At 44.7% G+C, this 272,500-nt stretch overlaps 2 protein-coding genes across 16 annotated transcripts in view; both read right to left on the bottom strand.

The window, feature by feature from the left end:
• Window positions 1-64,475: 64,475 nt before the first annotated feature.
• Window positions 64,476-225,563, bottom strand: CCDC71 (coiled-coil domain containing 71). 14 transcript variants are annotated; one of them, XM_068252624.1, is made up of 5 exons: window positions 172,483-172,553; window positions 166,444-166,517; window positions 140,892-140,966; window positions 94,445-94,550; window positions 75,276-76,560 (listed from the first exon to the last, which is right to left on the bottom strand). In XM_068252624.1, exon 5 carries the CDS (start codon window positions 76,521-76,523, stop codon window positions 75,417-75,419), a length of 1,107 nt encoding a protein of 368 aa, XP_068108725.1. In that variant the 5' UTR covers window positions 76,524-76,560; window positions 94,445-94,550; window positions 140,892-140,966; window positions 166,444-166,517; window positions 172,483-172,553; the 3' UTR covers window positions 75,276-75,416. The 14 variants fall into 14 exon arrangements, with proteins under 14 accessions (XP_068108734.1, XP_068108725.1, XP_068108728.1 ...); XM_068252633.1 differs by lacking the exons at window positions 140,892-140,966; window positions 166,444-166,517; window positions 172,483-172,553 and adding exons at window positions 64,476-64,588; window positions 138,265-138,284 and having other exon boundaries at window positions 75,617-76,560; XM_068252627.1 differs by lacking the exons at window positions 94,445-94,550; window positions 172,483-172,553 and adding an exon at window positions 225,548-225,563.
• A 37,354-nt stretch (window positions 225,564-262,917) lies between these two features.
• LOC137531578 (uncharacterized) overlaps window positions 262,918-272,500 on the bottom strand; it is a 54,554-nt gene continuing 44,971 nt past the window's right edge. For both annotated transcript variants that reach the window (XM_068251518.1, XM_068251519.1), the window contains exon 4: window positions 262,918-264,346. In XM_068251518.1, the coding sequence (XP_068107619.1) occupies window positions 263,766-264,346 (581 nt within the window). In that variant the 3' untranslated portion in view covers window positions 262,918-263,765. The remainder of the gene's footprint in view (window positions 264,347-272,500) is intronic.

Below are 272,500 nucleotides of genomic sequence, written 5' to 3'. Positions count from 1 at the left end.
TCATTTATAAATCAGTCAGTGTTTGCCCATTGTAAAATCTTTCCTTGCCCCAAGTTTTAGGATGCAAAAACACATCCAATTTTGATTGGCCAATCACTGACCAATTTTACCACTGCTATGTAGTAAGAGGGCCAACAAATTTCAAATACTATGAACAGATTGCGTAGGTAAGCTCTCATACTACAAGGAAGTGATAACATTGGCCAATCAAAATTGGATGTGTGTACGCACCGTTAAAGGATACCCGAAGTGACATGTGACATGGTGAGATAGACATGGGTATGTACAGTGCCTAGCACACAAATAACTATGCTGTGTTCCTTTTTTTCTTTCTCTGTCTGAAAGAGTTAAATATCAGGTATGTAAGTGACTGACTCAGTCCTGACTCAGACAGGAAGTGACTACAGTGTGACCCTCAGTGATAAGAAATTCCCCTTTTTACATCTTTCTTGCTCCCAGAAGCCATTTTCTGCTAGGAAAGTGTTTTATAGTTGGAATTTCTTATCAGTGAGGGTCACACTGTAGTCAGGACTGAGTCAGCCACTTACATACCTGATATTTAACTCTTTCAGGCAGAGAAAGAAAAAAAGGAACACAGCATAGTTATTTGTGTGCTAAGCATTGTACATACACATGTCTATCTCATCATGTCACATGTCATTTCGGGTATCCTTTAAAGGAGCACTATACCAAAATTCAGGCTACTAGGATAACCCTAGTAGAATGTTGCAAATTACAAGAGTAAAGCCTGGTACACACAATTATGATTGGCCAATTACTGACCAGTTTTACCAACACAATCTGCTCATAGTATTCAATATCTGTTAGCTCTCATACTACATGGAGGTGCTAACATGGGCATTGATTGGCCTGTCATAATTGGAAGTGTTTACAAGGCTTTACGCCTATTAAAGTCGGTTACACACTTTCAATTATGATTGTCCAATCACTGACCAATGTTAGCACCTCCATGCAGCATGAGACAGAGACATGAGACACCCAAGGCTGACACACCAAAGTGCGCCCCTCCATCCCTCCCACCCCAGCCGTCACACACTGATTGCTATTAGACTAAGAGGCGCCCCTGGGCCCCCAACACATTCATCTCTAGTTATCTGGCTTGCAGTCACTGTCATGTATCCCCTTTTCTTATTTCTCTCTGCTTCAAACACAATAGGGGAATGACAGCTGAGTGAGTTGTGCGCCCCCTCCTACACTGCGCCCTGAGGCTGGAGCCTCTCTAGCCTCTGCCTCGGCCCGGCCCTGGCATGAGAGCTTAGCTACACATCTGCTCAGAGTATTCAATATCTGTCGACCCTTACGCTACATGGAGATGGTAAAATTGGTCAGTGATTAGCCAATCACTTTGGTGTCTCAGCCTTGGGTGCGGGAAGACCTTGTCCCGGCTCTGGGCCTAAATGCTCTTAAACCCCCACAGACACATACCCACTGTGGCAGGATCTGCTCAGCCAAGCCATCTAAAACAATAGAAAGGATCCGCAGGCTGCAATGACGTAGAAAAAGCCGGTATTGTTCATTCAAAAATTCCACAGAAAAAATGACAAATACATCCGAAGGATCAACTGACTCGTATTGGGCTCAGAATCCACTCTTAGTCATAGTTACACTATAACTGAGTAACTATGACTAAAGGGCGGATTCTGAGCCTGATATGCATCAGTTGTTCCTGTGGCTGTATTTGTCATTTTTCTTTGAATAAACAATACCGGCTTTTTCTACCTCACTGCAGCCTGCGGATCCTTTCTGTTGTTGATCATGCCTAGTGCAGCTGTTGTCCACTCTCCACTTCTCAGGCCCGGATTTACCATAAGTCACTGTAGGCACATGCCTACAGGCGCCTCATGATAGAAAGGTGGCTCACTCTCCCCCCCCCCCCCCCCCGAGCTCCTCCCTACCTCCTTTCCTATGCAGAGTCCTGAGGAGAGCGTAAATAAGAAACCACCTGCTTCGTGTCCAAGGTGTCCTTCCCCTCAACTTACCTGTGTTCCCCGGGACCCTGAAATGGAGCAATGAAGGAATGACAGAGGAGCATGCCTGCCGGGAAAGGCGATACTCTGCCGAAGACGTTGCAGGGGCCCCGAGGGCACAGTTATGTTGGATGTGATCTTGGGGGTAGCAAGCTCAGGGCACCTGGGGTGAAATTTGACTGCAACAAAGGGTCCCCTTAGCCGCTTTTTGATTGGGGGGGGGGGGCCTCCAGGTTAATCTTGCCCCGGGCCCAATTGTTACTGTAACCGGCCCTGCTCTTACCCTGTTCTGTTTCAAACCCTCCATTGGGAGTAACCTGGTCCCTATCCGGCCTTCATGTACCTTGTCCCAGAAGGTATTTTTTCAGAGAGTGACCACATCCAATCATTTGGGAAAATACCCGAGCGGAGACACGTTGATATTCTCCACCTGCACATTTGGTTGGTTGCCTTATTGCAACCCTTGTTTGTGAGAACCATGTCTTATATAACCTTTTCCCCTTCTTGTTACGTGCTACATGATTTTGGGCTCCTGTTGTCTCTGTGTTTTTTTTTCAAAGGTGCTCTGTTATCTCATCCTACCCCGCATTAGTTCAAATGTTAACCTGCTTCTGACCGCCTCTTGCCAATCGATGGTGGGAGAGTGGCGCCCCTAGATCCACTTAACGCCGATTGGCGTCATCTCGCTCCTCGCAAGATTAGCTGGGAATGAGCGCTCGTTCAGAGTTGGGCCACGACAATCAGTCTGCCAGCCGTGATCGGAGCTGGCAGGCTGAAATGAACAATAAAAATGCAAATAAACATGTGTACAGCACTGTGATCTAGCGCAGCGCTGTACAGGGGAAAGTCTTGTCACTAAACTGTCCTTCCCAAGGGCTCACAATGTAATCCCATACAGTGGCCTCAATTCACGGAGCATTATCAAACGTTTATCAAACACTTTATCAAACGTTTGATAATTTACCTCATGGGTAAAATCTCATTTTAAATTCACTCTAGTGTTATATATTTATCGAATGTTTTACCGATAAAACGTTCAACAAATATATAACACCTTAGTGAGATTTTACCCATGAGGTAAATTATCAAACGTTTGATAAAATGTTTGATAAACGTTTGATAATGCTCCGTGAATTGAGGCCATAGGCTGATGCCTATGTATGGGTAGTGTAGTGTATGTACATAGTCTAGGGCTAATTTGTGTGTTTATGTGTGTGTGTGTGTGGGGGGGGGGGGGGAGTTTACCGTAATTAAAAGAAATTGGGTTTTTTATTAAAAAAAATAATCAATTTTAATTAATATAAAAAAAATTGCAGCAGCAATCAGAGACCACCAAAAGAATGTTCTATTAGTGAGAAGAAAAGGAGGTAACATTTGGGTGCTAAGTTGTATGACTGAGCAATAAACCGCAATAAAAGTTGTGAAGTGCTGAATTGTAAAAAATCGCCTGGTCACTAGGGGTGGTTAAGCCTCTGGGGCTCCAGAGGTTAAAAATGAGTATAGCTAGCTAAATACTCACCTGAAGATGATCGGGGAACCTCACAGCGACGCAAACCGAATAAGAGGTTAAACGATCGCGGTACTTTGCACGGGAGTCATTGGGGATCTTAAAGATCTGTCCTAAAACATCGTTTAAAGATCCACATGTCGTAAACATAGTTTGTTTAATCACACGCGCATACCCACATCGCAAAACTGCTGGAAAAGATTTGCTCAAAAAATTGACCGGTCATCGAAAAAATTGTGCAAAAAAATGTGCCAGGGGTGTGAGCCTTAATGAGTATGGGTATGAGCTCTTGCTCTGTGGAACTAATTACTGATGCATGGAGACATACCTCCCAACGTTTTGAGATAAGAAAGAGGGTCATTTAAGCCACACCCCTGCCACACCTCTAACCACGCCCACGCCACTCTCCTAGTCATTGCCCGATCATACCACTAGCCATGAATACCATAAAGATTTCATAAGAAAAATATATAGTTTTATCATTCAAACCACGCCGCTGGTCTTTTCTATCCTAGTTCATTCTCCTTCATATTAACATTTGAACATTCAAAATATATATTTTAAAGGAGGGGAATAAAGTTTAGAGTGAATTAAACACAATCGGCATGATTCACAACACTTTTTCACCTGTTTTCCTCTGTTTGCATCTTATCTATGTTACATTCTTAAGCTCCCAAAAAGCAAAAATATCATATAATTAAAGGGGAACTGAAGAGAGAGGTATATGGAGGCTGTCCTGTTTATTTCCTTTTAGACAATACCAGTTGCCTGGCAGCCCTGCTGATCCTCTGCCTCTAATACTATTAGCCATAGCCCCTGAACAAGCATTCAGCAGATCAGGTGTTTCAGTGGTTCAGACTTATAAGTCAGATCTGACAAGACTAGCTGCATGCTTGTTTCTGGTTTTAATCAGATACTACTGCAGAGAAATAGACCAGCAGGGCTGCCAGGCAACTGGTATTGATTAAAAGGAAATAAACATGACAGCCTCCATATACCTCTCTCTTCAGTTCCCCTTTAAGGCAAGAAAGGTAATATTGAAATGAAGATAATCAGGAACAACAGACTTAGAGTGATTATTTTGCTTGTAAAGGTTATTTTTATGAATTAGGTGATAAGTCGTGCACAGTATGAGAAGTTTTGTGCATGGAGCCCACATATATTTATATAGATCTGTACATCAGTCCTGAAAGAGGGACACATGAGGGAGAAAGAGGGACAGGGCTCCCAAAGAGGGACTGTCCTTAGGAAAAAGGGACAGTTGGGAGCTATGATGGAGATGGGAATGTTTAGGCAGTCTGTGGAGAGACCACAGATTCTGAAGGCAACAACTGAACTTGCAGTCGATTTTAGAAATGAATATCTGGCTGCAAACTGAAACGATAATGACAATTAGGCCCAGTGGCATAGCTAGGGAGCTGTGGGCCCCGATGCAAGTTTTACATTGGGGCCCCCCAAGCACTCTATACATAACAATTGATACAGTTTACCAAAACCTGCCAATGGCATCTACAGAGTCAGAGGTGCAAGAAGGGGATTGGGAACAGTTTGTTAATGATTACCACTATTCAAAGTATCTATAAAAGTGATTATTATGAGCACAGGAACAATAGAGAGCTCATACCGTATTTGAGGGAGGACCCTTTGGGGCCCCTCTGGCCCAAGGGCCCCGATGCGGTCGCAACCTCTGCAACCCCTATTGCTACGCCCCTGATTAGGCCCCTTGTACACTGGAATTGTGGACCTGGATTGCGTTACCCTTTCTTATCGCAAGGTGCCGCGGGTGCAATGTAAGTCAAAGAAGCCTAGCAGAGTGAAAGTGGTGCGATGTAATGCGCCGGAAGCATCTGATCTGCAGCACGTTGCCTCATGAACTGCGCTTACCGCACGGATCATGCAGTAATGCAAGTCAATGGGCGACGCAGACAGTGTGCACAACGGGAGCGTGGACCGACGAAAATTGCGTGACATTTATATTTCCTGCCCAGCAGGGAGTATGTCACTATCCAGGGGGCGGGACTAAGCAAATGACTGTGCCGCAGGGTCCTATGAAGCCTTAAACAAGTGTACAACCGGCCTCAAAGCAAACAAACAAAGAACATTTATATCACGCTTTTCTCCTGGCGGACTCTGCAGCCACTAGGACGCGCTCTATAGGCAGTAGCAGTGATAGGGAGACTTGCCTCAGGTCTCCTACTGAATAGGTGCCGGCTTACTGAAAAGGCAGAGCCGAGATTCGAACCCTGGTCTCCTGTGTCGGAGGCAGAGCCCTTAACCATTACACTATCCAGCATTTGTGAAAATTGCCATTTCACTTTAAGCCAGACGTCTGTGGGCCTGAAGGGGTTAACAGGATGTGGGCCTATGGATGGTTCCCAGGGCAACCCTTTGGTACATTAGTAGGAGTTGAGTTTTTCCTTTGTACTCTGTGAAAGGTTTAGCGAGGGAGCCTGAGCTTGTGTCTATGGTGGAATGCAAAGAGTACATAGAGCAAAATAAACACATTCACACAGACTTGTAGCAACATCTGCCTGGGGGAGCGGGCTGCGCCCACACGCTACACATCTCTGCATCCTGCATGTCTCTGGGCTTATAGGGGGTCTCTATATACTTTGTGGCAGAGACTGTTCTTCCTATGTAAAGTTGCCCACATACCTAGTGATTTGGCGGGCCAATTCGATTATTTTATTGAACCAAATGAAAACTGGTGCTGCAACAAGCATGCCCGATCGATGAATCACACAATTTATGTATCGATCGAGCAAGCTGGAAAATCTTGTTCCAATGTGGTCAATCAGGTGGTTGGCGCTAGCAGCGTGCGAGATTGCAACAAGTGACGAACGCAACAAACCGATCTCCCCCCAAATGTAAATGTGCCCATGTATTGTAATCTCACCTGCTCCAGCTGCAAGCTCGTCCGCTGTCTCCCCCGAGCACCGCCTGTGTGACCTCACACATGCGCTACTTGCTATACGTGGCACCACGTGGTGGTGGCGCTAGGTGTGACGGCAGCGCTCTGTGGAGGCAGTGGAGAAGATTGTGAGTTGGCGCAGCTGGAGCAATTGAGATTGCAATGCACGAGCAGCAGAGGGGGGGGGGGGGCACATTAACATTTGGGAGGACAGAGGCGTAGGCGGTGGAGGTTGCATCGTGAGGCTGATTGCCAAGAGATTTCATGCTCAAATCAATCAGGAATTGGCCTTGGGTTTATGGCAGTGATGCTCGGATAGTACTTTTTAAAATCCGAATTGACCCCAATCCGGATACCTAGATATCCGGATCCGGCTCGAATATCCGAATCCGGCCTTTTAGATATCCGCGTGAACGTGGACATCCGGTCGCATTATCCGCGGATATCTGGCCTATTCGGATATCTGGATAGAAAAAACGGAAGTGCCCTTTAAATAGCTTTAAAAGGGGTTTTGAGGGTAAATGAGGCATGTATCATCATTATTTTGCAAAGGGAAACACTAATTGATGATGTGGGGACTTCGATTCCCCCCCCCCCCCCCCCCAAAAAAAAAATGACTGTCAATTAACATTAGGCCTAGATTCCAGACAGCGGTCGTGCAGCCCACATTGTGTCCAAAGTCCAACCGCACAACTGGGACATGACAGTTTTCAGTCAAGACACCTCCAAAAATTGATGCTGCAATTTTGTTTTGGGTTGGGTTAAATATAGGTGGTATCAGTGGCCTGTGGCACCCTGTCCTGGCGGTGGGAGCTGCACAGGCAGCAGGAGCAGGGCAATGCAGCAGCAGGTGTAACGTGTGCCAGCCAGGAGCATGACGGACGTGGTACGTGGCACTTGCCAAGTGTCACATGACAAGTGCAGAGTGACAGACAGCAGAGGAGAAGACACTAACTGGTGCACACTAACACATTAATGAATTAACAATAGTGGAGTGATAGTGAAGGGGTTAATCACTGAGCTTATCACTGTGTACAGACCTTGGCCAGCACACACTCTAAGGCTCAACACACACCATACAATCTTGGTTGTTCAATCTTACCACTTTCATGTAGTATAAGAGCTTATCCAATCAATCATCCAAGGTATTTTCAATCTGTCGTCCCTTATACTACATAGATTTGGTAAATCTGTACAACCAAGATTGTATGGTGTGTGTGTTGAGCTTAACTGTCACACTATGAGACATCAGTCAAGCTAATCAACGATTACTATAGAGTAGTGAAGGGGTTAATCAATGAACAGCTTTAGGTTTATAACTGTGTACAGGCAGCCCTTTGTAGGGCACCAGCACTGGAGCATGTCTCTCAGGAAGCATTCAGCAAGCCAGGACGATCTGTCTAATCATGGCAGCCCTCCTTTTTATACAAGGGGGGCTGGCCAGTGTTCCTTTCTGTGATTGGGTGCCAGGGCTTAGGCTAGGAGGCCTCTGATTGGCTCAATGAGGTCAGGTAGGGCTGGCCAGGGTTTCCCTCTGGGATTGGTTACTAGGGCGTCTGCTGGGAGCCCTCTGATTGGCTCCAGGACGTCATCACCTTAGTTACAGTATTTCGGATCCGGATATCCGTGGATATCCGCAGATATCCGGGTCATGCATCAAACTATCCGCAGATAGCTATCCGGATATCTATAGCTATCCGGGATCTGGAGTCTGACCCGGATAGCGTAAAAAATGCTCGGATATCCGGGTTACTCGAATATCCGGGATCTAGATGAGCATCACTGGTTTATGGTGGCCAACAGATCTCTTTCCAATCAGATTCTATCAGAGAGGGATCTGTCTCTGTTACAGGCAGTCTATTGGGCCAATCAAAGTGCGGGGATAATGTCCTTTAAAGTGATTGGACCCGCAGGGGCTCAGGGCAGGACGAGTGGAGTTCACGTCATTGCCAATTAGCCGGCATAAGTTTGTAGCGCTCGCTATGCTACTCTGATAAGGCATGCTAACTCTGATAAGGCACCTTAACTCTGATAAGACATGTTAACTCTGATAAGGCACGCTATTTGTTATAGTGAATCAACCCCAAGATGTGTAAAAGTGCAGAGAGATAAAGGGAGCCCAAATGGTGTTGTATTGCTATTGAACTGGTACGTATGTAGATGTGAAAGGATACTCACAAAATGAGGTTGCTTTATGGGTGACCAGCCGTATTGGCAAGTGAATAAAAATCTGTCTCCACATAGATGCACCTGGTTCTCTCTGGATCTTGGTCACACTCTCGTAAAAAAATAGGTGTAGTAGTAGTTAGCTTGGTGGAACCAGCTCGAGCCCTAACCCTCCTAGCAGGGAGGTATACGATGCAAAGGGGGGAAAAGTCTCCCAAGAGTAGATAAAGGAACAAATCTAATTCACTTTTTCTCCCAAGTTTTCTCCTAGGAGATAATTTTACGTTTTCTATTTAACCTCCTTGGCGGTAATCCCGAGCTGAGCTCGGGGTATGCCGCCGGAGGTCGCCGCTCAGGCCCTGCTGGGCCGATTTGCATTCTGAAAAAAGCAGCACACGCAGCCGGCACTTTGCCAGCCGCGTGTGCTGCCCGATCGCCGCCGCTCCGCGGCGATCCGCCGCGTGCAGCGGCGAAAGAGGGTCCCCCCAGCCGCCCGAGCCCAGCGCAGCCGGAACAAACAGTTCCGGCCGGCGCTAGGGGCTGGATCGGGCGGCTCTGACGTCAGGACGTCGACTGACGTCCATGACGTCACTCCGCTCGTCGCCATGGCGACGAGGAAAGCGAAACAAGATAGGCCGCTCATTGCGGCCTATCTTGTTACTTCCGATTGCCGGAGGCGATCGAAAGTACGCTTCCGGAGCGCCCTCTAGTGGGCTTTCATGCAGCCAACTTTCAGTTGGCTGCATGAAATATTTTTTTTTTAATTTAAAAAAAAACCCATTTCAGCCTCCCTGGCAAAATAAATAAACCGCCAGGGAGGTTAAAGAGAACCTGTAAGACAAAAAAAATAGAGGCCTGGGGGCCGGAGCTGATGAATAGAGGCCTGGGGCCCAGAGCTGATGAATAGAGGCCTGGAGCTGGAGCTGATAGGCCGGACAGGTGAACGGTATTTCCAGGAGGCGGGGGTAGGGCAGACAGGTAGACTTAAAACAGGGGCAGCAGGGGAAAAACTTCCTCTTTGAATTTGAACTCCAGAGCTAATAACCGTCCACCCGCCCAGGAACGGATCTAGACCAAGTTGCGCCTGGGGCAAGGTCAGGTTTTGGCGCCTAAACTGCCATTCCCCATCCAAATTTTGCCGCCTTTTTAAGAATTCAACAAATTGTGCCTGGGGCATGATACCCGCTTGCCCCCCCTAGATCCATCCCTGCACCCGCCCCTGGGTCCGTCAGTTTTAATCTGCTGAGGCTAACAATTGTCACAGCAAGGATGGTGGGTCCTTGACAATGCCAGCTGGACTAATTATGGCTGTGGCGGGACTAGCGTCCTGGCTTAGGAGAGGTTGGTGTACCCACCAAGCTGGAAAAACTGAAGCTGGTGGGCTGGTACAGTGGTTTTATCGTGATCTCTAAATAAGGGGGAGCATTGTCATGGACTCTTATATAATTTTACATGGAAGGTATTATGTAAAATGTTTTGTTATGAATTATAGATGTACTAATAAAGCTGTGGCCTTTTAATTCCAATGGTTGTCACGGACAGTCTTTTTGTTAGTACTGGAGGCCACAAACGGGGCCTGCCTAGGTCATGAGTCTGAATCTTCCTAGCACCATGGATTTCAACATGCCATGTCTGTCTAATCAGAGATCAGATCTTTGAGGTCCTGCACTGACATATTTATAGCTTCACAAATGTTGTCTACCCATCATAACCTCTGAGACCTCCTTCACCTCTTCCTTTCAATGTTTTCAGCAACAGGCTTTTCTACACTAACCTCTGCACAAACTTTGTCTGGGCTTTCTTTGGCCAAAGCATCAGAGTTTACATTTCAATACAAGTCCTTCTTCTGAGTAATTTGGTTGTATTGCTTTGAGTACCGACTGATTAGATATTACAGTTCTGTGAAATTCTTAATATTTTTTTAGTTTACATAATTAAAAATTATCCCCTTTTTTAATTATATAGCCGTATTTGTAGATCTGTTCTCACAGCTCTGAGTTACTACTAGAAAGATCATAGTGTTAACGGTCTTTGTTGGTAAAATGATATTTATACTCTTTAGCATCTTGTTAACATATGCCATAGCTTTCATCCCCAAGCATCAAACGTCTCTTAATTTCATGGTGAGAGTCGCCATCTGTCAAGATCTTTGAGCCCAGGAAAATAACATGTGTTGCTGCCTCCATTTTTTGTGCTTTCTGATGCCTCTAACCCTGCAAAAATCACTTTGTACATGTGGTAGATCTTGGTTCATGTATCTCTAGAACAGGGCTGACAAACTCAAATACAAAGTGGGCTGAAATTGAACACTGGGACCAAGTCATGGGCCAATCTCAATGTCTAATTGCCCCCTTCCTCCCTTATAATGTCCCACGGCATCTAATGGCTCCCTCCCTATCCCTATACAGTTCTGTGTTTCTCCCACCCTATACAGTTCTGTGATATTCAGTGGTCCTCCCTCCCCTATACAGTTCCCTGGTGTCTAGCGGACCCCTTCCTCCACTATACAGTTCTGTGGTTCTCCCACCCTATACAGTTCCGTGATATTTAGTGGTCCTCCCTCCCCTATACAGTTCCCTGGTGTCTAGCGGACCCCTTTCTCCACTATACAGTTCTTTGGTGTCTAGTGAACACCCGCCCTGCTTCCTTTACAGTTCATTGGTGTCTAGTGGTTCCCCATCCACCCTTTAAACGTTCCCTGGTGTCTAGTGACCCCCCTCCTCTATACAGTTCCCTGGTGTCTAATGCGTTTACCATCCTGTCCCCATATGGCTTCCCTGGTGATCTAGGGCTACTCCCGTAATATAACTTCCTTGGTGGTCTAAAGTGGGCCAAACATAATGCAAAGACGGGAAAACCACTTGCAGGCCAAATTTGATGGCTCTGAGGGCCAGATTTGGCGGGCCAGAGTTTGACATGTATGCTCTAAACCCTAGTTAGTAGAATGTGAGCTTTATGTAGCTGGTGTGTTAAATAACTTGAGATAATTATATAATTCTCTTTAAAAAAATAAAATCTAAATCTACAATTGACCTTTTGCAATCTAATGGACACACTTGAGATTTCTGTATTTGCTTGTGAATTGCTCAAAGATGATTCAGCAGAATCATCATGTAGGAATTTACACAGTCTGGCTGGGATGACATCACTTCCTGCCGACACCCTTTTTGCAAGACTTTCCAAGGCTCATTTAGCTTTCCTCCTTGAGATGACTGGTTTTAGTCTCATATCATAAGTATCAGTCATGTCTGCATGTCTATTTAATTGTTCTGTATATTCCTGACGCATTTTCTTGATATCCCCTGAAGCGAGAATTGCGAAATACTTTTACTTTATCTTTGTAGAGTTCCAGATTTTCCCACTTTCTGCCTGTAAACAGTCAATGATGGCAATACCATTATTGTTGACATCAAAGGAGTTGGGATTAGGGGCATTCTGAACATCAAGCAAAGGGCCCTGATTGGCTAGTAGTCGGCCCCTGGACCAAACAGAAGGCAATTCAAGCAACAGTATCTTTGCCATGAGAAGCTAATGATCTGAGCAGGGACTGATTTGTACTTTTTACTGCCCAAGGCCCACTACCACCAGCTGCCCCCAGACTTGCAGCATACTAAGCAGCCTCCCCAACAGGGCAGGGATTGTAGTGTCCTCTGAGGACAGTTAGTGAAGTGATGGCAGGGACTACATTATAAACTCCTCTGAGGACAGTTAGTGACATGATGGCAGGGATTACATTATAAACTCCTCTGAGGACAGTTAGTGACATGATGGCAGGGATTACATTATAAACTCCTCTGAGGACAGTTAGTGACATGATGGCAGGGATTACATTATAAACTCCTCTGAGGACAGTTAGTGACATGATGGCAGGGATTAGATTATAAATTCCTTGGCGAGCGACACATTGGATGAGTGACAGGCAGCTCAGCGATCACTGTAAGTGTCTATTCGCTGCCCCTTCATTTCCCGAGTACCAGATCCGGCTGTTGGAAGCCGCCAACCGCTATGTGCAAACTCTGTGTAGCAGGACGAATGATCAGCAGGCTAACTCCTACTGCTACCCACAGCCCGCCCCTTGCTTTCCTGGTGCCCTAGGCCATGGTCTTTGTTGCCTTGCCATGGATCTGAGCCACGGTCCACTCCAGGTGTTGTTTTTGAATTTTGTGAAGAGCTTTTCCATAGTTACCTGCAAGTCAGTAGGCTTGGTACTGACCTTCAAGCAAGGTCTATATACAGGGGAATTTCTGGGCAATATAGAGCTTATGTGAGACACTGTAATTGCGCCCTCCTCACCCCCGCCGGTCAGAGCCCACAACCCCTCTAAAAACAACATCCTTTCTCACGTTCATGTGCTATGGTTGCCTGTGGTTTATGGCTCAGGATATTGCTGAAGTTATTTTTTTGGAAATATCTCTTCTTGGGCAGCACGGTGGCGTAGTGGTTAGCCCTCTCACCTTGCAGTGCTGGGTTCCCGGTTCGAATTCCAGCCAGGTCAACATCTGCAATGAGTTTGTATGTTCTCCCCGTGTCTGCGTGGGTTTCCTCCGGGCACTCCGGTTTCCTCTCACATTCCAAACACATACAGTTAAGTTAATTGGCTTCCCCCTAAATTGGCCCTAGACTATGATACATACACTACACAATATATACATAGACATAAGACTATGGTAGGGACTAGATTGTGAGCCCCTCTGAGGGACAGTTAGTGACAAGACTATATATACTCTGTACAGCACTACGTAATATGTCGGCGCTATATACCGTATTTTACGGACTATAACACGCTCCTATCCATAAGACGCACCTAGGTTTAGAGGACACAAACCAGGGGAAAACATATACTAAACCTGGTGCATCCATGGTGAAGGGGCATCTTGTGGAGTATACCCCCTTTGTACCTCATATCCCCTTGTACCTCTTGTGTATTCCTGTGTCCTCCTCCGTCCCCCATGTGTCCTTCTTGTGTCCTCCTCTATGCCTCTTTGTGTCTCCCTTGTGTCCTCCTCTATGCCCATTTGTGTCCTCCGTTTGTCCCCCTGTGTCCTCCTCTATGCCCATTTGTGTCCTCCGTTTGTCCCTCTGTGTCCTCCTCTGCATGGGCACAGTATAGGGAGTCCCCGACACTGCGGTGGGTTGGAGGCTTGTATTGGCAGCGTTCACAAGCCTGGAACGTCCTGCATTTGGACTATAAGACGCAGTGACTTTTTTTCTCCAATTTTGGGGGAGAAAAAGGGAGTCTTATAGTCCAAAAAAGTAAATAATTAAAATAAAATAAATAATTCTTATTCCCTCTCTGTCCTCTTTTATAACACTAAGCCAAGTGCGCCCTACAAACATAAGTTATGTAGCCATGTTCCCCGGATAACAGAATTAATGTGATTTGAGGTCTAAGTGATGGAAAGGCACGGGAGCCGGCATAGCGACCATGGCATGATCCATGCCTGCACCCCTCTAGATACGCCTCTGTATATAAAGTCTTCAGCCTTTCAAATAAGGATGTTTGCTTTGACCAGTAAATTATCTTAGCAGAATTTTGCTGGTCTCTGACCTGCTTTATTTGTTTCTTGGTGGTCAGGCTCCCTTGTTTTTCCACTTATTTTCTGGATGCCAACTTTACCTTTCCAATCACTTATACTGTAATATAAAAAATAGTTTTCTTTGGTGTTGTATTCAGAAGATCTCATCTTATTTATCTCCAGTCTCAGTTGTTAGAGCATAAATCCTGGATCGCTGCCATGTTGACATGCTATAGCACCTTGAGCTCTAAGTTATGTGTGCCCCCGACAAAGCCCCTATTTTTATGGGGTGAAACATGTTGGGTTGTTTGGTGGGGTGATGTGTATCTAGATATAGGAACATTATTTAATCTGGGCTAGAGGGGATACCTAATGTGTGAGGGCAAGCCAAGCCTTATACATAGAGACCTCTGATTTTACTCTGCCACAGAGAAAGCTATGGAAACATATGGTCTAAATGCAGGTTTAATGTTTTAATAGAATAATAAAAGTTACGTTTTAGGAACTCTTTTGTAAAGCTATAATATTTCTTGGGTTGCTACCAAGCACTGAACTTGATACTCTTTCATTCATAATGATGATAGTGACTTCGTTTCTTCTACAATTTTTGACTCACTACGGTACTTTGATGAAGGTGTTTTCATATTTCAAAGCTATGAGCTATCATGCTGAGCCTTCCATGGTAGAGAGATAAACACCAAAGAAGAACCAAGAAGCCCTCTCTACTATGCCTAGAAAAACCTATGGGCAGAAGCAGTCTCAAATATAGGACAATAAAACTGGAAGATGAGCCCCCCAGGCAAGCAAGTATTTTGGGCTTGAGGGCATCAGGCAAGCTTCGACAGTACCCTAGGCTGCATTTATTATTATTTAGTATTTATATAGCGCCAACATATTACGCAGTGCTGTACAGTGTATATATATATCTTGTCACTAACTGTCCCTCAAAGGAGCTCACAATCTAATCCCTACCATTGCCATATGTCTATATTATGTAGTGTAAGTACTGTAGTCTAGGGTCAATTTTAGGGGGAGCCAATTAACTTATCTGTATGGTTTTGGGATGTGGGAGGAAACCGGAGTGCCCGGTGGAAACCCACACAGACACGGAAAGAACATACAAACTCTTTGCAGATAGTGCCCTGGCTGGGATTCGAACCAGGGACCCAGTGCTGCAAGGCGAGAGAGCTAACCACTACGCCACCGTGCTGCATTATTAAATTGTGGTTATGGTACGCTGGGGTGCTTGATGCAGGGCAGTTTCTAGGCTAAATTTCACCCAGTTCGAGAGTCAAAAAATTGCCCCCCCCCTCCCCCCCCCCAATCAAAGCTGCTAAGTGAAATCATGTCAAAAGGCTTCTTGAAACCAACTCACCATTTTTATTTTATTTTTAATTTTTTTACTCTGCGTCTGACCACCTGCCCAGGGAAAAAAAGAGTGACCCCCTCCGCCCCCTAGCCAGGGAGTCACAGTATGGTGGTCTGACCACCTGTCCAGGGAAAAAAAGTGTGACCCTCTCCCCCCCTAGCCAGGGAGTCACAGTCAGACCATGGTGGTTTGACCGTCAGACCACCATGGTCTGACTTTGACTCCCTGGCTGTGGGTGGTAGGGGGGGTGCTCTTTTTGCCCTGGGCTGGTGGTCAGAGCCCACCATGGTCTGACTGTGACTCCCTGGCTGGGGAAGGGGGGTACTCTTTTTGCCCTGGGCTGGTTGGTGGTCAGACTCTGACCACCAGCCCAGAGCAAAAAGAGTGCCCCCCTACCCCCAGCCAGGGAGTCACACTGTTAGACCATCACCATGGTGGGTTCTGACCACCAGCCCAGGGCAAAAAGAGCGCCCCCCTCCCCCAGCAGCCACATCAGAAAGAGAGAGGCAGTGCTGTACATAGACTGCCTGCCTTACTGCCTACTTACCATGAGGTCCATCTCATGGCAGGTGGAACTGGAAGAAGGCGCCGGGCCAGGAACGGTGGGGGTCCGGGCAGGGGACCATGGAGGTGCTAGCGGGCAGCGGCAGCAAGGGCCAAGGCACCCACTAGCAGCAGTGGCAGCGAGGAGCCCGAGTCCAACTGGCCAAAAAGACTCCACCTTCTGGGGCTGGGCTCCGCCGCACACTGCTGCTGCACACAGGGGTGAGCCTGGGGTGCCTGGCACCTGGCAGCAAGATTTTCTCTGGCGCCTATGGGAGTGGTTAAATTAACCGCGCCCAACCACATAACCACACCCATGTCCTGCCTAATCACACCCACACCTTCCACCTCTTTACGCATGCATGTGGTACCCCATTCCTACCCCTCTTCCATGGGCTTGCTCCTGGCTGGCTTTGACTGCCTGGCAGTCTGCTAGTCTCTGGACTGACTCAGGTTGAGAGGCTCTGCGAGTGCGACGCAGTCACACACTGCGTATTTATGGCTGCCTGCGGCCACCGTACTCTCGCTCGCTGTCGTCGGCTCCTCCCCCCGCCAAGCCCAAGCGTGAGGTGGGCTGCCTGTATCTTTCCCGTTGCGCCGCGCAGCCTGCCAGTGTTGCCAACCTTTCACGTTATTTTTTACTGACAAATACCTAAAAATTTACTGACAAAAGATTATTTTTACTGACAAAATTTCCCCACTAAATGCACATAAGAGACAGCGTTTCACCAGTAAATGCACATAATAAGAGACCGCTTTTCACCAGTAAATGCACATAAGAGACCGCTTTTCACCAGTAAATGCACATAAGAGACCGCTTTTCACCAGTAAATGCACATAAGAGACAGCTTTTCACCAGTAAATGCACATAATAAGAGACTGCTTTTTACCAGTAAATGCACATAATAAGAGACTGCTTTTCACCAGTAAATGCACATAATAAGAGACAGCTTTTCACCAGTAAATGCACATAATGACAAACAGCCAGTTTCCCCAGTACATGTAGCCAGCCTGGACCCCCATTAGGCAGTGAGTGACAGGGAGCCCCTTTAGGCAGTGAGTGACAGGGAGCCCCTTTAGGCAGTGAGTGACAGGGAGCCCCTTTAGGCAGTGAGTGACAGGGAGCCCCTTTAGGCAGTGAGTGACAGGGAGCCCCTTTAGGCAGTGAGTGACAGGGAGCCCCTTTAGGAAGTGAGTGAGTGACAGGGAGCCCCTTTAGGAAGTGAGTGAGTGACAGGGAGCCCCTTTAGGAAGTGAGTGAGTGACAGGGAGCCCCTTTAGGAAGTGAGTGAGTGACAGGGAGCCCCTTTAGGAAGTGAGTGACAGGGAGCCCCTTTAGGAAGTGAGTGACAGGGAGCACCTTTAGGAAGTGAGTGACAGGGAGCCCCTTTAGGAAGTGAGTGACAGGGAGCCCCTTTAGGAAGTGAGTGACAGGGAGTACCTTTAGGAAGTGAGTGACAGGGAGTACCTTTAGGAAGTGAGTGACAGGGAGCCCCTTTAGGAAGTGAGTGACAGGGAGCCCCTTTAGGAAGTGAGTGACAGGGAGCCCCTTTAGGAAGTGAGTGACAGGGAGTACCTTTAGGAAGTGAGTGACAGGGAGCCCCTTTAGGAAGTGAGTGACAGGGAGCCCCTTTAGGAAGTGAGTGACAGGGAGCCCCTTTAGGAAGTGAGTGACAGGGAGTACCTTTAGGAAGTGAGTGACAGGGAGCCCCTTTAGGAAGTGAGTGACAGGGAGCCCGTTTGAGCAGTAAGTGACAGGGAGCCCCCAGCCGCCGCTCCCGCTCCCCCCTTACCTTGCAGACCTCAGGATCAGCGGCGACCCGACCAGTACCGGCGGGCGCCGGACGCAACCGCTCTATATGTACCTTTAGGAAGTGAGTGAGTGACAGGGAGCCCCTTTAGGAAGTGAGTGAGTGACAGGGAGCCCCTTTAGGAAGTGAGTGAGTGACAGGGAGCCCCTTTAGGAAGTGAGTGAGTGACAGGGAGCCCCTTTAGGAAGTGAGTGACAGGGAGCCCCTTTAGGAAGTGAGTGACAGGGAGCACCTTTAGGAAGTGAGTGACAGGGAGCCCCTTTAGGAAGTGAGTGACAGGGAGCCCCTTTAGGAAGTGAGTGACAGGGAGTACCTTTAGGAAGTGAGTGACAGGGAGCCCCTTTAGGAAGTGAGTGACAGGGAGTACCTTTAGGAAGTGAGTGACAGGGAGCCCCTTTAGGAAGTGAGTGACAGGGAGCCCCTTTAGGAAGTGAGTGACAGGGAGCCCCTTTAGGAAGTGAGTGACAGGGAGTACCTTTAGGAAGTGAGTGACAGGGAGTACCTTTAGGAAGTGAGTGACAGGGAGCCCCTTTAGGAAGTGAGTGACAGGGAGCCCCTTTAGGAAGTGAGTGACAGGGAGTACCTTTAGGAAGTGAGTGACAGGGAGCCCGTTTGAGCAGTAAGTGACAGGGAGCCCCCAGCCGCCGCTCCCGCTCCCCCCTTACCTTGCAGACCTCAGGATCAGCGGCGACCCGACCAGTACCGGCGGGCGCCGGACGCAACCGCTCTATATGCGGAAGTGATGTCACTTCCGCATAGTGCGGGCGCTGGGTCCTAGCGCCCGCACGATTGGTCGCCGCCTGATCGAGGTCTGAGTGAGGCGCCAGGAGGGAGGGAGGGGGAGCAGTGGCGGCGGCCACAGGGACGGCCTGGCGCCCCCCAATCTGTCACTCATCGGCGCCCCGTTCAGCAGAACCGGCTGAACGGGGCAAGAAACGGCCCTGGCTTGATGCTGGCACGAGCATTGGCTTTGGGAAAGTTTTGGCAATCGGCCCATGCACAGTAGCATATAGACGCTCGTGCACAGAGGAAAAAGCTGTGCATGAGCGGTTTCATGCTACTGAGTCAGCATGGACTGTGCTCCCACATAGGGCTTGATTCACAAAGCCATGCAAACTGTTTAGCACGGGCGTGCTAAACAGTTAGCACGTGAAGTGGCGTTCACAGACTTTTGCACGCGCAAAGTGCCGCGATCGCACGAATCGCGGCACTTTGCACGCGCAAAAGTCAGCGAACGGCACTTCACGTGCTAACTGTTTAGCACACCCGTGCTAAACAGTTTGCACGGCTTTGTGAATCAAGCCCCAAGGCCGCACTCAAATACAGACAGGAGTGGGGCTGCAAAAACATAGTCGACAAGCTCTTATTGAATATGTTTTAGAGGGTCCCAGCGCTAGATCGGTGGGGTCAAGGACTATAAGGGAAGCCACTGAACTATCCAGAGGCTCTCCTCTACTGAGTAGAGCCGGATCATCCACAAGGCAATTCTAAGGAGCTGCCTAGGGCCAGGAGAGAGTCTAGGGGCCCGGTGGATGCTAGCCCCCACCAAATCTAACTAACAAAGCCAGGTGATCATCAGCACTGGGCAAAAAGTGCTATCTGGCCTAGGCCCCCATTTTATCTGAAAGTGGACCCAAATTAAAAATACAAGATTTCAGAAATAAAATCTACAGTACTTTCTAACTTATAATAATAAATAGCAGCCTTTTTTCAGCTGCATGATGACAAATATAAAATATTTTACATTTATTGGAGGAACCCCTCCCTTCCTTTCATATTGCCGGGACAGAATCCAGCAGACTGGTGAAGGAGATAAAAAAACAAAAACAAAACACAGGCTGCTACTGATGATGTCACAGGGGAGGTGATCTCAGCTTGTGTGAGATTTCACATAGATGATGCCACTGTGAGGGAGGGTAGCTGATGACAAACACACCCATCATCTAAAACCTCCTACTAAGCTCAGAACTTGAAGAACAGAAGTAATGGCTGCCACCTGTATAACCCTAGTTATGAAAAGAAAAGGGTGAAACGCATGCACTGAAATGCTCATAGGCTTGAAGGGGTGTTTATTTATCTTTGTATGTGTCAGAGTGGTGCAACTCAATATTTTGAATAAAAAAAAAATGTTTGGTTTGGGTCCGCTTTAATCCTTTTCTGCTACTGATGTAAGTCTATAACTTTATTTTTTCCTTTTGCTTGCAGGTACTCAGTAGCCTGTAGGGATAGGGTCACCATTTCCGGCAAACAGAGCTATGTAAAGAATTTTTCAATCTGAAATGTTCAGTTTCAGCTAATTGACACCAATCAACATCATTGCTTTCATAATTTGCCTTGTTCAGTTTTGGGATTAGAAGGGTTTAAGCTATGCTTTAAAGTTTCACCTACTGACTGTATTACTGAAAGCAGGAGTGTCAGTGGATATCAGGGTTTGCTGTTACAGTAAGGATTCAGGTGTTGCACTGCTTGGTTAGCTCTGTCGGGGCACGTTGTAAACTGTACTTACATCACTCTCAGCCAGTACGGAAGGCAATACAGGGGCATGGGAAATGAATGCACTGGTTTTACATAAACTCACAGCAAAGACCATGCAGCAACATAAAGATTTCATTTACCAATGACTAGACAAGTCTGCCACCTGCAGAGCATTTGTTGGCATTACACCTTCTCATACATTTACTATTGGCCTGTTATTGTTTTTATGTATTTATTTAATTTTGTTTTATTTTATTACAAGTTAACTGAACAGGTCTTTGGTTAAAGAGGGAAAAAAATGCAGTTCAATAAATCAATTATGTACAAATGGTTACACAGTTAAAGTTAACATGAGATGACCTAAAAGAAAAAATTCATATATACCTGGGGCTTCCTCCAGCCCCCTTTGGCCTGATCATCCCTCGCCGCCGTCCTCCGCTTTCTGGATCCTCCATAATCCTCCGGTAAGTTCGGCCAGTCGTGGCCAGTCGGCGCATTTGCAGTGCGGGAGCGTGACGGTGGCGCACACCCAGCCCTGCCGCACATGCACAGTAAGCCCCGACTCTCAAAGTTACCGGGAGCCATAGCAGATGATCCCCAAGGCGGAGGACAGTGGCGAGAGAGCGATTAGGCCGAATGGGGCTGGAGGAAGCCCTAGGTATGTATGAATGCTTGTTTTTAAATAATCTCAGGTTCACTTTAACCTCCTTGCGACCGCCTAATGCCAGTTGGCGGTCGCAAGGAGGCAGCCCCAAGACCGCTCAACGCCAATTAGCGTGAACTGCTGGGGGAGTGTTTTACTGGGGCGCGCGCATTCCCACTTGAGTGAAGGAGCTCCGCTCCATCATCAGTCTACCAGCCGCTAGGAGACAGTTAGACGCCGTCTATTTACATTGTACAGCGCTGCGATCTACGGCAGCGCTGTACTGGGGTCAGCCGTGTCACTCAGCTGTCCCCCGGAGAGGTCCAGAGAGTGATCGGCTCTCATAGGCTGCTAATGTGACTGGATAGTGTACTGGTAAGGCTGTTGCCTTTGATGTGGGATTTGAGGCCTTGACCATGGTTTGAATCCCAGCTCGAGCCAGTTAGTAAAACAGTGAGGAGTCTTAAGGATAAGGCTTCCTGATAATCTTGAAGGCACCCCTCCCCCCCCCCCCCCCCCCCCAAGTGGCTGCTGCCCTCTACATTTCCGCTAGCCGATCACTCCCCCGATGAAATTCGCCTGACCGCACCCCACATCACCCAGTCCCATGCACTCCTCCAGGACTTCTCAAGAGCTGCTCCAACACTATGGAACTTTCTAACTCCCACCAATAGGGTTTCCTCCTCCTTCAACATCTTCAAGAAGGCCTCCAGAATGCACCTTTTCACTCTGGCCTACTACCCCTCACTGGTGCTCTAAACCCGCAGCTGAACTCTGGTCCCCTACCTTTCATGTCCCTACCTCTCCCTCTAGATTGTAAGCCTTTGGGCAAGATCCTCCTCCTTATATCTCCTACCTAATCATGCACCTCCATTACCGTACACCCATCCTATGGATCTGAGTGAACTGGACTGGCCTAATCTCCATGCTCCCATCCAGTGACTGACTAAGCATTACCTTGTACTCATACTGTGCTGTGTGATCTGGTTTTTATGTATTCCTGTATTGTCTTATTGCTGTTTGTCACCCCTAAATATTGTCTGTAACCTTAAAGAGAACCTGAACTGAAAATAAAAAGTTAAAATAACCACACACAGGTCATAATTACCGTATTTTTCGGACTATAAGACGCTCCTGACCATAAGACGCACCTAGGGTTAGAGGACAAAACCAGGGGGAAAAAATATATACTAAACCTGGTGCATCCATGGTGAAGGGGCATCTTGTGGATTATGTCCCCTTGTATCTCTTGTGTCTCCCTGTATCCTCCTGTGTCCCTCATGTGTCCTCTATGCCCCCTTGTGTCGTCCTCTATGCTCCTTTGTGTGTCCCCCGTGTCCTCCTCTGCATGGGCACAGTACAGGGAGTCCCCGACATTGCAGGGTGTTGGAGGTTTGTATTGGCAGGCTTTCACAAGTCAGGAACTCCCTGCATTTGGACTATAAGACGCAGTGACTTTTTCCCCCTCTTTTGGGAGAGAAAAAAAGTCTTATAGTCCAAAAAATACAGTACATCCCGTGTAGTCTACTCCTCAATCTCTTTCTCCTCTCCTGTGTCCCATTTGTCCTCTGTTATCAATGGAATTCGCTTCCTCCATTTTAAAAATTGCCATTACCCCATAACAGCTTCCTGGTCAGCACACTGTTAAACTGTAATATCACCCACTTGAGCCATAGGGAAACAAGGACATTACCTTGCACATTCAGTTGTAACTGACAGCAACTGGTATATTTCAGTTCTGACAAAATATTGTCAGAACTGGAAGGGATCACTGTAAGAAGAAAATGGTGAGCTTCTGAGGGGAACTGACAGTGAGGTAAGTATGTAATATTCATTTGCAGCTACGTCATGTGTTTATTTTAAATAATTTTACTCGCTTCAGGTTCCCTTTAACTAATGTCCAGCACTGCGTAAAATGTTGGCGCTTTATAAATACGATAAATAAATAACATAAGTCCTGCTTTGAGTCCACCGGGAGAAAAGCCCGCTATAAATGTTCTGTGTTTTAACTTGTGTGTGTCAAAAACAACTACCTTCCTTCTTATTTTGGGACAAAGGCTGACAGGATATCTGCATAGGCTGTAAGGAGTTGGTAAACCAGTCGGAAATTCTAACATAATTAAAAAAAAAATCAATAAGAAAATAAAAAATGAAACATTACTCTATACTGACTGACATTTACAGTATATGTCCCAGGTTCAGAAATTGTGTTGCTTCTTCTCACATGTAAGCAGTGGCGTAGAAATAAGGGATGCAGAGGTTGCAACCGCATCAGGGCCCCTGAGCCTGAGGGGCCCAAATGAAGCCCTCCTCCAGTCACTGCATTAGCTTATGATCAGTGCTGAAGTTGTATCAATCACCTTACATGCAGACATGGATTACGCCACTGCATGTGAGGACACTGGACTAGAGCAGGGCTGGTTCTGTTTCCCAGAAGCGAGGTGTCTCGAAGGGTCTTCGTCCGACTCCAGGAAGGAATGTTCAGACAGAAGGAGGTTAGTGAGGTCTTGGTGGTGCTCCAGTGTCTGCCTGACATAGATGAGACGCCGACGCTTCTCAGCTACTTTCTGCATCACCGGTCGTTGAGCGAAGTTCCTGAGAACGTTTACCTGTATGTGAGTAGCAAGAGACAGCATTACAGGGGCGGGGCATATTACCACACACAACTAAACACACACACTTCTGTACACACACACACGCACATATACATGCAGTCACACACACATTTACAAGGCACACCCATACACTCCTACATAATGCACACACATACACACACTTATAAAAACACACCCAGTTAGGCCTTGTTTACATTATGATCTTGAAAGCACTTTTCTAAGCGTTTTCAGAGCCATTTGTGTTTAGAAAAGTGCTTTTCTAAGCGCTTTTGTGTAGCAATGTTTTTTTCGTAGTCAGGAAGTGAACTCTTTGCCCCGGAAATGAATAAATACAATGTATTTATTCATTAAAAGCGATCGGGAAATAGTTTTTCAAATCGCTTTTTCAAGCGCTTACTGACTTTCCTATCCTTTCTATTGAATCGCAAATGCTCTGGAAATGGTGCAGGAGCCGCGTTTGCGATTGGAAAGAAAGCTCATCGCTCATGTGTGAATGCTTTTAAGGCGATTTTTTAAATCGCCAGCGCTTTAAAGAAAAATGAAAACGCTCTTAGTGTGAACAAGCCCTAACTGCTAGTAAAGGTGAATAGAGGACTATGCCGTTACTCGCACAATGTTAACATTTGATGCATCCGTTCCAGAGAAATACCCTTTGGAAAAAAAAGTCAGTCATGTGACCCAGAGATCCAATCACAAAAGCAGAGGGATGTGGGGTTCCCCAGCTAGGGAGAAGCTGTGAGGCCCCATTCCCACTGGGAATTGCAAAACAACAGAAAACTATCACTAGCATTTTGCAAAGCGGTTGTCCTGTGATTTTTCAGCGTACAGGAAAGTGATTTTAGGGCCCATTCACACTGGGGTAATTCACGCTAATTGCCGAAGCGCTAGTGCTTTTTAAAGCACTAACACAATACTAACTAATGCCAGTGATCTCACTGCCGCAATTGCCGTTGATCCCGGGTGATTCGCGATTAGTAGCAATCGTAAAACGCGGTGCAAGCAGCATTTTACCGCGATTCTAGAGTGATCGCGATACAGTGCTTAAAAAGCACTAATCGCGGTAAAATCACCCACGCAAAATGCTAGAGCTTGCGATTGCCAGTGTGAATAAGCAAATGCAATCGCTCCAAAATTGCTGCAAGTTATAGATTTCAGCAAATCACTAATCACTGGTGATCGCTATAGTGTGAATTCTACCATTGATTTGAATTGTCATAGAGCTTTTTTAAGCGCAAATGATTTGCAAACAAGCTGAAATCACTGGTAAAACGCTCCAGTGTGAATGAGGCCTCACTGTTCACTACAGACCCTCCCCACCACCTCCTCCTTGTGCTGCTTACAGATGATTGGCACTGCAGCTACAGCAGATTCTTCAGATGCTGACACTCTACTGTGGTTGCAGTGCTGGCCACAAATAGGTAAAAAGACACTGTAATGTAAAAAAGAAAAAGAGATGACCCTGCGCTGCCTTGATGTTAAGGATAGTAGTGTGGTGGGTTAATGCCCTGGGTGCAGCTCTTGGTGCTGGCTGGGTGCAGAAAGAAAAAACAGAGCACTCCTCCTTGTGCATTAACTTCTTTTAATTTCAGCAATAGCGCTTTAAAATACACTTACAGTGTTCGAATGGTGTTAAGGGCGCATCAAAGGCCTGCCAGCAAGTCCTCCTTCCTCTCCTGCGCTTGGCCAGAGCTGCAGGGGCGATGTTCGGCGTACAGCGAGTTGCAGTGGGCGGAGCCTGGTCGCGCTGGAGCCATCTGACGTCACGACGCATTAGACCACGCCTTCGTCAGGACGTCCAATTCGGTGCACTCCCCCCTTCCCCTGTATGTTTGTCACCATGCAGACAGCTTATGCTGGTGTATGCGCATGGTGCACATGGGACACATAACATTAGCTCCCTTGTGCGATTGGTAAGATGCACTGTCTTTCCCAGGAGAGGAAGTTAGGATGTGTGCTCCTAATCCATTGATAGGTTTGATGCAATGAATGTGTTTGCATGTCTGCACTATGCATGTTACAGGGCCAGAGTTAGGACACCTATGTTTACCTGGGTACTTCTACGCAGTATAGGTGACTAAGCATAAGAATGCATTCTTCTGTGAACTAAAACCCTGGCTTTTAATTTAGCTGTAGGGATAACAGTTGTGCCTAGATGAGTAAATCTGTGAATGCATTTGTTTGAACATTTGCATGTGAGTGTGCGAAGGGTTAATTGATTTTCGTCAGGACGTCAGACGGCTCCAGCGCGACCAGGCCCCGCCCACCGCACCTCAAAGAAGTTAATGCACAAGGAGGAGCGCTCTGTTTTTTCTTTCTGTAATGTAAAAAAGTGCCCCTTGGGGGGTACTTACCTCAGGAGGGGGAAGCTTCTAGGTCCCATCGAGGCTTCCCCCCATCCCCCGTCCCATGGTGGCCTCGCTGGGTCCCTCCGAAACTATAGCAAACAATTTGTTGTGCTGTAGCGCATGCACAGTAGCGCCTGCAATATTTACCTTTCCCGCCTCCAGCACAGGTGCAGTAGTGGCTTACCGATGGGCTAAGGTGGAAATATTCAATCCCAATCGGGTCCGCTCTACTGTACAGGTGACTAGCGCCTGCGCAGTAGAGCAGACCCGACTGGGATCGGCTATTTCCACCAGATCCCGAGTCGAGAGCCGCTACTGCACCTGCGCTAGGGGCGGAAAGGTAAATATTTACATGCACGCTGTTTGGAGGGGCCCACCGAGACCGCCGTGGGACGGAGAAGGATGGGGGAAGCCTCGATAGGATCCAGAGGCTTCCCCTCCCGAGGTGAGTACCCCCCGGGGCACTTTTTTACGTTACAGGTTTTTTCTTTAATCTCTGACCAGCAGAGGGAAGAGATAGGCGGGGTCAGGTGATCTGTACTGATGGAGAATGACTGACTTATGTCCCTTCCTGGCTACCTTATGTGTGTGGGTAATGATGAAATATGAAGGAGGAGCCTGGACAGCTTTCTCTCCAGTAAAATTGCACAGGCATCTCAGCAGGAAATGGAACGACAGGTACCAGTCAGCTAGGAATTTTTAATATAGTTACAGCAAAAGGTACAGCTGTGTGATGCCCAGATCAATTTGTATCGCTAATCAGAGCTGGACCCACCATAAACCCACTTGAATCAGGAGGCAAAATATAGTAATGTATAGAACATGGTGTCGGCCATTTTGCTATGCATGTGAACAGGTCCCACAATCTGCAGTAGGACTAATATTCAGCAGATTTAGCAGCTAACACCACAAATTGGTAACTGCACTCTATGGATTCCAGGTCTATATTCACCGTTTCTGGTCTTATTGGTTCCCCGTATTCTTCCTTAAGCCTCTGCTGGGACTTTTCTTGCAGAATTCTCCAGAGTTCTTTAGCTCCCAGGGGGTCTGTAACAATTCAGTAGACGACAGGAAGTCACATTGTGGTGTCAGCACCAGGTTGAAATAGCTAGGACCTCTATCAAGCATTGATATGGCTGTCCTTCATTTCCTCTTCTCAGGATCTCCATGGATGGTATGGAGCCATCAGGGGCTTAACTAGAGGTCAACGGGCCCCCCTGCAAGAATTTGAGCACCCCCCCTGCTCAGGGCCGTTTCGGGGGTCGCAGCATGAGGGTATAGCTTTGCACATCGGCGGGGAGGGGGGACAGCCCCCCCCCCTCACCTGGGCTCTCTCCTCTGTGCTTCTGTGCTCCCCTCCTGCATCTATCACTGGCAGCATTGGTGGCAGGCACATACCTCCATTCACTGCCGGAGGTTCCGATCTGTAAGGGCTTCACAAAACTTCCTGTTTTAACAGGAAGTAGTGTGAAGCCCTTACAGATCGGAACCTCTGGCAGTGAATGGAGGTATTTACAGCTGCCGCTGCTGCTGCCACTAATAGATGCAGGAGGGGAGAGCTCGAGGTGAGGGGGGTGCAATAAATATGGTAAAGTAATGGTATTAAAAGGGCAGGGGTGAAGTTGAAATCAGTGTAAACAATAAACAGCATTGTATATTGCCAAATTAACACGGAAAAATATTTACAGTGGTAATGACAATAGTAAAACACTAGTATATATTACCGATATTTTAGTACAACTAAATCTAGCCCGACTCTCACACAGAACCCTCCCCTTTCCGATGCCTAACCCTAACCACCCCCTTCCTGACATCTAACCCTAATACCCCCCTTCCTGACGCCGAACCCTAAAACCGCCCTTCGTGACTCCTAATCCTAAAACCTCCTTTCTGTCACCTAACCCTAAAACCCCCTTCCTGATGCCTAACCCTAAAACCTCCCTTTATGACACCTAACCCTAACCCTAAGACCTCTATTCTGTCGCCTAACCCTAAAACCCATCTTCCTGATGCCTAACCCTCAGATCCCCCCTTGCTGATTCCTAACCCTTAGACCCCCCCCCCTTCCTGATTCCTAACCCTACGACCCCCCCTTCCTGACACCTAACCCCCGAAACCACCCTTCCTGACACCAAACCCTAAGACCTCCTTTCTGTCGCCTAACCCTAAAACCCCGCTTTCTGATGCCTAACCCTAAGACCTCTCCTTGCTGATGCCTAACCCTAAGACCCCCCCCCCCCTTCCTGATGCCTATCCCTAAGACCCCTCCTTCCTGACACCTAACCCCCGAAACCCCCCTTTCTGACACCTAACCCTAAGACCTTCTTTCTGTCGCCTAACCCTAAAACCCCGCATCCTGATGCCTAACCCTAAGACCCCCCTTCTTGACACCTAACCCCAAACCCCTCCTTACTGACGCCTAACCCTTAGACTCCCTTCCTGACACCTAACCCTAAGACCCCCCTTACTGATGCCTAACCCCAAACCCCTCTTCCTAACGCCTAACTCTAAAACTCCCCTAACGGTAATTCAAAAAACAATTTCTAAAACAATATATTTCATGATAATTTACAAAATGATAATTCTCAAAATAAATTGCAAAACGATAATCTACAAACAAATAGTTCTTAAAACAAAAAAAATTCAGATGGATGGGACCGTATATATTTATTGGGCGCCCAAATCTCTGCTTTTGGCTCCCAATAGCCAATATTTAGCATTAGCGCCTATGGGACGCCCAAATAGCCCACTTACCGCAGGCACTCAAATCTCCTGCTTCCCTGTTGGACATTGTAGTAGTAATGATGAGTATGTGTGCTACAGACAAGGGCACCTGTCTTGCTAAGCCAGGCCTAAGGAGCATACGGAGACCTGAACAGGAAGTCATACAGCTGCACACGTCCCCATGGACATGCTCTGACACAAAGCTGGGCACTCATTAGCTGACACAAACAGTCATTCTGCATCAAACATTACGCCTCATAATTGTGTGTGTACCAAAATGGCAATTTACTATTCCAACACATAAACCAAAATCTTAACGTATAAGAACAGCTCTTATCTAAGGAGAGAGAACAGCTCACCTTCCATTTCCTCCAAGAGTTTCTGTAGGGCAGGACTAACATCAAAATCCATCGCAGGGGGGTTTATAAAATACTCAGCCGTTTCATGGCCTAAAACACTTTAAAAAGTATACTGTTATCATCATTATAAAGTTTAAAGAGGAACTTTAACCAGTGCCTGAACTTCATCCCAATCAGTAGCTGATACCTCATTTCCCACAAGAAATCTACCTTTTCCTGAAAAGATCATCAGGGGGGTCTGTATGGCTGATATTGTGGTGAAACCCCTCCCACAGTGTGATGTCATGACCAAGGTCCTGACAGTTTACTGTCTGTAAACATTGTTGCATTGTGGAAAATAACAGCTTTTTCCAACTGCCAAGCAAGCAGCATCTCCCTCAGTGCATAGAACTCTCAGTAACGTACATTCCGTACAGATTACATGACAGATGTCGCCACCTTTGATACATTCAGAATGTAAATGGGGGAGAGGAAAGATTTTACTATAGGCAAACACTGACTACATAATCTATAAATAAATATTGTAAATAAATAAGCAATTTTGTTCATTTTATTATTTTCACTACAGTTACTCTTTAAAGTCAAATTCCACTTTAATGTAAAAAAAAAAGCTATAAACATATAGAGCTTCAAAGGGATATGCAACAGGCACACTTACCCATGTGAATTCTGCATGCGATTCACTGCGATTTTCTGCATACACAAATGGGATTTTTGGCAGGGAGCACATCTATTAGAATTGTGTGCATTAAGCCGCATAATAGCAAATGTAAATTTGCCTATAATGTTAGTCTATGGGCCACACAAAAATGTTATTTGCATTTTAAAATTGTACAGCAAGTGTTTTTTCGGCATGCGGCATACAAATCGCATGCAACTCACACTCAATGGTTTTCTATGGAGATCAAAAAAATGCACGTGCTCCACACTCAATGGTTTAAAGAGGAACTCCAGTGAACATTTTTACTGTTGGCAGGTGATGTAGCTGTTGCATGGTTTTTGGCAGTTGGAAACAGCTGTAAGGGCTCGTTTCCACTATAGCGAATCGCACAGCCAATACAAGTGGATGGGCCTGTTTCCACTTGTGCATTGTGCGGAGCGTTTTTGTGTGCAAGGAAAACCTGCACGGCAGAGCCGTCAGAATTTGCTCCCCGCACACCGCTATGCGAATCGCATACAATGTATTTAATAGGGAAATTGCATGTGGTTTTGGCATGCGTTTTTTCCCGCGATTTTGCATGCGATTTCGCATAGGAAGTAATGTTAATTTACACAGGCAGTGACATGGTTAAAATCGCATACCTACTACCCTATGCGAAATCGCGGGAAAAGACGCATGCAAAATCGCACCCGCATGCGATTTCGTCCGCGGTGATTTCCCGGCGATTCCGCAACGCTATAGTGGAAACGGGCCCTAACAGCTATTTTCCACAATGCAACAAGGTTCACAGACAGGAAACTGCCAAAAAAAGTACGTACTTTTCTTGTGGGAGGGGTTTCTTGTGAGATGGGTTTCACCACAATATCAGTCATACAGCGCCCCCTGATGGTCTGTTTGTGAAAAGCAATATATTTCTCATGTAAAAGGGGGTATCAGCTACTGATTGGGTTAAAGTTAAATTTTTGGCCGGAGTTTCTCTTTAAACGCATTTGTGTACGATTTTGTAGAAAAAAAGAAGGGAAAAAAATGATTTGAGAATATATTTTTTCACAAAATAAATATGAATATTTTTTAAACACTTAAAACAAAAATTCACATAAAACACACATGAAAAACGCAAATTCAGAGAAAAAGATGCAGAAACACATATGGCAGAAAACGTAGGTGTACCTGAGTATAAAGGATAAGCTGTATTTATATTTATCTGGGGCCTCCTCCAGCCCCACGAGGTCACTGGGCTCCCTCGCTGTTCTTTCTGGCCGCTCCATTCTTTCACTATCTGGCCCGGTGATCCGGCCAATCATGGCCTCCAGCGCATGTGCGGCTCGGCGTAGGCGTGGCTGAGCTGCGCATGCGCTGAAGAACGTTTGCCGGCCCGATTACCGAGCTAGATAACAGCAGAATGGAGTGACCGGAGAGGACGGCGAGAAAGCCCAAGGATTTCATGGGGCTGGAGGAAGCCCCAGGTAAGTATAAATACAGCCTATTCTTTATCCTCAGGTTTCCAATAACCCCCTAAACTACCCCAGTGACACCATAGGTAGCAATAGTAAAAGCCGCCATTAGTGACACTGAACAGTAATTATGACGCCTGGTAAATAGTAGGGAGACCACTGTTTATCGGACACCATCATTACTGTTCATTGTTGCTCACGGCTTGCAATTTTTAGCAGCGTTCATACTGTGCCATTTTTACCGGATTCGGCCCTACAGAGGACTGAGGACACTCCCAGACTAAAGCTTTGCTGAGCTGCACTGAGATCATGTAATGGCGATTTATGGCCATTTTGTATTTAGGCTAACTGCTCACCAGTGCCGGGATAAGGTCCTCTAGCACCAAGGCTGAGACAGTGCGCCCCTCCATCCTTCCCACCCCAGCCATCACACACTGATTGCTATTAGACTAAGGCCCCGTTCACACTTGCGGTTCGAGTCCGCAAGGGTCCGGGTCCGGGGGCCGCAAAGAGACCGTACAGGTCTCTGCAGTGGCCACAAGTTGCGGATCCGGAATTTATCAGTTCCGGCTACAATAAAGTAGCCGGAACTAGATACATTGCAGTGCCAGAAAGGCACCGCAAGCATGGGGGATACCGGCGTGTAGTCCGGGCCCCCCAAGTGGCATAGGACCGGTGCTGGAAGCATCCGGTCCTATTGCCAGTGTGATGAGAAACATCCGTTTCTCATTGCACAGCATGGCCGCATGTTCGGGTCAGGATCCAACCCGGGTCAGCAGCCGCACGGGGACGTACGGCAAAAATGGAGCATGTTGAAAAAAAGCCGGATCGTCCCGGAGCTGCATTCCCGGATCGGATCCGGACGGTCGCACGAGTGTGAATGGTTGCATTGATTAACAATGTCTCCATTCACCATTCGTTGTGTACGGAGCGTTCTGGGTCCGGGGAACCGGGCCTAAGAGGCACCCCAGGGCCTCCAACACCTTAAAGTGAACCTCCGGACTAAAAATCGACTCTGCAGCACTGAAAAGGCTTGGTGTTTCTTTAAGAGTTTCACAGCATCAGAACTTTGTTTCTCTTATCCAAGCCTCATTTTTAGCTGCACAGAAGAAAACTGCTGATGCTGTGCAAAGCATGATGGGATTTCTGATGTTGTTGCTCTCGTTCTGCTGTTTTGGTGCACATTTTTTTTTTTTACATTTTGAATTTGACATTTGAAGCCTAGCGTGTGCAGCTGGGAGGGGTTATCAGGACACAGGACAGTTGGAACTGTGTCTCCTGCTCCTTGTCACTTCCTTTCAACCAAAAAGATGGCTGCCCCCATGACAAAGATGGCAGCCCCCATGAATCACAAACATTTGCCTGTTCTTTTAAAACAGGGTGGGTAAAAAATTATATTACCTATCTATTCTAATTAACATAACTAATGTAACTTAATGACAGTATGTTTGTTTAGGCTGAAGTTCCCCTTTAATTTCTAGTTATCTGGCTTGCAGTCACTGCCATGTATCCCCTTTTCTCATTTCTCTCTGCTTCAAGCACAATAGGGGAATGATAGCTGAGTGAGTTGTGCGCCCTCCTACACTTCGCCCTGAGGCTGAAGCCTCTCTCGCCTCTGCCTGGCCCTGTGCCCCCTCGTACACTGCGCCCTGAGGCTGGAGCCTCTCTCGCCTCTGCCTCTGCCTGGCCCTGCGAACCCTCCTACACTGCGCCCTGAGGCTGGAGCCTCTCCAGCCTATGCCTCAGCCCGGCCCTGCACCCCCTCCTACACTGCGCCCAGAGGCTGGAGCCTCTCTCGCCTCTGCCTCGGCCCGGCCCTGCTGCTCACCTGTGTAAGTGCTGGATGTAGTCTGGAGTTGTCCCAGATTGTGCCTCTTCCTCTGGAGACTCCTGCAGGGTCTCAAACATGCTGGAGGCGGATTGCCCTCTCTGAAAGGTCCTTCTGCGGCCCAGCACACTGCCTGTGCTCTGAGGATTGGCCATAGTATTCTCCGGGAAGGAAATCAATACGCTGCCATTTTAGGACGCCATTTTTTTTTTCTCTGTATGGCTGTTTTCCTAAGTGAGTTCCGTTTTCTGAAAACAAAACCTGAGATTACAGCAGCTGCATCTGATTGGTTGACTTCTAAGCGGCCTACATTTGCATAAAATTAGCATAAATTCTAGGTTGCTATCACTTACAGTAAGTGTTATAATTTGATGCTTCTAAACCTCTCGCCAGCATGTTTGGACTAGCCCATCTTCTCATGGGGGATTCTCAGGGCAGGGCCGGATTTACCATAAGGCATTGTAGGCACGAGCCTACAGGCGCCTTGTGATGGCAGGGCGGCTCACTTCCCTCTCTGACTGCATCCCTCCTTCCCTATGCAGCGTCCTGATGAGAAATAAAATGAGGAGTTACTCACCCTGTTCTCGGCATTCTACTGACCAGATCTCCCTTCAGTCAGGGGGACCTCTAGCTACTTAATACTGAGGTTCCTCTAGCTACCTAATACTTGGGGGCACCTCTAGCTACTTATTGCTGATGGCTACCTAATGCTAAGGGGCACTTGTAATTACCTATGATGTAGAAGGGAAGTAAGGGAGAAGTGACAGCTGGGCCAGCCAGCACACTTACAATGTGCTTAACCACTTTATCCACCACTACAGTATATCTACATCCTCTATGACTTCATCTAAGCCCAGAGTCAGTAGATATACGTCTGATAGATGAAGCAGTGCTGTGCAGGATTGGGTTGCTCCTGTGCACATTTCTGGCACTATCTGATGCAGCCCTAATTGGTGAAGGGGAATATATGTTTCCTGAGCTAATGAGATTGATTTTTACCATTAAAAATACTTTTATTTTCTCAGTTCATAGTGAAAAATACACTCTGTAGCATTATTTCAGAATCAAATATCTTCACCATAAATTGTGACTGTAACATAATCTAAGTTTTGTGATAAGCGATAGGAATAGCCAAACAAAAGTTGATTTTTTTTTTTATCTACAGTAGCACTTTTTATTTTTAAACTGGAATTGGTAAAACTGAGAAATAATGTGTTTTTTCTATTTTTTACCTTGTTTTCCCTTTAACTATTTGACATTCCTGGACGTAAAACTCACGTCCAGGAAGCCATGTGCGCTTCTGCGCGCTCCCGCGGCCGATCGCGCGCGTGCACGCGTTCTCCCAGCCCGCGGTTTGTTAGCTAGCAAATCAGTGAATTGGGCAACGGTGCCCGATCACTGATTCCTCTCCCCCGCAGAAAAAGCGACAGCTTCTCTTGGAAGCTATGCTTTTTCTGCTTCCTTGGTTCCACTACGTCGATCTAAGCGTACGTGTTACGCTTAGAGTGACGTCACTGTAAACAAACTCATGGCTGCCATCTTGTGGCCAAAAAGTAAACTACAGCTAAATGTTAAATAAAAATAAAAATACACATATTTACAAAAAAAAAAATACAATTTAAATCCCAGCCTCCCAAAAATACTCACATAAAATGTTTAATTAAAAAAAAAAAAAAACACCATTACAATAAAAAAAAAAACCACAAATATTTACCTAAGGGTCTAAACTTTTTAAATATCTATGTAAAGATGAAATATTTCAAAAAAAAATTTATTATAAGCTTGTAAATAGTGGTGAATGCAAAACGGAAAAAATGCACTTTTATTTCCAAATAAAATGTTGTCGCCATACATTATGATAGGGACATAATTTAAACTATGTAATAACCGGGACAAATTGGCATATACAATATGTGAGTTTTAATTATGGAGGCATGTATTATTTTAAAACTATAATTGCCGAAAAGTGAGAAATAATGATTTTTTTCCGTTTTTTTCTTATTCTTCCTTTTAAAATGCATTTACAGTAAAGTGGCTCTTAGTAAAATGTACCCCCCAAAGAAAGCCTAATTGGTGGCGGAAAAAACAAGATATAGATCAGTTCATTGTGATAAGTAGTAATAAAGTTATAGGCTAATGAATGGGAGGTGAACATAGCTCGGATGCATAAAGTGAAAAACGACTGAATGCGAACTGGTTAAAATTCTTTGAAAACAAAATTGTTCGAGGGAAAAGATGGCATACAATGAAAGCCTAGTTTGTCTTGAAAAAAAACAACATATATTTCATTTCTGTGTCATAGGTAGGGATAAAGTTATTTGTGATTAAATAAGGACATAGCTAAACTGTCAAAACTGCTCTGGTCCATAAGTGGGAAACAAGGTCTGGATGCGAAGTGGTTAAGTTGGGGGTTGTAGGTTCATGTACAGTGAAGTCTAAGGTGCCAGGTCATCTGTGCCTATCGGCTCCTGTGAGGTAAATCCGGGCCTGTCTCAGAGTTTTCTATATTTTCGAAAGCACTTAGTAAATGGCCATTACTCAGTCCAACTGCCAGAATGGTGTGTGAGCGAGTAGGGAGGCTGGTTGATATATTTGTAGAGAGTGCACTATTCTCCTGAAGAGACCTGGCAAATTTGGTGAAGATTGCATGTATGGGGACTTTTCAATGAACCACGGGAGTCAGCGGTATTGACTCTGCTGTAAATGGCGGAATTTTGTCGTAATTCCACAGAATACCACTCACAAGTTGGAATTTCCAGGCGGAATTCAGAATTAGGCAATTTTGACAATGCCTAGTAGAGAATAGAGCCTTTCCAGGGAAAGCATATTAAAGACAATTTGTATTAAAAAAAAAGTCCCCTGAGAGATACTTACCTCGGGAGGGGGAATCCTCAGGGTCCCAATGAGGCTTCCCCCTCCCCTGTAGCTGCAGGCAATCCAGCGCTACCTCCCCCGAATCCTCCCGCAATCCTCCCCTGACAAGGCTTGATTTATTTTCCTCTCCGCGATCCTGGGCAGACGCAGTAGCGGTTCTTTCTTCTGGCTAGGCGGAAATAGCCGCCTCCGATTGTATCCACTCTACTGTGCAGACGCAAAAGTATTGGCGTCTATGCAGTAGAGCGAATCGGGTTCGGGCTATTTCTGCATTGACCCAAAGGAATTGCGGCTACTGCGCCTGCGCAGGATCGCGGAAGGTAAATTTTTATGGGGGGCTGCTGTGCTGGATTGCTGGGACGGAGGAGGACAGGGGAAGCCTTGTTAGGATCCAGAGGCTTCCCCCTTCCAAGGTAAGTACACCCCAGGGGTTATTTTTCTTAATACAGAGTCTCTTTAAACAATAAGGCTGGTTTCACAGAGGGACGTTACAGGCGCACGTTAGAGCAGCCTGTAACGCACCCCACCGCACAGCAATGAAAAATCAATGGGCTGTTCACAGTGCCCACGTTGCGTTACATTGTAACGCTGCGCCATAACAACGTACTGCGTGCAGTACTTTACACGCGACAGAGCCGCGTTAGACTGCTTGCACATGCTCAGTAAAGTTGGGGGAGAGCGGAGAGCGGCCGGGCACATGGCTAATTAATATTCACTGCACTCAGTGACGTGCAGTGTTTACTTCCTTGAGCGGCCGCTCTGTGCGGCGATTGGCCGGGCGGGACCACGTGATGCCGCATGCGTCCAAGAGTGCGCATCACGGCATCATGGACGCCAGAGTGAGCTGCACAACACGGCTCACACTGACGTCCACATCAGAGAGCACCAGGCGTTGCATGAGGGGCACGTTATGCGACCTTAACGTCCCCTAAAACGCAACGTCCTGGTGTGAAACCAGCCTTAAGGTAACTTTTAGGTTCCCCATGAGGTTCAGATTAAAAACTCTAGTGACAGCTATATGGAAATAAATTAATTTACAGTGGATATTACTCTGGAACAAGTGTACATCTCAATTTTTTTTTCTTTCTCTAAAATATTAAACAGAGCAAAAGATGAAAAGAAAACATAAAAAGACTGTATTTTAGTGCCCTTCCAATGCATATTTACACTCACTGAAGCTCATTAATAAGATTGCCAATTGCAGGACAAATTATCAGATTGTCTTGTAAGTGACTAATTACTGTACCCCCCTGTGACGAACAGCCCCGCGATCTCGTCTAACTTACTCCAGTACCATCAGGGATTAATCTCCTCCAATGGCCTGTAAGACTGTGAGCAAGTTGACGTTAAAATAGCGGTTGCTGGTTGTGTTTTTGTTTGTGTTTGTTAAGCAACTGCCAAGACAAATTCCTTGTAGGTGCAAACTTACTTGGCGAAAATAAATTGATTCTGATTCTGATTGATTCTGATTCTGATAAAGCCCATACTGCCAGTGGAACCCAGGATCTAGCTGCAGGACACAGCGTTGCCCCAAAACACCACACAACCCAAGTATCCTGATAGGCTGCTGTGTCTTCTCTCCCAGTCCTCAACCTTCCGAACCTGAGCTTGATTTTTGAGCCTATTGCTCGGCCTCGGAGTCTCCTCTTACCTGGCTCTGCGGTTGCTTCGTGCGCCGGTTGGATATCAGTGCTTTCCACTGCAGAGATCCTTCTTTATAGTGTCAGGGGAAGGGTTGTTATAGAGATGAGTGCCAAGAGATGACTTGTCCTCCTGGTAATTATTAATAAGGCAGGAGTGTGAAGCAGAACGGTGCCTCTGCTGCCCGCTGACACAGGGCCGGGGTCACCCAGGCAAGGAAGGTCTCACAGAAAGGTGGACATCAGAGTCAGCTCTGCAGGATTCTCATTCACCACCTGCATAAATCACAGCAGCACACTAGGCCCTCTATGTGGGAAGCCTTTGAACTGCTCCATCTTTATTTATATTGACGTTTTTAAAGGGGTGTCCTTAGCTTGTATACAGGCAGGGTAATATCGCCTGACATACATCATTCAGAAGCACCCTGGGGGTTTACGCAGACATATATGGTGGTGGGATTCATTATTAAAGCTCCTTTAAAAACTTTTGGTTGTTTTTGAAGACCGTAGCCTCCCATCTACTGCTTGTATAAGGCATGAATAAAATTTTAAATTGAACCTGAAGCAATATTTACATGGAGGCTGCCATATTTATTTCCTTTTAAATGATACTGGTTGCCTGGCTGTCCTGCTGACTATTCTGGCATCAGTTAAGCCTGAATCACAAATCTGAAACAAGCATGTGTGGCTGATCATGGCAGAAACATGTAATCTGTATGCTTGTTTAGGGTAGGCTGACCAGGCGTCCTCTTTTGCCCGGACAGGTCCACTTTTTACGACTTGTCCGGGCCGTCCTCCCGGGATTTTGAAATGGCCGGGGGGTGGGGGTGGGGGGGGAATTGGGGGGGGGTGGCTTAAGGGTGAAGAGAGCTGAACACAGAGCAGAGGGAGCCCCCCAGGCAGCCTTTCATTCAGTGATTTAGGGCAGGTCTGGTGTATTCAGGTTTGTTGTTGTAAGGTAATGTGAAACACTTGGCTAGCTGATAAAAGTGCAATTAGAGGGCAGGCAAGCTTGTAAATATACACAGCATGATGCAGAGCTTGCCTGGAGGGTCCATGGGCAACTATCTGTCTGGTCTCTCCCCATTGTTCTAATGACTGCATGTGTGGATGAGGTGTTAAAAAAGTTGAAAAGTTTGTGACAGTCCCTAGACTCCAGGAGGGCTGCTTTCTGACTTGTGTGAGAGACTGGCAGAGCCTCCTGTATTCCTGCACTTCATCACAAACACCTTTGTTAGCTTAAATTAACCCCAAAGTGTTCAGTTAAATCACTAAGAGATCCAGCTTTCAGTATGGGCAAATGAATGGCAAAACGTTCAGTACAGCATGTATAACTTGTCTTTTCTCAGCAGTTACAGTTTTAGGTTGAACAGAAGACATACAGCCATCCAGTTCAGCCAGAATACTAAATCATTGTGCTTAACTAGCATGGTTTTTATAGTCTTCTCTGGAGTTCTCACCATGATTGTCATTTGTCACCTGCCTGTGTGATTTTATTGCATTTTGTGGGGAAATCTTCTGCGAATTTGATTGCATTTTGTGGTCAGCCGGCCGGCCCTCCACCACCATGTGGTCTGGGAAAAAAAACAGCCCTCCATGCCCGCGAAGTTGGAAAGCACACTGCTAAGGTCTTGTATATTTGGCCCCACCCATGACCACGCCCACATGCTGTTGTGATCGTCCTCTTTTTTGGAAATCAAAATATGGTCAAAATATGGTCACCCTAGTTTAGGGTCTATGGCAGCACGGTGTAAAGGGACCCAGTGCTGAAACGGTGTGCTGTAGGCAGAGGCGTATCTTGGTAATATGGCACCTATGGCAAACACTGAAATTGAGCAGCCATGTGCCTTAAAATTAAAGAAATACATAGTCACATGACTTGGAAGTCACGTGCTTCCAGATGAAATAATCAAATAGTTCCATGCCTCCAAATAAAAGAATGAAGTAGTCACATGACTCCAGATAATGCAACAAGTAGTCACACCCCGCCCCACAAAAATATTAAGTAGTAACAAGCATCCAGACCAGATAAAATAGAGTAATCACGCAACTCCAGATAAATATTTAAAGGAAAGGTCCAAGGTAATTAAAAAACAGAAATCTACTTACCTGGGGCTTCCTCCGCCGCAGCTCTGGTGGCCCAGGGTCCCCACCTTGCCAGGTCGGCATCTACTGCGTCTGAGCGAGCAGCTCACAGAGTCGCACTGACGTCATTTGGAATGGACTGCGCAGGAGCAGAATTACTGCGCCTTGCGCAGTACAGTCTAGATGACATCAGTGCGACTCCGAGAGCCGTCCGTGCGAGCGCAGTAGGCATCTTGCACCAGAGGGTGCGGTGAGGGCACAGGATGGCTGCAAGGGGCTGGAGGAAGCCCCAGGAAAGTAGATTTTTTTTTTAATACAGCTTGGATGTGTCCTTTTAAAGGAGAACTGTAGTGAGAGTTATATGGAAGCTGCCATATTTATTTCCCTTTAAGCAATACCAGTTGCCTGGCTGCCCTGCTGATCCTCTGCTTCTAATACTTTTAGCCCTAGACCCTGAACCAGCATGCAGCAGATCAGGGGTTTCTGACAGTGTCAGCTCTGACAAGATTATCTGCATGCTTGTTTCTGGTGTTGGGCCTGTACACACTGCTGCGCTTGCGTTGCGTTTTTAAAAACGCAAGGTCTTTTGAAAAAGAATGAAAATCGTGATGACTTGTACACACTGGTGCGATGCGTTTTTAAAAAAACGCAAACGCAGTGCCTGCTGCGCTTGCGTTTTTGCCTGCGTTTTTCAGAAGTCAGTATCCCAGAAGACTCTGCAATCTCCTGATTCCTGTTGAAATGTAAACTAGAAAAAAAACAAAGGATTCTTTAGCCATTCAGCAATTACAAGAAAAACGCAAACGCACAAAAAACGCAGGCAAAAGCGCATGCGTTTTTAAAACTACAGGCACTTTAAAAACGCATGCGCTTGCGTTTTTGCCTGCGTTTTTCAGTGTGTACAGGCCCTTACTCTGCAGACAGATAGCTCAGCAGGGCTGCCAGGCAACTGGTATTGCTTAAAAGGAAATCAATATGGCAGCCCCCATATACCTCTCACTACAGTTCTCCTTTAAAGAGACTCCGTAACAAAAATTGCATCCTGTTTTTTATCATCCTACAAGTTCCAAAAGCTATTCTAATGTGTTCTGGCTAACTGCAGCACTTTATACTATCACTGTCTCTGTAATAAATCAATGTATCTCTCTCTTGTCAGACTTGTCAGGCCTGTGTCTGGAAGGCTGCCAAGTTCTTCAGTGTTGTGGTTCTGCTATGAACTCCCCCTTCCAGGCCCCTCTATGCATACTGCCTGTGTATTATTTAGATTAGAGCAGCTTCTCTCTTCTCTCTTATCTTTTACAAGCTGGATAAATCGTCCTCTGAGCTGGCTGGGCTTTCACATACTGAGGAATTACATAAAAGGGCAAAGCTGTTTGCAGGAAGAAAAGAGCAGCCTGAAACTTCAGTGCATGAGAACAGGGGGAAAGAAACACACAAATGATCTCTTGAGATTCAAAAGGAAGGGTGTATACAGCCTGCTTGTGTATGGATGTATTTTCTATGTGTGGACATACTGTACATCAACCTACTTCCTGTTTTGGTGGCCATTTTGTTTGTTTACAAACAAACTTTTTAAAACTGTTTTTAACCACTTTTAATGCGACGAGGAGCGGCGAAATTGTGACAGAGGGTAATAGGAGATGTCCCCTAACGCACTGGTATGTTTACTTTTGTGCGATTTTAACAATACAGATTCTCTTTAAGCAGCCAGGTGCCTCAAGATAAGCAAATTGAAAAGCAATTGCTTGTTCGTGGGCTATGGCTAAATGTATTAGAGGAAGAGGATCAGGAAATAAATATGGCAGCCCTCATAGCCCCCTCGCTTCAGTTGTCCTTTAAGTGTCTAACTTTCTTTCTTGAGAAGCAGGGGCGTCTCATTTAGACACTGTTAAATTCCTCCCTGGCTAACAAGCAGAAAAGCATTTGACAACCTACAGCGGCGCTTCCCAAAATTCGATCGTTGGGTTTTGACCCTCACATGTAGCGTCCAGGATGAAATGAGATGATGGGATTGAATGCGGCATTTGCAGGAATGATGCGAACCTGCGGTACCGACGTGTGAAAAGCGCTGTCTATTCATTGGAATGGACAGCAATCAAGCTACAAATGCTGCGTCCAAATGAATGGTGAATGCTGAGGACAAAAAATTTAAAATAAGCTATAAATGACTTTTCTCTTATGTTGCTGTCACTTAAAAAAGTAGTTTTGGGCTAGTCCATCTCTTTGTGGGGAATTCTCAACCTGACTTTTATACTTTATAAAGACACTCCTTGAAAAATATTTATAAAAAGATGCTGGCCAGCCTCCCTGCTCACTGCACACTTTTTGGGCGGTTGTACGGAGCAACTGCCATTCACTATGTACCTTTGAAAATAAAGAAAACCCTGAGAACCCCCCTATGAGGAGATGGGCTAGCCCAAAACCTGTCGGTAATGTCAGATTTCTACTACTTACAGTAAGTGACAGCAACATGGGAGACAAATAATTTATGTCTCGTTTTACTCTGGAAGAAACGTACTTCTTATTTGTATGTGTTTACGTGTATTTTAAATGTTATGATTTTCACAATAGCAGTACTTTAAAGAGACTCTGTAACAAAATTTTCATCCTTATTTCTTCTATCCTATAAGTTCCTATACCTGTTCCGTTCTGGTCTGTCTAACTGCAGCCTTTTCTACTTGCACAGTGGCTGTATTATCTCTGTTATATAATCTAATCTTCTCTCCTCTGTCGGGTCTGTCGGGCTGAGGCCGTCAGGCTGGAATGTGCTGTGCTGCTTGTGATTGGATAGAAGCTATACACACCCTCTCCAGGCCCCCTGCAGCTCTGTATGACTCACACACTAAGATACTCTCAGCGTATCACTTGCTATGTCTTTTGTTTGTAAACACTGCATAAAAATGGCAATTACAAGCCAGGATTGCAGCAGGGAGTGGCAGAAACAGCACAGAGGGGCCCAGGAGAACATAATTAATAGAATGGTATGCTTTTTATTGTAAGAATTTTAGAGTACAGATGCTCTTTAACACCCAGGTGACCCAACCCTTAAGGTAGCCATACACTGGTCGATTTGCCATTAGATCGACCAGCTGACAGATCCCTATCTGATCGAATCCGATCAGAGAGGGATCGTATGGCTGCTTTTACTGCAAACAGATTGTGAATCAATTTCAGCCTGAAACCGATCACAATCTGTTGAGCTGCTCCTGCCGCCTGTGCCCCCCCCTCCCGTATACATTACCTGAAGCTGGCTCCCGGGCGTCTTCTCCACGCTGCACCGCACCGCTCTGTTCTTGCTCCATCCCGGCGCTTCCTGTGTCACTCCGTGACCAGGAAGTTCAAATAGAGCGCTATCTATTTGAACTTCCTGGTCACTGCAGTGACACAGGAAGCGCCGGGATGGAGCCGGAACAGAGCGGTGCAGCGCGGAGAAGACGCCCAGGAGCCAGCGTCAGGTAATGTATACATGATCGGATCGGCCGCCGCTAGCGACGCGCACCCTACCCGCGGGCGATCGAGGGTAATTTCCCGCACGGCGCGATCGACGGACCGATCCGATTTCGGGAGGAAATCGGATCGGCGGGTGCGTTTAGCGCGAACGATTGGCAGCAGATTCGATCCCAGGATCGAATCTGCTGTCGAAACGGCCGCGAATCGGGCCAGTGTATGGCCACCTTTAGGCAATGTCCAGCTTAAAAAAAAAACAACGATTTTGCAAGAAAAAGGCCCCAGGGACTGAGAAACATAGAAAAGCATAAGGTCTCTTACCGAGTTATAGTCCCCAGTGTCTCCGGCCTCTAACGCTTGTAGGTGTATTTGATGGCTATTTATACAGACGCACCTGTCCATCACCTTCAACGTCTCAATGTGGAATTCAGGCGCCGCGATCTTTGCTTCGTATTATCAGTTAATTACACCGCCAGAACCAATGCACAGACCAGCCAGTTGGTCTCGTACACAATACAGCTCTCTGACTATTAATAGAGTTACGCAATCTATGGTAAGTATGGCAGTTAAGAACTAATGACTGTTATTAGCGTTTTACCTTGCGATCTAATTAAGTGTCACACAATAAAGTACGGCAATTAGGGGGTTTGTGAGAACATAAACTCATTGTGACCTAGGAAGTAAAAATGATATATAGAGAGGGGAGAAATTGAATCGCCTGTAATCTTTTAATCACATATAGTGGATGAATGAAAAGTTACGGCGTCTCCCGGCAGGGACAGTCTTACGCATGAAAAATAGCTGTCAACTATTCACAGCGAGCACTGTGCTGATCTGACGGCAATTACCGGCAATGGGCAGGACCAAAGTCACACACTGTCTACTCTAGTGGTGACCACTACAGGTTGTGTTCCCCTTATGGACCAGAACAATTTTCACCTTTCAGCGTTCCTCCCATTCATTCGCCAAAAACGTTATCACTACTTATCACACCAAAATGATCTATATGTTGTTTTTTTTTGCCACCAATTGTGGTACTTTTTTGCTAAGAATTATTTTATTCCAAACGGGCGTAACTAAGAGCCCCCGGACCCCGCTGCAGAAATTGTGAGCGGGCCCTCCTCCCCTCTGGGGCCCCTCTCCCCCCTGGGGCCCGCTCGTGGCTGTTTTGGGGGGCTGGAGGGGTCGCACCATGAGGGGAAAGCTATGGCCACACTCGGCGGGGAGGGGGGAAGGTCCCCTCCCTCCCTCACCTTGGGCTTTCCCCTCTGTGCTCCCCTCCAGCTTCTAGCTATACAAGTGCAGCGAGCGGAGCGGCGGGCAGCGGCAGGCAAACATACCTTCCGTGCGTCCAGACGCTTCTCGCTCTAATGACTGACACGACTTCCTGTTTTATACAGGAAGTCGCGTCAGTCACTAGAGCGAGAAGTGTCCGCGCTGGAACGCACGGAAGGTATGTTTGCCTGCCGCTGCCCGCCGCTCCACTCGCTGCACTTGTATAGCTAGAAGCTGGAGGGGAGCACAGAGGGGAAAGCCCAAGGTGAGGGAGGGAGGGGACCTTCCCCCCTCCCCGCCGAGTGTGGCCATAGCTTTCCCCTCATGGTGCGACCCCTCCAGCCCCCCAAAACAGCCACGAGCGGGCCCTAGGGGGGGGGGGGGGGCCGCGGGCGCATGGGCTGCATCCCCTATTGTTACGCGCCTGATTCCAAATGTATTTTAATGGGCATAATAAGAAAAAACTGTGGATAAAACCCACAAATGCTTTTTGTCTGTTTGTCCCGGCTATTACAATATTTACATTATACAGTGGTTTGCAAAAGTATTCGGCCCCCTTGAAGTTTTCCACATTTTGTCACATTACTGCCACAAACATGAATCAATTTTATTGGAATTCCACGTGAAAGACCAATACAAAGTGCTGTACACGTGAGAAGTGGAAGGAAAATCATACATGATTCCAAACATTTTTTTTACAAATCAATAACTGCAAAGTGGGGTGTGCAGCCCCCTTTGGTCTGAGTGCAGTCAGTTGCCCACAGACATTTCCTGATGAGTGCTAATGACTAAATAGAGTGCACCTGTGTGTAATCTAATGTCAGTACAAATACTGCTGCTCTGTGACGGCCTCAGAGGTTGTCTAAGGCCTGGTGCACACCAAAAACCAAAAAACGCTAGCAGATCCGCAAAATGCTAGCAGATTTTGAAAACGCCTTTTCTTCTTTTTCTGTAGCGTTTCAGCTAGCATTTTGCGGTTTTGTGAAGCGTTTTTGGTGTAGTAGATTTCATGTATTGTTACAGTAAAGCTGTTACTGAACAGCTACTGTAACAAAAAACGCCTGGCAAACCGCTCTGAAGTGCCGTTTTTCAGAGCGGTTTGCGCTTTTCCTATACTTAACATTGAGGCAGAAACGCATTCGCAATCCAAAATCTGCAGCAGCCCTGGAGTATGCGTTTCTGCAAAACGCCTCCCGCTCTGGTGTGCACCAGCCCATTGAAATACATTACCCAAGCGGATCCACACCCGCAAGCGGATCGCAAACCGCAGCAGAACCGCTCTGGTGTGCACTAGGCCTAAGAGAATATTGGGAGCAACAACACCGTGAAGTCCAAAGAACACACCAGACAGGTCAGGGATAAAGTTATTGAGAAATTTAAAGCTTGCTTAGGCTACAAAAAGATTTCCAAAGCCTTGAACATCCCACGGAGCACTGTTCAAGCGATCATTCAGAAATGGAAGGAGTATGGCACAACTGTAAACCTACCAAGACAAGGCCGTCCACCTAAACTCACAGGCCGAACAAGGAGAGCGCTGATCAGAAACGCAGTCAAGAGGACCATGGTGACTCTGGATGAGCTGCAGAGATCTACAGCTTAGGTGGAAGAATCTGTCCATAGGACAACTATTAGTCTTGCACTGCACAAAGTTGGCCTTTATGGAAGAGTAGCAAGAAGAAAGCCATTGTTAACAGAAAGCATAAGAAGTCCCGTTTGCAGTTTGCCACAAGCCATGTGGGGGACACAGCAAACATGTGGAAGAAGGTGCTCTGGTCAGATGAGACCAAAATGCAAAATGTTACGAGTGGCGGAAAACTAACACTGCACATAACTCTGAACACACCACCCCCACTGTCAAATATGGTGGTGGCAGCATCATGCTCCGGGGGTGCTTCTCTTCAGCAGGGAAGCTGATCAGAGTTAATGGGAAGATGGATGGAGCCAAATACAGGGCAATCTTGGAAGAAAACCTCTTAGAGTCTGCAAAAGACTTGAGACTGGGGCGGAGGTTCACCTTCCAGCAGGACAACTACCCTAAACATAAAGCCAGGGCAAACAATGGAATGGTTTAAAACAAAACATATCCATTTGTTAGAATGGCCCAAAGTCCAGATCTAAATCCAATCGAGAATCTGTGGCAATATCTGAAAACTGCTGTTCACGAATGCTGTCCATCTAATCTGACTGAGCTGGAGCTGTTTTGCAAAGAAGAATGGGCAAGGATTTCAGTCTCTAGATGTGCAAAGCTGGTAGAGACATACCCTAAAAGACTGGCAGCTGTAATTGCAGCAGTTAATTTTTTTTTTGTAATGTTTGGAATCATGTATGATTTTCATTCCACTTCTCACGTGTACACCACTTTGTATTGGTCTTTCACATGGAATTCCAATAAAATTGATTCATGTTTGTTGCAGTAATATGACAAAATGTGGAAAACTTCAAGGGGGCCGAATACTTTTGCAAACCACTGTATCCATAGTACAATGAATGGTGACAATATTATATTTGGATATAAAGGTGTACCTTTTCAGTTTTCTACTATATCTCTAATTACAAGCCTCGCCCTTTCCTTTGTGGACAGGTACACGGTAAGGATGCCGTTTGCCACCGCTGCTCTAGAACCTTTAGCTACTATGTTAGGCTCCCAGTTACCTGGCATAAAAATTGGTAATCAAAGAGTGACCTTGCCAATTTTTACTGATGATATACTTCTTTTCTTACAGGACCCTCAAGTAGAAGCGCCCATAGTGTTAGAATTGATGGACAAGGTTGGAGGGGAATCCGGGTTCAGGATCAACACTCAAAAAGTAAACTGTTATTCTTATCAAACAAGGTGGATATCAAGAATGCCCATGCTCTGGGAGTCAAAATAGCACCTAATTCGGTAACATATTTGGGTCTTAATATTCATAGAGACCCTCGTCAACTCTATCCTGCTAATATTTCCTGCTAATAAGTAATTACACAACTGGAAGGATGGATGTCCATACCCCTTAGTCTAGCTGGTAGAGCAGCTCTTATTAAGATGATCAGCTTCAGTAAGTTCCTTTATCCTATGCAAGTCCTATCTATTTTATTTAAACACGCAGATGTCCACAGGCTCAATAAGGCCTTTTCCAATTTCATCTGGGTAGGAAGAAAAGTTAGAATCAAACTCAAATGATTACAATTACCTAAGGTTTATGGTGGTTTAGGGGTTCCAGATGTACATAGATACAACTTAGCATTCATAGTGAGACATGGGTCTCCGAGACCAGCTTTTTTTCTAATTACGCACTGGAGAGTGCCATAGCAGAACCTTGGAATCTCCGGGGACCTCTTCACTCACAGTGGTCATCTCTTACTCCTAGGAACAAGCAAAGCCAATCATTGCGAATTTGCGGGATACATTTGTGACATGGAGAGAAATAAGGAAATTGTTCAATTTATCTTGGCTAGTAGTATCCAAGTATATGTCACTGTGGGGTCACCAGGAGTTTCAGCCAGGGATGATGCATGGAGTATTTGCGAAATGGGAAGACTGGGTATAACTAAACATTATTACATATAGAAGAAAACAGATGGTATACTTTTGGAGAGTTGTAGGCTTTGTTTCCGATCCATTCTAGTAATTATCTTATGTATGCCTAGCTTAGGTCCTACACTAAGTCGCTCTTGTCTAACATAACACCTATAGCTGACTTGGCTCCCTTTGACTGCTTTCTGAAACCAGGCCAAGGTAAATTATCATTATCGGATCTCCAAGGTGCCCTGGCACAGTTAATTTTCACTCACAAAAATTCTTAAAATTTTAAGGGTTGGGAGAAGCATCTTGATGCGGAATCTCTTGGGGCTAAAATAGTAGAGAGAAACAATATTATACGTAAACTCATGGTGAGTGAAAATTTAAGGGAATCGCATTTGCTTTTGAGGTTTGGCTCGAAATATGCATTTAATATTAAAGGGAATCTGAAGTGAAAATAAACGTATGATATAATGATTTGTATGTGTAGTGCATCTAAGAAATAAAACATTAGCAGCAGAGAAATTAGTCTAATATTGTTTTCAGCAGGATAAAAGTCGATAAAACCTTTAAAATTTGCTTGGAGGAAGTGGTGGATTTACCTCCATAAAGCAGACACGAAAGACTGATGTCCTTGGGGTACTTTACAATAAATGTATGTATTTATCTTCAGACAGTCTTTCGTGTCTGCTTTATGGAGGTAAGTCCACCACTTCCTCCAATTAAATTTAAAGATGCTATCGACTTTTATCCTGCTTGCGCCTCTGTTCTCCTATTGCTAAACTGAGTCCACCCCTAGGTGGAGGGGGGATCTACCCCTTTCTTTCTGATCTACAGAGAGCGACTTCTTAATCCTGAGTGAGGACAGGTTTATTCTCCTCACCTGCCTACACAGTGGTTGCCTATGTGGTAACCCATGTTTGTGAGTATATTTGTCTCACTAATCATTATCTCCATTTGTTTCTGACATACTACACCATATTGGGCTCTCGGTTTCTTCCTTTTTGATTGTTTCCAGTACACAAAGAGTTAAGAAACTCTCGTTGTTATCTATGCAAACAAGCTTATCCGAGCTCCACGACTTTCAAAGTCGCAGAGAGCTCTGTCTTCTGAAGCTTATTATCTCAAGTGTCTGTCACTGTGTTTTGTTTTTTTCTGTAAAGTTTAAAAGTTCACTAGCCTGCTCTGTGAAATCATTTAGAATGCCGAGTAGTGTGTGAGCTGCAAGTATTAGAGAATGATGCAATATTATAAAAAAAAATTATATAACTGAAAATAAAAATATGACACTATTTTCTTTGCTACTAATGTTCTGTTAATTATCCGTACTACACAACCAATTCATTATATCGTAATTTTTTTTCCTTCAATATCACTCAGGATGCTGATCTCTTCCGCTGTAAATGGGACTGTCCATTTGTACAAGTGTTTTTGGGTGGGGTTTCCGATTTTCTGAACAGACTGTGCAAGAAGACAATACCAAAATATCTGCTGTTATATCTCTTTAATTACAAAAATGTTACACAAAAAGTGGCCTTGCGTGTCACAGGCCCGGATATTCCTCACATTACTCTTCTGCCTGCAAGGAAGTCGATTTTTAAAGCAGTAGGATTAGCCATACTATACCAGGGGAAAAAAAACACATATATAAGTAGATAAATACTTGATCTACTTACATAACACATGTATTCTACTGTCCACATTTTGATTGCAGTGAATGTTATATAGTAAATGAAGAGAATTCTGTTCCTGGTGGGAACCATGTCTTTTGCTCACAGTCAGGGCCGGGCCGAGGCATAGGCTGGAGAGGCTCCAGCCTCAGGGCGCAGTGTAGGAGGGGGCACACAATTCATTCAGCTGTCATTCCTAATTGTGTTTGAAGCAGAAAGAAATAAGAAAAGGGGATACATGGCAGTGACTGCAAGCCAGATAACTACATATTAAGGTGTTGGGGAGGTTGTGGGCCCTGTGGCCCTCTTAGTCTTATAGCAATCAGTGTGTGACGGCTGGGGTGGGAAGGATGGAGGGGCGCACTTTGGTGTCTCAGCCTTGGGTGCTGGAGGACCTTGTCCCAGCTCTGCTCACAGTTTAGGCTAAATCCTGATGTCATTTCTGCCCTTTACTTTATTTTATTTTCTCCTCCTCAGCCTTGATTGTAAACACAAGTGAGCAGGGGATCATGTTTCAGCTAGGCAGGGACATCATTGGAAGAGGAGGAAAGAACCCCCATCATGCAACTGACTACTAAAGGGCCAGTGCACGTGCAAGTACGTGATAACTCCAGTCTCCAAATCATAACAGCAGAAAAAGTTTTGAAAGTTTTGAATGCAGGATTAGCATCTTTATCTTTTGATAATCTAATCTTTTGATTTTTATGGTGGCGATCCCGCTTTAACAGATGGATTTACCCCACTCCCTCCTCCATGTCAGACTTGAACGATGAACTATCTTACTTGATGAGGCTAGATAGACTTGATGCTACTTTAAATGTCGATAAAGGTACCAAACGCTTCTTGGAAGCCTTAAATCATCCAAAGGATTCCACCTGAAGAAATTATGGTTTCATGGAACCTTTCAAATATTCTGATTGGTATGCTTATCACCAGCTTGCCGGCACTCTAGGAACTCTGGAAATCAGAGGAGAGATCAAGGCATGGGATTTGGCACTGACACGCCTAAGGAAACTTGTAGGGGGTCTTTTTACACTCCTCTTGTGCAGATAATTTTGGAAGAGAGCAATGGATCCCTATCCAGAGGGTGGTGGGAACATTGTGAGCAGGGGAGGACTGGCCAGGTGGGAAGGGGGAGATTTCCCCCCAGGCTGCCTCTCATTCAATGATTTAGGGCTGGCACTGTGCCTGGTGAATTCAGGTTTTTGTATAAGTCAATGTGAAACACTAGGCTGAATGAGGGAAATAAACGCCCAATTACAGAGCAATTGCAGGGCGGGCAAGCTACTAAATATACACAGCATGATACAGAGCAGAGGCTTGCCTGCAGGGTCCGTGGGAAAAAATATGTCTGGTCTCTCACCATTGTTAACTGCATGTGCACAGCTACATAAGATATTGTCTAGGTTGAAAAGTTTTTGACAGTCCCTAGACTCCAGAAGGGCTGCTTGCAGACAGTCCCTAGACTCCAGAAGGGCTGCTTGCAGACAGTCCCTAGACTCCAGAAGGGCTGCTTGCAGACAGTCCCTAGACTCCAGAAGGGCTGCTTGCAGACAGTCCCTAGACTCCAGAAGGGCTGCTTGCAGACAGTCCCTAGACTCCAGAAGGGCTGCTTGCAGGACTTGTGTAAGAGATAGAAACCTCGACTATTGTAACTCAAAATGTATTATGTGCCGCCCGGTGCCAGTGCATTTATACTTTACCTGTCACCCTGTCTCTAAGTGTTCTTGCTGTATTTCCCACATGACTACTGGCATATAGCATGTGCGACACGTGTGTGATGTCTGGGCTGCCGTGGGCCTCTACTTTGTGTTTTCCCCCCAGGCCAAAAGGTCCCAGTCCTCCCCTGATTGTGAGGGGAATGGGGGGGGGGGGGGGGGGGAGTGGTAGTACTCTAAAAAAAGAGGGGGAGAGGGAAATAGGGGATGAAGGGAAGGGGGGAGGAACTTAAGGCAATCTCTTTGCCCCCATTCAGCGATCAGAGAATAAGTCCATCGTTAGTCTCTGTTTCTTTGTAAGCAGTTTATTGCCTATTTTTGCACTTTTTTGGTATTGTATTTTGAGAATGCCTTCTTGTTTTTATACGAAAACTTCTAAATAAAACTTTTTGAAAAAAAAAAAAGGTAAACTTCTCTTTTGCATAGCATTTTAGTAAGAGGCTTTTTGATCTCTTTCAGCCCCTTATGCTGGAAATACATGATGAGTTTTGTCGGAAAGTTGACTGGCCGATTAATTTTCCGATCGTTTGTCCAATCAATTTCCATTCACTTCTATGAGAAAATCAATCAGAAAAACGGTTGAAATCAGATCAGACCTGACGGAAATTATCTATCGCGCCATCTATCTGTAAAAAAAAAACAACAACTTATCGTGTATCCTAGGAGTTCTGGTTCAACATGATCTTGCTGGCCAATCCATTACTCTTGCTTTCAGAAGAAAATCTTGATTTGTGAGGCTACATTGCCATCTTGTGGTCATTTATTGTAACTGTGTGTCAGGTGTTTCCTGCTGAGAAAGGGAAGCATCAGAGAGATTAGCAGTTGATCATGGGGACAACAAGAAAACCACCTGAGTTCTAATTAACACAAGCTGTTTGGAGATTGCATGTGATTGATAACAGCATATAATTAGGAGTGTATTATAGTCACTCATATGCAAGTTTTCTTTTAAAGGACAACTGAAGTGAGAAATATATGGAGGCTGCCATTTTTATTTCCTTTTATACAATACCAGTTGCCTGGCAGTCCTGCTGGTCTATTAGGATGCATTAGTGTTTGAATAATGCCAGAAACAAGCATGAAGCTAATCTTTCAGATCTGACAATAATGTCAGAAACAGTGATCTGCTGCATGCTTGTTCAGGGTAAATGGCTAAAAGTATTAGAAGTAGAGGATTAGCAGGATAGCCAGGCAACTGGTATTACTTAAAAGGAAATAAATATGGCAGCCTCCATATCTCTCTTGCTTCAGTTGCCCTTTAATTGCCAGAAGCTTCCGGAATCTGTTGTGTCCACACCATACATGTCTTTGCTAGAATAGTAGTTTCAGTTATCCGTCAATGACGGCAATCAGTTGATGTTGTATAAGTGTGCTTTCTGGTTGCTTTAGACTCATTGTGACTCAATGCGAGACTCAAAAACAGGCATTGCTAATACAGTACAGTACTATACTATACTATACCCCATTCTATATACATGGGCAGCACGGTGGCGTAGTGGTTGGCTCCCTCATCTCTGTAGTGGCGCATTGCTGCAGAGATCTAAAGACCGAAAGAGTTGAACAGAGACAATAAACAGAACAAAGACAGACAATAAATCTTTATCTGCCTCTTATGTGGGAGATAAAAATAAGGCTAAGTAAGTTCAGCAAAGACCAGAACTAAATGTAAACATTACGAACATAAGTCATGGGCTTTTGAGCAAATTATGATGCTACTATGAAAAAATGTTTAACTACAGATGTTTTTGCCACATCAAGTTTCTCTAGCTAAGCTAGCAAGCGGCTCCTGTATGAAGAGATCACATTCCAGCACCCAGTCTGTGTCTGACAGCTCTGAGCTTAAGCGAGTGGGGTAACTCTGTGTGTGCCTGCTTCTTATCTTTGTAGTAGAGAATTGCTGCAGAGATCTTGTTTTTAAAGACTGAAAGAGTTACTAAAGGACTACATAAACAGAGGCAAGACATCTTTATGGGGCCCTTTTGACCTCCTGGGGCCCATAAGCAGTTGATTAGTTTGCCTGGTTGAAGATCCGGCTCTGCTCACCTTGAAGTGCTGGGTCCCTAATTCGAATCCCAGCCAGTGCACTATCTGCACGGAGTTTGTATGTTCTCCATGTGGGTTTCCTCCGGGCACTCCGGTCTCCTTCCACATCACCAAAAACATACAGATAAGTTAATTGGCTTCCCCTTACATTGGCCCTAGATTCATACACTACACAAAATGGACATATGACTATGGTAAGGATTAGATAGTGAGCCCCTCTGAGGGACAGTTAGTGACAAGACAATATACTCCGTACAGCGCTAATAAAAATGCAACAAACTTTGTGTTAAAGGACAACTGCAATGAGAAGAATATGGATGCTGCCATGTTTAAACAATGCCAGTTGCCTGGCAGCCCTTCTGATCTATTTGGCTGCAGTAGTGTTTGAATAACCTCAGAAACAAGCATACAGCTAATCCTGTCAGATCTGACAATAATGTCAGAAACATCTGATCTGCTGCATGCTTGTTCAGGGGCTATGGCTAAAAGTATTAGAGGCAGAGCATCAGCAGGACTGCCAGGCAACTGGTATTGCTTAAAATGAAATAAATATGGCAACCTCTACATCCCTCTTGTTACAGTTGTCCTTTACATGTTAAGATAGTTACAGGTTGCCCAGCGATCTCATGGTGAACCAGAACTCAGAGGACTGTGTAAGAGGCTGAAAGAGACCAAAACACATCCTTAATAAAATTATATGAAAAACAGATATGTGCCTTCTTAAAATAGAAGATATTTGCAATTATTCAGGTTGGGGTGAGCTCTGAGGTGTCCCACAGTAAATGAAAGTATATTAACCTTGGGGGAGCAGTGGTGGAACCCAGCCTTTAAAGTGTACCTGAGATGTAAAGAAATAAAAGTTTTATACATACCTGGGGTTTCCTCCAGCCCGCTCCGCACCAATCGCTCCCATGCCATCTTCCACAGCCTCCTTGTTCGCCCGGTAGAAGCCCCATTAGCTTGACCAGTCGGGGGCCAGTTGGGGCAGGTGCAGTTCCCCTGCACACACATCCCTGTCTTGCGCCCGCGGCATGGAGCGTCCTGGTTTGCAACTGCCTAGGTTTGCCTTGTGGATGATCCGGCTCTGGTAATGACGTCACTAGAGTTGAGCCGAAATTTTCGTAATTTCGCATTACTATAATTACGCATGCAAAATTTGCGATTACGATGCGAAATTACGGTAGCGTAATTGCCATTAAAATCGTAATTGAAAATACCGTAAGCGTAATTTTCAAGGCGTAATTTCGCGTTTCGTTCATGCCGTAATTTCGCATTAAACGCTACTGTAATTTCGCGTTAAACCGTAACGCTCCGTATAATATAAAAAACCCGCTGACTTTAAGGGTTAATAGCAAAGCCCCCTTAAATGCTAAGAGCCTCAAATTTGGAGAATATATTAAGGAGATCAGGAGGAATAAGAGGAAAAAAATTTTTTGCAAAAAGACCTTATAGTTTTTGAGAAAATCGATGTTAAAGTTTCAAAGTAAAAATGTATACATTTAAAAACCCGCCGACTTTAACGGTTAATAGCAAAGCCTGCTTAAAGTTTAGGAACACCAAATTCCTAGGGTATATTAAGGGGATCAGTGGGAATAAGAGGAAAATTTTTTTTTTCAAAAAGACCTTATAGTTTTTGAGAAAATCGATTTTTAAGTTTCAAGGGCAAAAATGTCTTTTAAATGCGGAAAATGTCAGGTTTTTTTGCACAGGTAACAATAGTGTATTATTTTCATAGATTCCCCCAAGTGGGAAGAGTTTTACTTACTTCGTTCTGAGTGTGGGAAATATAAAAAAAAAACGACGTGGGGTCCCCCCTCCCAGACCTCTTTAACCCCTTGTCCCCCATGCAGGCTGGGATAGCCAGAATGCGGAGCACCGGCCGCGTGGGGCTCCGCACCCTGACTATACCAGCCCGCATGGTCCATGGATTGGGGGGTCTCGGAAGGGGAGGGGCAGCCAAGCTTTCCCCTCCCCCTCCGAGCCCTTGTCCAATCCAAGGACAAGGGGCTCTTCTCCACCTCCGATGGGCGGTGGAGGTGGAGGCCACGATTTCCTGGGGGGGGGGGGGGGGGTTCATGGTGGAATCTGGGAGTCCCCTTTAAAAAGGGGTCCCCCAGATGCCCACCCCCCCTCCCAGGAGAAATGAGTATAGAGGTACTTGTACCCCTTACCCATTTCCTTTAAGAGTTAAAAGTAAATAAACACACAAACACTTAGATAAAGTATTTTAATTGAACAAATAACATAACCACGAAAAAAGTCCTTTAATATTCTTAATTAACCATTAATACTTACCTGTCCCTTTAAATAAATGATCCCTCGAAATATCCTCGGAAATGTTCTATCAGTTTCAATGTAACAAAGTTATTACAATGTAACAACTTTGTTACATTGTAACTACGCCGCACCCGACGCCACTCGCCGCTCAGCCGCCGCATACGCGTCTGCGCTGCACGGACCCGACAGAGCTCTGAGCTATATAGCTCAGAGCTCTCTAAGCATCTTTGTATTTGGGCTCCAAGGAGCCCCATTGGTCCTTAGCAGACCAATGGGGTTCCTTCAAATCAGAAGGAACCCCATTGGTCTGCTAAGGACCAATGGGGCTCCTTGGAGCCCAAATACAAAGATGCTTAGAGAGCTCTGAGCTATATAGCTCAGAGCTCTGTCGGGTCCGTGCAGGACGCTAAGTCCCCGCAGCTCCCGCTGCCCTCCCCGCCTCTCCCACATGTCACCCACATGTCACCCACATGTGGGTGACATGTGGGTGACAGATGTGGGCGGGGTGGACAGCGGGGGCCAGCGGGGACTTAGCGTCCTGCACGGACGCGTATGTGGCAGCTGAGCGGCGAGTGACGTCGGGTGCGGCGTAGTTACAATGTAACAAAGTTGTTACATTGTAATAACTTTGTTACATTGAAACTGATAGAACATTTCCGAGGATATTTCGAGGGATCATTTATTTAAAGGGACAGGTAAGTATTAATGGTTAATTAAGAATATTAAAGGACTTTTTTCGTGGTTATGTTATTTGTTCAATTAAAATACTTTATATAAGTGTTTGTGTGTTTATTTACTTTTAACTCTTAAAGGAAATGGGTAAGGGGTACAAGTACCTCTATACTCATTTCTCCTGGGAGGGGGGGTGGGCATCTGGGGGACCCCTTTTTAAAGGGGACCCCCAGATTCCACCATGAACCCCCCCCCCCAGGAAATTGCGGCCTCCACCTCCACCGCCCATCGGAGGTGGAGAAGAGCCCCTTGTCCTTGGATTGGACAAGGCCTCGGAGGGGGAGGGGAAAGCTTGGCTGCCCCTCCCCTTCCGAGACCCCCCAATCCATGGACCATGCGGGCTGGTATAGTCAGGGTGCGGAGCCCCACGCGGCCGGTGCTCCGCATTCTGGCTATCCCAGCCTGCATGGGGGACAAGGGGTTAAAGAGGTCTGGGAGGGGGGACCCCACGTCGTTTTTTTTTTTATATTCCCCACACTCAGAACGAAGTAAGTAAAACTCTTCCCACTTGGGGGAATCTATGAAAATAATACACTATTGTTACCTGTGCAAAAAAAACTGACATTTTCCGCATTTTTGCCCTTGAAACTTAAAAATCGATTTTCTCAAAAACTATAAGGTCTTTTTGAAAAAAAAAATTTTCCTCTTATTCCCACTGATCCCCTTAATATACCCTGTGAATTTGGTGTTCCTAAACTTTAAGCAGGCTTTGCTATTAACCGTTAAAGTCGGCGGGTTTTTAAATGTATACATTTTTACTTTGAAACTTTAACATCGATTTTCTCAAAAACTATAAGGTCTTTTTGCAAATTTTTTTTCCTCTTATTCCTCCTGATCTCCTTAATATATTCTCCAAATTTGAGGCTCTTAGCATTTAAGGGGACTTTGCTATTAACCCTTAAAGTCGGCGGCTACCTAACATTGATACATGCGTCAACTTTTCCGCTTGGGAACATGGCCATACGCATTAATTTCGTAATACCCGCTGTAATGCGAAAATTACGCGAAAATTACGCTTACGCGAAATTTCGCGAAATCCTTCTTCATTACGATTATGTACTTACGGCCATAATCGTAATTACACTAATTACGCGAAATCGTAATTACGTCATTACGCTCATCTCTAGACGTCACATCCAAAGACTCTGTCTGGGCAAAAACACACATGGGGCCATGTGCAATTCATTTTTACTCCTAAGGTTTCTCCTAGCAGATCCTTATTCATCTTCAGTTTAAAATAACCTTTTAGCACTCTGCAAGTATTTTCTTGCTTCTTGGTGGCTTAAAAGGATTTTTTTTGATAAGGTGATAAAATATCACCTAGGAGAAAACTGAGGAGTAAAAGTGAATTGGAATTAACTTTTCTCCTGTTTTCACCTAGGTGATATTTTTACAGCTTTTCATACAATGGCCGAGATGCAATTCACTTTTTCTCCTCAGTTTTCTCCTAGGAGATCATTTTACATCTTCAGTTTAAAGCAACTTTTTAGCATTCTGCAATTGAAAAGGTACCAAAAAGTAAGTGAAAAAGTATCATCAAAATTATTTGGAGAATGTTCTTGTTTGCTGGTGGTTTAAAATGCATTTTATTAACATGTTTAAAAATATCTCCTAGGTGAAAACTCAGGAGAAAATTTGAATTGCATATGGCCCAATGCCTCTTAAGCAACCAGCAAGCAAGGAAATACTCAAATTAAATTTGATAGTACTTTTTCACCAACTTTTGGGTACTTTTTCTAATGTACAATGCTAAAAATGTAGTTTAGAGAGAAGATGTAAATCATATCCTAGGAGATAACAGGAGACAAGTCAATTGCATATGGGGCCTTATTCAATTCACTTTTTCTCCTGTGATTTCTCCTAAAAGATACTTTTTCAAGTTCAATTTAAATTAACTTTTTAGCACTTTGTAATGGAAAAAGTAATAAAAAGTAGGTGAAATAGTACTGTTAAAATCAGGGCCCGTCTTAGGTTTCACAGCGCCCTGAGCGAAATCTGATTTTTGTGCCCCCCCTTATCCTCTTTGCGCACGCGTGCACGCACGCGCACGCACACACACTTCCTTTTTTGACGTTGTTACACATCACGCCAAATGCTCAGATCTCTGTGACACGTCACATATGTATAACAGAAAAAATACTATTAATAACCACAAATGGATGGAAAGAGTGCATTATCTTAAATATATACTTAAAAATGAAGGCTAGAACCTTTTGGGAATATTAATAAAAACAATCAGTGGGACAGTTAGCCGCCCCCTCCCCCCCCCCCCCACCCACCATTTAGAATGACAAAAAAAGACAATTTGCACCACACATTATAGCCGCAGTGTCCCCCCCCCCCCCCCCCCAAATAAAAATGCCCTCAGACTCAGTATAGATAGGTAGCCAGGTATAGGTGCCATAGTATAGGATCTCATGTGTAGGTGCCCTCAATATAGGTTGCCAAACATAGGTGCCCCCAGTACAGGAAGTCAGTTGAAGGTCTCCATCCCCCCCCCCCCCCCCCATAGGTAGCCAGGAGTAGGTGCTTCCAGTATAGGTAGCCAGGTGTTGGTGCTTTCAGTAAAGGTAGCCAGCTATAGGTGCCCCCAGTATAAGAAATCAGGTGTAGGTGCCCTCAGTATAGGTAACCAGCTATAGGCACCCCCTTAGAAGCCGGCGCCCTGAGCGACCGCTCCGGTCGCTCATATCAAAGGCCGGCTATGGTCAAAATTATTCTGAGTATTTTCTTGCTTGCTGGTGGCTTAAAAGGCATTTTATTGGTAAGGTGTAAAAATATCACCTAGGATAAAACTGAAATGAAAAGGATGATTTTGACAGTCCTTTTTCACCCTTTTTTGATACTTTTTCAATTGCAATTGCTGAAAAGTTTTGTTTTTTTTAAGATGAAAAATTATCTCTTAGGAGAAAAGAAAATTGCATATAGCCCATGGTGTCTCATTCCACTCCACACCTAAATAACTAAAAACACTTGCAAAGGCCTTCAAATGGTATCTCAGTCGGTACTCCACACAACCACAGGGAAGTCTGCTGACTTGACAGTTGCCCAGAAGACAGTCATTGACATCCTTCACAAGGAGGCACAAAAGGTCAATGCTTAAGAAGTTGGCTGTTCAAACAGTGCTCTATCCAAGCATATTAATGGAAAGTTGATTGTAAGGAAAACAAATTGGCAGAAAAAGGAGCAGACATAACCACAGCCTTGAGAGGATTGAGAAGCACAGCCCAAGAATTTGTGCAAGGAGTGGACTGTGGATGGAGTCAGTGCTTCAAGAGCCAACCCACACGGACAGATCCAGGACATAGTCTTCAATTGTTGTATTGCTTGTGTCAAGCCACTGAACCAAAGATGAACCAAAGATGACATCAAATTATCTTACCTGAGCTAAGGAGAAAATGGACTGGGCAGTTGCTCAACAGTCCAAAGTCATCGTCAGATGAAAATAAATGTTGCATTTAATTTGGAAATCAAGGTACCACAGACTGAAGAGACAAAGAATCCAAGTTGCTTTAAGTCCAATGAGAGGTTTCCACAGTCAGTGATGATTTGGGGAGCCATGTCATCTGCTGGTGTTAGTAGCAAAGAAAAAAGTCTCTTGTTGTTTTCCAGTACAGGAAGAGTTAAAACACTCGAGTTTAAATCTGTACAAAAGAGCTTCTCTGAGCTACCGTATTAGACCAACTTGGTGGTGCTCAGTCCTGTTTTCTAAATGGCTTAAACAGCTAAGAAACAGTGAGAGGCAGCTTGAGATAAGGTTTTACTGCAGGAAAGTTCAAATGGTCATTGTTTCTGCTGTTTTACAGCTTAAAATACTGAGGCCCATATGCAATTCACATTTTCTCCTGAGTTTTCTCCTAGTTGATATCTTTACATCTTGTCACAAAATGCCTTTTAAGCCACCAGCAAGCAAAATAATACTCAAAATAAATTTGATAGTATTTTTTCACAAACTTTTAGGTACTTTTTCAATTGTAAAACGCTCAAAATTTAGTTTACAGAGAAGATGAAAATGATCTCCTGGGAGATAACACAAGTGAAAAAATGAATTGCATACGAGCCCGAGTGTGGTTTCTAAACTGGAAATATTACAGAATGATGCAAGATTATAAAAATGCTATATAACAGAAAATAAAAATATGAGATTCTTTTCTTTGCTATTAATGTTTTATTACTGTATTTTTTAAACTATAAGACTCACTTTTTCTCCCTCAAAAGTGGGGAAAAAAGTCGCAGCGTCTTATAGTCCAAATGCAGGGAGTCACTGACTTGTGAACACCTGCCAATACGAACCTCCAACACGCTGCAATGTCGGGGACTCCCTGTACTGTGCCCATGCAGAGGAGGACACGGGGGACACAGGAGGACACAACGGGGAATAGAGGACACAGGGGGACACAAAGGGGCATAGAGGAGACGAGACAGAGGACACATGAGGTACAAGCGGGCATAATCCACAAGATGCCCAGATCACCATGGATGCACCAGGTTTAGTATATTTTTTCCCCCTGGTTTTGTCCTCTAAACCTAGGTGCATCTTATGGTCAGGAGTGTCCTATAGTCAGAAAAATATGATAATTATCCATATTACACATACAATTCATTATATCCTACGTTTATTTTCCCTCCAGTACCACTTTAAAGGAAACATCAGAGGAAAATAAATAAGATCTACTTACCTGGGGCTTCCTCCAGCCCCTGGCAGCCGATATGTCCCCCACTGCAGCTCCGGGGTCCACTCCATTGCAGATGCCGACCTCTCCAGGTCAGGAACTTCTGCACCTCCTTTCAACGAAGGGGACTCCGGAGCTGCGGCGAGGGACATATCAGTTTCCAGGGGCTGGAGGAAGCCCCAGGTAAGTAAATCTTGGAGGTTTTTTTGTTTATTCTCCTCGGGCCTTTCCTTTACCTAATAAGGATGTTTAGCCACCAAATTGCCCACCTTTAGTTTATGCGAGTGCAACCAATCTTTATTCTAATCTTTGATGAAAGCAGTTTTTTTAGATAGATCAAATCAAGTTCCAAATCACAGTGACAGCTGGGACATGTTGTGAGGTAAATTTTGTACAATCATTCATGTCAACCCATTTATATATCGTATGTAGTTTTTTTTTATTAGATACATCTATCCCTGGTTAAAACTTGTGATGTGTATAAAGCCTGTATGGTGACTCCCAGTCTTTCTTTGCAACTTTCACCTAATCCCATTCTCCATTTAGCTAAGCTACTGTCAGACCAGCCTCACCGGATTGTAGGCAATTATGTACCACACTGACTGGAATCTCTCCAACATGTAAACGTGGGTACACACATCAGATAAAAGTCTTTGGAAAATGAAAGATCACAGACCAATTTTACCCCCTTTCATGTAGTACGAGAGCCATACTCTACACAGTCTATTCTATTGAGCTGAACGCCCCATCAGATGAAAATTGTTGCAAGATGCTGCACACACAGATGCTGTACACATGCAACAGATCAGTATCTCCAAAAGATCAGTTCCTGCAAAATGCATTCACAGTCTATATCTGCAGATCTCATACACACCTTGTTTAACGGACCTTCATCTGGAGTTCAGCTCAATAGAATAGACTGTGTAGAGTATGGCTCTCATACTACATGGAAGGGGGTAAAATTGGTCTGTGATCTTTCATTTTCCAGACATTTATCTGATGTGTGTACCCACCCATCAGCAAGCTTTCTAGACTTTTTGTGGTGTTGCAAAAAACGGCTATTAAAGTGAACCGAGCATCATTTTTAACACCCAGGGCAGCTCTATAGCAAATTAAAAATGCATTCTAAAAATGTGGCTTATTATTAAAAAAAAAAACTTTCATTTTACCTCATTTTTTTACATCTAAGGGTTAAAATAGCCACTGTGTCCCTGTGGTTTCTGAGCAGGAGATGGTGGAACACAGATAAGAAATTACCTCATTAGACTTAATTGACCACAAACAAACCCCCATTGTACTTCAAACAGAAAACATCAGTAATGGCCCATACTCACGGGCTACAATTGTCGCCGCAACACGCGGCACGCATGTGTTGCGGCAACAGGTCGCCCGTGAGTATGAGGCGTTGCACGGGCGCGCACCCCGAACCGCCGCTGCTGTCGCCAGGCAATTGGCGCGGTCAATCGCCCGGCGACAGTTGCCGCCGCAACTGTCGCTAGTCCGCGTGAGTATACGGACTAGCGACAGCAACCAGCAGGGAATACCCTGAGCTTTTGGCGGGGGGGGGGGGGGGGGGAGGAACTTCAGCGACAGCTCTTCGCGTCAGTTGCCAGGTCCCTCCGCCGTGTGTACGCGGAGGGACCTGGCGACGCTCCCGTGTGCTAGCGACAGGCCAGAAATGTTGCCCGTGAGTATGGGCCATTACAGTTGAAGAATTTCACACCTAGCCTGGACAATGGTAGTTGTAAAATAGCAGGGGTTGAGCTTCTGAACAGTGGCAGCCCTTGCAGCTATTTGAAGCCAGGAGCTGTTTGGATCCCTTTAATAGCCTGCATTTCAAGTCGGATTAATTAGCATTTCATTGAACATACATGGATAAAGGGTGTGTGGTAATTTAGGCGCCAGAGATGGCCATAAGTAGAATTATTGGTAAAAATGACCAATATTCTACTACTGTGATCTATGTAATAATTGTAAAATATTGATTTTTCCAAATATATTATTGCCTAACCTGACTCTATTCTCACTTGAATCCCCCCTTTCCATACCTAATCCTAATGCACACCCTGCGCCCCAATCTCTCTCAATAAGCCTCACCTTTGCCGGCTAAATTCATCCACTGCCAATATCTGCATCGTCTAATTATGGTAATTATTGCACCTCAAATTACCACAGGGCACTGGCACAACCACAATTACCACTGTGGTCTATGGGGCGCCCATTTTACCTATGTTCATTGACCATCTCTAGAGAGATTCCTCAGGGCACACATGGCTATCTACACTGAGGTAGGGGCTGCTAATACAGACGGCACATCTTGCTACCAATACTGAGGAGGGGGGCTGCAAATACTGGGAGCACACCTGGCTATTCTGCGGGAGGGAGCTATGTAGTATTGGGGGCACACCTGGCTACCCACACTCAGGGGAAAGCTCATCGGCTACCTGGCCTTGGAACAAAATTAAGACTAGGGGACACATTTGGCTTCCAGTACAGGGAAAGGGGTGGGAGGAGTTTAAACTACCTACACTTGTCTGGCCCCTCTGTCAAATTTAAGATCCATTTGTGGCCCACGAGTCAAAACATTTTCTAACCCTTGGACTAACAAAAAAAACAATTGTAGTGCAGACCTACTTTAAAGGCCCCCCGGGAATGATGTTCAATCATGTTGGTAATGGAACATTGGCTGGTAAGTGCTGAGTGTTGACCAATCAGCATTTCTCATTGCTGCACCAAATGGTAAGTAATTGAAGGCAGCAGGGGTTGTTAATCAACTTGACTGCATGAGACTATGCCTTGTTTAGGTTTGGGTTTAGTTGGGCTCCAACTTATACAACCTAAAATATAATTACACAAATTTAGGTCCTTTTCAAGACAGCGGAAAGTGCTTGCAAAAACCTACAGGAACACCACTCTTAACTTTTTAGTTTAGGTTTTATTTAAGATAACCTTGAAGAAAAATAAGAAGGATGATAAAGCGGTGTGCATGATTTCAGTTGTTTAGTTAGAACTTCCAATGTTTTTTTGCTGGTTTTATACCTGGCCAGAGTACTGCAGTGCTCCGGCCATTTGCACCCCAGTGCCAAAAAATCAATTCATATGATCCCTTGGCAAAGTGCGCCGACAGGGTGATATGTATAGTGCTGCACGCCCTTCGCCACCCCTGGCCCAGTGACGTACTCCCTGCTGGACAGGAAGTCACAGGGATTCCCAGCTTCCCAGTCGTATTTGCATTGTTCCACGCATGCGCGCTACCAACAAATTGAAAATGTCTGCATTGCACATTGACTTCAATGTATTCCGTCGCCAGAGATGTTGCGAGGTAACAACTATTCAACTTTGCGGTTGGCAGGGTATCGAGTACTTGTGGTGCAACGGAACGTAGTAGTGTACTGGGCCCCATACACTTTCTTTGCTTTTGTGCTACCATGCGTGCAGAAAGGGTAACAATGCAAAGAAAGTCCCCAAGTGTAAAAGGGGCCTAAAAGTAGCCCACTTCTGCAATACATTTTCATCACATCATATGGCCGGCTTGAGCTGTCCACCTTTGTTACAGGTTTTCTGCAAAATTTAGCAAAAGGAGAAAATAAACAAGATACAGGCGAGAAGTGAACAACAAAGAGATTCAAGACCAAAGATCTTTATTAAAACAGACATGGCAGCTTTTAAAGATGTTTGATAGAAAAGATAAACTCATCTTGTCAACTGAATGTTCTTTTAACGTCGGCAATACAAAACTACAACAAATAAAGAGAGAGAAAAAAAAAGTAAAGAAATTTGCCTTCATGAATGGTCATCACGAGATTGAACCTGTGCCTGGAAAGCAAGGAGGGAGCCATTTTACCGCTTGAAACACCAACAGAACATGGTTGATCCTAGTAGGCCTCGCTAGGATACTGTCTCGTGCTGAAAAATGGCTGACTCTACTTGACGATGAGGACAGGTACCCTTAACAACACACGTAAGAAAACCATAGAAAAATATATAGATATATATTTTTTTGCAGAACGGAAGGTACACTTTTTTTTTTTTAACGTTTAAGAAAAAAAAAACGTATGGCGCCTGGGGTAACGACCCTAGAAGAGGTAGCCTCCTTTTGCTGAACGGCCATTTTTTTCCAACAAATTTCACCTGGATACCTCATCAACTGTTTATTTCATAACCATTACAGATTAGGTCACTGGGAGTTTCAGATGCACTTTCGTAGAGGAGCTTGAGGTTTGCATCACACTAACTGCTGCCTACAACAAACTCAACAGTGGGCTCTGCAGTGAGGGAAACTTGCTGACTACTGGGGAACTGACAATTCTTCCACGATCAACTTAGCAGCCAATGGAAATATGGGGGGGGGGGGGGGGGTGTGGGTAAGGCCCTTTGCCAAAGAAAGTAGAAGGTGATTTTATAGTCATTTTCTGAATGACGCAATGGAAAGATTACTCATCTAGGCCAGGGCTGTCCAACTACAGTTCTTGAGGGACATATCCATGCTAGGGTTTAGGATGTACTAAGGAATGGAGAAAAGTGTTCAACTTTATGAACCAAACCCTTCATGAGTCAGTCTTAGAGAGGACCTCAGCCCTTGAGGACTGGAGTTGGTCAGCACTGATCTAAACAATTATAGGCACTCGCTGCGGATAATAAAATAGAAAGCACATTTATAGAAGGTAGACCTTTATTTTTTGGTGGAGGATGCGGAGGGTTTCAATTTAAGTCAGTGTTTCTCAAACCTGTCCTTGTGACTCTCCGGTTTATGTTTTGTAGGCAACCTCATCAATGCACAGGTGGGATAATTAGTGTCTCAGTTACATGGAATCCACCCAGCTGACACACTAATTACCCAACTTGTGCGTAGGTGAGGTTGCCTGCAAAACATGTACCGTTTGGACGTCACGGGGACAGGTTTGAGAAACACTGCTTTAATAGCAAGCAGCTTTGGATAAGGATGATACCATTAATTGGCTAACTTAATAGTAATGGAAGTTTGAGTAGCGGAAGCCAGTTCCAGACTTCAAAGAAGAATGGTAAACAGCTTAAAACCTGGAAATTAAGGCAAAAATTACTTTTGGGTAAATGTAACAAGAAAATGATAAAAGAGAACCTTTAGGCCTGTCAACATCATCATATTTTGAGCAGAAAGAGACAACATCTTTTCCAACCACGGTTACTCTAATGGGAAGCAGAAGGAAGTACAAAGTTGTGCTCCCAACTGTTTCCGTTCAGTACAATTAATAATGATGAAAACAAGATCACCAGATAGAAGGTGAAGCTACGTACATGCTTTAGATTTCTAATCCCTGAAATAAATTGTCCTGGATAGTATACTAGTTAAAGAGGCACTTAAGTCACACAAAAAAATGGGTTTTACTCACCTGGGGCTTCCCTCAGCCCCCTGCAGCTGATCGGTGCCCTCGCCGTGTCTCTCTGATCGCTGTCAGGACCCGACAGGCATGGGCCGCAATAGCAGCATAGGGGGTGATATTTTGGTTGGGAACGCGAAGAATCACTCGCGTTCCCATGCCTGTCGGGGCCTGACAGCGAAACCGGAAGTGGTCGACGGTGGGGACAGGAGGATCAGAGAGACACGGCGAGGGCACCGATCAGCTGCAGGGGGCTGAGGGAAGCCCCAGGTGAGTAAAACTCTTTTTTTTTAGTGACTTAAGGTTCACTTTAAGCGCACTAGGGATGAGTTAGAACATTCTTGTGAAAAGCATGCAGGAGATAAGAGCGTGGTAAGCTCACCTAGTCACCTGCATTCTGATGCGTTCCATCCTGCATTCCAACTTTTTACAATTTCGCCTTCTAAATCGGAACTTCCGCTCTAAAGCAGAAGTATAAGAAGATGGAATGCAACACAGAACGCAACAGAATGCAGGTGGGGCTAGGCGAGTTAACCCGCGCCTATCTTGCTCTCACTTCCCGCACACTGCAGGACATTCTTGCTTTTTACGAGAACATTCTCGCTCATCCTAAAGGGCACACATTTTCCCATAGGAGAATTCCTGGCTGGAACCAGTAAAGAGTCCTTAAAGCAAGACCCCCTAGGGCACAAAATACCTGCCAGGGTGGCTAACTCTGTGTTACCTTACTGGCAGTAGTTCTCCTCAACAACACAAAAGCTTCGAGTCAGATGAGAGAAAAGCACTATGCAGACATTCACATTATCGTTTGACAGTTCTGGAATAATCGCGGTACAGACACACTGCACAGTTCTCAGCCTTTTCTGTTCCATGAGGAGGTCAAGAAGAGTGGAGGCCCCCCACAGCAGGACCTTCAATAGAAGCTCTTGCAAGAATATTATAAGTCGGTTGTTAGCACAGTTGGTCAACTATGAATTAGAATCGTCCACAGCTTGGAATCAATCCAATCTAACTCACTTCATGTTGATTTAACAATTCCTGTTAGAGTACAATTTTCATGCATGCTAGAATTATTAGCCTCTCATTGACCAGCTCTGCTGATGAACACGTCAACCTGCATGTATTTAAAGGGAACCTAAACTGAGAAGGATATGGATTTTTCCTTTTAAAATAATACCAGTTGCCCGGCTCTCCTGCTGATCCTGTGTCTCTAATACTTTTAGCCAGAGCCCCTGAACAAGCATGCAGATTAGGTGCTCTGACTGAAGTCAGACTGGATTAGCTGCATGCTTGTTTCAGGTGTGTGATTCAGTCACTACTGCAGCAAATAGATCAGCAGGACTGTCAGGCAACTGGTATTGTTTAAAAGGAAACATCCATATCCTTCTCAGTTTAGGTTCCCTTTAAGGGTACTTTATCCATTTCCCCAAGACACATAGAAATGATTGTCTCAAGAAAGGAAAATCGAATACATGGATGTAGTTGAAGATGTAGGAGAGCAGGACTGTGTTCAGAAAACATCTAATTATGCACGTGCTTTTTGAATAAGGCCATGCCAGTGCTTCTCTATGCTATCTTTAGGAACCGCACAAGGAGACCACTTACATGGTTCAGATCAATAGCACAGGTCAGATGACCTTATCCAATCGCTATACTCAACTAGAAATACAGCTGGGGATTTTTCCCTACTCTAGTCAACTAAACCTGTACATTTAGCCCTATCAAGCCAATAGAAGACCCATGATCAGTTGCATCATGCCTAAGCAACAATCATCCTTGGGTGTCAACAGTCTGATCCCTGCTCATACACCTGAGCAACCGAACTATACTGTCCTCTAGGACTCCCAATCCTGATTCCATATAGGATAGAGGAGAACAATGGATGTGAACACAGCCTTCAAGCACAAACGACTCCAGCTCAACCAGAAGGAAATCTTTGTTTATTAGCTTGTAGCAACATAATTACAAGGATAAGCAGAACTGAAGTGCAAAACTGTCCTGGAGTGTATGGGGCAGTGACAGAAAGGGTTAGCATACTTATATTGCCACCCCATCGCTGCTCTCCATCTTCCTGACACTTCCACAGTCATAGCTGAACCTTAGGTTGCGCAGGGAGAAGTGTTAGGAAGATGGAGTGCATCAAGCAGTGCGTGGCTAGAGAGGGCAATAGAGGCAAGTTAACCCCTTGTACCATGGTCCATGCCCCTGTAAACGCCAGGACACTTTCACATTTTGCAAAATTGCTCCCGCTCAGCCCTGCTCACAAAAACTTTGAATATTGTGTCAACCATTCTATTGTACTCTGCTGCAATGAGCAAATAGAGGAAGGTCTCTGTGGAGTTGAGTAGGCGTCGTTTGTGCTTAAAGATACAATATTGAAAGGGTGGTGATGCCTTTGGTCAACTTGGCTACCTCGAAGCTTTTTGATTTGGTGACCTGTTGTGACTTGGATTTGGTATGCAGCCTCCAATGTGAAGAATTTGAGGTGTAACCCGTTTGTAAATCAGATTCGTTTGTTGAGGCTACATTAACTCAGAGAATGTTTAGATCATATTCAGTACTTATAGGAAAACCAAATTAGTTTTATTTTTTCTTCTTCAAGTATATACATACACCCCAGTAGCCAGATAGTACACTAGATATGTCAACAGCTACGTGAGATAAGATCAACTAACCCTAAAGGTCTAGGAGTCAAACATGAATGGCTCTCCACTTCCTTCTCATTCCAGCTAGGTTGGTTTACGTTGGCTGGACAGGATACCACAAAGCAAAAGTAGTGGTTGCTGCTCTGAAGTCATAAAGAATGACTGCTGATGAGTATTTTAAGATATGCAATATTTTACACTTACCCGTGTATGGTTTTAAAGGAAAATTATGGGATGTGTTAAATTAAGATATCTACCTAATTTATTGCTTACTGCAATACATTTTTGTTTATCCGCTTTGGCCTCGATTATAATCTGGTTTTAAAAGATTGATAACATCATTTTCTGCTCCTGAATCATCAAAAAAATTGGAAGAGGTTCAATTTTAGCACCTCTTGTTATGTTAACGATAAGTGATTTCTCCAAGACAATGCACAACTATTTTACTGCTCAAAGGATAATGTTGTCTAATGCTAGGTACACACCATACAATTTTGTGTTAGATAAATGGTTCAATAGATAATTTCCGTCATGTCCGATATTTTCGATCGTTTTTCTGGTCGATTTCTCATAGAAGTGCATGGAAATTAATAAGAAAACAGAATTGATTGGGAAAGCGACAAAATGCAGCAGGGACTCTGAAGATGGTGGACAGCCCATAAACAAGGGGCTAGGGAACAGCCCCCGGAAGATAAAAGTCTACCAACCCCCTCTTCCCCAATGTCCACACGATTTATCTACCTCCCTTAGGGGGGAAATCGTTCTGTATACTTTAGCCCTTATCAATCAAATTTATGGGCCTGGGCGATCCCGGGAGAGCTTTACAGCGGGGATCCAGTAGGGTCTCGTACTAGAGTGAGGAAGTGACCCAACATCAGCTGGATGGGAGCAGGATAGGATCTGGAAACATCGCCCCTAGTGGCAGCCAAGTTTTCATGCGTTGGACATACTATGCCACTGAACTGGCAAGTGCCGACACAGGATTGGAAAGGGTGAATATTTATGTGTTTGGATCCCTGTAAGTTTTTTAAACAATTTCTAATTCAACCAAACCAAAAGTCATTATACATTCTATTTAAAGCGGATCCGAGATGAAAAACTAACTATAACAAGTAACGTGTCTATATATCTTATCTAAAGTTTAGATAGATTACACAGCAAATCTAGCTGCAAACATCTTCAATTGAATATGATTATTTCTTACTGTGATACAATGACAGCAGCCATGTTGTTTGTAAACATTACACAGAGGCAAGCTTATCTGCATCTTCTGTGAAAAAAACCTAATCCCCCCTCCTCCTTCCCTCTGCCTCTGAAATCTCTGGCTAGCAATACCTCCCCCTCTTCCTGCTCAGACTGAGCTCCCATGAGCCCTTGCTACTGCCAAGGTTCTCTGAAAAACTGTGGGCAAGGCATGTTTAGTTTATAGAGAATTTGAGTATTAAAACAAAAACAAAAAAGTATTTTGCTTGAGGAATACCCTATAAACAATAGGAAAGGAACACAATTATGCAATGAGTAAAAGTTCATCTTGGATCCACTTTAAGAAAGAATTATTCATGGCCCTCTGTGGGTTATTAGGCTTTGGACATCCTCACTGCTGATTGCTACATGGATAAGGCCCTAAATGAATCCACAAACATCTCAGAGAATCCTGCTATGCTCTGTGGTCCCCAGAAAGACAACACACTTTATGCAAGACACTGAGTGGCCAGAGGACACTTCAGAGGGGACTAACCCCCCCCCCCCCCCCCCCCATACACACACACATTTCTTATTTATAAGGCCTAGATTACTTTTGATTACACTTTTCTGTAGAAACAAAGCTGTGTTCATTGGGTTACAAGGTCAGATTCGCATTAAAAGGATCGGTTCACAAAGCAAATAAGCACCAACCTCCGTCAGAAAGCTGCTCTCCCTTTTCAGTGTCTTCAGTCTCAGTGTCTAGATGCGAGCTTCAGGTAGCCAGCAGCTTTCTTGTGTTTCAAAGCATTGAAGCTGAACCCCCTAAGCCTCACTGCCAAGTACAGTCATTTGCCTTGGAGGTATTATGTACTCTGGGCACAGAAAGCACACCTGTACTCTGCCCAATCCTGTGGATTTTAATTTACCTGGGGCTCCATTTAGCCATGCCCCCCCCCCCCCCCCCCCAGTAGTCATCTCTGTAATCCTTGTGGTTTGCGCACACTCCACAATCGCGCTCCTGATTCCCAAAGCGTTCTGAATGTGCAAGGTTAATTTTGAGAAATGTGCATGCACAGATGCTCCTGACGAGAGCGTGATTGCGGAGGGTAGCGGACAGGACAGCGCATGTGTAGCTCAGTTCAAAGGAATTTCAGAGCTGACAGCAGGAGAACAGAGGTGACCCAGAAGACGCTGAGGGACCTGCTGATCTACAGGGGGCTAGGTAAGTTAAAATACAATACTTCCAGTTCAGGTGTGTTTGAAGAATGGCAATTTCTATCGGAGGCTTTTGAAGCAGGTGTTTGGCATCATGATGCACTCCCTTTAAATTTGCATTTTTAAAGGATACCCAAAGTGACATGTGACATGATGAGATAGACATGGGTATGTACAGTGCCTACCACACAAATAATATGCGGTGTTCCTTTTTTTTCTTTCTCTGTCTGAAAGAGTTAAATATCAGGTATGCAAGTGGCTGACTCATCCTGATTCAGACAGGTAGTGACTATAGTATGACCCTCACTGATAAGAAACTCCCCTTTGTATCTCTTTCTTGCTCTCAGAAGCCATTTTCTGCTAGGTAAGTGTTTTATAGTTGCAATTTATTATCAGTGAGGGTCACACTGTAGTCAGGACTGAGTCAGCCACTTACATACCGGATATTTAACTCTTTCAGGCAGAAAAAAAAAAAAGGAACACAGCATAGTTATTTGTGTGCTAGGCACTGTACAGACACGTCTATCATGTTGCATGTCACTTCGGGTATCCTTTAAAGGGCTCTATGTGACAAAGTAGACCTGTGTTGTAGGGCCAAAAATACATGTCACAAAATAGGACTCCATCTCTAGGAGAACGCTCCATAGAGGTATAGAAGCTGGCATCTGCTAAATGTGTATTAAAAGACAAAACGTTTCAAGGACTGGCATCTGTATTTTGTCCTTTTTGAGTCACAAGCCCGGAACAAACATTTAGAGTGGAGGGTTTGTTTTCCTAACTATTCTTGCAGCATGCTGGACGCAGGAGGCCACAGACCACCTAGGTATTGAAACTGAAATCAGGAAGACAGAGTACTTGAGGTTGTGACAAAGTATAATCCATCAACGGCAACATTGTGAACTTTAAAAGTTCAGAGAGTTGTCACGGTGGACTACTGGTGTCCATTTATGATTGACAGCTGTCAGCTGAAAAGGAAGCTACAAGTAAAAAAAACTGTTGATCACAGCTTCTTCGGGGTCCAGAACTGCATCATGTAATGGTTTCCAACAAAATATGACCTAATTTAAAAAGATTCCCTAGGAAAAAAAACAAAATGTTTTGTACCTCAACACACAGCAATCCCACAAAAAAGGACTTGTTACATCAGGTTTTAGGGGTTGTTTGACTGGTCACATTGATAATGTGGTCCTCAAGCTCTTTGCTGCCTGGAGTTAGTTAGCCTAGCTGATGTCACAGCTCGCAGGCCAATCAAATTACACGTGCATCACCATGGTGTACCCCAATAGGGTACCAACTGGAAGACACAAGACAAAAGCAGAACTTGACTGTTACACATGCAGTGACCTCATACAGGGGCGGACCTTTCCACACTTAAAGTCCTGAACTGAGAGGGATATTGAGGCTACCATATTTATTTCCTTTTAAAGGGAATCTGAAGTGAAAATAAACTTGTGAGATAATGAATTGTATGTGTAGTACATATAAGAAATAGAGCATTAGTAGCAAAGAACAGAGTCTCGTATTGTTTCCAGTACAGGAAGAGTCTTGTTATCTACGCAAAAGAGCTTCTCTGAGCTCTCCGACTCAACTTGGGTCTAAGACAGCACTGTTTTCTGAAGCACTTATACATCAAAGAAACAGTGAAAGACAATTTCAGATAAAGTTTTACTGCCGGGTAGTTCAAAGGGTCATTAGCTCTGCTCCGATTCATAGTTTAAAATACAGTGTGTAGTTTGTAATTGCAAATATGACAGAATGCTGAAATGTTATTAAAAAAAAGCTATATAACTGAAAATAACAATATCAGACTCTTTGCTACAAATGTTCTACTAATTATCTATCCTACACATACAATTCATATCTCATAAGTTGTTGTTTTTCACTTCAGTTTCACTTTAAATACCAGCTGCTGGGCACTCATGCTGATCTTTTTGGCTGCTGTAGTGTTTGAATCACACACCTAAAGCAAGCATGTAGCTAATTCAGTCAGAGTTCAGTTCAACACCTGATCTACATGCTTGTTCAGGGTCTGAGGTTTAAAGTATTGTAGGCAGAGGATCAGCAGGACAGCCAGGCACTGTGCATTGTTTAAAGGGATACTGTAGGGGGGGGGTCAGGGGAAAATGAGCTGAACTTACCCGGGGCTTTTAATGGTCCCCCACAGACATCCTGTGCCCGCGCAGCCACTCACCGATGCTCTGGCTCGGTCTCCGGTTCACCTCTCGAATTTCAGACTTTAAAGTCTGAAAACCACTGCGCCTGCATTGCCATGTCCTCGCTTCCTGATGTCATCAGGAGCGCACGGTGCAGGCACAGACCATACTGGGCCTGTGCAGTACGCTCCTGGTGCCATCAGCGGGAGTGAGGATACGGCAAAGCAAACGCAGTGGTTTCCAGACTTTAAAGGGGTTCTGTGGGGGTTTCTGAGGAGAAAAACTGCCACTTACCTGGGGCTTCTATCAGCCCCCTTCAGCGGTAATGTCCCACGCCGTCCTGCTCCCATCCGCCGTTCCCCGCAGCCGGCACCGGGCTATTATTCGTCTGTCACACAGACGACTAATGCGTGCCGCCGCTCCTCCGCTCGCGTCATCTGAGGCTTACTGCGCAGGCGCAGTACAACGGTTTCTTGTACTGCGCTTGCGCAGCAAGCTTCCAATGACGCAGGCGGAAGCGAGCGGGTGCGCGGCCACTGTAGCGCAGCCGCAGTTGGATCCCATGCCGCGCTAGACCGAGGGCGGCGGCAGAGAACGGCAGATGGGAGGAGGACGGCGTGGGACATTACCGCTGCAGAAGGCTGATAGAAGCCCAAGGTAAGTGTCTGTTTTTCTCCTAAGAATCCCCCCACAGAACTCCTTTAAAGTCTGAAATTCTAGAAGTGAACCAGAGGCGGGGCCAGAGCATTGGGGAGTGGCTGCATGGGCACAGGATGTCTGTGGGGGACCATTAGAAGCCCCAGGTAACTTCAACTCATTTTCCCCTGACCCCCCCATACAGTGCCCCTTTAAAGAGAATCTGTACTCTAAAATTCTTACAATAAAAAGCATACCGTTCTATTCATTATGTTCTCCTGGGCCCCTCTGTGCTGTTTCTGCCACTCCCTGTTGTGATCCTGGCTTGTAATTGCCAGTTTTACGTGTTTACAAACAAAAGACATGGCTGCTAACCAGAGTGTGATCGGCTGAGAGGAGAGCGAGCTTGGAGAGGGTGTGTAAAGCTTCTGCCTATCACAAGCAGTGCTCCACATTCCACACATTCCAGCCTGAGCCCGACAGAGGAAAGATGATAAGATTTATTACAGAGACAGTGCAACTAGAAAAGGCTGCAATATGCCAGAGCACATTAGAACAGGTATAGGAACTTATAGGATAGAAGAAATAAGGCTCAAAATTTTGTTAGAGTCTCTTTAAAAGGCAATATGTCAGCCTCCATAACCCACTCAGTTCAGGTAAGCTTTAATAATAAGGGCAAGCTTTTTGAAACCCAACCCAGCTTTGTAGTATTCCATGCTTACTAAATTTTTCAAGCAGGAAAACTCCTTAAAATGGAGAATCCCATTAATCTGTTGAACAAGCCCCTTCAACTAAATCATCATCTTCAACGCATCCCTATTTCCCAACAAAACAATTCCAATTTAGCTCATTGCATCCGATCGTCAACCAATTCGTTATTAGGCTTGCACCGGTACGTCATAGAACAAAGTACATACAACAGTCCCTAGTCAATTAAATTAACCAGCAAAACTTTATACAGAGACGCAAAAAAAAAAAAAAAAAAAAAAAATCACAGTGCATATAGGAAAACGTCCTTAACTATTGCACAACATGTACAGACGTGTATCAAAACTTGCTAGGATCCAAAATAACAGGCTTTCGTGGCTCATGGTGCCATCTTTCTTTGCCCCCTCCCCCCGAATCACTTCAAATAAGACATGGCTGTGTGTTCATCAATATTGCGCACAAGCATACCGTAAAAATAAAGTGACAAAATAGCCACGGAAAAAAAAGGAAGTGGATTCGTAAAAATCGGGCGGCCAGCAGCTTTATTGGAAATGAGAAAAAAAAAAATAGTTTTGCAAAGCTCCAACGGTTGGAAGTGTGGCAAGGGAAGTAACCAGTAGTCTGTTTAAAAAGAAAAAAAAAATATCAAGAAAAAGAACACACAACTTATTGAACATTGAGTAAGAGGGGCTGGATTTCGAGTACAGGAGACAAGTTGACTTGCAGTATCTGCTGTGCTTTCCTTCGTACCTCGTCGTCAGAGGACGATTTGTCCACTTTGATAACTTTCGACTTGAGAAAATTATATTTGTCTTTATCAAGTGTGGGTTTTTTTGCCAACGGAATGAAAATTTTAATTCTCTTACTGGGCAAAACTTCCTGGAAACCGTCCGTCTGTTTCCGTTTCTTGTCCTTGCAGCCCTGTTGTGGTTTCCCATCTTTGACAATGACATCTACCTGTAGCTTAGCATTCTGTTTGGTCTGGGTCATACCATTGCAACGCGAGGGTGAGCTGACAAGAAGTCTCCCATTTAAAACACCAAAAGTATTGCAAGCATTGTTCTCCTTTAGGATCCTGCCATTTGCCCCATTCAAAATTGTTCCATTTGGAGTAGAAGTCTTTTTTATTATACACTGGTAGGCCTGACTGTTTTTTCCCTTTGAGCTCGATTTTGAGGCTGCAACTGCAGGTCGAGGTTTAAGGCTGGCCTCTATGCAGGATGCTGTTCCGTTAATTGGAACGATGGCCTCCAATACGACAGACAGTCTCATGGCAGGGTAAACATCAGGATATATGTTGGAGGGAAAACTGACTGTTGAAACATTGGAATTATTTAGGTCTGTCTGTTTCAGTGAGCTCAAGAGTAAGTTTGTGGACCTTTTGGGAAGGGTTCTAGGAGAAATTTTAGTAGCCTTTACAGCGATATTCACAGTTGAGTTAGACACCTTATTCATTTGGTTTTTGGGTTGTGTTTTTGAAGAAGACACAGAAGAAGTGGTTTTAGTGTCGTCACATTTTGGTTTGGGGGGAGGCGCGTTTGCAGTGGTTGAATTGTACCCATACACGTCTTTGCTGCTCAGAATGGTGGGTTGGTAGCCTTCCTCCCGGAGCCCTTGTAGGAAGGTCACCAGCTGTGTTTCAGTGTCTGTCAAGTCTTTGGACATTGGATTGAAGACTCTTAAGGCTTCCTCGAGAGCACTTTTCCCCGCGGATGAGAGGCGTGACCAGGAGTGCACGGCCTTCTTCTCCACTTGCTCCATCTTGTCATTCATGGCATTAGGTGGCAGAATCTTATGATTTAACTTTCCTCTGAAAAAGTAAAAAAGAAAAAGTTCAGTTATTTATTTTTTTTGAAAGAAATACCTTCTCAGTACAGTCAGGGCAATGACAAGTTGAAGGAACTCTTAGCTTCTAACAACCCTTGAAGATTCCAGTGGAGAGACTTCCTACCTAGTCTATCCTCTCCACCTATCGTAGTGTCATTCTTTTGTGGCTGGATCCCCTTGTTAACAGAGATGAGCTACGGATGAATTTTGCAGGGCTGTGGAGTCGGAGTTGGAGCAATTTTGGGTACCGGGAGTCGGAGTCTGTGATTTTATAAACTGAGGAGTAGGAGTCGGATGATTTTTGTACAAAGTCCACAGCCCTGGCAAGTATTAGACTAAGGAATCAGAGTCATGGAGTCGGAGTTGGACCCATTTTGGGTACCCGGAGTCAGAGTTGGAGTACTGACTCCACAGCCCTGGAATTTTGATTGGGTTTCATCCCGATAATTAGTGCAACTGAGCAGGCGGGTAAGCGGGGGTGCGGGGTTTTAACTTACCACGCTGAATTCCAATTTGTGGTCACGTGACTACCACTGCTTCCTCGTTCCGGGTTGAAGGAGGAAGCGTGGTAGTCACTTGACGCGACTTGGAACGCATCGTGGGGCGGATTATAGGAGACTGCAAACTGGGTAAGTTAACCCTCGCTCACCCGCCCGCTCACCCGCACTAATAATCTGGATGAATTCCAAATGAAACCCATTTGGAATTCATCTGGAGCTCATCTCTGCTTGTTAGTGTTGGATTCTTTATTACGTGTGATGCAATTTTACTGACACAAAGGGGGTAAGAGGGGCCCAGGAGTGTATAAAACTGAATTAAAAACAAATCATTTAGAACAAGTTCCACTTCCTCAGGCCAAATAAAGTGCTGAAGGGTTTCAAAAGCCTGGTGCAGAGGCACTTTTCTTTTCCAACCCTTCAGCGTTTTATTTGGCCTGAGGAAGTGGGCAGAGACCGACGAAATGCGTTGCCTGTGTTTACTAAAAATGTTATATTCATATATATGAATTTGTTGTTATTGTGGTATGCCAACTCCCACTTTTTCCTCTATTTGTTTTTAACTCCCTTTTATACTCTCCTGGACACCTCTTGCCCCCTTTGTGAGTATCCATTTTGCCTAATTTTCATTTTTATAGACTTTGTGACGTACTGCACCATGTGGGCTCCCGTTGTCTCTGTGTTTTCTTTTTAGGGCGCATTGCTTGCCCTTCCACAGCTGCAATTTTAATGAGTGCAATAAGTGGAAAGAACTGGGCAGACCTCACTGCTGGAATTCTCAAGAGTTAGAATAACCTAATCAGGGGACACACTTGTCATTAACACTATATATCTTGGTGTTCTGAGGTTATTCTGTAAAACAAGAGAAAACAACTTCAGAAAATGTGACCAAGCTACCCATCACTGTGAGAGTACATACACGGCCCTGGTGCTCTGGCAATAGGCTGCGAAACAGATAGTCGGGGCTTAGTGCAGAAAGAAAGAGGCTTGGTTCAGACTAGAGATAGAAATTTGGAACCTATCTAGTCTGAGTGTCCCAGAGGTGTTTGCTTGATGTCATCATCTTGGTCCAGAGTTAGCAACAACAATAAGATCTTAATTACACAAGTGGCATTTTTAACCATTCTGAGGCCCCATCCTTTGCTTAAAGGCTCATACACACGCTCAACAAAAGTCTTTTAAATGCACGATTATCAAACAATTAAGAAGTTGGACGATTTTTGTCAAGTAAAAGACGTGCAAATGTCAAGGCATTATCACTGATAAGCAGCGTCCAACGACTGATAGGGCACAGCTCAAGTCAATCCAACTGTTGGTGTATGTGTGTATATATATATATATATATATACAAGTGTTTATTACATAGTGAAATAGTAAATTATCTGCCCTCCAGTCTGGGATTCTCACAGTTTCTCAGCATGTGACAGGCAGCTGCCTCCCCCTTCAGCCTTACAAACTGCATCACAGACAAGCTGAAACTGAGAGCAGAGAGTGAGAAGTAAAAGCACACAGAGCCTGCAGGGGGTGTGCATAACTTGTATTCATTACAACAGCCTATTCCTCCCTGGGTCGACAAAGCTTGACAAAAAAGAAGATTAGATATATTACAGAGACAGTGCAACTAGAAAAGGCTGCAGTAATCCAGACCACATTAGAACAGGTATAGAAACTTATAGGATAGAAGAGATAAGGCTGAACATTGTGTTACAGAGTCTCTTTAATCTTCCCGGCGCCTATGTTTTTCCCTTTATCACTACCTTTAAGCAAAGGGTGGGGTCTCTGAATGGTTAAACATGCCACTTGTGTAATTATGATCTAGTTGTTGCCATCTCTGGACCTTAATGCAGAGCCCACCAGACATAATTCCTCACCACCTTGCCCTGGTTTTACTTCACTATCCTACGGAGGAGGAAGACACGGATTTCCTGAACTACATCTCTCAGGGTAGAAGTTTATGTACCACTTTCAGGTATTGGGAGTGGTTTATGGCTTTTGCACCAACTTGTCCCTCAATCAGTGGTATGACTGAAGTCCTTATTGATTAGCAGCAGTGAGGAGATCTACAATTTGGCAAGAAAGTGCTACCATCAACACCTCTACAGCTATAGAGGGGAGGGGGAAGGTTGCTTCAGACACCATGCTGCACATCTGTGGGAGTTAATGAGCTGAGCACAGCAAATCCCACTGAAACCGCTCTACACACAAATCAGTTTAACTCTTTCCTGGATAACCTTTTCTAATTTTCAGTTATGAGTGAGATGTAAAAAGATAGCATGCTTTCAAAGGAACCTGAGGTGAACTGCCATGTTTATTTCCTTGTAAATAATGCCAGTTGCCTGGCAGCCCTATCTTCTGGCATGAGTAGTGTGCAAGAGTCATAACCCTGGAACAGAGTACCTGATCTGCTACATTCTTGTTCAGGGTCTATAGCTAAAAGTATCAGAGACACAGGATCAGAAGGCAACTGGTATTGTTTAAAAGGAAATAAATATGGAAGCCTCCATATCCCTCTCACCTCAGGTTCCCTTTAACACTGTTTATCTGACTAGAACACTTCCAAAAGTATTCTCCTGGAACCAATATAGAGGCTTTCTGCTCTGACTGTCCTCTGACTTATTTTCCTGCATACCTGTTCCAAGTGAGTGACCGACACAGCAATAAAGAGAAATTACATTTATTTAGGATTCCTTTATGGTGGTCGATATGAACGGATTTTTAAATCTATTTCTAGTTTTTTTCTTTTATCAGAAAAATATGAAATTACAAAGGAATGTTTCATATTTTCTATGGCTCCACCTGCTGGTTTAAAAACTCCTGCAGCTAGAATTTATGCTCATTTTACTCCTGTGTAGTTAAGTCCCACAGTGAACAATGAAGTTTGATGATCAGTTACTGGGCCGTGAGACTTGGATGCTGTGATGTTAGAAGGTTGTTTACTACAGCAGAAAAGTCGCTTCCCCACACTCACGTTTTTTGCCATGATCTGCGGCAAAATGATGCGATTCGTGGGGACATCAGAAGGGCATAGACTGTGTGTCCACATCCAAGTCTTGTGATTTACCATGGAATTGTAACACATGGTTGCCGACTAAAATATGCAAATGCACTGCAATTTCTATCCCTTGTAATGGACAGAATCACACTGCCAAATAATTGAGAACCAGAGTGCTGTGCGTTGCGTCTGCATTTTATTTATCCGATGCATTCAACTGGGGAAGGGGGCTTAAAGTAAGATACTTTGCTAATTTCCAAACTTGCCAGTCAAACCAACTGGTGGATGAATAAAGAAATATTTACTACAGTTTTAAAGTGGACCTGAACTCTTGCATAGGACAGATGCAGACCCTGGCTACACCTATCCCTGGGTACACCGATCCCTGGCTACACATGCTGCAAGCACCTATCCCTGGTTACCTATGCTGCAGCCACCTCCTACTGGCTACACCTATCCCTGGCTACCTATGCTGCAGGCACCTATCCCTGGCTACCTATGCTGCGGCCACCTATCGCTGGCTACACCTATCTCTAACACCACCTGGACTTCTGCAGGAGCAGGGTAAACCTTTTTCCAGTTTTACCTGGGGCCCCAAATCTCCCAGGAGCTTAATCATATGTATACTGAAGGAGTAGCGCACCCCACACTGGAGTGGGCTCAGGGTCCAAATAATTGTATAATACCGTGGTATTTTTTTTTACGGTTACCATACCGTGTAATTTCATACCGTTGCGACCCTACCTGTGATCACCGCAAGCCAATCACAGTGATCTCAGCTCTATTTCAGGAAAAAGTCTCTGGTCCTTAAGTGGTCTCCGAAAGCATGGGAAAAGTAAATACTGAACTTTATTTTATACTTGTTACATCATTTGCTTGACAGTAAGTTTTAAACCTGGTAACCATTGCCATGACACTGTAAGGAAACTCCCACCTTGCTTCAGAAGCAGTTACCTGCATAGAGCAGGAGCCTCCCCTGATGCAGTGATTGGCAGCAAACCGACCCTCTTATCTGACAAAAACACCATGAAATGCCAGAGATTTATCGGCACATAAAACTAAGTCATCGAGCTTAAAATATGTTCCCTGCTGGAGTGAAAGTACTTTCTCTAAGAAAGTGGAATTTCCCCACTTCCCAACTGTTCCTCTGAGCCATAAAATATGTACTCAAGGAGGTTTGGAGCAGAACACAGCTGTTGTCATTTGTTAACCAAGGCCATTTGCTGGCACAGATGGACAAAAGTATGTGACAACTGGTCTGAACACTCCTCATTCAAATCAAAGGTAGCTTTATTGGCACGACCAAGCTTCAATACAGGCATTGCCAAAGCAGGGGGAATGGGGGACATGGGAAGGGATGGGGTGGGTAGGGGGGGAATGGAGGGTAGAAGGAATGGTTCATCTTTTGTTTACCACAAGAATAACAGAACGGTACCCTTGTTTTTCAGCGCGCGCAACTTCAATGACCTCTTGAATTGCATTTTGTGGGGATCTGCTGCCAATTGCATTGCATTTTGTGCTGCCAATCTAATTGTCCTTTAATTGCATTTTTTTTACTGGGGGGGGGGCTGCGGCTCCAGCAAGAACCTTCGGCCCTCCACCATGGGGTCAGAAAAAAAATGGCCCTCCATGCCCATGAAGTTGGACAGCACTGCCCTACATCAATGTATAGACTAGTCTATATAAGCTACCCTATAACAGCATATAGGCTGATCCCTATGAGCTCCATACAGCAGTGTAAGGACTAGAGACTCCATTCATACAGCAGTGTAAGGACTAGGGACCCCATCCATACAGCAGTGTACAGACTAGGGACCCCATCCATACAGCAGTGTACAGACTAGGGACCCCATCCATACAGCAGAGTACAGACTAGGGACCCCATCCATACAGCAGTGTACAGACTAGGGACCCCATCCATACAGCAGTGTAAGGACTAGGGACCCCATCCATACAGCAGTGTACAGACTAGGGACCCCATCCATACAGCAGTGTAAGGACTAGAGACCCCATCCATACAGCAGTGTAAGGACTAGAGACTCCATCCATACAGCAGTGTAAGGACTAGAGACTCCATCCATACAGCAGTGTAAGGACTAGGGACCCCATCCATACAGCAGTGTACAGACAAGGGACTCCATCCATACAGCAGTGTACAGACTAGGGACCCCATCCATACAGCAGTGTAAGGACTAGGGACCCCATCCATACAGCAGTGTAAGGACTAGGGACCCCATCCATACAGCAGTGTACAGACTAGGGACCCCATCCATACAGCAGTGTAAGGACTAGGGACCCCATCCATACAGCAGTGTACAGACTAGGGACCCCATCCATACAGCAGTGTAAGGACTAGGGACCCCATCCATACAGCAGAGTACAGACTAGGGACCCCATCCAATTCACTTTTTCTCCTACATTTTCTCCTTGGTGATATTTTCACACCTTATCAATAAAATGCCCTTTTAAGCAGCCAGCAAGCAAGAAAATCCTCGGGATAACTTTGACATATTTTTTAACTAATTTTTGGTAGTTTTTCAATTGCAGAGTGCTGAAAAGTTATTTTAAACAGAAGATGAAACATTCTCTCCTATGAGAAAAAGTGATATGGGCCTTTCTGCTCCCCTATAGCAGTGTATAGACTGGTCACTGTGCTCCCCTATAGCAGTGTATAGACTGGTCACTGTGCTCCCCTATAGCAGTGTATAGACTGGTCACTGTGCTCCCCTATAGCAGTGTATAGACTGGTCACTGTGCTCCCCTATAGCAGTGTATAGACTGGTCACTGTGCTCCCCTATAGCAGTGTATAGACTGGTCACTGTGCTCCCCTATAGCAGTGTATAGACTGGTCACTGTGCTCCAGTATAGCAGTGTATAGACTGGTCACTGTGCTCCCCTATAGCAGTGTATAGACTGGTCACTATGTGCCCCTATAGCAATGTATACACTGGTCATTGTGCTCCTCTATAGCAATGTATAGAATGGTCACTATGTGCCCCTATAGCAATGTATAGACTGGTCACTGTGCTTCCCTATAGCATCGTATAGACTGGTCACTGTGCTCCCCTATAGCAGTGTATAGACTGGTCACTGTGCTCCCCATAGCAGTGTATAGACTGGTCACTGTGCTCCAGTATAGCAGTGTATAGACTGGTCACTGTGCTCCCCTATAGCAGTGTATAGACTGGTCACTGTGCTCCCCTATAGCAATGTATACACTGGTCACTGTGCTCCTCTATAGCAATGTATAGACTGGTCACTATGTGCCCCTATAGCAATGTATACACTGGTCACTGTGCTCCTCTATAGCAATGTATAGACTGGTCACTATGTGCCCCTATAGCAATGTATAGACTGGTCACTGTGCTCCCCTATAGCAGTGTATAGACAGGTCACTATGTGCTAACCTATAACAGTGTATAGACTGGTCACTATGTGCTCACTATAGCATTGTATAGACTGGTCACTATGAGCTAACCTATAACAGTGTATAGACTGGTCACTATGTGCTCCCCTATAGCAGTGTATAGACTGGTCACTATGTGCTCACTATAGCAGTGTATAGACTGGTCACTATGTGCTCCTCTATAGCAGTGTACAGACTTGGTCACTATGTGCTCCCCTATAGCAGTGTATAGACTGGTCACTATGTGCTCTCCTATAGCAAGGCATAGACTGGTCACTATGTGCTCCTCTATAGCAATGTATAGACTGGTCACTATGTGCTCCCCTATAGCAATGTATAGACTGGTCACTATGTGCTCCTCTATAGCAATGTATAGACTGGTCACTATGTGCTCCTCTATAGCAATGTATAGACTGGTCACTATGTGCTCCCCTATAGCAATGTATAGACTGGTCACTATGTGCTCCCCTATAGCAATGTATAGACTGGTCACTATGTGCTCCCCTATAGCAATGTATAGACTGGTCACTATGTGCTCCCCTATAGCAATGTATAGACTGGTCACTATGTGCTCCACTATAGCAATGTATAGACTGGTCACTGTGCTCCCCTATAGCAGTGTATAGACTGGTCACTATGTGCTCCCCTATAGTAGTGTATAGACTGGTCACTCTGTGCTCCCCTATAGTAGTGTATAGACGGGTCACTATGTGCTCCCCTATAGCAATGTATAGACTGGTCACTATGTGCTCCCCTATAGCAATGTATAGACTGGTCACTATGTGCTCCACTATAGCAGTGTATAGACTGGTCACTCTGTGCTCCCCTATAGTAGTGTATAGACGGGTCACTATGTGCTCCCCTATAGCAATGTATAGACTGGTCACTATGTGCTCCCCTATAGCAATGTATAGACTGGTCACTATGTGCTCCCCTATAGTAGTGTATAGACGGGTCACTATGTGCTCCCCTATAGCAGTGTATAGACTGGTCACTCTGTGCTCCCCCTATAGCAGTGTGTAGAATGGTAACTGTGCTCCTCTATAGCAGTGTACAGACTGGTCACTATGTGCTCCCCTATAGCAGTGTACAGACTGGTCAATGTGCTCCACTATAGCAGTGTATAGACTGGTCACTATGTGCTCCCCTATAGCAGTGTATAGACTGGTCACTGTGCTCCCCTATAGCAGTGTATAGACTGGTCACTATGTGCTCCCCTATAGCAGTGTATAGACTGGTCACTCTGTGCTCCCCCTATAGCAGTGTGTAGACTGGTAACTGTGCTCCTCTATAGCAGTTTGTAGACTGGTCACTATGTGCTCCCCTATAGCAGTGTACAGACTGGTCACTGTGCTCCCCTATAGCAGTGTATAGACTGGTCACTGTGCTCCCCATAGCAGTGTATAGACTGGTCACTGTGCTCCAGTATAGCAGTGTATAGACTGGTCACTGTGCTCCAGTATAGCAGTGTATAGACTGGTCACTGTGCTCCCCTATAGCAATGTATACACTGGTCACTGTGCTCCTCTATAGCAATGTATAGACTGGTCACTATGTGCCCCTATAGCAATGTATACACTGGTCACTGTGCTCCTCTATAGCAATGTATAGACTGGTCACTATGTGCCCCTATAGCAATGTATAGACTGGTCACTGTGCTCCCCTATAGCAGTGTATAGACAGGTCACTATGTGCTAACCTATAACAGTGTATAGACTGGTCACTATGTGCTCACTATAGCATTGTATAGACTGGTCACTATGAGCTAACCTATAACAGTGTATAGACTGGTCACTATGTGCTCCCCTATAGCAGTGTATAGACTGGTCACTATGTGCTCACTATAGCAGTGTATAGACTGGTCACTATGTGCTCCTCTATAGCAGTGTATAGACGGGTCACTATGTGCTCCCCTATAGCAGTGTATAGACTGGTCACTCTGTGCTCCCCCTATAGCAGTGTGTAGAATGGTAACTGTGCTCCTCTATAGCAGTGTACAGACTGGTCACTATGTGCTCCCCTATAGCAGTGTACAGACTGGTCAATGTGCTCCACTATAGCAGTGTATAGACTGGTCACTATGTGCTCCCCTATAGCAGTGTATAGACTGGTCACTGTGCTCCCCTATAGCAGTGTATAGACTGGTCACTATGTGCTCCCCTATAGCAGTGTATAGACTGGTCACTCTGTGCTCCCCCTATAGCAGTGTGTAGACTGGTAACTGTGCTCCTCTATAGCAGTTTGTAGACTGGTCACTATGTGCTCCCCTATAGCAGTGTACAGACTGGTCACTATGTGCTCCCCTATAGCAGTGTATAGACTGGTCACCATGTGCTCCCCTATAGCAGTGTGTAGACTGGTCACTATGTGCCCCCCCTATAGCAGTGTGTAGACTGGTCACCGTGCTCCTCTATAGCAGTGTACAGACTAGTCACTGTGCTCCCCTATAGCAGTGTTTAGATTGGTCACTATGTACTCCCCTATAGCAGTGTATAGACTGGTCACTATGTGCTCCCCTATAGCAGTGTGTAGACTGGTAACTGTGCTCCTCTATAGCAGTGTACAGACTGGTCACTATGTGCTCCCCTATAGCAGTGTACAGACTGGTCAATGTGCTCCACTATAGCAGTGTATAGACTGGTCACTATGTGCTCCCCTATAGCAGTGTATAGACTGGTCACTATGTGCTCCCCTATAGCAGTGTATAGACTGGTCACTCTGTGCTCCCCCTATAGCAGTGTGTAGACTGGTAACTGTGCTCCTCTATAGCAGTGTGTAGACTGGTCACTATGTGCTCCCCTATAGCAGTGTATAGACTGGTCACCATGTGCTCCCCTATAGCAGTGTGTAGACTGGTCACTATGTGCCCCCCCTATAGCAGTGTATAGACTGGTCACCGTGCTCCTCTATAGCAGTGTACAGACTGGTCACTGTGCTCCCCTATAGCAGTGTTTAGATTGGTCACTATGTACTCCCCTATAGCAGTGTATAGACTGGTCACTATGTGCTCCCCTATAGCAGTGTGTAGACTGGTAACTGTGCTCCTCTATAGCAGTGTACAGACTGGTCACTATGTGCTCCCCTATAGCAGTGTATAGACTGGTCACTGTGCTCCCTATAGCAATGTATGGACTGGTCACTGTGCTCCCCTATAGCAGTGTATAGACTGGTCACCATGTGCTCCCCTATAGCAGTGCATAGACTGGTCACTGTGTGCTCCCCTACAGCAGTGTGTAGACTGGTAACTGTGCTCCTCTATAGCAGTGTACAGACTGGTCACTATGTGCTCCCCTATAGCAGTGTATAGACTGGTCACTATGTGCTCCCCTATAGCAGTGTATAGACTGGTAACTGTGCTCCTCTATAGCAGTGTACAGACTGGTCACTATATGCTCCCCTGTAGCAGTGTACAGACTGGTCACTGTGCTCCCCTATAGCAGTGTATAGACTGGTCACTATGTGCTCCCCTATAGCTGTGTATAGACTGGTCACCATGTGCTCCCCTATAGCAGTGTGTAGACTGGTCACTATGTGCCCCCCCTATAGCAGTGTATAGACTGGTCACTGTGCTCCTCTATAGCAGTGTAGAGACTGGTCACTGTGCTCCTCTATAGCAGTGTAGAGACTGGTCACTGTGCTCCCCTATAGCAGTGTATAGACTGGTCACCATGTGCTCCCCTATAGCAGTGCATAGACTGGTCACTGTGTGCTCCCCTACAGCAGTGTGTAGACTGGTAACTGTGCTCCTCTATAGCAGTGTACAGACTGGTCACTTTGTTCTCCCCTATAGTCGTGTATAGACTGGTCACTATGTGCTCCCCTATAGCAGTGTATAGACTGGTCACTATGTGCTCCCCTATAGCAGTGTATAGACTGGTCACTGTGCTCCCCTATAGCAATGTATAGACTGGTCACTGTGCTCCCCTATAGCAGTGTATAGACTGGTCACTATGTGCTCACTTTAGCAGTGTATAGACTGGTCACTATGTGCTCCCCTACAGCAGTGTATAGACTGGTCACTATGTGCTAACCTATAACAGTGTATAGACTGGTCACTATGTGCTCACTATAGCATTGTATAGACTGGTCACTATGAGCTAACCTATAACAGTGTATAGACTGGTCCCTATGTGCTCCCCTATAGCAGTGTATAGACTGGTCACTATGTGCTCACTATAGCAGTGTATAGACTGGTCACTATGTGCTCCCCTATAGCAGTGTATAGACTGGTCACTATGTGCTAACCTATAACAGTGTATAGACTGGTCACTATGTGCTCCCCTGTAGACAGGTCACTAGGAGTTCCCCTGTATAAATGTATAGCCAGGTCATCACTATAGCAATGTATAGACAGGTCACTAGGAGTTCCCCTGTATAAACGCATAGGCAGGTCACTATAGCAATGTATAGACAGGTCAATAGGAGTTCCCCTGTATGAAAGTATAGCAATGTATGGACAGGTCAATAGTAGTCCCCCTGTATGAATGTATAGCAATGTATGGACACATCGCTAGGAGTTCCCCTGTATAAATGTACAGCAATGTATGGACAGGTCAATAGTAGTCCCCCTGTATGAATGTATAGCAATGTATGGACACATCGCTAGGAGTTCCCCTGTATAAATGTATAGCAATGTATGGACAGGTCAATAGTAGTACCCCTGTATGAATGTATAGCAATGTATGGACACATCGCTAGGAGTTCCCCTGTATAAATGTATAGCAATGTATGGACAGGTCAATAGTAGTACCCCTGTATGAATGTATAGCAATGTATGGACACATCGCTAGGAGTTCCCCTGTATAAATGTACAGCAATGTATGGACAGGTCAATAGTAGTCCCCCTGTATGAATGTATAGCAATGTATGGACACATCGCTAGGAGTTCCCCTGTATAAATGTACAGAAATGTATGGACAGGTCAATAGTAGTCCCCCTGTATGAATGTATAGCAATGTATGGACACATCGCTAGGAGTTCCCCTGTATAAATGCATTGCCAGGTCACTATAGCAATGTACAGCCACACGCCCAGCCATGCTGTCGGCGCACACCGCTCTGCAGCTCCCCCTCCATAGACACACACAGGCAGCAGAGCGGCTCACTGACAGCTCGCTCAGGCGGCGGCGAGGGGCGGAGTCCGGCATCTCCCCGCAATTGGAGGAGGCGTTCCTCACCGGCACTCAGCGCCCGCCCACCTCATCCCCCCCTCCACCTCATCCCCCCCTCCACCTCCGGTACCTGTCCAGGCGCCGTTCCGCTCTCAGCCACTCCCCCACCAGCGCCACTCTCCCCCGGGCTCGGCCTCCGCCGCTCTCTAGGCAAAAAGAGAAAAATGGCCGCCCCGCTGAGCACCGGAAATGCCGATCGGCTTCCGCACGAACCCGAGGTTGCCCCCCATCGACCATGGCGAGTCACAACGCCTGCCCTGCGCTTCTCAGAGCGGCGTGCGGGGCCGACCAGCGCCACCTGCTGGAGGAGCTCGGCAAACTCAGGCTCCTCCTCCTTCACACAGATCAGTCAGCAGCACATCAGAGAGAGTAGGGGGAGGGGCTCTGTTGCAAGAGGACATGATGACCCCAGAGTGTTATTGTGAAAGCACAGGGAGTGGCTGTGTGCTTTACAGGGGAAACAACATGGAGGCACAGCTGCCAGCAAGGGGGCACCACAGCATGGGGGCACAGCTGGCAAGAGAGGACAACACAACCAGCATAGGGGCACAGCTGGCAAGAGGGCAACACAGCATAGGGCACAGCTGACAAGAGGGCAACAGTGTGAGGGCAGAGCTGCCAAGAGGGCAACAGCATGAGGGTACAGCTGTCAAAAAGGCAACACAGTATAGGGGCAAAGCTGCCAAGAGGGCAACACAGCATGGGGGCACAGCTGCCAAGAGAGGGCAACACAGCATGGGGCACAACTGCCAAGAGAGGGCAACACAGCATGGAGGCACAGCTGCCAAGAGGGCAACACAGTATGGGGGGCACAGCTGCCAAGAGGGCAACAGCATGAGGGCACAGCTGCCAAAAGGGCAACACAGCATGGGGGGCACAGCCAGAGCCGGGACAAGGTCCGTCAGCACCCAAGGCTGAGACACCAAAGTGCGCCCCTCCATCCCTCCCGCCCCAGCCATTACACACTGATTGCTATTAGACTAATGGTCCCCTAGGGCCCCCAACCTCCCCAACACCTTAATCTCTAGTTATCTGGCTTGCAGTCACTGTCATGTATCCCCTTTTCTTATTTCTTTCTGCTTCAAACACAATTGGGAATGATAGCTGAGTGATTTGTGCGCCCCCTCCTACACTGCGCCCTGAGGCTGGAGCCTCTCCAGCCTCTGCCTCGGCCCGGCCCTGGGCACAGCTGCCAAAAGGGCAACACAGCATGGGGGGCACAGCTGCCAAGAGGGCAACACAGCATGGGAGGCACAGCTGCCAAGAGGGCAACAGCATGAGGGCACAGCTGCCAAAAGGGCAACACAGCATGGGGGGCACAGCTGCCAAAAGGGCAACACAGCATGGGGGGCACAGCTGCCAAGAGGGCAACACAGCATGGGGCAAAGCTGCCAAGAGGGCAACAGCATGAGGGCACAGCTGCCAAGAGGGCAACACAGCATGGGGCAAATCTACCAAGAGGGGGCAACACAGCATGAAAACAGCTGGCAAGAGAGGGTAACAGCATGGGGTAAAGCTGACGGGGGGGCAACATAGCATGGTGCAAAGCTGCAAGTGAGTGCCACACAGCATGGGGCAAAGCTGCAAGTGAGTGCCACAGCATGGGGCACAGGTGCAGTAAGAGACACCAGAGCAAACGGGGTACCCCTGCCAATAGTGGGAACTAAAACATGGTGACGCCTAGATTCCATAACTGCTAATAGCACAACAGCATAGGGGGCTGACAGATAAAGGTAAAATGGGGCCCTAGGCAAGTGACAACTTTGGGCCCACCCTTTAAATACATCTGGTTTTGTAGATACCATTTGGTGGAGGCTAGCGTTAACCAGGCCCCTAGTTTCTCTCCAGGCCCTAGGCAACTGCCTAAGTTACCTAGTGGATGATCCGGCTCTTTATCTGACAGTAACAGGGCAAAACTCCATGGGCTTGAGTAGGCAGTGGCTAGTAAAGGTGAACAACATAATACAAGAGGACAAGCTGACAACTGCCAACAAGGGGGTACCACGCTATGGGGTCACCGTGGCCAGTAAGTGAGCACTACAACATGTAGGGCAAAGTGCGAGCAAACTGGCATCACAGAATGATGGGCACAGCAATCAGCAAAGGGTTACATGCCAAGCAAGTGAGCACTACAACAGGATGGGCAGTGCACTACAACATAGATTTAGCAAAGGGGAACCCCAAACTAAAGGGCACAGCTGCCAGCAAAGGGACGCCACACTTTGGGGCACAGCTACTAGCAAGGTGGCACAACAACATGGGGAAGGGGGGCAGCTGCCGGGACGCATTAACACAATATACAGTGTATAGCTTCAAGCAAGGCATCACAACAGTATGGGGGGGGGGGGGGGGGGGGGGGGGAGAGTAGCCATCGAGGAGCAATATAGAATGTGGGGCATAGCAACTAGCAGTTGTCAGCAAAGGGGCACCTCTGCATAGGGGGAATAAAAGGAGCAAAAACCTTCCCAATGTGTGGTCTGGTCGTGTCATCAAGTCATAATTTAACCATGACAACCTAATATCGGGCCCACTGCAGCTGCTGCACACAGTGGTGCCTAACATTCTGTGCTAATTTGTCATTTGTAAGTGTTACCGATATTTTACTAAAGCTAAACCTAATCCTATTCTCATGCAGAGCCCTCCCTCTACCGATGCATAACCCTAACTGACCACCCCTGCTGATGCTAATCTTACCTGACCCCCCACCTGTGCCTAAACCTAACCAACCCCCCCATGATGCCAAACCCTAACCAACCCCCCACCGATGCCTAACCAACCCCCCGATGATGCCAAACCCTAACTAACCCCCCACCGATGACTAACCCTAACCAACCCCCAACGATGCCTAACCCTAACCAACCCCCCACGGATGCCTAACCAACCCCCCACCAATGACTAACCCTAACCAACCCCCAATTATGCCTAACCAACTCCCCAATGATGCCTAACCCTAAACAACCCCCCACCAATGACTAACCCTAACCAACCCCCAACGATGCCTAATCCTAACCGACCCCCCACGGATGCCTAACAAACCTCCACTGATGCCAAACCCTAACCAACCCCCTACTGATGCCTAACCAACCCCCCACTGATGCCAAACCCTAACTAACCCCCTACCGATGCCTAACCCTAACCGACCCCCCCCCCCCCCCCCCAGCTGATGCCTAACCAACCCCCTACCAGTGCCCAACACTGAACCCCACCCTACCAATGCCTAAACCTAACCAACCCCCCTGCTGATGCCTAATCCTGACCAAGATTATTATTATCATTGCTTTATAATGCGCCAACATATTCCGTGGGATTGTACAAAGTAAGAAACAAACACAGGGTACAAAATAATACAGGCTGGTATACACCATTTTACAAAATACAGAGTTGGTACAAAATACAGAAACGGTCCAAAGTACAGAATTGGTAATAACAGTTACAAAATTAATATGAATAAATAACAAAATACAAGACACAAAAGGGTTATAGATATACATACTGTATACACCGAGGGAAAAACTGGTTGCTTGGCAGTTGAAAACAGCTGTTATTTCCCACAATGCAATGAGGTTCACAGACAGGAAACTGACAGGACTTAGGGCCTGACATCACATTGTGGAAGGGGTTTCACCACAATTTTAGGTAAAGATTTCTTGTGGGAAAGGGGGTATCAGCAACTGGTTAGGATGAAGTTCAATTCTTGGTTACAGTTCCTCTTTAAACCCTGAATTAGTCAAAATGGCTGACGACACAGAAGTGTAGGCCACCCAGTAATGCGAGTACCATGTCTCCCGATAAGGAGACTGTCCTAAAATACCTGAGTGATGTCATCAGCTCTTTTACATAGTGGTAATTTACATGCCACTTTTTGGTCTTTAGAACTGAATAAAAATGAAACTACGACAATATTATTGCTGGGAAAGTGGTGTGTGAGCCTCTCTCCGTTTACTGACTGAAGATATAAATAAATCTGGCTTATGGCTGAGGCGTCATAAAATAAGCCGTTTGAAAAATAGGAACTTGACGTTTAAATGGCGTCGATTCCATTATGTAGGCTTACAAATCAGGTGGCCTCCCGCTGATATTCCTGTCACAGAGAGCCCGGCGTCGCTGCTGAAGACTATTTGCTTGTGTGTCACAGGCCTAAATAACGCTGTGGATCTCTAAAGCGATTCCCACGCCTCTGAGAGCTTCGCCTTGAGAAATTATTTCTCTTACTTCAATGGATTTGGCACTGACTAAGAAAAACATTTGTCATTTACACCTTAATAAAGTATCTTGTCCTTCACGGTTAAGTTATTCCTCTAGGCTGGTTGTTCATCTATTCAGGTGCCTGACTAGTTCAGGGTGAATCAGTCATACTATTCATGCTTGACTGACATCCTCAGGGACAACAGAATGGCACTGTTTGGCCTTAAAGAGAACCTGTACTAAAAAAAAAGCCCTCTGGGGCATACTTACCTCAGGAGGGGGAAGCCTCAGGGTCCCAATGAGGCTTCCCGTCTCCTGTAGCTGCTGGGTGGGAATCCAGCGCTGGCTCCCCCGAAGCCTCCCCCAACAAGCTTGACAAGCAATGATATATTTACTTCCTGCACAGGCGCACTAGTGGTTCTTCGTTCGGGGGGGGGGGGGAGGCGGAAATAGCTTAACCCAATCGTAGCCGCTTTACTGCACAGGCACAAAAGGACTTGTGACTGCCTAGTAGAGCGGATCCGATCGGGTTCGGCTGCTTCCGCCTTAACCCGGAGAGCCGCTAGTGCGCCTGCGCAGGATTGCGGTAGGTAAATATTTACCTCGCCGCGGTCCGGGGGCTGCAGCGCTGGATTACTGGGACACCGGAGGACAGGGGAAGCCTCGTTAGGATCCTGAGGCTTCCCCTTCCCGAGGTAAGTATCCCCCAGAGGGAGTTTTTTTCCATTACAGATTTTCTTCAAAGGGAACCTGTGATGAGAGAGGTATTTGGAGGCTGCCATATTTGTTTCTTTTTTAATCAATTCAAGTTACCAGCAGTTCTTCTGGCACCGGTAGTGTCTGAATTACACACCTGAAATAGGCATGCTGCTAATCTTATACTATAGTTCTTTCTACTAATACAGCATGCTGCTAATCTTGTCAGATTTTTATTAGTAACCTCCGATCTGCATGCTTGTTCAGGGACTATGGATAAAAGTATTAACCTTCTTGGCAGTAACCCCGAGCTGACCTCGGGGCAAGCCACCGCGGAGGATTTCTCACGCCCTGCCGGGCCGATTTTCATAATTTTTTTTTTTTTGGAACACGCAGCAAGCACTTTGTTTGCTGCGTGTTCGGGTCGATCACCGCCAATGCGCCACTGCCCGCCGCGATACAGGCCCCCCCGCATACCCCTTGCGCAGCCTGGCCAATCGCCACCAGGCTGCGCTATGGGGTGGATCGGGACTCCCTGTGACGTCACGACGTCGATGACGTCACTCCGTTCGTCGCCATGGCGACGGGGGAAGCCCTGAAGGAAATCCTGTTTAGAACGGGATTTTCGGATGGGCTTGATCGCCGGCGGTGATCGGAGGGGTGAGAGGGAGGCTGCAGGGAGGGGGGAATCATGTAGCTAGCGCTAGGCTAGCTACATTAGAAAAAAAAATTAGGCTTAAAAAACCTCCCGCGGCCGCACGGCCGCAGAACAATTGACCGCCAGGAGGGTTAAAGGCAAAGAATCCGCAGGACAACCAGGCAACTGGTATTCTTTAAAAGGAAATAAATATGGCAGTCTCCATATACCTCTGGCTTCAGGTTCCCTTTAAAGCAGTAGTGTAAAAAAGGCCAATACTTACCTATTGAGAGGGAAGGTTCTGGATCCTATTAAGCCCTCTCGGTTCCCTCTTGGTCCACTCACCACATGACTATGTACTCTGTAAAGTGCTGCAGAGGATGCCAGTGCTATATAAATACATAATAATAATAATAATAATATGGTAGGACATTAGACTATGACTATGGTAGGATTAAATTGTGAGCTCTTCTGAGGACAGTCAGTGACATGACTATGTACTCTGTACAGTGCCACAGAAGATGTCAGCCCAATTTAAATACATAATAATAATATGGTAGAATATAAGACTATAACTATGGCATAGATTAGATTGTGATCTCCTCTGAGGACAGTCAGTGACATGACTATGTACTATGTAAAGTGCTGCAGAACATGTCAGCTCTATATAAATACATAATAATGTAGGACATTAGACTAGTACTGTGGTAGGATTAGATTGTGAGCTTCTCTGAGGACAGTCAGTGACATGACTATGTACTCTGTAAAGTGCTGTACAGTGCCATATAAATGTGAGTGCTATATAAACACATAATAACATGATACAACTTTAGACTATGACTATAGCAGGGATTAGATTGTGAGCTCTGAATTTGACAGAAACTTGCATACCTTAACTTATCACTTGCATACCTGATGTTTAACTCTTTCAGGCAGAGAAAGAAAAAAAGGAACACACAGCATAGTTATTTGTGTGCTTCGTACTGTAATGCACGTCTACCTCAATGTCACCTCGTGAACAAATGTCATCTAATTAATATAATTATGCCTTCTTAAAGTAAACCTGAGATCGCGCATGCACAGAAGAGCCGACTGGCGCGATTGAGCCAGATTACCGGTACTAATTGCGTTTGAACGGAGGCACTCGGGAGGACGGCGAGGGTCGCATAGGTGCTCATGGGGCTGGAGGTGAGTATAAAATCTTTTTATTGCACTTTCCACGTTTTGATTTTAGTGATTTTTCTACAGTAAAAAAAAAAAAGAAAATCCTTCCTAGCATTTCCCATTTTAACTGTGGCTATTTTGAAGCCAATCCTGATGTCATTTCTTCCCTTACTCTCTTCTGTCTGATTGTGTATGCATTGCCCACCCTCCACTATAGAAAGTGCATCGTCTCAGCATGAGAAATATTGGCCAATCAGAGAGGAACAGAGGTGTGGGAGGGGAAAACAGGAGGGACAGAGGCTTCAGCCAATCAGGCTGCATTAGTTACGTCTGAGGGGAAGTAGAGAAGCAAAAAAGGACAACCCAGCATGCCCTGCAATTTCCTTTTTGGCCTCGATTCATAAAGCATTACCTCATGCGGTAATGCTGAAAACAGCAGACTTTACCGACCACTTAGCAAAATGTCAATTCATAAAGGCTGTTACCGCATGAAAAGCTGACATTACCGACCAGGGAGGTAAATTACCGACTTGGCTGCAGTTACCGACAACACATGTCAGTAAATTGTCAGCAAATGTCAATTCATAAAGCCTTCAACATGCGGTAAGCCTGGCGGTAGTTACCGACACCTCTGGTGAGGTCTTAACAAGTTACCGACTGCTCTGACCAGGGCCGGCCTTTGACCTGAGCGACCTGTGCGATCGCTCAGGGCGCCGGCTTCCAGGGGGCGCTCCTGCCGCCTGGCCGCATGTAGCTGGCTGTGTCCGTCTCGCTCCGCCCCCCCCCCCCCCCCCCGTGCGGCCACCGTGATGGAGGGGGGAGCCGCGGGGAGAGCAGCCCGTCCTCTCCCTCCCTCCTCTCCGGGCGCTCTCCGTGCTCCCCCCTGCAGAGTGCAGACTGCAGCCAGCAGTGAGAACAACTCACCTCCCTGGTTCCGATCGCCGGCGCCTCTCACTTGCCGCTGGTCTCCTCTTGTACATTGTCACTGATGCACAATAAACTTCCTGCTTAACAGGAAGTTTACTGTGTATCAGTGTCAATGTACAAGAGGAGACCAGCGGCAAGTGATACACCGTGAGAGGCGCCGGCGATCGGAACCAGGGAGGTGAGTTGTTCTCTCTGCAGTCTGCAGCAGCATCGGAGGGGGGAGCACGGAGGGTGGCCCGGAGAGGAAGGGAGGGAGAGGTCGGGCTGCCCTCCCCGCGGCTCCCCCTCCAGTATGAGGGGAGGGGAGCACCTACCTACCTACCTAATCTATACTGGGGGCACCTACCTATCTAGCCTGTACTGGGGGGGCAGCTACCTATCTAATCTATACTGGGGGGCAGGCAGCTACCTATCTAATCTATACTGGGGGCACCTACCTATCTAGCCTGTACTGGGGGGGCAGCTACCTATCTAATCTATACTGGGGGGCAGGCAGCTACCTATCTAATCTATACTGGGGGCACCTACCTATCTAGCCTGTACTGGGGGGGCAGCTACCTATCTAATCTATACTGGGGGGCAGGCAGCTACCTATCTAATCTATACTGGGGGCACCTACCTATCTAACCTATACTGGGGGGGGGCAGCTACCTATCTAATCTATACTGGGGGCACCTACCTATCTAACCTATACGGGGGGGGGGGGGCAGCTACCTATCTAATCTATACTGGGGGCACCTACCTATCTAACCTATACTGGGGGGGGGGGGGGGGCAGCTACCTATCTAATCTATACTGGGGGCACCTACCTATCTAACCTATACTGGGGGCACCTACCTATCTAACCTATACTGGAGGGGCAGCTACCTATCTAACTTATACTGGGGGCAGCTACCTATCTAACCTATACTGGGGGCACCTACCTATCTAATCTATACTGGGGGCAGCTACCTATCTAACCTATGCTGGGGGCAGCTACCTATCTAACTGTTATGATCGCTTCTGCAGCGTTTTCTGCTGACTGCAGTGGTATTGCAAACCAAGCAGTTCTAATGTCATTACATGCATTTGCTTGCATAGTTTGGTTTGCACTTAAACTAGTTGCTGGTTCCATCTGCAGTCGCTCTGAAGTTAATGACAGTTTAATATGCTTTTGTGTAAACAAACATTGTCTGCTGCAGTGGAGGGGCGGTCCCTTTCCTGCAGGCTGCATATCATTGTCTGCCTTTTCCTGCTATCAGCCTGTGATTAATTACCATTCACTTGTGTGGGAATCTGCAAGTCTGCTCCCATTGGATGACCTCAGTATAAAGAACTGCTTCCTGCAATGCCTCATGGGCTATCATAGTTTCAGACTCTATCTGTTACTCTGCTCGTGCCCCACCTCGTTCCTGGTCCGTGTGGACTGCGCTGACTCCTGCGAAGGGGTCAGCGAGTCCTCCTAGTTCTGCTCTTGTTCTAGAAGTTGCTACTTGCTTGTCTTGTGTCATATATTGGTTCATCGCCAATATATACGCATACTTGCGCATTTTGTTATTTTCCTTGTATTCGTGTTACGTTAATATATCAGTGTCGCTGATATATACGTACACGAACTGTTTATTTCCTGTGTTCAGTTAGTCAGTTTTCCAGCACGTTTTGGTAGTTTGCGCGTATCGTGAACACCCGTGCTGAGCTAGTTATCCTGTTCCTGGTCCTGTTTGTGGATTGCGTTCATCTCTGCGAAGAGATAACGAATCCTTCTGAATCCTGTTCCTGGTCCTGTTTGTGGATTGCGTTCATCTCTGCGAAGAGATAGCGAATCCTTCTGAGTCCTGTTCCCTGTATTACTTCAGTCTTAGTCAGAGTTCCTGCTTATGTCATATATCGGTTCATTGCCAATATATACATATGTTAGTCAGACGTTACGAATAGTTTCATTGATAGCTGTAATTGTAATACGCTAGGAAAACATACTTTGTATATTTATCTGTGTTACGTTCATCTATCTCGATCCTGCTATTTCCTGTCTCTCCTGTCCTGTCTTTGTGAGGCACGCCATCGCCGCAACGCATTGGCTGCCTCATTCCAGTCTGTCTGGTTTTGGACGCTTGCTGTCGCTAAGTAATCGCTAGCTAGCAAGCGTTCATTCTGTCTACCTGTCCTGATCTCCTCAGTCCTGGTTTATGCGCTCAGCGCTACTTTGCGCTGAGACGTTATTACGAAAGTGTTTGTGGCTGTTCAGATCTGCACCGGCTCTGTGCACCACAATCTCCTATTGGAGTCAGTCCTCTCCTCCACTAAACTGGGGATATCCTGATCCCTTGTGCTGGTGTGTGTACCTCCTTCACGTCAGCTTATGTGTTGTATGCTGACTGTGGAGATTACACCCCCAAGCTTAACACTAACCTATGCTGGGGGCAGCTACTTATCTAATCTATACTGGGGGCAGCTACCTATCTAACCTATACTGGGGGCAGCTACCTATCTAACCTATACTGGGGGCAGCTACCTATCTAACCTATACTGGGGGCAGCTACCTATCTATACTATACTGAGGGAACCTACCTATCTAACCTATACTGGGGGGGCAGCTACCTATCTAACCTATACTGGGGGGGGGGGGGCAGCTACCTATCTAATCTATACTGGGGGGGGGGGGGAGCTACCTATCTAATCTATACTGGGGCAGCAGCTACCTATCTAATCTATACTGGGGGCAGCAGCTACCTATCTAATCTATACTGGGGGCAGCAGCTACCTATCTAATCTATACTGGGGGCAGCAGCTACCTATCTAAGCTATACTGGGGGCAGCTACCTATCTAACCTATACTGGGGGGGGCAGCTACCTATCTAATCTATACTGGGGGCAGCTACCTATCTAACCTTTACTGTAGGCAGATCCCCCCTTTAGTGTATATAGGCTTAGGCTACTAGTCTTACAGTCGCAGATCCCCTTTTAGTGTATTTAGGCAGCAGATCCCCCCCCCCCCCCCCATTAGTGTATGTGTGTGGTGCGCTCACACGCGAAGAGGATGAATTTGGGGGGGGGGGGGGGGGGCACCAAAATCTGGTTCTGCTCAGGGCGCTGTGAAACCTAAGGCCGGCCCTGGCTCTGACAGCTCTGATTAATGCAAAGTGCAGAGATCCGAAAGTCTGTTTGATTCATCTGTGGAGAGAGCCAGAAAGCCCTCTGTGTGAATCATTTCAGCAGGCAGGGAAAGACTGTGTGACTCATCTGTCTGAGTCATCAGTGGGAGAGCCAGAGAGAGCCGTCTGTGTGATTCATTTCTGCAGAGCAAAGAGGGAATCGGGACACTGCTTTACTCTACCGCTCAATGGGCTGCGGTAATTTACCGACCTCCAAGGGCAGCTGGGGAAATCTTTATGAATTAGCACACAGACCGGGAAAATACCGAGTGCGGTATTTTCCCGACAAGATTTTTGTTATCGCACTGCTGTTTATGAATCGAGGCCTTTGTGTACCAAATTAGAGTCAAGTACAATACAATAATACAATACAATAACATTTGTAAAGCGCTTTTCTCCCATAGGACTCAAAGCATAAACTGGGGAATTATCATTTATCAACAAGAAAAGTAATAGTGATTTTAACTTTTTGATTGCCTGATTAGCATCCTTATTACTTGTTTACCAGATAAAAATAAAGAATTGATTTTTTTTATTTCATACAGTTACACTTTAATCAGAAGAACAGCCAGATAAGGAGGATACCCGAAAGGGAGTCAGCAATGACTCCTCCTATATGTTTAGCCTGCAGAGCATCCTCCATTGAGTATAGCTGAGTAAACCTTGGTCCATCTGGTTTTCTTTGCTGGGATAGTGAAGATGGATCAGCCCTTCCTGTGTGGTAAAATACTTTCAAGGCAACGCCTGTGTTTTGTTTTTTTAAGCGGAGAAGGCTAATATAGAAGATAAAAGTAACGCTGTGTGTGTATTGCTCCCCAGGTGGATGAATCAGTTGGTAACACCAGCGATTTGCATATTTAAATTTTTTGTTTTGCCTAGACAAATGATGGCAGTGTTGAATCCTTGCCAAATCTCCACTCTCTCTGCTAAATGCAGCTATTCATAGCTACCTTGCAATGCAAATCGAGATTATAAATGCATCTGCCACATCCTCACTGTATGACATGTTTACATTGCAAGCTTCTGCGGGCAAACACTGAGCCTTACCATAAATTCAAGACAGCCCCCCCCATCTTGTGCCCCCCCCCCCAGTTGTGCAATGTGCATGTAGTAGCTTGAGAGTAAACATCGCTTGCTAGTGAGTGTATGATATTGTTGGATAGACCTGTTATGCCCTGATGAAGGGACATGTGAGTCCCGAAACATCGGCTTCTATCTGCAGTTAACTATTACACTGGGAGCGCTGTCCTTCTCCGGTTATTTCCCATCTCTTATATAAGGATGTCTTAAAGAGGGATTGTCAGCCATAAAATCAAATTCTATTTACCCCACTGCTCTGTGTTTGTTATGTAGCCTGGAACCTTACCCTGCATTGCAAGCACTCCAATCTATTCAGAAATGTTTCTGTTGTAATATATCTTATCTCAGTCAGCCTGGCTGTATTTGGTACATTGCCGACGAGAGAGAAGCTTGTCATCAGCCCTCCCACATTCCTGCTTCACACTGATTGGCTGGCATTTCAGTGTGCTCACTTGTGTTTACAAAGCAAGCTAGATATGACAGTGCAGTTTCTAGGAGAAAAAAAAAAGAGTAAGGGAGGAAATGACATCAGGATTGGCTTCACTCAGAAGCAGTAAGGCTCCCTTCACACTGCATGCGATTCCGATTCCGCTTTTTAATCGTTTTTTATATATTCCGATTTTTAATCTTTACTGCATGCTGTATTTTTTGATCCATTTTTCTGTTGAATGTATTTAGGGAAAATCGGAATTGAAAATCGGAAACGGAATCGCAAAACGGATTTGCAGTGTGCAGGGAGCCTAAGAATGGAAAATGCCTAAACCAGTTTTCTTTAATTTACTATATAAAATTCACTGAAATCAAAATGTGGACAGTACAATACATCTGTTAATAAAAGTATTTAAATACTTATATATGATTTTTTTCCAGGATAGTATGGCTATCCCTGCTGCACACTTTAACTAATTTAGATTTTAGGCAGTGAATTTCACATCCTTACTAACACTATTGTACAATCCAGGGCGTGAAATGATGTCTTGCATTAACCATTTCAGCCCTCTGGTATTTTTCACTTTATGCATCAGAGCAATTTTTACCTCCCATTCATTCACCAATAACTTTATTACTAATTATCACAAATAATTGATCTATATCTTGTTTTTTTCCACCACCAATTAGGCTTTCTTTGGGTGGTACATTTTGCTAAGAATGATTTTTTTCTAAATGCATTTTAACAGGAATATTAAAAAAAATTGAAAAAATTAATTATTTCTCAGTTTTTTCGTCCATTATAGGGTTAAAATAATACATGCTACCATAATTAAAACCTATGTATTGTATTTGCCCATTTGTCCCTGTTATTACACCATTTAAATATGTCCCTATCACAATGTATGGTGCCAATATTTTATTTGGAAATAAAGGTGCATTTTTTCAGTTTTGCGTCCATCACTATTTACAAGCTTATAATTTAAAAAATGCTCGTAATATACCCTCTTCTCATTCATATTAAAAAAGTTCGGACCCTTAGGTAACTATTTATGTTTTTTTTTTTTTATTGTAATTTTTTTTTTTTCATTAAAAATTTTATTTTCATTTTTGGTGTAGGAGGTAAACAGTTAATTTTAAACGTAATAATGTGTATTTATTTTATAAAAAAAAATGTATGTAGATGTAGTTTGACTATTTTTAGTCCTGGAAGCGGCTCTCACTTCCAAGAAGTATAAGGAGGATGGAAAACATTTTTTTTTCTCAGAAAGACCGCGGCCTCTGAAAAGAAGCTGTCGGTCTTTACATAGTTCCCATTCATTGATCTCTGGGCTAATGGGGAGCAGCACGGGAGCGTGCCGCAGCAGAGTAGCAGCCGCCTGGACGTGACAATCATGTCCAGGCAGCATAAATGGTTAAACGTGACGGCCGCAGGCCTGTGCAAGTCTCTGCCCAACACTGTACAGATGCATCACTGTGCTGTTGCCTATCAATGTATCTGTAGAGCACTGGGGTCCCTCCTAGCCTGTGCCCCCTAGCGATCACATGCAAAAGCTACAGAAGCACAGGCTGGCAATAATGTTACGCTACATGTCCAAGTAGTGATGAAATACGGCAAATGTAGAATCATTTTCAAACAGGAGGGCTGAGAGATGTGAACTTGGCACTATTGCATCGTTTTATTGCCATAGAAAGTGCAAATGCACAAACAGATCCAGCATTGACACAAAGTAGATGCAATACTTATCGTGGCATTGGTGGAAATGATGTGTGCAGGCAGTGGGTGCCGGGGGGGGGGGCATAGCCTAACGACTGTTTCATTTGCAATCTGAACTTCTTCTGAGGCTCTTAGCGCAGACAGTGTGGTGGTGTGTCGGACTGTTATAAGCGTCTCAGTAACGCAGCGCTTTCGGTCCGGAATGAAGTCCCGCCCCTTCTGGCAGCTGCTAAAGCTCCAGCGTGATTGAAGGATTCTCTCATTCCCTGAAGCGGTGTGGTGTGTACCACCATGGCATTAGGCATAACCCATTCATACTGTTGTCTAGACTAGAGCACCTAACTACAATATCTGTTCACATTATTCAAAATCTGATGCTGCTCATACTTAGGGGAGGTGATAACATTTGCCAGTGATCGGTCAATCAAAACTGGACGTGTGAAAAATTCTTAGTTGGCCGCATATTGAAATGGAAAGATGATTATTAAAAATATTAAGCTGGAATAAGGAAGGAGGTGGTTTTGGCGCCCCATGGCAGTAATTTATACTGGTGTGTAGCACCTATCTATGTTTGTGATGTTTTTATAATACACATGGGCCCATATGCAATTCACTTTTTCACCTGACTTTTCACCCAGGAGATCATTTTTCATCTTCGATTAAAACAACTTTTCAATACTTTTCAACTAAAAAAGTACCAAAAAGTAGGTGAAAAGGTACTATCCAAATTATTTTGAGTATTTTCTTGTTTTCTGGTTGCTTAAAAGGCATTTTATTCACAAGTTTAAAAATATCACCCATGGGCCCATAAGCAATTAATTTTTTCTCCTTAGTTATCTCCTGGGAGATCATTTTCATATTATCTTTAAAATAACTTCAAAGCATCCTACAATTGAAAAAGTACATAAAAGTTGACGTTAAAGTCGTCTCAACATTATTTTTAGCATCGTCTTGCTTGCTGGCGGCTTAAAAAGCAGTTTATGACAAGGTGTGAAAATACCACCTAGGTGAAAATTCAGGAGATAAAGTGAATTGCATATGGGCCCTGATATTCACCCTTTAAATAACTCGGGTTGCTTCCTGTAATGAGGGTGTAAAAGTATCTCTACAAAGTCTAGTGGCTATGGATGATGTACTTTGCAATCAAATAAATCCCACTCAGCTAAGGCCTTTGCACTATCCAGTAATAAGTTCCATCTTCTGTATTATTAATGAAGGCACTGGCTACATTACATAACACACATTACTATACCTGGCATAATACCTAAACGCTTCCTGTTGTGACCTCATTGTCCACAATGTAGCCTTTGTTCCTGGTTAACCATCATTTTCAGAGTCCTTGTGCCAAATGACAGTTCAGCAGTCAACAGTGACCAAAACTGTGCAGTGATAGCAAGTACTGTTATAAAAGGTGTAAAGTAGTCCTTAAAGAGAAACTCCGACCAAGAATTGAACTTTATCCCAATCAGTAGCTGATTTCCCCTTTTACATGAGAAATCTATTCCTTTTCACAAACAGACCATCAGGGGGCGCTATATGACTGATATTGTGGTAAAACCCCTCCCACAAAGAAATTCTGAGTACGTACTCTTGGCAGTTTCCTGTCTGTGAACCCTGTTGCATTGTGGGAAATAGCTGTATACAGCTGTTTCCAACTGCCAAAAAAACATGCAGCAGCTACATCACCTGTCAGCAGTAAAAATATCACCATGTAATAAATGTCAGAATGTAATTCAGGGATTTAAAAGATTTTACAATGGGCAAACACTGACTAAATCATTTATACATAATTATTGTAAAAATGAAGCACTTTTTTTATTGCATTATTTTCACTGGAGTTCCTCTTTAACATCAATAAAAATATAAGAAACCTCTAAATAGGGTCTAAATCTTCCCCACCACTTTAAACCATAAAATATGGAGATAGAAGTAGAAAACACCCCACTGTAGTTTTCATGATTCTTGTCTGACCATAAAACATCTCAACATCAGAGCAAAAGGAAAGAACAAGGCCTTTCTTGAGCAATATTTGCTCAAGGTACTTACAGTATTTTATATCAGATTACGTAAGTAAAGGACAATACATACAGTAGCGCGTTCTCAATCAAGGCAGCCAGTCAGGAGCATGCCTGCTGACAGTCTAGCACGTGTACAGCAGCCCACATGCAACACCAAAAGGCCTAGAGTATCGTATCATCTCAGCTGAGCGCACTGTTCCCCTCCTTACCCCACCCACTTGAAGTCGCTCCATCAAGTGCCATGCTATCAGCCCTCCTCTCCTCTCTACCAAACATTTGGAGTGAGGAGGTTATCAACCAGTCATGCTAGAAACCTGATATTGTTTCAGGTCAAGACATAAGGCCTAACAGCACTGTTTCTCCTCCCCCAACTGGATAAAATAAATGACTGCCCAAGAGATTTGCAGGAACAGAATATGCAGCAACCAGACATGCCTAGGAGTGTCAAGATTAAAGGCTATTGAGCACCTGGAACTAAAAATATATAAAAGGAACCTCTCCACAAGGGAGGTTTGGAGTGAGCATCATTACTTACCTGTACTTGCATCCACGGACTACATCTCCCAGCATGCATTGCAACAGTCTTAGGCATGCAACTTCACTGGGAACTTCAAAATGCGGAACAGGTGTGTTCTCTCCTGGGAATGATGGCAAATCAAAAACGGATGGAAGGTGGGGGGGGGGGGTTGGGGGAGGGCAGAGGAGCAGGGCACCATAAGTAATTAATGAGGCTCATTCCAACCCTAGCCCCCCAATTCCACACTCCATTACGAACCTCCCTTGTAGTGAGGTTCATTTTATATATTTTTGTTCCAGGTGCTCAGTTGCCTTTAAGGAAGTTCTCCTGTCTATGTGGTTCTTACAGTAAGCAATGTCAGGCTGTTGCAGAACTGCAGGTTCTATTCCAGTTTTTGTCCATCCCAAAAGTCAAGTCTAGACCTCTAAGGTCAGAAGTGGACCAAAGGCAGAAGAGAAGGCCTCAAGATGGCCGTAGACCTCAGATGATCATTAGTCAATTTCTAGCGTATCGGTTGACAATCTCGTATTGCGTCTATGCAGACAAACTTGGTTAACTGTTTGATACAGATTCCCACAAGAGTGGAAATGAGAGGTGGGTGGATAAGTTTCTTCCTCCACCTCACCCCACTGGAACTTTACATCAGGCCTATGACCATAGAGATCTCCTGATGGCTAGATGGTGCTTGCACATCTGAAGATTTTCTCTAATCTCTATGGCTGAATGGGCTGATAACGTTGCCTCTTACATCAGTTTCTGCGAGGACTCTTGTGTACCAGCAAAATCCGTCAAGCTGTACCCGAACAACAAGCCGTGGTTCACCAACAAGCTGCGGCAGCTGCGGAGTCGCAAGGAGGCTGCGCACAGGTCCGGCAACCGAGAGGACTAGAGAAGGGCAAGAAACGACCTCAATCGCGAGATGAGAGCTGCCAAAAAAGAGTATGCTGAAAGAGTGGAACACAACCTGTGCTCAAACAACCCACGTGCCGTATGGGAGGGGCTGAAGGCCGCCACTAACTACAAGCCACAACCCCAGCAGGCGCCACCCAGCCCGACACTAGCAGAAGAACTCAGCAGATTCTACTGCAGGTTCGAGAACCAGGGAGTACCGGAGGGGAACCCGGCTACTCCACCTCTGTGCCCGACAAACAACAACCTGCCCTCTCCCTCGGTGGTGAGTGAAGCCGAGGTCCTGCGCCTCTTATCAACACTTAATGCCAGGAAAGCCTCCGGCCCCGACGGAGTGTCCCCAGCCTGCCTGAAAACCTGCTGTCGGCAACTTGCTCCCATCCTCTTCGCCATCTTCACCAAGTCCCTGGAGGAAGGTAAAGTCCCCACTTGCTTTAAGAGGTCTGCCATCATACCTGTCCCTAAGAAGCAAGGGGTCTCCGATCTCAACAACTTTAGACCCGTAGCCCTGACGTCCGTAATCATGAAAACCATGGAGCGGGCAGTCCTAGCCTACCTCAAGCTCTCCACTTCACCCGTCCTAGACCCCTACCAGTTTGCCTACAGGGAAAACAGGTCCACCGATGATGCGATCAATATCTGCCTGGAGCTCATCAATGACCACCTGGACAGGCCGGACACGTATGCTAGAATACTCCTCCTGGACTTCAGTTCGGCCTTCAATACCATCTGCCCACGCATTCTGCAACAGGACCTTGCGGCACTCGGAGTCCACCCAAGTCTACAACTGTGGATCACAGACTTTCTCACCAACAGATCCCAAGTTGTCAGACTGGGCGATATCCACTCACAAGCAGCAATCATGAACACAGGTGCTCCCGAAGGCTGCGTTCTGTCACCACTGCTGTTCTCCCTCTACACAAACAACTGCAGATCGGAGGCAGACTCCGTAAAGGTTATCAAGTTTGCCGATGACACCACCATCATTGGCCTTGTCACCAAGGACAACGACCAGGAGTACCGCCAACAGGTGGAGAGTATTTGCATCTGGAGCAAGGAGAACAGGCTGGTCCTTAACACTGCAAAAACTGTTGAGCTGATCATTGACTTCAGGAAGTCTGCCCCGCCTCCGCCCCCTATTCATATTGACGGCACCGAGGTAGCCAGGGTGCCTTGTGCCCGGCTTCTGGGTACTATAATTTCTAGTGATCTCAGCTGGAAGCCCAACATCACTGCCACCCAACGAAAAGCCCAGCAGAGACTCTTCTTCCTCCGCCAGCTGAGAAAGTTTGGCATGACTCAAAAAATCCTAACCAGCTTCTACACTGCCACCATTGAGTCAATCCTCTGCTCCTCCATCTTAGTCTGGTATGCTGGGGCCACCGCCAATGACAAGGACAAACTCCAGAGGGTCATTAGGTCAGCGGAGAGGATCGTTGGGTGCCCCCTCCCCTCTCTTGCCCTGCTACACAACAACAGACTGAAATCCAGGGCTCGGAGGATTGCCAATGATCCTTCTCACCCAGGCCACCACTACTTCAGCCTGCTGCCACTGGGCCGGAGGCTTCGGGCCATCTCCACAAAGACCACGCGACACAGGAACTCGTTCTTCCCCTCGGCGGTCAACCTCCTCAACGCCCTCCACATACTTCCATCAATGCAAGCCCCGACGAGCTGCGGGGCGGTCTGTGCCATGGCGGATCGTTCAACCAACCCTCCAGACTAACCATCTCGGTGTCACACTGGGGACTGTGATGCTTAAGGATGTATAGGGAAATGCAATACTACATATAGTGGAATTCAATTGTATAGAGCAATGCAATGTGTAGTGGAATGAATTGAAATGTAATGCTAACTCACGCTAACCGATGCCTCTACAGCTCGCTGCTATCTATCTATGTCTCTACCTATGTCTTCTCTCTGAGCTAGATGTATTGTGTCAAAAACAATTCCGGGCATGACCCAGTCATGCTTGGCGAAATAAAGTTTTCTGATTCTGATTCTGGCCTCATCAAATCAACCTTGAAAAAAGCCCTCTACGAATGTTTTTTGAGGCCTACCTACCTCGAAACACACTGTCTGCCTAGTTTTCCTTAAATAATGAAACCGGCAAAAGAGGCACAGCCTACAAAATGGCATCCCCCCCCTCCCCCACCTTCTGAGCATGCACTCTGGCTCTATCCCAATCCTCTTTCCATGAAAGCTTCTCATAATCCGACACCCATATTAATATCCAAGAGATTGGTGAAAGACTCAGCCATACCTCCTCTTCTCTTCTTCTGTTTCCGGCAGGGCGAAGGCCACAGTTGCAGACTGTTCATGTGCTGTCATGGCAATGTATCAAAGCAACAGCCACAGGGTTTCCGGAGAGCAGTGAGTAATACTGCCTCCCCTCCCCCCACTGAATGCTGCAGTTTTTATGTCTCCTCCCCCCACACACACTGAGCTGTGGCCACACTGCCTGGAGCTCACATACTGAGTGTAATCACTACTCTCTCTTCTCTCAGTCCCTGGCCTTGCTGCTGCTGGAGAGGGAGGGACGTACAAGTCACTGGGATTGTGCTGCAGCTGGGAGGGGAGCTGTAGATTTGCAAAAACACCTCAGATTATGTAAAAATATTCCTTGCACCGCAGCAAATCCTTCCAGGCGAGGCATTAGCAAGGCCCCAGCAGCACAATTAAGGTACTTATACATCAGATGATGTATGGGCAGATCGACTTAGACTCGGATATCTTTCTGATTGAATCTGATCGGAGAGGGATCTGTCGGCTGCCCATGAAATCTCTCAGGAATCTGCCTTGTGACACCACATCCGCCACCTCACTGCCCCCTGACCCTCCCCCAATGTAAAAAGTGCCTGGTGCAGTATACTTTACCTGTCGGTGTCCGCCGCTTGCTCTGTCCACATACACGTGCCCCAAGCATACGCCGGCAACCACATGGGGCACGTGTATGTGGATGGAGCATGGAGCCAGCAGCAGACACCGACAGGTAAAGTATACTGCAGGGGGCACATTTTACACTTGTGGGGGGGCAGCGCCGGGGGTTCTGTCAGGTTCGTTGCTCACCCCGATATCGCACGCTATTACCGTCATACATCCAATCGAGCACGTCAGCCCGAAATCTTGCAGCAAGTCCGATCCATGCTTGTGACCAATTTTGCCCCGGAATTGGTTGCATTGTCAATTGGGCATATAATAATCGAATCGGATGGTCGATTGGCCGCCAAGTCGCCTGATGTACAGTATGGTTAGAGGGTCTGTGTGTAATCCTCAGCCCTCCTCCTGCCAGTGCATTGTTGGTCAGTAGTAACCCTTTCCTGCATTACATTGGAATTACCACTACCACAAAACGTTATAGGCGATGCTGTGTGCGTTTTTGTTTTGACAGCATTTGTATTCATTTAAAAATTTAACAAAATGAGAACTAAGTACAGCAATAGTTAAAGCATATCTGAGTTGAAAAAAATAGATCAAAGTTAAGACTTACGTGTTATCTGCATGGTCTCCCGACCATGTCTGTTCTCTCCAGCATCCCTGTTTGCCCCCAATCCGGTTAAGTATGGGTTGCAACTCCAGGAAGTCACCAACATTTGAACCCGATCTAATCTAGCCTGCATGTGTGCAGTCTCTCATTGAGGCCGATCTGGCTCTTTCCATGAACTGACCTCTGAGAGCGCTCAGAGACACCGGGAGTGCGGCCAGAGCAGAGTCAATGAGAGATTGTGCATGTGCGGGGCAATAATAGATCCGGTTCAAAGGTCGACAACTACCTGAACTCTTGACTGGTGGGACAGAACAAACGTTGCGGACATGGTCTGGAGACCATGCAGATAACATGCAAAGCTTAACTTTTATTTTTTTAACTTGGATCCACCGCTTGCCTGGCTGTCTCCAAGTGCCCATGCTTCATAAAATCTCACGTCTCCACTATCACCACTAGCGCCTGTAACAGGTGGCAGTAGGCGCATATGTAGTCATAACTGGTGCTACCTGGTACAGACACTCGCAGTGATGGCAGGCTCGGCAGAGGAGGCCAGGAATCACACCGGCAGAGAGGTGAGATTTTATAACACTGCATACAGGCACGGGGGGACACTTTACACTTGGGGACACCGGCTGGGGGTCCCACGGGTACATGGGTGTCATAGGAGGAAATGGTGTGGATGTCCTCCCCCCCCCCCCCCGCCGTCAAATGCCCCCCCCCCCCCCCCCCCATGGCTGCCCTGCTTCAGCCGGTGACCAGTGAGTGCGGGCGCTAGGACCTTGTGGACACCGCACTGATATGCGGAAGTGACATCACTTCCGCATATGCAGCGCGGTGTCAACAGGGGTACTGTGCGCCAGCCCTCACTGGTCACCGGCTGATTCTGAGGGATGACGCTTGCTGCTGGGACAACTGATGGTGAGTGGGATCACTTTCACTGCTTACTGTACACTGGTAGGCACCTGTCACTACCTAAACTAGGGTGCACCTGTCACTACCTAAACTGGGGGTCACCTGTCACTACCTAAACTAAGTTGGGGGTCCCTGTCACTAAACAAGGAGGGTCCCTGTCACTACACATGGGGGTCCCTGTCACTACCTAAACTGGGGGGCACATGTGTCGGAGGCGCTCATAATCTAATCCCTACCATATTCCTAGTCTAATGCCCCACCATTGCTAAATTCATGTAAATTTGGCTCCACCCGTGACCACATCCACATGTTGATCTATGGCCACACCCATTTTGGCTTGCCCCACCCTTTTTTATCCGCCCCCCCTGGAAATGTTTCCATTAATGCTGCAAACTCGATCGAGCACTTGTGACTGAGTTTTTCCAGCATGTTCAATCAATCCTATTGACCTATTGGGGCCCAAAATCAAACATTGATCAAGCAAACATGTTGTGGCACTGACTGGCCTGCAAAATCACCTGATGAATGGCCACTTTAACTATTGCGGTAAGCAGTGCATTGCAGCTCAGCTGTCTTTTCCTCTTCCTGCCCTTTTCTCACCCTGCTCAGTGTGTAATAAACCATTAAACCTTTCCCACATCCTCTAAGTCATATGTACCTCTCATCACCCTGCCCTGGGCTATGTGGCTTGTCTGATCCTGCATGCTTCCAAGGGTTGATTGGTGTTTTATTTAACCATTTCATAAGGATGGGTAGAGTGGTGAAAGAGTAAAATGATTCACCAACTGAGCCAGGGGCAGGGAGAGAAGACCCTGTTGAATGGTAGCTGCAGTTCTGGCTACAAACAGTTAATCTCTTAGCAGCAAAGGGAGGCTGCTGCTACTACCTGATGACCTCATGATGCAGGTGACAATGGAATTGGGGGAGGACTTTCGAACTCGTCTGTCTAATCAAGCTATACTGCTATCCTAACAGGAACAAGAGGTTTTTGGGACTGACAGAAATTTGATGGGCATGGGGGCAGAGGGAACGCTGATGGGGACAGGAAAGGATGAGAAAAAGAATCTGATCCCATGCAGCTTGAAAATGGACCAATCATAATGCAGCTAGGTAGAGCAAAAGGCATCCGAAAGCGTATGTAAAGTAAGTAAAAACAGTTTAAAAAGGAAGTAAGTGTTGGAAAAATGATCACGTACAAGGCGTTTTGGGGTATATGCACCACTTCGCCAGGTCAATAGACATGCCTGTACAGCCATTTTGGAGCTTTTCTACCCGGCTATACAGGCATGTCTATGGACATGAAGAAGCAGTTCATATACCGCGAAACGTGTTGTTGTAAGTGCTTTCTTAATGGAATATTCAAATGAACCATCATATCCAATTTAATTTACATTAACTACCCTTTTAACATTTTTACATTTTTTTATATACACTTTTGGCTGCTTCTGCGCTACCCTCACCTTTGTTGGGAGGTTGACATTTATGTTTCCCTTCTTTATATATTGATAATTTTTGGAGATTGACCGCCATCACAGACGGGACTCTCAAAGACTGAGTGGGGAAGGTTCTACTTCACATGTGCAATTGGTGGTTGCTAACTTTGGCAACCCGGGTTTGTGAGTACTCATTTTACTACAACTTTTCTGGTATATACATTATGGAAAATACTAAATTATATTAGGCTCCTGGTGTCCCTATGCCCCTTTTGGGAACCGCTGACTTCCACTGGTTTCCCATTTGGACACACATGATAGAATAAAATGATCCAATTGTACGGCAATTTGATAAAAACAACTAGTTGTACCAAAAACTGAAAGCTTTTTTTTTTAATTTAAGCGTTCATTTTTCATTTAATCTGATATGATTTCCTGTTTTTTTTCTATATAAGTCAATCGAGAGTAGTGGGTTTTTCTTAGCAGTTTTTATGAAAATTAAATGGTGTAGGGTAGACTTTCAATTTATGAATGTACAGACCGAAGCAATTTTTTCAGAGTTTTCCCCAAAAAAAATGCATAATTGGGGAATAATTGAACGCACTTGTGTGGTACATTGGTAAGATTTTTTTAAATTTTACAATCAATCAGAAAATAAATTGTTATCTGGAATTGAAAGGAAATAAAAAAAAATCATATGTTGTGTGGCCACCTTTAGTATTTGCTGCATTTGTTTGGTCCAATCTTAAATTGCATAAATTAGCATATAATTTGCATCAACTCGGAATTACTTGCATCCCATTGACCATCCCTGTTTACGTCAAATCAAAACTTAGCAAGGATGATAACAACAAATATACATTTTGTATTTTAAGATACAGTATTTTCTAGCTGGACCCAGACTTTAACCCCTTCATGACGGAGGATATTTCACATTTTGGTGATAAAACCTAATTTTCGAGTTTTGTAATATTTACATTCAGTATTTCTTTTTACATTTGTTTTAATATATTCTTTATTTAACGTGTTTTTGTTATAAACTATACAAACGTACGAATGTAAGATAAAAAGAGCAGTGAGCATGACAACATTGCTCTGGGTAGCAACTGCATCACCTTTTATCTGAAGTGGCATCTCTATCATTCATATTCTTTTTACCTGCTTTGTCTATTAGTGCAATAATTGCACTACTTTTTGGGGCAGGGTACACAAGGCTTTCTGTTATTTAACCACTTCAGCCTTTAGTGTTTTTTCACCTTATGCATCTGAGCAATTTTCACCTCCCATTCATTCGCCAATAACTTTATCACTACTAATCACAATAAAATGATCTATATCTTGTTTTTTCCGCCACCAATCAGGCTTTCATTGGGTGGTACATTTTGCTAAGAACTATTTTATTCTAAATGCATTTTAACGGGAATATTAAGAAAAAAATTGAAAACATTCATTATTTGTCAGTTTTCGGCCATTATAGCTTTAAAATAATACATGCTACCATAATTAAAACCCACATATTTTATTTGCCCATTTGTCCCAGTTATTACACCATTTAACCACTTCAGCACCACAGGGTTTTTTGCTTAAAAACCAGAGCAATTTTCACATTTCAGCGCTCCTCCCATTCATTCACCAATAACTTTATTGCTACTCATCAGATGTAAATGATCTATATCTTGTTTTTTTGCCACAAATTATGCTTTGTGAGGGTGATATTTGCTTTTAGTAATTGTTATTATCTGTGCATTTTAAAGGGAAAAATGAGAAAAAAAAAAAAAGAAAAAATACACTATTTCTCCATTTCCATCCACTATAGTTTTCAAATAAACAATGTTACCATAGGTAAAACACACACATTGTATTTGCTAATTTGTCCTGGTTATCTCAACATTTAAATAATGTTCCTAGTACAATGTATGGCGATAATATATTAGTTACTGGTTTGTGTTTTTTGATTTCTCATTGTACTCTATCAGTAATTAAAAGCCCTTATCTTCATGATTAACAGTAATACACTCTCATGGCATACATATTTTAAAAGCTAAGTCCCTAGGGTAACTGTAACTCACCTTACCTCATCGCTGGAATGAGGTAAGGTGAGAGAGGCAGCTTTATTTAAATATTTTAGGCTATCTGTGCACAGAGAAGGGGAAGATGAAGGATCACGCTGTTTGCTACAGCGGTGATCATTCATGTGCGGGGGGGGGGTCACTAATTGGCTACAAGGGAACATGTTCCCTTTTGCCAATTAGTAAGGCAGCCGACAGTGCCGGGGGGTGCACTCTGAAGCTCACCTGTTCCTGCACAAAAGGGCTGAAAGCAGGTCAGTATATCTACGTCGCTGTGGCTTGGAGGGTGCCACAGCTGACATAGATATACTGTAGTGGTGGGGAAAGTGGTTAAATGTAAAAATGTCTATTCACAGCCACAGTCTTTTTTTGGGGCTTCCTGTAAGAGGATGTGTAACAGAATGATTGCGGCTTCTCCATAGAAGCCAGTGATCATTCTAACAGGACTTAGATCAATGAGTGGAAACTGCGATCCCATTCATTGATCTCCGGGCAAACAGGCGGCCCTCGCGGCTCTGTTTTTCATGGACGTAGCTCCTACATCCAGCATGCATATTTGGACGTAGGAGCCACTTTCTAAATGCTAAAGTGGATAAGCAGGTTAAAGTGAACCCTAGGTGAGAGGGATAGGGAAGCTGCCATATTTATTTCCTTTCAAATAATACCAGTTGCCTGGCAGTCCGGCTGGGCTGGTCTCCGGCTGCAGTAGTGTCTGAATCACACCAGAAACAAGCATGCAGCTAATCTTGTCAGATCTGACAATAATGCCAGAAACACAGAATCTACTGCATGCTTGTTCAGCGGTTATGGCTAAAATTATTAGAGGCAGAGGATCAGCAGGACTGCCAGGCAGCTGGTATTGCTTAAAGGATACCCCAACTGAAATGTGACATAATGAGATAGACATGTGTATGTACAGTGCCTAGTACACAAATAACTATGCGGTGTTCCTTTTCTTCTTTCTCTGCCTGAAAGAGTTAAAAAGAAGGTATGCAAGTGGCTGACTCAGTCCTGACTCAAACAGGAAGTGACCACAGTGTGACCCTCACTGATAAGAAATTCCCCTTTTTTATCTCTTTCTTGCTCTCAGAAGCCATTTTCTGCTAGGAAAGTGTTTTATAGTTGTAATTTCTTATCAGTGAGGGTCACACTGTAGTCACTTCCTGTCTGAGTCAGAACTGAGTCAGCCACTTGCATACCTTCTATTTAACTCTTTCAGGCAGAGAAAGAAAAAAAGGAACACAGCATAGTTATTTGTGTACTAGGCACTGTACATACACATGTCTATCTCATTATGTCACATTTCAGTTGGGGTATCCTTTAAAAGGAAATAAATATGGCAGCCTCCATATGCCTCAAGCCTTGGGTTCACTTTAAAGTGAACCTAAAGTCAGGATGAAAAAATGAGTTTAACTCACCTGGGGCTTCCCTCAGGCCCCTGAAGCTGATCAGTGCCCACGCTGACTCCATCAGATGTCCCTGGACCGGTCGGCGGCGACTTCCGGTTTCGCGAGTGATTCTTCGCGTTCCCAGCCAGAATATCGTCCCCTATGCAGCATAGGGAGGTCGCAATAGCAGCATAGGGGGCGCTATTTTGGCTAGGAACGCAAAGAATCACTCGCGTTCCCAGCCTGTCGGCCGGTGACGGCAAAACCGGAAGTCGCCGCCAGGTTCACTTTAAAGATGGTTACTTTATGTATATATATATTATATATAATATATATATATATATATATATATATATATATATATATATATATATATATATATATATATATATATATATATATATATATATATATATATATATATATATATATATATATAGCAAAACTTTAACAAAAGAGGATTTCTTTAATTTCCCCTAGAATATTTTGTCAGCGGTATCCTATATTGCCCAGGTATACATTTTATCATATGCACTTATTTCTTGCAATTTTTGGGAGAGGGAAACACATGTGGATATTGTGCATAATATGGGTTAATTAGGCTGCTTCCAAAGAGGCACGAGCTTATCTATTTATACAGATGAATGCATTTTTGGTGGCTGCTGTTTTAACCACTTCGCATCCAGACCTTTTTTCCCACTTATGGACCAGAGCAGTTTTGACAGTTTAGCTATGTCCTTATTTAATCAGAAGTAACTTTATCCCTACTTATGACACCTAAATGAATTATTGTTTTTTTCAAGACAAACTAGGCTTTCATTGTATGTCATTTTTTCCCCTCAAACAATTTTGTTTTCTTTGCATTTTAATGGGAAAACAATAAAAAAATAAAAAAATAAAAACACATTATTTCTCAGTTTTACCAATTGCAGTTTAAAAATAAAAAGTGCTAATGTAGATAAAAACCACAAATTTTGTTTGGCTATTCTTACCGCTTATCACAAAACTTAGATTATGTTCCGGTCACAATTTATGGTGAAGATATTTGATTCTGAAGTAATGCTACAGTGTGTCTTTTTCACTATGAACTGAGAAAATAAAAGTATTTTTAATGGTAAAAATCAATCTCATTCGCTCAGGAAACCTATATTCCCGTTCACCAATTAATGCTGCATCAGATAGTGCCAGAAATGTGCACAGGAGCAACCCAATCCTGCACAGCACTACTTCATCTACCAGACGTATATCTACTGACTCGTGGCTTTAGATGACGTCACAGAGGACATAGATATACTGTAGTGGTGGATAAAGTGGTTAAAGAGCCACTATTGTAACATATAGTAGAATGCAGTACATTATTCTGGATACTTACTTTTATGGTAATTATCCTGCACCAGCATCTGAAACACTTCCTATAGTAATATATATAGTTTTACTACTTACCTTGGGAGTGGGGAGCCTCTGGATCCTAATGAGGCTTCCCCCATCCTTCTCAGTAGCCCCAATCCAGGACTGCCCCCCCCACGCCCCAGGAAAAAATGGCCACCACAATATTGTGGATAGCCAAGCCGATAGCCAAGCCGATTGGGTCCCTCTACTGCCTAGACGCAAACCCTCTATGCCTACGCAGTAGAGCGGACCGAATCGGGCTCGGCTTTTTCTGACACACTACTGGGGGGTCCCAGTGGTGAAGCTGTTACTGCACCTGTACAATCTGCCCTTTCCTGGGGGCCAGCGCTGGATCGGGGGTACTAAGGACGAGGGAAGCTTCATTAGTAGCAAGAATCTTCCCCCCCCCCCCCGAAGTAAGTACTCCCTAGGAGCACTTTTTTACACTACAGGTTCTCTTTAAGCGCCTCCCCTACCTTATGCCTAACATTAACTCTGACCTTTTACAATATATCTACCTTTCCCAACTTTTAAATGATTCAGAATACCCGAGAGAGCTCAGGGTGAGAGAAGGACACCCCAACTTAGACTACATTTTAACAAACATGCCCATAGCATAAGGAACCTGAAAATTACCATTGTAAGGGGAGATTTCAAATCTGGGAAAGAGCGGCGGACATTTGAATACAAGTTTATGAAGATGTTGCACACTGTAAACAAAGGCTTGAACATAAAGCCCAATCTACACGATACGATTCTTTGTACGATTCGATTACGATTCTATTTACGATTCAATTAAATCCGACATGTCCGATCGGGATTCGATGCAATTCGATTTGCCATTGTTTTGCAATGGCAAATCGAACTGAATTGAATCGAATCCCGATCGGACATGTCGGATTTAATCGAATCGTACAAAGAATCGTATCGTGTAGATTGGGCTTAAGACCTGGGTTCATGAGTATGCATGAATCCTAACACCATTTGGCCTTTATCCTTGCAGACTGCTTTTATAGACAGACTGTCTGGCCTTCTAACACCTCTGCCTGTTGCTGCTCTCTGGCTGAGAGCTAAGTTGATTATTATGTGTGTTTACCTGTATTGACAAATGCTGCCAGGGTTCAATAGATCTGAACACTAATGTTGGGAATACACGGTTTGTTTCTGCCGTGCGTTTCTGCTCTTGATCATTTTTGCCGATTGATTCTGCAGTCGATTCTCGTTTCTTCCGCTCTTTTTCTTATCGTTTTCCATTCACTTCTATCAGAAAACGAGCGGCCAAAGGATCGAAAGGGAGATCGGACATGTCGGAAATCATCTATCGAACCATCTTATCAGCTAAAAACTGAACCGTGTATTCCCAGCATCAGGGACCATTCACACTATAAATTCCAAAACAGTTTTGCGCGGTTGATTTTACCATGATTACCGCGGTAAAATCACTGCTCACACTTCCGCGATTCAGTGTGATCGCGGTCGCGCTTTATAAGCACTGTACCGTGATCGCTCCAGAATCGTGGCAAAATGGTGCATGTAACGTGTTTTGCAATTGGCACTAATCGCAAAAATGCCTGCGATCGGCACCAATCGCAGCAGAGAGATCACTGTCATAGGGTAAAATAGCACTAGCGCTTTAAAAACTAGCGCTTTGGTGACTAGCGATAATCGCCGTAGTGTGAATGGGCCCTTAAGGTAGCCATACATCTAGCGATTCTGATTCAATTAACAAAGCAATCGACTTTCTTAAGGAATCAACTTCAGTATGGTTGATCAAAAGTCGGATCTTTTAGTGGCCTACACACTACAGGTGATAGCCTATGCTATTTACCTTCACTTATTGATCTGACCAATGTTGTGTCTTCATGCTCTGAGTACAAAAATCGATTCAGAGTCGATCGAATGACATATGAACAGTAGCCGATTCCTGTGCAAACGACCAATATCTTGCATCCTGCTCGATCGATTAAGCTGGTTGATTCGACATGACATGATATCAGCCACTTTTCATCGATTCGGCATACTGGAACAGACTCGATTTCCTCTCAATTCGATAAAATGGTGGAATCTAATTGTTGATCGTACAGCAAAATCGCTAGATGTATGGGCACCTTAAAGAAGTCTTTTACAATTCAAAGGGGATAAAACTGTCTGGGGTGCATATTGTTTCGGCGCTGCTCAGTTTGGCGCGGTGAGAGCCGAATGACGGCTTTCCCCACTGCCGCTAAACTCCGAGGCAGCATTAAATACTATTCCCCCTCCGAGTTGTCGCAAATCGGAGGGAGATGTAATTCGAGGTCTGGCAGCCGCCAGAGCTCCGAATTACCGCTACTCGCCCCGCGCAGCATAGCATTGCTGCTATGGGGCGCCCAGTTTCGGTGCTCGGCTCTGAGAGCCGCGCGCCGAAATTAACTGATCCGAAACTGCCTGATATCATGTCAGATTGAGACTACAGAATCATACTGTATACAAGTTTACGTATGTTACATTCACTTTTGTATGGTTCCTATCCAGTTCTGTATAATGCCTAAAGAGGAAAAAATCTATATATATAATAGAGTAAGTGCCTCAACCTTCAAGCAAGAAGAAGAAGTACTTTGCATGAGAAAATGTATGCGTGCTCAATCACCAAGTTTAAGGCCTCTTTTCCACGGACTGTTGAGCTGTGTGCTCAGCAAGCAGTTACCAGGCAGCAGTGAGCAGATACCAGGCAGCAACAAGCAGTTACCAGGCAGCAGTGAGCAGTTGTGAGAGTTTGAGAGGCATTTCACTGCCTATCAACTGTCCATGGAAAAGAGGCCTTACCCTAGCAAGTCTGGCTTTGCAAATCTAGCCTAATTGGCTATTCATGAGGCAATGCTCATGCAAATGCATGCACAAACCAATACCACAAAGCAGTCACCCTGCTACATGCTACATTAGCACTATCCAGGAGCGCCACAGGGAGGATTCCCAATGCCCCCTTTTTATACAACTGGGGCGACCGCAGGGTCCTAGGCTCTCTCACTGCTTGGGAACCACAGCGGCACCCCGGAGGGGGAGGCTGGGTGGCGTGGACGACCCCCCCCCCCCCAAGTGTGGCCAGCGCCGGGGAGAGCCGTCCGCACCCACCTCCCAATATTAAAAACAGGCACTTACCTTAACGTCGGTTTTCGTAGGTTTTCTAAACATACCTAGCGTGGTTTTGGGTGCGTTTTTGTGTAGCAGATTACACATATTGTTACAGTAAAAGCTGTTACTGAACAGCTTCTGTAACAAAAACGCCTGGCAAACCGCTCTGAAGTAGCGTTTTTCAGAGTGGTTTGCGTTTTTTCCTATACTTTACATTGAGGACGAAACGCTTCATAAAACCGCAAACGTGCAGCAGGAGGCACGTTTGCGGCTGGGCAAAAACCTCAAACCGCCGGTGTGCACCATCCCATTGCAATACATTGGCCAAGCGTTTTTACAGGCGGATGCGGCTGGCGGATCGCTCCAAAAACCGCTCGGTGTGCACTAGGCCTTAGATAGATAGATGCGGCGTATGCTACGACACGGGTTGGCTAGTGTTTTGAAAGCTTGCAGCTGGGCAGCACGATGGTGTAGTGGTTAGCACTTTCACCTTGCAACGCTGGGTCCCCGGTTTGAATACCAGCCAAGTCAACATCTGCAAGGAGTTTGTATGTTCTTCCTGTGTCTGCATGGGTTTCCTCCAGGCACTCTGATTTCCTCACACATCCCAAAAACATACAGATAAGTAAACTGACTTCCCCTTAAAACTTGGCCCAAGACTACGATACATACACTACATGATACATACATAGACATATGTCTATGGTAGGAACTAGGAACTGGATTGTGAGCTCCTCCGAGAGACAGTTAGTGACAAGTCAATATATACTCTGTACAGTGCTGCATAAGATGTTGGCGCTATATAAATACTAAATATTAATAATAAACCGTGTACAGTTAGTCATGAAAGGTATCACCGGAATCAACATTTGTTGGTTTTCTGTCTAAATTTAAACTCTGACGATAACTTATCGTCTGTATAATCTAATTATAGCCTTTGTCACACCAACATCACACCTGATCTATTTCTGTTCTCACTTTATGACAGGTCGTAAAATTATCAGATTATTTATTTTTCTGGATGTTCCTCAACCTCACCCAACTTGGGCCAAATGAAGGTTTTCCCCACCCGCCAACAGCGCCTAAAATATATATTATGCATGGGGTTGTAGAAGATATGACGCCGTATACAAGTAAACACTGGAAAAAAACAACCTATGATGTAAGTATAGAGATATAAACCATAAAATACCTTCCATCAATAAAAAGACAAAATACGAGAGAACCAACACTCAGCAGTACAGTAACAACATAAACCATATATGAAGAGAAAGGACAACAGACAGTGTGGCCAATTGCAAATTGCATCTCACATGACATTAATTTTATCACTGAGAACACATGGATCAGCTCACTTACTGAACAGGAGGTAAAAGAAAGTTTTCTTGGTCAAAGCACCAACAGCTATTAGGCGATACGACTGGATTTGGCAACAGTCTACCAGACAAATTTGGGTGAGGGACACATTGGAAACCTACTTCCAGTTGCTATTGTTCCTCTCTAAAATATGCAATACTAACAGCATCTGAATATACTTCTCTACTCCCACTCTATAAATTTGAATGAACACCCAAGGTTGACAAGACAAATAACATTAATATTGTGCTTTTCTCCTGGCAGACTCAAAGTGCTTGAGCTGCAGCCGCTAGGACATGCTCTATAGGCAGTAGCAGTGTTATGAAGTCTAGACCAGGGTCTCCTTACTGAATTGGTGCTGGTTTACTGAACAGGAAGAGCTGAGATCCAAACCCTGGTCTCCTGTGTCAGAGGCACAGCACTTAACCAGTACACCATCCAGCAACTGAGGTTGAGTTTCATGGGGTTTCTATACTCAAATCATAAAAGTGTGGAATTTAGACGCTTAAGCCTGGTACACACCATGCAATTTCCTGTCATATCGACAGGTAAAATCTGTCATTTCCGACCCCGATTGATAACGGGATTGATTTTTCAATCACCGCTGCACAAGTCGATCTCATTATCGATCAGGTCCTGATCGGACCTGTCAGAAATAATCAATTCCACCCATTGATCTGACTGCAAATTGCACATTGTGTACCGGGCCTTAGACGTCTGTACACTTTTCCACGTCCCATAAGCCACACATGTCTACTAATGGCTGGATTGTGCCTAAACGTCTAGCTGTCCTTTGGTCTCTATAGTAACCTCACATCAGCCTTGACAAAAAAAAAAAAGTCTTTGTGAACATATATGTTGCCTACCCAACCATATGTTCTAGAACACAGGCGTCAAACTTCAGGTCTTGAAGGCCATATCCATGCCAGGATTTAGGGTGGACTGAGGAATGTCTTCTATTTGATGAGCCACACCCTTCTTGATTCAGTCCCATCAATTGATTCGAGCTGTGCCGAAAATGTGTGACCTCAGGCCTCGAGGACAGGAGTTCGACATCCCTGTTCTAGAATAATCCTCAGCTAAGGGAACCAGCAAGGAGGCATAGCTAATAACATGGCCCCACCTCCCCCGCCCCCACCACCTAAGCATGCACTCTCACTCTATTCCAAACCTCCTTGCATGACAGCTTCTTATAATCTGACCCCCTCCCCCCCCCCCCCCCCCCCTTCAATACCCAAGACAATGGTGAAAGCATCAAGCATACCTCTTCTTCTCTCTTTTTTTTAATCTCCAGGAGGACGAAGGCCACGGTTGCTCAATATTAATGTGCTGCCAGGAAAGCTATCAAAGCAGCAGCCACAGGGTTTCAGAGAGCAGTGAGTAATACTGCCTCCCCTCCCCCTACTGAATGCTGCAGTTTTTTCCCCCTTCTCCTCCCCCCACATGCACTGCTTGGAGCTCACATACTGATCATTAGCAGATCCTTCCTTCTCTCTCTTCTCTCCTCATAGAGGTGAAAGAAAAACAACACAGTCCCTGACCTTGCTGCTGCTGGTGGGGGAGGGACGCACAAGTCACTGTGATTTTGTGGCAGCTGGGGGAGCTGTGGATTTGCAAAAGGACATGTAAAAAATATTCCTTGTACCGCAGCAAATCCTTCCAGGCGAGGCATTAGCAAGGCCCCAGCAGCACAATTACAGGGCCTGTGTCTGCTCCTCAGTCCTCCTCTACCAGTGGACGGATTGCTGATTAGTAGTAACCCTTTCCTGGCATTACACCGGAAATACCACAACTACACAGTGATAACCGATGCTGGGTGCTTTTTCTTTTCCAGATTTTCTATTAATTTTGAAATATGAAAAAATGCAAAACGAGTGTAGAGATAGTTAACGACTAATTCAAATAACATAACTGATCTCCTATTATTGTTGTTCTTATATAGGAACTTTAGCGAAAAGGGGGTAAAAAAATAAATCAGTACATTGCAAAGTGAGAAGTTGAAAATAGAAAAGAGAGATCAGGAAATAATTGATATTTGCCATGTAATTTGATCACATTGTCTGATCCACAATCAGCCTGCACGTCATCATCTTTACTGCTGGCAGACATGAAAAAAAAACACAGACAGCACCAACTGCCATTATCTATAACCACACCCCCTGACAAGGCTCAAAGGTTTTTCCCACAATGCAACAAGGCTCACAAACAGGGAACTAACAGGACCATGGTCCTGACATCACACTGTGGGAGGGGTTTCACCACAATATCGGCCATACAGACCCACCCGGGTGATCTATTAGAGAAAAGGTATAGATTTTGCGTGGGAAAGGGGGTATCAGCTACTGATTGGGATGAAGTGCAATCCTTGGTCACAATTCCTCTTTAACCTTTATCTATAAAGCGCTTACATATTACTAAAAGGGAGTCGGTATGTTCCAGGCGGTGGTCATTTGGGTGCAGGGAGAAGCTGAGAGACAGCACTCCCTGTTCTAGGTAAATTTGAGGAATACAACACATATATTCCCCTACTGACTATCTGGATGGTGTAATGGTTAAGGGCTCTGCCTCTGACGCAGGAGACCTGGGTTAAAATCTCGGCTCTGCCTGTTCAGTAAGCCAGCACCTATTCAGTAGGAGACCTGAGGCAAGTTTCCCTAACACTGCTACTACCTATAGAGCACATCCTTGTGGCTGCAGCTCTGGTGCTTTGAGTCCGCCAGGAGAAAAGCGCAATATAAATGTTATTTGTCTTTGTCTAATTTCTTCAACTAGCCGTCCCGCGTCGTAGCATACGCCGCATCTTCTATCTATCTAATAGAGTACGTGCCTCAACCTTGAAGCAAGAAGAATAAAGGTGGGTACACACATCAGATAAAAGTCTTTGGAAAAATGAAAGATCACAGACCAATTTCCCCCCCTTCCATGTAGTATCAGAGCCACACCTACACAGTCTATTCTATTGAGCTGCACTCCCCATTAGATAGAAATATTTGCAAGATGCTGCACACAAAGTTGCTGTACACATTCAAAAGATCATTATCTGCAAAAGATCCGTTCCTGCAAAAGATCAGTACCTACAAAATACATTCATAGTCTATATTTCCATGCGGATTATTGTGGACATTTTTCCGCATAAGGGCATAAGCATCCGCATACAATGAATTTTCGATGCTGGTCGAAAACACAAATATTTCTGAAGATTTTCGTGAAAATTCGCCAAAAAACGAAAACAGGATTTTCGATGCGAAAATGACTTAGGCGAAAATTCGCAAGCAACACTGCTACATGCTACATTAGCACTATCCAGGAGCGCCACAGGGAGGATTCCCAATGCCCCCTTTTTATACAACCGGAGGGACCGCGGGAACCACAGCGGCACCCCCCGGAGGGGGAGGCTAGGTGCCGCAGGCGACCCCCCCCCCCAAGCGTGGCCAGCGCCAGGGAGAGCCGTCTGCACCCACCTCCCAATATTAAAAACAGGCACTTACCTTAACGTCCATTGCGTTCTGCTACATGCGCATTAATTTTCTCATGGAAAGCATTTTTTGCAGTTTGTATCCTTTGGAGGCAGGTGGTGGATGGCTTGCTCCGGTGGTGTGAGCCCTGGAGTGAGTTGTCTGCACCTGTCCTCCCCCCCCTCTGGAGTGCTGTATGTGAGCCAGCCCTGAGCTCTAAAGCTCGGGGTGACCCATGCTTCACTCCTTTCTCATGTGGTGCCCCCAAGTTAATGCGCATGTAGCAGAACGCAATGGACGTTAAGGTAAGTGCCTGTTTTTAATATTGGGAGGTGGGTGTGGACGGCTCTCCCCGACGCTGGCCACGCTTGGGGGGGGGGGTTGCCTGCGCCTCCCCCTCCGGGGTGTCGCTGTGGTTCCCAGGCAGTGAGAGAGCCTGGGACCCTGTGGTCCCCCCGGTTGTATAAAAGGGGGGCATTGGGAATCCTCCCCGTGGCGCTCCTGGATAGTGCTAATGTAGCATGTAGCAGTGTTGCTTGCGAATTTTCGCCTCGAAAATCCCGTTTTCGTTTTTTGGCGAATTTTCACAAAAATCTTCAGAAATATTTGCGTTTTCGACCAGCATCGAAAATTCATTGTATGCGGATGCTTATGCCCTTATGCGGAAAAATGTCCACAATAATCCGCATGGAAATTCAATCTATGCGGACGTTTATACGGAAAAATGCCCGCAATAATGCACAAGAAACTTCTCTGAATGCGGGCGCTAATGCCCTTATGTGGAAAATGTCCGCAATCATACGCAAGTAATGCGAAAATGACTGGCCTTAGGCGAAAATTAACGTGAAAAAATTAGATGGAAAATTTGCCTGTCAAAACGAAATTAGGCGAAAATTCGGTAATAATTTATCGAAACAAATTTTTGCATTTTCGCTCATCACTGGCATGTAGCAGGGCGACCGCTTTGCAGTATTGGTTTTTTGACCCTGCATAGTTTGGCATGCAAAAGCAAATGCATATTTGCATGAGCATTGCCTCATGAATAGCCAATTAGGCCAGATTTGCAAAGCCAGACTTGCTAGGGTAGGCCTCTTTTCCACGGACAGTTGATAGGCAGTAACATGCCTCTCAAACTCTTACAACTGCTCACTACTGCCTGGTAACAGCTTGTTGCTGCCTGGTATCTGCTCACTGCTTCCTGGTAACTGCTCGCTGCTGCCTGGTAACTGCTCGCTGCTGCCTGGTAACTGCTCGCTGCTGCCTGGTAACTGCTTGCTGCTGCCTGGTAACTGCTTGCTGCTGCCTGGTAACTGCTTGCTGAGCACACAGCTCAACAGTCCGTGGAAAAGAAGCCTAAAACTTGGTGATTGAGCACGCATACATTTTCTCATGCAAAGTACTTCTTCTTCTTGCTCGAAGGTTGAGGCACTTACTCTATTATATATATAGATTCTGCACCTTTATTTGTGCCCAACTTACACAGTTCGCGCAGCTATAGCCGTAATGCTGCTGAGCAGGTGGCAAAATCTTGACTGTAAGGTGTCAGGATCTCCAGAAAGTTATTATGAACTCTGGAGGTCTTTGAGACAGAAAGGAACAGAGAGGAATAAACATTGACATGTGTTCTAAACCTTCCTTCACTTTTACCACAAGAGCATGTGGGTGAGCTGTGAGCATCTGGCAGTCGCAGAGCTCTCTACTATACCGAGTGATGCACAGCCTAGTAGTGGTGATGTTACCATTAACATTCTATGACATTTCTACTAAAATCTGATGGAATATGGAGTGTTACACAGCGGTATTCTAAAGGCTCATTGTAACGATCGGTGTAACACAGACAGGATCTGATTACCGAAGATCTGCAGTATCACCGAGAATGCAGAATATACCCGATTATTGATGATCTGCAGTATCACCGATAATCAGATATATCTTCTAACCTCTAGACACCCGAGAGATGAGAGTGTTTGGTGCAACGGTAATATTTCAAGGAAAGCACCCGGAAGATGGGTGCTAGACAGTAAGCGCTACTGCTATAGATCAGATTCCTTCCACAGGTCTGATGCTCCCCTAGGGGCGGAGCCAGGCTGAGACAGTGGGAAGGACAGAACGTGAGTGACACCTAGGTAGTGTCACTAACAGATCTGTGAACTATCTCTTAACAGCAGAGATAGTTCTCGAGGTCGGACAGGCCAGGTCGTAACTACACGGACAGATACAGTACAGAGACAGGAGACAGATGCAGAATCCAGGGACAAGCAGGGTTTGGCAACAAGGTATCAGAAAGACAAAGGTACAGAATCAGAGATCAGGAGAATGGTCAGGAAATGCAGAAAGTCATAACAGATAATTAACAATGCCTAGACTTGAGTGTGAGCTCCAAGATTCTCACACTCCAGGAACTAGACTAGAATAATGTGAATGATACAGATGGTACAGAATTCCTAGACTAAGGTGTGAGTTCCTTGGCCGTCAACACCTAGGAAACTGGTCTAGATAACAATACAGATAATAACAGAATTCCTAGACTAAGGTGTGAGATCCTTGGCCATCAACACCTTTGGAAACTGGTCTAATAACACAGATACAGACAAGGTCTGAGTGCTACCACGTAGTGATCGCAACGGCAGACACCAGATGAATGACCAGCACCCAGTATATATACACTACCGCTGACCAGCACCTCCCCTAAGTGCTGGACCAATGGAAGTTACTGAACTTGTCAGCTGACCAGCTTGGTCAGCTGACCCTCTTCTGACTGGCATAAAGGCCCTGCCTCTCTGCGCGCGCGTCCTCCTAAACCAGTGTGGACTATCAGTCCCAGCCACACCAGTCATATGTTGTAATGTTTCGGCTGAGTTGGATGCGGAAACCGCCACACCGCTTTCAATGCGTGCCAGCGTTCTCTCCGCATTCCGCATTGCTGAGAGGAGCAGGCCTATGCGAGCAACTTTCCGCATTGGACGCAGAATCCGCCGTCCTGTTGTTAGAGCATGCGGCGGTTTCTCCGCGCCCCGACTGCGCGCCAGCTGCCATGTTAAACGCGGAATCAGCCGCCTCACCTTGAGCATTGGCGGCCTTTCCGCGTTTTCTCACACTCATACAGACGTACAACGTTTCCACCCAACTATCATCCAAACTTGTCTGTGGGACGATAAGTTGGGCATGCATACGTGTGGCAAACTTCAATGCTGGGAATACACGGTTCGCTTTGTAGCTGATTAGATGGTTCGATAGATAATTTCCGACATGTCCGATCTCCCTTTTGCTTCTTTTGCTGCTCGATTTCTGATAGATGTGAATGGAAAAAGATAAGAAAAACGAGCGGAAGATAAGAGAATTGACTGCAGAATCGAGCGGCAAAAATTGATCGAGAGCAGAAACACATGGCAGAAACGAACCGTGTATTCCCAGCATTAGACGAGGAACTGATAAAAAGACTCCAATAGCCAGATAAACTATCGTGAAGGTTGCTCACATGTGCACAAGTCTTATGAACGACTTGTTGTTTTTTGAATGCAGATATGGTGCATGCATGGTATTTAAATGAGTTGGTTGTTTAGTTGGTCAGCGCGTGTGTATGTACTGGTCTTGAAAACAACAAGTCGTGCAGCTTGTCATGTTGGGCAGTTGGTCATGCATTAACGCGGAACTGTAAATAGATTAAAAACAAACTGTTTCACTTACCTGGGGCTTCTGCAAGCCCCCAGCAGCCGCCCTGTCCCGCTGTCGCTCCTCCACGAACCTCCGTTCTCCCGCTGACTTGTAAGTCGAGGCCAGTGCAGCCCTGCCAAGCATATCCTTTCTACGCGTCCCCGTCTACAATTGCGCTATTGCAGATTGGTATGCGAAGAAAGGATACGCGTGGCCAGAGCTGCGCAGGCGCAGTGGCCCGGCAACAAAACCGAAAGTAGCTGGCGGCAGGAGAACGGAGGCTCATGGAGGATCGGCGCAGGACAGGACGACTGCTTGGGGCTTGCAGAAGCCCAAGTGAAACAGTTTGTTTTTAATTTATTTACAGATCCGCTTTAAGTTGCAAGTGTGTACGTACCTTTAGTGAATGACCAATATTAGTGAGATATCAATTGTTAACCCAATCTATACAAATCTGAAAGTGTAAATCTAACTTGAAGACAATATTAAAGTGACACTTCTTCATAAAAACATTACCAGGAGCTGGTGCAGCCTCAAACTTAAAAAAAAAAAAAAAAATAGATTTTGTAAGTCTGTAATTTACAATTAAGTTGATTCACAAAGCTTACTTATTTTTCACTTTAACTATAAGGAAAGCTAATGCATGCATAAGCAAATAAAGGGAGATAATTAATAAGTTAACTACTTGCCGACTGCTCCACGCTGATTGGCGTGAGCAGTGTGGCAGCCCCAGGACCGCTCCACGCCGATTGGCGTGAACGGCCGTTTATGGGGCTAGCAGGAGAGCAGGCATCTCCTGCTTGGAAAGTGATCGCCGCTCGGAGACTGTTCGCCGTCTATTAGGGTAGTACAGCACTGCGATCTAAGGCAGCGCTGTACTGGGACAGCCGTGTGAGACGGCTGTCCCCCTGGGACACCAGAGAGCGATCAGCTCTCATAGGCAGAAGGTTAAAAGATAATGAAAGAAATAGTAATTTTATTAAAAAAATAATAACAATAACATTTGTTTAAAAAAAACAAACCACTGGGGGAGCGATCAGACCCCACCAACAGAGAGCTCTGTTGGTGGGGAGAAAAAGGGGAGGGGGGAATCACTTGTGTGCTGAGCTGTTTGGCCCTGCAGCTTGGCCTTAAAGAAAACCTGAACTGAAAATTAAAAGTCAAAATAAACATACACAAGTCATACTTACCTTCCATGTAGTCTACTTCTCAGTGTCTTTCTCCTGTCCCGCGTCCTGTTTGTTCACTGTGATCAAGGGAATTTTCCGTCCTCCATTTTGAAAATGGCCATTACCCATAACAGCTTTCTGGTCAGCACACAGTTAAACTGTAACATTGCCCATTTGAGCCATAGGGAAATATGGAAATTTACCTGGTACATCAGTTTTCCTCTCAGCTATAACTGACAGCAACTGATGTTGCACTGCAGTGAGTGTGCGTTTTTAATCCGTTTTCAATGCGTTACAGCACATAGAAAAACGCAGGTAATTTTTTTTCTTTTAGTTTTAACTTTCTACATTGTTCCTCTGTTGCATTCTGGGACTGATTGCCTGCGTTAACGGATTAAAAACGCGCATAGTGTGCGTTTTACATTGACTAACATTGTAACGCATAAAGCTAGCGTCGGCCGAAAAACTGCGCCTGGGTGCAGTGTAACGCAACGCACAAAAAGGCTGCGTTATATGTGAAAGCTAAAATGAAAGTCTATGGACTTTCATTTCACCTTGGGTAACGCAAACTTTACCCTTTGCGTTGAAATGCAGAAAATCTGCCCTAATGTGAAAGAGCCCTTAGGGGGGTTTAACACTGCGGTCCTCAAGTGGTTAAACAGATAAAGAGAGATAAATCATGAATTAAGTCAGATAAGGAGAGATAAATCATGAGTTTAATCATATAAGGAGAGATAACTTGTGAGTTATTAGGTAAGGTGAGATAATTTAACAGAAAAGCTTTGTAAATCAAACCCAATGCCATTTATATTTTTATTATTAAACAAAAGAAACAAAAATAAAAGGGTAAAACATAAATATACAATTATTTTAAAATAATTCACATGGCATTGTGTAGAGAGAATGTACACAGAAAAAATAAGTCAACTACATACAAAAGGAAAAAAAAAAAAAAAAAAGACTATACATTCCCATTACATAAAATTCATACAGTATTCTGTAATGTGGAGAGAGTGTAACATTTTGCAAACATAATAAGATTTCAGCTATGAGTCTCCAAATAAGTATCCTACATTGCTTCTAAATCAAAGCAGCCCATTCAGGACCTGCGTCGTATCCAATGTGGTATCCTATAGTAACTTGTCTTCTGCATTATGTCATACGATATTTGTACTCCACAGCCTTTATCATACCCGGCATTGCATAACCCTCCTCAGCATTTACTGCATATAGCCACAAAAGGTTGTTTTTTTCAGTTAAAGTGGATCAGAAACCTTGCACAGGGCAGAAGGGTAACATAGAGAAATGTGGAAATGAACAGAGGCGCCAAAAGGATAAAAGTAGCTAATTTAACAAAAAACGGGGGAGGCAGTGGTGGACTTACCCCTTCCAAGCAGACACAAAAACAGGTTGAGATTATATCAACAAGCAAATGTATTTATATATACACTCCAAAGGGTCATGGCAACGCGTTTCGCAGGTGTGGCCATGCTTCATCAGGCAATAGGGGATGGGCATACAGCAACAAGTGTCTATGTCTATGTCCCAGCTGTGATAGAGAAATACACCCTTTATGTATTTAGAGAGTTTAGCCTGCCTACTTCTCCCTCATCTGTAACTAATCACAAGTTGTAATTTGATCCCTCAGCTGTGTCATCTGACTGCCACGGCAGAGACCTCATTTGTAAACACAGGATGTTAACAGTATCACTGCTTCCATGAAAGCAGGAAGTAGACAAACTGCAGATTTATTGCAGGATTTGTACCTGCTGTAACAAAGAAATGTTTTTCTTTAAAGATTATTATGCTGCTGCTTATCTTTTAGAGCAGAGAGGAAGTTCTGAGTTCAGGTCCGCTTTAATGTTTTTGGAGCTGTTAAGTAAACACCACAAATGGAGCAGTTTGCAACTGACTGAGATGACTGATGACGGAGCGTCACTCTAGCGGGAATGCGCGTGCATCGAGGCGCGCGATCCCCTGCAAAACCTCGCCCCAGGACTTGACGCCTTTCGGCGTTAGGCGGTCCTGGGGCTGCCACCCCTGACGCCTATCGGCGTTAGACGGTTGGGAAGGGGTTTTAAACCATCCCTGAGAACATACCTCACCACACCAACTTTGTACTATTACACAGCTAATGCATCCAGCAAAGGAGGAACAACCTCGAAAAATGGCAGCGCCTCCCCCTCCCCCACCATCAGAGCATGCACTCTGGCTCTATTCCAATCCTCCTTGCCTGACAGCTATCCATAATCCGACACTCCCAAGAATAACTATGAGATTGGTGAAAGCCATACCTCCTCTTCCCTGTTTTTCCTTCTAGTAGAGTGAAGGCCACAGTTGCTGTTAATGTGCTGCCAGGAAATGTATCAAAGCAACAGCCACAGGGTTTCCGGAGAGCAGTGAGTAATTCTGCCTCCCTTCCCCCCACTGAATGCTGCAGTTTTTCCCTGTCTCCTCCCCCCACCCACACTGAGCTGTGGCCACACTGACTGGAGCTCACATACTGAGTGTGATCACTGGCAGTTACCTCACTACACTGTCTTCTCTCCTTACACAGTCCCTGGCCTTGCTGCTGCTGGAGGGGGAGGGACATACAAGTCACTGGGATTGTGCTGCAGCTGGGAGGGGAGCTGTCGATTTGCAAAAACACCTCAGATTATGTAAAAATATTCCTTGTACTGCAGCAAATCCTTCCAGGAGAGGCATTAGCAAGGCCCCAGCAGCACAATTACAGGGCCTGTGTCTGCTCCTCAGTCCTCCTCTACCAGTGGATGGATTGCTGGTTAGTAGTAGTAACCCTTTCCTGGCATTACACCGGAAATACCACAACTCCACAGTGATAACCGATGCTGTGTGCTTTTTCTATTTCTGGAATTTCAATTTTCTTTTAATATTATAAAATGAGGACTGAGTACAGCAACAATAAGCAGGCAGTCCTTATAATTACTGTCCTATATTTCTAAAAATAAGAAAGGAGGTCCTAGGAAGTGAGGGAAAAAAACAATGAACAGGACACCCGTATTTTGTATGCCTAGTATCGGGAGACTAGACACCTAGAACACTGGGCATTCCCTGACTTCTAAACTCCACAACACCAAACACTGCGTCTAAAGGTGCATACACACGTCAGATTTTTCCAAACGACCGGTCCTTTGGACGTTTGAACTTCCAGTCGTTTGGACATCAAATCGGGCATGTGTACTTTCGGTCGTTCAGCTGATAAGACTGGATTTCAACGATCCACTTGGCGGATCGTTCAAATCCAGTCTTATCAGCTGAACGACTGACCGCACACACGCCCGATTTGACGTCCAAACGACCGGACGTTCAAATGTACAAACGACCAGTCGTTTGGAAAAATCCGACGTGTGTACGAGCCTTAACACTAATTTCTGCACACTTGTTGCCAACGGTAACTAAATTTACTGACAATCCGTAAAAAAGTAAACAAATCAGAGCTGCTGGTAAAGACTGTGATAACTTTATGATGTCAGTAAAAAAAAAAACCCTTTCTCTTCCCTTGTAGATTACAGCACTTATTGCTTAAGGGGCCCATACACTTACCGATTTTCCCGCCGATATACAGACAATTCGATCACTGTGATCGCATCGGCTGTGAAATCGTTGCGCAAACGCTGACCGAACGATCGATTTCCGTCCGAAATCGCTCGTTCCCGTTGATTTCCGTCGGTCCTGTCCAAACGGAAGACTTTGCTCGATCGCCGGCGGGTCGGGAGTGCGTCGATAGCGGCGTTCGAATGCCCGACGACCGACGCTAGCGGCAATACATTACCTGATCCGGCTGGCGCGAGTCCTGGCTGTCACCGCTGCTTCTTCTCCGCTGGGCTCCGAGTCCGGCAGGCTTCAATTCTTCCTGTCCCGGTAGGAAGTTAGTAGGGCGCCCTCTAAGACAGTAGGGGAAGCGAGGACACGGCAACGCAGGCGCAGTGGTTTTCAGACTTTAAAGTCTGAAATTCCAGAAGTGAACCGGAGGCGGGGCCGGAGCATCGGTGAGTGGCTGCGCGGGCACAGGATGTCTGCGGGGGACCATTAGAAGCCCCGGGTAAGTTCAACTCATTTTCCCCCAACCCCCTACAGTATCCCTTTAAAGCTACTTAGAAACTAGACTCTAAAAACATTGTTTCCATTATAAATCTGTTAAAACTAGGGCAATCCCAATTGACATTTGATCCAAAAATAAAATGCGACTTGATCAGGAATGCCCATCCAGTTATAAGGCACTACTAGTGGGTCAGTTGTGCATGTGGGGTTGATGTGGCTCTGTAAAATGTATAAGCTACAGGCTCACCATACACCAGCGGTTCTGGATGTGTGCCTGGCTTTCAGGCACATAAAGAGATGATTTGCATATTTGGGAGTGATGCATCATGGGGAACCACAATTGCTCACTTAAAGCTGAAATACTGCAAATACTTTCTGTTTTAAGAAGACAAAGTTATATTTAACTTTCCATGTATTAAAATACTAATTTTAGTAGTACCTGAAATAGACCTGGATTTTAATTCCCTTGCACCAAATGAAGGTTCTTTCTGGCGAAATGCCTGAAATAAGTTCAGTGGAACCTTGGTTTGTGAGTATAATCCAAAGCACTCATATCAAAGAGAATGTCCCCATAAGAACTGACGGAAACTCAGATGATTCGTTCCACAATCCAAAAACATTTAGGGCCCGTTTCCACTGGGGCTCTTTGTGCCCGATTTAATGTGCACACATGCAGCTCCGGGATCTCAGCCTATTGAAATCTAGTGAAAAATTCTGGACAAAACATCCAGAATTTCCAGAGCCGTGCATTCAGATGCGTAATGTGCTTAATCTTGGAAACGGATGGCCTTTATAGAAAAATATGCCATACAAAGTACTTCACTGTATAAAGTAAAAATTCCTACAGTAAAATGAACCTGTGCTTTACTTTCGAAAAGAATTGTGGCTGGTGGAAAGGAGAAGTCGAGGGTTATTGTGTAGACAGACTTTCACTTTATCTAGCAGAATTTTTGCAGTGTTTTGGTTAACCCCAAACTTTTTGTTTTGAGCATCTTTAACAAAGACAGTTGGTTTTGCCTACTTTTGATGATTTCACGGAAATTTGGCATTGTGCAGTCAAGACAAGACAAGACACAGAACATTTATATCACGCTTTTCTCCTGATGGACTCAAAGCGCCAGAGCTGCAGCCACCAGGACGCGCTCTATAGGCAGTAGCAGTGTTTAGGGAGACTTGCCTCAGGTCTCCTACTGAATAGGTGCTGGCTTACTGAACAGGCAGAGCCGAGATTCAAACCCAGGTCTCCTGTGTCAGAGGCAGAGCCCTTAACCATTACACCATCCAGCCACCAGTCCCTACACTCAGATTAAGTACATTCCTGCAGCGTCAAGGAAAGAAGAACCGTTGGCTCAGTTGTGATGACGTGACGCACGTATACGTTCTGTTCTTGTATATTAAAGAGCAACTGTAGTGAAAATTGCAATGAATAAAATTGCTTATATTTTTTACAATATTAATTAATAGATTATTTAGTTAGTTTTAGCCCAATGTAAAATCTTTCCTTTCCCTGATTTACATTCTGAAATGTATCACTGGTGGTAACATTTTTAGTCCTGTCAGGTGATCTGTGCAGAATGTTCATTTATTGTGCTTTGTAAAGCGCTGCGGAATATGTTGGCGCTATATAAATAAAAAATAATAATAATTTACTGAGAGTTCTATGGACAGAGGTAGATGCTGCTTGCTTGGCAGGTGGAAAAGCCGTTATTTCCCACAGTGCACCCAGGTTCACAGACAGGAAATTGTCAGGATCTTGGTCATGACATCACACTGTGGGAGGGATTTCACCACAATATCAGCCATACAGACCCCCCTGATCATCTATTTGATAAAAGGTAAAGATTTCTTGTGGGAAAGGGGGTATCAGCTACTGATTGGGATGAAGTTCAGTCCTTGGTTACAGTTCAAATCTTCTTCGAAAAAAGGCATACAGGATTTGAACATTTTGTGGCCTACCTCACCACACTGACTGCCTACTATTTCAGGGTTAATAAACCCAGCAGAGGAGGCACAACCCACAAAATGGCACCGCCTCCCCCTCCCCCACCATCTAAGCATGCACTGTGGCTCTATTCCAATCCTCTTTGCATGACAGCTTCTTCTAATCTGACACCCACATGAATACCCAAGAGATTGGTGAGAGCATCAGCCATACCTCTTTCCTAGGATGAAGGCCACAGTTGCAGACTGTTAATGTTCTCCCAGGGAACGTATCAAAGCAACAGCCACAGGGTTTCCGGAGAGCAGTGAGTAATACTGCCTCCCCTCCCCCCACTGAATCATGCAGTATTTTTCCCATCTCCGCCCCCACACACACTGAGCTGTTGCCACACTGCTTGGAGCTCACATACTGAGTGTGATCACTGTCAGTTACCTCACTACACTGTCTTCTCTCCATTATACAGTCCCTGGCCTTGCTGCTGCTCGTGGGGGAGGGACGCACATGTCACTGGGATTGTGCTGCAGCTGGGAGGGGAGCTGTAGATTTGCAAAAACACCTCATGAAAAAATATTCCTTGTACTGCAGCAAATCCTTCCAGTTGAGACATTAGCAAGGCCCCAGCAGCACAATTACAGGGCCTGTGTCTGCTCCTCAGTCCTCCTCTACCAGTGGATGGATTGCTGGTTAGTAGTAACCCTTTCCTGGCATTACACCGGAAATACACAGTTATAGATGATATTGTGTACTTCATTTAATTTTTGTTTTTAGTAATTTTAAAATATTATATAATAAGAAATTAGCACAACAATAGTTAACAATGCATACAAATAACATAATTATCATCCTATAATTATAAAAAAAAAAAGTCTTAACTCCACCAGAAATTTTCAGTAACCAGTGTTGCTTGCTAATGTTCGCCAGTCACTTTCACATGGAAAATGCTTTTTTCGATTTTGAGAAATTTTCACAAAAAATAGGCTTGTATTTTCACGAAAACGTGAAAATCTGTATTTTTACAGCAAAAAAATCATGAAAAGCGTGACAATGCAGAAAAACAATTTTTTTTACCATGACAATTTTTACTGCGAAAAATCAAGCCGTGAAAAATGCATAAAATAAACAAACGAATTTTTGCTCAAAAATTGAATTCAACATTATTTTAATGTGAAAAAGGTAATGGCATTTTCTCTCATCATTATCAGTCACCCTTTCCTGGCATTACACCGGAAATACCGCAACTGCACAGTTATAGATGATGCTGGGTGCTTTTTGTTTTTCCAGGATTTGTATTACAACTAATACAAAAAACATTCTTTTTGGACCATCTTTCGAGTTGTTGGAGGTCGCAAAGACAGGAAGTAATGAAGAAAAGAAAAAAAAATTGACAGGTGTTAAAAAAAAAAAAAAAAAAAAAAAAAACTCATGGAAACATTATATATATAATTCTATAATTACAGTATATATAGATAATACACACACAGTGGGGAAAAATATATTCTGAACAGGTCAACAAGTCAACGATTTTCTTAGTTAATCTATTTCTAAGGGGACTATTATAATATTAATAATTATGATTGACACGGAATTTGCACCAGAATAAAATAATCCACACATACAAAGAAATCGAAACGAATAAGTGAATTAATTACAAAATAAGTTAAACAATAGATTAAAAAAAACATAATAAAATAAAAGTGTAAAATAAAAAATAGACTATAAATTCTCTTTAAAATAAATAAAATAATAATTATACAAAAACACAAATCTATAAAACAAAAATGCAGGGAAAAAATAAACTATGAATTCCCTTTAAAAATAATTCACATGGCATTCAGTTATGTAGAAAGAGTATAACTTTCTGCAAACATGAAATATCGTCAGCTGTGGATCTATATTGCTACCAGAAATAACATAAAAAAGTACGGTATCTTCTGCATTATGTAATATTGTAGTTGTTTATCCCAGCTTTTATCATACCTGGCATCACACCTAACTCCTGTTATTCTGCATTTCTTGCTTGTAGCTTGTGACCTTTCACCTATACCCAATTCTATCTTTCATATTTATAGAACTGTACCACTAGAGCACGCAGAAAGACAGCTGAGAATATATATATATATATATATATATATATATATATATATATATATATAATAACCGGGTTCAGGCCCATGCACTTTATGTATCATAAAACTACTAATGCTGATTGACAAGGCAAGATGATTTTGGCCAGCCATTGGTCTCCTTTACAGCAATCCCATTATTATTACTTTATTATTATTATTTAGGAACTTCACAGGTAATTCTTGCAACATAGTGCCGCTGCATTTATCAATAAACTGTCAAACATCATTTTGGGCAGGCAATAAAGGATTAAATTGAACACTTAAAGTGTACCAGAGACGTTAAAAGATAAAATGTTCTGCCAGTCGCAGCCAGTCTGTGCAAGAGAAGCGCACCCTCTAGGTATCTCTCAGGCGGAGGGATACGTAGAGGGCGCACTTCTCTTACATCAGACTGGCTGCGACTGGCCGAAGTTACAGGAACCAGCACTAGAGCTGGAGAAGATGGCGGAGTGGGAGCGATCTGTGCGCATGGGGCTGGAGGAAGCCCCAGGTATGTATAACATTTTTATCTTTTACAGTCTATGGTTTCCTTGAACAACAACATTAAAAACTATAAACACTAAAACATTAAGCTCACTGAAAATATATTAAAACTAGTAAAAAGGCCCGCATGTTAAAAAACAGGCGCTAGGAAACAGCCGCTATCCCCCGCAATGCGCACACATACGCGTCCAGCTTGCTCGTTCCTCACCACTGTCTGAAGTATAAGCACACAGGGAGCTGCTTGCTTGGCAGTTGGAAAAAGCTGTTATTTCCCACAATGCAATGAGAGCCTCTGAACCACACACAGCAAACTGTCAGATCCGGTGTTGTGTCTGATTACGCTGCCTGTGGATTTGTGCTGCCCCGCATGCGCAGTAGGAGACTGTGCGGCCACATTTCCTATTTAATTATGCTGTTAGTGGTAAAATACTAAATATCTCCACTTCCTTACATCTTACACTCCTCAAATTTTCAGGGTAGGGAGGGGACCCCCCCGAACGACCTCTATGCCAAATTGCAGCCCCCGAGCCCCGCTGGTTCAGGAGATAGATTAGAGAAACCTATCCCGGGAACCAGTGGGGCTCGGGGGCTGCAATTTGGCATATAAATCGTTCGGGGGATCCTCTCCCTACCCTGAAAGTTTGAGGAGTGTAGGATGTAAGGAAGTTGAGTTATTTAGTATTTTACCACCAGCAGCATAATTAACTTCACACTGAGCATGCGTGCTACTCAGAAGGGAGCTTCCGGGCAGCGCAATCAGACATTACACCGGCCCTGTGTCCTAACTGCCCTGGCTGCGCACATGCTCAGTACAAAAAGCCAGGGACACACAACCATTCAGTTGATGACGCAGGGACACTTGCATTTTATTGTATAGGACTAGGTTACTCTAAATTTTTGATCAAACATATTTATCCTTGTATTGATCAAGTAATAGCGGGAATGTAGATGGGGCACCTCTGGGTCCTTGTTCCGTATTAAACACACAAAGCTAGGGAGGTGTCAGTGCTACTGACATTCAATCAGATGGCTGACAAAATCTAATCTAATCTAAGAGATAGTGCTGCATAGTGATCCAAGTGATGACTATCAGTGAGATCTAATCTGTAACTTTAACCCAGGATTGAACTTCATCTCAATCAGTAGCTGATACCCCCTTTCCCATGAGAAATCTATTCATTTTCTCAAATAGATCATCAGGGGGCTCTGTGTGGCTGATATTGTGATGAAAGCCCTCCCACAGTAGGTCCTGACAGTTTCCTGTCTGAGAGCCTTGATGCATTGTGGGAAATAATGTTTGTTTCCAACTGCCATGCAAGCAGTATCTCCCTTTGTGCATAGAACTCTCAGTAACGAACATTCCGTATAGATCACCTGGCAGAACTAAAGATGTCGCCGCCAGTGATAAATATCAGAATGTAAATCAGGGAGGAGAAATATTTTACAATGGGCAAATGCTGGCTAAAATAATCTATAAAAGATAATCAATTTTAATTAATATGTAATTAATATGTAATTTTCACTACAGATTCTCTTTAAAGTTTCTCTTTAAAGTGTCCATCTTTCTATCTCAAAAAGTTCGGAGGTATTCAGTGTGTATCAGGCTTTACTGCAATATTAACCATTTACCGGCATTCTAACATATTAAAACATGCTTTAGCCTGTTAATGGCAACATGATGTTTTAATACGTTGCGCGTTCCCGCCGCTGCTCCACACGTGTGCGCGCCGCTACTGCCGCCGTTTCCATCAGGAATCCGTGTTGAGCGATTGTATTAGAGGACCGAGCGGTCCTCTACCCAATCGCAATGCCTGGGGTGAATGGACATGACCGTGAACAGCGGCCACGTCCATTTATAAAACAGGAAGCCGTCACATTGTATTTAAATGTAGAAAAAAAAGTGAACACTTTCTATAACAAGAAAGTGTTCATGAGCGCCATCTTGTGGCCAAAAAGTAAAATTACACATACAGACACATACATACTTAGCCAATACTAATAAAATTAATAACTTGCATTACCAAGCCTCCCCCCCCCCCCCCATGAAAAAAAAATCAGTTAAAAAAAAACAACATAAATAGTTGCCTTAGGGACTCAGCTTTTTTAATCTATATTTTATGAAAGGAAATTACTTTTACTTTACTGCATAGGGGCTTGTAATTATGAACCGGACAAATGAAAAACAAAACAGAAAAATAACACTTATATTTCAAAATAATATATTTTCGCCATACATTGTCATAGGGACATAATTTAAACAGTTTAATAATCGTGACAGCTGGGCAAATAAAATGTGTCTGTTTTATCCACAGGAGAACGTTTCATTTTAAAACTATAGAGGCCAAAATCTGAGAAATAATGATTTTTTTCCATTATTTTCTTATTTTTCCCATTAAAACACATTTAAAATAAAATAATTCTTAGCAAAATGTACTACCCACAGAAAGCCTAATTGGTGGTGAAAAAAACGAGGTATAGATCATTTTCTTGCAATAAGTAGTAATAAAGTGATTAGGGAATAAAAGGGAGGAGCACTGACAGGTGAAAATTGCTCTGGTCCGTTAGGGTAAAAACCCTTGGGGGTGAATTGGTTAAAGAACCACTGTGTCCTGCTCACAAAGCATTACCCAGTGCACCTGGAGAAGTGGTGAAAAATGAAACTTTTTTTAAAATAATTTCATAAGATTCCAATTTAAAATTATGCATTTCAACAATATTTACATTTGTAATATTAAATTAAAAAAATCCCCTTTAAAAGTAAACCATATCACATTCAGTAATGTGGGGTGAGTATAAGCAAAATACCTTTTTTTCCAGTTAAGCTTCAATTTTAGCTTCCTTGTACCAAATCAAGGTTCTGTTCCAATGGTCCAACAGTGCCTAAAATACAAATTACATTTAGAACTGTAGAAATTGGCACTGCAATACAAGATGAAACATAATTACTGAAATTCTAAACATATAAATATAGGGCAGGAAATGCTGACCATAAAAATAAAAATGTTACAGTGAGGGAAACCACTCAACACCTTAATCAAGAGTATGAATATGAAGATGCTCAAAGACAGTCATCTCAGCCAGTTGCTAATTGCATCATAATTCATGGTTCTTGTTTTGCAGCTTAGAAATCAATAGAAATGCTCACACAAAGAAGACATCTGCAGCATCTAGACTCGCCCCTCCACTGGATAAACTTCACGGATTGCCAGGGATATCTGTTTTTAAATGAACCTCACCATACAGGAGGTTTGTAATGTAGTGTGCCATTGGGGGGTGGGGGTTGGGGTTAGCCTCGCTATTTACGGGGTGCCATTCCTCTGGCCTCCGGCCCATACAGGATGCGCCATATTCTCCAGGACTGACCGGCACTGAACCCCATTTTGTAATACAGGGCCCTGTCTCTTTCGTTATCTTTGTACTCGCTTCCACGAACTACATTTCCTAGTGTGCACAAGAGACAGTAATTACAAACAGTGCCGGGTGTCCTGGAGAGGAGGGTACATCCCATACAGGCCTGGTGCCAGAGAAGCAGCACCTTGTAGGTGAGTAGAGAGCCCCCCATGGCACACTGTACTGTGAACCTCTGGGGAGGGTTATTTAAAAAACTATCTCTGGTGCTCAGTTCTCTTTAAATATTTACTCAACCTCCATTTTATGGTTCCCACGTTAAGCAGATGTCTGGGGCTGAAGGAAACTTGATCATCCAATGAAACTCTCAAAAGTATGGGGTTACAACTACTTCAATTAAAAATTATGTGAAATAAATTCTCGAGATAGCAGAACAGAATTGGTGTGGAACCTCTCATAAAATTACTTCTGCCTGATGGGGTCTGCTGGCACCCACTGAACTCTGCATGAAGCTGTGCCAGATTGGAGCAGTTCTGTCTTTTTCGTTTTGAAAGGTTTAAAGATGACCATGGACTTTAAGGTAAAATCATCTGACTTCACATAAATTGGTGACATTCTGATATCTTTGGGAAACACTATACCCCCTCGTACACCCAATCTGTGGGCATAGGCGGCGCACACTAAGTGATTTTTCCTATGTTTTTGCCAACAGCCGTAGATTTGAGCAACGAGCGATAGTTTCCGTGATCTTATGATGTGGGTACAGGTGCGCGATAACACAAACGAAGTTTGGCAACGTAGGATGACAACGACCGTCATGACGACCATCATCGGATCTTTAAGATCCCGATGACTCCTGCGCAAAGCATCTCGATCCCTTGAACTCTCATTCGTGCCCGTTATGTGCCGTCTTGTGACGCCGTGTTTACCCGCGGACAGGAAGATGGATCGGGAACGCTCGTCATTGAGGGTTGGCTCTGGGATCCATCTTCCTAAGTCGTAAGGTGAATAATCAGCTTTAGGTTTCTAAATCGTCTCTGGTTGCTGCTGGTTACCACAAGTAAAAGTGTAACTGACCAATGCCTGAGCCTGCCCCGCCTTCATGCCCAAAACTATAAACATGCTTGCCTGGGTAATAAAACTATGATCATAAATATCTGCTGATGTCTGGATGTGACTGCCCATCCAACTATAATACTGTATAATGTCTTAGGCCATTCTGAATCAGACTTGAGAAAGGGCCTATTTCCACTACAGATTCTGGAGGCAGAAAACTGACTCCAATGATTGCCTATGGGAAATCTGCATCAGAAAAATCGTGTTTAGTGGAAACAGGCCCATAGGCTTCTGTGAACATTTCTGTGGCCTACCTCACCAGAATGACTGTTAACTATTACACAGCAAAGGAGGCACAGCCTATAAACTAGCACCGCCTCCCCCTCCCCCACCATCAGTGCATGCACTCTGGCTCTGTCCCAATCCTTCTTCCCCGACAGCTTTCCCTAATCCAACATCCCTATTAATATCCAAGAGATTGGTGAAAGCCTCAGCCATACCTCCTCTTCTCTTCTTCTGTTTCCGGCAGGGCGCAGGCCACAGTTGCTCAATGTTAATGTGCTGCCAGGAAATGTATCAAAGCAACAGCCACAGGGTTTCCAGGGAGCAGTGAGTAATACTGCCTCCCCTCCCCCCACTGAGTGATGCAGTATTTTCCTGTCTCCTCCCACCACACACTGAGCTGTGGCCACACTGACTGGAGCTCAAATACTGAGTGTGATCACTGACAGTTGCCTCACTACACTCTCTTCTCTCCATAACACAGTCCCTGACCTTGCTGCTGCTGCTGCTGGTGGGGGAGGGACGTGCAAGTCACTGGGATTGTGCTGCAGCTGGGAGGGGAGCTGTCGATTTGCAAAAACACCTCAGCTTATGTAAAAATATTCCTTGTACTGCAGCAAATCCTTCCAGGGGAGACATTAGCAAGGCCCCAGCAGCACAATTACAGGGCCTGTGTCTGCTCCTCAGTCCTCCTCTACCAGTGGATGGATTGCTGGTTAGTAATAGTAACCCTTTCCTGGCTTTACATTGCAAGTACAAGACTGCACAGTTATAACCGATTCTGTGTGCTTTTTGTTTTTTTAGAGTTTAAATTCTTTTTTAATATTATAAAATAAGGACAGAGCACAACAGTAAACAGGTGTAAATGAAATCATTTGTAAAGTTTGTTTCAGGTGACAAACTTTTAAAGTAAGTACTTTAAAGTGAACCTCCAGACTAAAAATCGACTCAGCAGCACTGAAAAGACTTGGGGCCTGATTCACAAAGCGGTGATAACTCAGTTATCACGCCTAAAAGACTTTAGGCATGATAACCTTTGCACCACACTGGTGAAAAGCCAGTTTAGGTGTGATAAGTTTAGGCGTGATAAGTTTAGGTGTGATAAGTTTAGGCATGCTAAGTTTAGACAAGTGTAGATAGCATGCAAAGTCCCGCACGCAAAGCAGCGCCATTAAACTCTATGCGATGTGCACCAGACTTTGCTAGCGCAAAACTTTTGATCAGCTGTGCACTGCGGTGCTAACGCAGTTGGTGCTTAAACTTATCATGCCTAAACTTATCACACCTAAACTTATCATGCCTAAACTTATCACACCTAAACTTATCACACCTAAACTTATCATGCCTAAACTGAGTTTAGGCGTGATAAAGGGCTTTTCACCAGGGTGCTAACTGTTAGCACCGCTTTGTGAATCAGGCCCATGGTGTTTCTTTAACAGTTTCACAGCATCAGAACTTTGTTTCTCTTATACAAGCCTCGTTTTTAGCTGCACAGAAGAAAACTGCGCGGGCAGTTTTCTCTTTATGCTGTGCAAAGCATGATGGGATTTCTAAGGTTGTTGTTCTCGTTCTGCTGTTTTTTTCCTTTTTTTTTTTTTTACATTATGAATTTGACATTTGAAGCCTAGTGTGTGCAGCTGGGAGGGGTTATCAGGACACAGGACAGTTGGAACTGTGTCTCATGCTCCCTGTCACCTCCTTTCAACCAAAAAGATGGCTGCCCCCATGACAAAGATGGCAGCCCCCATGAATCACAAACATTTGCCTGTTCTTTTAAAACAGGGTGGGTAAAATATTATATTACCTATCTATTCTAATTAACATAACTAATGTAACTTAATAACAGTATGTTTGTTTAGGCTGAAGTTCCCCTTTAAGCTAAAGACCAGAAACCAGAGTCTGAAAGCATTGAATCTAATGAAAACCTGCTAAAATAGGGCAAGTGTTGACGTTTGATCAAAATTTGAAATGAGGATTATTGCCCGGCCTTTATCAGGGGCTTGTAGGTCAGTTGTACATGTCTGACAGTCCCACAGCCTTCTACTGTGCCAAGAGACACTAAGTTAGTGGTTAGTTGGTGGTGGTTTTACAACTGATACATGATTATAATTCTTCTGATATTGAATATCGAATGTTCCATGGCAGTAATCAGGGAGATATAAATTGTTTACCTGATCTATAAAAATGTAAAAGCATATTTAAAGTGTAACTGTCGGGCATAAAATCAAGAATCAATTCTTGATTTTTATCTGATAAACAAGTAATAAGGATGCACACCAGGTAATTCAAAAGTTCAAATCACTATTACTTTTCTTGTTGATAAAATTCCCCAGTTTACCTAAATCTTGTTTGGTACATCTGCCACACAAAGAAAGTTGCAGGGCATGCTGGGTTGTCCTTCTTCTCTACTTCCCCTCAGACTTAACTAATGCAGCCTGATTGGCTGAAGCCTCTTTCCCTACTGTTTGGCCCTCCCACACCTCTGTTCCTCTCTGATTGGCCAATATTTCTCATGCTGAGACAATGCACTTTCTATAGTGGAGGGCGGGCAATACATACACAATCAGGCAGAGGAGAGTAAGGAAGGAAATGACATCAGGATTGGCTTCAAAATAGCCACAGTTAAAATTGGAAATGCTAAAAAGGATTTTCTCTTTTTTCACTCCAGAAAAATCACTAAAATCAAAACCTGGAGCTGACAGCTCCTCTTTCAGGCCTTACTGCAGTATTTAGATAAAACAAAACATTAGCAGTTACAGGTGGAGCACCCAAAAAAATGCCTCCAATTTTAAAGAAAATAAGTTATATCTGTAACGTTAAAGCAAACCGCAAGCAAAAAAAACCAACGACTTAAGAGATAATGTATTGTATGTGTAGTACACCTAGTAAAAAAACCTTCAGTTCTTATCAATGCAAAAGAGCTTCTATGAGCCCTTTCAACTCACTGGGTGGAATACAGTCCTGTTTTCTGAAGCACTTAAACAGGCAAGAAACAGTGAGAAGCAGCTTGAGATAAGGTTTTACTGCAGGGAAGTTCAAAGGGTCATTACATCTGCTTTGCTTTATATGCAGAGTGTGATTTTAAAACTGCAAATATGACAGAATTATGCAATGTTATAAAAAAAAAAAACTATGAGACTGAAAATACAAATAAGACACTATTTTCTTTGTTCAATTTGTTGTTCATGCTACAAATACAATTCATTATATCATTTTTTTCCGCTTCAGGTATGCTTTAACACAATATAATGTAAAAAATAATAATTATACACTAAATTTAAAATAACTCCCATTCAGAACCGTTGGTGTATACCAGGCATGAGCAAACTTTGCCCTTCAGCTGTTGAGGAACTACAATTCCCAGAATGCATTGCAGGAGTCTGACAGCCACAGTCAAGACTCATAAAGGCAAATGCATTGTGGGATTTGTAGTTCCTTAACAGCTGGAGGGCCAAGTTTGCCCATGCCTGGTGTATACAGTAATGAGCCTATAGCTTACACATTTTACAGAGCCACATCTATGATTTGCACACTTGCTCACTTAAAGAGAAACTCCAACCAAGAATTGAACTTTATCCCAATCAGTAGCTGATACCCCCTTTTACATGAGAAATAGAATGATTTTCACAAACAGACCATCAGGGGGCGCTGTGTGACTGATTTTGTGCTGAAACCACTCCCACTAGAGGCTCTGAATACCGCGGTACTCCTGGCAACTGTAACAATGTTCACACACAGGAAATGGCTGTTTACAACTGTCTAACAGCCAGAACAGCTAGAAACAGATACATAACATGCCCACAGTAACAATGTCACCATGTAATAAATGTCAGAATGTGAATCTGGGAGAGGAAAGATTTTACAATGGGCAAACACTGACTAAATCATTTATACATAATTATGGTAAAAATGAAGCACTTTTTTTATTACATTATTTTCACTGGAGTTCCTCTTTAAAGCTGAATTATAATAATAATAATCCAAACACTTCTATAGGCTTTTCTCCTGTCGGACTCAAAGCGCTCAAGAGCTGCAGCCACTGGGACGCGCTCAGGAGGCCACCCTGCAGTGTTAGGGAGTCTTGCCTTGAACTCCTTACTGAGTAGGTACTGAGTGACCCTAGCCAGGATTCAAACCCTTCTCTCCCATGTCAAAGGCAGTGCCCTTGACCAGTACACTATCCAGCTACTGCAAATATCTTCTCTTTCAAGATGGCAAAATAGTATTTTAAATTAATTTCATGGGTAGTAAAATACTCTTTCTTAGGTTAAATCTACATTTGTAACTTCCTTGCACCAAATGAAGGTTCAGTCTGATGGAATGCCTTAAATACATATTTCACTCAAGATTGTAGAAAATGTTACTGAACAAACTAAAATGTAATCACTCAGTCTTTAAAATATAAGTACGGTACATGATATATTGGCCATCGCTACAAAATAGTATTATTAATGATTGATATAGGGCCATCATATTCCGTGGCGCTGTGCAATGGAATAATTTCGGCTCTAGGCCATAACAAAGGCTGCCACTCAGCACCACGGTAACGAGGCCGTAAAGTGCGAAGATACATGAAAACTGTAGGCACAGTCAGCCGCAAATTGCATTATCCATGGTGCTTATTTGATTCTTCAGATAACATTAAGGCCGCTCACACACAACTCTGACCATCAGAGAAGACATTTTTAGGCTGATATTTCAAGACGTTTCCCTTAAGAAGACATGAATGGATTGGGAACATGGAAATTGAGCTACTGAACCATTTTGGTGAAGAATACTCGACCACATAGATTTGGAATTATATGAAATAAATTCCTCAGCAAGTAGACCTGAATTCGTATTATTACACTCAGGTTGCAGACAATCCAACAGCGGGTGCCGACAAAGCTCCTGGAGCTCGGCTGGGATGGTGTGGATGCCATCTGATTATTCTTTCACCTGGCACTCTCTCAGGAAGTGCATGCATGACACGCCCCTTCCTCTTCTGTTTGTGATGGGGTGGAGTCACAGCACTGACATAAAAACCTGAGTTATTTAAACCCTGGCCATACACCTTCCAGTGCTGTTTCATCTCTGTAGCAGCTACAGCATTTTCCAAGTGGTCAGTTTGCCAGTCAGCCACATCTCTGTGCTAGTCAGTCTGTATTCACTTTGACAGTCAGTCACCTGTCAGTCAGTTGCACCTGCCACTCCTTTCTGCCAGTCCATGCTTTTAGGACTTCCAGCAAGTCTATTCTTCCAATTCATGCCAGTCTAGCCTGCCAGTTCATGGCTAATCCATCCTTCTAGTACCATATGACTGGGGCAAAGAAAATATGGAAAAATGATAGAAAACCTATTGTAACATCCGCAGTTATGGCGGCTGGGGACACGCAGGGTGTTTCCGCAGCCGCCTCGCCTTCCTGGTCAGGGACTTCACCCGTGCCTCTGGCGTCTAGTACGCCGAGGACGGGTCTGTCGTTTGCACATAGAGCTGCTTTATCGCGCAAGCGCGCGCGGAGACAGGACCTTTATGAGGGGAGGAGGCGCGTCAGCTAACTGGCCGGTCGGCTGACGTCAGAGGAGACTCACGGCCCACCGGATTGGCTGATTGTTGTGGGCATGGTCGTGGGGTCTCCTCTGCGTCATAAGCCTTCACTGTTCACTCGCAACTTGTCTGCTGTTGCGAATAGTTATGTGCTAGCGCTCAGACCTTAGATAGTATCCGGTGTATTTTGATCTGGGAGGAAACCAGGGATTTCACACAAGACTAGGATATTGTTATACTATTGATTAATATTTTGTGTATGACTCTTGCTACCCTCTGACTCTGCTCTTTGATTACCGTTCCTGTACTTCTGCCTATCTGACTCTGTTACTGAACCCTGCCTGGTATCTTACTATTCTCTAGCCTGTCGATTCTGTACTGTGCCTGCCCGCTCGTTACGGATTATTGCCTGTCTGACCTCTCTACTCATCAGTGAGCCCTTGTCACTGGTGAGGTGCTCTTCTGACAGTACCCACCAGCTCCTCTGGTGAGGTAAAGCCAAACTGTCAGTTATTGTGTACTGATAGTACCCACCAGCTCCTCTGGTGAGGTGAAGCCAAAGTATCAGTTATTGTGTTGATAGTACCCACCAGCTCCTCTGGTGAGGTTAAGCCAAAGTATCAGTTATTGTGTTCTAATAGTACCCACCAGCTCCTCTGGTGAGGTTAAGCCAAACTAATCAGTTACTGTGTTCTAATAGTGCCCACTGGCTCCTCTGGTGAGGTTTAGCCAAACTAATCAGTTACTGTGTTCGAATATCAGAGGCGTAGCTAGGGCCTTCAGCGCCCGGGGGCAAAGACAGTTTTTGTGCCCCCCCATGGTAAACGTGTCGCCGTGCAAAAAATGGGCATGGTCATGCAGCAGAAAGTGACCATAGTCATGGGTGGAGCCAAATGCACTGGAAGTTAGCAGTGGTGTAATGAGACCTGCCAAGCAAATCGTTGGATTAAGATCCCTTTCCTTTAAACCATAAAATATCCCAAAGCACTGCAGAAGAGGCCACCACTATATAAATACATAATAATATGGCAGGACATTAGACTATGACTATGGTAGGATTCGATTGTGAGCTCCTCTGAGGACAGTCAGCAACATAACTATGTACCCTGTAAAGTGCTGCAGAAGATGTCACTGCTATATAAATACATAATAATAAGATGGTAAGACATAAGACTATGACTATGGTAGGATTAGATTGTCACCTCCTCTGAGGATAGTCAGTGACATGATTATGTCCTCTGTAAAATGCTGCAGAAAATGTCACTGCTATATGAATACATAATAAGATGGTAGGACATAAGACTATGACTATGGTAGGATTAGATTGTCACCTCCTCTGAGGATAGTCAGTGACATGATTATGTCCTCTGTAAAATGCTGCAGAAAATGTCACTGCTATATGAATACATAATAAGATGGTAGGACATAAGACTATGACTATGGTAGGATTAGATTGTGACCTCCCCCGAGGACAGTCAGTGACATGACTATGTCCTCTGTAAGATGCTGCAGAAAATGTCACTGCTATATAAATACATAATAATAGGATGGTCGGACATTACACTATGACTGTGGTAGGATTAGAGTGTGAGCTCCTCTATGGACAGTCAGGGACAGGACTATGTACTCTGTAAAGTGCTGCAGAAGATGTCAGTGCTATATAAATACATAATAATAATATGGTAGGACATTAGACTATGACTATGGTCGGATTAGATTGTGAGCTCCTCTGAGGACAGTCAGTGACATGACTATGTACTCTGTAATGTGCTGCAGAAGATGTCAGTGCTGTATAAATACATAATAATATGGTAGGACATTACACTATGACTATGGTAGGATTAGATTGTGAGCTCCTCTGAGGACAGTCAGTGACATGACTATGTACTCTGTAATGTGCTGCAGAAAATGTCACTGCTATATGAATACATAATAATAGGATGGTAAGACATTAAACTATGACTATTGTCGGATTAGATTGTGAGCTCCTCTGAGGACAGTCAGTAACATGACTATCTACTCTGTAAAGGGCTGAAGAAGATGTCACTGCTATATAAATACATAATAATAATAGGATGGTAGACATTAGACTATGACTATAGTAGGATTAGATTGTGAGCTCCTCTGAGGACAGCCACTGCTGCAGAGCAACATTGGCAAAGCACATATTATTGTATTTTATTAAGCATCTCAATTATCCTGCACGACCTCCCCCCCATACTGTCTATGTAATCGCACTCCCATCCATGTCATGATTTATGGTGGATGCACCATTTTCCCTGAGGGAGGGACACCAAGCGGATGAGCTTTTTACATTTTGTTTTACCCAACACAAGGCTACTATACCTGTCGCTAGGTTTGCGAGAGAAAATAACGGCTTTGGGGCATGGCCTGGGGTGTGGCTTAAACGTGGGAGGGGTTTGTTAGGGCCCTCTTTCAAAAATAGCACGAAGAAAATGGAAAATTGAAATTTACAGAATTAAAAGCAAATGTTAAATTAAAACACTGGTAAGGAAAAATGCCCCTGGTTGATATTTACTTAAAAAAGGGGAAGCCTCTGAATCCTAATGAGGCTTCCTCCATCCTCCACAGCCAGCCTGATATTGCGCTGGGACCCTGTTGCCACTGCGTGCAGTAGCAGCTTTCCACTTGGGCTCCGGCAAAAATAGCTGAGCCCGATCAGGTGTGCACCAGGCGCCTTTACAGTAGATCAGACCCAATCAGGCTTGCCTATTTACTCCAGGCTTGGCTATTTTACCACGCGGCAATTTCTGCCGGAGCCTGAGCAGGAAGCCGCTAGTGCGCATGCGCACATGCCAACAAGAAGATCTTGGGGGAGGGGATTCCCAGCGCTTGATGCCCTTTATTGCGGAGGATGGGGGAAGCTTCTTTAATATCCAGAGGCTTTCCCCTCCTAAGGCGAGTTCCCACTAGGGGCACCTTTTTCCTACAGGTACACTTTAAAGGTGACCATTAATGATACAATTCCATGACCGATAGATAATTTTTAATCACTGTGGTATTCCATCGGATGCAATTGGTCCTGCCCATTAGTGGTAGCAAAGTCGATCAGATTAACGGAATCAAAGTTTTTAAGATCAGCCCCATCAAATTGGCTAGCAGTAATTTTGCTGTTAATGGGTATGGCTGATAGTTTCTACCTGATTACTGCGGGAACGATCGGCCGTATCATTAATGGGCACCTTAAGAGTCTGAAATGGAGGATGGGCCTGATAGAGGATTGGGGGGAGAACGAGAGAGAGGGGAAGAGAGAAGCGAGAGGGCAAGAGAGAGAGGGGGATAAAGAGAAACAGGAGGAGACGAGGGGGGGAGAGAAGGGAGAAAGGGGGGAAAGAGAGAGAGGAGGATAAAGAGAGAGGGGGGTGAGAGAAAGAGATGAGGGGGAGAGAAGAGAGAGGAGGATAAAGAAGAGATAGAGAGAGGGGTGAGAGAGAAAGAGATGAAGGGGAGGAGGATAGAGAGAGGGGGGCAAGAGAGAGAGAGGAGAAAGAAGAGAGAGGGGGGAGAGAAAGAGAGAGGGGACAAGAGAGAGAGGAGGAGAGAGGAAGAGTAGGAGATAATAAAGAGAGAGAGGAGAGGGGGGGGGGAGAGAAGAAAGACTGGAAGAGGGGGGCAAGAGAGAAAGAGAGAGGGGGAAAGAGAGCAGGTGAGAGAGAGAGAGAGGAGGGAGAGAGAGAGGGGGAAGAGAGACACACACACACACATATGTGTGAGACTGTGTCCACTCTGCTACCTGCTTCCACACAGCAATTCAGCTCTGGATGCCTCTCTGTTCTCGACACATGACACTGCTGGCTGCTGCCTCGGGGGCTGGTCTGTGTCAACGCTGTTTTTCACTGTGTGCACACAGCACACAGGGTAAGCAGAAATGATGGCAGACTGGTCCTCTACTCTCTACACATTCCACTTCAAACAGAAGCAGCACATTAATCACATGCTGGCTGTGAAGATCGCAGGTCTCTGCATTCTCCCTTCCTGGCTATCCAGCGCAGGGATACATACAGCTGACAGGCAATACAGCCTTTCAAATCTCCCTCCTACCTCAGTCCCCACCAGCCTGCGCTCGTACACAAACAGCCAGGAGGCGGGGCAACACTCTCTCCTGATTGGCTTAAATTGTCCCCCCAAGCTGCCAATCTAGGAAGAGAGGCAGGGGTATTGGAGTCGGCGGCTCTGCAGGGAAATTTACCGGTAAAAATATACAGGCACCGCCTTTGTGTAAGTTTTACCGGCTGGGGGGCAACAGCTTGGTGGCATCCCTACCCGTTGGGCTTAGCTGGTTCTGCTGTACTTTGTCAGTCTCCACCGCTCTCCACAGTCGCACTTCTTGCCTCAGTGCCTCGGCTCCTCCTCTTCATCTCTGATTGGCTGCCACCGCCGCTGGCTCTGCCTGCGTTCCACTCATGGATATTTTGCACGCTGCGCAGTGGCAGCGGCTTGTGATGTCACACACAAGAAGAGCAAGGCAGTCGCAGCGATTCTCCGGCAGAGAGATGAGATAAAAAAAAAAAGACAACATGCGGCTGGGCGCCCTTAGGGAGTCAGCGCCCCGGGGCACGTGTCCTACCCCGACCCCCCCAAGCTACGCCTGAATATACCCACCAGCTCCTCTGGTGAGGTCCTGCTATTTATTCTGTTACTGTTGCACCAAGCACTACATACCTCATTGGTTGCCTGCTATACTTGTATTATTGGTGATACTGCAGATCACCACATAATCAGGTATAACATCTGTATTATTGGTGATTCTGCAGATCACACATAATCAAACATCTGTTTTGCTACACCAATCGTTACACCTATATTATGTATTCCCAGCTGAACCAGAGATTACATTTTATACCATCTCCCTCTGCCCTTCTGGTGTCTGTTACTCCCTTTCACACTGACAGAGAAAGAAGATTTACAAACTCAGACCCTGGTTCTGCTTATTGGTGTGAAGACTGGATTTGGAATGTGGGTCTGGGGCTATTTTCCAGGCCTGCCAGGAAGATAAGCTTTTATGGTTATTTCCCCCCCCCCCCCCCCCCCACCCTCTAGTAAACAAACTACTTCCTCTGGATGGGCCTGAAATGTCATTTCTGCCAGAAACACTTTTTTTCTAAGCAAAACTCAAGCTTAAGGGAAACTCTGGAGTAAGTCGTGTTTGCAATGACTTTTGGGCCAAATGCCAATTATTTGTCACAAGTATACATTCCCTTTAAAAAAAATTCACTAGCATTCTGTATTGTGGAAAGTGTTAAAGGGACGCTGAGCAGGTGATAAACACAGAATTTAAACTTACCTGGGGCTTCCTCCAGCCCACCGTAGGCCACGAGGTCCCCCGGCGTCCTCCTGGCTCCTTCCCTGGACCCGGCTCCGGTTACAGGACGACTTCGGCCTGAAGTCATCAGGTCTGCTTGCCACTTCCAAGGATTGCGGCATTACGCCGCCCGGCATTTGAGGTTTGTGTCTGCGGCGTCCCACTTCAAGAGGGGATTTAATTGGAGCGGGACGCCACAGACACAAACCCCATTTACAGTGCCCGAGTGGACGGCATATAATTATACAAGGCGAGGTTGAAACACACAGGTGTAAGTGCAATTCTACTTATAGCGCGAGAAGCTGTTAACACTGTTTCACACAATGGTGTCCTTCTTGTGTTTTTTAATACTTATGCTAGATTAAATATTACTTTTAATGGAAGTGAAGAGTCGCTGAAGTGATTTTGGACAACCCAGCTGATATCTCAGCAGATACATGTTAAATCCACCTAGAATTTGAAGTGGCAATGATCTGGTGTGCCTCATTACTGTTGGTGGGGGGGGCTGTCTGTCTGTGCACTGAAGGTGGTCTTGTTCTTGAAAACAGAGAACAATCCCCCCCACTAAGGCCCTTCCCCTATACGTTATATTGCTGCTGAAACAGAATCACGCTATGGGAAGTATGTTTGTATTTCAGAGGTACAGACTAATCAGCAAGCTCATGGTGAACCAGAACTTATTGGAGTGTGTGAGGGGCTACAATGGTTCTAAAAGCCCCTTTACTAAAATGCATGGAAAACTAAAGCTTGCTTTCTTAAAACAGAAAGTATTTGTGATAATTCAGGTTGGAGTAAGCTCTGAGATGTCTCCCACAATGCATCACTGCTGAATATATGCAAATTAACCATTGTCATCCTTAGAAGCTAAACACACCTCCAAATCTGCTGGAATGCAATGATGTGTCAGCTTGTAATTAATAGAAAAGTTGAGGATGCAAGGACTGGGGAAGAGTCTGTGTGCATGGATAGGGAACTGGCTAATGGACAGAAAACAAAGAGTTGTGGTCAATGGATCGTACTCAAAATGGGAGACTGTTAGCAGTGGGGTACCACAGGGGTCTGTTCTGGGTCCAGTGCTCTTCAATGTATTTATTAATGACCTAGTAGATGCAGTAGAAAGCAATGTTGCTATTTTTGCAGATGATACAAAATTGTGCAGAATCATCAACTCTCAGGAAGATAGGGACATATTGCAACAGGATCAGGATAGGATGGCTATATGGGCACATAAATGGCAGATGAAATTCAATGTTGAAAAATGTAAAGTCATGCATTTTGGTCGTACCAATGGTCTAGCACCATATAAAATAAATGGGATACAGTTGGGGACATCAAACTTGGAGAAGGACTTAGGAGTACTCATCGACAACAAGTTGAATAATTGTATTCAATGCCAAGCCACTGTAGCTAAAGCTAATACAATTTTGGGATGCCTTAAAAGGGAAATAAAAACTCGAGATGCTAGCATAATATTGCTCCTGTTTAACTCTCTAGTAAGGCCACATCTGGAATATGGAATTCAGTTCTGGGCACCACATTACAAAAATGATATTGCAGTTTTAGAGCAGGTGCAGAGACGAGCTACAAAATTGATACGTGGGATGGAAGGTCTCACTTACCAAGAAAGGTTAGATAAACTGGGTTTTTTTAGTCTAGAGAAAAAACGCCTTAGAGGAGATCTAATTAACATGTATAAATACATCAGAGGGCAATATAAAAGCTTGGCGGATGAGCTTTTTGTTCCTAGGCCTTCTCAAAGAACTAGAGGACAAGATCTGCGCATGTAGGAAAAACGTTTTAGCCATTTATTTAGGAAAGGGTTCATTACAGTAAGAGTGATTAAGATGTGGAATGCATTGCCACAGGAAGTAGCTATGGCAAATTCTATACCTGCATTTAAAGGGGGCTTAGATGCTTTCCTTGCGTTGAAAGTCATCCATGGCCACAAATACTAGGTAATGCCCAGTGGTGTTGATCCAGGGATATTATCGGATTGCCATCTGGAGTCAGGAAGGATTTTTGTCCCTTTTGGGACTAATTGGACCATGCCTTGTAAGGGTTTTCGCCTTCCTCTGGATCAACAGGGATATGTGAGGGAGCAGGCTGGTGTTGTACTTTGTTCTCTGGTTGAACTCGATGGACGTATGTCTTTTTTCAACCTAAATAACTATGTAACTGTGTACAGAGCCATAGTAATCCAACATGCATACAGACTGTTTTGGATTGGTTTATCCTCATCAGTGCATGGCATGGATTAATTTGGCTCTATGGGGTAGGACTTGAAAAAAACCCCAGAGGTACAGACTAATCAGCAAGCTCATGGTGAACAGGAGTCTTTTATGTTTTGTGGTGAGAGCAGTTTGGAATGATAAATACTGACATATATATATCACGTCAGTGTTTTTCGCAGTAAATATATTAATATAAAATTTGCACCACATGTCAGTAACAACCCAAGGGAAAAGAAATCGAAACAAACACACAGTAAATAAATAAATAAAAATAATTTAAAAAAAACACACAATGAAAATATGAAACACAAAAGACAAAATAAAAAAAGAATATTCTAACATTCTATATTGGAATATTCTAATTTTTTGAGTTTCTATTATTTGTATCTATTATTTTATTAATCAAGTAACAGCGAGAACACCGAGGTAACAAGGGCACATATGGCAGCCACATGGCATTGTTCAGCACCGAGTGACAGGAAGGTAGGGGTAGTGACAGTGCAACTTATATTCAACCAGATGACTGACAAAATCTGATTGAAGAGACAGTGCTGTATGGTCATAATCCAAGTGAATAATCAATATCGGGGGATCTGAAATTGAAATAATGGAACAGTGTGTATCAGGCTTTACTTCAATATTAAAGAGGCACTCTATTATGCTCACAAAGCATTACTCCGTGCAGCAGGAGCAGTGGAAAAAAGAAATGAAACTTTACAAAAAAAATAATAGAAAATGATAGATTCTATATTTTCATTATACATTTCAACAATGCTTACATATTTACATTACATTTTTAATATTAAACACAATAAATTAACAAAAATGAGAAAAAAAAGCCTTACATTACCTTTAAAAATGACAAAAGTTTGCTTTCCTAAAACAGAAAGAATTTGCGAGAATTCAGGTTGGAGTGAGCTTGAGATGTCTCCCAGAGCAACACTGCTAATATATGCAAATTAACCATTGTACCCTTAGAAGCTAAACACACCTCCAGAACCGCTGGAATGCAATGATGTGTCAGCTTGTTAATTTGTACAGAGCCATAATAATCCAACATGCATACAGACTGTTTCGGATTGTTTGATCCTCATCAGTGCATGGCATGGATTAATTTGGCTCTATGGAGTAGGGCTTGTGAATCCGAGAGGCACATGGCGGCTGCCCTGCTTGCGACATAGTTTGCAGACATACGACCCCCTCAAAACTCTGTATACTACTGATTACAGATGATGATACGGGCCTCGGCACACTCCCCTCTCCTTTTTCCCCCTACCCTCTCTTATCCCTGTATCTCCTATCTATGGCCTCTATTCATAAAGCATTCCTGCACACGGTAATGCTCAAAACAGCTGACTTTCCCGACCATTTAGCAAAGTCTCAATTCATAAAAGCTGTTTCCACGTGAAAAGCTACAACTCCCCAGCAGAGTGATACATTTCCGCCTTGTGCGGTAATTTTCGAGATTTATCTAGAAAATTTAACAAAATGTCAATTCATAAATATTAGAGAAAGCGGTATGTGGACGGGAAATACCGCTTCCTCGGGTGTAGCGATAAGCGTGCGGAGACCATGTAACTTAATGGGACAGCCCTCCTAAGCAGCAGCAGAGAGAACACCGCACGGAGGGACTCTGCCAGCTTGTGTGTTCCTGAAAGGTTACCAACTGCCTACCGCCAGCCTACAGCGGGAAATCTCCGCACTGCTATCGCAGCTGGCAACATTTTTATGAATGACCACCCAGAAGTCTAAAATACCGATGCGGTATTTTCCCTCCACAAATTTTTTCACCACAAATGTTTTATGAATAGCGCCCATCTATCTCTCTCCTTTCACCCTCCTTTTTACCATACAGATTGTATAGCAGATGCTGGGTATGTTTCAGGAGACCTTATCTCACTCAGACTAAAAGGTGCGTACACACGCAGTACCACCGGCAACGACGGGTCCGCCGGACCCTCCCACTAGGCGGACGTTCAGCCGACAGTAGTGCGTGTGTACGCGCTGTCGGCGGACTGATAAGGCTGTTTCTGATCGTTCAAAAACAGCCTTATCAGTCCGCCGACAGCGCGTACACATGCGCATACTGTCGGCTAAAGACCGCCCAGCGGGAGGGTCCGGCGGTCCCGTCGTTGCATTTAGTAGTGCGCGTGTACGCACCTTAACCTGCTGAGTGGTCTGGACGAGCTCAGCTCGTCCAACACCGCCAGAGGCTGCCGCTCAGGCCCTGCTGGGCCGATTTCCACCAAATAAAAAGCAGCACACGCAGCCGGCACTTTGCCAGCCGCGTGTGCTGCCTGATCGCCGCTGCAGCGCGGCGATCCGCCGCGTGCAGCGGCGAAAGAGGGTCCCCCCAGCCGCCCAAGCCCAGCGTAGCCGGAACAAACAGTTCCGGCCAGCGCTAAGGGCTGGATCGGAGGCGGCTGACGTCAGGACGTCGGCTGACATCCATGACGTCACTCCGCTCGTCGCCATGGCGACGAGGGAAGCGAAACACGGAGGGACGCTCATTGCGGCCTTCCGTGTTATTTCTTGCCGCCGGAGGCGATCGGAAGATCGCCTCCGGAGCGCCCTCTAGTGGGCTTTCATGCAGCCAACTTTCAGTTGGCTGCATGAAATAGTTTTTTTTTTATTTAAAAAAAACCCTCCCGCAGCCACCCTGGCGATTTAATCAGAACGCCAGGGTGGTTAAGAGTCCTTTCTTAACCACTTCCCGACCGCCCACTACACAGGGGCGGCGGGGAAGTGGAGCCCTGCAGGACGGCCTCACCCACAGAGGCGGCAGTCCATTTAAGGGCATGGGCGGAGCGATCGCGTCATCCGTGACGCGATCCTCCGCCCGGGATCGAAGCACGGGCATTTTGTCTCCGCTCGCCGGCCACTTAGCAGAGCCGGCGAGCGGAGGAATCCGCAGGATCAGCCAATCCCTGAGTATAAGGCACTTTGTTAGGTAAACAAAGTGCCTTATACGTGCTTCCTCCTCGCCTCGTGGTCTCATTGTTCCAGAGACCACCAGCGAGGAGGAAGCACTTGTAAGTCTCACTGCACGCAGCTTGATTTTGCCCACAGCCTCCCTGATCACCCACCCCAGGCCTCATACCCCCCCTGATCACCCCAGCAGACCCCTGCCCAGCACCCTTGCACCCCTGCAAAACCCCCACCCCCCCCACCTGCCACTAACTAGCGACGCTGCCCCTTAGTTTAGGTCCCTAACTGCCTCCTAGTCACCCCTGATCCCCCCTCCCTACCTTTAGATCACCCCCACACCCCATCCCAGACTACCCCCCTGTATACTGTATACATTTGTATACAGCTACATTACCCTCTGATCCCCCTCTGATCCCCCTCTGATCACCTGTCTATCACCTGTCCATCAGCCCTCAGCACCCCCACCCATCAGAGCAGACCCTAACTGCCCCGCGGGGGTAACCGATCACCTGCCCAGGCCCTCGATTGCCCTCGTACCCCCCTTCTGATTACATCCCCTGCTGTTTGTTTACATCTGTCCTCCCCAGCAATCACTAACTGATCTTTGATCAGTAACCCCCTGTGTCTGCCTCTCATCAGATCAGGACTCAGTCTGCCCCGTGCAGGCTCCTGATCAACCTCCCATCCCCTCAAATCGCCCTCAGACCCCCCCCCTAATCACCGTCCAAGTGCATTGTATTTGACTGTGCTGCGCTTGTATTCGATTGTGCTGCGCTTGTATTCAATTGTGGTGTAATTGTATTTGATTGTCCCGTGATCGGCTTCGATTGCCCCGTGATTGTTTGATTGCCTGAGACCCCACTTCCCGCCACACCCAACCCCACCCTCCCCCCCACCACACCCAACCCCACCCCACCCCCCCCCCCACCACACCCAACCCCACCCCACCCCCCCCCCCCACCACCACCTCCAACCACCACCTTCCGAGTGCATCAGATTTGCTTGTGCTGTGATTGGAGTCGATTGTGCTGTAATTGTATTTGATTGTCCCGTGATCGACTTCGATTGCCCCGTGATTGTTTGATTGCCTGAGACCCCACTTCCCGCCACACCCAATCCCACCCTCCCCCATCACCTTCCGAGTGCATCAGATTTGATTGGGCTGTGATTGGAGTCGATTGTGCTGTAATTGTATTTGATTGTCCCGTGATCGACTTCGATTGCCCCGTGATTGTTTGATTGCCTGAGACCCCACTTCCCGCCACACCCAATCCCACCCTCCCCCATCACCTTCCGAGTGCATCAGATTTGATTGGGCTGTGATTGGAGTCGATTGTGCTGTAATTGTATTTGATTGTCCCGTGATCGGCTTCGATTGCCCCGTGATTGTTTGATTGCCTGAGACCCCACTTCCCGCCACACCCAACCCCACCCTCCCCCCCACCACACCCAACCCCACCCCCCCACCCCCCACCACCTCCAACCACCACCTTCCGAGTGCATCAGATTTGCTTGTGCTGTGATTGGAGTCGATTGTGCTGTAATTGTATTTGATTGTCCCGTGATCGGCTTCGATTGCCCCGTGATTGTTTGATTGCCTGAGACCCCACTTCCCGCCACACCCAATCCCACCCTCCCCCCATCACCTTCCGAGTGCATCAGATCTGCTTGTGCTGTGATTGGAGTCGATTGTGCTGTAATTGGATTTGATTGTCCCGTGATTGTTTGATTGCCTCTGAGACCCCACTTCCCACCAACCCCAATACCTCTCAAATACTCCCTTTTTGCTAGGTAGGTGCTCTTTTTTTCTGGGTAGTCTCGGAGGAAAACCCCATAAATTTAGCAATCCAAAATGGCAAGAAGGGGGCTTTCCGATGACGAGGTATACAGGTACATGGACCAGTCGGATGAGTTCTTTTGGGAAGAATCATCCGTCGAATCTTCCGGGTCCGATTTTGAACCTGTAGAAAGCAGTGGTTCCCTGACCGATAGTGATGACGAGGCTATGGTCCCGGCTAGAGCCAGGCGTACCAGACCCCAAGTCGTTAGACCGCAGGTGGCGCAGGATCCGACTCAAGGGCAGCAGGGTGGTGCTAGCGCTGTTGATAGTTTTCTTGGTGAGGCAGGCACCAGCAGCGCAGCATCTCCTGGACTTAGTGCCAGTGCTTCCGTAGACCCTGACGAAGTGGTGAGCGTCAGCATGGAAGTTGAAACTGGTACGGTGGCAAGTGCAGTAGTACCCCCGTCGCAGCCACCAACAAGAAGACGGGCCCGTAGTACCCATAGACTCCCAGAGGTGCTGGCACAACCAGATTGGCAATCCCCTGATTCCGCCGCACCCGTAGTGCCCCCTTTCACCGCCCAGTCTGGAGTCCAGGTGGCGACAGCTCATCTAGGAACGGCCCTAGACTTTTTGCAGCTGTTCATCACCCAGGTTCTCTTGGACTTAATTGTGGTTGAGACCAACCGTAAAGCCACACAATTCATCACCGAGCACCCGGAGAGCATGTATGCCCAGCCTTTCGGGTGGAAACCAGTCCAAGTTTCCGACATTAAAATCTTTTTGGCCCTTATCCTTCACTTGGGACTAATGAAACAGAATGTACTGCGGTCGTATTGGTCTACGAACCCAGTAAATCATGTTCCCTTGTACCCTGCTGCCATGTCCAGGACACGATTTGAGTCCATCCTGCGCTTCCTGCACTTCAACGACGACAAAACCTGTCATGAAAAGGGCCACCCTGCTTATGACCGGCTCCACAAAATTCGGCCCCTCATAGACCACCTGTCATCAACATTTGCAGATGCTTATATCCCTGAACAGAACATCTGCGTAGACGAGTCCCTCTTACGCTTTACCGGGCGCCTTGGCATCAAACAGTACATCCCAAGCAAGCGCGCCCGGTATGGGGTGAAACTGTATAAGCTCTGTGAAAGGGCCACAGGCTATACATGTCGTTTTAGGGTCTATGAGGGAAAAGACTCAAAATTGGAGCCGGTCGGATGCCCTGACTACCTGGGGAGCAGTGGAAAGGTTGTGTGGGACTTGGTGTCACCCTTGTTCCAGAAGGGGTACCATCTTTTTGTGGACAATTATTACACAAGTGTGGCCCTCTTTCAGCACTTAAAGTTAGAAGGAATCCGATGCTGTGGCACTGCGCGGCCTAGTCGCCAGGGCTTCCCCCAACGGCTCGTTACCACCAGACTTTTACGGGGGCAGAGGGTCGCCTTGCGTACTGAAGACCTGCTCGCGGTGAAATGGAGGGACAAGAGGGACGTTTACTTTCTGTCCACCATTCACACAGACACGACAGTCCAAATTCAACGGGCAACTGCGGTCATTGAAAAGCCCCTTGTCGTCCACGAATATAATGTCAACATGGGAGGGGTGGACTTCAATGACCAGAGGTTAGCGCCCTATTTAGTTACCCGGAAAACAAGACGCTGGTATAAGAAAGTGTCTTTTTATCTGATTCAATTGGCAGTTTACAACAGCTTTGTTCTCTACAGTAAGGCTGGGAGAACTGGATCTTTCCTCCAATTTCAGGAAGAGATCATTATGGACATCCTGTATCCAGGAGGTGCCAGGCCCCCCCCCCCAGATGCAACTAGCCGACTGCATGGAAGGCATTACGCCTATCAGCTTCCGTGTGCCCCAGGTCAACGCATCCGAAGAAAACGTTGCCGTGTCTGCAGCAGGGCTGGAACAAGGAGTGACACCGTTTATTATTGTCCCCGCTGTCCTGACCAGCCTGGTCTATGCGTAGGGCCGTGTTTTGAGAGGTACCACGAGCAGGTACACTATTAGAACCTAGGGAACTCCAGACACAGGAGTAGGCACACACTCAGTGGTCTTTCGCACATTGTCGCAGGGAGAGGAGAGGTAAGCTTGAAGACCAAACGGGTAAGCATAAAAATGGGAAGAAGGATCGGTTTCCATGCTTGATATTGCTGATCTGTCCTGGGTTGGCGATATAAGACGGCATGTTTGAATTTCCCTTGAGTGTGGACACCCCCGGTTTATATGTGATTTGGGCCTATGATGATGCTTTAATGCCACACAGAGTCATCTCTATTGGCAGGCATATTGCTGTATCCTACAGGCATAATGCTGTATACTAAAGTTCTGAGGCCCAGTCACATAAGTTGGTGGCTCACCCTGAGTGCAGGGTGGCACGGGGTGTCTCTCTCCTGAGGTTATCACTGCCATTGATGTGGAGGAAGATCTGCCATTGATGTGGAGCAAGGTATGTTTGCCGTTCATTTTTCCTTTCAGCCCAGAGTGCATTACTTGTATACCCAATATAAGGAGTATAGCAGAAACTCCTAATACTGGCCATACATGTAATGATTGCAGAGACCCTAAAATGCCAGGACAGACTCCACAAATGACCCCATTTTGGAAAGAGGACACCCTAAAGTATTATGTGAGGTGCACGGTGAGTTCATAAAAGATTTTAGTTTTTGTCACAAGTTAGCAGAATTTTTTTTTTTTTTTTTTTTTTTAACAAAGTGTCATTTTCCGTTAACTTGTGACAAAAAATAAAATTTTCAATGACCTCACCATTCCCCTCATGGAATACCTTGTTGTGTATTCTTTCCAAAATGGAGTCATTTGTGGGGTTTGTTAACTGTCCTGGCAAGTGGGCGGGGTGCTAAATTTTGAGCACCCCTGTAAAGCCTAAAGGTACTCATTGGACTCTGGACCCCTTAGCGCAGTTAGGGTGCAAAAAGGTGCCACACATGTGGTATCGCCGTACTCGGGAGAAGTAGTACAATGTGTTTTGGGGTGTATTTTTACACATACCCATGCTGGGTGGGAGAAATACCTCTGCAAATGACAATCTTTTGATTTTTTTACACACAATTGTCCATTTACAGAGATATTTCTCCCACCCAGCATGGGTATGTGTAAAAATACACCCCAAAACACATTGTACTACTTCTCCTGAGTACGGCGATACCACATGTGTGGCACTTTTTTGCACCCTAACTGCGCTAAAGGGCCCAAAGTCCAATGAGTACCTTTAGGATTTCACAGGTCATTTTGCGGAATTTGATTTCCAGACTACTCCTCACGGTTTAGGGCCCCTAAAATGCCAGGGCAGTATAGGAACCCCACAAATGACCCCATTTTAGAAAGAAGACACCCCAAGGTATTCCGTTAGGAGTATGGTGAGTTCATAGAAGATTTTATTTTTTGTCACAAGTTAGCGGAAAATTGATTTGTATTGTTTTTTTCACAAAGTGTCATTTTCCGCTAACTTGTGACAAAAAATAAAATCTTCTATGAACTCACCATACTCCTAACGGAATACCTTGGGGTGTCTTCTTTCTAAAATGGGGTCATTTGTGGGGTTCCTATACTGCCCTGGCATTTTAGGGGCCCTAAACCGTGAGGAGTAGTCTGGAAATCAAATTCCGCAAAATGACCTGTGAAAGCCTAAAGGTGCTCATTGGACTTTGGGCCCTTTAGCGCAGTTAGGGTGCAAAAAAGTGCCACACATGTGGTATTGCCGTACTCGGGAGAAGTAGTACAATGTGTTTTGGGGTGTATTTTTACACATACCCATGCTGGGTGGGAGAAATACCTCTGCAAATGACAATCTTTTGATTTTTTTACACACAATTGTCCATTTACAGAGATATTTCTCCCACCCAGCATGGGTATGTGTAAAAATACACCCCAAAACACATTGTACTACTTCTCCTGAGTACGGCGATACCACATGTGTGGCACTTTTTTGCACCCTAACTGCGCTAAAGGGCCCAAAGTCCAATGAGTACCTTTAGGATTTCACAGGTCATTTTGCGGAATTTGATTTCCAGACTACTCCTCACGGTTTAGGGCCCCTAAAATGCCAGGGCAGTATAGGAACCCCACAAATGACCCCATTTTAGAAAGAAGACACCCCAAGGTATTCCGTTAGGAGTATGGTGAGTTCATAGAAGATTTTATTTTTTGTCACAAGTTAGCGGAAAATGACACTTTGTGAAAAAAACAATACAAATCAATTTTCCGCTAACTTGTGACAAAAAATAAAATCTTCTATGAACTCACCATACTCCTAACGGAATACCTTGGGGTGTCTTCTTTCTAAAATGGGGTCATTTGTGGGGTTCCTATACTGCCCTGGCATTTTAGGGGCCCTAAACCGTGAGGAGTAGTCTGGAAATCAAATTCCGCAAAATGACCTGTGAAATCCTAAAGGTACTCATTGGACTTTGGGCCCTTTAGCGCAGTTAGGGTGCAAAAAAGTGCCACACATGTGGTATCGCCGTACTCAGGAGAAGTAGTACAATGTGTTTTGGGGTGTATTTTTACACATACCCATGCTGGGTGGGAGAAATAACTCTGTAAATGGACAATTGTGTGTAAAAAAAATTAACAAATTGTCATTTACAGAGATATTTCTCCCACCCAGCATGGGTATGTGTAAAAATACACCCCAAAACACATTATACTACTTCTCCTGAGTACGGCAATACCACATATGTGGCACTTTTTTGCAGCCTAACTGCGCTAAGGGGTCCAAAGTCCAATGAGCACCTTTAGGCTTTACAGGGGTGCTTACAATTTAGCACCCCCCAAAATGTCAGGACAGTAAACACACCCCACAAATGACCCCATTTTGGAAAGTAGACCCTTCAAGGTATTCAGAGAGGGGCATGGTGAGTCCGTGGCAGATTTCATTTTTTTTTGGTGCAAGTTAGAAGAAATGGAAACTTTTTTTTTTTTTTTTTTCGTGTCACAAAGTGTCATTTTCCGCTTACTTGTGACAAAAATTAATATCTTCTATGAACTCACTATGCCTCTCAGTGAATACTTTGGGATGTCTTCTTTCCAAAATGGGGTAATTTGGGGGGTATTTATACTATCCTGGAATTCTAGCCCCTCATGAAACATGACAGGGGGTCAGAAAAGTCAGAGATGCTTGAAAATGGGAAAATTCACTTTTTGCACCATAGTTTGTAAACGCTATAACTTTTACCCAAACCAATAAATATACGCTGAATGGGTTTTTTTTAATCAAAAACATGTTTGTCCACATTTTTCGCGCTGCATGTATACAGAAATTTTACTTTATTTGAAAACTGTCAGCACAGAAAGTTAAAAAAATCATTTTTTTGCCAAAATTCATGTCTTTTTTGCTGAATATAATAAAAAGTAAAAATCGCAGGAGCAATTAAATAGCACCAAAAGAACGCTGTATTAGTGACAAGAAAAGGAGCCAAAATTCATTTAGGTGGTAGGTTGTATGAGCGAGCAATAAACCGTGAAAGCTGCAGTGGTCTGAATGGAAAAAAAGTGGCCGGTCCTTAAGGGGTAGAAAGCCCTAGGTCCTCAAGTGGTTAATATGTAGTCTTTCATTATCTCTTGTCACACAGAAGTCCCAACCCATGAGCTGTGAGATTCTCTGGACCACTTATCTAACACTTTTCGCAGCTTCTCCAAGGACTATTATTGGTTATCTGCCCAGGACTCTGAACCTACCTTGTTGTTAAGACCTCATGTAACCAATGTACGATCTGCAATTTTTCCTTTTTCTTTTTGTTACTTATACGTTGTTGTTGTAATCTAAACATTTCCAATAAAGACTTATTTAGAAAAAAATAAATCACATTGCATTCTGTAAAGTGGAGAGAGTGTAAGCAAAATACCTTTTTTCCCAGTTATGCCTCAATTTTAGCTTCCTTGCTTCAAATCAAGGTTCCGTCTGATAGGCCAGCAGTGCCTAAAATACAAATTACATTAAGAGCTGTAGAAAGTATGACTGCAATACAAGATAAAAAAAAAACAGACAAATTCTTAAGATATAAATATAAGGCATGAAATGCTGACCATCAATAGACAGAACAAAACAGAAGTATTAGAATGAGGGGAACCGCTCAACACCACCATCCAGAAACTATGAAGATTATTATTATTATTAATTTATAAAGCGCCAACATATTCCGTGGCGCTGTACAGAGTAAGAACAAAACATGGGGTACATAGTTATACAAACAATGGTATACACAAAATATAAATACCGGTAGTGGTAGAAAGAAATTACGCCTATGCATAATTAACTATAGGTTACTATTTATGTAATTTTTTTCTATTGTCAATTGGAAGCGCCTTCCTGCACTTGATGGGAAACTAACCCGCAACGAGGACACTGCGGGAGCGGAGAGGGCACAGGACAGCTGCTGGGGGCTTGGGAATGCCCCAGGTAAGTGAAACTTTTTTTAGTTACAGGGTTAAGGTTCACTTTAAGCCCAGGATCCCATTCAGTATAATGAATGGGAACGCAAGGCTCCCCCCCCAGCGGGAGTGACGCGCAGCGCAGAGCCACGGGACTCTGCACTGCATGGAAACAAGCCCTTATTAAATTAACTTTTTCTTCTAAGTTTTCTCCTAGGAGATAAGTTTTCATCTGTTTAAAATAACTTTTGCACTCTGTAATTGAAAAAGTACCAATTAGTAGGTGAAAAGGTACTGTCAAAATTATTCTGATTATTTTCTTGCTCGTTGGTGGCTTACTCTGTAACAACATTTTCAGCCTTATTTCTTCCATCCTATAAGTTCCTATACCTGTTCTAATGTGGTCTGGCTTACTGCAGCCGTTCCTACTTGCACAGTGACTGTATTATCTATGTTATATGATCTAATCTTCTCTCCTCTGTCGGCTGCTCTGTCGGGCTGAGGCAGTCAGACTGGAATGTGCAGGTCTGCTTGTGATTGGATAGAAGCTATACACACCCTCTCAAGGCCCCCTGCAGGCTCTGTATGACTCACACACTCTGCTTATGTGAGCCTATCACAAGCTGGTTAGTTTGTTTGTAAACACTGCCTAAAACTGGCAATTACAAGCCAGGTTTGCAGCAGAGAGTGGCAGAAACAGCACAGAGGGGCCCAGGAGAACATAATGAATAGAATGGTATGCTTTTTGCTGTAAGAATTTTAGAGTACAGATTCTCTTTAAGGCATTTTACTGATAAAGTGTTAAAATATCACCTAGGCGAAAACTTGCCCAATGTGTCTAAAGCAGGGCTGTGGAGTCAGAGTCGAGAAGTCAAGCAATTTATGGGTACCTGGAGTCAGTGGTTTCATAAACTGAGGAGTCTGAGGATTTTTGTACCAACTCCACAGGCCTGGTCGGGTTGAATGAAACTGGATCATCCAATGAAACTCTCAAGTCTATAGGGGGACAACTAGTGTATTCAAAATGAAGTGACATAAATTCTCAAGATAGCAGAGCAGAAGTGGTTTGGAAACCTCTCATCATATTGTTTCTGGGGTCACCCACTGAACCCTGCATGAAGGTATGGCAGATTGGAGCGCTTCTGTGTTTTTTGTTTTGAAAGGTTTATAGATGACAATAGATTTGAGGTGAAATCATCTGACTTCACATAGATTGGTGACATTCTAATATGTATGGAGACTCCTCTCGGCCCTCTGGGTTTAGAGGTATGGTTAGATCACCTAGGGCCTGATTCACAAAGCTTTTCTGTTAAATTATCTCACCTTATTTATTAACTCACAATTTATCTCTCCTTAAATGGCTTAACTCATGATTTACCTCTCCTTATCTAACTTAACTCATGATTTACCTCTCCTTATCTAACTTAACTCATGGTTTACCTCTCCTTATTTAACTCAACTCATGGTTTACCTCTCCTTATCTAACTTAACTCATGGTTTAGCTCTCCGTATTTGACATAAGTCATGGTTTAGCTCTCCTTATCTAACTTAACTCATGGTTTAGCTCTCCTTATTTGACATAAGTCATGGTTTAGCTCTCCTTATCTAACTTAACTCATGGTTTAGTTCTCCTTAATTGACATAACTCATGGTTTAGCTCTCCTTATTTGACATAACTCATGTTTCAGCTCTTATTTGACGTAACTCATGGTTAAGCTCTTATTTGACATAACTCATGGTTTAGCTCTCCTTAATTGACATAACTCATGGTTTAGCTCTCCTTATCTATTAATCTCATGAATTATCTCTCCTTATTTGCTTATCTCATGCATTAGCACTCCTTACAGTTAAGATGAAAAATAAGTAACCTTTGTGAATCAACCCCTTAATCTTCTCCGATTTCTGCTGATTTCCACAAGACAAAGTGAAACTGAGCAATGCCTGGGTCCCCCGCCTTCCTGCCCTAAAACCAGGGCTGTGGAGTCGGTACAAAAATCATCCAACTCCTCAGTTTGTGAAACCACCGACTCTGACCGCAGGTACCCAAATTTGCTCTGACTCCTCAACTCCGACTCCGCAGCCCTGCCCCAAACTGTAAACATGCTTGTCTGGGTAATAAAACTATGATCATAAATATCTGCTTATGGTAAGATGTGACTGCCCATCCAATTATTATATAATGTCTATGGCCACTTTAAATCATCATAATTTGAGCAGGCCTCTGTGACTATGTACTATCTCACTGCTAATAAAGCCAGCAGAGGAGGCACAGCCTAGAAAATGGCACCACTCCCCCTCCCCCACTATCTATCTATCTAATTTCTTAATCTGACACTCCCATTATTACCCAAGAGAATGGTGAAAGGCTCAGCCATACCTCCTCTTCCCTTTGTTTCCTTCCAGTAGGACGAAGGCCACAGTTGCTCAGTGTGTGCTGTCAGGGAAATGTATCAAAGCAACAGCCACAGGATTTCTTAAGAGCAGTGAGTAATACTGCCTCCCCTCCCCCCACTGAGTGATGCAGTATTTTTCCGTCTCCTCCCCCCACACACACTGAGCTGTGGCCACACTGCCTGGAGCTCACATACTGAGTGTGATCACTGGCAGTTACCTCACTACACTGTCTTCTTTCCATAACACAGTCCCTGGCCTTGCTGCTGCTGGTGGGGGAGGGACGCACATGTCACTGGGATTGTGCTGCAGCTGGGAGGGGAGCTGTAGATGTGCAAAAACACCTCAGCTTATGTAAAAATATTCCTTGTACCGCAGCAAATCCTTCCAGGCGAGGCATTAGCAAGGCCCCAGCAGCACAATTACAGGGCCTGTGTCTGCTCCTCAGTCCTCTGCTACCAATGGATGGATTGCTGGTTAGTAGTAACCCTTTCCTGGCATTACACCGGAAATAACTGTTTTTCCAGGATTTGTATTCAATTTAAAATCATATAAACTGAGAACGGAGAACAGAAATAGTTAACCCCTAATACAAATAATGTAATTATTGTCCTAGGTTTCTAAAAAGTGTCATTGGAGGCCCCAGAGTAAGGAAATGAAAATTGTGATGAAAAATTAGTTTTGTAAACACGTCAACATTTTTCTCAGTAAATATAGTTTGCATGGGACTATTGATGTGAAATTTGTAAGTAATTCTCAAATGCAAAAAAATGAAAATAAATAAATCAAATTAATACAATACAAATGAAAAAATAAAAAATATAAAATAAAATATATGCCTAAAGAATAATTGGTACTTATCCGTTAGCCGGGCGCATCCTCTAGGTGGCGACAAAACTCCACCAGAGTTACATCTTTCCCTACTATCCATGTCGGCCTGGAGGGGGAATAGTAATTAGCGCCACCTGCCGGATGCGCCCGGCTAACGGATAAGTACCGAATAATTTATCTTGTAATGTGGAGAGGTGTTCTAAACCCTACAATAATACATACACATACTGTATACCCATATATACTATTTGTACATTTAATATATCTGGTAAAATAAGTTTTGAACACGTCAACAATTTTGTCCAGTAAATATTTTTGTAATGGGGCTATTTGCATACTATCAGTAAGGACTCGCTCACACCAGAGGCGTTTTGGCCAATTTTAAGCGCAAGCGTTTTTTCAAAAACGCCCTGAAAGCGGCTACATCAGGCTTCTCTATAGTGTAGTTTAGATTTAAACTTTCTGTCCGTGTTCAGGTCAGAAAAGTGGTGCCTGAGCCATTTATGAGGCGATGTTGCCTCACTGAAAGGTATAGGAAAAACGCAAACGCTCACAAAATCGCTTTGTGCAGCGATTGGGTTCGCGGTTTTAAGGTAATGCTTAGTCAGTCACTGGATGGGAGCATGAAGATTAGGCAAGTTAGGTTCACTCAGATGCATAGCATGGGTGCACAGTAATGGAGGTGCATGATCAGGTAGGACACAAAAGGAGGAGTACCCTGCCCAAAGGCTTACAATCTAGAGGGAGAGGTAGGGACATGAAAGGTACGGACCAGAGTTCAGCTGCGGGTTTAGAGCACTTGTGATGGGGGGTAGGCCAGAGTGAAAAGGTGAGTTTTGAGGGCCTTCTTGAAGGTGTTGAAGGAGGGGGCTGCTCTAATGGGTGGAGATGGGGAGTTCCATAGTGTTGGAGCGGCTCTTGAGAAGTCCTGGAGGCATGCATGAGACTGGGTGATGCGGGGGACGGTCAGGCGAAGTTCATTGGAGGAGCGGAGTGAGCGGCTAGGTGTGTATCTCTGAGTAAGATCAGAAATGTACATTGTATTTATTCCTCTCCGGATCAAAGAGTTCACTTCCTGACTGGCTGACGTCAGGAAGTGAAAAACCGCAATCACTCGGCAAAACCGATTAGAAAAACGGTAAAAAAAAACAGCGCGCAGGTAATCGCCTGGAATCGAAAAAAAAAACGCTTCAAAAACCGGCCAACGCGGAGGGACACACGGACATTAGCAATGTGAACGAGGCCAAACTTTCCAAGTAATCCACGCTGTACTGTATGTACAAAGAAATCAAAACATTAAACAAATAAATATAATAAAAAAAACACAATAAATATATTTTTAAAATGCAAAATATAAAAAACATGGCATTGTGTAATGCGGAGATAGTATAAGATTTTGCAAACATGCAACAGCTATGAATATACATTGCTACCAGATGTAAAACAGCCCAATCAAGACCTTTGTGGAGTCCAACAGTAAGGTTTCTTCTGCATTCTGCAATATGTTAGTTGTATCCCACAGCCATTATGATAACTGGCATCACAACTAACGTTTTTCTTCTGCATTTCTTGCTTGTAGCGCATGACCTTTCATCTTTTACTTTGCCTAACCTTCACATTTTAAGATTCGTAACACTATAGCAGAAACACGGCGTTAGTCTAGTTTAGAGGACCCAGCAGGAAACCTCATAAGGATCATTTCTCCAATCACAGCACCCTCCGCATAAAGCGTTGGTGATTGCACTACGGGGGTAATGACAGAGGACGTGGGCCGCCACTGTTGGGCATTAGGAATACATTGAGGTAATTGTTTTAAATGCATTTTTCCACCTCACGCATTCTTAAAACCATCCAGGCATTTCTGTGGCCTACCTCTCCACACTTAAGGTGCGTACACACGCACTACAGAAGCCAACGACGGGTCCGTTGGACCCTCCTACTGGGCGGACTTTCAGCAGACTGTAGTGCAGACTGATAAGGCTGTTCCTGAACGATCCGCCGAGCGGATCGTTCAGGAACAGCCTTATCAATCCGCCGACAGTGCGTACACACGCACTACAGTCTGCTGAAAGTCCGCCCAGCGGGAGGGTCCGGCGGACCCGTCGTTGGCTTCTGTAGTGGCACCTTTACTCTCTACTATGACACAGCTAACGAATTCAGCAAAGTAGGGCCATCATACAAAATGTCACCTCCCCCCCCCCCCCCCCCACCTTCTGAGCATGCACTATATTCCAATCCTCCTCTTTTCATAATCAGAATACCCAAGAGCTTGGTGAAAGAATCAGCCATACCTCCTCTTCCCTTTTTTTGTTTCCAGTAGGATGAAGGCCACAGTTGCTCAGTGTTAATGTGCTGCCTGGGAATGTATCAGAGCAACAGCCACAGGGTTTCCGGAGAGCAGTGAGTAATACTGCCTCCCCTCCCCCCACTGAATGCTGCAGTATTTTTCCGTCTCCTCCACCCACACAGACTGATCTGTGGCCACACTGATTGGAGCTCACATACTGAGTGTGATCACTGGCAGTTACCTCACTACACTGTCTTCTCTCCATTACACAGTCCCTGGCCTTGCTGATGGTGGTGGTGAGAAGGGGGAAGAGGGAGAGCCTCACTGGGATTGTGTTGCAGCTGGGAGGGGAGCTGTCGATTTGCAAAAACACCTCAGCTTATGTAAAAATATTCCTTGTACCGCAGCAAATCCTTCCAGGCGAGGGATTAGCAAGGCCCCAGCAGCAAAATTACAGGGCCTGTGGCTGCTCCTCAGTCCTTCTCTACCAGTGGATGGATTGTGGGTTATGCTGGGAATACACGGTTCGTTTTTGCCTTCGTTTAAACCTTCGATTCGTTCGGTAAACGAATCGAGTGTTGAAAACGTATGTGAAAATAGTCATAATCTCATTATAGTTTCGATTAATAGACCCCAAAAACGAACGACTAGTGATCGAACATGTTTGATATTATCTCTCTTTATCCATCTAATCGAGCCATTGGTAGGCTTGATGGCTCTTCAGATCGATTATATATTCGTTTATGCTAGTCCGTCCCTGTAAAAAGGGATTTTCGTTTCGTTTCTTTGCAGCCTTCGATCATTGGAAAAACGAAACCATCAGAATCGAAAAAAAAAACGAAACCGTGGGTGGTGATATTAACCGTATGATCGATTATTTCGGGATCGAAAAGGACAAAAGGCACAATCGAAACGAAGGTTTAAACGAAGGCAAAAACGAACCGTGTATTCCCAGCATAAGTAGTAACCCTTTCCTGGCATTACACCGGAAATATAACAACTGCATGTTTATATCTATAACTGTTGTAAGTATTGTCCTATATTTCTAAAACGTGTCACTGGAGATCCCAGAGACAGGAAGTGAGAGAGAGCAATAAACATTTTGTTTTGTAAACACGTCAGCATTTTTCTCAGTAAATATACTGTGAAAATAACATAATGAATAAAATTGCTTATTTTTTACAATATTCTTTTGTAAATTATTTAGTCGGTGTTTGCCTATTGTGAAATCTTTCCTCTCCCGGATTTACATACTGAAATGTATCACTGGTGGCGACATCTTTAGTCCTGTCAGGTGATCTGTGCAGAATGTTTCGTGACTGAGAGTAGGGATGTTCGGAAATGCCAATTTCCGATTCCGCGGTAAATCCGCATTCCGCCATTGCCAATTACCGATTCCGCTTTCCGCTACCAATTTCCGCATTCCAATGCGGAATTTCCGCCGGAAATCGCGGAAATTCCGCCCGACTTTAACATTGATTTTCTCAAAAACTAAAAAAGTCTTTTTGAAAACTTTTTTTTGCATCTTGTTCACAAGATTCTGTTTAATAAACCCTGACAAATGGTGTTTCTAGGACTTACGGGGGCTTTGGTATTAACCGCTAAAGTCGGCGGATTTTTACTGTAATGTAAAATGCAGAAAATAGGCAGATGCAGATTTTCTGCATTTTACATTACAGTAAAAATCCGCTGACTTTAGCGGTTAATAGCAAAGCCTCCAAAACGCCTAGAAACACCAAATTTTTAGGGTTTATTAAACTGAATCTTGTGAACAAGATGCAAAAAAAGTTTTCAAAAAGACCTTACAGTTTTTGAGAAAATCGATGTTAAAGTTGGCAGAAATTTCTGCGATTTCCGGCGGAAATCCGCCTACCGCACTTACATTACCAATTTCTGCATTCCGATGCGGAAATGCAATTTTTGATCGGAATTTCGGAAATTGCATTTCCGCGGAATCCGAATGAGCATCCCTAACTGAGAGTTCTATGCACAGAGGGAGATGCTGCTTGCTTGGCATCTCCCACAATGCAACGAGGTTCACAGACAGCAGACTGTCAGGACCATGGTCACGACATCACACTGTGGGAGGAGTTTAACTACAATTTCAGCTATACAGGCCAGCCTAACGATCTATTCAAGAAAAGGTAAAGATTTTTCATGGGAAAGGGGGACTGACTGGGATGAAGTTTAATCCTGGGTTTAAATTCCTCTTAATGGGGCTACTGGTATGAAATGTGCACTATGTTGGTAACAAGTACAACCCAAGTGCTCCACAAATAAAATAAATATAAATAAGTCAAATAAGTATAATACAGATACAAGAAAAAAAAATAGGCAATACATTATTTTAAAATAATTTATAAAGCATCTTGTAATGTGGGAAGGGTACAAAATTCTGCAAATGTGACAGGAGGTGACAGAACAATCAAATTTGACAGGTGTTCTAAACTTACAACACATGCATGAGTAAAATAATACATACACCTAAACACACACACATATACAGCGGGAAAAATAAGCCCTCAACACGTCAACATGTTTTTCAGTAAATATATTTTTGTAATGGGGCTATTGACATGAAATTTGCTCCAGATGTCATTAACTACCCACGTAATTCACCATATAGTACAAAAAAATTGAAACACTAAATAAATACAATAAAAAAGCACAATAAATATATATATTTTTTAAATCAACAGGCTATGCATTACCTTCAAAAATAATCCACAAGGCATTTTGCAATGTAGAAATAGTATAAGATTTTGCAAACATAATAAGGTTTCGGCTATGGATCTATATTGCAACCAGATGAAAAACAGCCCATTAAGGACCTTTGTGGTATTCAACAGTAACGTGTCTTCTGCAGTATGTAATATGTTAGTTGTATCCCACAGCCTTCATGATACCTGGTATCACATCTAACTTTTCTTCTTCTGATTATCTGCACATGCGCAATACGCCCTTCTTCGTGCTTGAAGTGGAGCAAGGCCTTGATCAGATTTCTGACAAGCCCTTGTCAGAAATCTTTGGGGGGGTACAGGAGTGACAGCAGGGGACCGGAGGATGCTGTGGGAAGCCTCTACAGGATCCAGAGGCTTCCCTCTTCTTAAAGTAATCCTGTGTGGAAGAAAACTGCTCCTGGGGGTATTTACCTCAGGAGAGGGGAAACTTTGGATTCTGATGATGCTTCCCCCATTCTCTTCAGGCTCAGGGATCCAGCGCTGGCAGCCCGCGAACAGCGTGCGGCAATATTTACCAATCCTCGCTTCTGTGTAGGTGCAGTACAAGGTACCCCATGAAATGCCTGGACAGTAGAGCGGACCCAATCGGGCTTGGATATTTCTGCCAGAGCCCGAGGGGAAGCTTGTACTGCGCTTGTGCAGGTGCAAGGATTGGTAAATATTGCCACATGCTGAAGCCCCTACTGCACCTGCGTTGCCCACCTACAAGCTTATCGATGGATTTTCGGGGGCAGTCAGCACTGGATCCCCAAGACTGAAGAAGACAGGGGAAGCCTCATCAGGGTCCAAAGGCTTCCTCCTGCCGAGTTAAGTACCCCATAGGGGCACTTTTTTCCTTAATGGTTATCTTTAAGTATCTGCTTCTTGACCTGAGGTTAAGTCCGAGTACACTTTAAAAGCTAGAGACTAAAAACACACACATATAATGTCAGGGCCTTTCTCACCTTCCAAAGTGCAAACACACTTGCTTGTGTACAGAAGCTATTATTATTATTTAGTATTTATATAGCGATGACATCTTATGCAGCGCTGTATAGAGTATATATTGTCTTGTCACTTAACTGTACCTCAGAGGGGCTCACATTCTAATCCCTACCATAGTCATATGTCTATGTATGTATTGTGTAGTGAATGTATCAAAGTCTGAGGTCAATTTAGGGGGAAGCCAATTAACTTATCTGTATGTTTTTGGGATGTAGGAGGAAACTAGAGTGCCCGTAGGAAACCCACACAGACACGGGGAGAACATACAAACTCCTTGCAGATGTTGACCTGGCTGGGATTCGAATCTGGGACCCAGCGTTGCAAGGCGAGAGCGCTAACCACTACGCCACCATGCTGCTCAGAAGCTATGACTATATATAGATCTTCTAATGGCTGGATGCAACAATCAGGTGTTCTCTAATCTCAATGGCCACTTTAAATCATCCAGGCATTGATAATAGAGTAACCAAGCAGCTCGGTGACCCAAAACCACAAGGAAAGTATAGGGGACTAAAAGAAACCAAAAAGACCTCCAACTAAAAAGCAACACATAAGTTCTGTTTTAAGAAGGCAAAACACACTAAGCAAGGCATTGATGTGGCCTAACTCACTACACTGACTGTCTACTAACTCACATCTAAGGAATCCAGAAAAGGAGGCATACAAAATGGCGCCTCCTTCCCTTCCCCAGTCAGAGCATGCACTGGCCCTGTTTCAATCCTCCTTGCCTGACGACTTTTCATAATCCGACACCCACATGAATACCCAAGAGATTGGTGTGCAAGGCTCAGCCATACCTCTTTCACAGGACGAAGGCCACAGTTGCTCAATGTTAATGTGCTGCCAGGAAATGTATCAAAGCAACAGCCACAGGGTTTCCAGGGAGCAGTAAGTAATACTGCCTCCCTTCCCCCCACTGAGTGATGCAGTATTCTCCTGCCCCAAGCACACACTGAGCTGTGGCCACTCTGCCTGGAGCTCACATACTGAGTGTGATCACTGGCAGTTACCTCACTACACTGTCTTCTCTCCTTACACAGTCCCTGACCTTGCTGCTGCTGCTGCTGGAGAGGGAGGGACATACAAGTCACTGGGATTGTGCTGCAGCTGGGAGGTGAGCTGTAGATTTGCAAAAACACCTCAGCTTATGTAACAATATTCCTTGTACTGCAGCAAATCCTTCCAGGCGAGGCATTAGCAAGGCCCCAGCAGCACAATTACAGGGCCTGTGTCTGCTCCTTGGTCCTCCTCTACCAGTGGATGGATTGTGGGTTAGTAGTAACCCTTTCCTGGCTTTACACTAGAAATACAACAACTGCATGTTTTGTTTATATCTACAGTGTTCTCCCCAGAATTTTTTTCCAGGTAGGTGGCATGAAAAAGTAGCCGGGTGGCGTGAAAAAGTAGCCGGGTGGGGCAATATGAGAGAATGCTGGGCTGGTGCTTCTGTGCCCAACTCTGCTTATAGCATAGGAAAAGATGAACCGATGACAGCCGGGTGCTCACCAAAAGTAGCTGGGTGGAGCGCCTGGCTAAAAGAGCCCGGTGAGAACACTGATCTAGTAGCAGTAGAATATTGTACCGTGTTAGCCATCAGTAAAAGCAAGAAGTTTTGAATCAGGATGATACCATTTATTGGCTAACTTATAGATACATAAGAGTAAGCTTTCGGATATTGAGCCTTCGTCAGACTTCTTATGTTTATATCTATAACTGATGTTGTGTGCCTTTTGTTTTCCAGGATTTGTTTTAATTTTAAAATATGATAAGTTTTGTCCTACATGTCTAAAACATGTCATTAGAGGACCCGGAAACAGGAAGTGAAAACACGTCAACATTTTTCTCAGTAAATATACTCTTAAAGGGAACCTGAAGCGAGGACAATAATTTAAAATAAACACATGACGTAGCTGCAAATGAATATTACATACTAACTTCACCGACAGTTCCTCTCAGAAGCTCAACATGTTCTTCTTACAGTGATTCCTTCCAGTTCTGACAATATTTTGTCAGAACTGAAATATACCAGTTGCTGTCAGTTATATATCAGCCGCTGTCAGTTACAGCTGAATGTGCAAGGTAATGTCCATGTTTCCCTATGGCTCAAGTGGGTGATATTACAGTTTAACAGTGTGCTGACCAGGAAGCTGTTATGGGGTAATGGCCATTTTTAAAATGGAGGACAGAGAATTCCATTGATCACAGTGAACAAATGGGACGTAGGAGAGGAGAAAGCGTTTGAGTATTAGATTACACGGGAGGTAAGTATGACCTGTGTATGGTTATTTTGACTTTTTATTTTTAGTTCAGGTTCTCTTTAACCTCCTTGGCGGTTAATTTTTTTTTGCAAATGGGCAAAAAAATCGTTTTTTTTAATTTATTTTTTGTTTCATGTAAAGCTACCAGAGTGGTAGCTACATGAAACACCACTAGAGGGCGCATGTGGCCCTCTAGTGCGATCGTCGCCGGCATCAATAGCAAACAGGGGAGCGCGTATATAACGCGTTCCCCTGTTTGGCTTCTCCTGTCGCCATGGCGACGATCGGCATGATGTCATGGACGTCAGCCGACGTCCTGACGTCATGCGCACTCGATCCAGCCCACAGCGCTGCCCGCAGAGCGGCGGCGATCGAGCTGTGCGCGCGGCTAGCAAAGTGCTGGCTGCGCGCACAGCACTTTGAATGGGGCGAATCGCCCCAGCAGGCCCTGAGAAATCCTCCTGCGCGGCATAGCCCGAGCTCAGCTCGGGCTTACCGCCAGGGAGGTTAAAGAACATCCGAGGTGAGAATAAACTGATGAGAAAAACAATAGTATCCACCCTCCTTCTCCTAAAAATGACTTTTTTTTTAGATATCCCACAGTTTTATTTTATATTTAAATCTAGTTTTTACGTTTTTACTGTTTCATTGCCTCTGCTCAATGGCACCTTCATTGAAGTATACCAGAGCTCAAATTTATGAATTATTGACCCTTTTTTATCTCTTTCCTGCTCTCAGAAGCCATTTACTGACAGAAAAGTGTTTTATGGCTGTAATTACTAATCAGTGAGGGTTATGCTATAGTCTGACCCAGGCCGACCCGGACAGAAACTGTCACTTGCATACCTGATTTATAACTCTTTCAGGCAGAGAAAGAAAAAAAAGGAACACAGCATAGTTATTTGTGTGCTAGGCACTGTACATACACATTATTATTATTTATTTATTTATAAAGCGCCAACATATTCTGTGGCGCTGCACAATGTAAGAAAACAAACATCGATACATAACGATACAGACAATGATATACATCATATATGGACATTGGTACAAAATACAGAACTGGTGATTACAATAACAGATTTAACATGATGACTAAAATGTATAACAGAGTGCAAGCTATTAAATGAATAACATTCCAAGACACAAAAGGGTGAGAGCCCTGCCCTTGCGAGCTTACAATCTAAAGGAATGGGGTGGAAACAAGAGGTGGGGGAAGTACACAGTATATATACACGCAGAGCGTGATTGGGATATTTAGTAAGGAGTAAAACTAGACGCGAGGTTGAAGGGTGTATGGCCTAAGCTAGAGCATATGCTTGTCGGAAAAGGTGGTTTTTTGAGGAAGCATGTAAAGATTTTAAAGGTGGGAGAGTGGCGGATGTGCTCTGAAAGGGCATTCCAGAGGAGGGGTGAGGCACGTGAGAAGTCTTGTACACGTGAATGTGAGAAGGTAATTGTAGAAGAGGATGAAAGAAGCTTGTGTGCAGATCTGAGATTGCGGTTGGGTTGGTATCTGGAAACTAGTGAGGAGATGTACAGGGGACAGAGATCGTGGAGAGCTTTGTAGGTTAGGGTTAAGAGTTTGAACTGGATCCTCTGGTTAATTGCTAGCCAGTGAAGAGCTTGACATAGAGGGGACACATGTCTATCTCATCATGTAACATGTCACCTCCGTTGTCCTTTCAAGTGGGATTGTCACCATAAAAATCAAATTCCAACAGCAACTGGTCTGAGTGTATTAAGTGATAAAGATGCTAATCCTGCATTAAAAACTTTCAAAACTTTTTCTGCTGTTATGATTTTGAGTTATCACATATTTTAGGAGCAATGGCCCTTTAATAGCCCGTTGCCAAACAGTTGCATGCTGGGGGTTCTTTTTATCTATAATATATTCCTCCTCTTCCCTTTATTTCCCTGGCTAGCTGACTAGCTGAAATCTGATCCCCTGTTTACAAGGAAGGCAGAGGTGACTCAGCGATTGGAAGAGAAAAGAAAAAAAGCTAAGGAAAGAATGACATCAGGATTTAGCCTCAAACTGTGGGCAAAAGACAGGGCCCCCAGCCCCCCACCAGAAACAGAATTCTCTTAATTTACTATATAAAATTCACTGAAATCAAAACGTGGACAGTACAATACATATATTATGTAAGTAGATCAAGTATTTATCTACCTATATATGTGTTTTTTTTCCTGGCATAGTATGGCTAATCCTACGGCTTTAATGGGGCTATTGGCATGATATTTGCACCATGTTGGTAACAACCTAAGTAATTCACAAACTACAAAGAGATGAAAATAAATAAATAAATCAAATCAATACAATACAAATAAAATAAAAAATAGACTATACATTCTCTTAAAATAATTTATAAAGTATCCAGTCATGTGGAAAGGGTATACAATTCTGCACATGTGATAAGGTTTGACAGGAGTACACAGAGCAATCAAAATTGACAGGTATTCTAAACCTAAAGCACGCTTGAAGAAAATAATACAGTATATACACCTACACACACACAAACATATACAGTAGAATAAGCCCTCAACACATCAATGTTTTCTTCAGTAAATATTTTTGTAATAGGGCTATTGACATGAAATTAGCACCAGATGTCGGAAACTACCAACGTAATCCACACATATAGTTCAACAAAAATCGAAACACTAAATAAATATCATAAAAAAAACACAATAAATATATTTAAAAAAAATGCAAAATAAAAAATAGACTATGCATTTCCTTTAAAAATTATTCATGTGGCATTCTGTAACGTGGAAATAGTATAAGATTTAGTATAAGATACATAATAAGGTATTGGCTATGGATCTATATTCCTGCCAGATGAAAAACAGCCCATTCAGGACCTTTGTTGTATCTAACAGTAACGCGTCCTCTGCATTATGTAATATTTTAGTTGTATCCCACAAATGTTGTCAATCATACTTGGCATTACACCTAACTCTTTTTATTCTGCATTTCTTGCTTGTAGTTGGTGAACTTTTACTTATGCCTTTAAGGTCCACACACACACACGTCGGATTTTTTTAAACGACGGGTCGTTTGGACGTCCCGTCGTTCAGTCGTCCGGACGTCAAATCGGGCATGTGTACAGTCCGTCGTTCAGGTGATAAGACTGGTCTTGAGCGATCCCGTCGTTTAAAAAAACGTGTGTATGGGGCTTTACTGTAAAGGTGCCTATTACTGGTCCAATCTTTAGTGAACAATGGTATTTTCGTTCAGGTTATTCAGATTATATTGGATGAAAACAGACAAGCTCTGTCGTGTTTCTGCTTGGCTGATTTTTCTTTCATAGATATCAACAAGACAAATAACATTTATATTGCGCTTTTCTCTTGGCGGACTCAAAGCGCCAGAGCTGCAGCCACTAGGACGCGCTCTATAGGCAGTAGCAGTGTTAGGGAGTCTTGTCTAAGGTCTCCTTACTGAATAGGTGCTGGCTTACTGAACAGGAAGAGCTGAATTTAAACCCTGGTCTCCTGTGTCAGAGGCGGAGCTCTTCACCAGCACATTATCCAGCCTCTAAAGATATGGTATTAAGATATGATCTTAATTGGTCAAGAATTAATTGCAAGTTGAATTTTTTCGTGATGTAGATCGATTAAATATGCTCTTTTCTTTCAATCTGATGGACCGTATCGAGAATATGATAGTTCATTAGAAATTGTATTTTTAGTGGGCACCTTTGCCTTCATATTTTTAGAACTGTAACACAATAGCATGCAAGAAGACAGCTAAGGCTATATATATATACTAGCTGATGGCCCGGCATTGCCCAGGTATGTATTTGGCTGATGTTGGCTCCACCCACTTTCTCTAACCCTAACACACAATTACTCAATGACCTAGTTTGTGAGCTTTGCGGTCTTTGGCATCAATAATTTGCACTGAAATGAAACAAATCTGATTGGCTGTTTGTGGCTCCACCCCCTTTTCTGAATTTGATCCCACAGTCACCCAATTACCAACTCTACCAGATTTGAGGCTTGTGCCATTAACAGTGCAAGAATGGCAGCAATTAAATATTCCCCTTGAAAATCAATAGGTGAATTTTAATTGGCTTTTGTAGGCCCCACCCACCTTTCTGAATATTAATCCCAGTCACCCAGTGACCAACTGTGCAAAGTTTGAGAGCCCTGCCATTAACAGTGTAAGAACGGCTGCCGTTTACAATTTCCCAGTGAAATTTGTATTTGTCTCCGCCCACTTTTTGGTTATGGGGATAAAAAGTATCCTATATGTTATTCCAGGTAATGTACTATGTGTGTGCCAAATTTCATTCAAATCCGTTCAGCCATTGTTGTGTGATTGAGTAACAAACATCCAAACTTTCGCATTTATATTAGTAAAATACAGTGATACCATTATTGCACTGCCCAGCATGCAGCCTCACCCACCACTGGTACGATAATGGTGTAGACTAGAAGAGGAAAATGAACTGGGTTCAGGCACATATAACTTAGGTATTATGAAAATATTTTGTTATCTGATCAGGAAGGAACACTTTGGCCATCCACTGACAATCCCCTAGGACACATTGCCCAATGAGAATGTTTTTGTGGGAACTCTATAAGTAGTTCTAGCAGCATGATGCCACTCATACTGTATGTCTAAGCCCCATCCCTTTATGTGGAGCTACTTTCTTAGTGATAAAGTGACACCTGAAAAATCTGTTTGGGCATTAAAAGTTTAAAGTGAGTACTTTACTAAATTTAAAGTAAACCTATACCGATGCTTGGGCTAAAAATGAAATACCTAAATAGAGAAAAGCCTCTGGATATTTATAGAGCCTTCCTGGGCCCTCCTCACTCCAGCCACCGCTTACCTGGACCCTCCAGAAGATCCAGGGCTGTGCTGCACCCGCGTGAGCACAGCTACGTCTGCACAGCAGCACGGAGCCATAGTCAAGCAGGTGCAGTACAGCCTCACTCGTGTTTGAAGAGAATCGAGGCCTTGATCACATTTCTGACAAGCCCTTGTCAGAAATTTTTGGGGAGTCCACGAGTGACAACAGGGGACCAGAGGATGCCGTGGGAAGCCTCTACAGAATCCAGAGGCTTCCCCCTTCCAAGGTAAGTACACCATAGGGGCACTTTTTTCTTACAGATTCTCTTTAAACAAAACCTGTAATTACAAAAAAAAAAATCCCTCTGGGGCATACTTACCTCGGGAGGGGGAAGCCTCTGTATCCTAACAAGGCTTCCCCCGTCCTCCTCCGTTAGCCTGTCCGGGTCCCCCGAAGTGCGGCGAGGTAAATATTTACCTCTCTGCTATCCTGTGCAGGCGTACTAGCGGCTTTTCATTCGGTTAAGACAGAAATAGCCGAACCTGATCGATCCACTCTACTGCGCAGGCGCGAGTCCTTTTGCGTTTGCGCAGTAGAACGGATACTATCGGGCATGGCTATTTCCGCCTAACCCAAAGGAAGAGCCACTACTGCGCCTGCGCTGGATCCCGCGACGTAAATAAATAAAGCCTTGTCAGGCTTGTCGGGGGAGGATTGCGAGAGGATTCGGGAGAGCCAGCGCTGGACTGCCTGCAGCTACAGGGATGGGGGAAGCCTCATTGGGACCCTGAGGCTTCTCCCTCCCGAGGTAAGTACCCCCAAGGGGACTTTTTAAATACAGAGTCTCTTTAAGAAAGTATTTCCTTTTTGACCAGAGGTTCGGCCCGAATACACTTTAAAAACTAGAGACAAAAAACACACACTTAAAAAGAAACTCCGACCAAGAATTGAACTTTATTCCAATCAGTAGCTGATACCCCCTTTTACATGAGAAATCTATTCCTTTTCACAAACAGACCATCAGGGGCGCTGTATGGCTAATATTGTGGTGAAACCCCTCCCACAAAGAAATTCTGAGTACGTACTCTTGGCAGTTTCCTGTCTGTAAACCCTGTTGCATTGTGGGAAATAGCTGTTTTACAGCTGTTCCCAACTGCCAAAACAGCAAGCAGCAGCTACATCACTTGCCAGCAGTAAAAATGTCACCATTTGATAAATGTCAGAATATAAATCAGGGATTTAAAATATTTTACAATGGGCAAACACTGACTAAATCATTTATACATAATTATTGTAAAAAATGAAGCACTTTTTTATTACATTATTTTCACTGGAGTTCCTCTTTAATGTCTGGGCCTGTCTCACCTTCCAAAGTGCAAACACACTTGTTGGGTACTATGACTATCTATAGATCTGCTGATGGCTGGATGCAACTGCACAACCTGGAGTTCTCCAATCTCAATGGCCACTTTAAATCATCCAGGCATTTCTAAGGCCTACCTCACTACAGTACACTGACTGTCCATCTCACAGCTAAAGGATCCAGAAAAAGAGGCACAGCTTACAAAATGGCACCTCCTTCCCCTCCCCCACGGTCAAAGCATGCACTGGCCCTGTTCCAATCCCCCTTGCCGGACAGCTTTTCATAATCTGACATCCCTATTAAAACCCAAGAGATTGGTGAAAGCTCCAGCCATACCTCCTCTTCTCTTCTTCTGTTTCCGGCAGGGCGCAGGCCACAGTTGCTCAATGTTAATGTGCTGCCAGGGAACGTATCAAAGCAACAGCCACAGGGTTTCCAGGGAGCAGTGAGTAATACTGCCTCCCCTCCCCCCACTGAATGCTGCAGTTTTTCCCTGTCTCCTACCCCCACACACACTGAGCCACACTGACTGGAGCTCACATACTGAGTGTGATTACTGGCAGTTGCCTCACTACACTCTCTTCTCTCCATAACACAGTCCCTGGCCTTGCTGCTGCTGGTGGGGGAGGGATGTACAAGTCACTGGGGTTGTGCTGCAGCTGGGAGGGGAGCTGTAGAATTGCAAAAACACCTCATGTAAAAATATTCCTTGTACCGCAGCAAATCCTTCCAGGCGAGGCATTAGCAAGGCCCCAGCAGCACAATTACAGGGCCTGTGTCTGCTCCTCAGTCCTCCTCTTGCAGTGGATGGATTGTGGGTTAGGTTAGTAGTAACCCTTTCCTGGCATCACACCGAAAATACCACAACTACACAGTTATTATTATGGCCATGGGCTTTTTTTGTTCTTTTTAACTTTTTTTTTCACTTCAGATTATTATAAAATAAAAACTGAGTTTATTAACAATTATGAGTAATATAAATAAAATGTTTGTCCTATAAAAAGCTTTTGTAGTTTGTAGGAATTTATTCTAACTGCTCAAGCTAACAGAAACAGGAAGTGTGAGACAACAATACAAATATGACACGGGTTCTGTATCTCCCATAGGACAGGAAGTAGCATATGTAATAAAGTACAGTAGTGTCCCTGTTATCCAGAACTCTACTAAGCAGCAGTCTCGGCCAACCAGCACAAATTGTCGGCAGTACTCACAATGGTGCAGGCAACTTCTTAGGCTGTTTGTGGGCTCTGCTGTGCTTAAAGGCTGGGTTCCACCACGGCTAAACCAAGGTTAATATACTTTAATTTACTGTATTTTCACATTTAGTATAGTTCATGGTATGTATATATAGTACTGTATTAGCTGAGCCTTTTTTAACATTGAGTCTCAAGAGACCAAAAAGCACACTTATCCAGCAACAACCGATCACTTTTGGGGCCAGATAACCAAGACTTTACTGTACCACTAAACTGGGGTCCAAAAAATGACTGAAGCCCATGGTGGGCTAGATTACCTCTGTAGAAGAAGTGTCCTGGCGCTGCTCATTGTCCTCGGTCCACCCCCCCCCCCCCGCTCCCTATATTAAAAATCCTCCATGCAAATTATAAAACCAGGAAGTTCCCCCAAGTGGCCCCTGCGCAATTGAGAATTACACAGGCACAAGTTTTTCACAGCAGAAGCAAGTGCTCGTCTATGCAGTTCAAAACTTGCACCTGCACAGTTGCCCCATGCTGCAGGACCATATACTGCCATGTTGCCACCACTGTCCTTGCCATTAAGGTAGTGAAAGACTTTGCCTCAGATCCTACTGAGCTACTGAAAATCTCCAATGGCCAACGGGAGCGGTCAGTGTGGTGTCTGCTCCGACAGTCCACTGTGGGTTGGTATAAAGCGTTTCAACCGTAGCTTCTAAGGGAAATGCATCGGCTTGACTGGAAAAATTGCGCAAGTCGCAATTATGCGTTCTGCTTCGGACTGACAAGTGTGAATAGATCCTATTAATAACACAAAATCCATTGACTGTCCGTTTTCTGATCAAGGAAAAGGGACAAAAAAAATGTCAGTTTTGCCCTGAAGTGTAAACAGAGTAATTATGCAGTTGCAATTAAACTGGGTGTTTCATAGCTTATGGCAGCAGCTTTAGCTGTTTAACACAGAGCCAATCTGCCCAACTCCCCTCTGCTGCAACTACAGGAGCCAGCCAGCCAATGTTAGCATCTTCACTTGAAAAAAATGGAGGTGCAAGGCACAAAACAAGGTGCATTCCTAATTAATGCAAATGTACCACAATTTACAATAAAAGAAAACGGGAGGCGGAATGAGAGCTTTATGTTAAAATTTACAACACATTAATAGCACATTGTAAATACTTAAATAAAGAATGTTTTTAAAAAAAATAAATAAAATATGGAAAAATTATAAATTGTCAAATATCAAAATAAATTAAAAATAAATTAATTTAAATAATTTATAGTTTGCTAGTTATAGTTTAGTAAATCAATTTACACTAAATAATATGTATGTTGTAGTTACATTTTTATACCAGCAACAGAAATACCTTTATCATCAAATAATAATAATAACAACACATTAATAAAATATACACTCATGCTTATTTAAAACAGCCTCATTGACTCATATTATACAGAACAACGTGTAGTATTCCATAACTTGGAAGAAACATAAGAATATGAATATCCTTTCATCCAGGCAACATTATCTGGGAAATAATTAAGAAAATTGCTTTTTTTCCCCAATATTGTCAGAATTTTCTTGAGTAACAGCATAAATGTAAACACCAGTTCTTAAAATGTGTGACTAAAAGAGAGCCTTCCTTTCTAAAATGTTGCCTTAATATGCAAAGCAGTTATAAAAGATATTAACAGTTGAATTACTCCAAAATACTCTCAAATAACACACTCACAATTACCAAAATTAACTCATGTTTAGTGAACTTTTAAGTAAATATACCCTGGAGAAAATATTTTTGTTAAAATATTTGAATTTGTTTTTGTAATGATGAACCTGTACCACATGAAGCAAGCAAAAGCTAAATTTTTCCCCACATTTTTCCCATTTCCACCCTTTTAGAAAAAAAAAATTAAATTTCCAACTATCTAAAAAAATAAATAAAGCAATTTCAATATTAAAATAACAAACAGGCAGAAAAAAGGTGGAGAAAGATATCTAGGAAGAAGTTATTACCAAGTACACATGCTAGACTTCAAAATATGGTCTGGTTATTGTGATTACTACTACGCTGTGTCATGAAAAGGTTAATGACGTTCTTGAGCCTGAATCAAGAAAAAATGCATACATAACTTAAAGGTAAAATATAATGTTTTTTTATTTGTTCTTATTATTGTTTATTGCTTGCAAGTGGATTTTTGTTTAAACAAAAGGAGTATTTTATTCAATCAGCAATATCTATAAAAATCACAAATAAAACTATGATATTTGTTAAGGGCTCCACCTACTGGTTTGACTGGCAAGCTACAAGAAATTCCTCATTTTGCTGCAGTTCAGTGAAGATAAGATGGCTCCACAAAGAACAATATGGCCCAGTCACCGAGTCTGAGGACTTTGCTCTCACTGGCCCATATACAATTACCCTTTTCTCCTGAATTTTCTCCTAGGAGGTCATTTTTAAACTTCTTTTTAAAATAACTTTTCAGTACTTTGCAATTTAAAAGTACCGAACAGAAGGTAAAAAGATGCTGTAAAAATTATTTTGAGTATTTTCTTACTTGCCGGTGGTTTAAAAAAACATTTTATTGACAAGGTGTGAATAACGCATAGGAACAAAATCAGGAGAAAAAGTTAATTGCATATGGGCCTTTATATTAGAAAATTGTTTACGGCAACACTAAAGGTACATTCTGTTCTTCACACACAACACAAAAAGCCAAAGCATTTATTTTATATCTTATATGCTTCTGATAACAAAAAAAAAAAAAAGAAGAAGAAAATAAACAAATTAAAAATGGAAACAAAAACAAACAAAGAATAAATTACTATGTATTTGTAAAGCACTGACATCTTCTGCATGTCCAAAATCATATGGACATATGTCCCTTGCAATCTGATCTCTACCATTGCCATAGTATGATCGCCCTACCATAATCTAAAGCCTAGGTTCTCAACATGTGGTACGCATACCCCAGGGGGTACTTCTGATGGTTCCAGGGGGTACTCGGGCTTCATATACTTAACCAAGAATAACAACTTTAGAGTGTTAGAAAATGATAAATCTTATTTAAACAACACCAAATTAGTATTTTAGCTGATTAAAAGCAATAGTAAATGCTTGGAAATAGTTTAGAACCAATTATCAAGTACTACAATTAAATATATATTTGTCAAGGGGTACTTGTGATAATGTTTACTATGCCAGGGGGTACTTGGAGAGTACTGTGCTTTAAAAGGGGTACATACCAATAAAATGTTGAGAAACACTGATCTAAAGCACGTGTCGAACTCCAGGCCTGGAGGGCCAGATCCATGCCAGTGTTTAGGATGAACTGAGAAAGAAAGGAATGTGTTCTACCTGATGGACCACACCTATCCTGATTAAGACCCTTCAATTCATTTGAGCTGTATCAAAAATGAGTGAGGATCTCGGCCCTCGTAGGACCGGTTTGACATCCCTGCTCTAAAGCTAGCCATACACAGGTAAATCATGGCCCAATAATCCAAGCTGATCTATCAATGCTATAGGCCAGTGATCTGCAAACTTGGCTCTCCTGCTGTTAAGGAATTACAAGTGCCGCAATGCATTTGCCTTTATGAATTATGACTGTGGCTGTCAGACTCCTGCAATGCATTGTGGGACTTGTAGTTCCTTAACAGCTGGAGAGTCAAGTTTGCAGATCACTGCTATAGGCCATGTATCCTCCCCTGCCCCCCTTTGCGTGGAGATTTTCTAACGTGTCACTCTTACCCGTCTGACCCCCTTCCTCTTTCCCTAGAGCTGAACACACTGCTCAGCAGATGCAGCAAAAGGCCACCTTTTCCGGCGAGCAATACTGAAAGTGAGTACCTTGTTTATCTGTTATCTTTTTACATTGATTGCCTGCAGTAAAATATTTTTTAATGTTACTCCTCAGTTCTAGCATCTTTATACCAAAGAAGATTTCATTTGTGACCAATGCCTTACATACCTATTCCACTTGGGGTTATAGAATATATTATTGCGCAAGATATAAAGTACTTACTCAATGTCCTAACACATGAGTACAGAATGTGAATACTGACCATCGATAAACAGACAAAATAGAAAGAAAGTCACCACTCAACACTGCAGTAACATAAACATATCGCATGAAGATTAAAAAATCAGCATACGCAAGTCATCGCAATCAACTGCAAAATGTGTTATTCGTGCTGCTTGTTGATAGCTGAGAAAATAATAGGACCACTTACATACCACACAGAAAGTCAGGACACTTCCTGGCCAATATTTCTTTAAAGGACATCCGAAGTGAAAATGAGAAAAACAATTGTGCCTATCCTCCTTTTTCTAAAAATAATTTTTTTAGATACCCCACAGTTTTATTTCATATTTGAATCTAGTTTTTAAGTTTTTAGTTTTTCATTGTCTCTGCTCAATGACACCTACATTGAAGTAGTAATGATTGACCCTATTTATCTCTTCCCTGCTCTCATAGGCCATTTACAGACAGGAAAGTGTTTTATGGCTGTCATTACTGAGGGTTATGCTATAGTCTGAGCCAGTCCAACCTGGTCCCGACCCGGACAGAAACTGTCACTTGCCTACCTCATGTTTAACTCTTTCAGGCAGAGAAAGAAAAAAAGGAACACACAGCCGAGTTATTTGTGTGCTTGGTACTGTACATATACTGTACATGCCTATCTCATCATGTCACCTCGGTTGTCCTTTAAGGTGCCAACTAGAAGACATCTCTTGATTGGGTAAATGAAAATGGATCTACCAAACAATTTTGGTGGGGAATACTCCATTCCGCCAGACTAGGCACTTTGGTCTCAAATTAATTAACTTTTCTCCCAGGAGATAATGTTTTATGATCAGGGCCCATATGCAATTAACTTTTTCTCCTGACTTTTGGGTCAGGCTTATCTACAAAAAACTTTTTGTCACTTAACATTTGAAAAAGAACTAAAAAGTAGGTGAAAAGTAATATTTCAGTTATTTTGAGTATTTCCTTGCATGTTGGGGGCTTCAAGCTGACCTTAACTCAGAACTTCCTCTCTGCTTTAGAAGATAAACAACAGCATAATACATTTCTTTGTTACAGCTGATACAAATCCTGCAATCAATTTGCAGCGTGTCTACTTCCCGATTTCATGGAAGCAGAAATATCGTTAACATCCTGTGTTTACCAATTAGCTGGTCTGCCATGGCAGTCAGCTGACACAGTTGAGTGACCAAATTACAACTTGCGATTAATCACAGATGAAGGGGAATTAGACAGGCTAAACTCTCTAAATACATACAGGGTGCATTTTTCTATGTTTTCCTTCTGTCCTGTGCAAGAGTTCAGGTCCACTTTAAGAGATATTTTATTGATAAGGGGTAAAAACACCTCCTGTGAGAAAGTAATATTATCCTATTCAATTCACGTTTCTTCTGAGTCTTCCTATAGGGGATGTTTTGAGTCCTTTGCCATTATGCAATTCACTTTTCCCCAGAGTTCTCTCCTAGTAGATAACTTATCTTTAAAATAACTTTTAGGGCTCTTTCACATCAGAGCTTGCGTTGGAGAACGCTCAAAGCATACGTTTTGTTGTATGCGTTTTAATGCGTTTTCAATGCGTTACTGCACATAGAAAAACGCAGGTAATTTTTTTTTCTTTTAGTTTTCAACTTTCTACATTGTTCCTCTGTTGCATTCTGAGACTGATTGCCTGCGTTAACGGATTAAAAACGCGCATAGTGTGCGTTTTACATTGACTAACATTGTAACGCATAAAGCTAGCGTCGGCCGAAAAACTGCTCCTGGGTGCAGCGCAACGCAACGCACAAAAAGGCTGCGTTATATGTGCAAGCTAAAATGAAAGTCTATGGACTTTCATTTCACCCTGGGTAACGCAAACTTTACCCTTTGCGTTGAAGCGCAGAAAATCTGCCCTAATGTGAAAGAGCCCTTAAGCATTTTACAATTGAAAAGATACCCCCAAATTATTTTGAGTACTGTCTTGCTTGCTGGTGGTTTAAAATACTTTTTAAGGGGCCATATGCAATTCACTTTTTCTACTAGCTGATATTTTTATACCTTGTCAATATAATGTGTTTCAAATCACCAGCAAGCAAAAAAATACTCCTAATCATTTTAATATTACATTTTCACCTACTTTTTGATACTTTTTCAATTGAAAGGTACAGAAACGTTATTTTAAAGAGAAGATGAAAATGGATTTCCTAGGAGAAAACTTAGTTGAAAACGTTAATTGCATCTGGGCCCTTGGCCCCTACTTTCCTCCTAGGATTTCTCACATGCAATGCTTTCACACCTGTAAACAAATGCATTTTACTTTTTATCCTAAGTTTTCTCATAGGAGATAATTTCTCATCTACTGTTTAAAGAGACACTGAAGCGAAAAAAAATATATGATATAATGAATTGGTTGTGTACTATGAATAATTACTAGAAGTTTAGCAGCAAAGAAAATATTCTCATATTTTTATTTTCAGGTATATAGTGTTTTTTCTAACATTGAATCATTCTATAATATGTGCAGATTACACAACACTCAGCATTCAAAATGATTATTTCAGAGCAGTCTGTGAGGTAATGACCTCTCCTCTAGCAGAGAAAAAGTAAATAGTTGAATAACACTCGAGATAATAAAAGTCAGATAAGAGCCCTCTCCAGAACTTTGAAAGTCACAGAGCTTAATGGCTTTTTTGCATAGAGATAACAACTGGAGTTTCTTAACTCTTCCTGTACTGGAAACAATTAGACTGATGTATCTGATCTTAATGTTTTATTTCTTAGCTGTACTACACATACAAATCATAATATCATAATTTTTTTTTTGCTTCAGTGTCTCTTTAAAATAACTTTTCATCACTATTCAATTGGAAAAGCACCAAAATGTAGGTGAAAAATTATCTGAGTATTTTATTGCTTAGTGGCACCCTAAAATGCATTTTATTAACAAGTTGAGAAAATATCACCCAAGAGAAAACGCAGGAGAAAAAGTTAATTGCATATGGGCCCTGGCCCCAGATGCAATGAGCTTCTTCTCATGAGTTTCCTCCCAGGTGATATTTTCAAACTTCAAAATAAAATGTATTTTAAAGTGGATCAGAGGTGAACTTTTACTCATTACATAATTGTGTTCCTTTCCTATTGTTTATAGGGCATTCCTCAAGCCAAATACTTTTTTGTTTTTGTGTTAGTACTAATTCCCTAAACTAAATAAACCACGCCCACAGGTTTTCAGAGAGCCTTGGCAGTAGCAAGGGCTCATGGGAGCTCAGTCTGGGCAGGAGGAGGAGGAGGTGTTACTAACCATTGATTTCAGAGGCAGAAGGGAGGAAGGAGGAGGGGAGGAGGGGGATTAGGTTTTTTTTCACAGGCTTAGTGATCAAGATAAAGATAAGCCTGCCTCTGTGTAATGTTTACAAACAACATGGCTGCTGTCATTGTATCACAGGAAGAAATAATCATTTTCTATGAAAGCTGTTTGCAGCTAGATTTGCTGTGTAAACTATCTAAACTTTAGATAAGATATATAGACAAGTTACTTGTTATAGTTAGTTTTTCATCTCGGATCTGCTTTAAGCCATCAGTAAGCAAGAACTTACTCAGAACAATTTTGACAGCATGTTTTCACCTACTTTTTGGTACTACAGTATTTCAGTGTCAGAGTGCTGAAAACTTAATTCAATGAAAAGATTACAAATTATCTAGGCCTTTATTCGATTCAATTTTTTGCCTATTTTTTTTCCTGTTTAAAATAACTTTTCAGCACTAAGCAAGTGAAAAAGTACCAAAAAGTAGATTAAGAAGTACTGTCAAAATGGTTCAGAGTATTTTCTGGTTTGCTGGTGTCTTAAAAAAAGGCATTTTATTGATAAGGTATGAGAATATCACCTAAGATAAAACTTGGAGAAAAAGTGAACTGAATCAATAAAATACCTTTGATGCCCCGAGTGAGCAAGAAAACACCCCAAATAAGTTTGATATTACTTTTTCAGTTATTTTTAAGATATTATATACTTTTTTTCATACTATACAATTTGCTACGTGCTGAAAAAGTTATTTTGTAGACAAATTGAAAAATTGTCTACCAACAGACATCTCAGCAGAAAGGTTAACTGAATAGGGGGCCTCATCTGTTAAGCCCCCAGTAAACAGGGTAATGCTTCAAATAAGTTTGACCATACTTTTTTTTTTACATATTTTCTCGCACTTTAGGACCCATATGCAATTTACTTTTCTCCCTAGGTGATATTTTCAAACATGTCAACAAAATGCTTTTTTAAACCACCAAAGAGCAAAAAATATACTCAAAAAAAGTTTTGATTACTTACTTTTTCACCTACTTTTGGTATTTTTTCCATTACGAAGTGCTGAAAAGTTATTCTAAATTGAAGATGAAAAATAATCTCCTAGGCGAAAACTCAGGTGAAAAAGTTAATTGCATATGGCCCAAGTTGTTAGAATTTGAAAAGCTATTTTGTAGACATGATGAAACTTTTTCTCCTAGGAGAAAACTCAGGGGAAAAGATTATTGAATAGGGGTCCTTGGCTCATATTCAATTAACTTTTCCCTGCAGAGTTCTTACAGCAGACAGTCAAACCCATTCAATAAAATAGCTTTTAAGCTTTCTAAGCAAGAATTAGTTTGGTATTATTTTTTATCTTTACCTAATTTTTTGTATTTGTTCAATTGTTAGGTGATAAAAAAATAATTTGTAGGCAAAATAAAAAAAAATTACCTCCTAGGAGAAAAGATAATTTACTGGAGCCCTTCTTCCAGTCCTGAACTTGTGGAGAAAGAAAGAATACAGGGACATAGGGAGCCAAATCTGGTGAAATATAGAATGGTACTGAGGGTGTAGGTATTTACAGTAAAAGATTATACTTACAAGACTGGATTGCATAGGAAGCAACCTGTCACCATCTACGATCCATACTCAATCCCTAGAGTAACAGTTTGGGGCCGAATTCTATACAGAGGTGTCACAAGCCTAGAGGCTAATAGTGCATCTGTGACTATGGAGCAGGGAGAAGGGTCGATGCATTCCACATGATGGAGTGGCCTCCGGTAGGCGGGAGGAGTAGTCAAACAATGCATTCAAGGGTCAGTTGGGTGTTGAATGTCATTAAAGATCTGGCTCTTTAGGTGACCTCGGTGGACTTCTGTACCCATGCTATATTCTTGGGCGAGGCTGTCCTTATTGGCTTCCTTGGGTAAGTTTATTGGCTGCCTTGGGCAAGTTTAATCTGGCAAGTGGCTTAAAGGGAGTTTGATGAAGTTTGCTCTTTCACGAAGACTCTGTAGTTTGTGGAGGAACTAATCTTATCTTCAATGCATGCTATAGTGGATATACCTACGGAGGCTGTTAGCTTCAAAGGTTAGTTTCAGACTCAAAAAAAGGGTTGAAAAGGTCATAAGCTACTCAGACACAGAAAAGGGGTTAAAAGGTCGAAGAGGCTCAGACACAGAAAAAGGGTTAAAAGTTCGAAGCGACTCAGACACAGAAAAGGGGTTAAAAGCTTAAAGCGGCTCAGACACAGAAAAAAGGGTTAAAAGGTTGTAAGAAACTCAGACACAGAAAAAAGGGTTAAAAGATGGCTGCATATTTTAGATATCCATCTGATGTCAGATTGTCTGCTGATGTCATATCTTTGGGCATTGCAAACAATCTCGTTCACCCAATCTTTGGCTGGAAAAATGGGTTGAAATTCTTCTCTGGTTGCTGCTCTTTCCCACAAGGTAGAGTGGAACTAAACAATGTCTGGGCCTCTCCCACCCTCCAGGCATAAACATACTCTAAGATAAATGCCTCCTCCTCTGATTTCTATGGCCACTTCAAATCAGTGTAGAATACAGCTCATATGACCATTTCTGTGGCCTTCATGGACATCCGGCCTGTTTAATATTCCCTGACTAATGAAACCAGCACAGCCTATAAAAAGGCACCGCCTCCCCCTCCCCCATCATCAGAGCATGCACTCTGGCTCTATTCCAATCCTTCTTGCCTGACGTGACGGCTTCTTATAATCCGACACCCACATGAATACCCAAGAGATTGGTGAAAGAATCAGCCATACCTCTTTCCTGGGACGGAAGGCCACAGTTGCAGACTGTTAATGTGCTGTCAGGGAAATGTATCAAAGCAACAGCCACAGGGTTTCCTGAGAGCAGAGAGTAATACTGCCTCCCCTCCCCCCACTGAATGCTGCAGTTTTTTCCCCATCTCCTCCCCCCACACACACTGAGCTGTGGCCACACTGACTGGAGCTCACATACTTAGTGTGATCACTGACAGTTGCCTCACTACACTCTCTTCTCTCCATAACACAGTCCCTGACCTTGCTGCTGCTGCTGGAGAGGGAGGGACGTGCAAGTCACTGGGATTGTGCTGCAGCTGGGAGGGGAGCTGTAGATTTGCAAAAACACCTCAGCTTATGTAAAAATATTCCTTGTACCGCAGCAAATCCTTCCAGGTGAGGCATTAGCAAGGCCCCAGCAGCAAAATTACAGGGCCTGTGTCTGCTCCTCAGTCCTCCTCTACCAGTGGGTGGTTTGCTGGTTAGTAGTAACCCTTTCCTGGCATTACACCGGAAATACCACAACTCCACAGTTATTGATCATGTGAGCATAATTACATTTTTAAATTTTTTATTTTTTTATAAATTATCTTTATTTTCTTTTGTAGCCGATTCATCTTTGACCATCGCAAACAACGGTATGCGAATGATCGTTAAAATGATCATTCGAACCGTTGAAGTCCATCCAGTTTATCGAAAATTTGAACGACCATTTGTGATGAGATTTATCACAATGGTCATTCAAAATGAATGATCTATGCGGTTCGTTGGCATGTTTATCCATTGTTTGATGAATTTTCGTTAAACGATGTTACGCAATGTCACGTGAAACGATCGTTCGCTGGGCAAAATAATTAAAAAAAACTTGCTGTGGGTATGGACCTTAATTAAATGGTGTGTTTTTGGGATGTAGGCAGGGGCATAACTACAAGGCAGCAGACCGTGTGACTTCAGGGGGGCCCAGAGCTGTATGGGGGGGGCCCCTAACTACTACTTCACGCCCTCTGATATAGGTTCTCATTTGTTTTTTGACTCTTGTAAGATGGGCCCAAAGGCTGTGAGGGTCACAAACGGTAGGAAAGGGCGTGATCATTAAGAGACCCCATAAAAGTTTTGCTGGGGGGGTCATTATTTGTAGTTAAGCCCTTGGATTTAGTAAGAAACTGAAAAGCCTGGAGGATACCAACTCAAACACTGGGCGATCCTACAGACTCCATGCACTGGCGTAACAATAGGGCCTGCAGCCCCTGCTCCTGTGGGGGGGCCCCGCTCTGGGCCGTTTTGTGGGGGCTGGAGGGGTGGCAGCATGAGGGGAAAGCCTTGGCCACAGTCGGCGGGGAGAGGGGAAGTTCCCCCCCCCTCCCTCACCTCGGGGCTCTCCCCTCTGCGCTCCCCTCCAGCTTAAGTTACAGTTTACAGCTTTCCCCTCATGCTGTCACCCCTCCAGCCCCCACAAAACGGCCCCGAGTGGGCCCCAGGGAGGGGCGCTCTGAAATTCTGCAGGGGGGCCCGGTGGGGCCTAGTTACGCCCCTGACTCCATGCATACAAATGAACTAGCACAGTTTATTGTGCTATGTGTTTACCTGTGTCATGAGAACTGAGGGCAATTTTCCCAGACTTTAGAATAATAACCCTTTTCCACACTATCTGTAAGGATATTAAGGAAAAGCCTTTTGTCTTGAGCTGGACAGTAAAGAAGATTTCTATAATGTTTTAAAGGGGAACTGAAGTAAGAGGTATACGGAGGCTGCCATATTTATTTCCTTTTAATCAATACCAGTTGCCTGGCAGCCCTGCTGGTCTATTTCTCTGCAGTAGTATCTGAATAACACCAGAAACAAGCATGCAGCTAGTCTTGTCAGATCTGACTTTAAACTCTGAAACCCCTGATCTGCTGCATGCTTGTTCAGGGGCTTTGGCTAATAGTATTAGAGGCAGAGGATCAGCAGGACTGCCAGGCAACTGGTATTGCTTAAAAGGAAATAAACATGGCAGCCTCCATATACCTCTCTCTTCAGTTGTCCTTTAAATAAAGTACCCTTTAAGTTTTATTAGCTATTGCAACTTATGTGTTATGCTGGGTACACACAATACGTTTTTCCGATCGATCTTCCACCCGATCGTTTTTTCCATTCGTTTCTCCGCTCGATTCACTTATCTTTTTCTATTCACTTCTATGAGAAATCGAGCCAAAAAACAATCGGAAGGAATATTGGACATGTTGGAAATTGTCTATCAAACCCATCTATCGGGGGTAAAAACGTATGGTGCCTTCCCAGCATTAGAAATGTGTAATCCGTAATGAAAGGCCACTAAATAGCTTGTTATTCTTCAGTAAAAAAAATAAAAAAAAATTCGAAGGCATAGGCTGTTTAACCTTTTAACTGCCAAGCATGTACCGTATATACTTACAAGCAAGACGAATTCTTGACCCCCAAAAAGTGGCTCAAAAGTTGGGGGGTCGGTTTGCGTGCGAGTCATGTGGTCCGCGATAGAAATCCCCCGCTCCCCACACGACCGCCGCTGCTATTACCTTAGCTCGGCACCGCTTCCTCTATTCCCCTGTCCTGCTCGTAGTAACTAATTCACAGCAGCGCGCCCCACGGCGGCTGCTGTGATGAGGGAGGAAGCCGTGGAGAGAGCGGTTCCCATTAGTAACGGCGATACACATCGCCACTACAGGAAGCCGCTCTCTCCACGGCTTCCTCCCTCATCACAGCAGCCGCCCTGGGGCGCGCTGCTGTGAATTAGTTACTACGAGCAGGACAGGGGAATAGAGGAAGCGGCGCCGAGCTAAGGTAATAGCAGCGGTGGCCGTGGGGGGAGTGGGGGGTGCACTACCTACCTATACTGGCCACTATACTAGCTATACTGGACACTATACTAGCTATACTGGGCACTATACTAGCTATACTGGGCACTATACTACCTATATCGGTCACTATACTAGCTATACTGAGCACTATACTAACTATACTGGGGCACTATACTAGCTATACTGGGCACTATACTAGCTATATTTGGGCACTACCTACAGCGGCAGCCGTCTCCTCTCTTCTTCCTGTTTCCCTGTATGATGTCTGATTACATACGCATCATACAGAGATTGGGCGGCCAGAGAGGTGCTGCTTGCGGGGACACCGCTTGGAGCGAGCAGGTGAGTGAATTACACATTGCACCACCGTGCTCCAGCTCTGCAGGGGGCCACAGGAATGGGGCCCATGGAAAGGGAAGGAGGATGATGTCAGCCCTCCTTCCTGCAGTGGCACCTATACCTGCCACCTATACTGGGGGCACCTATACCTACTACCTATACTGGGGCAACTATACTTGCTGCCTATACTGTGGGCACCTATACCTACTACCTATATTGGGGCACCTATACCTGCTACCTATACTGAAGCACCTATTCGTGGCTACCTATAGTGGCTGCACCTATATCTGGCTACCAGTACTGGCAGCACCAATACCTGGCTACCTATACTGACTGCACCTATACCTGGCTGCCTGTACTGGGGGCACCTATTTCAGGCTACCTATACCGGCTGCACCTATATCTGGCTACCAGTACTGGCAGCACCAATACCTGGCTACCTATACTGACTGCACCTATACCTGCTACCTATACTGAGGCATGTATTCCTGGCTACCTATAGTGACTGCACCTATATCTGGCTACCAGTATTGGAAGCACCAATACCTGGCTATCTATACTGACTGCACCTATACCTGGCTACTTGTACTGGCGGCACCTATTCCAGGCTACCTGTATTGGCGGCACCTATTCCAGGACAGGAAAAGTGGGATACCAATACATATCTGGTATCGTCAGGGCCGGCGCTACCATAGAGGCAAAGGAGGCAATTGCCCCAGGGCCCCAGAGTCTGTAGGGGCCCCATTGGCTACAAGAGGAACATTTTTTTTTTCAAAAAGACTTTATAGTTTTTGAGAAAATCGATTTTAAAGTGTAATTTTACATGTATCAAAAGAAAGAGCAATACATTTCCTGACGGGGTTTCCAGGGGGTCTATACGCAGCCGCAATATGGCTGTATGAAGATCCCTGGCATTTTTTCCTATTTTCCCAATTTTTTTGTATGTTTAAAGTGTGTGAATTTTTTTTTTTAATTATGTGGGGTCCCCCCTCCTGAAACTTTTTAACCCCTTGTCCCCCATGCAGGCTGGGATAGCCAGAATGTGGAGCTCCGACCGATTGGGGCTTCACACCCTGACTATACCAGCTGCAAAAAAGGTCCCTTAATGCCGATTTTTGTTCTGGGGTATCTGTTGGGGGTGTCCCCCAGGTTTATTTTGCCCTGGGGCCCCATTGCTGCTTAAACCGGCCCTGGGTATCGTTGAATTCAGCAGAATCAGGGCTTTTACAAACAGTAACATTTTTGTCAGTAAATTTAATTCTTCTTTGAAAAAAAACAAAACTGAAAAATATATCTTTATATATGTATTTTACATATTTCATTCAAAAATGTTATATCTCCAGAAAAAGTACAAATGTTTTTTTCAGTTTTCAAGCCCAATTCATTACATAAAAAACAATATATAATATGTCCTATTTCTTGTAGGTTTTCTTGTCAAAAATCCTAAGTAAACCAAATGAGTGCAAAATGTCTAAAAACTGCTTGGCAGTCGGTGTTCGCATTTAGGACAAATCGGCTAGCAGGGAAAGGGTCAAGGAATAATTAGACTTTCTCAATACTTTTTTTTTTAAATCATAAAATCATAAGATCTTCTTTTAGTTTAGGTGCGTAACTTCAAATAAATGTATTTTTTAAAGATTTAATTTAAAAATATTTACATTTTCATAATATTTTTATAAAACTAGAACAAAAGAAGAAAAAGGCAGATATAGACTAAAAGGTAGATATTTGACCTTGTTATGGGATAACACAGAATGCTTGTCAGTGTAATATTTTGATCCTTGTGTGATGTATGGTATTCCAAAACCATTTTTCCTCTTGCATACAATTTTTTTTTAATTTTAACCTGTTCCTGACCGCTGTATCATATATCAACGCCCCTGTGGACTTCACTTCAGCAGTAGGGGCGTAGATATCCGTATTTATTTATTTACCTTGCTGTTACAGATCGCTGCGCCAGTACCATTTGTTTCCATCGGAGGCCTGCCATTCTGTGATCGGTGAAAGAGAACAGTTTGTTCCCAAACCCGATCACAGTGCCTGCGATGAATGAAAAGCAGGCCTCAGCGAGATGCCTGCATTTCATTCACTTACACTTAATAATTCCAGGTACTGTTTACAGTACTCTGCAATTAAGTGTAGCACCATCTTGTGGCCAAAAAGTAAAAACGCACCCACACTGCACTATTATATATAAAAATACATACATTTTTATTATTTTTTAACCCCTTACACCCCTACGCAATAGTTACCAAAATAAAACACTTGTTAAAAAAATGACACTATAAAAAACAAATACATAAATAGTTGCCTTATGGACTTTTTAACATGTATGTCATGAGAGTATATTACAGTTAATTTTGCAAATAAAGGCTCAAAGTTATTGATATAGAATAAAAAAACACTTAAATACACCATATTTCCAAATAAAATATTACTGTAAAATATTATAGCCATACTTTGTACTAGGGACACAAATTAAACGTTGTAATAACTGAGACAAATGGGCAAATAAAATGGGTGTGTTTTATCCACAGCAGCACGTTTTATTTTAAAACTATAATGGCTGAAAACTGAGAAATATTTTTTTTTTCATTTTTTGTCTTATTCCCTTTAAAATGGGAATAATTTCTTATTCCCTTTAAAATGTATATAAAATAAAATAGTGCTTAGAAAAAAGTACCACTTAAAGAAACACTAATTTGTGGCTAAAAAAAAGATGTATAGATCATTTCAGTGTGATAAGTAGTGATAAAGTTATTGGCAAATGAATGGGAGGAGCGAGATGTGAAAACTGCTCTGGTCCATAAAAGAAAAAAAAAATCTGTGGTTGGGAAGTGGTTAAAGAGACTGTATAATTTTGTTTTTCTCTTCAAAATAAAAATACACACACGCGCGCCCTTACTAGGAAACCACGTGGGGTGCGCGTGTATGCGGAAGAGAAATCCTGAATGTCTTCGCGGTACAAAAGGAGGCCGTGGAGAGGTAATGTATACACTTTGGTACCAGGGGGACATTACAGCCTGTGGTGTATGGACTGCTGACAGTTCTCTCTTATCAGATTTGATAAGAGCGAGATTTGTCTCTTGGCTGAATCTGCCCATACATCGCTAGATCTATGGACACCTTAAATCTACTTTTTTAAGTTTTTAAATATAACATATGAGAGGAGAACTTTAAGAAGTGGGAGGATAGATACAATTATTCATATCAGTTTATTTTCACTTAAAGAGACTCTGAAGTCTCTCAAAATACAGGTTTTTCTTTTAAAATCCTCTTTAATATCAATGCCCTAACTGAAACGCTGCATCCTCGCGGTGGAACACTAAATAAATCACCCCAAGCTCCTGGGGCAAAAATCCATGACTTTCTTGGTCGTGGATTTTGCTGTCCGGGGGAGGCAGAGCTTTGGGCTGTAGCTTTGCCTCCATGCGCGTCAATCTGCACTGATCGCCGCCTCTCCCCGCCCCTCTGTCTTCTTTCACTGAGAGGGGCGGGCGAAGGCGGAGATCCGCGCAGATGGACGTGAGTAGAGGCAGAGCTACAGCGGAAAGCTCTGCCTCATCACCGAAGCGCTCCCTGCAATGTGCCCCGGGGAGTTTGGAGTGATTTATTGACTGTTCAGCCGTGGGGATGCAGCGTTTCAGTTTGGGCATTACTATTAAAGAGGATTTTAAAAGAAAAACCTGTATTTTGAGAGACTTCAGAGTCCCTTTAAGTGAAAATAAACTGATACTAAAAAAGTAGATTTAAGGTGTCCATAGATCTAACAGGTATATTATGAGACTTCAGTCTCTCTTTATGTATCACTTTAAGCTCAGTACACACCTAAAGATGGATCAGGGATCCGTGACGACGGCGATACACTGAACGAGCGGATCTTGGATGCATCTTTCCCAATCCCGTACCGCAGAACCAAGCGAGGGGCGCAACGGAGACTTCAAACAATCATGGTAATTAGAGCAGGAGTGGGGAATTAGAGGGGATTTGAACGATAGTCCGCTATGGTATTCAATGTGACGAATGCGATGGCGTAGCTAAACATCATTTAACTAACTTTAATTTAACAATGTTTTTTAAAAAGTTGCCGGTCGCAGGAAAAATAGACGCAATAATCGTGCTGTGGGTCTGGGCCTTTAACCCTTAGTTACTTTGTACCAAATGAAAGTTCAGTCTGATAGGAAAACAATGCTTAAAGGAGTTATCAGGCAATATACAGAAAATAAGTGCTACTAACCCGGGGCTTCCTCCAGAAGTACTGCGCCTGCGCAGTCCGCTCCGGTCCACGTGGCGGTGATTGATAGCGCCGCTCGCGCAGGCGCAGTACAGGCCGACCTGGAGGTCGGCCTGACGTCATCGCCGGGGACTTGGAGGGAGCTGCGGCGAACGGCAGAGCTGGCGCGAGGGACCTGCTGGGAGATTGGGGCTGGAGGAAGACCCGGGTAAGTAGCACTTATTTTCTGTATATTGCCTGAGAACTCCTTTATTTATTTATTTATTTATTTATTTATTTGTTGTATTTATAACTCCTTTAAAAAGAACCCGTGGAATACTTCCTAGGTCACGGCTTAGCTTCCGATTGGAGGAAGCTAGTGGAGGCGGGGAGCGGCGGGGAGAGCGGCATGTAGTGGGGGAGGCGGAGGAGAACACTGATTGACATTTGCAGGTAAACAGAAGGCTAGTGACAAGCAGATTGTCACTAGCCTTGCGCTATTTATCAGGGGGGACAGCAGAGCCCAGTGGGGACTGGCGGCAGCAGCAGCAGGACACAGAGGCATATCATTGTGCACAGAACATGCCTCAGCCTCTATGTCCTATGAAGATTTAAAAAATCCTCCTTAAAATAGATATCACAGAAGTAATCATTAAAAGTTGCACAATACAGTTATAGCCTATAAAGTACCATCAATAATAAAAAAACAAACAAAAACAAAGCAAAAAGGGTATAAGGAGGCACACTACTTATGCTGGGCATAGACGAGTCGACCCGGCGGCTCGATTAGCCACCAAATCGACTCTCGCCGTGTCCCCGCTCGTCCAAGCGGGCAGCCGGATCGATTCGCGCTCGTCCCCGCGGGCACTCCTTATCTTCCGCTCGATTCCCCGCTATTGTCCACCAGCGGGGATAGAGTGGGGAATCGATCCGGCGGGTCATCGGACCTGTCGGATATTATCAATCGAGCCATCAGCGGCTCGATTGATAAGGTGGTGTCGACCCGTCTATGCCCAGCATTAGTCACCAAAGAAACAAAGCCTCATGGTATAAAACAAATGCACAGCTTACGACAACCAACTGCATAATTCATGGAGCTTGTTTGATAGCTCAAAAAACATTAGGGCAGATAAAGCTGTCCCACTCTTCTTCCCATAAATGTAGCACTGCCTGAGCCTGTCCCACATTCCTGCCCCATAAGTGAAGCACTATCTCAGCCTGACACACCTTCCTTCCCCAGTGTAGCAAAATTGGAGCCTGTCCCACAGTCCTGCCCCATAACTGTAGCACTATATGAGCCTGTCCCACTCTTCTTCCCATAAGTGTAGCAATAACTTGGCCTATGCCACCATACTGCCCTAAAAGTGTAGCACCATCTGAGCCTGCCCCACCTTCCTGCCCCATAAGTGTAGAATTATCTGAGCATGACCCACCTTCCTGCCCCACAAGTGTAGCATTATCTGAGCCTGCCCCACCTTCCTGCCCCATAAGTGTAGCATTATCTGAGCCTGCCCCACCTTCCTGCCCCATAAGTGTAGCACTATCTGAGCCTGCCCCACCTTCCTGCCCCACAAGTGTAGCACTATCTGAGACTGCTTCATCTTCCTGCCTCATAAGTGTAGCACTATCTGAGACTGCTTCATCTTCCTGCCCCATAAGTGCAGCATTTTCTGAGCCAGACCCACCTTCCTGCCCCATAAGTGTAGCACCATCTGAGTCTGCTTTATTTTCCTGCCCCATAAGTGTAACACTATCTGAGCCTGCCCCACCTTCCTACCCCATAAGTGTAGCACCAACTGAGACTGCTTCATCTTCCTGCCCTATAAGTGTAGAAATATCTGAGCCTGCCCTACCTTCCTGCCCCATAAGTGTAGCACTATCTGAGCCAACCCCACCTTCCTGCCCTAAAAGTGCAAACATAATTGCTTGGGTAACGGAAACACTAACAAACATATCTGATTGTTAATTTGTGTCTACAAAACCAACCACTTTTTTTTAATTCTAAGGCCACTTTAAATCATTGTTAAAAAAAAAGGCTTCTGTAAACACTTCTGTGGTCTTCCTCACCACACTGACTGCCTACTATTTCACAACAAATAAAGTCAGTAGAGGAGGCACAGCCCACAAAATGGCACCCCTCCCCCATCGCCAGTACAGTACTGCAATCCTCCATGCATGACAGCTTCTCATTATCCAACCATCCCATCACCACCCCCAAGAGATTGGTGAAAGACTCAGCCATACCTCTCCTCCCTCTTTTATGTTCTGTTTCCGGCAGGCCACTGTTGCTGAATGTTAGGAAATGTATCCAAGGAACGGTTGCTACAGGGTTTCCTGTGAGCAGTGAGCAGAGCTGCCTCCCCTCCCCCCACAGTATGCTGGAGTTTTTTTGCCTTCACTCCCTCCTACTCTCACACACCCAATGAGCTGTAGCCACAGTGCTTGGAGCTCACATGCTGAGCCCTTATCACATTCTCTTCATTCCACATAGAGGTGGAAAAAACAACACAGTCCCTGACCTTGCTGGTAGTGGGGGAGGGTGTCATGAGTCCTTGTGATATTGCTGCAGCTGGGGGAGCCAGTAGGCTTGCAAAAACATTTGCTAATGTAAAAGATGTGCCAGCAATATATACAGCAAGTATCAATTTCTAGAGAGCAGTACCAGCAATAGCTGAATTAGATGGCTTTGTATTTGATGCTAACTTGGTCCTCACATTCCTCGTGGGTTTTTTCTTTTTTTTAGCGGTAACCCTTTCTGGGCATTGCTCAAGAGAATTAGCATCTCCACAATTTGATAGGGCTATCCGGCAGTAATTTTTTTTTTTTTTCAAAAGGGTTACTTGCTGTTCCAGGCATATTTTTTGACCAGCCGGAAACAGGACCCCCCAGGGAGAACTGGAAGCAGAGGTTGCAACCACACCAGGGCCCCTGGACCAAAGAGGCCAACTAGGAGACCTCCTTCAACCGACTGTAGTAGGTCTTCATTGGGGCTGGTAATGATCACCCCCATATGTGCTTAGAATAGTGGTCATCGTTAAAGTGAACCTCCGGACTAAAAATCTACTCAGCAGCACTGAAAAGGCTTGGTGTTTCTTTAACAGTTTCACAGCATCAGAACTTTGTTTTTCTTACCAAAGCATCATTTTTAGCTGCATTTTTAGCTAAGCTCCACCCATCAAAGAAAAAACCCCAGGCTTTTTTTCCCTGATGCTGTGCAGAGCATGATGGGATTTCCTATGTTGTTATTCACGTTGCCTAGCAACTGGGAGGGGTGATCAGGACACAGGACAGTTGGAACTGTGTCTCATTCTCGCTGTCACCTCCTTTTAACCAAAAAGATGGCTGCCCTCATGAAATCAAACTTTTGCCTGTTCTTTTAAAACAGGGTGGGTAAGAGATTATATTACCTATCTATTTTAATTAACATAACTAATGTAACTTAATGACAATATGTTTGTTTATGCTGGAGTTCCTCTTTAAAGAGAACCCGAGCCGAAGCTCGGGTTCAAAATGAATAATTCCCCTGCAGAGAGAGAAGCTTTGGGATCCTTGTGAGGCTTCCATCGGTGGTCCGCAGTGCCCCTGTTGCTGAACGCGGACCCCCTCCTCGACCTGGCCGCATTCATGGCCGCAACTTAGAAGCTATTCCATGCTACTGCGCATGTGCGGGTGAGCTCAGTCGGCTATTGCGCGGCCATTAATGCGGAAGAGAAGCCGCGTGGCACCGATAAGATTAGTGACAATGCCTTGTTGCTAATCTGTGGGGGCCGCACTCAGTGACGGGGGACAGCAGACCACCGAGGGAAGCTCAATAGGATCCTGAGATTTCACTCTCTATAGGTAAGTATCTGATTTTGAACCCGAGCTTCGGCTCAGGTACACTCTAACAAAGTGTCCCCCCCCCCTCCCTTCTTGCACGTCCCGAAGTCTTCAAATGATATAATGCGTGATAGGCAAATATTGTAACTTGCGTCATTCATGCAACGTCTACGTAGACATTTCACGCATAAGCAAGTTACACAAATTATGTAACAAGCTACGTGATTTGTGCAAAGCCCAATAAACCTTACAAGCACATGAAAAATTTACCGCCAGATAGTGAATATACCACCATATTACTATCAGTAGAATCTTGTTATAGTAAATCCTGATGTAGTAAACCTTTGGATATAGTAATCTCAGTACTCAGGTCCCAGCAAATGCGTCTGTATACAATGCATGACCAATTCTGATATAGTAAACTTATGATATAGTAAACTACTTTTGCTGGTCCCTTGGAGTTTACTATAAAGGGATTCTACTGTATCAGGAATTTCCCTGCAAGTGAGACTGTTTTGATTCAAAGCAATGATGGCTTCAAACTCTGTCTGCGATTATAATTACGGTGATTTCAGCTGTACCATTTTTTTTAAGGCGATTTCAATGAGTTAATATGCATCGGATTATTTTGCAAAATAATCTAAAAATGTGAATTGCCGAAACAAAAAACCTGAAGCTGCGAAGTTTGCCAAAACATTTGTCCACGACTGGAAGAGCAATATATCATGACAATATACTGTAAGTATGCGTTGAATATAACATTGATCGTAAGGCTTCCTCTTGAGTACGGATGGATTCTGAGCTTTTGGGTTACACGTGTCAAAACTCAGGCACTTCAAGCATGCAATATATTTGTCGATGGCGTTATCTTTACTTCTTATCTATCAGCCAAAGAATCCTAACCAATTCTCTTATGCTGGGTACACACGTATAAAGCAGAAAACCGAGAGCCCAATATAGTGTAGTATGTATTGGATACAGGAGGAATAATGAATCATAAGTATTATACTTACAAACCTGGGTTGCCCCTGAGGCAACCACTGTATAGGCAGGTGGGGAGATTAGGCCTGACCCCACTCAGGGCTAAGATGTCGCTCTCTGTGGATAGAAAAAAGAGGGTGTACCACCCTTACTCTGGGGGTGGAAAACTTGATATAGGAAAGTACAGAGGCGCCAAAAGGATAAAATAAGCTAAAAAGTTTAAATTGTTCAGGTGGCGGCGGTGGACCAGCTACACCGAAACAGACATGGAGCTGTCGCTTGAAGTAGTAATGATTTATTCACACACTCCTAGATAAAACTGCAACGCGTTTCACAGGCACAATCCCGCTTCATCAGGCAATAAACAACCTGAGTATCACACAGCTCGGGGTCCAATGACTGTTTGGCACCTCTGTGTGTGGGTACACACTATGCAATTTCCCGCCCGATCGAAGGGTGATCGGACGGAAAGTTGCATTGTGTGTTCATGTCCAAAGTGCACCCGATCGATAAAGTGATTGATATTCAAATTATAAGTGTGCAAAATTGATCACTTTATCCATCGGGAGCTGATCGGACATGTCGGAAATAATCGCCTGTTGGGCGGGAAATTGCATCGTGTGTACCCAGCATTAGAGAAAAGCCATTTCCTAATGCCAAACCAGGCCTGGGACAAGGTTCTCCAGAAGAAGAGGAGGAGATTCCATAGTATTAGGTAGCCTTCCTCAATAAGTATAGATAGTCAGGTGTGCCCAAAGTATTAGCCAGCCTCCCTCCCAAAGTATAGCCAGGTGTTCCCCAATATTAGCCAGTCCCCTTCCCAAAGTATAGCCAGGTGTTCCCCAGTATTAGCCAGACCTCCTCCCATAGTATAGCCAGATGTTTCCCAGTATTAGCCAGACATCGTCCCATAGTATAGCCAGGTGTTCCCCAATATTAGCCAGCCCCTTTCCCAAAGTATAGCCAGGTGTTCCCCAGTATTAGCCTGATCCCCTCCCAAAGTATAGCCAGGTGTTCCCCAGTATTAGCCAGACCCCTCCCAATGTATAGCCAGGTGTTCCCCAGTATTAGCCAGACCCCCTCCCAAAGTATAGGCAGGTGTTCCCCAGTATTAGCCAGATCCCCTCCCAAAGTATAGCCAGGTGTTCCCCAGTATTAGCCAGACCCCTCCCAAAGTATAGCCAGGTGTTCCCCAGTATTAGCCAGACCCCTTCCAAAGTATAGGCAGGTGTTCCCCAGTATTAGGCATACCCAACCCCCCCCCCCCCACAATCATTTACCTTTCTAATTTAAGGTATGGCCAACGTCGCTTAAGGATCCAACATTATGGATCTGTATTGACCTCCAACGCCTGATCATAATGTAGTTTTTGCATCCCCCCTCCTACTACAGGAAGCTGCTCCATCGTTACACCCCTCTGCCCCCTCCATAGCAACAGAACGCATCGCTAGCCCAAAGGCTATAGACATGTCTGTAGAGCATCAGCCCCTGGTTTGTCACCTACGGGATCATTTCCTGTAAGGAAACGCGGAAATGCCGCCGTCTCTCAAGGTGAGGCGGCTGTTTCCGCGTCCAGCATGGCGTCACAACGCGGAAAAAACGCTGCATGCCGCATAGGCAGTGCGGCGGAATCCGCATTGGGAACGGCGGAATCCGCATCAGAGGCGGCGCACTAGATACATTGCATGACAGTACTGGTGTGGCTGGGACTGATAGTCCACCAAGATTCAGACTTACACGCGCGCGAGCAGAGAGGCAGAGTTTAAATAGCAGTTAGAAGGGTGTCGGCTGACCAGCTGGGTCAGCTGACAAATTCCACTGCTCTCATTGGACCAGCAATTAGGGAGGTCCTGGAAAGGTCCTAGAGTATATATACTGCTGGCTGTTCACTTGCTCTTTGTCTGGCGTGCGATCACATATGTGGGAGCACCCAGATCCGTAGTCAGATCCTTAAGTGTGCCGGGACCAGCTGGAGCTGTAATCCTACACTTAGCTAGATTATTGATAGCTAAAGTACTAGTTTGATTGTGATTATCTGTTATGACTTTTGCCTGCCTCGACTATCCTCCTGAACTCTGACCTTGTACTTCGATATTTCTGATACTCTGTTGCCGAACCTCGGCTCGTTCCTAGACTCTGTTTCTGCCTCCTGATTTTGTACCCCGATATATCTGATACCCCGTTGCCGAACCCTGCCTGTACTTTGACTCCGCCTTTGCCTACTGTATTTGTACTTTATCTGTCCGTGTGTGTACGACCTGGCTTGTCCGACCTCGAGAACCGACCTCACGATTGGAGGCGGTTCCCAGTCCTGTTAGTGACACTTCTTCCTGAGTGTCACTCTCGGACTTTCCTTCCTACTGTCAGTCTGACTCCTCCCGTCTTGGAGAGCTCAGGTCTGCGGAAGGAATCCGTGCAGTTCTCCTTGCTGCACTGAGGCCTAGGCCTCCTATTGTTACTGTTACACCAAAACACTACACTCTACTCAGGCGAACAGAGGTTAGTTTGTATATCGGATTATCGGTGAGACTGCAGATCACTTATAATCTGGTATATATCTGTATTTCCGGTGATACTGCAGATCACCGGTAATCAGATACTCTCTGCGCCCACCGATCGTTACAGAACGCCAGACCCAAAAAATGCAAATGGACGCACATACTGACCGTCTGGGCGCACTTGCCACTTCGGTGGAAAACATCAACCAAGTGCTGGGTAGCCACAAGACTATGATTAATGTCCTGTCAGGCTCTGTGCAAACCCTCCAGACGTCAGTTGATTCAGTGCGATCCTCTCCTAGTACTGACATACGTATGCCTGTACCTGATAAATTTTCCGGCCACAAGTCTGACTTCCGGAATTTCAGGAGTAGAGTGTTATCGTATTTCGAGTTGAGACCCCGATCCTCGGGTACTGAGACCCAACGGGTCACCTTTATTAAAACTTTGCTGTCTGGTGACTCCCAGTCATGGGCATACAACCTGCCTTCTACCGATACTGCTCTGACCTCGGTAGAGGAATTTTTTAAGGCCATGGCCGTAATCTACGACGACCCTGACCTTGCTGCATCCTCTGAGCGGAAGCTCAAACTTTTAAGGCAAGGCAGGGGTCCAGTCGAGGATTACGCGGCCGAATTTCGTAGGTGGTCAGTTACGGCCAGGTTTGGCACTTATGCCCTGTTAGATTACTTCCTGTCTGGGTTGTCGGATGAGGTCTCCGACCTAATGTTAAGCCAACCCGAACCCAAAACAGTCGACGAGGCCATCTCATCGGCCATTCGAATCGACCGTAGGCTACGCCATCAGAGACAGACTAGGGGCAGTCATCGGCTTAGGCCGACCTCTTACACAGTGCCTCCCGCTGCACCCCTAGTAACTCCGTCTCCTTCTGTCTCATCATCTCCGGTCTTGCCTCCACCTGAGCCGATGCAGATCGGTCGGTCTAAGTTGACCCAAGTGGAGAGAAGACGGAGATTGTCGGAACAACTATGTTTATACTGTGGTGAAGGGGGGCATAGGGTACGAGACTGTCTCATTAAGCCTAATAAGGATAAGCCGGGAAACGCTACCGCCTAGGAGTGATAAGGGGTGACACCCTAGGCGCCCAGCTCGCACCCCTGAAAGAAAGACGATTGCTCCTCCCCTGTACGATTACATGGGGGGACAAATCTGAAGCCACGGAGGCCTTTATTGATTCAGGCTCCGCGGCTAACTTCATGAGTTCCGAATTTGCAGAGAAGTTGGACATTCCTCTCACCCCAGTAAAACCACCTATCCAGGTTACTGCCGTGGACGACTCCCCGTTACAAAGGGACCGTCCGCTGTCCCAGACACCAGAGGTGGAAGTCATTACTGGGGTACTGCATAGGGAGAGTTTACGTTTTTTTGTGTTACATATGACCACCTCCACCATTGTCCTAGGTATGCCTTGGCTGCAGCTTCATTCGCCACAGATTAATTGGGCGACAGGACAATTAACCAGTTGGTCAGACTTCTGTTCCCAACAGTGCCTAGGAAAAGTGGTATTAGGTCAGACCAAGGTACATGTGGAGGGTGTTCCCGAGCAATACTCCGAGTTCTCGGATGTATTCTGTCCCAAGGCTGCTGATAGGTTACCTCCTCATCGCCCTTTCGATTGCCCCATCGATCTCCGTGCCGGTTGTATGCCCCCTAGGGGTCACCTGTATAATTTGTCTGGACCAGAGAAGGTGGCTATGCAGGAGTACATCCGTGACAATCTGGCCAAGGGGTTCATTCGCCCCTCCCGCTCGCCTGCAGGGGCCGGTTTCTTTTTTGTTAAGAAAAAAGACGGAGGTCTTCGACCTTGCATCGATTATCGGGGCCTAAATAAAATCACGGTGAAGAATCGTTATCCGTTGCCATTAATAGACGATTTATTCACGCAGGTCACAGACGCTAAGATCTTTTCAAAATTGGATCTGAGGGGTGCATACAACCTGATCCGCATTAGAGAGGGCGATGAATGGAAGACGGCCTTCAACACACCCGATGGGCATTACGAGTACTTAGTGATGCCCTTCGGGTTGTGCAATGCGCCAGCCGTCTTCCAGGAATTGATTAACGAGGTATTCAGGGAGGTGTTGGGTAGGTTTGTGCTTGTATACCTTGACGATATACTAATTTACTCCAACAACCTCTCCGAGCACAGGGTCCAAGTCAGATTTGTGCTAAACAAGTTGAGACAAAATCTGCTGTACGCCAAGTTGGAAAAATGTATTTTTGAAGTTACATCTGTCGCCTTTCTGGGGTACATAATCTCCACCTCGGGCCTGTCTATGGACCCTGCCAAGGTATCCGCTGTTCTGGAGTGGCCTCAGCCGGTGGGGTTAAAGTCGTTGCAACGTTTTCTGGGTTTTGCAAACTATTATAGGAGGTTCATAAAGGGGTACTCCACCGTTATTGCACCTCTCACCAGTCTCACTAGGAAAGGGGCGGATACTACTCACTGGTCGCCTGAGGCCCTACAGGCATTTTCGACCTTGAAGGAGCTGTTCTGCACAGCACCCATACTAAGACACGTAGACACTTCCTTCCCTTTTATTGTTGAGGTAGACGCCTCAGAAGTCGGGGTGGGGGCTGTGCTGTCTCAACGTTCAGGCTTACAGGGTAGATTGCACCCATGTGCCTATTTTTCTCGGAGATTCTCTCCAGCAGAGAGAAACTACGATATAGGCAACAGGGAACTCTTAGCCATTAAACTAGCCTTTGAAGAATGGCGTCATTGGTTAGAAGGAGCGGAGCATACTATCACGGTTTTTACCGACCACAAGAATCTGGAATACATCGAGGGGGCTAAGAGGTTAAGCCCTCGTCAGGCTCGATGGTCCCTGTTTTTTTCAAGGTTCACATTCGTGATTACGTACACCCCGGGCAGTAAGAATACTAAGGCAGATGCGCTATCCAGGTGCTTTGAGCCAGAAACAGCACAGGCCTCCGTCCCGGAGACAATTGTTCCGCGAAAATTGGTGCTGGCTGCAATTGAGACTTGGGAAGACTGGAAGGAGACGTTGAGCCCCTTCCAGCAGGACATCCCGGAAGGGAAGCCTGAAGGGGTCATGTTTATTCCCTTGCCCTTTCGTCTTCAGATCCTTGAAATGTTCCACGCACATAAAAATGCTGGACATCCTGGAGTTGCCAGAACACAGGATCTTGTAGCCAGGTGTGCCTGGTGGCCTTCCCTGTCTGTTGATTGCAGGGAATTTGTTAGGGAATGCGCAGTATGTGCTAAGAGTAAACCCTCCCGGCTGGCACCTGTCGGTACCTTACAGCCTTTGCCCGCCCCGAGTGAGCCATGGACCCACTTGTCCATGGATTTCGTGGGTGAGCTCCCCAGGTCTGAAGGCATGTCGGTCATTTGGGTGGTAGTCGACCGCTTCAGCAAGATGGCCCATTTCGTGCCCTTGAAAGGACTCCCCTCGGCTCAGGAATTGGCCGACCTATTCATCATCCACATTTTCCGGCTGCATGGCATTCCGGAAAACATAGTGTCGGATAGGGGAGTCCAATTCATTTCTAGATTCTGGAGGGCATTTTGCCACCAAATGGGCATGAAGCTGTCTTTCTCGTCCGGCTACCACCCACAGACTAATGGCCAGACTGAAAGGATAAATCAGTCTCTAGAACAATTTTTGAGATGTTATGTTGCGGAGGCACAAGACGACTGGGTCAGATTTTTGCCCTTCGCAGAATTTGCTCAAAATAACTTGAGAAATTCCTCCTCCGGATTTTCGCCTTTTCAGGTGGTAACGGGGAGATCGCCCAAGTTTTCCCCCTTGCCAGTTGCCTCCTCTCCGTTTCCAACCCTGGAAGCCTGGCACAGGGCATTTAAAGTCATCTGGGGGAAGGTGAAGAGTAATCTGGAAAGGGCATTCCAGAGTCAAAAGGGTCAGGCTGACAAAAGACGCTCATTGGAGTGGAAGTTCCAGCCAGGAGACTTGGTCTGGGTGTCCACACGTCACTTAACCCTGAGACAGCCCTCAGATAAACTGGGCCCCAGGTTTGTGGGTCCATTTTCAGTGGCTAAGAAGATCAACAACGTTACGTATTCCGTTGATCTTCCCGCCAGCATGCGTGGGGTAAAGTCCTTCCACGTATCCCTGCTTAAACCAGCAGTCCATGTGGGTCCCACTCCTCCTCCTCCTGTGGTGGTGGACGACCAACCTGAGTACGAGGTAGAAAAGATATTGGATTCACGCATGGTACAGAATTCGGTACAGTACCTCGTACATTGGAAAGGGTACGGCATTGAGGAGAGACAGTGGGTACCGGGTTCACGCATGCATGCAGACGAGTTAAGGAGGGAGTTTCATGCCTTACATCCCGAGAAACCTGGTAGGAGTTGTCCGGAGTCCACTCCTCGGGGGGGGGGGGGTACTGTAAGGAAACGCGGAAATGCCACCGTCTCTCAAGGTGAGGCGGCTGTTTCCGCGTCCAGCATGGCGTCACAACGCGGAAAAAACGCTGCATGCCGCATAGGCAGTGCGGCGGAATCCGCATTGGGAACGGCGGAATCCGCATCAGAGGCGGCCCCCGCACTAGATACATTGCATGACAGTACTGGTGTGGCTGGGACTGATAGTCCACCAAGATTCAGACTTACACGCGCGCGAGCAGAGAGGCAGAGTTTAAATAGCAGTTAGAAGGGTGTCGGCTGACCAGCTGGGTCAGCTGACAAATTCCACTGCTCTCATTGGACCAGCAATTAGGGAGGTCCTGGAAAGGTCCTAGAGTATATATACTGCTGGCTGTTCACTTGCTCTTTGTCTGGCGTGCGATCACATATGTGGGAGCACCCAGATCCGTAGTCAGATCCTTAAGTGTGCCGGGACCAGCTGGAGCTGTAATCCTACACTTAGCTAGATTATTGATAGCTAAAGTACTAGTTTGATTGTGATTATCTGTTATGACTTTTGCCTGCCTCGACTATCCTCCTGAACTCTGACCTTGTACCTCGATATTTCTGATACTCTGTTGCCGAACCTCGGCTCGTTCCTAGACTCTGTTTCTGCCTCCTGATTTTGTACCCCGATATATCTGATACCCCGTTGCCGAACCCTGCCTGTACTTTGACTCCGCCTTTGCCTACTGTATTTGTACTTTATCTGTCCGTGTGTGTACGACCTGGCTTGTCCGACCTCGAGAACCGACCTCACGATTGGAGGCGGTTCCCAGTCCTGTTAGTGACACTTCTTCCTGAGTGTCACTCTCGGACTTTCCTTCCTACTGTCAGTCTGACTCCTCCCGTCTTGGAGAGCTCAGGTCTGCGGAAGGAATCCGTGCAGTTCTCCTTGCTGCACTGAGGCCTAGGCCTCCTATTGTTACTGTTACACCAAAACACTACACTCTACTCAGGCGAACAGAGGTTAGTTTGTATATCGGATTATCGGTGAGACTGCAGATCACTTATAATCTGGTATATATCTGTATTTCCGGTGATACTGCAGATCACCGGTAATCAGATACTCTCTGCGCCCACCGATCGTTACATTTCCCCATCCCTTATGGGTGAAAATAATTGCAAGTGTGTACATAGCTAAACACCTGCGCCAGCAATAAGAAGTGAGTGTAATTCTTCGTACTGGGATCAATGACAGCTAGTTGTTCTGTCTTAACTCTCCCATCCCCTTCAGCACACACCCACACACATGCCTTTGGGTGGAATTTTACTAGCAATACACATAAAGCAAATGCTTTTTATTTTCATTTCAGCTCTGAAACAACATTGAATAGTTATTGTTTCTTTAACATGTTGATTACATTTGTATATCTCATAGTGATAGTAGAAAAAAAGGTATTTAAAAAGAAAAAGTCTTACCCCCATATACAGCTAAATAGGCCTGTGTTTCCTGTCAGTGAGCCCCCTGTGGCAGCAGAGTGCAGTCTCACCCCTCCCACTTGTGTGCTGATACTCCTCCGGGTTTGGTCAAGTTAGGACATTCATTTAAATCTACTCCAGCAGAGCAGCTCACAGATCACTGAGTGACTGATGACCTAAACTTCTCTCTAAGATGACTAACGCTCACATGACCTGAATTTCTGGATGACTAATGATCACATGACCTGAACCTCTAGATGAATAACATGACTCTTGATCACATGACTTGAATGTCTAGATGTTGACTTGACTTGAACGCCTTAAAGTGTGTACACACCTTCTATAAGTATCGCCTCGCCCGTTAGGATCAAGCTTGATATTCTCCATAGGACACACCATGCAACTTCTTCAAATCGAACATACATGATGTAAGATCAAATCTCTTATATGATCGGATCAAATATCATCTTTGGTAATGTGGTGAGGTGGGAAGCAGAGCTGGGACAAGGTCCTCCAGCACCCAAGGCTGAGACACCAAAGTGCGCCCCTCCATCCCTCCCACCCCAGTCATCACATCCTGATTGCTATTAGACTAAGAGGTGCCCCAGGGCCCCCAACACCTTAATCTCTAGTTATCTGGCTTGCAGTCACTGCCATGAATCCCCTTTTCTTTTATTCTCTCTGCTTCAAACACAATATTATTATTATTATTATTTAGTATTTAAATAGCGCCGACATATTACGCAGCGCTGTACAGTGTATATATATATATATATCTTGTCACTAACTGTCCCTCAAAGGAGCTCACAATCTAATCCCTACCATTGCCATATGTCTATATTATGTAGTGTAAGTACTGTAGTCTAGGGCCAATTTTAGGGGGAGCCAATTAACTTATCCGTATGTTTTTGGAATGTGGGAGGAAACCGGAGTGCCCGGAGGAAACCCACGCAGACACGGAGAGAACATACAAACTCTTTGCAGATAGTGCCCTGGCTGGGATTCGAACCAGGGACCCAGCGCTGCAAGGCGAGAGAGCTAACCACTACGCCACCGTGCTGCCCAATAGGAGAATGATAGCTGAGTGAGTTGTGCGCCTCCTCCTACACTGCGCTCTGAGGCTGGAGCCTCTGTCGCCTCTGCCTCGGCCCTGGTGGTAAGCGATTGATTATTATTATTATTATTGATTTATACAGCATCAACAAATTTCCCTGCGCTGTACAACAGCACACAGGGTATAACAGTACAAAATAAACAATACAACAGTTAACAACCCAAGACAATGGTGGATTACAGCTGATGCAATGAACAAATCAACTACAGATTTCTACACAGGCGTGGAAGATATTCACGCTCAGTGGTGTACCTAGGGCATTTGACACCCGGTGCTGGGTATTATAAGACACCCCCCGCCCCCCAAAAAAGCAAAGGAGCGAGTGTGGCATACTAAGTGCACCACGACGGGTAATGCCAGGTATAGGTGCCCCCTGTATAGGTAATATAGTTGCCCCAGTATATGTAATAAAGTTGCCCCCAGTATAGGTAGCTAGCATAGTTGCCCCCAGTGTAAGTAGTATAGTTGCCCCCAGTGAAGGTAGTATACTTGCCCTCAGTTTAGCTAGTATAGTAACCCCAGTGTAGGTAGTATAGTTGCCCCAGTGTAGCTGCCCCCAGTATAGCTAGTATAGTTGCCCCCAGAATAGTTGCCCCCAGTGTAGGTAGTATAATTGCCCCATTATAGGTAGTATAGCTGCTGCCCCCAGTGTAGGTAGTATAGCTGCTGCCCCCAGTGTAGGTAGTATAGCTGCTGCCCCAGTGTAGCTAGTATAGTGGCCCCCAGTATAGCTAGTATATTGGCCCCAGTGTAGCTAGTATAGTGGCCCCCAGTATAGGTAGTATAGTGGCCCCCAGTATAGCTAGAATAGTGGCCCCCAGTATAGCTGCCCCCAGTGTAGGTAGTATAGTGGCCCCCAATGTAGGTAGTATAGTGGCCCCCAGTATAGCTAGTATAGTGGCCCCCAGTGTAGGTAGTATAGTGGCCCCCAGTATAGCTAGGAAAAGTGGCCCCCAGTATAGCTGCCCCCAGTGTAGGTAGTATAGTGGCCCCCAGTATAGCTAGTATAGTGGCCCCCAGTATAGGTAGTATAGTGGCCCCCAGTATAGCTAGTATAGTGGCCCCCAGTGTAGGTAGTATAGTGGCCCCCAGTATAGCTAGTATAGTGGCCCCCAGTGTAGGTAGTAAAGTTGCCCCAGGAGGAGTGGGCAGCGCAAGATGGAGAGGCAGCGGGGACAGCGGTGGTGAGGGAGGGGTATCTGTCCCCCCTCCCCGCCGCTATCCCTGCTGCCCCTACTTATAGCGCTGCTTCCCCTTCTGCTCTGCCACCATGGGAGGTCGTGGCGACATCCCCCTGGCTGTCAGTCACCCGGTGCGCCCCCTGCGCCCAATGGTTGGAATGCCCCTGTTCACGCTCATTATACAGCATTGTGAGACAAAAGACCTGAGGGCCCATCCACACTAATGCGATTAGCGGGTGAATAGTAAGTATATGGCAGTGATCTCACTGCCGTGATTGCCGCCGATCGCAGGTAATTCACGATTAGCAGCAATCACCAAACGCGTTACCTGCAGCTTTTTTGGGCTATTCAGGAGCGGTTGCGATTAACATGCAATAGAAGCACTAATCATGATCGCACCAAGTACGTGTATTTGTCCAGTGGTTTTTCCATTTTAAATTGCGGAAAAATCACCAGCGCAAAACGTTTTGCGCTTTTAAGTGTGAATGCAGTAAACAGAGGAGAAATCGCACACCACTCGTGGGGTACAGGACCAATAGCAAAGTCCAGAATAATCCAAAGGGTCTGCACACTGCAATGTAACCAATTTCTTATTTATTCAATAAACGTGACACTTGCCCATTCCATAGCCAATGAGTCATTTTGGGGCCCCCGAGGGGTCCCCTTCGTCAAGGTACAACACAGAATGGACCCTTACAGTCTAATTCAGGGAACACACAATGCAATTTCCCATCCGAACAACGGGTGATCGGACAGAAAGTCCAAATGGCTCCCAATCAATAAAGGGATCGATTTTCCGATGATAACTTTGCAAAATCAATCCCATTCTCAATCGGAAACGGATCAAACATGTCAGAAATAATCACCCGCTTCCCTTTGATCGGGCGTGAAATTGCATTGTGTTTTCCCAGTGTAAAGGTTTCAAGTGGAACTGAAAGAAAAAAAAAACAAAGTGTTTGACTTACCTGGGGCTTCTGCAAACTTCCTGTCCCGCGCCGGTCCTCCACGATCCTCAGTTCTCCTGCTACCAGCTTGTTTCGGTACTGTCATAACGTCGACTTGTAAGTCGACGGCAAGGAATGCGTATCTTGCTAATAGCGCAAGACACGCGTATCTTGCTAATAGCGCAAGACACTATTGCGGTCATACGCGTGGCCCGGGGCGCGCAGGCACAGTTGCCAAGTCGACAGAAGCGAAAGTAACTGGCGGCAGGAGAACGGAGGATCGTGGAGGACCAGCACAGGACAGGAAGGCTGCAAGGGGCTGGCAGAAGCCCCAGGTAAGTGAAACGTCCCCTAGTGGCCAGACGGCACCATGTCTTCCAATCGGTTCCAGCACACAGATGATGCAAACTGTGGTTGCAATCGGTGCACAGAAACCACTGGAATTTTGGCAGCAGACAGGCTAGAAGGGAGCTTGTGAGTTACAGTAACACAAATTACACACCATTTCAGGGTTTAGAACTGCCACCACTCCTGCAGAAGGGCAGGAGACCTCACTGATTCTAATAATGCAAATAAAACGGTTAAGACACACTCTATTTTATCTACCTATCAACAGTAGTAGCGACTCATCGGAAGGCTAGTATTCGTTTTGTGTTGCTGAATAGTAGGCGTAGTCGAAAAATAAATGACTTTTAGAAGTTTTTTTTATTATAAATGCAATATAAATAATTAATATATGCAGAAAATCATTAAAATCAACAATTATGGAGACAATAGTAGCACAGTATAAAAATAAAAAGGGAAGAAAATACAAATACTTAGTTTCAGGTGAAAATATGTCCTTTCTGGGAAAACACGTGAAGTTCTTTTGTTTCCAGAGCAAAGTTCAAACAAAAATGGCCACTGCCCAGTCCTGGAGGGCTCAAGGGAGGAGTCCCTGTCAAGTTCTTTTGAATGACCCACATTTTTGGGTGGGGTCTCAGGTTGAGCCCAGGGGCTGGACAGGGTGCGGATAAACTTCTGGGTGGGTTTCTTGTGCCCACCAAATATGTCATTTTCCATATCTGAGCTCACAACTTCCCGCACACACATAACAGACACAGATTCATATTCCTCATAATATGATAGTTCATATGATATCAAACTTGATTACCGTATTATGTTTAGTTCCTGAGAAGTTTAATACTTTGTCGTGGTTTATCCCTGGCCCCCCAAGACTGGTATCAAAATATCCATCAACACCCCATGAATCCGATGATAGAACTCCCATAACTGTCCTGGGCATGGTATTCCTTAGACACGCAAAAATCCTATATTACATTTATGTTTAATGCTGATGGGAAGGCTCCGCCGTGACTGGAGCCTTGCTGTGTGGAAAGCTCGCTTTTGCTAGAATCACCAAATGGTATCCTTTCAAAGGGCATGTTCACACTTGGGTGTCACTGGCCCATGAAGGAACTTCTTTTGATCAAGTTAATTACACCAACAGGTCTTATCAGAGAGCATACTTGGCTCTCATGAAAAGAACTCTGCTAACAGCTATGAAGAAAACAGATACCCCCAGGCTTGATTGCCTGGTATCCATAAACATACAATCTGGGTTGTCAATGACAATCTGCGCAGAAAAAACGATTGCGTTTTCTCACAGCTCTTCCATGACAGTGTATGAGATGGTAAAAAACTGGTCAGTGGCCGAAGTGTCCTAAGACAGAGAGTATGATTGAGAAGGTGTGTTTTCAGATTGCGTCTAAAAAGGTTAAGTGTGGGTGAGTGGCGGATATGTTGAGGGAGGGTATTCCAGAGGAGGGGAGATGATCAAGAGAAGTCTTGTAGGCGGGAGTGAGAAGAGGTGACCAGAGAAGAAGACAGGGGAATATCGTTAGTAGAGCGGAGATTGCGTGTACGATGGTATCTGGAAACAAGGTTATTTAGATAAGAAGGAAGTAGGTTGTAAAGAGCTTTGTTGGCGAGCCTCAGGATTTTGATTTGTATCCTTGGTGTAACTGGCTGGCAGTGAAGGGACTGACAGATTGGAAAAGCACTGGAGAAGAGGTAGATGAGGTGTGACTGGCAGCCAGTGAAGGGAGTGAAAGAGGGGGATAGGTCTGGAGAAGCGGGAGGAGAGGAAGATGAGTCGTGCAGCAATGTTCATGATGGACTTTAGCAAGGGCAAATGGTTAGCGGGTAGGCCACTAAGCAGAGAGTTGCATTGATTTCACATAGATATTGGTCCTCAACTACATCTGATAGAGTATGGCTACTTTTGAGAAACTAGATAAGTGAATCAATAAAATATGTGGAAAATAGAAGCAACTTTAGCAGAACGAGGGATGGAGTTCAAGAAAATGTCAGCAGCTCTAGAGAAGTCTTGGGAGTTGTGCATGGGGAGAGGTAGTGAGGTAGGCATATGTGCACCTGGGTAGTGAGTAAGAGGTAGTGAGGTAGGCATTTGTGGGTCATTAAAGCGGACCAAAACCAAACATTTTTTTAATTCAAAATATTGAGTTGCAGCACTCTGACACATACAAAGATAAATAGACACTCCTTCAAGCCTATGAGCATTTCAATGCATGCTTTTCACCCTTCTCTTTCCATAACTAGGGTTATACAGGTGGCAGCCATTAGCAATTCCTCCTTTGCTGGACACCATCTACTCCACCAGTTTGCCGGATTTTTTGCCTGCAATATGAAAGGAAGGGAGGGGTTCCTCCAATAAATGTAAAATATGTTATATTTGTCATCATGCATCTGAAAAAAGGCTGCTATTTATTATTATAATTTAGAAAATAGATTTTATTTCTGAAATCTTGTATTTTTAGTTTGGGTGCACTTTAAAAACATCAGAGTGTATTAGTTTGGAAAGTAGAACAGAGTTGTTCTCAGTAAATGTCACCCCTAAATATTGTCTGTAACCTAAATTAATGTTCAGCGCTGCGTAATATGTTGGCGCTTTATAAATACAATAAATAATAATAATAATATTAAAAAATGTAAACAAAAATGTTATTCACCACTGGAAGAGAATGTATACATTGAGGATTTTACAACTGGCAGAGGCTCTGTTGACCCTGGCACTGATGTTTCACATGGGCTTTCCCAGGGTGCAGATTGTATGTAGTCACTGGTTTTCACCACTGCGTCCCCAAGGGTCAATGGGCCACTACCCCTAGTGATCAGTGAAGTACTTTGCTGCTAGTGACTACCAGGTTGCAGCCTTTGGTTTTGCCCCACTGGGGTCAGAGAAGTCTGCAGTGAGGAATGGGCAGATGGTACTGGAGGGGAGCTTGGCATCCTGAGAGCGAGGTTGGAAACAGGGCAAAAGTCAGGGCAGCGGCACACTGACATAAACTGCTAAACAAACCAGTAGATCAGGGCTGGTCGCAATCAGACAAAGTCGATATCCAGGCAGCAGATCAGAGAGGCAGTGATTGGCACAGCCAAAATTGTCAACAGAAAAGGAATCAGGCATAGTCAAAAAGGTCGGGTCACAATGGAGATCAGGAGATAGAACCATGGCAATGCCACAAGGCAAGGGCTCTGGATCTGATCAGAGCTGGCAGCACTGACTGTCTCCAGAAGGAGGCCTAAAAGAACAAGGCTGAGGGTGCCCAGATGTGCAAATTCTCGTATGTGTGTCTACAATTGGAACCTAACATGATAATGTACTGATGTGCGCTCATCTGTCATCTCCACATGAAGCCACACCCCCTGAAGGGATTCTGCACATAACACATAAACTAATGCTTAACCCTAACTCATCCCCCAGTGGTAACCCTTTCCTGATGCCTAACCCTAACCCCCCTCGAAATGTTAGCCATTTCCTGATGGTTAAACGTAACGTTCTCCTCAATATTAACCCCTTCCTGATGCAAAACCCTAACCTGTCTCCAAATGTTAACCCCTTCCTGATGCAAAACCCTAACCTGTCTCCAAATGTTAACCATGTCCTGATGTTTAACCCTAACCTGTCTCCAAATGTTATCCACTTCCTGATGGTTAACCCTAACTTTTCCTTTAATATTAACCCCTTCCTGATGGCAAACCCTACTTTCCTCCACATGTTAAAGGGGTTCTCTTGAATAACCCCCCCCCCAAGAACTGATACTTACCTGGGGCTTCTATCGGCCCCTTGCAGCTGTCATGTCCTGTGCTGTCCTCTTACGATCTTCCGTTCCCCACCACCGGCACTGGTGTAATTATTCGTCTAGACAAATAGAACGACGGCTGAGTGGCCGTGGCCTTGGGCCTGCTCGCTCCCACATGTCATCGGGAGCTTACTGCGCAGGCGCAGTACACTAAAACTTCATGCGCAGAAAGCTCCCGATGACACACACGGGAGCGAGCACATGCAGTTCTATGGTCTAGTTAGACTAATAATTACATCGGTGCGGGCGGGGAACGGAAGATCATAGGAGGACGGCGCAGGATATGACAGATGCAGGGGCCCGATAGAAGCCCCAGGTAAGTGTCAGTTTTGGGGGGGGTTTGTATGCAAGAGAACCCCTTTAATCCCTTCTTGATGCCTAACCCTAAATTTCTCTTCAAAGTTAATCTCTTCCTGATGCCTAACCCTAACCTTTCCCCAAGTGTTAACCCTTTCCTGATGCCTAACCCTAACCTTTCCCCAAGTGTTAACCCTTTCCTGATGCCTAACCCTAACCTTTCCCCAAGTGTTAACCCTTTCCTGATGCCTAAACCTAAATGTCCCTTCAATGTTATCCTCTTCCTGATGCTAAACCCTAACTCTTCCCCCAGTGGTAACCCTTTCCTGGTGCCTAACCCTAACCTGGCTCAAAATGTTAGCCACTTCCTGATGGTTAAACCTAACTTTCCCCTCAATGTTAAATCCTTCCTGATGCCTAAACCTAACCTTGTCCCCCAGTATTAACCCTTTCCTGATAGAAAATACTAACCTTTCTCCTCCGCTTTCTTACCCGAGGTTCACCTCGGGTACACTTTTAACTCTTCCCCATTCAAGATAAATAAAAAGGGTCCTTCTAGCCACCTCTGTATCTCTTGTGAACATTACACCGCACTTCCTGTTCTTTTGTAACGCCTGTGACAGTAACAGGAAGTGAGAAAAGTTCATCCTACAAGGAGCACCGACAGCTGTTAAAACTTGGCAGATCTTCTTACATTTTCTTCCTGTGGTCTATCTGAACTCTCCCAGCCCCTGCAAACCACCGCCACAAAAGAACACACAAAAAAATTACCTTTGGGTGGAGTTCGCAGGGCCGGATTTGTACTCTTTACCGCTCAAGGCCACTGTCACCAGCCGCCCCTTTCAGTATAGGTTGCAAGATGACCCCTCCCCCTTCCCTCCAGTATAGGTAGCCTGATGACCCCTCCCCCCTTTCCCTCCAGTATAGGTAGCCAAATTACTCCCTTAATCCCCCACCCCCTTCAGTATAGGTAGCCAGCTCACCATCACACTGCATCAGCGACAGCCATCAGTGTCACTCATTTCTCCGCTCATCTCCAGTGCAGAAGCTTCCTCTTCCTTTCCGTCTTGCCCAAGTTCATAGCCGCTAGCCCACAATGCAAACATGCACAGAGAGCAAGGTGGCTGCTGCACAGGCAGCCAGCAGAAGAGTAGCGCGGTCAGGCACTCGCCTGATCTCCCTGTGTTGCAGCATTTGCAAGCTGCACCAGTTTAGCCTGCTGCTTTGGTGCCCTTGCTCCTGTGGGGCCCTAGGCCATGGCCTAGGCGGCCTTGGCCTAAACCCGGCCCTGGGAGTTCGCCTTTAATCAGTAATACACATCAAGCAAATGTCTAATGTGAAATTCAGATCCAGCAGGTACAATTCTCAAAGTAGAGATTTAACTGTAAAACAATCCTGTCAAAATATGACTTCTTTAACACATTGGTTCAGTATGACACTGTTAAGAAAGGCAGTCATATCTTACCCCTCAACCAGCTGCATAGGCCTGTTCTTCCTGCCAGTGATCCCCAGTGCCAGCAGAGTAGAGTCTCACTCCTCCCACTTGTGTTCTGCTGATTCTCCTCTGTGTCTGGTCAAGTCTAGACATTCATCTAGGTCCCTCCCAGCAGTGCCGCCCACAGATCACTGAGTGACTAATATCACTGCTGCTAGAAAGGATCACATGATCTCAACTTCTAGATGTTCTGAGATTTAAAGTGAAACATGTACAATTCACCATTGCTCCCTGTGTGATTAGCTCTCTGTTAGAGCAACTTAGCTGTAATAAAAACAGAATCTACAGTATTTATTTTGTTTAAAGTGTACCCCCAGCAAAAAAAAAAAAGCTTTACGTTTTTGTAAGCAGGCTTTTTGATTCCTTTCAGCCCCTTACACACTCCTAGGAGTTTTGGTTCACTGTGAGCTCGACTGGGCATTCTGTAACTCTGGGTGTTTCAAGTCCTACCCCACAGAGCCACATTAATCAATGCCATGCACTGATGAGGATCAACCAATCCGAAACAGTCTGGTCCTGATTCACAAAGCTTTTCTGTTAAATTATCTCAGTTTATTTATTAATTCCCAATTTATCTCTCCTTAAATGACTTAACTCATGATTTACCTCTCCTTATCTAACTTAAAGGGCACCCAAAGCGAAAATAAACTAATGAAACAGACAATTGTATCTATCTTCCTTCTCCTAAAAATGACTTAAGATATTCCACAGTTTTATTTTATGTTTAAATCTACTTTTTAAGTTGTAACTGTTTTATTGATTTTGCTCAATGACACATTCATTGACGTATGCCAGAGCTAAAATCTATGAACGATTGACCCTTTTTATCTCTTTCCTGGAAGAGTGTAAAGAGTAAGGACTGAGTCAGCCACTTACATACCTGATATTTAACTCTTTCAGGCAGAGAAAGAAAAAAAGGAACACAGCATAGTTATTAGTTTGCTTGGCACTGTACATACCCATGTCTATCTCATCATGTCACACATCACTTCGGGTATCCTTTAAATCATGGTTTAGCTCTCCTTATCTAACTTAAATCATGGTTTATGTCTCCTTATTTGACATAACTCATGGTTTAGCTCACCTTATTTGACATAACTCATGGTTTAGCTCACCTTATTTGACATAACTCATGGTTTAGCTCTCCTTATCTATTTATCTCATGCATTCCAAAAACATACAGATAAGTTAATTGGCTCCCCCTAAAAAATTGGCCCTAGACTACAGTACTTACACTACATAATATAGACATATGGCAATGGTAGGGATTAGATTGTGAGCTCCTTTGAGGGACAGTTAGTGACAAGACAATATATATATACACTGTACAGCGCTGCGTAATATGTCGGCGCTATATAAATACTAAATAATAATAATAAAAACAATAATAATGCATTGTCTCTCCTTATTTGTTTATCTCATGCATTAGCACTCCTTACAATTAAGGTGAAAAATAAGTAACCTTTGTGAATCAACCCCTCTGTATGCATGTTGGATTATTGTGGCTCTGTACAATTAACAAGCTGACACATCATTGCATTCCAGGGGTTCTGGAGGTGTGTTTAGCTATTAGGAACAACAAAGAGATGATTTGCATATTCAGCAGTGATGCATTGTGGGAGACATCATGGCCCTGATTCACAAAGCGGTGATAACTCAGTTATCACGCCTAAAAGACTTTAGGCGTGATAAGCCGTGCAAAGCTGAGTTATCACCGATTTGTGCTGCTCTTCGCGCGAAGCTCCCGCGCGCAAAGTTTTGCGCGCGTAGCGCACCGCGCTGCGCGCGCAAAGTCCCATAGGGCTCAATGGACGCTGCGCGCGCAGCGCGGTGCGCAAAACTTTGCGCGCGGGAGATCGCGCAAGTTTCTTCTTATCACGCCTAAACTGAGTTTAGGCGTGATAAAGGGCTTTTCACAGGCGTGCAAACACTTTGCACCGCTTTGTGAATCAAGCCCCATATGTTCATTTCAACCTTAATGATCACAAATACCTTTTGTTTTAAGAAGACAAAATTTCTGCTTTGCATAGCATTTTAGTAAGAGGGCTTTTTGACCCCTTTCAGCCCCTTACACACTCCTAAGAGTTTTGGTTCACCGTGACCTTGCTGTTTATCTCTTAACTGATTAAAAATCACTTTGAACAAATGTATTATTTATTTGGAGCACTTAACCTCCTAAAATAAAGAGTCTATTTTAATGAACTATTAACAAAATAAAATTAAAGTTAAAGTTAAGAGAAAACGTCATTGTTCAGTCCCCGTAACGTACGGGAAGTCATTAGTTAGAGATGCTAGAACGTTTCTCTCTATGGCATGGGAATATCCTGCTATAAAAAGGCCACACACATGTTTCCGCACATTTTTTGGGGGTGTAGGTGGTGGGGAAGATCTCCATGAAAGTTCAAAATACAAAAAAGTAACCGCCTTCAAAGAATACGCACAAAGTGTCTGCAAAAAAGCAATAGCGTGTACATTTTTTTTCCACATGCAAAAAATGTCATTATATGTAAACAAGCCCATTGATTTACGTGGGCTATTAGTTCCAATGCATTCTAACATTGCAGAAAAATGAATGAAATTTGGCAAGTGTGGACCCGGCCTAAGGGCACTTTCCCACTGGCTGCGTTTTTATATCATTTTCAGATTGCACCAGGGCTGTGGTGTCCGTGGAAAAATCATCTGACTCCTCAATATATGAAACCACTGATTCCGACTCCAGGTACCCCAAATTGCTCCCACTCTGACTCCTTGACTCCGACTCTACTGCCCATGCAGGGCTATGGAGTGGGTAGAAAAATCATCCAACTCAAACTCCGACTCAATTTTTGAAACCACCAACTCTGACTACCCAAAATTGCTGTGACTCCAACTCCTCCACTCCGACTTCACATCCCTGGATTGCACACACATCACTGATCGGAAGGGCATAGTGATGATCAGGTAAGTCCCAGTGCCACTTTTCACTGGCGCGATTAGATTTTTTCCCCCCAAATGCACTGCATGCTGCATTTTTTCTGCATTTGCATCAAAATCAATGGGAGCACAAGAAAATTGCATAGAAAATGCACTGCTCTACAATTTTTTTTTTTTTTTTACTATTTCTACTTAAATATTTTTCCTTGGAATCGTTGGAAACTGCAAATGCAAGTGCAACACGAAAACCAACTTACGGAAAATCACGTGGTGTAAATCAAGATTGCATCGCAGTGTGGTTTTCAGTGGAAAGGGGACCTTATTGTTTGTTAGGTAACTCACAGTTAGTATTATTTAGCATTTATATAGCGCCAACATCTTCCACTGCGCTGTACAGAGTATATTATCTTGTCACTAGCTGTCCCTCAGAGGGGCTCACAATCTAGTCCCTACCATAGTCTTATGTCTATGTATTTATGGTATAGTGTATGTATCGTAGTCTAGGGCCAATTTAGGGGGAAGCCAATTAACTTACTGGTATATTTTTGGGATGTGGAAGGAAACCGGAGTGCCCGGAGGAAACCCACACAGACACTGGGAGAACATACTACCCCCATGCAAATAGTGCCCTGGCTGGGATTCAAACCAGGGAACAAGCGCGGCAGGGTGAGAGTGCTAACCACTACGCCACCGTGCATGCCCAAAAAAAAGTGTTCTCCTTGAGGCAGTAATATTGTACAGTAAGGGCCCGTCTTCAGTTGCGTTGTGGATGCGAGGCAAACACCGCATCACCTCGCATACCCCCGGAGGTACTACCGGTTGTCGTCCGTACAACCGGATGCGGCATCATGCGGCTATGGGAAATTGAATGTGTGCTGTGGAAAACTGCAGCATGTTATCCATAAATTCCCCCGCGTCGCATTGTGCCAGATCGCACAGGTCAATACGCGTCAATGAAAACAACTCCACTGACGTGAATTGGTTGCAGTTTCTTTGCGTTGCGGTGCGGTTTCCGCATAGCCACGCGTGTCGTGGAAACGGGCCCTAAAACCTTGGATTGAGAGTAACTTGGTTTAAGAGTGCTTTGCAATACAAGCAAACATTTTTGTGAAATTTTGACTTGATATACAAGCAAAAAGCATATACGGGCGTCAAGTCATCACAACTGAGTCAATGGTTCTTCTCACTTTGATATAGCGGGATTGTGCTTAATTGTACATAGTGTAGGGACTATGCAATTTCACATTTCCATGAAAACCTCAAAAGGAGGCAAACGTAACTGCCATTGGATTAGTTCGTTGTTAAAGGACCACTATTGCGAAAAATTGTAAAATTTAAAATACATGAAAAGCACATTGCTCCCAGAGTAAAATAAGCCATAAATTACTGTTTTCCTATGTTGCTACCACTTACAGTAGATAGAAGAAATTTGACAGAACTGACAGGTTTTGGACTAGCCCATCTCCTCATAGGGGATTCTCAGGGTTTTCTTTAATTTCAAAACTACAAGCACTTAGTGAATGGCAGTTGCACCATACAACTGCCTAAGAAGTGTGCTGCGAGCAGGGAGGCTGGCCAGCATCTTTGTATAAATCCTTTTCTGAAAGTGTCTTAACCCCCGTGGCGGTATAAAAAATTCCGCCAGGAGGCAGCGCAGCAGTTGTTTTTTTTTTAAATCATGTAGCGAGCCCAGCGGCATCCCCCCGCCCGCTTCGATCGCCTTCGGCGATCTCCGATCAGGAAATCCCATTCAAAGAACGGGATTTCCTGGAGGGCTTCCCCCGTCGCCATGGCGACGGGGCGGGATGACTTCATCGACGTCATTGGGAGTCCCGATCCACCCCTCGGCGCTGCCTAGCACTGATTGGCCAGGCAGCGCACGGGGTCTGGGGGGGGGGGACCGTGCGCGGCGACGGATAGCGGCGATCGAGCGCGGGGCGGCGGCGATCGGTGTGCTGGCGCAGCTAGCAAAGTGCTAGCTGCGTCCAGCAAAAAAAAAAAAAGTAAGTAAATCGGCCCAGCAGGGCCTGAGAAAACCTCCTGTGCGGCTTACCCCAAACTACGTTCGGGGTTACCGCCAGGAAGGTTAATAAAGAATAAAGGCCATGCGGAGAATCCACCATGAAGAGATGGACTAGTCCAACCGAAACCTGCCAGTTCTGTCAGACTTTTACTACCTACTGTAAGTGACAGAAACATAAGAGAAAAGTAATGTATGGCTCATTTTACTCTGGATACATCTTATTTGCATGTGTTTACATGTATTTTAAATTTTACAATTTTTTGAGATAGTGGTCCTTTAAAATAACACAAGAAAAAGGTTGGTGTGAGCCAAGAGATAGCAAGGATTCTGTCAGTTAGAGTGATGTTTTTGGATTGTGGAACAAATCATCTGATTTTCCATGAATTCTTATGGGGAAATGTGCTTCGATATAAGAGTGCTGTGGAGTACAAGCATGTTTCTGGAACAAATTATGCTTGCAAACCAAGGTTCCAATGTATTTTGTTGTGTCTCTCTGTATAGTAATATGGTATAATGGCAATAAAGAAATAAAAAAAAGCCACTAAACATTGAAAATAGGAAGAGTTTAGTGTTATAATAAAAGGTAAAGTGTGTGTTACCTGAGGCAGTGCTGTCTTGTTTTCCTCCAGACGATCACATGTAGGTGTCAGTATACTATGTGTGTAATGGACTGGAGAATTTCCCCAAGGACCAATTAGAAGGAAACCTTCCATGGGAATACCCCGCCTACTCCTTATTCAGCTCAACTCCCCCCCCCCCCCCCCCCCTCTCTCCCAGAAGAGCCCAACTATTGGGTAGCAGCTCAGGCCTTATTGTTCTCACACATAGCTTCTCAGCACTAAGAGAGAGGACATTATTTTCAATAAAGTTTATTGAAAGGATATGCCAGGTGACATGTGACATGATGAGATAGACATGTGTATGTACAGTGCCTAGCACACAAATAACTAGGCTGTGTTCCTTTTTTTTCTTTCTCTGCCTGAAAGAGTTAAAAATTAGGTATGCAAGTGAGAGTTTCTGTCTGGGTCAGAACCAGGTCGGAAACTGTTTGGACTATAGCATAACCCTCAATGATAAGGATGATGATAACCAAAAAACATTTTTCAAGCAGAAAATGGCTTCTGAGTACAGGAAAGAGATAAAAAGAGTGAATACTTTATAGATTTTATCTCTGGCACACTTCAAAGAACGTGTCATTGGGCAGAAACAATGAAACAGTATATACTTAAAAAGTAGATTTAAATATAAAATAAAACTGTAGGATATTTAAAAAAGTCATTATCTAGGAGTAGGAGGATAGATACAGTTTATCTCATAGTGTTTCCTTTAATCATATTTTGACAGTTTTAGTGTTTGTGTAAGCTACCTCACTTTGGTCCTAATTCAATTCACTTATTCTCCTAAGTTTTCTCCCTGGTGATATTTTTACACCTCATCAATAAAAGGCCCTTTAAGCCACCAGCCAGAAAGAAAATACTCAAGATAATTTTAACAGTACCCTTTTACCTACTTTTTGGTACCTTTTCAATTGCAGAGTACAAAAAAGTTATTTTAACCTCCCCGGCGTTCTATTGAGATCGCCAGGGAGGCTGCGGGAGGGTTTTTTTTTAATTAAAAAAAAACTATTTCATGCAGCCAACTGAAAGTTGGCTGCATGAAAGCCCACTAGAGGGCGCTCCGGAGGCGTTCTTCCGATCGCCTCCGGCGCCCAGAATAAACAAGGTAGGCCGCAATGAGCGGCCTTCCTTGTTTGGCTTTCCTCGTCGCCATGGCGACGAGCGGAGTGACGTCATGGATGTCAGCCGACGTCCTGACGTCAGCCGCCTCCGATCCAGCCCTTAGCGCTGGCCGGAACTGATTGGTCCGGCTGCACAGGGCTCGGGCGGCTGGGGGGACCCTCTTTCGCCGCTGCTTGCGGCGGATCGCCGCTGCTTGCGGCGGATCGCCGCAGAGCGGCGGCGATCAGGCAGCACACGCGGCTGGCAAAGTGCCGGCTGCGTGTGCTGCTTTTTATTTGAAGAAAATCGGCCCCGCAGGGCCTGAGCGGCAGCCTCCGGCGGTGATGGACGAGCTGAGCTCGTCCATACCGCTCAGGAGGTTAATGAAAAATTATCTCCTATGAGAAAAATTGAGAGAAAAACTGAACTGATTAAGTCCCTTTTTGAGATAAGGAGGAGGGACATCTTTAAGATATGTCCCTGACACGTCACTGGTCCCACCCCAGTCACTCAGACCAGCATTCATGAGCAAAAGATCCATTTTTGCAATTTAAATTACAACCTTTCAACCGTCATTGTCTCTACATTTCAGGATTTGTTAAGGTGGCCACTAATGATCCAATTTCAAGCGAAAAATCGTTCAAGCGATCAGAAATTCTGATCGGAAGTGAAATATTGTAATACATCGTTCACTACACCATCAATGAACCAATCTTTGCTTCCTATCTATCAGAACCAGCAAGAAAATCCAAATTTTGGTTCGACGAAAATTCATTCGGATGACATTTTTTTCACTCGTTTATAATCGATTGTGTCCATCAACGGAGGTTATTTAGAACCAATCTGATCAGAATTTCTGATTTCTCGAACGATTTCTTGCTAGAAATTGGACAGTTAGTGGCCACCTTTAGTGACATCACAATGCACTCTGCAAAGTTCTTTAGAGTCAATAGGATTAAGTTTAGTGTCAATTAAACACATTTTTTTCAGTAGATAAATACATATATTTACACAGATCTCTACATCAGTCCTGAAAGAATGACAATGAGAAAGAAAGTGGGACAGAGGGACAGGGTTCCCAAAGAGGGAACACGCCAGGCGACAAGAGTGTGCAGTACTGTGGGACTGGCGGCAACATGAGGAATAGACTGGCTGGCCAGTGGATGATCAGAGTGGCCTTGGAGGACAGCGAGGGACCCAATGGCCTAAAAGGGGCTGAAGAAAGCCCCAGATAAGTATAAATGCTTTAGTAAATTTTACTCAGGTTTAAAGCGTACCTGAGATGGGGGGATATAAAAAATGTATACATGCCTGGGGCTTCCTCCAGCCCCCTCTGGCCTGATCGCTCCCTAGCCGCCATCCTCCGCTGCCTGCAGCTTTCGCAATTGGCCCCAATAAGTCATCCAGTAGGGGCCAGTCAGCGCAGGTGCAGTCGGGCTGTGCGCGCTCCCCTGTTATTTTCCAGGAGTGTTCTGCACCTGCACAGTACTACTGCAGAGGCGCAGAACGCAACGGGGAGTTTGCACAGCCCTACTGCGTCTGCACAGTATGGCCTGGATTGGAGGACTTTCCGGGGCAATTTGCAGAGGCTGCAGGCAGTGCAGGAGGAGGACGGCGAGGGAGCGATTAGCCTGGGGGGGGCTGGAAGAAGCCCCAGGTATGTATACTTTTTTTTTTTTCAACAAAGGATTTTTATTGTTTTATCTTAATCAACAGTACAAGTACTATAACAACATTGGTGTCATGAAGCAGTTTCAATGTTGGTAGGTTCAAACATAGAAACATTATTTTCAACAATATTGAAATGAGAATATCGGTATCCTAGCCGTCATTTAACATGGCCTCTGCGGCTAGACTAGCTGCACACCTATAATGGTAGAATGCATATGACCATCCAGTATATTATTATTATTATTATTATTTATTGTATTTATAAAGCGCCAACATATTACGCAGCGCTGAACATTAATTTAGGTTACAGACAATATTTAGGGGTGACATACAGCAATATGACAATACAGGAATACAAGAAAACCAGATCACACAGCACAGTATTAGTACAAGGTAATGCTTAGTCACTGGATGAAGCATGGAGATTAGGCAAGTTAGGTTCACTCAAATGCATGGCATGGGTTCACAGTAATGGAGGTGCCAGATCAGGTAGGACACAAAAGGAGGAGGACCCTGCCCAAAGGCTTACAATCTAGAGGGAGAGGTAAGGACACGAATGGTAGGGGACCAGAGTTCAGCTGTAGGTTTAGAGCACTTGTGAGGGGTAGTAGGCCAGAGTGAAAAGGTGAGTTTTGAGGGCTTTCTTGAAGATGTTGAAGGAGGGGGCTGCCCTAATGAGTGGAGGTAGGGAGTTCCATAGTGTTGGAGCAGCTCTTGAGAAGTCCTGGAGGCGTGCATGGGACTGGGTGATGCGGGGGGTGGTTAGGCGAAGTTCATTGGAAGAGCGGAGTGAGCGGCTAGGTGTGTACCTCTGAGTAAGATCAGAAATGTAGGTTGGACAGGTTTTGTGGACAGATTTGTAGGTCAGACACAGTATCTTGAATCTGATTCTGGACTGGATAGGAAGCCAGTGGAGGGATTCTAGGAGGGGATCTGCCGTGGTGGAGCGATGGGAGCAGTGGATAATTCTGGCTGCCGCATTCATGATGGACTGCAGTGGGGCTGTTCGGGTCATAGGGAGACCAGACAGCAGGGCATTGCAGTAGTCAAGGCGGGAAATTATGAGGGCATGGATGAGGAGTTTGGTGGTGGCAGAGGTCAGGAAAGGGCGAATCTTACAGATGTTACGAAGGTGGAAGTTGCAGGACTTTGTGAGGTTTTGGATGTGGGAAGTGAAGGAGAGTGTGGAGTCCAGGGTGACACCCAGACAGCGGGCTTGAGAGGTAGGGCGAATGGTAGTGTGGTTAACAGTGACATGCACATCTGGGAGGTTCGTGGATGGCCGGGGTGGGAAGATCATAAATTCCGTTTTGTCTAGATTTAGTTTCAGGAACCTAGCAGACATCCAGGAGGAGATGGGGGATAGGCAGGAGGAGACCTTGTCCATGGTAGTGGTGGATATGTCAGGGGTGTGGATAAGGCCATATCTTATTTCTGAATATAGAAGATTAAAGTACACTTTCTTATTGCATCTAACATAGTAGTCCTATGTATCCTTCGACCTATCTCATATAATGTCACTACTAAGAAACATAAACACCAATGTAAGCAGCAGTCGGGTAAAACTTGCCCAATTGAGCCCCAATGACTTAACATCTGAATGGCGATGAATGGCTTTAACATGTATAAATCAAATATTACACGTTACTGAACAATGTCTTCCAGCTGTTTGGTAGAATAGCATAGGGTCTATTTAGGGATTGTCTGTTTGGTCCTCATCAGTACATGGCAGGGATTGATAAGGCTGTATGAGATAGGGCTTTGACCAGTACAATACAGTACCCAAACAGCTCAGGGTCACCCAAACTACTAGGAATGTATAGGGGGATAAAAGGGACCAAAAAGCCTTCCTACTAAAAAAAAAGCAAAGCTTGGTGCAATTTCCCTTTTTAAAACAGAAGGAAATCTGCAGATTTCCTTCTGTTTTAAGAAGGCAAATTGCACCAATCTTCTCAATGTCAATCAATAAAATAACTAGATGTGGAGTGAGCGTAAAGGATGGGTCATAATGCATTCAAATTATTGTTTTAATCTCTGACCAGAATTGGAATATTAATGGGCATTCCCAGAGCATGTGAATCAGGTTACCTGTCACTGTATTGCATTTCCAGCATATATCTGACCCAGATGGGGAAAATTTAGCCAATTTCCTAGGTGTAATATACCGTCGAAAAAATATTTTTTGAAATTGTTCCCAATGGGAATTGCATTTGAAATATTGCAAAAGTAGTCTATTTGCCCGGAGAATCTGTTGTAATGAAATGGACATATTCAGACGGCCACACTCTTGACCTTTCCTTTACCCGCCTCTGTTCTATTTCAAGCTTCCATAACACTACACTTCCTGTGAAGAAACAGGATGGACGCAGGATGAGGCGGCTGTTTCCGCAGCTGGCATAGTAGAATGCGGAGAGGTTTGTACGCATAGGCCTGCTTCTCTCAGTGGGGCGGGATGCGGAGAAAACACCGCACGCTCGGGCAGCGTGGCGGCAGATTCCGCATCCCATACGGCAACAACATTACAACACATGACTGGTGTGGCTGGGACTGATAGTCCACACTGGTTTAGGAGGACGCGTGCGCGCGCAGAGAGGCAGGGCCTTTATGGCAGTCAGAGGAGGGTCAGCTGACCAGGCCGGTCAGCTGACAATTGCAGCAACTTTCATTGGTCCAGCACTTAAGGGAGGTGCTGGAGAGCACTGGTGTATATATACTGGGTGCTGGTCATTCTCTGGTTGTCTGTCGTTGCGATCACTACGTGGTAGCACTCAGGCCTTGTCTGTATCTGTGTTCTAGCATAGTTTCCAAAGGTGTTGACGATCACGGACCTCACACCTTAGCGTTAGGAATATTGAACTGTATTATTTGTTATGACCTTCTGCCTGCCTGACTATTCTCCTGTACTCTGATTCTGTACCTAGCTATCTCTGATATCCTGTTGCCAACTCTGCTCGTTCCTGGACTCTGTATTTGCCTCCTGATTCTGTACCCCGCTATTCTGATACTCCGTTGCCAAACCCTGCCTGTTTATTGAATTTCGTATCTGTCGCCTGAATCTGTACCGTATCTGTCTGTGTGTTAACGACCTGGATTGCCCGACCTCGAGAACTGGCCTTACTGTTAGAGGTAGTTCCCAGACCTGTTAGTGACACCTTCTTCCTGGTGTCACTCACACTCTGTCCTTCCTACTCTCAGCCTAGCTCCTCCCCCGTGAGAGTCTAGCACTACTGTGCTATACTCTATATATTACTGTTGCACTTTAACACTCACTTGGTATCTCAGGTGTCCAGAGGTTAGTAGATATATCTGATTATCGGTGATACTGCAGATCATCAATAATCGGGTATATTCTGTATTCTCGGTGATACTGTAGTTCACCGGTAATCAGACCCTCTCTGTGTTACACCGATCGTTACACTTCCCCTCTCAGACCACAACCTTCTTACCTTCTCAATCTATTCTTCTCTACCGTCAACTCCAACACTACACCATACGGTCATGCGCAGGAACTACCGCAACCTGGATCTGAATACCCTGACTGAGGCCTTGCATCCTCTAAGTACTCTGTCATCCTACACTGACCCGGAGGCAGCATCCAGTTACTTATTTAGTATAGTCTCCTCTGCCATGAATTCAGCTGCCCCACTTACCACCACCTGCCCCCGCCAAACTAACAGGTAGCCCTGGCTCACTGAACAAATCAAACAGCTGAAAAGGCGCTCCAGGCCGGCAGAAAGGTGCTGGAGAAAGAGCACTGCTATAGAGGACTTCCACCACTACAAACAAACTATGCAGGAGCTCAGGGATGCCCTCACCTCTGCTAAGCAGTCTTATTTCTCCTCGCTCATTTCCTCACAGTCCCACAACCCAAAACAATTGTTCAACACCTTTAACTCCCTACTTCGTCCCCCACCTCCTCCCCCTACCACACGTCAGCTGACAACTTTGCATCATACTTTACAAGCAAGATTGATGCAATACGTAATAGCTTCAACACGCAACCACTTTTACCAGCTCAACCATCACCTGTAGATTCCTTCTGTCCGCCTGCACCCTTGCCCACTACTAACTGCCTTCCCCCCGATCCACAAGACCACTCTCTCACTCTAACATCCTTCACCACACTCACTAAACAGCGTCTTTCCTCACTAATCTAATCCAAAGCGCATCTCACTACCTGTGCCCTGGATCCCATTCCCTCTCATCTAATCCCCCAGCTTTCCTCCTCCTTTAATCCCGCTCTAACAACTCTATTCAATCTTTCTATCTCCACTGGCACTTTTTCTTCCTTATTCAAACAAGCTATCATCACATCACTTATCAAAAAACCCTCTCTTGATCCAACTTCTCTATCCAATTACCGGCCTGTCTCGCTCCTCCCCTTTGCTTCTAAACTGCTAGAACGTCACATCCATTCAGAATTGTCTGCCTTTCTCTCTACCAACTCCTTACTTGACCCCTTTCAATCTGGATTCCGCACACACCATTCCACCGAGACTGTCCTCACGAAAGTTGCTAATGACCTACTAGTAGCTAAATCCAAAGGCCAGTTCTCCCTTCTAATACTCCTTGAACTTTCCTCTGCCTTTGACACGATTGATCATGCTCTGCTTCTGCAGACACTGTCATCTTTAGGAATCAAAGGACAAGCACATTCCTGGATCTCCTCTTATCTCTCTGGACGCTCTTAAACTGTGTCCTTCTCTAACACCAATTCCTCCCCACGCCCACTGTCTGTTGGTGTTCCTCAAGGCTCTGTTTTTGGGCCACTTATTTTCCCAGTCTACACTCGTGGCCTGGGACAACTAATTAACTCTTTTGGCTTCCAGTATCACCTCTCTGCGGATGACACCCAAATCTATCTCTCAGCTCCTGATCTGTCATCACTACTATCTAGAGTCCCCGACTGTCTACGTGCCGTTTCTGCATTTATGCCCTCCCGCTTCCTCACACAAGAGGCCATCAAAATGCTTGTACATGCCTTAATCATCTCCCGCCTAGACTACTGCAACACCCTGCTCTGTGGTCTACCATAAAAAAGGCTGGCACCAATTCCTTCTAAATTCAGCAGCCCGTCTCATTCACCTCTCCACACGCTCTTCCGATGCTGCCCCACTGTGCCGTTCTCTCCACTGGTTACTTATTACCCAGAGGATCCAGTTCAAACTCCTGACTCTAACATACACAGCCCTCCATGAGTTGTGCCCTCCATACATCTCATCACTAATCTCAAGATATTATCCCTCCCGCAACCTCCGCTCCTCCCAAGAAATTCTCCTGGCCTCTAAGCTCATCATCCCTTATCTGGAACTCTCTTCCACAGCCTGTACGTCATGCTCCAAACCTGGAAATCTTCAAACGCACTCTTAAAACACACCTTTTCAGACAAGCTTATAACATTCTATAGCCCTTATTTACTTATCTAACACATTGTAATCAGAGGCAAAGGGTCACTGCCTCATCCATCCTCCACCCCCTTACCTAGTGTGTCCCCCACTACCCATTGCAAGGGCAGGGTCATCCTCCTAATGTTTACTGTTTTTGTCACAATATTTGTGCTGCTTGGAACTCTGTCGTACATTTTGTTAGTATATCTATGTTCCCCTTGTCGTCTTATTGTGCTTTGTAAAGCGCTGCGGAATATGTTGGCGCTATATAAATACAAAAACAAATAATAATAATAATAATGACCAAGTCTGTAGATATTTTTGCAATGGAGATTGATTGGGCGATAGAAGATATGTATACCACACACCCGTACCGCCTGATAGAATTCAGTAGCGTGAGAATATGTTCATTGACATCTGGGATACATATATTTTTTGAACTTAGAAGATTAAAAATTCTCTAATATGTAAAATAACAGTCTGGCAGCTCAAATTGTGTTTGGAGATCTTGGAAGGACTTGAAGAGAAACTCTGACCAAAAATTGGCATTTATCCCAATCAGTAGCTGATACCCCTTTTACATGAGAAATCTATTCCTTTTCACAAACAGACCATCAGGGGGCGCTGTATGACTGATATTGTGGTGAAACCCCTCCCACAAGAAAAGTTCGAACTTTTGTGGGAAATAGCTGTTTACAGCTGTTTCCAACTGCCAAAAACCATGCAGCAGCTACATCACCTGCCAACAGTAAAATGTTCACTGGAGTTCCTCTTTAATATCTAAACCTCTGTATAAGGCATTTAAGGAAAGGATGCCTCGCGCTTTCCACCCGGAGAGCGATTAATCAGGAGTTAATAATTGTATAGTAGTGAGAGGTATTCAAGGTGTGAGTAAGTTCCCAGTCTTGGGGGGATATTTACAAAAGTATTAGGTATGTATACTTTTTATATCCCCCCCGTTTCAGGTTTACTTTAAGCCAAAGGGATACCTGTGCCTGTAAAATCTGGGCTATGTAAATGAACATGCAGTAATCTGTTATTTTGTTCATCACATGCCCAGGTATATGACAGGTTTGCTTCAACAGATGAGGCCCAGAGGGAGTCGGCCCCTGGAGAGTCACAATCATAAAAAGCCTTATGGACCTGCTACCGGCTATTGCAAAGACGGCTTCCCTGTTTTCTCAGACAATTGATCCCAGAAGCCCCATCTACAAATCCCGCGCAGTCATTATAGACGTAGCCATTTAATTGGCCTCTCGTCTTCAGCGCTCGATAATTTTGCGTGACTTGATAGCTGCTTTTAATGGCGGTTTTCAGTCATCCAGTTAGGTCTTAATCAGGCTGACAGAAGGCAGGAGGCAGCAAGCGAAGTGTGCGAAGCATTAAATCCTGATCTCTGGAGAGCGCGGCCTTCGTTATGGAGAGATACGTTAATCAGCCAACTAATAAGATGCCAGGCAATACGGAGCATAAACCAGCGCACTGACGGTGGAGGCAAAATCCACGGCATAAATACAGCAGAAAGAAGCATGGTAACTCTTACCGATAATATATACGTGTATTTGTAGATATGAGTAGATTGCTCTGTTCCAGACATAACTTATATTGTATTGGCCGATCCTGTGGCTCGGCAGGCAGATTGCACAGTGCATTGCTAATTCAGTGGCGGCCTTGGGGGGGGGGGGGAGTGGTGAGTGGGGTAACTGCCCCAGGCCCTGCGCTGAAGGGGGCCCCGCACCGCAAGCAGGGGCACTGCCAGTGTACAAGCAAGGCACGCCCCTTGGAGGCCTCACCAAGTTGGGCTGCCTTGGGCTGCACGGCCTCTGACATCTGCATCTTGCCCCCCTCTCTGCCACACTGTGGCCCCGTCTGCCATAACTTAGATAGTTCCAATACACTGCCAGTCCTCTGCAATGTGTCCCGTCACCATAGTTACTTCCAGCCGATGCCTGTCATGATGTCACAGGCGTCGGCGGAAGTAACCATAATTACCGGAGCTTAGCGGCAAGCAGGAAAGCGGCAAGGATAGGCGGTGGATTGGGGCCATGTGAGTTATGGCAGAAGGGGGCCGAGGTAAAACAAGCGCTGGCACAGGGGGAACATAGGGGATGAGATGACACAAGGGGGAGAAGAGGTGGCACAGAGGAAACAGAGGGGACACAGGGAGACAAAAAGCATGCAGGGGGGACAAGAGGTGACATGAGGGGTAACAAAGGGGGCACAAGGAGGGGCAAGGGTTGGCACGAGGGATACAAGATGTGGCACGGGGGAGGGGGGGGGCAAACACTCCTTGCTCCTGTGGTCAGAGATAACAGTATATTGGTATAAAATTTGCATTACTCTTACACTAAAAAACTTAATTGTTTTTAAACAATAATAAGGTGCATTAAAGAGACTCTGAAGCGAGAATAAATCTCGCTTTAGAGCTGATAGTTAGCAGGGGCACGTGTGCCCCTGCTAAACCGCCGCTATCGCGCCGCTAAACGGGGGTCCCTTCACCCCCAAACCCACCCTCGCAATCGTTGGTCGTAAAATTGGTCGTATATTTACTCTAACTGGAGGCAGGGCTAACGGCGGCAGCCCTGTCTCTAGTCGCGTCTATCAGCGGCGCATCGCCGCCTCTCCCCCGCCCCTCTCAGTGAAGGAAGACTGAGAGGGGTGGGGGAGAGGCGGAGATACGCGCTGACAGAGGTGCGTGGGGCAGGGCTGCGGCGGTTAGCCCTGCCCCAACCAGGAAGCGCTCCCCACTGCACCGAGGGGATTTGGGGGTGAAGGGACCCCCGTTAAGCCGCGGGATAGGGGCGTTTTAGCAGGGGCACACATGCCCCTGCTATCTATGAGGTCTGAAGCGAGATTTATTCTCGCTTCAGACTCTCTTTAAAGGCAGTGTGGTGGTACAGTATATGTTCTACACTTATGGCTCTAGGCCTTCCATATGACACTTGCTCCAGGCCCCGCATACTCTAAGGCTGCCTTTGGCTAATGGGCCCTATACAGGGGCGTAGCAATAGGGGGTGCAGAGGTAGCGACCGCATCGGGGCCCTTGGGCCAGAGGGGCCCTGAAGAGCCCTTCCTCAACTACAGTATTCGCTCTCTATTGGTCCTGTGCTCATTATAATAACTTCTATAGATACTTTGAATAGTACTGATCATTAACAAGCTGTTCCTCATCCCCTTCTTGCACCTCTGACACTGTAGTTGACATTGGCAGATTTTGGTTCTCTGTATCAATTGTTATGTATAGAGTGCTTGGGGGGCCCCATTGTAAAACTTGCATCAGGGCCCACAGCTCCTTAGCTACGCCACTGGCCCTATAAAAACATTGTACAGTAGATGACCACTCCCAGAGTCCAACTCATAACTTTTGGAGCTAGAGCCTTCTGTCATGCTGCCCCTACCCTTTGGAATATCCTGCCACCCTCAATCAAGAAAGCGCCAACCCTGAAGGTGTTTGAAACTGAAATGCTTCCTATTTAGTATGTTTTTTTTGATGATCACATAACTTCTCCCATTTAACACATCACAAACCACAACTATGTACTGATCTGAGACAACCTTATGCGCCTTGGGTCCTATGGTAGAAAAGTGCTTTAGGGTTCATTCACACTATGAGGTTGATTCACTAAGCTGAGCTGCTACAGCAGTGCAGCTTAATGACAGCAGGGAGTATTATAATCCCCTGCGCACGCTATGCAGCCATAGCATAGCTGTGAAATTTCGCTCAGCTCAGATAGTTTAAAGAGCGCTTTGTTATACTTAACGAGCGCTCCACTGAACCCGCCCAGAGCCCGGAGGGTCCAGTAGTTTCAAAGTACAAGATTCTTGCACTTTGATTGGCCCTGTAGGCTGCCTGTCACTTGATAGTCAGGCTATTGGGCCAATCAAAGTGCAGGAATATTGTACTTTGAAGCTACTGAACCCGCCGGGCTCCGGGCAGGTTAAGTATAACAAAGCGCTCTTTAAACTATCTGATGACCGCCTCACAGCAATTGGCATGAATGTGGCAGCTTCCCCAGGACCGCCTAACACCAATTGGCATGAAGTTCTGGGGGCGGGTTTTGCAGGAGATTGCGAGCGCCGATACATGAGCATCTCCGCTTGAATGACGGGGCTCCGCTCATCAGTCTCTCAGCGGCAGTCACTACTAGGAGACGGTTAGCGGTCTATTTACATTGTACAGCGCTGCAATCTACTGCAGCGCTGTACTGGGGACAGCCGTGTCACTCGGCTGTCCCCTAGGAAGGCACAAGAGCGATCGGCTGTCATAGGCTGAGGCCTGTGACAGCGGATTGCTGTCATTGGCTGGCAGGGGGTGTGAGGAAGGAAGAAAGGGAGGGGGGAATAAATAAATAGGCATATTTTAAAAAAAATAAAAAAATAGAAAATAAATAAATAAAAAATCGCAGGAACTATCACAACCCACCAATAGAAATTTCTGTTGGTGGGCAGAAAAGGGGGGGGGGGAGGGGGGAATCACTTGTGTGCTGAGTTGCACGGCCCTGCAGCGAGCCCTTAAAGTGAACCAGAGACGAAGCACCCTCATGTATTTTACCATATATGGGGTGTCACGGACGATTGCGGGGACGCAGGCGCGTCCTGGAATCGCCCGTGAAGAAAAGAACGATCGCACTCGATTCCTGCGTCGATTGCGCTTCAAATCGGTACAATCTGGATTTATTGTGTAGGAGGTCTGCAGTCCTTTTCTTAGCAAAGAGAGCACCATTCCAAATGCTGGTTGGCCCTTTTGATATGCTAATGAGCCTGGGCCCAGAGAGTCCCTGGCTTCAAGCTGTGCTGATGGCCCATCCATCAGGTATAAGGTGACAAGCAGCTGGCAGGAAGACTGGCCCTGTGACTGCTGATCAAGCCAGAGGTGTAAACTCAGTTGTCTAAGCAGATTTCACATTCAGATGTTAATTGAAGGAGCCAACAGGGCCTTTCATAGCCAAGAAGCAGACACAGCTGGACTCCAGTCAGGCTGACTCCGGCCTTAGCAGGAAGAAATGAATGTACAATATAATCTTTTGCCCATTTACAGAATACAATAAATAGGGTGGTTATGAGAGCGGTATCATTGGATCCGTAGGGTCATGCTGGATCTCTTGATACCAGTCGAGAGGGGCCCGGGGCCCCTACCACCCAGGTATGAATCTACTCAGGACCCTGATCTGATGCACTAGCCATGTCAGGTATCATATTAATCTGTATTTTCCTCCAAGTATGAAGCTGTTACCCCCCTAAATGTAACGTGTATGGTTCAGGAGTTACAGCAATTCATAAGTTTAGCTCTAAAATCTCTCAGAGGGAATGAACTGTCATTTGCTGGTAGCTCAGAGGGGGCTGGCATTGCCACACCCCCAAACCAGCTTCATCAAAAGCACAGAGCCAGCAGGCGGGCTGTGTCCTCCACACTGAAACATCTTGCACTCATCAGATGCCAGCTTGAGGATATGCTGGCATCCACCTGGTCTGAACTCTGAACTCTGGACTTTGAAACCAAGGACTTTATGATTCTTCCCACAATAAGGACATCTTTCCAGCAACTAAGTATTTTTCTCCCTTCTTTTATTTTTCATACTGGCTATTACTGTTTTCATAATTGTTGATTTTCATAATTGTCTGTATATATTAATTATTTATATTGCGTGAATAAACGACTTTCCTAAGTCATTCACTGTTCCGCTACTCTGCTTATCAGCACACACAGAAATGATCCCGGGTCTCTGAAGATACGCTACTGTTTGTTTGTTGTTGGCTAGACAGGATATCGTGTGTTTAACCGTTTTATTCGCAGGATTAGTCAGTCAGTTAGTGGGCCCCACGGTCCCATAGTAACCGCGGTGGTGGCAGTTTACTCTGAACCAGTGGGTGACGTTGTAATCACCCGTGTCTCACAGGCTCCCTTCTGAGTTGTCTGCGGCTAATTCTTAACGGTTCCTGCGCATTGACTGCGACCAGAGTTCGCACGATCTGTGCGCTGGCACCGTTTAGAAGGCTAAGTGCGGTCAGCCACGAGGGCTCCTGTGACAGTGTTAGGCAGCGGTTGGATCTGTGTTGTGCTGAAAGTATCTGCGATAGCGCTAGCGCTATCGAGAAACGAACTAATTCGTTGGTGTAGCTGGAAGGCAATATATTTTTTATATATACAGAGAGACTGTGTAGCCAGTACCCCTCCCCAAAAGTTTTATTTTATTTGGCGTGGAAATGTCCGGGAACTACAAGAAAATGTGCCTGGCGGACCTGCAAAATCTTTGCCAAGAGAGAGGCATTGAGGTTGGCCGCAAGAAACAAGGGGACCTGGTAACGGAATTGTTTCAATGGGATACCCAGCAACTGCAGGAGCTGGATGTGTCTGCTGAGGTAGACGCTGACCCATCTGACTCAAGGCAAGGGGAACCAGAGACTGAGACTCCTGACCGTACAGAGGTTGTGCATCCTGAGGGCCCTGCATCAACAGTTACGCAGGAGAATGTCAGTGTGGACCCCAATCCCAGAGTTTCTGAAAGTACTCGCCTGGAACCGGCCAGTACTGGACTGTCCGTTTGTACTGATCCGCTAATGCAGCAGGCATTACAAAAGCTGATGGACACTGACCTGGACAAGTACCTGCAGTACATGCGTGAGGAGCGCCAAATGCGGGAGGAACGGGAGCGGCAAGCCGCTGCTGCTGCAGCCGCTGAGCGGGAGCGCCAACGACAGCATGAGCTCAACATGGCAAAGGTTCAACAGGCCAGCCGGAGTTCACCGCCCAGCCTCCCTGCTGAAGGAGCTGCAGCACCCGTAAGTGCAAAATTTAAATTTGCTAATATTGAAAAGGACACAGACATTGACTTGTTTTTGCGGTCTTTTGAAAAAGCATGCCGTCAGTATCGTCTGTCCCAAGACCAGTGGGCCAGACATCTGACACCTTTGCTGCGCTACAAAGCGCTTGATGCCTTCGCAGAATTGCCTGCGGAGAAGGATAATGATTATGCTGCTATAAAAGACGCTATCATTACTAAGTACCAGCTGACGCCAGAAGCCTATCGGAAGAAGTTCAGGGCCTGGCAGAAAAAGTCTTCTGATTCGTACCGAGATGTGGCCAGCAGCTTGCTCACCACACTCCGCCAGTGGACACTAGGCCTCACCAAAGGGTCTTATGGCGTCCTGGAGGACTTGATAGTCCTCGAGCAATTTCTGAACATTTGCCCTGCTGATGTACGACAATTTGTGTTAGAACGCAAGCCGACTTCAGCAACTGTCGCTGCAGACCTTGCTGAGACTTTTGCAACTACCCGGGTGGCTGATACACGCAGAACTGTCCCATCCAGCTGGAGAGGAGGTCAGCCCAATACCTCGGCAGACCCTCCTGCCCCTGTGAGCCGTCCGCCACAGAGGCCACCCAGCGCAGCTGCTGCACCCAGGCCCGCAGCGCCTGGAGAGGTCACCTGTCACTACTGCCGCCAGCCCGGACACATGAAATTCGACTGTCCGGAGCGGAGACAGACACCACCAGCACCTGGATCATCTGCATCACCTGCACCTCACCCACAGCAGAGGCAACCCGCCAGCGAACCACAGCCTGGATCATCGGATTTTGTCCTGTTTGCACGCGGACAGGAAATCCGCGACCGAACCGACCAGCAGCAACTTGTTAGAGTGAACGGCAAAGTTGTCACCGGATTTCGAGACACCGGAGCAGACATCACGTTAGTTCACTCACATCTTGTGCCAAAGGAGAGCATCAGCTCCAGCCGATCCCTTGCCCTTACTGGAGTAGAGGGCACCCTTTTCCACATAGCCCACGCCAGAGTGAAGCTGGATTGGGGAGTGGGAGGGGTCCACGAAAGGGTTGTTGGGGTTATGAAGGATCTCCCAGTCCCTGTGTTGCTAGGGACTGATTTGGGCAAGCTTGTGTCCTACTATGAACCTGCCACGACCGCCTTGTCGCTCACGGAAGGAGACGGACTCTCCACCCACCACCAGGTACTTTATACACTTGGGGGAGCACCAGGGGGAGGTGGGTTGAATGTGCCCAGTTCAAGGGTACCAGGTTCAATAGTGCCTGCTTCAAAGGCACCTGAGTTTGAGGTACAGACTGTCTGTTGTGATGATGCTGTAACTGTACCTGAGTCTCCTGTACAACCTGTCTGTAATGAAAAAATGTCTATACCTGTCAATGTCATTACTGCATGCAATGATGATCCGAGTAATGTCCGTCTGTGCCATTCTGACAGTGTACCTGTGCTAGCAATACCGCGCAGCTGCACTGCTCAGAACCCGAGCTCAGAACAGGTGGAGGGGGTTCCGGCCTCCTCCCCCTCCTCTGACCGCAGGGATGAGACCTTTCAGCCGCTGGCCTCGTGTGACATGAGCCAGTTGGCTGAAACTGACAGCGCCGTATTCTCAGCCGCACTACAAAGTGACCCAAGCCTGGAGGTGCTCATGCAGCAAGCCGCTGAGCCCCTCGCAGACGGGGCCGCTTTCAAGGTGTACTGGGAAGGTGGGAGACTGTACAGTGAGTCTGCACAGCCCCCTACAGGTAGATCCCACGCGAATACCAAATGGCTTGTGGTCCCGAGTGCGTTCAGGGGACATGTGCTGAAATCCGCACATGGTAATCCTCTGACAGGGCACTCAGGGGTCCGCAAGACACTCGCCGGTATTCGGAACCAGTTTTATTGGCCCCGGATGAACAGGGATGTAGCAAACTACTGCAGGGCATGTGCCGTCTGTCAGGAGCTGGGCAGGTCCAGGGATTCCCGCGGGGTTCCCTTAGGTCCACAGCCACTCAGCAGGGGAACCCTGCGTGGGCTGGCTGTTGACCTAACCAACCCACTGCCCGTTGTCCGCAGTCCCGGCAGACACCACGTCCGACTGCAGTGGCGCAAACGCCCTGTCCAGAACGGTCCATGTTGGGTCAACCCTGAGGGTAGCAGACCGCGACCGGTCCAGGGGAACCGAGCCACAGGCTCCAATAGGTTTTCCCGCCGTACCGGCAACTCGAGGCCCGTCAGCCAGGTTAGCGGCGCCGCCACACATCTTGCGGATGAGTGGCTAAGCCACGGACAAGGGGGGGGGCTGTCACGGACGATTGCGGGGACGCAGGCGCGTCCTGGAATCGCCCGTGAAGAAAAGAACGATCGCACTCGATTCCTGCGTCGATTGCGCTTCAAATCGGTACAATCTGGATTTATTGTGTAGGAGGTCTGCAGTCCTTTTCTTAGCAAAGAGAGCACCATTCCAAATGCTGGTTGGCCCTTTTGATATGCTAATGAGCCTGGGCCCAGAGAGTCCCTGGCTTCAAGCTGTGCTGATGGCCCATCCATCAGGTATAAGGTGACAAGCAGCTGGCAGGAAGACTGGCCCTGTGACTGCTGATCAAGCCAGAGGTGTAAACTCAGTTGTCTAAGCAGATTTCACATTCAGATGTTAATTGAAGGAGCCAACAGGGCCTTTCATAGCCAAGAAGCAGACACAGCTGGACTCCAGTCAGGCTGACTCCGGCCTTAGCAGGAAGAAATGAATGTACAATATAATCTTTTGCCCATTTACAGAATACAATAAATAGGGTGGTTATGAGAGCGGTATCATTGGATCCGTAGGGTCATGCTGGATCTCTTGATACCAGTCGAGAGGGGCCCGGGGCCCCTACCACCCAGGTATGAATCTACTCAGGACCCTGATCTGATGCACTAGCCATGTCAGGTATCATATTAATCTGTATTTTCCTCCAAGTATGAAGCTGTTACCCCCCTAAATGTAACGTGTATGGTTCAGGAGTTACAGCAATTCATAAGTTTAGCTCTAAAATCTCTCAGAGGGAATGAACTGTCATTTGCTGGTAGCTCAGAGGGGGCTGGCATTGCCACACCCCCAAACCAGCTTCATCAAAAGCACAGAGCCAGCAGGCGGGCTGTGTCCTCCACACTGAAACATCTTGCACTCATCAGATGCCAGCTTGAGGATATGCTGGCATCCACCTGGTCTGAACTCTGAACTCTGGACTTTGAAACCAAGGACTTTATGATTCTTCCCACAATAAGGACATCTTTCCAGCAACTAAGTATTTTTCTCCCTTCTTTTATTTTTCATACTGGCTATTACTGTTTTCATAATTGTTGATTTTCATAATTGTCTGTATATATTAATTATTTATATTGCGTGAATAAACGACTTTCCTAAGTCATTCACTGTTCCGCTACTCTGCTTATCAGCACACACAGAAATGATCCCGGGTCTCTGAAGATACGCTACTGTTTGTTTGTTGTTGGCTAGACAGGATATCGTGTGTTTAACCGTTTTATTCGCAGGATTAGTCAGTCAGTTAGTGGGCCCCACGGTCCCATAGTAACCGCGGTGGTGGCAGTTTACTCTGAACCAGTGGGTGACGTTGTAATCACCCGTGTCTCACAGGCTCCCTTCTGAGTTGTCTGCGGCTAATTCTTAACGGTTCCTGCGCATTGACTGCGACCAGAGTTCGCACGATCTGTGCGCTGGCACCGTTTAGAAGGCTAAGTGCGGTCAGCCACGAGGGCTCCTGTGACATGGGGTAGGCGCTTTCTCTAATATTCCCATTGACATATATGGCAAAATACATGAGGGTGCTTCGTCTCTGGTTCACTTTAAAGCTGCAGTGGCCTGAATTATAAAACAATAGCCTGGTCACTAGGGGGGTGTAAGCCTATGGTCCTGAAGTGGTTAAACTATCGTAGACGAGTGTAATTTCACAGCACACACTATGGCTGCATAGTGTGCCCAGGGGATTATAACACTCGCTGTTGTCCTTAAGCTGCGCTGCTACACGATGTGCATTAGTGTCAGTTATGACGCTCCACACACAAGACTCAATTCACTAAGGCTGTGATATTATTTCCTCACTGGTGAAATTTTTACAGACAGCAAAAATAGCACATTTTTTATGTCAATTCACAAAGGTTTTCACCTCATGCTTTTTTTAAAGATGGATTCCTTATTGTAAGAATTCATGTGGTATAACGGATAACTGCTCCCTGCACCTGTTCATTTGGCTGCACTAGGCAGCCAAACAAGATTTGCCAGCAGAGGGTTGAGTGCATAGAATTTTCAAATGAAATATTTTGTTTGAAACTGTTAACGGGTTAATGACTAACTGTACAAGATTTCTCAGCAAGCATTCGAAACTTAAAGAGGAACTCCAGTTAAAATAATGTAATGAAAAAGTGCTTCATTTTTACAATAACTATGTATAAATGATTTAGTCAGTGTTTGCCCATTGTAAAATCTTTTAAATCCCTGATTTACATTATGACATTTATTACATGGTGACATTTTTACTGTTGGCAGATTATGTAGCTGCTGCTTGCTTTTTTGGCGGTTGGAAACAGCTGTAAACAGCTATTTCCCACAATGCAACCAGGTTCACAGACAGGAAACTGCTAGGAGTACCACGGTCCCTCAGAGTTTCTTGTCGGAGGGGTTTCACCACAATATCAGTCATACAGCGCCCCCTGATTGTCTGTTTGTGAAAAGGAATAGATTTCTCAGTAAAAGGGGATATCAGATACTGATTGGGATAAAGTTCAATTCTTGGTCGGAGTTTCTCTTTAAGTTTCTTCTTCAGGTATGTTACAGAACTGGATCAGAACCAGTTGTGTAACATGCAGTTTTGAAAGCTTGTAAAGAAATCTTGTACAGTTAGTTATTAACTACTTCACCTCCAAGGGGTTTTCCCCTTAAAAAAACAGAGCAATTTTCACCTGTTAGTGCTCATTTGGCTATAACTTTATTACTACTTATCACAACGAAACAATCTATATCTTGTGTTTTCGCCACCAATTATTATTTTTTTGGAGGGGGAAAAATGGAAAAAATTCATTCATTCTCAGTTTTCGGCCTTTATAGTTTTAAAATAATACATGCTACCGTAATTAAAAACCACACATTTTACTGACCCATTTGTCCCGGTTATTGCAATGTTTAAAATGTTTCCCTAGAACAATGTTTGGCGCTAATATTTTATTTGGAAATAAAGGTGCATTTTTTCAGTTTTGCGTCCATCCCTAATTACAAGCCCATAATTTATAAAGTAACAGTAATATACCCTCTTGACATACATATTAAAAATGTTCAGTTCCTAAGGTAACTATTTATGTATTTTTTTTATTGTATATATATTTTTTACAAAATAAAATTTTGGGGTAACTATTGGGGAGTGTGGGAGGTTAAATTTAAATGTTAAAAAATGTCTTTTAATGTAAAAAAAAGTGTGTATAAGTAATTTTACTATTTGGCCACAAGATGTCCTCACTCGTAACTTCCGTATGCATAGTATTACTACTCAAACAGGAAGTAATGCGTGGATGTGTAAGTATTGGTTTTTGTGAATGGCGGCACCGTCTAATAGGCGGCGGCGGTCATTCACACGGGGACTTAGATCAATGAATGGGAACTGAGTTCCCATTCATTGATCTCCTGGCTAATGATTGACAGCGGTAATGATCGCATGGGGGGGGGGGGGGGGGCAAGCAGGAAGGGGTGTAGTAGCTACATCCCTGCAAGGAGATATAGTATTTTGCAGGGAGGGGAAGTGGTTAAACAGCTTTTGTTGTTATGTTTTTGTATTCTCTCCATTACTAAAGGTGGCCACTAACAGTCCAATTTCTTGCAAAAAAAAATCATTTGAGCAATCAGATAATTCTAATTAGATGTGATTGGATTGGTTGTAAATAATATCCGTTGATGGGCACAATCGAGATTACGAACGATTAATAGTTGTTCAATTGGATTTTTGTTGAACGAAAACTTGGATTTTCTTGTCGGTTGTGATAGATAGGAAGCAAAGATTGGTTCGTTGATAGTGTAGTGAACGACTTATTATGATATTTCACTTCCGATCAGAATTATCTGATCTCTCTTATGATTTTTCGCTACAAATTGGATCGTTAGTGGCCACCTTAATACCGGGCAACACGCAACTAATTTTACAAAGATGACATTATTTTGTGTGAAAGGCAAGGATGCTAACTATATAATTAATAAGGAGTTGGCAAACAGGTGTAAATGTGTGTGTTATACTAGACTGTGATTTTCTTGATAATCCTCAAAATGTATAGAGCTGAACTGAAGAGTTTCATTTTACTGTCCCTGTAGGTCCATTTAGTTGCTGGTTTTACAGAACAGCTGTGGCTTTAACAGAGTTATTATTATTGGTTTATAAAGCGCCAACATATTCCATGGCGCTGTACAAAGTTTTCTTTAAGAAGGGAAAGTGTTGCCATCCTGTAAAGCTGCCAATAAATTCATATCTCTGTGAGTCAATGTTTACACACCCCGATGACTCAGGGCTATTAAGTAGTAACATTCTTTTTAATGTATTTGCTCAGGTATACAGAAACACGCTGAACTGAGATAACTAGTCTACCAAGTCCAAGATCAACAGGCGTTTATCCCTGCACTCCCAATACTTCGGAAGCGGAACTGGGAGGATTTTATGAAACAGGGAGGGGCCATTTTTAATTATATGTGAGAGGCCAGGATAAATGTCTGTAACTATACCCCAACCCAGTTGCTAAATACAACATCCTGGATTCTCTCCAGAATCCAGAAGAACAAGACCAGGAAATCTTTATTTTGGTGTATAAGGATGACAATGCTTAGGCGAACTCATGGAGAAGCATGTGATCACTTTGATCAGCTGATAGATTTGTAAGGTTCTGATTTGCTGTGATGACTTCCTGGTTTAGCACATGATCATGACCAGCAAATCAGAGCCTTACAAATCAAACAGCGGATCAGACTGCTCACATGCTTCTCCATGAGTTCTCCTAAGCACAGTCATCTCTCTCGCGATTCAGCGCGATTTGCGCTTGTGATTCCCATTCAATAAAACGAGAATCACAGCGCAATCACCCCCGAAACGCTGCATGCAACGTGTTTGATCGAAATCACAAACGCTGCTGTGCAAATGTATCCATAGGGATACATTAGTAGCAGCGCTTTTCTGATCGCCGGCGATGAGCAAAGCGCTGACAAATCGCCCAGTGTGAACTAGCCCTTATACTTACCTGCTTCCACTGGAAATCTCCATGCATGGCAGCAGCAGCACTCTGTGCTGCCCTTCTCCGAGCTCCCGATCACATGACCACTGCCTGAGATACTCTGCATGGGGGCGGATGTTTGTTTACTGCCTGCCTGCCTGGTCCCTTTGGGTGGGCCCATGCAATCTTTTTTTGCAGAGGGGACCCGTACATGGTAGTTACTCCCCTGCACTGATTGCAAAAGTACAAAGGTTCACTAAATACTAATTTATGCTAATATACTATTCAATGCATTAAAAAAAATGAGTATGAATTGAGACTTCAGGACTCCAGATTACGTTTGACGCCAGTCCTGTGACATCTTTACTTTTCACACCGTGAAGACAACGGCCCCGTATCAATTAGATTTGTTCCTGGGAGAAAGCAGCAGCGGGACTCTCATCGCTATGGAGACGTGACACTGCCATCTATTGAGCTGCGTGTTGCTGCCTTTGACTGTCAGGAAAATAGCTCATTCTGTTTAATCAGGCTTGCCTGTCCTCTGGTGATCCTGTGACAAAGCCTGCCTGCTGAGGGGTTACAGGCGCGGTATAATTCTCAGCTTCCTCCCGCGCAGTGGCTGTAAGTGGGCAGGAGAGGGCGGCGGCGCGCTGGAGAGTAATGGAGGAGTAGCGGGTTAATCATCATGCGCGCCTCCCAGCGGGGCTGGCACAGGAAATAACTCATCAACAATGCCACTGTCTACCATATAATTTAATGGCTTTGGGCCACTCCAAGCTGTTCTTTTCCCAATTGCTTCACAGGAGTAATTATCACCTTCCCTGCATTGCAGATGACAATTAATGCGCAGTCCATCCGGTCTACAGAATATATAGCGGCTGCTGTAACACCAGACAGAGGCGGAGAGGCTCGCCCGGGACTCCTCTCTTATTGTTTCTTCTCTGTTTTTAGTAGGTCTGAAGCCAGGTGCACACGCTTTATTTACTTGGCCAATGCGGGCGTGAAGTAACCACAAGTTAGTTAGCAGAGAAAGCACAGAAATTCGGCAGTCCTCGGCAGACACAGCTAGCATGTAAACACAAGATGTTAAGCCCTTGTCTGCTTCCGTGAAAGTAGGAAGTAGACACGCTGCAGAATTATTGCAGGATTTGTATCAGCTGTCACAAAGAAATGTTTTTCTTTTAAGGTGTTAATGCTGTTGCTCATCTTTCAGATGCAAAATCACTTTTGGATCGCTTTTCAAAAGTGAATTTGCAACGATTTGAGAGACAATTGTTTTGTTGTTAATTAAAATGTAATATACGGTACCCACCGGGTGACCCAATGTCCAGCTTCCATTTGTAGCCCCGCCCACTAGAAGAAGAGGCCGCAGATCAGATAATAATCTGAGAGGGGTCAATCTGCTGCCCACATTGACCAGTGTATGGCCAGTGCATGGAGTTGCTGCCCCAAAGCCAGCTACCGATACAGATATCGCCATGGCAAAAGATCCAGGGGAATTCAAACTTCCTGTCGGTTTTAGAATTCTTAGTTGGCAGAAAGATGAAATGTATTGACTAGTTTTAATAACATTAGCTTATATGCCAAAAAAAAAAAAAAAAAAAGAGAAAATAATAATTAACAAATAAATAAATAACATTACTTTATATAGCTCTGACCAATGTTACCTCATTTACTTTCTTTCAGCACCAGAGGCTTCCTTTACAAGACAGTAAACTAATCACCATCTGTGACATCCGGGCCACTGCTTCTTTAACAGGCTCCCATCTGGAAGGAGGTTTTGGGCCATTTCCACCAAGACAGCTAGGCACAGGAACGCTTCCTCTGCTGTCAACCTCTTGAACTCTATACTGTAGCCCCCCCCCCCCCTTCCCCCTCAAACTGTAGCCAGGGTGAATGCTCCTGACAGAATGGTGGACTGGATCAGCTGCTGTATGTGTGCACCAGCCCCCAGTGTCATACTCTGTTGAAAACGTTTTTTCTCGTATTGACGATAAATACTAACTATGGTTGTGTGTACGGTTTGCTTTCACTTTTAGGGGCACCTCCAGCTACTTGATATTAAGGGTAATTGGATACTAAGGGTCACCTGTAGCTACCTATGACAGGCAAGGGAAGTAAGGGAGGACAGCCAGCACACTTGGGGTGTGGTTCGGCAAGCGTTTATAGGTTCATGGAGGGCGAAGTCTGAGGGCCTGCCGGGACATCTGTGCCTATAGGCTCCTGTGAGGTAAATCCGTCAATTGTCTTAATGTTCATTGTCTTCCTATCTGAGCTGTTTCCCTGTGCCAAACCCAATTCCAGGCATAATCCAGCTGTGCTTGGCTAGTAAACTAATTTCTGATTTCTGATTCTGACCATTTTTTCTGCTACTGAGAAACATAGTTCAGAGAACTTATTCAACTCGTGATGCAGTCAGTTCCTTCAGCCAAGAGTTATGATGTCAAGCACAGGACCAGGGTCAATAACCTGCTGAGGGGCTTGTAAAGAGAAAATTGCAGGCTTGACTGGGAGCCAGTATATTGCTCGCTCTGGGCTTGATTCACAAAAGAGTGCTAACTGGCCATGTTCGCGTGAATTGTCGCTTTTTGCGCAATCACGAATTTTCGGGCAAAACAATATCGTTTGCGTGCGGAAATTTGCGCTTGCGTGCAAAACCGATATTGTTTCGTGTGAAAATTCCCGATCGCGCGAAACGTAAAAATTCACGCGAAGACAGCCGTGCTATCAGTTAGCACTCTTTTGTGAATCAAGCCCTCTGTGTTTAACTCTTTCACTTGCTGTGGCTGCCGGTACATATCTGGGCTCCCTAGGACAATGACTAGCCTAGCTATGCACAGATCATTTAAGATTTGTCCTCATTATGCCCAATTTGATCACATTTTGCAAGCGCACACGTTTTTCTGATCACAAGAAGACTAAATAGGTGATTTACAAAACAGCATAAGCGCTAGTCGGACCCACTAAGAATCGATGCTGCGCTTTGATATCACGCAAGCAATTTGTGCTTTGTTACTAGAGAGATTGTGATTCTCTGTGTTTGGAAGCGATGTACAGTAAACTGCCTGTGTGACTAAAGCTTATTATACTTAACGGTGTCCCGATATTCGACTTCCGCCCATAGCGGTGGGCAAAAACTGCTTTCTTGTCTGGTGTTATGAACAAACCATGAAAAACGCAATCACAATCGGTTTTCTGCACTGATTGTGAGTCACGATTATAATTTGGATTGTATGTGTAGGGTTGAGCTCCTGGGGCTACTTCAGGAAGGCTCTATTCTCAGATGACAAGTGTGTTTTTCTTTAATTACCTGGAGGAAAAAGGGCATTCTTGTATCAGGCACCACACACATAGGTGTGAACACCAGCCTGAAAAGAGCCATTTGGTCCCGTTGTTGGCAGAGGAAGCCTGAGCACAGACTAAACAGAGCCAAGAGTCCTGGCTATATTTAATAACTATACTTTATTATTTTGCAGTTTTAAGAGATACCGTACTTATGATCTATATGAACAGTATATCGTTTAATCGCTAGTAACCTGATGACCATTTTCATCCCTCTTGTATTGGACTGACATAAGCCCCAGTCCTGTTATTCCACTTCTCATTATTGGAATGTCACACACTATTCATGTCTGGTATATTAATCTGATCCATATTCTTTGGGGATTGTGAATTTGCTATTATTATGTGTGTGCAACGAACATGGTCTGATATATAGAAATGTAATATATTTGGGATTTAAGTTCCCCCAAATGTAAGGGGAAGATTAATCTCAAGGGCAGGGGCTGTAGCCTGAGTTCAGCCCTCTGAGCAGATCTATATAAAAGGAAACACAGTAATTTCAGCAGCGTCGTCCTTTTTTGTAACATCACGTAAGCCTGGAGCCAGCGAGAGGACCATGAGGCTGGCCTCCATTTTGACTGACTTTTGTAAGAATGGAACTTTTCATTTTTTACTTGGTTTTCCACATAAAGGACAGCTTTCTTCCAAAATCTTAATTATTGTTTCTTAGGGTTCTCCCTTTTATTTTACCCTGTGGTTACTGTCTCTATAATTTTTACTTTTCATAATTTTCTGTATATATTAATTATTTATATTGCATTTAAATTAAAATGACTTAAAGTGAACCTCCAAACTAAAAATCTACTCAGCAGCACTGAAAAGGCTTGGTGTTTCTTTAACAGTTTCACAGCATCAGAACTTTGTTTTTCTCACCCAAGCCTCATTTTTAGCTGCACAGAAGCTATGCTCCGCCCCATCAAAGAAATCTGCCTGGGCATTTTTCCCCTGATGCTGTGCAAAGCATGATGGGATTTCTGATGTTGTTGTTCTTGTTGCCTAGCAGCTGGGAAGGGTGATCAGGACACAGGACAGTTGGAACTGTGTCCCATGCTCCCTGTCACCTCCTTTCAACCAAAAAGATGGCTACCCCAATGAAATCACAAACATTTGCCTGTTCTTTTAAAACAGGGTGGGTAAGAGATTATATTACATATCTAATTTAATTAACATAACTAATTTAACTTAATGACAGTATGTTTGTTTAGGCTGGAATTCCTCTTTAAGATCATTTTTACAGCTACATACCTCATTTGAGTACCGTAGAAAGGATCCTAGCCTTCCTGAAGATTCGCTACCTGAAGTATTGTGTTGTTTTAGTGATAATAGATTGTTAACCTTTTCTTCTTTGCGCAGCCTAGCTAGCGGGTTTCCCTTTTCAGCCTTGTACCTGAATATTGTGTATTAAATTGTTTGTGTTGCTCGCACGTTTCCTCCTGGCCTGTCTGTTTGCCTAATTCCAGCAGTTTCAGCACATCGATTGCATCCACTAGATTGGATGGTCTGTGTGTTGAAACAGAGTGGAAGGCATTGAGCAGTATTGCCACTAGGGGGCGTGTGACACCTAGGGCACCACTTCTTAATTCTTTTCTGAGCAGTAGCACTGAGCTATGTGATCAGGCCCTCAGAGCTCTGCTCTGTATCATGTTTTTATGCAGAAGCAATGTGAGTAGATTGTGATTACAAATAATGATGCTGTCAGGGCCCGTTTCCACTATCGGGAATCTGCATGCATTTCCTGCATGCAGATTCGCATAGCCAACACGGGTGGATGGGCCTGTTTCCACTTGTCAGTAATCCTGAGCGTTTTTCTGTGCGGGAGAAATCTGCACAGCAGAGCCGTCAGAATTCGCATCCCGCACACCGCTATGCGAATTCGCATGGAATCAATAGAAAAGCACACAGGCACTGCCATGGTTAAATTCGCATACATCATCATCCATGCGAATTCGCATGAAAATTCGCATACACCCGCATGCGAAATTCGCATCTGCACGCGACTTTTTACCGCAGCCATTCGCACTGCAATAATGGAGAAGGACCCTCAGTGTTTTTTTGACAAAAGGACGAGGCGGGATATATCTCAAAACCAGAAAAGGGTAGACCACAGATAGGAGCAGAGCTGTGATTGTGGGACTCTAAGCACAGGGGAAAAAATGCTTTCTTCTGTTTTTATTAATGTAGTTTTTTTTTACAAATATAAATGTGAAATTGTTAGAGCTTTCACACATGTGGGCTGATAACTAGGCCTTAGCAGCCTTAAGCAGGGATGGTCGTAGTCAGCCAACTTCGCTGCGCTGGAAATACGCGTAGTTTTACGCAATTACGCTTCGCCAAACTACGGCTTCGAATACAAATATTCGCTTTGTATGCATTTCGTAGAATACGCGTTAAAATACGCAATTACGCGTAGTACAAAGCGTAGTGTATGCGGATACTTATGCCCGTATGCAGAAAATTGTACGCATTAATTTCTTTATAAATGCATAAACTGGGAACCCTTCTATGCGTACATTCCCCTTTCCAATGCGTAAATTTGTATGCATACAATCGCATGCTGAAAATTAGACGCGAGTAACGCATTCGTAGTTCACTACGCAATACACATGTTAACTACGCATAGTGGGCGTAAGCTACGCGTAGCGGTACTACGCGTAGCGGTACTACGCGTAAATTCGCCTATGAACTACGATGCGTAGATGCAAACTACGATGCGTAAATTCGCACTGGCGTAGTTTCTGCTCATCCCTGGCCTTAAGGCCCGTTTCCAATACTGTGGAAATCGGGTCGAATCTGCAGTTTCCCTGCAGGCAAATTACACAGGTAAACTCTGCCATATGGGATAATGCAGCCATAGCGATTTGGACGACATTGCAGCATTTTTCGGCGCGAGTGGCAGCGATTCTGGGATTCAGCTGCGTACTCGCACAACAGGAAGTGCCGCCGCTCATCTCGTAGGACACGCGGTGACTAGTGGAAACGAGCCCTACAAATTTTAAATCAAAACATATTTGTTTGCAGTTCCACCTACTGGATTGACTGATAGCTTTGTCTGTTTTTTTTAATTCTCTACTGCTGTGAAGGAAGTCTAACTCCATGAGCACAACACAGGTTCACCTTAAAGGACATCCGAGGTGAAAATAAACTGATATCTCATCATGTCACATGTCACCTAGGCTGTCCTTTAAAGGAAATATATATTGTTATATATCTAGTTTTGTTTATTTATTTTAGTGTTTACTATAGTGTTTTTATTTATTTAAGCAAAACAAAAGTTTCCCTTGTTAAAACAGAAGGTAAGAAAAACAAAAAGTTTGCTTTCCTAAAACAGAAAGAATTTGTGATAATTCAGGTTGGAGTGAGCTTGAGATGTCTCCCAGTACATCACCGCTGAATATATGCAAATTAACCATTGTACCCTTAGAAGCTAAACACACTTCCAGAACCGCTGGAATGCAATGATGTGTCAGCTTGTTAATTTGTACAAAGCCATAATAATCTAACAGGCATACAGACTGTTTCAGATTGTTTGATCCTCATCAGTGCATGGCATGGATTAATTTGGCTCTATGATGTAGGGCTTGTAAACCGAGAGGTACAGACTAACCAGCAAGCTCATGGTGACCCAGAACTCATTGGAGTGTGTAAGGGACTCAATGGTCCTAAAAGCCCCCTTACTAAGATGTTAAGAAAAACAAAACCTGAAAAACAAAACCATGCCATGCACTGATGAGGATCAAACAATCCGAAACAGTCTGTATGCATGTTGGATTATTATTACTCTGTACAAATTAACAAGCCGACACATCATTGCATTCCAGCGGTTCTGGAGGTGTGTTTAGCTTCTAAGGGTACAATGGTTAATTTGCATATATTCAGCAGTGGTGCTCTGGGAGACATCTCAAGCTCACTCCAACCTGAATTATCGCAAATTCTTTCTGTTTTAAGAAAGCAAACTTTTGTTTTTCTTAACATCTTAGTAAGGGGGCTTTTAGGACCATTGTAGTCCCTTACACACTCCAATGAGTTCTGGGTCACCATGAGCTTGCTGGTTAGTCTAAAACAGAAGGTATTTGGGATAATTCAGTTTGGAGTGAGCACACAATGTATTTTTTTTTAATTCAGGAAGTAGTACATCTCACAAAAGGAAAATGTGTGCTTTGTTTGGAGCTCCACCTGCTGGGTTGAATGGCAACCTACAAAAACAGGCTCATTTTGCTGCAATGCAGTAAAGAGATGATAGTAAGATTTCTGCATGCAGAACAATACTGCCTAGCTGTTATTATTGACCAAGTCTGGGGACTTTGCTCTTATGCTAAAGTAGGCAAAAACTGCACAATAATTTCAATAGATTTAAAAAGTCTACTGCAGGTAGTCCCCGACTTACGAACGACATGCTGATATGAACGGCCTGGATTCTGTGTTTCCGGGGGAACAAGCCCAAAAAATGTTTTTCAGATTAGCCTTGTAGTTTTTGAGAAAATCAATTTAAAAAAATGTAAAGAAAAAATGGCTTTTAAACTTGTATAAGCAGTTACAGAGGGCAGAGGTGACACAGAGGGGGACACTGGAGGCACAGGTGGGCACAGAGGAGGTACAGGGGACAGAGATGACACAATGTTCTGACTTAAGAAAAGATTCAGGTTAAGAACGAACCTACAGTCCCTATCTCATTTGTTAACCGGGAACTACTTGTATTGCGAAATATTGTAACGTTTTGAATACATCTGTACTGATACATACAAGATGTATATTTGTACTAAAGTAAAATTCTCTATAAGAACAGTCTTTGATGAGCCTTCCTCTGGCTTATGCTAGTGTCCTCCCCCCACCGCAAATCATTTGTGATGGTGGGGGTGTCCAAGAACCGAACACTGACACTCTGTGAACCTCAAAGCCGTTGATCAGGATAGGGATGGGTGTAGGAGGGCGCCTCCTGAAGTCAACGACCAGTTCCACAGTTTTCACTGCATTAAGTACAAGTTTTGTTCTGTGAGCACCAATTGCAAACACGTTTAACCTCACTGCAATATGCGTGCTTGCCGTCACTGCCAATGAGGCAGAGGATGGTGGTGTCATCCGCAAATTTGATGACTTTAACAGATTTGGCGGCTGAGAAGCAGCTATCCGTGTACAGGGAGAACAGGTAAGGGGACAGGACACACACTTGTGGGGCACCAGAGTTAGTGATTCTTTCCTAGGAGGAGCAGCTGGCGATCCTGACAAGAATAAATGCTGATCATGTAAGTATTTAACTCTGAAACACCCCCTACCCCAGTTCTGTAACATTAAGACAGAGTCTAGCAGAGATAATAGACCCTAGCAGAGATAGGCTCTTTTTTTTACTTTAGGTAGTCTAAAATTGTTTGTGTTCATTGAAGAAGGACCCAATAACAAATGACCAGAAAAAAGAATCTTCTGTAGAACTTTTTGTTTTTAGCCGTTTTCCATCAGTAATGTATGCAATTCTGAAGATAATAAAATTATTATAAATCATGCTCAATATCCATGCTTAAAGCTTCACTCTGGCCACAAATGTTTTACAATAGTGTAGATCCTCATGCAGAAAGGTCTTTTTGTTACCTATGTGGGACCTCCAGGATTACCTGATGTCTAACAATTTACTTATGAAAGAGGAACTGTAACCAAGGATTGAACTTCATCCCAATAAGTAGCTGATACCCCTCTTCCCATGATAAATATTTACCTTTTCTCAAATAGAACATCAGGAGGGTCTGTATGGCAGATATTGTGGTGAAATCCATCCCTCAGTGTGATGTCAGGACCTAGGTACTGACATCACACTGTGGGAGCCTTGTTGCACTGTGGGAAATACCAGCTGTTTCCAACTGCCAAAAAAGCAGCAACTCCTTCCACAGACATCACCTGCCAGCAGTAAAGATGTCGCCATGTGATACATTTCAGAATTAAAATAAGGGAGAAGAAAGCTTTTACAACGGGAAATCACTGACTAAATTATTTATAAATAATTATTGTAAAAATTAAGCACTTTTTTCATTACATTATTTTCACTGGAGTTCCTTTTTAAGTTCCTGGTCAGGAGTTCAGACGCTGGCCACTTCCTGCACCATTAACTAAAGAATACAATCTTCTCTGAAAGATTCAGTCTGCGCCTGCCTTCTTACAGTTTAAACAACAGGATGATGTAATCAAAGCAGCTACAACCCTACCCACAGAGCCCAATGCTAACTCCTTTACCCAGCTGCTTCTGGTCCTTTGATAACTTGCAGAAGACTAATTTACACATAAAGAAACAAAATCATCTCAGCACTCTGATAACTAAATTAGGTGGTGTTTTTAGATCTATGACCCGAAACAGGTTTTATTGACTTATTTTACCTAACCACCACCAACAAACTGGATGTTCTGAGTTCTGACATATTGTTTCATTTCAAACCAGTGTAATTTATTATTACTACTGTGCAGAATGACACACCCTTTACCCAAAACATTAAATTTTTGACTTTGACCATTAAGAGATGCTTTGAACCATGCCAGTGATAAACAAACATGGTGTTCAGCTAGTGTCCATTTGAGTTTGTGTTCACCTTTGGTCAAATGATTATCTTGAACACAAAATGATTTAAATTACAACAATGGAAACTAGAATAAGTAAAGTCTAGCTCATGGAAAATATTTCATTTAGGTTTAGATAGTATGGAAATGAGGTTAGAACCTTTTTTGAGGGCTTTACTGCTCTACAGCCCACACCTGAGACAACTTCACTTGCTCCCTGTCACGGATGGAAGTGGGTAGATTTCTCAAGCAGGGCCTGGAACACCAACATATATTCTTCTTTTTGCATCTGTGGGGTTAGAAACCGTGTTTAGTATTTTTTGGTGTTCTTCATCTTTTGTCCTCAGGACCACCAAGGTTCATGTTAAAATTATGGAGAAAAATTGACATCTCAGAGAGTGGAAGAACCTTCTAAATAGGCACACACCAGTAAGATCCAAAAATGTTTTTAACTCTCTTTCCACACTATCCACATTCCTAGATTTGGACTAGTGCTAAAACTTTCTTGTTTAATGCTGCACTGTTAAAAGTTCATCTGTACAGTACATGGCAAATCAGATATTGAGAATATTCAACAGAAATACAAATAAGTTCATAGTAACTTTAAGGTGGCCAAATTTTGTCAAAACTTCCAGGCTTTCTCTCCACAGAGCGAGGAAAGTTGGCTCCTGATTGGTTTTGGTTTAACTCAAAGGTCCTTCCTGGTGAATTTTGGTCCATACCATGTTCAGGAGAGTTTGGACCTGAATCAGAACTGCTCTGGTCTCTTTTTAGTAAGCCCAGCTTCTGTAGAGCCTCCTGTCTAGGAGACATCTGATTACGAGGCACTGGGGATACATGTTTCGTAGGTGTAGATAAATCTTTGGAAGAGTCTTCTAAAGATGTGCTGCTTTGCTGGCGAATAAAGCGGGCTCTTAACTCTTGAACATTTACGCCCGACCTCATTATGGTATCAAACTTGCGAAGGTGACTTGGATGAGAGCTAGTGGACCTTTGCCCTGTCTCCGGGGAAACTGTGATGGAGAGCCCTGGACAGTCTTCTGAATAAGACTTCATGATCTTCATCTTTGGTGGGGTTTTATGTTCGGTCTTGTCCAACACCTTCACACTTTCATTCAAGCCTCTCAAGCTTCTGTCTTGATCTTGGAGACCTTCTGTTGAATTTCTCAAGTTTTCACCAGTGTCTGTTGAGATACGAAAGGGAACATAGTAAATAAAGCTAATTTGCAACCCCAGTTCTAGATAAATCTTCCATTTAGTGGAGGCTAAATCTTCCATTTAGTGGAGGAGGGTTTCTACTTCTGTTTTTATACAGATTTTTCCCCTTTCTGGAGAAGTTCCATTACTTTCTGTTCTCTATACAAACAGCTATAACCTGATCACACTGGCAGGCCCGGATTTCTAGAAAGGCCACGGCCTAGGGCGATAAAATTAGATGAGATAAGAAGGGTGGCATGACTTGGAGAGAGAAGAGGTCATATGTCAAAGTAAATCATCTCTTCTGGTCCCACAGCGCAGGCTCAGCCAGCCAGCGCCCTGTTCTGCAATAATAGCTGAATTCCAGAGTTCCCCAAACCCTGCTTCTCTCTCTCTCACTTCTTGATGTGTTATAACAATCATTCTTCTGTATGATGGACATACAAGTGGATGTGAGAAATAAAAGGGATTTATATTACAAAGCAGATAGAACTAAGTTCTTCTGAGTTTTAATGCAGGCATTCACAAACATCACTGAGCTCTGCTAGTTTCTTTTACAGCTTTGACATTGACCCCAGCAGTTGTTAATTAATGTATCTAATCCTGATTTATGACTGTTTTTCTTAGCTAGCAGTGGTCTCTTCTTCCTTAGTTAACTCTTTCCTGACTCATTTTCTGTCCTCCAGCTCCTTCCATCTATGAGACCTGCAAGAATAAAAATGCTGTTTTCTTCCCTTTCATTGCTAAACTGTCATTTTAAAGGACACCTGAGCAGTGGTGCTCATCCAATATTCGGGGATCCGAACTACCCAGATAATCCGAACTTTTTCCACTATCCGAACTTTGAATAGCAATTCGGATATTTTTTAAAATCCGAGCAAACTCGGATTTCCCATCTGAGAGAGAGAGAATTTTTTTTTTCAGGGGGGATTTTAAGTCCCCACATCATTAAAAAAACATGATGGTACATGCCTCATTTACCCTAAAAAACGTTTTAAAGGCAATTTAAAACCCACTTCCGGTTTTCTACCCGGATATCCGAATCTGGGCGGATATCTGGGATACTGGGTTCGGATATCCGATTCGGGTTCCAAAATTTCAAACTCGGATATCCGATTCGGATCGGATATCTAGGCATCCGGTTCCGAATTCAATCCGGATTTTGAAAAGGGATATCCGAGCAGCACTGCACCTGAACTGTTACTACCTCTATGCTAGTGTGTATGGTTTGGTATTCTTCTACTTTCCTGTAGCAGTACAGCATTGTACCATCTTAGCCATCAGCGAAAGCAGAGAGTTTTGAATCAGGGTGATACCATTTATTGGCTTAAAAGAAAAAGAGTAAGCTTTCTGCTAATAAGCCTTCTTCAGACTTTGTTCCCGTATACTGTCAATATGTTAGAGCACACCACCATATGTACATTCAGCATTCAAAAGAGATGCATAGATTTTTCAGCAAATATAAATAAATGTCATTCAGATGCTTTAACCACCCTGGCGTTCTGATTAAATCGCCAGGGTGGCTGCGGGAGGGTTTTTTTTAAATAAAAAAAAAACTATTTCATGCAGCCAACTGAAAGTTGGCTGCATGAAAGCCCACTAGAGGGCGCTCTGGAGGCGATCTTCCGATCGCCTCCGGCGGCAAGAGATAACACGGAAGGCCGCAATGAGCGGCCCTCCGTGTTTCGCTTCCCTCGTCGCCATGGCGACGAGCGGAGTGACGTCATGGACGTCAGCCGACGTCTTGACGTCAGCCGCCTCCGATCCAGCCCTTAGCGCTGGCCGGAACTGTTTGTTCCGGCTACGCTGGGCTCGGGCGGCTGGGGGGACCCTCTTTCGCCGCTGCACGCGGCGGATCGCCGCGCTGCAGCGGCGATCAGGCAGCACACGCGGCTGGCAAAGTGCCGGCTGCGTGTGCTGCTTTTTATTTGGTGCAAATCGGCCCAGCAGGGCCTGAGCGGCAGCCTCTGGCGGTGTTGGACGAGCTGAGCTCGTCCAGACCGCTCAGCAGGTTAAAGTGGAGCTGAACTCTTGCACAGGACAGAAGGAAAACAGAAAAATGTACCATGTATGTATTTAGAGAGCCTGTCTAATTCCCCCTCCTCTGTGTCACAAGTTGTAATTTGATCTCTACACTGTGTCACCTGACTGCCACAACATCTAAGCTCATTTGAAAGCACAGGATGTTAAAATATGTCTGCTTCCATAAAAGCAGGAAGTAGACACACTGCAGATTTATTGCAGGATTTGTATCAGCTGTAACAAAGAAATGTTTTTAATTAAAGGTTATGTTGTTGCGTATCTTTTAGAGCAGAGAGGAAGTTCTGAGTTCAGGTCCACTATAATTACAACAGAACATCCAAAGTGGGTCCTGACAGGATGTTTGCTGCTTGCCTGCTCTCTGTTTTGGATGGGCTTCTCTCCATTGCACTGCCCTGCCACCTGTTTGTGGCTCCGACTGCAGCCAGTCGCACAGAGGATAAAGAAGCAGCGTATGCTCTGTCCACTCGCGCTCCCTGTAATTTCTCGCTCCTGCCCATGGCCGGTACAGTGTTATGCATTCTTGACAAGTACCAGTCATACATCAGCATCATTTCTCAAGTATGCATGCCCAGAACACTATCGGTCGCTGTGCACATTCGGGCAGGAGCGCAAATTACAGGAATTATTTTCTGAATGGGGGGCAGAGCAGCACTACTGAAATGAGCCCATTCAAACCAATGATCGCTAGTCAGAGTGTTGGACAATATATATATTTTTTTTTTGGGGGGGGGGGGGGGGGGGAGCGCTTGGAGAAAGCAGGCCTAGGGCACTGGAAAGTACAAATCCGGCCCTGCACACTGGTGCATATGAAGCATGCAGATTAAGGGCTTTGACCTTTCTGTGACCCTCCTGTGACAAACAACCGCCAGTTTTGTCTGACTATGCCACAGTTGCCATTCAGGTCTCATCCACTAGAGGCTTCTCAAGGCAAATACACTGTAAGCAAAGTAAATAAGATTTAAGATTGGATGATGCACCCATACACAATACAATCTTGATTGTATGTACAATCGGTACAAAAACGTTATTGATTCTGTGCTGGAAATCTGGTAATTTGCCGCCACCACTCATCAGATTGAAACGAGGTGGAGAGGCCTCGGACTAGCTATTTGCAACCTAACTGCCAAATTGAGCAATTTATAAAGATAAGACATTGCGTTAGTGTGTCTATTCTGAAGAAAGGGAGTTCTAGCATGGATCAGAATAATCAGGTAACAAGGGCAAAAACTGGAATGATTATTGGAAATCATTAGTTTTATTATATAAACTGTACACAAAACATATACATTAAAACTGCCAAACAAATATATCTGTCAGGTGAACAGATTGGAGAGAAATACAGAAAAGAATGTCTGCAAAGTTCAAAATTCCGTGTTTGGGTGTGTCCAATAAGCGGTAAAGACTTTGTGTTGAGTAATCCAAAGGACTGCGTTTTGGCCAGAGTCCAGCTGGCCTGTTGATAGATAGAATTCGACAAATAATGAACAAAAGACGCCAAGATCTGTGGTATCAGATTTCTTTTAAGGGGTCATCATGATGGAAGGAGCTGATATGGGAGCTGATGCCCTCCCAGCAAGAAGGGAAACTCCAGCCCCCTTTAAAGGCCCATACACACGGGGTACGGCCGTCGCCGCAACCACGTGGCACGCGCGTGTTGCGGCGACAGGTTGCCCGTGTGTATAACGCGCGCGCCCCAAACCGTCGCCTGTCGGAGCTGTCGCCAGGCGATTGACATGTTCAATCGCCGGCTACAGCTGTCGCCGCAACTTCGCCGGAACTGTCGCTAGTCCCGCATGTGTATGCAGGCTAGCGACAGCAACCCACACACAGCACACAGAGCTTCCGGCGGGGGGGAGGAACCTCTGCGAAAGCTTCCACCGCATCGCTAATCACTCTGCTGCCGTGTAGATGCAGAGGGAGTTGGCGACGAATGTAGCTCGTGTGGTTAGCTTAAAGCCAATGGGTACCGCTAATAAAAAAAAAGTCAGATACTCACCTAAGGAGAGGGAAGGCTCGGTCCTAATGAGCCTTTTCTCTCCTCTCCCGGTGCCCTCGGTGCTGCGCTGGCTCCCCCGTTCGCGTCCGCCGCCGCAGGGACTTCGGAGGTCTTCGGGAGCACTCGGGCTTCCGAAGACGGGCCGCTCCATACTACGTACGCGCGAGCGCGTCATAGAGGGTGCTCGCGCATGCGTAGTATGGAGCGGCCGCGTCCTCGGGAGCCCAAGTGCTCCCGAAGGCTTCCGAAAGCTCCCTTCGGCATGCGGAAGTGGCAGTATTTGACCGAACTGGTCGAATACTGCCACGGGGGATCCTGCGCGGGACCGGGCACCGGGAGAGGAGAGGGAAGGCTCATTAGGACCGAGCCTTCCCTCTCCTTAGGTGAGTATCTGACTTTTTCTTTTTTGAAACGGTAAACATTCACTTTAAGAGAGGAAGAAACCTGGCAGAATATCTGCTAGGCTGATTTCTCCGTGCACATAAGTCAATAAATGAATTGCATTCAGTATGGCGTTACAAATTCACATATATGAAACTTGAGTATTTTACTGTAACGTACAACTCAGAACCTGTGTTGATCAGCAGCTGTAAATATGATTTGCGCGAAAATTTCTCTGAATTTGACCTTAATAATTTCTGTAAAGATGGCCAGCTAGCATATTCCAGGTGGCCACAACACCATGAAAAAGTTATAAAGAAATATGAATTTTAGGTTTCACTGGGTTTGCCTGGCATGCCAGCAGAACAGCTGTGTGAGGAACATGGATAAGGATCTATTTGAAGCTTCTGGCCAAAAATGCAGAGGTGTGTGATTTGGAGACTATTGGGCTGGTAACAGTGTACTTTATGAGGATATGTCAAAGTTGACGAATGCATTCTTTCAAAAAGTTGACAAATGCTTTTTGTCAGCAGGGGTGCTGAGAAGAGCTGAGAGATGAAAGCTAATTTACTCTTTAGCAAGCCATACATCTAGCGATGTATGGGCAGATTCGACCGAGAGACAAATCCATTTTATTTTTAAAAAAAATACATAAAAGTTACCCTAGGGACTTTTTTAATATGTATGTCACAAGGGTATATTACTGTTATTTTTTATAATAAAGGCTTGTAATTATTGTTATAGTATAAAAAACACTAAATGGAAAAAAAATACACATTTAGTTCCAAATAAAATAATATGGCCATACATTGTACTAGGGACACAATTTAAACGTTGTAATAGCTGAAACAAATGGGCAAATAAAATGTGTGGGTTTTGCCTACAATAGTACAATTTATTTTTAATCACTTCAGTCTTCAGTGTTTTTTCACCTTATGCATCTTTTCAGCGCTCCTCCTTAGATCAATGATTAATTGATCTCCGGGCTAACGGGCAGCAGCGAGAATGAGCACGGGAGTGCGTGCGATCGGGTGCAGGCAGCATTTTTTTCATGGACGTAGCTCCTACATCCAAGATACATAGGTAGATTTAGGAACTGCATCCTAAAGGCTAAAGTAGTTAAAGTGTAACTGTCGAGCATAAAATCAATTCTTTATTTTTATCTGGTAAACAAGTAATATGGATGCTAACCAGTCCAGGAAATCCAAAAGTTAAAATCTCTATTACTTTTCTTGTTTATAAATGATCATTACCCAGTTAACCTGCCTCTTATTTGGTACGTTGCCACACATAGGAAGTTGCAGGGCATGCTGGCTGGGTTGTCTTTTTTTGCTTCTTTATTTCCCCTCAGACTTAACAAATGTACAGAAGCAAAAAAGGACAACCCAGCATGCCCTGCAACTTCCTTTGTGCGGCAACGTACCACATAAGAGTCCGGTAAACTGGGGAATGATCATTTATAAACAAGAAAAGTTATAGAGATTTTAACTTTTGGATTGCCTGGTTAGCATCCGTATTACTGGTTTACCAGATAAAAATAAAGAATTGATTTTTTATTTTATGCCTGACAGTTACACTTTAAGCTATAATGGCTGATAGCTGAGAAAAGATGAATGTTTTCAATTTTTTTCTTCTTCTCTCTGTAAAATGCATGTAAAATAAAATATTTGGTGTCTGACAGCGTTGGAACGCGGGACAGAGGAGGACGGGGGAAGCATCATTCGGATCCAGAGGCTTTCCCCTCCCGAGGTAAGTACCCCACAGGGGCTCTTTTTTTCTTTCAGTGTTCTCTTTAAGAAACTGTTTTCTGACTCTAAATACCCCCTCTGACAATGCAGCTGTCCTTGGCAGGTTTTGGTGCTCCACATCAATAGTGCTTGGGGCCCCATGTGAAACTTGCACTGGGGCCCCAAGCTTCTTAGTTACGCCACTGAGCGTACAGGATTTCTTGCTGAATACTGCAACTTGTCCGCAGTTTTCCTTTGAGACTAAAGCGGATCCGAGATGAAAAAATAATTATAACAAGTAACTTGTCTATATATCTTATCTAAAGTTTAGATAGTTTACACAGCAAATGTAGCTGGAAACAGCTTCAATAGAATATGATTATTTCTTACTGTGATACAATGACAGCAGCCATTTTGTTTGTAAACATTACAAACAGGCAAGCTTATCTGCATCTTCTGTGAAAAAAAACCTAATCCCCCCTCCACTGCCTCTGAAATCTCTGGCTAGTAATACCTCCCCTTCCTCCTGCCCAGACTGAGCTCCCATAAGCCCTTGCTACTGCCAAGGCTCTCTGAAAAACTGTGGGTGAGGCTTGTTTAGTTTATAGGGAATTAGAGTATTAAAACAAAAAAAGTAGTTGGCTTGAGGAATGCCCTATAAACAATAGGAAAGGAACACAATTATGCAATGAGTAAGGGCCCGTTTCCACTTGTGCGGTGCGAATCGCTGCGGTAAAAATTCGCATGCGGATGCGAATTTCACATGCGGGTGTATGCGAATTTTCGTGTAAATTCGCATGAAAATTCGCATGAATGATGCTGTATGCGAATTTAACCATGGCATTGCCGGCGTGCATTTCCATTGATTTCCATGCGAATTCGCATGAAAATTCGCATACCAAAGCCGCAGGCGATTTCCCTATTAAATACATTAGGGGCGATTCGCATGCATTCCACATGCAGGCGAATTCTGAGGGCTCTGCCGTGCAGAAAAATCCTGCACAGAAAAACGCTCAGGAAAACTGACAAGTGGAAACAGGCCCATCCACTTGTATTGGCTGTGCGAATCTGCATGCAGGAAACGCATGCAGATTCGCGATAGTGGAAACGGGCCCTAAAAGTTCATCTCGGATCCACTTTAATTACGTTTAAAACATTTTCAAATTGGTCACACAATCGTTCTCGAAACCTCTTAGTTTTCCATTAAGGAAAGGACAATGTAAGGAAGCTGGAGAGAGTTGCCGTGGAGACAGCTTCAGATAGGAGGGTCGAAGTCATTAGCCTCTGCTCAGGAGTATTCGCACTGTCAGGTAATCATCAGTGCAACAGCTGCTGCCACAAGATGAGAGCCTCACATTACCAGGCAGAGGAAGCACAGCAAGAGACTGTGGAGAGGAAAAGCATGGAAGGCATCTGATGTGCGGCCTCAGCTGGCCCCACTCATGCACAGATCCTTCCCGTTACCGTACACTCAAGGATGCTCGATTTACCAGTCTATATTGTCTACAGTCTGCGGTCACCGTGTGCTATACATGTACCCCAGGCTGCGCTTGTTGCCCTGTGTATTTGAGGTTAATAAAAAATAAGTGAGTATAGAATACTGAGTATAATGAGTATAGAATCAAACCAAAGTAAGTGTTTTAGGTTAAAGTATACCTGCGAGTCTATTAAATGCAAAAAATGGATACAGCAAAGTCCCCGTTATCTGGAATCAGGCCACCGACATGCCTGAGGGGATAACTTGAGACAGTGTTTTGTTTTGTTTTTTGGGGGGAGGGGGAGTGGTTTTGCAGGGCATAAAATACTTACTGAGCCTCTGTGGGGGGGGGGCGACTTCTAGCCTTCCTGTAGCTCCTAGTGGCTTTTGGGAATCCGTGCACGGCTCCTAGCAAGTCATGTGACCTGACGCAGGTCAAGTGACACCCCGGGAGCCGTACTTGGATGCCAGAAAGCCGCTAGGAGCTACAGGAAGGCTAGAAGACTCCGCCGCAAAG

The sequence above is a fragment of the Hyperolius riggenbachi genome, chromosome 9, assembly GCF_040937935.1.
Source record: "Hyperolius riggenbachi isolate aHypRig1 chromosome 9, aHypRig1.pri, whole genome shotgun sequence".
Lineage (NCBI taxonomy): Eukaryota > Metazoa > Chordata > Amphibia > Anura > Hyperoliidae > Hyperolius > Hyperolius riggenbachi.
Note: the sequence above shows the minus strand (reverse complement) of the source record. Positions and strands in the feature narration are given on the sequence as shown.

Bases quoted from the DNA above. Each gene is read 5' to 3' on its own strand.
- CCDC71 (XM_068252620.1), bottom strand. The intron at 76,561-94,444 runs GTAAGTATTGGC...TTACTTTTTCAG, and splicing joins AGAACCTTCCCTCTCAATAG to AGGAAAGTTAAATCATAAGA.